The following is a 288,358-nucleotide window of genomic DNA, read 5'->3' as shown; positions in this document are numbered from 1 at the left end:
CAGTGATCTGGATGGGGGGCAGTTGGTGCGGCCAACTTCGTGGCCTGAAATTGCCCGGAGATGGGGTACAACGTCTTGGGGTCGGTCAATATTAAAAATGTCTTAACGGATGTCCCGTCTTCACCTCCGACTCCTTCCAGTATTGGAGTTGGCCCGCGGCCAAGTCTTGCCAGTCTCCCTTGGTGCTGGAGGCTTGTTTCATCAAGGTGTCAGCAAGGAACCTTAGGCTTTTTGGCTTGAACCCAAGGCAAACCTAACAGTGGTATGGGGAACCACCAGTCCTGTCTGTCGCCAAAGGGAATCTGGAACTTCGGCCAGTAATACACTGCCCTCTCTTCCTTTAACCACTCCAATCACCGTGACTGGGAACTTCTGTCCCTCGAGGGGTGAATAATATTGGCTTTCCTCAGTGGCGCACCCCGTAGGGTCATAGCACAGGGTCACATGGGGGTCGACCGCTGGCAGTGGGAGCTCAAGCGAAGTGGAGTCCAGATTAAGTGCCCACCACTGGGGGGTCGGTAGCTGGTGAAGCTGTCAGTTGTTCACTAGTCCCAGGGTGATACCCTTGTCTGTGCTTAGAATCTCAACTTCCAACGGACAGAGCAAGTCTCACTCTGCTAGATTACACCCCATACTGGTGGTGGCTGTAAATGAAACCTCACACTGGGTCCCCCTGGAATTCCACATGCGTTCTGTGCTTCGGTTCATTTATGATCCCCAGATATAGCCCGCTCGCGTCCTCCTTCCCGCTGAACATATTCACCTTTACTACTAGATCCCTACAACACACATAAAAGTTGCTGGTGATCGCAGCAGGCCAGGCAGCATCTCTAGGAAGAGGTGCAGTCGACGTTTCAGGCCGAGACCCTTCGTCAGGACTGCAGGCTACTAGTTCCCTTCTGGGTTGATCGGGACTCGAAAGCCGTGTCCCAGTAATATGTCAAAGCTCGTCGTATTCGATTTTGGTCATTGCCAGGCCAATCCATATTATTAGTTTTAATCATGTTGGCTAACTTAATTGGTAAGCATTGAAGCAGTAAGGCATTAAACTGGGGGGACGGATTCCCATTATTAGAGGCTTGGTCTCCTGTGAAAGTGCCGTAGCAGGCCACAAATCGCACCCGATAGTCTGGTCCCGATTTCTCAGGCTTAGGTTTGCATTCAGGTATTTTAGTGATATTTACAGGTTGTTGGAGAGCCCTCTCCAAGGCATGAATAGTCTGGTCTGTCTGTTCATTCTCATTACAGATTCCCACCTGTAACTTGTGATAGGTTTGGTATCTTAATTCTGCCTTCCATTTCCGCCCCAGATCAGCTGAGAGAATCATGTTGCAGAGACCAAATAAATCTTGTGGGGTCGCATTATGTACTTGTAGAGTACTGCGGACATGTTGAGCAAACTGTGCTGGTGGTTCTTTTCTATCTGGGGCCTGATTTATGATCATTATCAGTTCTTGAGGCTTCTAGGATGCATACGCAGGGATTACTGCGGGCTGTCCCTCCTCGACTGCTCTTGAACTGGACAGCATGCGGGTGGGCAGTTGTCTCTGTGGAGCCATTAACTCTGGGGTTTTATTGGATTCTTCCCTCCCTGTCTCGGAATAATCCTCGGTATTCCCTTCCTGGGTCTCGGCACCAAATGTAAACTTAAATTTGCCAGACCTGTGTACATACGTCTATTGACGTTTCTGGACACATCTCCAGTGATGTTCCTGGAATCATCGGGTGTTTCGGGTCTTTCAACATCATACAACCTCCTCCAGGTGACCCAGCCGGGGCTGATCAGACCCCAGCTTGTGTCCAGATGGCTAGCTACTTATGACTCCATGGCTCCCCTCTTTTGAGCCACAGCTATCTTGAGGCCCTCTCTGCCGCATCGGTGGTACTGCGGATGGCTCCCCTCTTCCTCTCTCCCTCGATGCCCAAAATGCTGAAGGCTCTAACTAAAGAATGGGCTATGAATCCCCTACAACCAACCTCCACTGGGAGACACCTCGCTCTCCATCCAGCCTGCTGACAGTTGCTGACCAGTCCTGCGTACTTGGAGAGCTTCCTTTCAAAGGCCTCCTCCAAGCTATCTTCCCATGGGACTGTCAGCTCCAGCAGCACCACTTGCTTAGTAGACTCGGACACTCGGACAATGTCTGGTCGCAGGGTGCCAAAGCGACTCTGAGAATTTATTGCTTCAGAATTTCCTGTCATCAGTCAGCCACCTATGCTGACATACTTGTTGCCTACCTTATTGTGCAGCAAGAAGTATTGTATCAACGAGCTGGGAGATCTTGTAATGAAAGATTATCTTTACGCTGTCCACTGTCATTGTGGCATTTGACTCTGTTGTGGCATTTATGTATATTCTAATTCTGTTCCTTCCGTGATCCCCACACCACCAGGTTCAGCAACAGTTATCACCCACCAATTGTTCTTGTGTTCTTATCAGGCTCCTGAGCCAGTGTAGACAACTTCACCCATCCAAACACTGAAGTGATTCCACAACCGATGGACGCAGTTCAAGGAGTCTACAACTCATATTCTCAATAGCTATTACTTTATTTATTATTACTTCTCTTTTTTTCATTTTTCTATTTCTACAATTTGAAATTTGAAGTTGGAAATAGTGTTATTAAATGCTTAGCAACCCACACAAATTTCTGGAGGAACTCAGTAGGTCGGGCAGCATCTATGGAAATAAATAAACAGTCGACAGTTCAGGCTGCGATCCCACATCAGGACCAATACCGGGATGTTGTTATTTGCTGTCATGTTTTACAGATTGGTTATAGAAGAGTGAGGATTGGAAATCACAGACTGTCATCCAAAACTTCTCATTGTTGACGGCATTGTTCATCATTGGATGGGGATCTCTAAACTTGCAATGTTATTCTCAGGTATGTAGTTGGTCCCATTCAAAGACCATTCACCAGATTAAAATATTATACTTCTACACAGTTATCTTTACATGTTTTCAGTAAAACCAATGCGTAATTTTGATTGGTCAGGCAGTATCTGCTGAGAGGAAAATAAAATATACTGATAAATAACCCTGTCAGAGCTGAAAAGTGAGAAAGGAAAAGTGGGGTGGATGGGATGAAACACATGGAATGTCTGTGATAGGACGGAGTCCAAGGGGTTCAAGGTGGAAAAATGTGGCTCCAGCTTTCAACAATACAACAGCAGAGTCATTGTGGGTAGGTGAAGATTGTGTTGCCAGTTTTGTTTCAGAATATTCAGTAACACTCATTCAGTGTGGGTGACTCTGTCACTATTGGAAACCCAGTGTAAATAGAAGAATCACACCATCTCACAAACTACTCACCCAGCCAGTCACACGCTCCACTGTGGTGGAGTCTGTGGAGTCGAAATTTGCCTTGTCAACCACCTCTGAACAGGTGGAACTGGAGTTTAAGCAAGTGATCTGCCAGAGAAATAGCAATTGAGCATCCTAGAGTTTGCTTTTTATTGTTTTTCCAGCATCTGCAGTAATTTGCTCGATAACCTGAAAAGTCAACTGTTTCTTTCCCTCAGATACTAAGTGACTTGCTGAAAACTTTCAGCATTTTCTGTGTTCAAAAAACTTTCAAGTACAATGACTTTTGAAGTAAGCTGAGTAACTGTTAAGGCTTATTTTCACTTAATTATCAATCAAATTCTGTACTCATCACAAAAATACCTTTCTGTAATTATCTAGACATTGAAATCTGCTAAGAAGTTGCCCTGACCATTTGATGGAAAGCAGGAGTGTTCTTTTGATTGTAGTTGTAAATCTGTACTGCTTTGTGAGATAGAAACATAGAAAGATTGAAAACCTACAGCACAATACAGGCCCTTCAGCCCACAATGCTGTGCTGAACATGTACTTGCTTTAGAAATTACCTAGGGTTACCCATAGCCCTCTATTTTTTCTAAGTTCCATGTACCTATCCTCTTGAAAGACCCTATTATATCTGCCTCCACCACTGTGGGCAGCAGCCCATTCCATGCACTCACCACTCTCTATGTATAATAAAAAAAAACAACTTGCCCCTGACATCTCTTCTGTACGTCCTTCCAAGCAGCTTAAACTGCCCCCTTATGTTAGCCATTTCAGCCCTGGGAAAAAACATCTGACTATCCTCACGATCAATGCCTCTCATCATCTCAAACACCTCTATCAGGTCACCTCTCATCCTCTGTGGCTCCAAGGAGAAAAGGCCAAGTTCACTCAACCTATTCTCAGAAGGCAAGCTCCCCAATCCAGGCAACATCCTTGTACATCTCCTCTGCAACCTTTCTATGTTTGCCATATCCTTCCTGTAGTGAGGCAACCAGAACAGAGCACAGTACTCCAAGTGGGGCCTGACCAGAATTCTATATAACTGCAACATTACCTCTCAGCTCCTAGCTCAATCCCACGGTTGATGAAGGCCAATGCACCGTATGTCTTCTTAACCACAGAGTCAACCTGCGTAGCAGCTTTGAGTATCCTATGGACTCTGACCCCAAGATCCCTCTGATCCTCCACACTGCCAAGAGCCTTACCATTAATACTATATTCTGCCATCATATTTGACCTACCAAAATGAATCACCTCTGGGTGGAACTCCATCTGCCACTTCTCAACCCATTTTTGCATCCTATCAATGTCCCGCTGTAATCTCTGACAGCCCTCCACGCTATCCACAACTCCCTCAACATTTGTGCCATCAGCAAATTTGCTAACCCATCCCTCCACTTCCTCATCCAGGTCATTTATAAAAATCATGAAGAGAAGGGGTCCCAGAACAGATTCCTGACCACACCACTGGTCACCAACCTCCATGCAGAATATGACACATCTACAACTTTTTTTAAATTCAGATTTTTATTATTATTTATTTTTATTTTACAAAGCAGCACAGCATATCACAGAGCAGATACAGTACAGCATATTCACACAGCCATCCCATGCCAGGAAAACAAATAAAACTTAGAGACAGAAAGAAGTTCTAATTTAAGTTTAAATTAACTTACAACCAAAATTGATCCCAAGTGTCTTGCACTTCTCTCTCACTGTTAATTCTTCCCTACATGTTACAACCATTCTTTGCCTTCTGTGGGCAAGCCAGTTCTGGATTCACAAAGCAATGTCCCCTTGGATCCCATGCCCCCGTACTTTCTCAATAAGCCTTGCATGGGGTACCTTATCAAATGCCTTGCTGAACTACATCTACCGCTCTACCTTCATCAATGTGTTTAGTCACATCCTCAAAAAATTCAATCAGGCTTATAAGGCACAACCTGCCTTTGACAAAGCTATGCTGACTATTCCTGATCATATTATGCCTCTTCAAGTGTTCATAAATCCTACCGCTCAGGATCTTTTCCATCAACTTACCAACCACTGAAGTGAGACTCACTGGTCTATAATTTCCTGGGCTATCTGCTCCCATTCTTGAATACACTTAATTTATGGATTACAGCAAAATAACTTTTAAAATAATCACCAGTAATGCTGTGTGATTTCAACAGGAAATATTTCTTCAGCACTATTAAAATCCCTCAATTTAACTATTTAATTACAGGTTATCTGATCCTGTCATTGGTGTTAATAGAAGCTTCACATGTAGATGATTGTACAGAATGGGAGTATAAACATAATGGTTTGTGCTGTCCATCGTGTGAAGCAGGTAAGCCATGCCTCTATCGTATAGAATCCCTACCACTATAAACTATAGATTTTTTAAAACTTAAAAATGCTTAAAGTATGAGTGGTTAAAATTAATAAATGATTCATTAGTGACATTTCCCTTTTAGTATGAGATAAAAGATTGCTCTTTCTCCTTTGGTTATAGAGAATTGAAGGTCTGTCTTTAATATTTCTGCAGAGTAATTGGTTTCTCATTCATGTAAATGACCAGTTTCTGAGGGATCTGACATCAATGTTGTTCACAGGCCTGTAACCCCAGCACTGGTCAGCTGGCTCTGATGGATGGGCCACGGTGTCGTAGGTAGGCACAACGCCAGCTTCCTGAAGCAAACCCTTCTGAGATTTGAGCAAAGTAATGTAACTGTTCTGAGATCATCAGCGTAGTGGAAGTGGTCATCAACAGTGCTATCATGCAGCACCTATTCGGCAATAACCTGCTTACAGATGCCCAGTTTGGGTTCTGTCAAGGCCATTCAGCTGCTGACTTCATCACCTCCTTTGTCCAAACTAGGACCAAAGAAATAAGTACCAGAGGTGAAGTGAGTGATAGCCCTCAATATCAGGGTAGCATTTGACTGAGTATGGCATCAAGGTGCTCAAGCTAAAATGGAGTCAATGGAAACCCCTCTGCTGGTTGGAATCATACCTGACAGAAAGGAAGGTGGCTGTGGTCGTTGGAGGTCAGTCATCTCATCCTCAGGATATCACTGCAGGAGTGACATCTGACTCCCCAAAGTCTGTCCACTATCTACAAGGCTCAGGTGAGGAGTGCAATGGAATACTCGCCATTCGCCTGGATGAGTGCAGCCCCATCAACACTCAAGAAGCTTGATACCATCCAGTACAAGGCAGCCTACTTGATTGGTACCCCTTCCACAAGCATCCAATCCCTCCACCGCTGATGAACAGCTGCAGTAGTGTGTACTATCTACAAGATGCACTGCAACGACACACCAAAGTTCCTAAGGCAGCTCCTTCCTGACCCACGACCACTATCATCTAGAAGGAGGAGAACAGCAATATCTGGGAACACCGCCACCTGGAAATCCCCTTCCAAGTCACTCACCATCCTGATTTCCTAGTGTCATGGATTCTTGATTACCTGACTGGCAGACCACAGTACGTGTGCTTGCAACACTGTGTGTCCGACAGAGTGATCAGCAGCACTGGGGCTCCACAGGGGACTGTCTTGTCTCCCTTTCTCTTCACCATTTACACCTCAGACTTCAACTACTGCTCAGAGTCTTGTAATCTTCAGAACTTATCGGATGACTCTGCCATAGTTGGATGCATCAGCAAGGGAGATGAGGTTGAGTACAGGGCTACTGTAGGAAACTTTGTCACATGGTGTGTGCAGAATTATCTGCAGCTTAATGTGAAAAAGACCAAGGAGCTGGTAGTAGACCTGAGGAGAGCTAAGGCACCGGTGACCCCTGTTTCCATCCAGGGGGTCAGTGTGGACATGGTGGAGGATTACAAATACCTGGGGATACGTATTGACAATAAACTGGTCTGGTCAAAGAACACTGAGGCTGTCTACAAGAAGGGTCAGAGCCATCTCTATTTCCTGAGGAGACTGAGGTCCTTTAACATCTGCCGGACGATGCTGAGGATGTCCTACGAGTCTGTGGTGACCAACACGATCATGTTTGCTGTTGTGTGCTGGGGCAGCAGGCTGAGGGTAGCAGACACCAACAGAATCAACAAACTTATTCGTAAGGCCAGTGATGTTGTGGGGATGGAACTGGACTCTCTGACGCTGGTGTCTGAAAAGAGGATGCTGTCTAAGTTGCATGCCATCTTGGACAATGTCTCCCATCCATGGGTGGGCACAGGAGTACATTCAGCCAGAGACTCATTCCTCCAAGATGCAGCACAGAGCATCATAGGAAGTCATTCCTGCCTGTGGCCATCAAACTTTACAACTCCTCCCTTGGAGGGTCAGACACACTGTGCCGATAGGCTGGTCCTGGACTTATTTCATAATTTACTGGCATACTTTACATATTACTATTTAACTATTTATCGCTCTATTACTATTAATTATTTATGATGCAACTGTAACAAAAACCAATTTCCCCCTGGGATCAATAAAGTATGAGTATGACTATTTGGAAACATCATCATTTCTTCATTGTTGCTGGGTCAAAATCATGGAATTCTCTAAGAACACATTGGGTGTGCCTACACCTCAGGGACTGCAGTGGTTCAAGAAGGCAGCTCGTCACCACCTTCTCAATGGCAACTAGGGATGGGCAGTAAATGCTGGCTTAGCTGGTGACGTCCACATCCCGTAAAGAAATAAATTTCAAAAAATTGAGGGTTATCCAAAGAGTGAATGCTTACGGGTTTTATCACCTCAGGTTTGGTGAGACTAGAGTGCGTGCATGGAATGAGTTGCCAGGCAAAATGATAGTTGTGACTTCAATTGGATGGGAACATGGATGAGAGGTCTGGAAGGCCATGATTCTCCATGGATGGGGCTATGCAGAAGACAAGGTCAGCAAGGACTACATGGCTGAAGGGATTGTTTCTGCGCTATAGTGTCTTCTGATTCAACACCATAAGACCCTCCAGGCTTTACAAGAAGCTCAGAGACCTCTGCCTTCACCCTGCCTGTGTAGCTGGATCCTGGACTTCTGCTGAAATCGCCAGCAGGTGGTAAGAGTGCGCTCCCTCACCTCTGCCTCTCTGACCCTCAACACAGGTGCCCCTCACGGCTGTGTACTAAGCTCCCTCCTTTACTCTCTGTATACCCATGACTGTGTCGCCACCCACAGCTCAAATCCGCTAATGAAATTTGCTGACGGCACTACACTAATGGGCTGAATCTGAAATAATCAGGCAGCCTACAGAGAGGAAGTCATCACCCTGACACAGTGGTGTCAAGAAAACAACCTCTCCCTCAATGTCGCAAAAACAAAGGAGCTAATTGTGGACTACAGGAGGAATGGAGACAGGCTAACCTCTATTGACATCAATGGATCTGGGGTTGACAGGGTGAACAGCTTTATGTTCCTTGGCGTAAACATCACCGAGGACCTCACATGGTCTGTACATACCGGCTGTGTGGTGAAAAAAGCACAAGTGTTTCTCTCACTTCAAATGGTTGAAGAAGTTTTGTGTAGCCCCCAAAATTCTAAGCACTTTCTATAGGGGCACGATTGAGAGCATCTTGATGGGCCGTATGGGAACTGTACTTCCCTGAATTGCAGGACTCTGCAGAGAGTGGTCTGGACAGCCCAGAGCATCTGTAGATGTGAACTTCCCACTATTCAGGACACTTACAAATAAAGGTGTGTTTAAAAAAAAAAAAAAAAAAAAAATGCCCGAAGGATCATTGGGGATCTGAGTCACCACGACCACAAATTGTTCCAGCAGCTACCATCTGGGAAACGGTACCGCAGTATAAAAGCCAGGACCAACAGGCTCCAGGACAGCTTCTTCCACCAGGCCATCAAACTGATTAATTCATGGTGATACAACTGTATTTCTGTGATATATTGACTATCCTGTTGTATATAACATTTGTTATAAATTACCATAATTGCACATTTGAATGGAAGCATAACGTAAAGATTTTTACTCCTCATGTTTATGAAGGATGTAAGTAATAAAAGTCAATTCAATTCAACTTGTTGGGAACAGACAGATAATAAAAGAATATTATCCAGTGTAAATAGAAGAATAAATGTGCCATCTCACAAACCTGCCCAGTCACATACTCCACTGTGGTGGAGACTGTGTAGCCCACATTGGCCTTATCAACCGCCCCAAACCCACAGAGCTACAGTGTGACCAGTGGTCTATCAAAGAAAGACCTCAATTCCAATTTGCTAACACAAACCCTGTTATGTATCATAATGATCCTGAGTTAATTTTACTTGTTTAGTAACAATACCATTTCTCAGGTGAGGTTTTGTTTGAAATGAGCTGCATTGTAACTGGTTACCTGATTGCTTTGTAATCCCATGCCTGCCTTTTCCCATGCACACCTTGTCTTGTTGCAGGTTCGAGAGTATCTCAACACTGCACTCGTCAGACCAGCACAGAGTGTGAACGATGCCCAGATGGAGAATACGCTGACCGTTACACTGGATCGGAGAAATGTTTGGAGTGTAGATCATGTGATCAAGGTATGGATTGAGAATTTACACTCAGTGGCCACTTTATTAGGTACACTTGTACACCTGCATTTTAATGCAAATATCAAATCAACCAATCATGTGGTGGCAACGCAATGGACAAAAGCATGCGGACATGGTTAGGGAGTTCAGTTGTTTTCAGACCAAACATCAGAATAGGGAAGAAGTGTGATCTAAGTGACTTTGACTGTGGAATAATTGTTGGTGCCAGATAGGGTGGTTTGAGTATTAAGAAACTGCTGACCTGCGTTTTCCACCCCCCCCCCCCCATACGTGCACACACAACAGTCTCTAGAGGTTAGAGAATGGAGTGAAAAACACAAAAATCCAATGAGCAACAGTTCTCTGGGCAAAAAGGCCTTGTTAGTGAGAGAGGTCAGAGGCGAATGGCCAGACTAGTTCAAACTGAGAGGAAGAGGACAGTAACTCAAATCACCAGACGTTACAGCAGTGGTGTGCAGAAGAGTGTCCCCGAATGTACAACATGTCGAACCTTGAAGTGGATTTGCCTCAGCAGCAGAAGACCACGAATGTACACTCAGCGCCCACTTGAGTAGATACGGGAGGTACCTAATCAAATGGCCACTGAGTGTAGAAACCTGGAATTCAGCAGCTCGGCTGCTTCAATGGAGCAGCTTTTGATGCCTTCCCAGTGAGCAGTGGAGTGAAATGAGCTTGTGTCCTGGCACCTAGCTGGAATCTTCTTCTCCACGCTGGTTCCCTCTGCTTTTGCAGACTGCACTGAAGTCTATCTTTACCCAGGAGCTGATGGTAAGCTGTTCAACATTGATTGCTTGCACTCCAAGGCCAAAGTTAGGACAGCCCTCGTCCATGAGATGTTGTTTGCAGATGATGCAGCATTGACATCACACACTGAAGGCAGACTCCAACATCTGACTAACCGCTTTGCCCGTGCCTGCAAGGAGTTTGAGTTGACCATCAGTCTGAAGAAAATAAACGTCATGACCCAGGGTGCAGAATCGCCCCCAAACATCACCCTTAATAGTGGCTCTCTGGATGTAGTCAACTCCTTCGCCTATCTTAGGTCGACCATCACCAGCTTCTATCCCTCAAAGCGGAGGAGAACAGGAGGATTGGCAAAGCTGCAGCTGTCATGTCCAGACTGAACAAGAGAGTGTGGAGCAACAGACAGCTGACAAAGACCAAGCTGAGTGTGTACCCAGTGTGTGTGCTCAGCACACTCCGCTACGCCAGCGAGGCTTGGACACCATACATCCGGCAAGATAAGAGGCTAAGCTCATTCCACCTACGCTTCCTCAGGTGCATCTTGCTCATCTCCTGGTAGGACAGAATCACCAACAGGTTCTACAATGGGCTGACACCTGCAGCATCCACGCACTCTCCAGCCACAGACGTCTCAGATAGTTGGGCCATGTCAAATGGGTGGACCAGGGTCACATTCCCAAGGACGTGGTTTGTGGCGAGCATTATCTCCAAAAGGAAGACCGTGCCCCCGCTACAGGGACGTCTGCAGGTGTGACGTGAAGCTGGCAGACATCGACCTCAGCACATGGGAGGAAACAGTTAAAGATCAGACAGCATGGAGGGCTGCAAAAGCAGTAGACAACGTGCTGAGGTAGCAAGGACCAAACTGCTCATCAACAAGAGAGCCAGAAGAAAAGCCAGAGCTGTAGAACCCTCTTCCACCACCTGCAGCTGCTGTGAAAGAGACTGTCACCGTAGGGTTGGTCTGTACAGCCACTCAAGAAAATGCAAATAGTACCCCAGGTCTACAGCCCCAAGGATCACCAGAAAAAGTGTCACACCATCATCTCTCAAGGCGTACGGATGCTGCCGCTGCTGATGAGCGTAGATAGTTGGAATTCAGAACCTAGGATGGAGATTGAGAATTCTAGGCAGGAGACAGGGATTTGGAATTCAGGATTTAAGCCAGCGTTCAGGAACATGGGATTGGAGAGTAGGGACCAGGCATTTAAAGCACAGGCAGCAAGCAGAGTTCAGAGGACCGGATAGTAATTAGGAATTCTGGGTTCCAGGAATCGGGAACCTAAAATTTGGACTTGAGGATTGAGAATAGAGACCCCCGGTAGACCGTAACTTACTAGGTTCAGAACGGGTAGCATAGTGACGTAGTGGTTAGTGTAACACTACAGCTCACCAGCTGTGAGATTGGAGTCGGATTCTCACCGCTGTCTGTAAGGAGTTTGTACGTTCTCCCCATGATCACATGGGTTTCCTTTGAATGCTCCAGTTTCCTCCCACATTCTAAAGACTTATCTCAACTGCCCTCGCAGTGCGTTGTGTGCAAAGCTGGGCAAGGAATTAAACACCTCAAGAATCTCCAGAGCCGGCAACTTTCTTCAGGGTTTTAATGAGAAAACTTTGTGAAACTGCAGAAAGTTACATGAAACATATTAGTCTCAATACAGAATCATCGTGCACCTGAAAATACTAATTATTGATCGTTCTTACGATCAAGGTTGAACAAGGTAATACGTTAATGCAACATTTTTTAGCTATACCGTGGACAAGAATAAACTTGTATCGAGTAAACTTCCATATAGGCTGGCTCCTTGCCCAGGTGCCAACAACTGTTGTTCATCAATCAAACAGGTATTACTTGTTGCATCTTGATTTAATTTCTGATCCTTCGGGTTCTTAAGGTAGTGATAAATCATTGATCTGCATGATGCACAATAAGAGTACCCAGCAGCAATCACTTTGATGTCCCACTGGTCAGAGGCCTCTAATCTGGAAAACAGTATTCCCCAGGCATCTTCACCCGGATTGTATGTGTTCTATTGATTATTATATGAAAGGAATGGACTGCCTTGAAGGTGAGGAATGGGATTCTGCTTTCGGATTTCAGAGGATGATCAACAAATTGACATGAAAAAGGCACGCAGAATACTAGACAAATTTGGTCAGAAGCAGAAAATAAGACCATAAAAGGTTAAGTTGTGAGAAAGGAAAATAGCAAATGAACATCTGGTTCATGTGCATTCTTTTTACTTGTCGACCCAACACACCAGAGCAAGTTCCTGATTCATGTAAATGTATGTGGTGAATAAGGTTGCTCCTTTTGATCCTTGAGACATGATAAATTGGTAAATAAGCAAGTGTTTGAGAAATTAATATTCTATGCCTGTCTTCAGAGAAAAAAATGCAGAAAGCTCCCAGAAATAGTGGTGAATCATTGGTCTGGGGACAATAGAGAGCTGCAATAAATTACTGCATTTCACATCATTAAAAAGTTTGTCTTTTGATGTACTGGCTGCACTGGTTGTGACACAGACCAGTTAGCTCAGAATGAGTCAATCGAGAAATGTTAGAACCTGTTAAAAGGAAATGGTAACAGGAAGGAATAAAAAGGACTGTATTGTCTCTCTCTCGACAGATCAGCTAATTCTGAAGACCAGAATCAGGTTTAATATCACTGGCATTTGTCGTGAAATTTGTTGTTATGTTGTTGCTTAATATTTATAGCAATTCCTGTTTTTATTTCAATTTTCCAACATGTGCAATTTTTGCTTTTTGAGTGATATGTTAAGTTTGCTTCAGATACAAAGCAGGTGGCAGAGTAAGTTAATGGAAGGATATGAACCTGCTAAGTGAATGGGTGACATATGGTAAATGGAATATAAAATTCTTTATTCACTTTGAATAATAATGGGAAAATGGAGTGTATTTTAAATGTTTGTGGAGCTCTTGTGAGACTGTACCTGGGATGTTGTGTACACATCTGGTGTCTTGGTCTGAAGATAGACATATTTTTGATAGAAGAAACCCAACAAGAATTCCTGGGATAAGGAATTGTCTTGTGAGGAAAGATTAACAGGGGCATGTTACTCTAGAGTTTGGAATGAGAGATGATCATACAACACCTTTTTTAAAAAAAAAAAAAAAAAAAAAAAAAAAAAAATAATTTAGTGGGATTGACAAGAATAACATCTTCCCTTGCTGGGGCATCTGGAACACTGGGTCACAGAGCACAGCTACTTTGAGAGGCTCACCAGTTATGTGGTTTAAGACCAAGTGTGATATATTTTTAGATTTTGAGTGATGTGGGGTTAGTGTAAGAGAAAGGTGCTGAGATCTTTTTGAATGGCGGAGCAGGCACGATCAGGCAAATCCTGATTCATTTTGATGTCTTCTTCTGTCTAACTTGAAACAGAAAACAGTTTATTGTCATTCAATATCAACCTCATAAATGTTTCGTATTTACAGAGCCTGGACTACAAACTAAAGAAAACTGTACTGCCTTTCACAATACGATATGTGAGCCCAGGAAAGGGTATTATTGCATTGCTAATTGTCAGATGGTCAGAAAGCACTCAGAATGCCCACCTGGTGAAGGAGTTAAAGAGAAAGGTAGGTCGATGGAGTGTCGTTACTAAGTGCTGTGCCCTGGGCAGGACAGGGGAAATTGAAATCTCTGGCACCATCTGGAGTTTGTTCTGAGGATGGCTGCCTGAGGCCCCCTACTGGCAATGGCAGCTTGCTGTTAGTTCTTTGAGTGTAACTGAAATGGCTTTGGATTTGTATTTTAAGAAGCTAATTCATCCCACTTCCCATTTTTACCCTCTTTTGGGCAGTCTTGATTTTCAGTCACTATTGTCCATTTTATTGCTGGACTGCCTGCACTCCTGACCACAGAAGGTCGGAGGAATTTAAGGTGTGGGGTTATATAGGAGGCAGGGTTTAAGGGTCAGCACAACATTGTGGGCGGAAGGGCCTGTACTGTGCTGTACTATTCTATGTTCTATGTTCCCCTTGATCTGCGCCAATTCTATGTTGAATAGCTCAGAATAAGACAATAAGACATAAGAGCAGAATTAGGCCATTTGGTCCATCAAGTCTAAAAAGCACTGACACGGCAAGAATTGTGTTTGTACTTGTAACTAATGTACTAAGACCATAAGGCAATAAGACATAGGAGCAGAATTAGGCCATTTGGACCATCGGGTCTGCTGCACCATTCCTTCATGGTTGATTTATTCTCCCTTTCAACCCTGTCCCCTTGTAACCTTTGATGCCCATACTGATCAAAAACTTTTCAAACCCCTCTTTAAATATACCCAATAACTTGGCCTCTACAGCCATCTGTGGCAAGAAATTACACAGATTCACTACCCTCTGGTTAAAGAAGTTCTTCCTCATCTCTGATATCATTATTACTTTGTTATTGCCTTATCTGCTCTCTTCTGTCACTGTTATTCCAAAGTCTGAGCAAATTCTTCAGCTGATACAGAGGCCCACACACTATTCCTCCATTAGGAAAGGAAAACACGATAGCCTGTTCCATTCCTGTGCTGCTCGGAGCTGGGAGTGTTATTTGTACAGGGGTGTGACCAAGAAACATGGGTATATTTCTAGACCCTAGTAACTGACTGAAGGTCTTTGTGGATGTTAAAACAGGTTCAAAAAGTATTTCTCCTAAACACAGAACTACTCAGTGAGGTGGATTCTTTGATATTTTCAACATACTACAGGTGACAACTTCATCACTGTTGAAAGTGGAAGTGCAGAAAGTGAACATTTATTTGATTCATTGTTAAATATTGCTCATATGTGAAGAAAATTAGCTATTTGAAGAGGAGTGTGGAAAGTAACAAGGTCTCTCTGACAGTGGTATTACAGACTCTATAAGTTACCCACAATGACATTGATTCTGTGTTTCAGGAACACCTTTCAAAGATACAGTGTGTGAGAAATGTCCTCACGGAACATTTTCAAGCAAAGTTTCAACAACTGAAGAGTGTAAGAGCTGGACAGTGTAAGTACTTTAAACTCCATGGTATCCATGTTCAGAAAGTACCACCTCTTGTTGGTTTTTTGCAATACTTATTTTCTTATTGTCCTAACCCATCAGGGAAGAGGCCACACAGCGACCATGCCAGGATCACTAGACTCAAAACCAGTTACTTCCCCCAAGCTGTCAGGCTGATCAACACCTCCCCACATTAACCCAACACACCACTCCCCACACCACTACATACACATCACCCAGCAGCACTTTATGTGCATATAATCAGTCTGTGAATATAACAGTTACTTGTACATTGTGTTTTACAGGATTACTTTTATATTTATTGTGGGTTTTTTGTTTTTTCTTTATTGTATTCTTTAAGAACATAAGACATAGGAGCAGAATTAGACCATTGAACCCATCGAGTATGCTTTCCCGTTCCATCATGGATGATTTATTATCCTCCCTTTCCACAACCCCATTCTCCTGCCTTCTCCCCAGAACCTACTACATGACCATAAGATTTAGGAGTAGAATTTATGTGTATTCTGTTTTGTTTTATGTTCCATCGAATCCGAGTATCAATCATTTTGTTCTCCTTTATACTTGTGCACTGAAAATGACAATAAACAACCTTTATTTATTGAAATACAGCATGGAGTAGGCCCTTCTGGCCTTTTGACTCATGCTGCTCAACATCTCCCAATTTAATCCCAGCCTAATCACGGGACAATTTACAATGACCAATGATCCTACCAACCAGTGCGTCTTTGGACTTTGGGAGGAAATCCATGCAGGCGTGAGCAGAATATACAAAATTACTAACTGGCAGCTCAGGAACTGAACCCGGATCGCTCCAAGTCTTTCACAATTCGCCATTCAGAAACAATTAATCATTTACACTAATGTTCTGTTAACAAGTTAGAATATTGTTGAAATCCTGTTGGTTGAAAACATTGTTCTATGTTTCTCTGTGGTCTGTTTCACTTCTTTCATTAGAGAGAACTAAACAAACTGCCTGGCCCTTTGATGTAGATCTCCTTCCTTTTGCCTAGCCTTGGATGGGAGATCTTTCAGTGAATTGACTCATTGGTTGGATCTACCTTTCAGTATCCCAAATATCAGTCACTTAAGGAATAACTGGGAGTTTTGCATTTAGGCAGCAACTCCCAGATGAAAAACAGATCAATTTGATAGTCTAATTTAATTTAGAAAGTCTGCAAAAGACGAGAGTACTTTTCTTCATCCTTAAGTAACCACACTACAGAAACAATGCTGATCTGTCTTTGTTCTAATTGCATTCTTTCCAGTTAAAACCTGTGTGTAATGTGTTTAATTGATGTTTTTTTATTGTGAATGTGGTGTCTCTGATGCTCCGTGCCTGTGATGCTGTTGCAAGTAAGTTTTACGTTGTACTTGTCATGGACACTCAGCAGTGACTTTATTCCAGTACCTCTTGTGCCTAATGAGGATGCCACTGAGTATCGTCGTGTTCTTCTGCGGCTCTGTCTACTTCAAAGTTGGGTGTGTTGTGTAATCAGCGATGCTGCCCTGCACATCACTGTTGTAAAACATGGTTAATTGAGTTACTGTCACCTTTCTGTCAGCTTGAACCAGTCTGGCCTTTCTCTTCTGATCTCTCTCACAAGATGCTTTTTGCCCACAGAACTGCCACTCTGTGGATTTTTTTTTCTTTTTCACACTATTCTCTGTAAACTCTGGAGACCTATTTGCATAAAAATCCCAAGAGATTGATAGTTTCTGAGATGCTCAAATCACCCTGCCTGATACCAACAATCACTCCACTGTGAAAGTCACTTGGGTGACATTTCTTCATCATTCTTCCCCATTCTGATGTTTTGTCTGAACAGCAACTAAATCTCTTGACCATGTCTGCATGCTTTTAGGCATTCGGTTGCTGCCACATGATTGGCTGATTAGATATTTGCATTAATGAGCAGGTGCACAGGTGTAGTTCAAAGTTCAAAGTAAAATTTATTATCAGAGTACATATATGTCACCACATACAACCCTGAGAATCTTTTTCAGTGGGCATACTTAGCAAATCTGCAGACTGTAACTGTAACTAACTGTAAACAAACTGGGCAGATGTAGATACAAATAAATACCAGTAAATAATGAGCATGAAATAACAAGATAAAAGAGTCCTTAACTGAGTGTAGCTATCCTCTTTTGACCAAGAGCCTGATGGTTGAAGGGTAGTAACTGTTCTTGAATGTGGTGGTGTGAGCTTTGAGGCTCTTGTACCTTCTACCTGATGGCAGCAGCGAGAAAAGAACATGGCCTGGGTGGTGAGGATCTTTGATGGATGCTGCTTTTCTATGATGATGATTCATGTGGGTGAGCAGAATGGTTGGGAGGGTTTTACTGGTGATGTACTGGGCTGAATCCACTACCTTTAGTAGGATTTTCCACTCAACGGCATTGGTGTTCCCATACCAGGCCGAAATTCAGCCAGTCAGCACCTTCCACCACACATCTATAGAAGTTTACCAAGGTTTTTGATGAAAGGCTGAAACTCTGCAGACTCCTGAGGAAGAAGAGGCTCTGTCATGCTTTCTTCGCAATTATATTTATATGATGGTGTACCTAGTAAAGTAGCTATTGAGTGTATCTATGTTTCAATTAAGGGGATGAATTAACACTTTGGGTATTTCTAAGAAAAACTAAAAATGAAAACATATGTAAATCATACATTCTCTGTATAATTCAAGTGGAATCATAGTTTAAGCATAACTTTGTAAACTGAATTATAACTAAGACTTACAAAAAAAATCCTTAAATATATTTATAGAAACATATTCTACAGCGAGAAAAAATGTGTTGAATTGTTGAGCAACACACAAAAGGCTGGAGGCATGGACATTGCAGTCAGGCAACATCTATGGAGGGGAATAAACAGTCGATCTTTCCAGGACGAGGCCCTTCATCTGGACTGGAATGGAAGGGGGCAGAAGTGAGAATAAAAGGGTGGGAGGAGGGGGTATGATGTAAGAAGCTGGGGTGGGGTTGATAGGTGGAAGAAGTAAAGGGCTGAAGAAGGAATCTTAATAGGAGAGGACAGTGGACCATGGAAAGAAGGGAAAGTGTAGGGAACCACCTTCCCTCTCACCTGATCTCGGCTATCACTTGCCAACTCGTACTCCTTCCCTCCCCCTCCTTCTTCTTTTGGCTTCTGCCCTCTTCATTTGCAGTCTTGATGAAGGGTCTTGGCCTTAAATGTCAACTGTTTATTCCCTTCCACATATGCTGCCTGACCCACTGAGTTCCTGCAGCATTTTTTGTGTGTTGCTCAAGATTTCCAGCACCTGCAGTATCTCGTGTGTGTTGAATTGTTGTACACAGAGCCTTCTCCATTTTCAGTCAAACCATGGGAAGAAGGGAATTAAAACACAGGCTGTCTCTCAGCATTGAGAATGTCTTGTTATCAAACTTTAGCTACCTCACTCCTCCTGTCTGTTTACATTCAGACTGGTCGTTTTTAACTGCCGTCCCTCTCTTCCCTTTCCATTTATTTATATATTCAGGTCTTTTGGTCATTTCCCAACAGACCAGACTGTATCACATTACCTAAACTTTACAACATTTCAACACATTTCACAGGCAAAGGAACTCAACTGCCCCTTAATGTCTACATTACTTTATCACATCAGGTTTTCTGTGTTACCTGGGAATTTTTTAGTTTTTGATTGTCATTCAGAAGTCAACACTTGCACAGTGGATGCACCTTCTGTCAGTCAGAAGGTCGTGGGTTCAAGTCCAATTTCCAAGATTTGTGCCCCGAATCTAAGCTGACGTTCCAGCACAGTGTCTCGGGAGAGATGTTAAACCAAGACCTTGTCTGCCCGCTCTGATGGAAGTGAAGGATCTTGCAGGTCTTTGACAGTTGACCTCTTCCTGATCAACTGGGGTTGCGATGGGATTTCAATAACAGATGAAGTGTAACAGATTTATTATAATTAAACTTAGAGCAACTATCGCGGGTGCTTGTATAGATTTATATTTTCTCTGTGTCTTCCCCAGATGTGAAACCCTCAAACTTAAACAGGTTGAAGCAGGGAACGCTGAAGCTGACGTGAAGTGTGAAGAAGAGTCCAACCTGAAAGTTGTGGTTGCTGTTGTTGTGGCGATTGCTGTGGTTGTAATTCTGTCTGGTATCGCGGCAGGTGTTTTGTTGAAGAGACACCAATGTACACCAGGTATGTGATTGAGTTACTCTGTGCATAGAACATAGAATATTACAACACAGTACAGGCCCTTTGGCCCATGATGTTATGTCGACCTTTTAACTTTCTCTAAAATCAATCCAGCCCTTTCCTCCTACTTGGCTCTCATTTTTTCAGATTCAGATTTATTTATTTACCACATGTACGTTGAAACTTACTGTGAAATGCATTATTTGCTTTAACAATGGCAGCCTGCAAGTGTCACCACACATTCCGAAGCCAGTACAACTTGCCCACAGTGTTCACCACAACAACAACGTAACATAATGCAGAACAGCACAAGCAGCAACAACAACAGAACAAAACAAGACAACAACAGCCAAACAAGCCACCGTCCCAACCTCCCACCCCATAACACACAGAGGCTCCAACCCCCGGACAAGCCACATCCTGGCCTCCAGGTCTTGGCTCCAGACCCTCAAACTCACAGATATTGGACTTCCAAACTCCAATCTCTGGCTCCGACTCCCAGACTTCCAGGCATCAGGCACCAGGTCTCCAACCTCTAATCTCTGGCCAGGACTCACTGTCTACCTCCCAACTTGTTGAGCTCTGGACATCAATCTTCAGCTTCGGCCTCTGGACCATCGATCTCTGGGTGTCAGCCGCAAGACTTGCCAATCACCCACTTGACCTTCGGACCCAAACAAAACCATTTTCCAGGATCGTTAACTTTCAGCCGCAGAGCGTTTTGGGCCTCGGCTTCTAGCTTCACATGGATCTCCGGGGTGGTGGGCAGAGGTGTGTGGTGTAGCCAGCCCCCATGACTCCCCACCCATGCTGACCTCTGGCTTGGAATTTAGTGACCTGGGGATCGCTGGTCTCCTCGGCACCTGTTGAACTGATCTGACCCAATCTCCATATCACTGGCCTTTGACCACGCAGCGATCCAACCTAAACGTGGAAAACCAACTCGTGCCGCTGACCCTTCATTCTCCCGCACACCTGTCCCTAAATCCTAACTGAACCTCTGAAGCTCCACGCTATCCCCAAGCTATACATACAAACCTAAAAAGAAACTACAATGTGAACCGTGACATCGCTAGACATCGCACCTCACGGCAACTTGACACAAAAGCTAGCTCCTACCCCTGACACTTCATTTACTGTGCCTGATGTCCAACCCTGTCCCTGTCCTTGAACCCTAACCTGATCCCCAACTCCCCACACTATCCCGAGCTCCACTGCTACAGACCTATATATTGACACACATCACAGCCCAGCACCATCCTGAACGTAAGATGTCAGCTCATCCTCTGCTGAAATCCTCAGTCACCTCTTTGCTACTTTTACACTGCTGCCCTACTTGCTGATTAACATTAGCTCCTGCTATAAGTTCACTTCAACTTTTAAATTTTAACACTTTCTTTCAAGTCCTTCCTTGGCCTTGCTCAAACCCTATTCCTTCCCATCAACCTTATGCAATCTTGCAATCTCAAAATTCCTGATCTCCCAATCATCCCTGAATTTACCATCCACCAGTCCTCTAATGTGTGGAATTTCTTCCTGGAATCTATCTATCTTTGATGTTCTCCAACAGATTTACCTCTGTGATCCTGCTGATACATCTGACTTATTGTTACAAATATCAGTGTGTCAATTTTTCATTGATTCTATTGTATTTCTTTGTTCCACTAAATGCCTGCAAGAAAATGAATGGTGACATAGATGTACTATGATAATAAATTTACTTTGAACTTATTGTCTAATATGCCAGTATTTTTGTCAATAATCCAATTAAATTCTTCAGAATACCATTCCCAGTAAATTCCTGCTCTAATTCATTAGCCTTTAATTCTGATGCATGTGGAGAAAGTGGCTCCAAGCTTAAAAGGAGTGGGATAAGATGGAAATGTTGTGCACAAGCCCCACACCAGGTAGAACATGGAGAGAGTCCATGAAGATGAACATCCACCAATCTTAACAGCTCTGGCCATTTAGGCTGGTTGGACTCTGCAGCTGTGGTTATGCCAACAGACTTCCGACATTTCAGACTTTGTGGAAACCTCTCGACCATTTTGTATATCACAGTATTAACATGATCAGAACGTAGCTGTCCATTTTAAAATGGGTCCCATCGGGTGGCGGTGGAATCTTTCATCAAACTGAAATGAGACAAAGGTAACCGTTGTGACGGCAACACTCCAGCTTCAGGCTGGTGATGTCACTTTGGTAAAACAACCTCCCACACACCATTCTTGTAGATCGATGCTAGAATGTAATTTGCTTTTTAAACTCCCATTAATTTCAAGTAAAAATATGGTAGAGCAAAGTAGAAATATGGTAAATTAATTTCACAGTACTTTTTGTATAAACCTATTTGTGTTTTTGTTTTCGATAGGTAATGGGAACATTGGAGACACCAGGGTAAGTACATAATATCTCTCCAATATACGTGTAATAAATTGTGATTCCTGCAGAATTAATATTGACAACATAATGCAGGCAGACTGCAATTTAATATTATGTTTTCCCTGCACATTATTTTTATTTTGGAATGATGCGTAATTTCACCAGTTGCAAACCATGTTGAAGGGTAATATCAGCTGATAGTATCTGAAGTGTTTAGTGTTTACATACCGAGGTTACTAATAAGGCCATAGACATGGGGCTGAATTAGACTATTCAGCCCATTGAGTCTGTTTCACTCTTCACCATGGTTGATTTACTTTCCATCTTGTTGGAAAATTGTGAGCAGTTTTGGTCCCCATATCTCAGAAAATATCCAGGATTGTGAGGATAGGTTGATAACTCTATACCTGTTTATACTGGAGTTTAAGAAAATGAGGGGAGATCTCATTGAAACCTGCTAAATACTGAAAGACCTAGACAGAGTGGATGTGGACACGATGTTTCCTATAATGGGGGAGTCTAAAACCAGAGGGCAAAGCCTCAGAATAGTTGGGCGTCCCTTTAGCAGAGTTGATGAGAAATTTCTTTTGCCAGAGGACGGTGAATCTGTAGAGACAAGTCATTGGGTATATTTAAAATGAAGGTTGATAGTTTCTTGATTAGTAAGGGCGTCAAATGTTATAGAGAGAAGGCAGGAGAATGGGGTTGAGAGGGAAAATAAATCAGCCATGATCAAAAGCTTGATGGACATAGGAAATTCTGTTCCTGTGTTTCATGGTCTTATAGAAACTAGTTGAGATGATGTGATGTGCCTGCTGTGGTGGGGAGGAGTAATAACCTGGTGTAATGTTGGGGGGCCAGTGCTGCACAGTGTGGTTGGCAGGACCAGGGCTGATGAGGAAGAGTATGGATGATAAGACAGGATGCTTTCTGGTAAGATATCATTGGTGATATTGATTGATAGATATTTCTGTTTTGGGCTGGTGAAGTCCCAGATATACATGCTGAGAATGTGGAATGTGAGACAACACCGGGTGTCTAATGGGAAGATGGAGAGTGACATGGAAGGTGATTTGAGATGATCATGGAAGTTGTTTCGACTGTCAGTTGCTTCAGGAGTTCTCTACTCATGGAGCAATAATAGATATCACAGTAATCGAGGCTGATTTAACGATGATGTCCATGAAGCAATATTTCTAGTGAATGCAGCAGGCCAGGCAGCATCTCTAGGAAAAGGTATAGTCGACGTTTCAGGCAGAGACCCTTCGTCAGGACTAACTGAAAGAAGAGCTAGTAAGAGATTTGAAAGTGGGAGGCGGAGGGGGAGATCCGAAATGATAGGAGAAGACAGGAGGGGGAAGGATGGAGCCAAGAGCTGGACAGGTGATTGGCAAAGGATCATGGGACAGGAGGCCCAGGGAGAAAGAAAAGGGAGAGGGGGGAAGCCCAGAGGATGGGCAAGAGGTATAGTGAGAGGGACAGAGGGAGAAAAAGGAGAGAGAGAGAAAAAGAATGTGTGTGTATATAAATAAATAAATAATGGATGGGATACGAGGGGGAGGTGGGGCATTAGCGGAAGTTTGAGAAGTCAATGTTTATGCCGTCAGGTTGGAGGCTACCCAGACAGAATATAAAGTGTTGTTCCTCCAACCTGAGTGTGGCTTCATCTTTACAGTAGAGGAGGCCGTGGATAGACATATCAGAATGGGAATGGGACGTGGAATTAAAATGTGTGGCCACTGGGAGATCCTGCTTTCTCTGGTGGACAGAGCGCAGGTGTTCAGCGAAATGATCTCCCAGTCTGCGTCGGGTCTCGCGAATATATAGAAGGCAGCATCGGGAGCACTGGACGCAGTATATCACCCCAGCCAACTCACAGGTGAAGTGTTGCCTCACCTGGAAGGACTGTCTGGGGCCCTGAATGGTGGTGAGGGAGGAAGTGTAAGGGCACGTGTAGCACTTGTTCCACTTACAAGGATAAGTGCCAGGAGGGAGATCGGTGGGGAGGGATGGAGGGGGACGAATGGACAAGAGAGTCGCGCAGGGAGTGATCCCTGTGGAAAGCAGAGAAGGTGGGGAGGGAAAGATGTGCTTAGTGGTGGGATCTGGTTGGAGGTGGCGGAAGTTACGGAGAATTATATGTTGGATCGTTTCACTGAACACCTACGCTCTGTCTGCCAGAGAAAGCAAGATCTCCCAGTGGCCACACATTTTAATTCCACATCCCATTCCCATTCTGATATGTCTATCCACGGCCTCCTCTACTGTAAAGATGAAGCCACACTCAGGTTGGAGGAACAACACCTATATTCTGTCTGGGTAGCCTCCAACCTGATGGCATGAACATTGACTTCTCAAACTTCCGCTAATGCCCCACCTCCCCCTCGTACCCCATCTGTTATTTATTTATACACACACATTCTTTTTCTCACTCTCCTGTTTCTCCCTCTGTCTCTCTCACTATACCTCTTGCCCATCCTCTGGGCTTCCCCCCTCCCCCTTTTCTTTCTCCCTGGGCCTCTTGTCCCATGATCCTCTCATATCCCTTTTGCCAATCACCTGTCCAGCTCTTGGCTCTATCCCTCCCCCTCCTGTCTTCTCCTATCATTTCAGATCTCCCCCTTCCCCTCCCACTTTCAAATCTCTTACTAGCTCTTTCAGTTAGTCCTGACGAAAGGTCTGGGCCCAAAATGTCGACTGTACCTCTTCCTAGAGATGCTGCCTGGCCTGCTGCGTTCTCCAGCAACTTTTATGTGTGTTGCTTGAAATTCCAGCATCTTCAGATTTCCTCGTGTGAAGAAATATTTCTCATAGTTCAGTTGATGGAGGAAGGCAGAGATGTTACCAGCCAATGGGCGTGCAGGTGACCAAAGATGAAATGATGAGAGTTCTGCCCACGTTGGGAACCACAGAGTCCTTGTGCCATTTATGATAATGGTGAGAGTCAGTGTTGGACATCATAAAGGAAATATCATGTTACATTCATTCTCATAGACAGTGTCAAAACAATGACAAATCAAATACCACTTACAAAATGTGATTTTCTAAACTGGTGATTGTAATAATTTGTTTACCTCTGCAGAATCACAATGGAGTTGAGCTGTCGATTGAGTCTTCGACTGAGCCTCTCAACGCTTCAGGAAAATTCACAGTGTGAAGTGGGAGAAGTGAGTACGTTCAAACAACCTCTCAAATATTTCACACAGCACACCTGGTATTTTTTGCAGTTTTTATATTGTATCTGGCTCATGTCAGGTTGCAGTGGCTGCATTAAGTGTACCTTAAACTGAATTTTTCACATATGGGCAAATAAATTTTGACAAATCGGTCTACTGGAGAAGGAAATGCTAAGAACATTACTCAGCTCAAACGTTTCCTCTGTGACAGCTTCTCTCCTTGTTGAAAAGCTCAATAATTCATCCTAATGCCTGTGTGGTTGCAATGATTTCACTTTAATTATGACTTAATACGATAGTAGAAACTAACAGCATCAAATTTTATATATATTGCCATCTGAGTGCTAGTCAGAAGAGTTGGCAATATTTCCCAAAGGTGGAAATACATACTTGGAGGCCAAGTCATTGGGTATTTTAAAGCAGAGGTTGATAGCTTCTTGATTAGTAAGGGTGTCAAAGTGTATAAAGAGAAGGCAGGAGAATCCGACCTGATGGATTAATAATTGTCCTACTTTCTGTGCCATTTCTGCATTTCAGAAACAGAAATATGATTCCGCTACCTCACAATAATAATACACATAAATATGTACTCCCATTGTAAAAAATTACCAAACTAAGGCGACATGGATTGTGGAAATCACAACGGTAAAAATGCATTTTAAACATAAGCAGCCAGAAGATCAAGAATCTGTTACTTCAGTCAACCTTAAAAGGGTGGTGTGCATCTTTTTTCAGGCAAACTTATAATTTGTGTAAGTCTTTAAATTGTATGTAATTTACACTTATCACAGATGGAAATTCCAGTAGTCCTAAAGATTCTTTCTTATAAGCAATTCTGTTTTGAAAGAAAACCCAGAAATCAAAAATGCTAGAACTCTGAAAAGTAATTCCATAACTTGTTTAATCTCTTGTGTAATAATCAATTTCAGTGCTGGTTATTAAAGCAGGTGAGATCATTTGGTCTCTTAATCCTGTTGGATCATGGCAGATCCAACATTCCACAATTCCTTTTCCATGGCCTTTCCCGTAATCTCTCAATCTTAAAAAATCCACAAGAACTCTGCCCACATGGAGTTCCATAGACTCAGTCTGCCAAAAGAAGAAACGCTTCCTCATCTCAAGTTTCAAATGTAACCCTCATTTCTGAGACCATGCTCTCCGGTTCTGGACTCTCATCAGAGAGGAAACATCCTCTGAGCATTTATCATCTCTAACCCTCATCAATTAATTATTTCATTTAGATTGCCTATCGTTCTCCCAAACTCCAGCTTGCTTAACTGTTTCTGAAAGGACCATCCTTCCACACCGGGGATCAAACAAGTGACACCTTCTTTGACATGTCACCAGTAAAATTATGTGTTCCCTTCAACAGAAGGGCCAAAACTTTGCAGTGTTGGAAACGTGGTCTCACTAGCACTTGGTATATTAACAGTAAGACTTGCCTATATTGATATTCCAGCTGATAAGGGTTATAATTCCAAGAACACTTGCCTGCTGTTTTTTTGTGTTTTGTACACAATGATCCCTGAATCCCTTTCCCTGCAACTTCCTGCAGTTTTTCTGCATTTGGATAATTCCCTTTTATTTTGTTCTAACTTCCAAAATGAAGAAGTTCACTTTTCCTAATTATACTCCATTTCACAATTTTCTCTATGAACGGTTTCTATCTTTGTCAGATTTTGCCTGCCACATATTTGTAATTCTTTGCACATTTGGCTATACGTTCACATTTTCTCCAGCTCCCTAATTTGTATCATAAGCAGTTGTGGTTCCATCTCTAACACTTTTGGTACTCCAGTGGCCACAGGAATTAAAATTAAACCATAATAACTAGTCAAATGCCTCCTGGAATTCCATATAAAACTCGTCTTCTGGTTGAGACTTTCTTGAAATTCCTAAATAAATTCTTACATCAGTGGTGGACACTATTGGAGAGTGTTCTTAGGACGGGATTTAAGAGTATTTGGAAATACTTGTTAGGGATTGTCAGCATGGCTTTGTGAGGGCCAGCTCATGCCTCACAAGCCTGACCGAGTTTTTGCAGGAAGTTACAAAACAAATTGCTGAAGGTAGGGCACTGATGTGGATTTTTAGTAATGCCTTAGACAAGATTCTGCATGTTAGGCTCATCCAGATAGTCATGAGGCATGGGATTCATGGAAACTGGGCTGCATGGATTCAGAACTGGCATGTCGACAGAAAGCAGAGGGTAGTAGTAGATGGAGTGTATTCTGCCCAGCAGTTGGTGACTGGTATTACTGTGCAGGGATCTGTTCTGGGACCCCTACACTTCGTGTGTTTATAAATGAGTTTATGTAAGAAAGAGGAGGGGTGAATTAGTAAGCTTGCAGATGACATGAAGACTGGAGGTGCTGTGGATGGTGTCAAAGGTTGTTGTAGCTTATAATGGGATGTGAAGTTGGGTGGAGAAGTGCCAGATGAAGTTCATTAAGAAAAGTATGAAATTATACACTTTGGAAGATTGAACTTAAAGGCACTCTTCTTCTTCTTGGGCCCTTAGTTCCCAGTAGAGCATAGACCATCAAAAACCTCCCTTGGAGTTCCTCAATGTTTCTGTAATCTGTTGTATCCACTATACAAGGGATTGGCCTGTACGGCTTCACCAGAGCCCTGTTGGCCAGCATTACCGTTTTCCACCTCTCAAAGGCAACTTGAATTCACAGTACACGGTTATTGACACGATTCTTAGCAGTGTTGAGGAACAGAGGGATCTTGGGGTCCAGATCCATAGATCCCTCAAGTTTGCAGCTCAACTTGATAAGGTTGATTAAGCCATATTCAAAATAAGATCGTAAGACATAGCAGCAGCATTAGACTGTTTGGCTCATCGAGTCTGCTGTGTCATTCCGTCATGGTTGATTTATCATCTCTGTCAAGCTCATTCTCCATCCTACTCCTCATAACCTTTGAAACTCTTACTAATCATGAACCCATTAACTTCTGCTTCAGGTATACTCACTGACTTAGCCTGCACAGTGATCTGTACAATGAATTCCACAGATTCACCATGTAAAATCTGTTTAATTCCTTTGCCGTTTCCTCGCTGCCCATAACTGGTTTTTCTGGTCTCATTTTTTAACTACTGTCTGCTCACTTGAAGCACTGTCTTCCTTTTGTATACCCTTGCTATGATATTCCTTAATAATTTGCCCTCAGTGTATTTTCTGTTGCCAATGTTATCCTTCTTTGCTGGATTCTTCATTTATCCCAATTTTCAGGTCTACCACTAACTTTTGTTTCCTTGTGTGTTTCTTCTTCCAACTTAATGTTCTCCTGAATTTGTTGGTTGGTCATATTCCATTTAGCACTTCCTTAGAATCTGCTCTCCTTATTGGGAAACATTGTAACGTGTCTGTTATCATCAGCCCCATAATATCAACATTCATCAAATTCATGAGACAAGCAGAGAAAGGATTGTACACAGCAGTGCAGAAGGAGTTAATTGGAGTCGACATTGATGAGTTTAGCTGGCCTTCAGTAGACCAATATAGGTTTCCCCCACTATCCGAAAGTAGAGTGTTCCTACGAAAATTTTTGTAAGCCGAAATGGCGTAAAGCGAAGAAGCAATTACCATTAATATGTATGGGAAAAATTTTTGAGCATTCCCAGACCCAAAAAATAACCTACCAAATCATACCAAATAACACATAAAACCTAAAATAACACTAATATATAGTAAAATCAGGAATGATATGATAAATACACAGCCTATATAAAGTAGAAATAATGTATGTACAGTGTAGTTTCAGTTAGCAGAATTGGGATTTAGCCAAAAACCGATTTGTAGAAAAAAAATCGGCACGTACACACATGCGCACACATCTGCCCGTACACACTTCACGGTCATGGTAGTCTTTCTCAGGGTAAACACAAGTTTAAAGCGGGCACCTTTTTTTTTGTAAAAGTGGAAATCCTCTGGATTTCTTTCGGTTAGCGAAAACAGGTACTAATGTAGGTCTTTAGTAAGCGCGAAGTAGCGTAAAGCGAACTTTCGTAAAGCGGGGACACCTGTAAAACAGAAAATGTTTGGAAACTTGCAGGTGAACAACATCTGTGTAAAGAGAGACAGTTAATGTGTTAATGAGGAGCAGTTAACACTTCATCAGCATGTTAATGCACACAAAATGCTGGAGGAACTCAGCAGGTCCGACAGCATCTATGGAAATGAGTAAACCCAGGATGAAATCTCCACTCAAAAGGTTGACTGTTTATTCCTTTCCACAGATGCTAGAGGTGAGATCCTCCAGTATTTTGTGTGTGTTTGTCTGGATTTCCAGCATCTGCAGGATCTCTTGTGTTATTAACTTGTTAACCCTGTATCCACGGATGCTGCTTTCTACCAAGTGTTTCTGACATTTTGTGCTTTGGTTTCCAGATGTTCAGCATCTGCATTTTGTTTTATTTTTGACACAATGTTTTTATTTAAAGCTTAAGATATGAATGCACAGTTTGAGATTAACTCTTCAGAATATTTACAGTACCTGACATATGATATTTATTTGCAGATCATGAGAAACAGCCTGAAACGGGCTGTAATTCCATTCCAATCTCCAAGATGGGTCAAGTGTTTCATTCTGTGAAAAATATGGACTTCACATAATATACACTAGTTGTGCACTAAACTTGGAATCACAAAATATTCAACTTCAACTAACCAGTTGCAAATCTCTAAGCACTCATGTGAAAGAAGTAACATCAGGAAGTGAAATATTAAGTGAATATCAGGAAGAATTTTGACGGACATATAAAAAACAAGGAGATGGCTGAGATAAGCGTGGAATCCGATCCTGGCAAATTAATGACAGGAAGCAAAGAGGTGACAAATACATATTTTTCTTACATCTGTCTTTTCAGCGAGAATACAGCTAATATCCCTCGGATTACAAATGGGTTAATTTAAGGTAACATGGAGGAAGTGGTTTGCGACACAGAAGCAAAGAACTCTACAGCTCCAGTGAGTGAGATACAATTCCCACCATTGTCCGTAAGGAGTTTGTACGTTCTCCCCGTGACCGTGTTTGGGTTTTCTTCGGGTACTCCCTTTTCTTCCACATTTCAAAATTGATGGACAGATTAGTAAATCATTGGCTTGCTGTGTGCTGGCTCCAGAAGCATGGGAATGTGTTTGGGCTGTCCCAGTGCATCCTTGGAACGTGTTGGTCGTTGGTGTAAACAGTGCAGGTTTCACTGTTTCAATGTACATGTGACAACTAAAGCTAATCTTTAAAATCCAAATCACAATGGACAAAATGTCAGAGAACCTCACATGACTGCTTGGAAACCAGCTGGAGGAGCCATTGGTTTTAAAGGAAAGGGCTGCAGAGATCATATACCTATTGGTTGAAAATTTCCAAACCTTACTAAATTCCATGGATTGGAGAGTCCTGGATTCCATTGTGTCTAATGATGCAGAAGACCACAGAATTGTGATGTTGATTTTGGATACTGAATTGTACTGAACATTAAATAAAGCAAATTCTGATATGTCTATCCACGGCCTCCTCTATGTCAAGATGAAGCCACACTCAGGTTGGAGGAACAACACCTTATATTCCTTCTGGGTAGCCTCCAACCTGATGGCATGAACACTGACTTCTCTAACTTCCATTAATGCCCCACCTCCCCTCCGTACTCCATCCGTCATTTATGAATTATTATTATTTTTCTCTCTCTCTCCTTTTTCTCCCTCTATCCCTCTGACTATACTCCTTGCCCATCCTCTGGGCTTCCCCCCTCCCCCTTTCTTTCTCCCTGGGCCTCCTGTCCCATGATCCTCTCGTATCCCTTTTGCCAATCACCTGTCCAGCTCTTGGCTCCATCCCTCCCCCTCCTGTCTTCTCCGATCATTTCGGATCTCCCCCTCCCCCTCCCACTTTCTTTCTTTTTCAATCTTTTTATTAATTTCAAAATATAAAAACAAAACATAGCGATAATACAAATAGTAGGAGATATATTGTTACATTTAAAAAAAGTAATTGCAAAACCAAGTAGTGTAAATTAACAAAGCTCCCAAACATGTAGAACTAACCACGGATAATACAAAGCAAAAAAAACTGGGGGAAAAATCATGAAAAAGAAAAAAAAAAGAAAACAAAAAAAAGCAAACCCCATCCCCAAAGAAAAACAAAATTAATCAACTAAACTAAAAGACTTGGGCAAAACTAACAACTTAAAAGTGGAAAAGAAGAAAACCTTAGTGTCGACGACTCCATTCCCCTCCAACAACAATACAGAGAGATAAAACAAGTTTGGAAATGATCAAATTACATCAAATGAAAACGCTGAATGAATGGCCTCCAAGTTTTTTCAAACTTAATGGAAGGGTCATAAACTGCACTTCTAATTTTCTCCAAATTCAAACACACCATAGTTTGTGAAAACCAATGAAATACAGTAGGAGGGTTAATCTCTTTCCAATTCAACAAAATGGACCTTCTAGCCATTAAAGTAAGAAATGCAATCATCCTTCGTGATGAAGAGGTTAAATTATTTAAGTCTATCATTGGTAGTCCAAAGATAGCAGTAATTGGATGAGGTTGTAAGTCTATATTTAGGACCGTTGAAATAATATCAAAAATATCTTTCCAATATTTCTCCAACAAGGGACATGACCAAAACATGTGGGTTAAAGAAGCTATCTCGGAATGGCATCTGTCACATATTGGATTAATATAAGAGTAATAACGAGATAGTTTATCTTTGGATATATGAGCCTCGTGCACTACTTTAAACTGTATCAACCTATGCTTAGCACATACAGAGGATGAATTCACCAACTGAAGAATTTGTTCCCATTTTTCAGTCGGTATATTAATCTCAAGTTCTCTTTCCCAGTCAGCTTTAATTTTATTAGAAGCATCAGGACATAAATTCATAATTATATATAATTGCTACTACACTTTTCTGAGAGAGATTTAAATCTAAGATTTTTTCCAAGGTGTCCATTGGATATGGATATGGAAAATTAGGAGAGACAGTAATTAAAAAGTTTCTAATCTGTAGATATCTAAAAAAGTGAGATCTGGGTAAGTTATATTTATTAGAGAGTTGATCAAAGGACATAAAACAATTATCCAACAATAAATCACGAAAAGATATTATACCTTTGGTTTTCCAATCCAAGTAAGCTTGATCCATCGTGGAAGGTTGAAAAAGAAAATTTGATATAATGGGAATTGAAACCATATACGTAAAGTATGCTTAACTATTGGTTGTTCATTTTCCAGCTCTTGGCTCCATCCCTCCCCCTCCTGTCTTCTCCGATCATTTCGGATCTCCCTCTCCCCCTCCCACTTTCAAATCTCTTACTATCACTTCTTTCAGTTAGTCCTGACAAAGGGTTTTGGCCTGAAATGTCGACTGTACCTCTTCTTATAGATGCTGCCTGGCCTGCTGCGTTCACCAGCATTTTTTATATGTGTTGCTTGAAATTCCAGCATCTGCAGATTTCCTCGTGTTGACATTTTGACTTTTGTCTCAGTGGAGGTGTTTGGACATTCACAGGTGTTCTGTTATTTATAATGGGCTCTCCTTGTTAAAGTGGAATTCTAAATGTATAAATGTATACCAACAAAAGTAAATAGTGACATTGTAATTACAGTGGCTGACAGTGCAACGTGGTACATCTTGGCCCAATTAAGCACTTGCCCCAATTAGTCAAAGTTTCATGGAAATAGTTAAAAAAGTGTTTAAAAAAAATACAAACTGAGTGACAAATTATGTATGTATTTAAATTAAATGCGGAGCAAATTTGAACAATACCAATACTAGTACAGTACGATAAAATTGTTTGTTAGTTGCTCATAGTTATTGACTGAGAAATTCAGAATGGCTACAAGGTGGAGGGAATCAATTGGGGCCCTTAAAATGGCCGATGGATTGGATGAGGACAACCAGTCAAGAGGGCTGGAATACAGGAGTATAAATACCACTGGAATAGACATACCCAGGCATCACCACTGATGAAGATGGCAGAACTTGTCATTGGAACATCAGTTATAATTGACACCTGCGCCTGGCTAGAAGCTCGAGAAGAGATTATTAGTGTCATTGTAGTTATTGAAAGTGTACTGATTCACCAGCTGTTTATATTTGTACTTATGTTTACATAAACTGGATATGCTTTGAGTTCACCACAGAATGTCTCTGTGGTGTTTCCCGATCCCTCCCCCTTCCCTTCTCCTTTTCCCAATCGTGATTCCCCTCTCCCCGCTCCCTTCCCACTCTGTCCACAGCAGAGACCCACATCAGAATCAGGTTTATCATAAGTCAAGAATTGTTTTTGCAGCAGTACAGTGCAATACATGAAATTACTACAGTGCCATGTAAAAGTCTTAGGCACCCTATATACATGTGCCTAAGAGTTCTTATTATAGTACTGTAAATTCACATTGCTTCTTTGAAAGGAGTCCCTCTCCTCCTGAATCTGAGATTATCACTTGTAAAGAAAGAGTTCAATTTGATTCCTCCTTGGTCGCTGCTCAAATGTACAATACAAAATGGGTGTTTCTAAGACAAAATGTTCTTAGTGTAGAATGTGGGAATATTTTGAGAAAGTACAAGAAACCAGTCCACAGCAGTGTTTGGAGAGTTTAGTGTGAGCACTAGTCTATAACGCTGAGAGCAGATGATGGTAGAGAACATCTTTGTCTGGAGAGGGAAGAAGATTCTACAGGTGCAGATATGGCCTGGCATTTTCGCATGCATTAGAGCAAGGGATCTTGAAGGATATAAAAAGGGGCAATTCTGTTATGCAATTGGGAATCTTAAAATGGGTTGTGCCTTTTCCAAGAGCTGGATATAGAGGCAAGGACAACAAGAGGGAAACTGAAGAAGCTGTCGGATACTTGTAGTGCCCTCCATCACTACGTTGTGTGGTTTGGATCAGTAATTAGTTTTGTCTCTTTTACGACTTTATTAATCATTTTCATTTCTGTTTTTTATCTTGTATGTAACTCTGAAGTAATTTCTTACAGTCTTTAACACACGTACAGTGTCTCCTATGTTTGTGGATACATCTTGCTGCTGGTCAGTAGGGAACAGAGCAAACTTTAAAATATTTTCATTCCATCACTATGAACTACATCACTGAAGTTAGCTCAAAATGGTTGAACATAGAATAGTACAGCACAGTACAGGCCATTTGGCCCACAATGTTGTGCCGACCCTCAAACCCTGCCTCCCATATAACCCCCCCACCTTAAATTCCTCCATATACCTGTTCAGTAGTCTCTTAAATTTCACTAGTGTATCTGCCTCCACCACTGACTCAGGCAGTGCATTCCACGCACCAACCATTCTCTGAGTAAAAAAACCTTCCTCTAATATCTCCCTTGAACTTCCCATCCCTTACCTTAAAGCCATGTCCTCTTGTATTGAGCAGTGGTGCCCTGGGGATGAGGCGCTGGCTATCCACTCTTATCTATTCCTCTTAATATGATATGAATATTGTGTTCTGTAACTTCTGGAGTTTACAGAAAAACAAAATTGGTTTGTAAAATGTTTTTAAGTTGCAATTTATATATAACTTATATTTAACTTGATGGGCTGAATGGCCTATTTCTGCTCATATATCTTATGGTCTAAAAGATAATGGTAATATAGCAATACTCCCGCTACTGAAAGCAGTTTGCAAAGAGAGGTTGTTTCCGGGTTGCGGGGTTTTACTTCCTGTCTTTTCTGCCCGGTGGCATGCGTGTGACTAAACTATTTAGTAGGTCAATCTTGCCCTTCACTAAGGCCGAGGTAGGGGAACTTGGGCTTAAAAAGGTTGACAACCACTAGTCTAAATGGAAATGGTGGAGCACAAATATAATGTATAATGACATATTAGAAGTCTTGCAAGAAGTTTACATTTATGATTGCATTTGCTGATTTATGTTGTCAATAAGTAAACCTTTTAATACATTGTTCATTACATGTATGCAATAGAGGAGCTCTATTTTTACAAAATAAGAAAGACTGGAACGTGGAACCAAATTTATATTATGATATGTCTGATTATCTAAGATGTAACATTGAGCATTGAACCATATGTGTAGCATAGATATATTATGAAATGGAAGATTAATGTAGGACTCCATCAACAGAAAGGAAAATTAAATACCAATAACACTGGACAACAAAGAGAACTTTTGCGTGTATTTTATGGATTTTGAGCTGCTGATTATGAAAATCACCACGGAATTACCCTATCACTCACAATTTTCTTAAAAATGGACCACATTTGTCATTTTAATTCATAATTCAAGTCAGAATAACTGATGCTAATATTAAGGAAGGCATTATTTGTCGGTCCACAAACTAAACAGGTCACCAATGACAGGCAATTTGAAGAACCTCCAGTGGGACTGGGGAAAATCGCATGGAATACATTCAAGCATGTTGAAAATCTCCTTGGCAACTACAAAGCACCAGACTATGTGCAGCTGGTTAACAACATGCTTCAAGTATACAAAACCATGAAGTGTAACATGTCACTCCGTTCATTTTCTGCATTCGCATTTAGACTTGTTCCTTACAAATCTTGTTCTGGTCAGTAATGAGCACGGGGAAAGGTTTCACCAGGACATTGCAGTCATGGATAAACAGCATCAGGGCAACTAGAATCCATCAATGCTGGCTGATTATTGTTGGACACATAAGCGAGAAACCTCAGACACTAAGTACCAATGAAAATAGTCAATATTTTTGGCTGAGTCGCATTTGTCATCGTCAGAGTCATAGTCATACTTTATTGATCCCGAGGGAAACTGGTTTTTGTTACAGTTGCACCATAAATAATTAAATAGTAATAAAACCATAATAATTAAATAGTAATATGTAAATTGTGCCAGGAAGTAAGTCCAGGACCAGCCTATTGGCTCAGGGTGTCTGACCCTCCAAGGGAGGAGTTGTAAAGTTTGATAGCCACAGGCAGGAATGACTTCCTATGATGCTCAGTGTTGCATCTCAGTGGAATGAGTCTCTGGCTGAATGTACTCCTGTGCCCAACCAGTACATTATGTAGTGGATGGGAGACATTGTCCAAGATGGCATGCAACTTGGACAGCATCCTCTTTTCAGACACCACCGTGAGAGAGTCCAGTTCCATCCCCACAACATCACTGGCCTTACGAATGAGTTTGTTGATTCTGTTGGTGTCTGCTGCCCTCAGCCTGCTGCCCCAGCACACAACAGCACACATGATAGCACTGGCCACCACAGACTCGTAGAACATCCTCAGTATCGTCCTGCAGATGTTAAAGGACCTCAGTCTCCTCAGGAAATTATTGCAAAGTGTCAGTACTGTTCTGCGAAAAAACACATTATATTCAATAAATATTAGTTTCTTGTTCAGCCAAATTTCTACATGATACAAGTAGTCTGAAATTATATTTGTGTTCAGCTTCAAGCAGTCAATCATGAACAAAAAAAAATTTTAAGGAAGCAACGTTTTCAAAAAAAAATTTGTTGTCCAGAGTAAACTGAAAGGGCCTCCAAGAAAACGAGTGTTTGTGGGTTAGCTGAGGCAAATGCTTAGAGAGTGTCAGTTAATACCAATGCCACATTTCACTGTGTGTGCATAATGAATAAAGACTTTAATATTGATCACTTTCAGTTTCTCAGTGCCTTATTTCAGCAGTTCCAACACACGGTTGCAGGGGAAAGGACAGGAGAAGAGGAGCTTTTGGTGGAGATTGGAGAGTGAATCAGAGTCACAGAGAAAACAGCCCCTTTGGAATTCTGTAAGAGGAGATGAAGATGTATCTGATGGTTACAACATGTGGAAAGTGGTGGATGTTACTGACCATTATCCATTAAATGTGAGGGGTAATAATTTATCGGCAGTGCTTCTGATGGGCTGGCCTTGAGCAGAAGTCACCCACCGACTGATCAGTGGTCCTGAAACATGGACTGAATGTTTTTATCTGTGGAAATAGGTTAGTTTGAGTGTTGTTTCATTATATTCATATTGACTGCTGGATATTGTTTCCACATTCACTCAGCTTGGTCTCATCAAAACTTCAGTGACTGGATGCTAGTTCACAACATCTCATTCACCCTCTTAGTAGGTATCTACAGTGCTCTGTAATTGTCTTATGTACATGTATACATCTAGGGTGTCTAAGACTTTAGCACAGCACTGTATTTGTCAACGTGGAGTAGAGAATGTGTTTGTTAATCTGGCAGGTGCAAATATGTTGGGAATGGTGATGGTGTTACGCTGCAGGAGGGGTGTGGAACACGTGGCAGAGAAGGACTGCTGGGGTGGGGGATGTTGCAGATGCAGACTTGTCCAGCCCTGAGAAATCACGCAAGGTCATTTGATTCCAAACAATTGGTTAAGTGATTAATACAGAATGTCTTTATGGTGCTTCCTGCTCCCTCCCCTCTCCTTGCACCCTTCCCACTCTCAGTCCACAATAGAGACCCATATCAGAATCAGATTTATTATCACTCTCCGACATCATGAAATTTATTTTCTTTTGTGGCAGCAGGACAGTGCAATATTTAAAATTGCTACAGTACTGTGCAAATACTTTAGGCACCCTGGCAATATTTATGCGCCTAAGACCTTTGCACAGGATGTACAGCAGTGATAGAAAGGTTGCCAATCCTTTAGAATTTTCTCTATTTCCGCATAAATATGATCTAAAATTTGATCAGATCTTCACCTAAGTCCTAAAACTAGTGTGACAAAAAAAGCCAGTTATCAGAAGATTGATGCCGATAAGAAACCTTCAGAGATGTTAATGAGAGACGAGAAGGGATTAACGGAAAGGAGACACAGTTCCGAGTATTGTCAGAGACTGGGGTTTTGAACCCTGAACTGTTTGAAGTCTGATGGACAGGCGATACCCCAGCAGGGGGATAAAAAGGGACAGGTTCGCTAAGGCAGAGACACACGACTCCACGAGGTAATGAGACCCTGAAAGCGGTGTGCCCCCCCTCACTAGTTGGTGAGAGTTGTTGGAGGTCTGGTCGCGGGACCAGCCATAGACGCACAGGGTAGAAAGGTACGGATCGGCGGGAACCTGGTGTGTGTGTCTGCCCTTGCCTGGGTGCTGGATTCACCGCAGAAGAACGATCGTATCTGGAACGGAGGGGTCACAGTCGGTGACCTCAGAAGACATTACAAAGGGCTCGCCCGAAAGCTGACTGCGAGGAATATCGAAGGTCTGTTTGGAATCCGATTTGAATATTCTTTCGTTCTCTCTTTTCCCCGCCCAACGGCACAACAGTGATTACTGTGAACTGAACTGAACTTTGTGTCACTTGAAACTGGTCATTTACCCTTAGGCTGCGATAGAGCTTGATTGATCCTATTATCCTAGTTCTGTGTACATGTGTGTTTTACCATTGCTAAACTGTTGCATTTATATCCTTTTGATTAGAGTACTGTGATGCTTATTTCTTTAATAAAACTTTCTTAGTTCCAGTAATCCAGACTCCAACTAAGTGGTCCATTTCTGCTGGTTTGGCAACCCAGTTACGGGGTACGTAACATTAGATAAAGTGAATCCACTTAAATAAATAACACAAAATCATCAGATTTCTTCACTTATTTACTGAGAAAAATGATCCAATATTACATGTATTTGTTGGAAAAAGTATGTGAACCTTTGCTTTCAGTAACTAGTGTGACCCCTTGTATAACAACTTCAACCAAACATTTCCAATTACTATTGATCAGCCCACACATCAGCTTGGAGGAATTTTAGACCATTCCTCCATACAAAACAGTTTCAGTTCATCAATATTTCTGGGATACCTTACATGAAATCCCTCTTCTGATCATGCCACGGCATCTTAATTGGGTTAAGATCTGGACTCTGACTTGGCCATTTCGAAACATGAATTTTCTTCTTTTTAAACCATTCCATTGTTGATTTACTCTTGTTTTTTGAATCATTGTCTTGTTGCATCATCCAACTTCTATTGAGCGTCAGGTGACAGGCCACTACCTTAACATTCTGTAAAACGTCTTAATACAATTTTGAATTCATTGTTCCCTCAACAATTGCAAGTTGTCCAGTCCCTGAGGCAGCAAAGCATCCTCAAACCATGATGCTCCTTCCACCGAGCTTCACAGTAAGAGGTTTTGGTGATGGTGTGCAGAGTACTTTTTCCACCAAACATAGCAGTGTGCATTTCTGCCAAAGAGTTCAACTTTTGTCTCATCTGTCCGCAGAATAATAGAACATAGAACATAGAATAGTACAGCACAGTACAGGCCCTTTGGCCCACAATGTTGTGCTGACCCTCAAACCCTGCCTCCCATATAAGCCCCCACCTTAGATTCCTCCATATACCTGTCTAGTAGTCTCTTAAACTTCACTAGTGTATCTGCCTCCACCACTGACTCAGGCAGTGCATTCCACGCACCAACCACTCTCTGAGTAAAAAACCTTCCTCTAATATCCCCCTTGAACTTCCCACCCCTTACCTTAAAGCCATGTCCTCTTGTATTGAGCAGTGGTGCCCTGGGGAAGAGGCGCTGACTATCCACTCTATCTATTCCTCTTATTATCTTGTACACCTCTATCATGTCTCCTCTCATCCTCCTTCTCTCCAAAGAGTAAAGCCCTAGCTCCCTTAATCTCTGATCATAATGTATACTTTCTAAACCAGGCAGCTTCCTGGTAAATCTCCTCTGTACCCTTTCCAATGCTTCCACATCCTTCCTATAGTGAGGTGACCAGAACTGGACACAATACTCCAAGTGTGGCCTAACCAGAGTTTTATAGAGCTGCATCATTACATCGCGACTCTTAAACTCTATCCCTCGACTTATGAAAGCTAACACCCCATAAGCTTTCTTAACTACCCTATCCACCTGTGAGGCAACTTTCAGGGATCTGTGGACATGTACCCCCAGATCCCTCTGCTCCTCCACACTACCAAGTATCTTGCCATTTACTTTGTACTCTGCCTTGGAGTTTGTCCTTCCAAAGTGTACCACCTCACACTTCTCCGGGTTGAACTCCATCTGCCAATTCTCAGCCCACTTCTGCATCCTATCAATGTCTCTCTGCAATCTTTGACAATCCTCTACACTATATGCAACACCACCAACCTTTGTGTTGTCTGCAAACTTGCCAACCCACCCTTCTACCCCGACATCCAGGTCGTTAATAAAAATCATGAAAAGTAGAGGTCCCAGAACAGATTCTTGTGGGACAGCACTAGTCACAATCCTCCAGTCTGAATGTACTCCCTCCACCACCACCCTCTGCCTTCTGCAGGCAAGCCAATTCTGAATCCACCTGGCCAAACTTCCCTGTCCCAGAAGCATTGTGGAACATCTAGGTGGTCTTTGCAAACTTGAGATGTGCAGCAATGTTTTTTTTTTGGAGAGCAGTGGTTTCCTCCATGGTGTCTTTCCATGAACACGATTCTTGTTCAGTGTTTTTCTTATAGTGGACATATGAACAGAGAGATTAGCAAGTTGTAGAGATTTCTGCAGATCTTTTGCTGTTACCCTTGGGTTCTGTTTCACCTCCTTAACATTGCAAGTTGTGATCTTTGCAGGACGCCCACTCCTAGGGAGAGTAGCAACACTACTTAAATTCCTCCATTTGGAGACGATTTCTCTTACTGTGGACTGGGACTCAGGTCTTTAGAAATGCTTTTGTAGCCTTTTCCAGCTTCATGCATCCCTACAATTCTTCTCAGGTCTTCTGAAAGTTGTTTTGACCGAGGCATGGGGCACATAAAGAAATCTTTCTTGAGAAGTCCAGGATCTGCCAGTAACTTGACTTTATGTGTCTCTTTTATAGGGCAGGTCAGCTCTACAACCCACACCTCCAATCTCATCTCAGTGATTGGAACACCCGACTCCAAATAGCTTTGTAGAAGGCATTAGCCCAGAGATCACATACTTTTTTGAACTTAGACTGTGATTGTTTAAATGGTGTACTCAGTATGACGAGAAGACGTAGAGTTGTTTGAATGTTATTAGTTTAGGCAGATTGTGTTTGTGTTTTATTGTCACTTAGATTAAAATTAAATCACATTTTGTGAGTAATTAATGCATAAAACCAGGTAATTGCAGTGTTCACAAACATTTTCTTGCAACTATATGTGGCTATCCATTTAGCCAGCTATCTAAACTCAGCGGCCATTTTATTAGGTGCTGTACACCTGCTCATTGATGCAAATATCTAATCAGCCAATCATGGCTTCAACTCAGTGCGTTAAAGCATGCAGACATAGTTATGAAGTTAATTGTTCTTCTGACCAAACATCAGGATGGGGAAGAAGTTTGATCTGAGTGACTTTAACCATGGAATGAATGTTAGTACCAGATGTGGTTTGAACATCTCAAAAACTGCTGATCTCCTGGGGGTTCACACACAACAGTCTTTTACAGTTGACAGAGAATGGTGCTAAAAACAAAAAACACCCAGTGAGCAGCATTTCTGTGAGTGAAAACACCTTGTTAATGAGAGAAATCAGAGAAGAAAGGTCAGACTGGCGACAGTAACTCAAATAACCACATAACTGTGAATTGCAAAAGGGCATCTCGGAAAACATAACACATCAAAGTAGTTGGGCTACAGCAGCAGAAGATCACAAACATACATTCAGTGGCCACTTTATTGCTAAGTACATTGATGAAAGAAGAGTAGTAGATGCAGTATATATGGATTTCAGCAAGGCATTTGATAAGGTACCCATGCAAGGCTTAATTGAGAAAGTAAGGAGACATGGGATCCAAGGGGACATTGCTTTGTAGATCCAGAACTGGCTTGCACACAGAAGGCAAAGAGTGGTTGTAGATGGGTCATATTCTGCATGGAGGTCGGTGACCAGTGGAGTGCCTCAGGGATCTGTTCTGGGACCCTTACTCTTCGTGATTTTTATAAATGACCTGGATGAGGAAGTGGAGGGATGAGTTAGTAAGTTTGCTAATGACACAAAGGTTGGGGGTGTTGTGGATAGTATGGAGGGCTGTCAGAGGTTACAATGGGACATTGATAGGATGCAAAACTGGGCTGAGAAGTGGCAGATGGAGTTCAACCCAGATAAGTGTGAAGTGGTTCATTTTGGTAGGTCAAATATGATGGCAAAATATAGTACTAATGGTAAGACTCTTGGCAGTGTGGAGGATCAGAGGGATCTTGGGGTCCGAGTCCATAGGACGCTCAAAGCAACTGCTCAAGTTGACTCTGTGGTTAAGAAGGCATACAGTGTATTGGCCTTCATCGATCGTGGAATTGAATTCAGGAGCCGAGAGGTAATATTCGATCTTCTGTCCGTGGACTCACATTACACCGCACGCTGTCGAAGCAGTGCTGCCAGGATAATCAAGGACACAACCCACCCAGCCAACAGACTTTTTGTCCCTCTTCCCTTCGGGAGAAGGTTCACGAGCTTGAAGACTCGTATGGCCAGATTTGGGAACAGCTTCTTTCCAACTGTGATAAGACTGCTGAACGGATCCTCACCCGGATCTGGGCCGTACCCTCCAAATATCCGGAACTGCCTCTCGGCTTTTTTGCACTACATTACTTCCCATTTTTCTATTTATGATTTATAATTTAAATTTTTAATATTTACTAATGTTAACTATTTTTAATATCTTTAATATTTATTATTTGTAATATAGGGAGTGTGAAGCACAGAATCAAATATCGCTGTGATGATTGTATGTTCTAGTACCAATTGTTTGGCGACAATAAAGTATAAAGTATAAAGTATGTTGCAGCTGTATAGGACCCTGGTCAGACCCCACTTGAAGTACTGTACTGTGCTCAGTTCTGGTCGCCTCACTACAGGAAGGATGTGGAAACCATAGAAAGGGTGCAGAGGAGATTTACAAGGATGTTGCCTGGATTAGGGAGCATGCCTTATGAAAACAGGTTGAGTGAACTCGGCCTTTTCTCCTTAGAGCGACAGAGCATGAGAGGTGACCTGATAGAAATGTATGAGATGATGAGAGGCATTCATCGTGTGGATAGTCAGAGGCTTTTTCCCAGGGCTGAAATGGCTGCCACAAGAGGGCACAGGTTTAAGGTGCTTGGGAGTAGGTACAGAGGAGATGTTGGGTAAGATTTTTACGCAGAGAGTGGTGAGTGTGTGGAATGGGCTGCCAGCAATGGTGGTGTAGGCCGATACCATAGGGTCTTTTAAGAGACTTTTGGATAGGTACATGGAGCTTAGAAAAGTGGAGGGCTATGGGTAACCCTAGTAATTTCTAAGGTAGGGACATGTTTGGCACAACTTTGTGGGCTGAGGAGCCTGTATTGTGCTGTAGGTTTTCTATGTTTCTGTGTATCTAATAGAGTGACCACTGAGAGTTTGTTGCTGTCCATCCAGCCAGCTATCTATGTGGCTATTTTACAGTTACTTACATCAATATTTCGTGTCTTCTACTTTTGCCACAAAACAACAAATTTCACAACAGATGTCAGTGGTAATGAGCCTGACCCTGGTTCTGAAGTCTGCTCCTGGTACTGAAGTCTGCTCCCTCCATGATTCCTTCTCCTTGTGTCCCACCCCACTATTCTTCCTCCTGGCACTTATCCCAGAAAGCAGCCAAAGTGCTCCACCTGCTCATTCACCTTCTCCCTCACCTCCATTCAAGACCCAAACAGTCATTCCAGGTGAAGCAAGACTTCACCTACGAAACTGCTGGGGTCATCTATTGTGTCCAGTGTTCCCAATGCGGACTCCTCTATATTGGTGAGACCGACTTAAATTGGGGGACCGTTTTGTTGAGCACCTCTGCTCCATCCACCAAAAGCCAAATTTCCCAGTGACCAACCACTTCAATTCCTATTCCCATTCCCGTTCTCCGACTCCTCATTTACGACAGTGAGGCCACTGTCATGGTGGAGGAGCAACACCTCATATTCCATCCTGTTTGCCTCCAATCTGTTGGAATGAACATCGATTTCCTTCTCTGGTAAAATGCTTTTCTCTCCCCCTCCCTCTTCTTCCATTCCCCACTCTGGCCTCTTATCATCTGCCCATCACTTCTGCATGGTGCTCCTTTCTCACATGGTCCGTTTTCTCCTTTCAGATTCTTTCTTTCTCAGTCCTTTGCCTTTCCCACCTACCTAGCTTCACTTATCACTTTCTAGCTCGTCCTCCATCCCCTTCTCCACCTTTTTATTCCAGCATCTTCCCCCTTCTCTTCAAGTCCTGCTGAAGGGTCTTGGTCCAAAAAGTCAATTGTTTATTCATTTCCCTTTCAGATTATTTTTGATTCAATGCCACCTCCGTCCAGGAGGGGGAGCAGGTGTCCATGGAAAAGATTCACATTGCTGCACAACATTCTGCACTGTTGTATAGAAGTACAATCTCCTTCACTATTTGTGGTGTTGCCTGAACATTGACTTTCTGATGTGAGGAAAGATGATTGATGAAGTAGCCCAGGACACTCTGCTGAAGTTGTCCTGCACAGCTGATCTGAGACACATTGCTGACCTCAACATCCAAAACCATTTTCCTCTCCCTGCTTTGAGATTGTTAACATTCTTATTATCAAGAATGTGGTGATAATAACATTTTTATTATCAAAGCAGAATTAAAACAGATTGCACCTCCTGGTTTACCTAACGTTCTGTGGAAGAACGGTAACGTGGCCACGTTTTTTTAACAAAACTATGAAAGTTTACCTACATCACAAATAACCAAAGTACAAACATTCAGTATTTACAGGACATACACAGTGAGTACACTCAGATTAAAGTATGTGTAACCCAGGTTAATTAAATCCAAAGATGTGATGTTAGAAACCTCCACCTGCGGATAAGGATGAAAACAAGGTTTACCGACTTAAAAAAAAACAGAATTTGAAACAAAGAGAATTGAGATGAGGCGCGGCTAACGCAGGAAGGACAAGGAGGGAAACACAGCAATGATAATGTACCGTATAGCCTAGTGTATAATATAGGGACTACTTTATGTTGTAGTAACATGTCGTTGCATGAGCTATTAGGCGCGTATTGATACGTATGTGTGTGTTTTGAGTTCGGATTCTGCCAGTAATGAATCTTGAAACATAGCTCCCATCTCCAGCATCTTTATTACTGTCATAGCATTGTTATGTAGTCAGGCCACATAAACAATGGATAAGGAGCTGAAGAGATGAACTGTTAAGAGTGGAATTAGTGGTGAGTATCTTTACCCTACTAACTTCAGCTTTAGGTTGAAACCCCTGGAGGAGAGACAATAGCGATACTGTAAAAGATTTATTGAAGCTACGGCTACAACACGAGAGAATATCGGCAGAGACGAGTGTGCAAAATCCTTACCGTGTAGTCGGGAATTAGTTCTGTAAAATCATACCAAGGGATTCGGTCAAGTTTTTGTACAAATTTGTGAATTGACTTACCGCGGAGGATAAACTGTTTCATTCCAAAGAATCAAGAAACAAGACGGTGAACCAGCGTGGGAACGAAATGTATAATGACGCAGAGGATTTAATAGGGTTCGATGTATAAGATTATTTTAATCTGAAGAATCCAAATTTGATCTTCTGCAAGAACTGATTATTTTTGCAATACTTCGATAAACTGCCGAACGAGATTTACCTTGTTTAAAAGTTGTGATGTTGGAGAACTGTGAAATGAGTTAAACTGCATAGATATATAATTTTTGAATTCAAAAATTCAAAGTTTTGAATTTGAATTTCTATTTGTAGACATACTGACTTGAACTGAAACTGAACTTAACCATAATACTTAAGAATAGGAATTCAATTAACTTTTTTTGTAATTTATTTTTTATTGAAGTTCATCATCAAACAAACATTTCCATAAGATGTATTTCAGATACTATACATATATATCATATAATCATACTTGTCACAAATCTCCACATAATATTTATGAGGTATACACTTACAGAAAAGAACAAGCAAAAGGAGAAAACTATGTACAAGTAGGGAGTGATTTTTTTAAACAAAATATTCATTGATTTGTGAGAATAAAATCAGGCCTATGAGGTGTTATGTAGTTAAACCATTTTTCCCAGTATGAATCAAATTGTTCCCATTAACTTTCTAATTAACTCGGGAAAGTATGCTGGGAATGGTGATGGTGTTGCGCTGCAGGAGGGGTGTGGAACACGGGGCAGAGAAGGACTGCTGGGGTGGGGGATGTTGCAGGTGCTGACATGTCCAGCCCTGAGAAATCACGCAAGGTCATTTGATTCCAAACAATTGTTTTTTCATTATTACAGAATATCTTTATGGTGTTTCCTGCTACCTCTCCCCTCCCCTTTTCCCAACCATGATTCCCCTCTCCTTGCCTGTGCAATACATAAAATTGCTACAGTAGTAGGCAAATATTTTAGGCACTCTAGCTATATATATGCACCTTAGATCTTTGCACAGTATGTTCAGCAGTGATAGAAAGTTTGTGAACCCTTAAGAATTTTTTCTATTTCTGCATAATTATGATCTAAAATGTGATCAGATCTTAATGTAAGTCCTAATACTAGATAACGTGAACCCACTTCAGTAAATAACACAAAATAACTCCGGGAAAAAGGAAAGGTTCGTCCGTAAACCATTAAACAGGGAATAACATGAAATCTAAATAGTTAGAGAGATTAGAGTAATAAATGAATCTCACTGATTTTAATTAAAAAGAAATTTAGAATTGTTCTTGCTCATGTAACTATTGTTGTACATAAGTTTTGTTTACAAGAAAAAAACAATATCTCCAGAAGTTTGTGGTTTCTATTCACTGCCTTCTTCTGATTATCTAGAATCTTCCGATGGTTCAGTCGCACCGAGTTTAATTTGGTTTTCTTAAAGGGTGTGGCCATATTTACAAAATACAATTAAGTTGGTCAGTAAAACTATTGAAAATCTTTTCTTTGTACTTTTGTCAGTTAAATAAAGGTTCACGTGAATTAACATATCACAGATTTTTGTTTTTATTGCATTTTGGAAAATATCCCAACTTTTCTGGAAATGGGGTTTGTAATTTTCTCTTTCAACCTTCTAGAATTGATCGAGCTTTTTCCTTATGGAAAATGATCAGAATAGCATGCTTTCGTGATTTATCAACGGATAATTGTTTCATGTCATTTAAACAATTATCTAATAAATATAAGTTGCCTAGTTCACATTTTTTTTTGATATGTGCAGATTAGAAGTTTTATAAATGGTTTTCCAATATTTCACCCAACTAACATTACAGAAAAAATTTTACGTTTAAATCCCTATCAGAAGCGCTTAATAGCAGTTTTGTATGATTTAATTATGAAAATACATCTAGGTATATCTGATAAAATAAAAACTGAATGGGAAAGAGAACTTCAGGTATCTTTACCTATACAGAAATGGGAGAAAATTCTTCAGCTAGTTAATACTTCCTCAATGTGTGCGAGACATACACTGATACAATTTAAAATAGTCCATAGGGCTCATATGTCTAAGGATAAATTAGGTCGCTTTTACCGACATATAAATCCTGTGTGTGACAGATGTAATTCTGAGGTGGCCTCTCTGACACATATGTTTTGGTCTTGCCCTCTTCTTTTTTTTTAATTTTATTTTTATTTGGATAAGGAATTCACAATTATCATGTACTTTTTCCACACATATAACCTTTTCCATTTTTTTTATATGTATAAAACTACAATTATTTATACATTCTTAAGTACACATTGAGATGATATAAAAGGAAAATAAACATTTAAATAGATAATTATGTACTGTGGTAAATCTAACCTATTAGGCTAAGTAATGAAATTAGTTGTTAAGAAAAATGGTAATAATAGTTTCCATACAACCCTTCTGGACCATTTCCACTGGTCCAAAATGTTGCATACAAGCCTATATACCAACCATTGTAGGTGTTTATATCCCAATTTGTTTGTGCTTGTTCCTGCCCGCAGACATAATTATCCAATCCCTATGTACTTATTTACTTAATTTTTTCATTTTTTTAAATCCCTTTCCCAAATCTTTCCCTTTACTTGTGTTAATTCTCTATTTTCCAAAAAAAAACAAACATTTAGACTAGAGGTGCTTACGTTAGCAATATTACTGTGTTGATGAGAAGAGCAATATAAATCATTAGGAGAGTCATCTAAAGTCTGCTCGCATTGGGGTTATATATTCAATCCATTTATTCCAGATTTGATAAAATGTTTCTTTTTGAGTTCTCAGGGAGTAAGTCCACTTTTCCATTTTAAATATTTCCAAGATAATTTCGTACCAATCTTCTAATGTAGGTGGTATTGGATTTAGCCATTTTCTAGTGATTGATTTCTTACTTGCCGCTAAGAGGGCCTGCAGCAACTTTATATCTTCCTTCTGTTCAAGGAACAATACATGCCCCAAATAGAGCGTCTCAAAGTTCAGAGGTATCTGGGACCTAAGTACCTTAACTAATGTTCTATGAATACCTTCCCAAAATAGACTTAATTTAGGGCAATCCCAGAAAATATGAAAATGATTTGGCTCCTTGGAGCCGCACCTTCTCCAACACATCACATTTGTATCTTTATATTTTTCCTGATATGGGGTCTTGAAGTATCTTATAATGTTTTTCCAACAATGTTCTCTCCAAGTCAAAGAATTAGTCGAGGACCATTGAAAGCTGCAGATTTTCCCCCAAGCCTCCTCTGAAAGTACCAACCCCGTTTCTTTCTCCCACTTCTCTTTAATATACAGTGTATTTACATTTTTAGCATGGGAGAGTGCATTATATAGGCGAGAAACTGATTTACTAGGTATTGAACTACAAGCCGAATTCAGAATCTTGAAAAATTCTAATTCTACTGTTGATAGGTCTGTATATCTACAACTCTGGTTAACATAGTTTCGTATTTGAAGGTACCTAAAAAAGTCATTATGTTCTAGGCCATGTTTGTCCTGCAGGATTTGGAAACTTTGTAATACTCTTCTATCTATAAATGAGAGGTAGGTTGTAAGACCTTTCTTTATCCATAGCTCAAATCTTTTATCTCCTCTGTTGGGAAGGAATTCGGTATCATATGCACACCATCTAAATAGTTTTAACATGTTATTAATTCCACATGAATTAACCACCTTCTGCCATACTTTTAATGTAAGATTTATCCAAGCATTATTAAATTTTTCCAACTGGGCCATCAATCCTTTGTCAGCTACTGAGGCCTGAAGAGGAAAACTGTCAACTAATCCAAATTCTATTTCCTTCCATCTAGCCTTATATTCCCTATTACACCAATATAACAGAGGGGTTATCTGTGAGGCATAAAAATAATTTCTCAGGCAAGGAAGAACCATACCTCCTCCTTCCTTCCCCAACTGTAAGGTGTTATATCGAATTCTAGGTTTCCTTCCTTGCCAAATGAAGCGGGAAATCCATTTGTCCCATTCCCTGAATTGATTATCATCCACCTCCACTGGTAAAGTACGGAAAAGATATAATAACCGAGGAAGAATATTCATTTTTATAGTATTTATCCTTGAATTTAAACTTAAAAAGGGGATAAGATTCCATCTATGCATATCAGCTTTTATCTCTGAGATTAATGGCCCATAATTTACCTGTGACAGTGTTGAAAGATCCTTCGGCAGGGTTATTCCTAAATATTTTAATGATTTAGCTTCCCACTTAAGATCGTATGTATCCTGCAATTTTTTGGATGGTGTATAATTTAGGGACATAACCTGCGTTTTCTTTACATTTATTTTATAACCTGATATTTTCCCAAAGTCATCCAACAGTGTAAACAATCCTATAAATGATTTTTCTGGTTCACTCAGATGACCAAAACATCATCTGCGAATAACGCCACTTTCTGTTCAATCCCTGCCACCTTGATACCTTTTACGATTTCGCTCTGTCTTATTAGTTGGGCAAGTGGTTCAATATATAGTGCAAAAAGGAGAGGAGAAATTGGGCATCCCTGTCTACTGCCTCTCTCTAAAATGAAGGAGTCAGAGAGGTCCCCATTTATCTTAATTCGGGCTGTAGGGCTGTCATATAGAGTCTGAATTACTTTAATAAACCTTTCTTGAAAGCCGAATCTTCCTAACACTCTGTATAGGAATGCCCAACTAACCGAATCAAAAGCTTTCTCAGCGTCCAATCCTACTACCATTGTCTCTGTCTCGTTCTTATTAACCTGTTCTAATATGTGCAGAGTTCTCCTTATGTTGTCCTGTGTTTGTCTTTGTTGAATAAATCCAGTCTGGTCTAAATGGATTAGGCCAGGTAAAAGCTTTTCCAATCTGCGCGCTAATATAGATGTAAATAGTTTGTAATCTAAATTAAGAACACTAATTGGCCGATAATTGCCACATTCTAGTTTATCTTTACCCTCTTTAGGAATAACTGAAATAATCGCTTCTCTCCAGGAAGGTGGAGTTTCTCCTCTCTGCAAGATCCAATTAAAGGTGTTAAGTAGTAATGGGGCTAACTGTGTCTTCAGGGACTTGTACCACTCTGACGTAAACCCAGCAGAACCTGGGGACTTTCCAGCCTTTAACCTAGAGATGGCCACGTTCAGTTCTTTGACAGTTACTGGTTCTAATAAACTTTCATTTTGTAAATCTGTAAGTTTAGGTAGATCTAAAAAATTCAATACACTGTCTATATAGGGCTCATTGGGGGCCCGGGGTTGGGAGCACAGCTCTCGATAATATGTTTCAAAACTCTCTTGAATTTTCCCTATTGTACTCTCCACAAGCTTTGTCTTTGGATTCTTTATTTTATGAATTGTATTGTCTGCTTGTTGTTTTCGTAATTTATATGCTAATAATCTAGCTGATTTACCTCCTACTTCATAATTCTTTTGTCTCAGGTAAAGAAAATTTCTTTGAGTTTCCAATGTATAAATATCATCAATTTCACTTTGCAATTTCCTAATTTCCTGTTTTTGATTTGAATTACTTTTGTTGCTATCTACAACTTGAAGTTGTTTTAATTTTCCTTGAAGGTCTGCTAATTTTTGTGTATTGATTTTTTTCATGTGAGTAGTAATGGAAATAATTTTCCCTCTCAGTACAGCTTTCAATGTATCCCATAAAATTACTGGTGATGTTTCTCCCGTGTCATTAAGGTCTAGATATTCTTTGATTTCTCCCCTTAATCTCTCCATTACTTTCGGGTTATTGAGTATATGTGAGTTTAGCCTCCATAGTGTTTTCCTCATTTTCTTTTCCAGGATTAGAGACATAGAGACTGGGCTATGATCCGACAGATCAATTGTTGCAATATTACAGTTTTTTATCCTGAGTCTATCTGTATTAAAGATAAAGAAATAGTCTATCCTTGAATAGGCTGAATGAGGGAAGGAGTAATATGTATAATCTTTAGTAGTAGGGTGTAATTCCCTCCAGACATCTATAATTCCCAACTCCTCCATCAATGAATTCACTTTCCGAGTCAGAGGTTTATTCTGAGTAACTATTCTTGAAGAATCTAATATAGGATTTAATCTAATATTAAAATCCCCTCCACAAATTACTACCCCTCGAGAACTGACCATTAGGTCAAAAATGTGTCTATAAAATGACCATTCACTACCTGGAGGAGCATAAACATTCAGCAATGTTATTTCTGTACCTTCTATTCTTCCTGTGATTTTTACAAACCGTCCTTCTTTGTCTCTAGTCTCTGAAATATGTTCATAATTAAGAGTACTTGATATTAAAGTAGCTACCCCTCTTTTGTGACTCAATTTATATAATGAATAAAATACATGCTTAAAGCCCATTCTTTTTAATTTTCCATGTTCAGATTGGCTCATATGTGTTTCTTGGAGGAAAGCTATTTGTGCCCTCTCTTTTTTCAATTTAGACATAATCTTATTTCTTTTAATTGGATTCAAAACCCCATTAACATTATAGGAAATTATTTTTACCAATTCAGTTTGCATTTTTCTCTAGTAGAAAAAAAGCACTCTCCTTTTCTAACCAAACAGTAAGCAATCCCTTCTCAACAGTAAACCAAGACATATAACCACACCCTAGACATTTCTGAACATATAACATTTGAAAATTTTTCCCGACTTCCCACAGTGAGGCCTGAGCACCGACCCGCCTCAGTTCAGAGGGATAACCTCTATCTTCACCCTGTGTTAGAGGGCCCTCAGCAGTTTGAATAATCATAGAGAATTTTCTCCTATTTATGTCTCGACCATATTGCTATTATTCAAGTTATTCCGCCTAGTTTATTTTCAGTTACCAGTTTTCATTTTACTTTTAAGTCCGATTTACTCTTTTCAGTCATTTCTCTTAATTAATCTGTATTCTCTGTACATTCGCATCTGAATATTTGCAGCTTTTCCTTGTAGTTTGACACTCTGGTTCGAGTGGAGCGTCCTCGCCCCACTAACTGCCACGACTTCTGCCGAATCCTCTCCAGTAGCGACTCCGGTTGGGTGATAACTTTAATAGGTAGTCCCCGGTCCGCCAGGTCCAACGTTGCCTCCTCCACCGTAGCGTAAGTTTTTGTCCCTTCGTCGTAAAAGACTCTCAGCCGAGCTGGATACAGGGTCTGGAATCTGATGTTGTTTTCCTTCAGGACTCTCCGTGTTTCCGTATATTCCTTCCGTCTGGCAAGAATCCCCGGTGCGTAGTCGTGGTCTAAACTGATTTTGCAGTTGTTCCACATGAAACCTTTCTTTTGCCATGCTCTTTTAAGCACCTCTTCCTTCGTTCTGTAACTGAGAAATCTGATCAGAATCGATCTGGGCTGGGCGCCTGCCGGAGGCTGTGGTGCCAACGTGCGGTGAGCCCTTTCTATCTGTAGGTCTTTTGTGGCCGGTATATCAAGGTTCTCTCTAAGCAGCTTCTCCATGAAGGGAATCATCAATCCGGGTTTACCTTCGGTTCCTTCGGGAACTCCGTAGATCCTCACATTTTCCCTTCTCGAGCGGCCTTCTTGATCTATTAGTTTCCACTGGAGTTGGTCCTGTAGCTTCAGCATTTCTGCTATCACTTCCTCTGCGTTTTGTAGCTTCTCTTCAATTCCAACAATCCTCGCTTCGGCTTCATCTATCCGCGAGTTAGTTTTTACTATTTCTCCTTTAATACCTTCCAGCTGTTTGCTGTTATCTTGTCGGAACTCGCGAATCTCTCCGAGAATCAAAGACAGAGTCACCGATTCCCCCTCATTCTCTCCGTCCTGGCTTGCCGTGGGGGAGCCAGGCCCGTCGCCTTGCTGCATCTCTTTATGTTTATCAGCCTTCGAAGCGGACTTTTTATTCTTGTTCTTAGACATCATCCTTGCCCCTTTTATTAATATAGTTATGCAATATTAAGTATTTGTCTAAATTCGATTTTGGGGCAGTTTACCTTCTTTTTTGTCGAGAGACCTTTTCCTTACGCCACCATTCCCTTGATGACCCGGAAGTCCCCCCGCGGTCTTGCCCTCTTTTAGATAAACATTGGAAAGATATTTTTGATATTATTTCAACAGCTTTGCATGTTAATTTAAAACCTCACCCTATTACTGCAATTTTTGGATTACCAGTGACAGATGTTGGTCATTTATCCTTTTCAGCTTGCTGTTTGATTGCATTTGTTACACTAATAGCTAAAAGATCCATCTTACTCAGTCTGTATTTTTTTTTACACTTTTTAACTATTTCCATGAAACTTTGACTAATTGGGGCAAGTGCTTAATTGGGCCAAGATGTACCATGTTGCACTGTCAGCCACTGAAATTACAATGTCACTATTTACTTTTGTTAGAATACACTTATACATTTAGAATTCCACTTTAACAAGGATAGCCCATTATAAGTAACAGAACACCTGTGAATGTCCAAACACCTCTACTGAGATAAAAGTCAAAATGGCAACACGAGGAAATCTGCAGATGCTGGAACTTCAAGCAACACACATAAAAATTGCTGGTGAACACAGCAGGCCAGGCAGCATCTATAGGAAGAGGTACAGTCGTCGTTTTGGGTCGAAACGCTTCGTCAGGACTAACTGAAAGAAGAGATAGTAAGAGATTTGAAAGTGGGAGGTGGAGGGGGAGATCCGAAATGATAGGAGAAGACAGGAAGGGGAGGGATGGAGCTAAGAGCTGGAAAGTTGATTGGCAAAAGGGATATGAGAGGATCATGAGATGGGAGGCCTAGGGAGAAAGAAAGGCGGAGGGAGCCCAGAGGATGGGCAAGGAGTATATTGATAGGAACAGAGGGAGAAAAAGGAGAGAGAGGAAAAAAAATGACAGATGGGGTACTAATGGAAGTTAGAGAAGTCAATGTTCATGCCATCAGAGGCTACCCAGATAGAATATAAGGTATTGTTCCTCCAACCTGAGTGTGGCTTCATCTTGACAGTAGAGAAGGCCGTGGATAGATATATTAGAATCTGCTTTATTTAATGTTCAGTACAATTCAGTATCCAAAATCAACGTCACAATTCTGTGGTCTTCTGCATCATTAGACACAATGGAATCCAGGACTCTCCAACCCATGGAATTTAGTAAGGTTTGGAAATTTTCAACCAATAGGTATATGATCTCTGCAGCCCTTTCCTTTAAAACCAATGGATCCTCCAGCTGGTTTCCATGTAGTCACGTGAGCTTCTCTGACATTTTGTCCATTGTGATTTGGATTTTAAAGATTAGCTTTAGTTGTCACATGTACATTGAAACAGTGAAACCTGCACTGTTTACACCAACGACCAACACGTTCCAAGGATGCACTGGGACAGCCCAAACACATTCCCATGCTTCTGGAGCCAGCACACAGCAAGCCAATGATTTACTAATCCGTACGTCAATTTTGGAATGTGGAAGAAAAGGGAGTACCTGAAGAAAACCCAAACACGGTCACGGGGAGAACGTACAAACTCTTTACGGACAATTTGGGAATTGTATCTCACTCACTGGAGCTGTAGAGTTCTTTGCTTCTGTGTCGCAAACCACTTCCTCCATGTTACCTTAAATTAACCCATTTGTAATCTGAGGGATATATGCTGTATTCTCGCTGAAAAGACAGATGTAAGAAAAATATGTATTTGTCACTTCTTTGCTTCCTGTCATTAATTTGCCAGGATCAGATTCCAGGCTTATCTCAGCCATCTCCTTGCTTTTTGTATGTCCGTCAAAATTCTTCCTGATATTCACGTAAAATGAATTTACTTCTTTCACATGAGTGCTTAGAGATTTGCAACTGGTTATTTGAAGTTGAATATTTTGTGATTCCAAGTTTAGTGCACAATTAGTGTATATTATGTGAAGTCCATATTTTTCACAGAATGAAACACTTGACCCATCTTGGAGATTGGAATGGAATTACAGTCCGTTTCAGGCTGTTTCTCATGATCTGCAAATAAATATCATATGTCAGGTACTGTGAATATTCTGAAGAGTTAATCTCAAACTGTGCATTCATATCTTAAGCTTTAAATAAAAACATTGTGTCAAAAATAAAACAAAATGCAGATGCTGAACATCTGGAAACCAAAGCACAAAATGTCAGAAACACTTGGTAGGTAGCAGCATCCATGGATACAGGGTTAACATGTTAATAACACAAGAGATCCTGCAGATGCTGGAAATCCAGACAAACACACACAAAATACTGGAGGATCTCACCTCTAGCATCTGTGGAAAGGAATAAACAGTCAACCTTTTGAGTGGAGATTTCATCCTGGGTTTACTCATTTCCATAGATGCTGTCGGACCTGCTGAGTTCCTCCAGCATTTTGTGTGCATTAACATGCTGATGAAGTGTTAACTGCTCCTCATTAACACATTAACTGTCTCTCTTTACACAGATGTTGTTCACCTGCAAGTTTCCTAACATTTTCTGTTTTACAGGTGTCCCCGCTTTACGAAAGTTCGCTTTACGCTACTTTGCGCTTATTAAAGACCTACATTAGTACCTGTTTTCGCTAACCGAAAGAAATCCAAAGAGGATTTTCGCTTTTACAAAAAAAAAGGTGCCCGCTTTAAACTTGTGTTTACCCAGAGAAAGACTACCATGACCATGAAGCGTGTACGGGCAGATGTGTGCGCATGTGTGTACGTGCCGATTTTTTTTCTACAAATCGGTTTTTGGCTAAATCCTGATTCTGCTAAGTGAAACTCCACTGTACATACATTATTTCTACTTTATATAGGCTGTGTATTTATCATATCATTCCTGATTTTACTATATGTTAGTGTTATTTTAGGTTTTATGTGTTATTTGGTATGATTTGGTAGGTTATTTTTTGGGTCTGGGAATGCTCAAAAATTTTTCCCATACATATTAATGGTAATTGCTTCTTCGCTTTACGCCATTTTGGCTTACGAAAATTTTCGTAGGAACACTCTACTTTCGGATAGTGGGGGAAACCTATATTGGTCTACTGAAGGCCAGCTAAACTCATTAATGTTGACTCCAATTAACTCCTTCTGCACTGCTGTGTACAATCCTTTCTCTGCTCGTCCCATGAATTTGATGAATGTTGATAATATGGGGCTGATGATAACAGACACGTTACAATGTTTCCCAATAAGGAGAGCAGATTCTAAGGAAGTGCTAAGTGGAATATGACCAACCAACAAATTCAGGAGAACATTAAGTTGGAAGAAGAAACACACAAGGAAGCGAAAGTTAGTGGTAGACCTGAAAATTGGGATAAATGAAGAATCCAGCAAAGGAGGATAACATTGGCAACAGAAAATACACTGAGGGCAAATTATTAAGGAATATCATAGCAAGGGTATACAAAAGGAAGACAGTGCTTCAAGTGAGCAGACAGTAGTTAAAAAATGAGACCAGAAAAATCAGTTATGGGCAGCGAGGAAACGGCAAAGGAATTAAAAACAGATTTTACATGGTGAATCTGTGGAATTCATTGCACAGATCACTGTGCAGGCTAAGTCAGTGATTCTATCTGAAGCAGAGGTTAATGGGTTCATGATTAGTAAGAGTTTCAAAGGTTATGAGGAGTAGGATGGAGAATAGGCTTGACAGAGATGATAAATCAACCATGACGGAATGACACAGCAGACTCGATGAGCCAAACAGTCTAATGCTGCTCCTATGTCTTACATAGAAACATAGAAAATAGGTGCAGGAGTAGGCCATTTGGCCCTTCAAGCCTGCACCGCCATTTATTATGATCATGGCTAATCATCCAACTCAGAACCCAGCCTTCCCTCCATACCCCCTGACCCCTGTAGCCACAAGGGCCATATCTAACTCCCTCTTAAACATAGCCAATGAACTGGCCTCAACAGTTTGCTGTGGCAGAGAATTCCACAGATGATCTTATTTTAAATATGGTTTAATCAACCTTATCAACTTGAGCTACAAACTTGAGGGATCTATAGATCTGGACCCCAAGATCCCTCTGTTCCTCAACACTGCTAAGAATCGTGTCAATAACCGTGTACTGTGAATTCAAGTTGCCTTTGAGAGGTGGAAAACGGTAATGCTGGCCAACAGGGCTCTGGTGAAGCCGTACAGGCCAATCCCTTGTATAGTGGATACAACAGATTACAGAAACATTGAGGAACTCCAAGGGAGGTTTTTGATGGTCTATGCTCTACTGGGAACTAAGGGCCCAAGAAGAAGAGTGCCTTTAAGTTCAATCTTCCAAAGTGTATAATTTCATACTTTTCTTAATGAACTTCATCTGGCACTTCTCCACCCAACTTCACATCCCATTATAAGCTACAACAACCTTTGACACCATCCACAGCACCTCCAGTCTTCATGTCATCTGCAAGCTTACTAATTCACCCCTCCTCTTTCTTACATAAACTCATTTATAAACACACGAAGTGTAGGGGTCCCAGAACAGATCCCTGCACAGTAATACCAGTCACCAACTGCTGGGCAGAATACACTCCATCTACTACTACCCTCTGCTTTCTGTCGACATGCCAGTTCTGAATCCATGCAGCCCAGTTTCCATGAATCCCATGCCTCATGACTATCTGGATGAGCCTAACATGCAGAATCTTGTCTAAGGCATTACTAAAAATCCACATCAGTGCTCTACCTTCATCAATTTGTTTTGTAACTTCCTGCAAAAACTCGGTCAGGCTTGTGAGGCATGAGCTGGCCCTCACAAAGCCATGCTGACAATCCCTAACAAGTATTTCCAAATACTCTTAAATCCCGTCCTAAGAACACTCTCCAATAGTGTCCACCACTGATGAAAGAATTTATTTAGGAATTTCAAGAAAGTCTCAACCAGAAGACGAGTTTTATATGGAATTCCAGGAGGCATTTGACTAGTTATTATGGTTTAATTTTAATTCCTGTGGCCACTGGAGTACCAAAAGTGTTAGAGATGGAACCACAACTGCTTATGATACAAATTAGGGAGCTGGAGAAAATGTGAACGTATAGCCAAATGTGCAAAGAATTACAAATATGTGGCAGGCAAAATCTGACAAAGATAGAAACCGTTCATAGAGAAAATTGTGAAATGGAGTATAATTAGGAAAAGTGAACTTCTTCATTTTGGAAGTTAGAACAAAATAAAAGGGAATTATCCAAATGCAGAAAAACTGCAGGAAGTTGCAGGGAAAGGGATTCAGGGATCATTGTGTACAAAACACAAAAAAACAGCAGGCAAGTGTTCTTGGAATTATAACCCTTATCAGCTGGAATATCAATATAGGCAAGTCTTACTGTTAATGTACCAAGTGCTAGTGAGACCACGTTTCCAACACTGCAAAGTTTTGGCCCTTCTGTTGAAGGGAACACATAATTTTACTGGTGACATGTCAAAGAAGGTGTCACTTGTTTGATCCCCGGTGTGGAAGGATGGTCCTTTCAGAAACAGTTAAGCAAGCTGGAGTTTGGGAGAACGATAGGCAATCTAAATGAAATAATTAGTTGATGAGGGTTAGAGATGATAAATGCTCAGAGGATGTTTCCTCTCTGATGAGAGTCCAGAACCGGAGAGCATGGTCTCAGAAATGAGGGTTACATTTGAAACTTGAGATGAGGAAGCGTTTCTTCTTTTGGCAGACTGAGTCTATGGAACTCCATGTGGGCAGAGTTCTTGTGGATTTTTTAAGATTGAGAGATTACGGGAAAGGCCAGGGAAAAGGAATTGTGGAATGTTGGATCTGCCATGATCCAACAGGATTAAGAGACCAAATGATCTCACCTGCTTTAATAACCAGCACTGAAATTGATTATTACACAAGAGATTAAACAAGTTATGGAATTACTTTTCAGAGTTCTAGCATTTTTGATTTCTGGGTTTTCTTTCAAAACAGAATTGCTTATAAGAAAGAATCTTTAGGACTACTGGAATTTCCATCTGTGATAAGTGTAAATTACATACAATTTAAAGACTTACACAAATTATAAGTTTGCCTGAAAAAAGATGCACACCACCCTTTTAAGGTTGACTGAAGTAACAGATTCTTGATCTTCTGGCTGCTTATGTTTAAAATGCATTTTTACCGTTGTGATTTCCACAATCCATGTCACCTTAGTTTGGTAATTTTTTACAATGGGAGTACATATTTATGTGTATTATTATTGTGAGGTAGCGGAATCATATTTCTGTTTCTGAAATGCAGAAATGGCACAGAAAGTAGGACAATTATTAATCCATCAGGTCGGATTCTCCTGCCTTCTCTTTATACACTTTGACACCCTTACTAATCAAGAAGCTATCAACCTCTGCTTTAAAATACCCAATGACTTGGCCTCCAAGTATGTATTTCCACCTTTGGGAAATATTGCCAACTCTTCTGACTAGCACTCAGATGGCAATATATATAAAATTTGATGCTGTTAGTTTCTACTATCGTATTAAGTCATAATTAAAGTGAAATCATTGCAACCACACAGGCATTAGGATGAATTATTGAGCTTTTCAACAAGGAGAGAAGCTGTCACAGAGGAAACGTTTGAGCTGAGTAATGTTCTTAGCATTTCCTTCTCCAGTCAATTTGTCAAAATTTATTTGCCCATATGTGAAAAATTCAGTTTAAGGTACACTTAATGCAGCCACTGCAACCTGACATGAGCCAGATACAATATAAAAACTGCAAAAAATACCAGGTGTGCTGTGTGAAATATTTGAGAGGTTGTTTGAACGTACTCACTTCTCCCACTTTACACTGTGAATTTTCCTTAAGCGTTGAGAGGCACAGTCAAAGGCTCATTCGGCAGCTCAACTCCACAGTGATTCTGCAGAAGTAAACAAATTATTATAATCAGCAGTTTAGAAAATCACATTTTGTAAGTGGTATTTGATTTGTCATTGTTTTGTCACTCTATGAGAATGAATGTAACATGATATTTCCTTTATGATGTTCGACACTGACTCATCATTATCATAAATGGCACAAGGACTCTGTGGTTCCCAACGTGGGCAGAACTCTCATCATTTCATCTTTGGTCACCTGCACGCCCATTGGCTGGTAACATCTCTGCCTTCCTCCATCAACTGAACTGTGAGAAATATTTCTTCACACGAGGAAATCTGAAGATGCTGGAATTTCAAGCAACACACATAAAAGTTGCTGGAGAACGCAGCAGGCCAGGCAGCATCTCTAGGAAGAGGTACAGTTGACGTTTTGGGCCCAGACCTTTCGTCAGGACTAACTGAAAGAGCTAGTAAGAGATTTGAAAGTGGGAGGGGAAGGGGGAGATCTGAAATGATAGGAGAAGACAGGAGGGGGAGGGATGGAGCCAAGAGCTGGACAGGTGATTGGCAAAAGGGATATGAGAGGATCATGGGACAAGAGGCCCAGGGAGAAAGAAAAGGGAGAGGGGGGAAGCCCAGAGGATGGGCAAGAGGTATAGTGAGAGAGACAGAGGGAGAAACAGGAGAGTGAGAAAAAGAATGTGTGTGTATAAATAAATAACAGATGGGGTACGAGGGGGAGGTGGGGCATTAGCGGAAGTTTGAGAAGTCAATGTTCATGCCATCAGGTTGGAGGCTACCCAGACAGAATATAAGGTGTTGTTCCTCCAACCTGAGTATGGCTTCATCTTTACAGTAGAGGAGGCCGTGGATAGACATATCAGAATGGGAATGGGATGTGGAATTAAAATGTGTGGCCACTGGGAGATCTTGCTTTCTCTGGCAGACAGAGCGTAGGTGTTCAGTGAAACGATCCAACATATAATTCTCCGTAACTTCCGCCACCTCCAACCGGATCCCACCACTAAGCACATCTTTCCCTCCCCACCTTCTCTGCTTTCCACAGGGATCACTCCCTGCGCGACTCTCTGAATGCAGGGGGGTCCATTCGTTCCCCCCCCCATCCCTCCCCACCGATCTCCCTCCTGGCACTTATCCTTGTAAGTGGAACAAGTGCTACACATGCCCTTACACTTCCTCCCTCACCACCATTCAGGGCCCCAGACAGTCCTTCCAGGTGAGGCGACACTTCACCTGTGAGTCGGCTGGGGTGATATACTGCGTCCAGTGCTCCCGATGCTGCCTTCTATATATTAGCGAGACCCGACGCAGACTGGGAGATCATTTCGCTGAACACCTGCACTCTGTCCACCAGAGAAAGCAGGATCTCCCAGTGGCCACACATTTTAATTCCACGTCCCATTCCCATTCTGATATGTCTATCCACGGCCTCCTCTACTGTAAAGATGAAGCCACACTCAGGTTGGAGGAACAACACTTTATATTCTGTCTGGGTAGCCTCCAACCTGACAGCATGAACATTGACTTCTCAAACTTCCGCTAATGCCCCACCTCCCCCTCGTATCCCATCCATTATTTATTTATTTATATACACACACATTCTTTTTCTCTCTCTCTCCTTTTTCTCCCTCTGTCCCTCTCACTATACCTCTTGCCCATCCTCTGGGCTTCCCCCCTCTCCCTTTTCTTTCTCCCTGGGCCTCCTGTCCCATGATCCTTTGCCAATCACCTGTCCAGCTCTTGGCTCCATCCTTACCCCTCCTGTCTTCTCCTATCATTTCGGATCTCCCCCTCCGCCTCCCACTTTCAAATCTCTTACTAGCTCTTCTTTCAGTTAGTCCTGACGGAGGGTCTCTGCCTGAAACGTCGACTATACCTTTTCCTAGAGATGCTGCCTGGCCTGCTGCATTCACTAGAAATATTGCTTCATGGACATCATCGTTAAATCAGCCTCGATTACTGTGATATCTATTATTGCTCCATGAGTAGAGAACTCCTGAAGCAACTGACAGTCGAAACAACTTCCATGATCATCTCAAATCACCTTCCATGTCACTCTCCATCTTCACATTAGACACCCGGTGTTGTCTCACATTCCACATTCTCAGCATGTATATCTGGGACTTCACCAGCCCAAAACAGAAATATCTATCAATCAATATCACCAATGATATCTTACCAGAAAGCATCCTGTCTTATCATCCATACTCTTCCTCATCAGCCCTGGTCCTACCAACCACACTGTGCAGCACTGGCCCCCCAACATTACACCAGGTTATTACTCCTCCCCACCACACCAGGCACATCACATCATCTCAACTAGTTTCTATAAGACCATGAAACACAGGAACAGAATTTCCTATGTCCATCAAGCTTTTGATCATGGCTGATTTATTTTCCCTCTCAACCCCATTCTCCTGCCTTCTCTCTATAACATTTGACGCCCTTACTAATCAAGAACCTATCAACCTTCATTTTAAATATACCCAATGACTTGTCTCTACAGATTCACCGTCCTCTGGCAAAAGAAATTTCTCATCAACTCTGCTAAAGGGACGCCCAACTATTCTGAGGCTTTGCCCTCTGGTTTTAGACTCCCCCATTATAGGAAACATCGTGTCCACATCCACTCTGTCTAGGCCTTTCAGTATTTAGCAGGTTTCAATGAGATCTCCCCTCATTTTCCTAAACTCCAGTAAGCACAGGTATAGAGTTATCAACCCATCCTCACAATCCTGGATATTTTCTGAGATATGGGGACCAAAACTGCTCACAATTTTCCAACAAGATGGAAAGTAAATCAACCATGGTGAAGAGTGAAACAGACTCAATGGGCTGAATAGTCTAATTCAGCCCCATGTCTATGGCCTTATTAGTAACCTCGGTATGTAAACACTAAACACTTCAGATATTATCAGCTGATATTACCCTTCAACATGGTTTGCAACTGGTGAAATTACGCATCATTCCAAAATAAAAATAATGTGCAGGGAAAACATAACATTAAATTGCAGTCTGCCTGCATTATGTTGTCAATATTAATTCTGCAGGAATCACAATTTATTACACGTATATTGGAGAGATATTATGTACTTACCCTGGTGTCTCCAATGTTCCGATTACCTATGGAAAACAAAAACACAAATAGGTTTATACAAAAAGTACTGTGAAATTAATTTACCATATTTCTACTTTGCTCTACCATATTTTTACTTGAAATTAATGGGAGTTTAAAAAGCAAATTACATTCTAGCATCGATCTACAAGAATGGTGTGTGGGAGGTTGTTTTACCAAAGTGACATCACCAGCCTGAAGCTGGAGTGTTGCCGTCACAACGGTTACCTTTGTCTCATTTCAGTTTGATGAAAGATTCCACCGCCGCCCGATGGGACCCATTTTAAAATGGACAGCTACGTTCTGATCATGTTAATACTGTGATATACAAAATGGTCGAGAGGTTTCCACAAAGTCTGAAATGTCGGAAGTCTGTTGGCATAACCACAGCAGCAGAGTCCAACAAGCCTAAATGGCCAGAGCTGTTAAGATTGGTGGATGTTCATCTTCATGGACTCTCTCCATGTTCTACCTGGTGTGGGGCTTGTGCACAACATTTCCATCTTATCCCACTCCTTTTAAGCTTGGAGCCACTTTCTCCACATGCATCAGAATTAAAGGCTAATGAATCAGAGCAGGAATTTACTGGGAATGGTATTCTGAAGAATTTAATTGGATTATTGACAAAAATACTGGCATATTAGACAATAAGTTCAAAGTAAATTTATTATCATAGTACATCTATGTCACCATTCATTTTCTTGCAGGCATTTAGTGGAACAAAGAAATACAATAGAATCAATGAAAAACTGACACACTGATATTTGTAACAATAAGTCAGATGTATCAGCAGGATCACAGAGGTAAATCTGTTGGAGAACATCAAAGATAGATAGATTCCGGGAAGAAATTCCACACATTAGAGGACTGGTGGATGGTAAATTCAGGGATGATTGGGAGATCAGAAATTTTGAGATTGCAAGATTGCATAAGGTTGATGGGAAGGAATAGGGTTTGAGCAAGGCCAGGGAAGGACTTGAAAGAAAGTGTTAAAATTTAAAAGTTGAAGAGAACTTATAGCAGGAGCTAATGTTAATCAGCAAGTAGGGCAGCGGTGTAAAAGTAGCAAAGACGTGACTGAGGATTTCAGCAGAGGATGAGCAGACATCTTACGTTCAGGATGGTGCTGGGCCGTGATGTGTGTCAATGTCTATATAGGTCTGTAGCAGTGGATTTCCGGATAGTGTGGGGAGTTGGGGGTCAGGTTATGGTTCAGGGACAGGGACGGGGTTGGACATCAGCCACAGTAAATGAAGTGTCAGGGGTAGGAGCTAGCTTTTGTGTCAAGTTGCCGTGAGGTGCGATGTCTAGCGATGTCACGGTTCACACTGTAGTTTCTTTTTAGCTTTGTATGTATTGCTTGGGGATAGCGTGGAGCTTCAGAGGTTCAGTTAGGATTTAGGGACAGGTGTGCGGGAGAATGAAGGGTCAGCGGCACGAGTTGGTTTTCCGCGTTTAGGTTGGATCGCTGCGTGGTCAAAGGCCAGTGATATGGAGATTGGGTCAGATCAGTTCAACAGGTGCCGAGGAGACCAGCGATCCCCAGGTCACTAAATTCCAAGCCAGAGGTCAGCATGGGTGGGGAGTCATGGGGGCTGGCTACACCACACACCTCTGCCCACCACCCCGGAGATCCATGTGAAGCTAGAAGCCGAGGCCCAAAACGCTCTGCGGCTGAAAGTTAATGATCCTGGAAAATGGTTTTGTTTGGGCCCGAAGGTCAAGTGGGTGATTGGCAAGTCTTGCGGCTGACACCCAGAGATCAGTGGTCCAGAGGCCGAAGCTGAAGATTGAAGTCCAGAGCTCAAAGTTGGGAGGTAGACAGTGAGTCCTGGCCAGAGATTAGAGGTTGGAGACCTGGTGCCTGATGCCTGGAAGTCTGGGAGTCGGAGCCAGAGATTGGAGGTTGGAAGTCCAATATCTGTCAGTTTGAGGGTCTGGAGCCAAGACCTGGAGGCCAGGATGTGGCTTGTCCGGGGGTTGGAGCCTCTGTGTGTTATGGGGTGGGAGGTTGGGACGGTGGCTTGTTTGGCTGTTGTTGTCTTGTTTTGTTCTGTTGTTGTTGCTGCTTGTGCTGTTCTGCATTATGTTACGTTGTTGTTGTGGTGAACACTGTGGGCAAGTTGTACTGGCTTCGGAATGTGTGGTGACACTTGCAGGCTGCCATTGTTAAAGCAAATGATGCATTTCACAGTAAGTTTCAACGTACATGTGGTAAATAAATAAATCTGAATCTGAAAAAATGAGAGCCAAGTAGGAGGAAAGGGCTGGATTGATTTTAGAGAAAGTTAAAAGGTCGACATAACATCATGGGCCAAAGGGCCTGTACTGTGTTGTAATATTCTATGTTCTATGCACAGAGTAACTCAATCACATACCTGGTGTACATTGGTGTCTCTTCAACAAAACACCTGCCGCGATACCAGACAGAATTACAACCACAGCAATCGCCACAACAACAGCAACCACAACTTTCAGGTTGGACTCTTCTTCACACTTCACGTCAGCTTCAGCGTTCCCTGCTTCAACCTGTTTAAGTTTGAGGGTTTCACATCTGGGGAAGACACAGAGAAAATATAAATCTATACAAGCACCCGCGATAGTTGCTCTAAGTTTAATTATAATAAATCTGTTACACTTCATCTGTTATTGAAATCCCATTGCAACCCCAGTTGATCAGGAAGAGGTCAACTGTCAAAGACCTGCAAGATCCTTCACTTCCATCAGAGCGGGCAGACAAGGTCTTGGTTTAACATCTCTCCCGAGACACTGTGCTGGAACGTCAGCTTAGATTCGGGGCACAAATCTTGGAAATTGGACTTGAACCCACGACCTTCTGACTGACAGAAGGTGCATCCACTGTGCAAGTGTTGACTTCTGAATGACAATCAAAAACTAAAAAATTCCCAGGTAACACAGAAAACCTGATGTGATAAAGTAATGTAGACATTAAGGGGCAGTTGAGTTCCTTTGCCTGTGAAATGTGTTGAAATGTTGTAAAGTTTAGGTAATGTGATACAGTCTGGTCTGTTGGGAAATGACCAAAAGACCTGAATATATAAATAAATGGAAAGGGAAGAGAGGGACGGCAGTTAAAAACGACCAGTCTGAATGTAAACAGACAGGAGGAGTGAGGTAGCTAAAGTTTGATAACAAGACATTCTCAATGCTGAGAGACAGCCTGTGTTTTAATTCCCTTCTTCCCATGGTTTGACTGAAAATGGAGAAGGCTCTGTGTACAACAATTCAACACACACACACGAGATTCTGCAGGTGCTGGAAATCTTGAGCAACACACAAAAAATGCTGCAGGAACTCAGTGGGTCAGGCAGCATATATGGAAGGGAATAAACAGTTGACATTTAAGGCCAAGACCCTTCATCAAGACTGCAAATGAAGAGGGCAGAAGCCAAAAGAAGAAGGAGGGGGAGGGAAGGAGTACGAGTTGGCAAGTGATAGCCGAGATCAGGTGAGAGGGAAGGTGGTTCCCTACACTTTCCCTTCTTTCCATGGTCCACTGTCCTCTCCTATTAAGATTCCTTCTTCAGCCCTTTACTTCTTCCACCTATCAACCCCACCCCAGCTTCTTACATCATACCCCCTCCTCCCACCCTTTTATTCTCACTTCTGCCCCCTTCCATTCCAGTCCAGATGAAGGGCCTCGTCCTGGAAAGATCGACTGTTTATTCCCCTCCATAGATGTTGCCTGACTGCAATGTCCATGCCTCCAGCCTTTTGTGTGTTGCTCAACAATTCAACACATTTTTTCTCGCTATAGAATATGTTTCTATAAATATATTTAAGGATTTTTTTTGTAAGTCTTAGTTATAATTCAGTTTACAAAGTTATGCTTAAACTATGATTCCACTTGAATTATACAGAGAATGTATGATTTACTTATGTTTTCATTTTTAGTTTTTCTTAGAAATACCCAAAGTGTTAATTCATCCCCTTAATTGAAACATAGATACACTCAATAGCTACTTTACTAGGTACACCATCATATAAATATAATTGCGAAGAAAGCATGACAGAGCCTCTTCTTCCTCAGGAGTCTGCAGACTTTCAGCATGTCATCAAAAACCTTGGTAAACTTCTATAGATGTGTGCTGGAAGGTGCTGACTGGCTGAATTTCGGCCTGGTATGGGAACACCAATGCCGTTGAGTGGAAAATCCTACAAAAGGTAGTGGATTCAGCCCAGTACATCACCAGTAAAACCCTCCCAACCATTCTGCTCACCCACATGAATCATCATCATAGGAAAGCAGCATCCATCAAAGATCCTCACCACCCAGGCCATGTTCTTTTCTCGCTGCTGCCATCAGGTAGAAGGAACAAGAGCCTCAAAGCTCACACCACCACATTCAAGAACAGTTACTACCCTTCAACCATCAGGCTCTTGGTCAAAAGAGGATAGCTACACTCAGTTAAGGACTCTTTTATCTTGTTATTTCATGTTCATTATTTACTGGTATTTATTTGTATCTACATCTGCCCAGTTTGTTTACAGTTAGTTACAGTTACAGTCTGCAGATTTGCTAAGTATGCCCACTGAAAAAGATTCTCAGGGTTGTATGTGGTGACATATATGTACTCTGATAATAAATTTTACTTTGAACTTTGAACTACACCTGTGCACCTGCTCATTAATGCAAATATCTAATCAGCCAATCATGTGGCAGCAACCGAATGCCTAAAAGCATGCAGACATGGTCAAGAGATTTAGTTGCTGTTCAGACAAAACATCAGAATGGGGAAGAATGATGAAGAAATGTCACCCAAGTGACTTTCACAGTGGAGTGATTGTTGGTATCAGGCAGGGTGATTTGAGCATCTCAGAAACTATCAATCTCTTGGGATTTTTATGCAAATAGGTCTCCAGAGTTTACAGAGAATAGTGTGAAAAAGAAAAAAAAATCCACAGAGTGGCAGTTCTGTGGGCAAAAAGCATCTTGTGAGAGAGATCAGAAGAGAAAGGCCAGACTGGTTCAAGCTGACAGAAAGGTGACAGTAACTCAATTAACCATGTTTTACAACAGTGATGTGCAGGGCAGCATCGCTGATTACACAACACACCCAACTTTGAAGTAGACAGAGCCGCAGAAGAACACGACGATACTCAGTGGCATCCTCATTAGGCACAAGAGGTACTGGAATAAAGTCACTGCTGAGTGTCCATGACAAGTACAACGTAAAACTTACTTGCAACAGCATCAAGGCACGGAGCATCAGAGACACCACATTCACAATAAAAAAACATCAATTAAACACATTACACACAGGTTTTACTGGAAAGAATGCAATTAGAACAAAGACAGATCAGCATTGTTTCTGTAGTGTGGTTACTTAAGGATGAAGAAAAGTACTCTCGTCTTTTGCAGACTTTCTAAATTAAATTAGACTATCAAATTGATCTGTTTTTCATCTGGGAGTTGCTGCCTAAATGCAAAACTCCCAGTTATTCCTTAAGTGACTGATATTTGGGATACTGAAAGGTAGATCCAACCAATGAGTCAATTCACTGAAAGATCTCCCATCCAAGGCTAGGCAAAAGGAAGGAGATCTACATCAAAGGGCCAGGCAGTTTGTTTAGTTCTCTCTAATGAAAGAAGTGAAACAGACCACAGAGAAACATAGAACAATGTTTTCAACCAACAGGATTTCAACAATATTCTAACTTGTTAACAGAACATTAGTGTAAATGATTAATTGTTTCTGAATGGCGAATTGTGAAAGACTTGGAGCGATCCGGGTTCAGTTCCTGAGCTGCCAGTTAGTAATTTTGTATATTCTGCTCACGTCTGCATGGATTTCCTCCCAAAGTCCAAAGACGTACTGGTTGGTAGGATCATTGGTCATTGTAAATTGTCCCGTGATTAGGCTGGGATTAAATTGGGAGATGTTGAGCAGCATGAGTCAAAAGGCCAGAAGGGCCTACTCCATGCTGTATTTCAATAAATAAAGGTTGTTTATTGTCATTTTCAGTGCACAAGTATAAAGGAGAACAAAACGATTGATACTCGGATTCGATGGAACATAAAACAAAACAGAATACACATAAATTCTACTCCTAAATCTTATGGTCATGTAGTAGGTTCTGGGGAGAAGGCAGGAGAATGGGGTTGTGGAAAGGGAGGATAATAAATCATCCATGATGGAACAGGAAAGCATACTCGATGGGTTCAATGGTCTAATTCTGCTCCTATGTCTTATGTTCTTAAAGAATACAATAAAGAAAAAACAAAAAACCCACAATAAATATAAAAGTAATCCTGTAAAACACAATGTACAAGTAACTGTTATATTCACAGACTGATTATATGCACATAAAGTGCTGCTGGGTGATGTGTATGTAGTGGTGTGGGGAGTGGTGTGTTGGGTTAATGTGGGGAGGTGTTGATCAGCCTGACAGCTTGGGGGAAGTAACTGGTTTTGAGTCTAGTGATCCTGGCATGGTCGCTGTGTGGCCTCTTCCCTGATGGGTTAGGACAATAAGAAAATAAGTATTGCAAAAAACCAACAAGAGGTGGTACTTTCTGAACATGGATACCATGGAGTTTAAAGTACTTACACTGTCCAGCTCTTACACTCTTCAGTTGTTGAAACTTTGCTTGAAAATGTTCCGTGAGGACATTTCTCACACACTGTATCTTTGAAAGGTGTTCCTGAAACACAGAATCAATGTCATTGTGGGTAACTTATAGAGTCTGTAATACCACTGTCAGAGAGACCTTGTTACTTTCCACACTCCTCTTCAAATAGCTAATTTTCTTCACATATGAGCAATATTTAACAATGAATCAAATAAATGTTCACTTTCTGCACTTCCACTTTCAACAGTGATGAAGTTGTCACCTGTAGTATGTTGAAAATATCAAAGAATCCACCTCACTGAGTAGTTCTGTGTTTAGGAGAAATACTTTTTGAACCTGTTTTAACATCCAGAAAGACCTTCAGTCAGTTACTAGGGTCTAGAAATATACCCATGTTTCTTGGTCACACCCCTGTACAAATAACACTCCCAGCTCCGAGCAGCACAGGAATGGAACAGGCTATCGTGTTTTCCTTTCCTAATGGAGGAATAGTGTGTGGGCCTCTGTATCAGCTGAAGAATTTGCTCAGACTTTGGAATAACAGTGACAGAAGAGAGCAGATAAGGCAATAACAAAGTAATAATGATATCAGAGATGAGGAAGAACTTCTTTAACCAGAGGGTAGTGAATCTGTGTAATTTCTTGCCACAGATGGCTGTAGAGGCCAAGTTATTGGGTATATTTAAAGAGGGGTTTGAGAAGTTTTTGATCAGTATGGGCATCAAAGGTTACAAGGGGACAGGGTTGAAAGGGAGAATAAATCAACCATGAAGGAATGGTGCAGCAGACCCGATGGTCCAAATGGCCTAATTCTGCTCCTATGTCTTATTGCCTTATGGTCTTAGTACATTAATTACAAGTACAAACACAATTCTTGCCGTGTCAGTGCTTTTTAGACTTGATGGACCAAATGGCCTAATTCTGCTCTTATGTCTTATTGTCTTATTCTGAGCTATTCAACATAGAATTGGCGCAGATCAAGGGGAACATAGAACATAGAATAGTACAGCACAGTACAGGCCCTTCCGCCCACAATGTTGTGCTGACCCTTAAACCCTGCCTCCTATATAACCCCACACCTTAAATTCCTCCGACCTTCTGTGGTCAGGAGTGCAGGCAGTCCAGCAATAAAATGGACAATAGTGACTGAAAATCAAGACTGCCCAAAAGAGGGTAAAAATGGGAAGTGGGATGAATTAGCTTCTTAAAATACAAATCCAAAGCCATTTCAGTTACACTCAAAGAACTAACAGCAAGCTGCCATTGCCAGTAGGGGGCCTCAGGCAGCCATCCTCAGAACAAACTCCAGATGGTGCCAGAGATTTCAATTTCCCCTGTCCTGCCCAGGGCACAGCACTTAGTAACGACACTCCATCGACCTACCTTTCTCTTTAACTCCTTCACCAGGTGGGCATTCTGAGTGCTTTCTGACCATCTGACAATTAGCAATGCAATAATACCCTTTCCTGGGCTCACATATCGTATTGTGAAAGGCAGTACAGTTTTCTTTAGTTTGTAGTCCAGGCTCTGTAAATACAAAAACATTTATGAGGTTGATATTGAATGACAATAAACTGTTTTCTGTTTCAAGTTAGACAGAAGAAGACATCAAAATGAATCAGGATTTGGCTGCTAAACCCCTTGTGTCTGTGCCACCATTCAAAAAGATAGCTCAGCACCTTTCTCTTACACTAACCCCACATCACTCAAAATCTGAAAATATATCACACTTGGTCTTAAACACACATAACTGGTGAGCCTCTCAAAGTAGCTGTGCTCTCACTCTGAGACTGTGGCTCCAGTGTTCCAGATGCCCCAGCAAGGGAAGATGTTATTCTTGTCAATCCCACTAAATTATTTTTTTTTTTTTTTTTTTTTTTTTAAAAAAGGTGTTGTATGATCATCTCTCATTCCAAACTCTAGAGTAACATGCCCCTGTTAATCTTTCCTCACAAGACAATTCCTTATCCCAGGAATTCTTGTTGGGTTTCTTCTATCAAAAATATGTCTATCTTCAGACCAAGACACCAGATGTGTACACAACATCCCAGGTACAGTCTCACAAGAGCTCCACAAACATTTAAAATACACTCCATTTTCCCATTATTATTCAAAGTGAATAAAGAATTTTATATTCCATTTACCATATGTCACCCATTCACTTAGCAGGTTCATATCCTTCCATTAACTTACTCTGCCACCTGCTTTGTATCTGAAGCAAACTTAACATATCACTCAAAAAGCAAAAATTGCACATGTTGGAAAATTGAAATAAAAACAGGAATTGCTATAAATATTAAGCAACAACATAACAACAAATTTCACGACAAATGCCAGTGATATTAAACCTGATTCTGGTCTTCAGAATTAGCTGATCTGTCGAGAGAGAGACAATACAGTCCTTTTTATTCCTTCCTGTTACCATTTCCTTTTAACAGGTTCTAACATTTCTCGATTGACTCATTCTGAGCTAACTGGTCTGTGTCACAACCAGTGCAGCCAGTACATCAAAAGACAAACTTTTTAATGATGTGAAATGCAGTAATTTATTGCAGCTCTCTATTGTCCCCAGACCAATGATTCACCACTATTTCTGGGAGCTTTCTGCATTTTTTTCTCTGAAGACAGGCATAGAATATTAATTTCTCAAACACTTGCTTATTTACCAATTTATCATGTCTCAAGGATCAAAAGGAGCAACCTTATTCACCACATACATTTACATGAATCAGGAACTTGCTCTGGTGTGTTGGGTCGACAAGTAAAAAGAATGCACATGAACCAGATGTTCATTTGCTATTTTCCTTTCTCACAACTTAACCTTTTATGGTCTTATTTTCTGCTTCTGACCAAATTTGTCTAGTATTCTGCGTGCCTTTTTCATGTCAATTTGTTGATCATCCTCTGAAATCCGAAAGCAGAATCCCATTCCTCACCTTCAAGGCAGTCCATTCCTTTCATATAATAATCAATAGAACACATACAATCCGGGTGAAGATGCCTGGGGAATACTGTTTTCCAGATTAGAGGCCTCTGACCAGTGGGACATCAAAGTGATTGCTGCTGGGTACTCTTATTGTGCATCATGCAGATCAATGATTTATCACTACCTTAAGAACCCGAAGGATCAGAAATTAAATCAAGATGCAACAAGTAATACCTGTTTGATTGATGAACAACAGTTGTTGGCACCTGGGCAAGGAGCCAGCCTATATGGAAGTTTACTCGATACAAGTTTATTCTTGTCCACGGTATAGCTAAAAAATGTTGCATTAACGTATTACCTTGTTCAACCTTGATCGTAAGAACGATCAATAATTAGTATTTTCAGGTGCACGATGATTCTGTATTGAGACTAATATGTTTCATGTAACTTTCTGCAGTTTCACAAAGTTTTCTCATTAAAACCCTGAAGAAAGTTGCCGGCTCTGGAGATTCTTGAGGTGTTTAATTCCTTGCCCAGCTTTGCACACAACGCACTGCGAGGGCAGTTGAGATAAGTCTTTAGAATGTGGGAGGAAACTGGAGCATTCAAAGGAAACCCATGTGATCATGGGGAGAACGTACAAACTCCTTACAGACAGCGGTGAGAATCCGACTCCAATCTCACAGCTGGTGAGCTGTAGTGTTACACTAACCACTACGTCACTATGCTACCCGTTCTGAACCTAGTAAGTTACGGTCTACCGGGGGTCTCTATTCTCAATCCTCAAGTCCAAATTTTAGGTTCCCGATTCCTGGAACCCAGAATTCCTAATTACTATCCGGTCCTCTGAACTCTGCTTGCTGCCTGTGCTTTAAATGCCTGGTCCCTACTCTCCAATCCCATGTTCCTGAACGCTGGCTTAAATCCTGAATTCCAAATCCCTGTCTCCTGCCTAGAATTCTCAATCTCCATCCTAGGTTCTGAATTCCAACTATCTACGCTCATCAGCAGCGGCAGCATCCGTACGCCTTGAGAGATGATGGTGTGACACTTTTTCTGGTGATCCTTGGGGCTGTAGACCTGGGGTACTATTTGCATTTTCTTGAGTGGCTGTACAGACCAACCCTACGGTGACAGTCTCTTTCACAGCAGCTGCAGGTGGTGGAAGAGGGTTCTACAGCTCTGGCTTTTCTTCTGGCTCTCTTGTTGATGAGCAGTTTGGTCCTTGCTACCTCAGCACGTTGTCTACTGCTTTTGCAGCCCTCCATGCTGTCTGATCTTTAACTGTTTCCTCCCATGTGCTGAGGTCGATGTCTGCCAGCTTCACGTCACACCTGCAGACGTCCCTGTAGCGGGGGCACGGTCTTCCTTTTGGAGATAATGCTCGCCACAAACCACGTCCTTGGGAATGTGACCCTGGTCCACCCATTTGACATGGCCCAACTATCTGAGACGTCTGTGGCTGGAGAGTGCGTGGATGCTGCAGGTGTCAGCCCATTGTAGAACCTGTTGGTGATTCTGTCCTACCAGGAGATGAGCAAGATGCACCTGAGGAAGCGTAGGTGGAATGAGCTTAGCCTCTTATCTTGCCGGATGTATGGTGTCCAAGCCTCGCTGGCGTAGCGGAGTGTGCTGAGCACACACACTGGGTACACACTCAGCTTGGTCTTTGTCAGCTGTCTGTTGCTCCACACTCTCTTGTTCAGTCTGGACATGACAGCTGCAGCTTTGCCAATCCTCCTGTTCTCCTCCGCTTTGAGGGATAGAAGCTGGTGATGGTCGACCTAAGATAGGCGAAGGAGTTGACTACATCCAGAGAGCCACTATTAAGGGTGATGTTTGGGGGCGATTCTGCACCCTGGGTCATGACGTTTATTTTCTTCAGACTGATGGTCAACTCAAACTCCTTGCAGGCACGGGCAAAGCGGTTAGTCAGATGTTGGAGTCTGCCTTCAGTGTGTGATGTCAATGCTGCATCATCTGCAAACAACATCTCATGGACGAGGGCTGTCCTAACTTTGGCCTTGGAGTGCAAGCAATCAATGTTGAACAGCTTACCATCAGCTCCTGGGTAAAGATAGACTTCAGTGCAGTCTGCAAAAGCAGAGGGAACCAGCGTGGAGAAGAAGATTCCAGCTAGGTGCCAGGACACAAGCTCATTTCACTCCACTGCTCACTGGGAAGGCATCAAAAGCTGCTCCATTGAAGCAGCCGAGCTGCTGAATTCCAGGTTTCTACACTCAGTGGCCATTTGATTAGGTACCTCCCGTATCTACTCAAGTGGGCGCTGAGTGTACATTCGTGGTCTTCTGCTGCTGAGGCAAATCCACTTCAAGGTTCGACATGTTGTACATTCGGGGACACTCTTCTGCACACCACTGCTGTAACGTCTGGTGATTTGAGTTACTGTCCTCTTCCTCTCAGTTTGAACTAGTCTGGCCATTCGCCTCTGACCTCTCTCACTAACAAGGCCTTTTTGCCCAGAGAACTGTTGCTCATTGGATTTTTGTGTTTTTCACTCCATTCTCTAACCTCTAGAGACTGTTGTGTGTGCACGTATGGGGGGGGGGGGGTGGAAAACGCAGGTCAGCAGTTTCTTAATACTCAAACCACCCTATCTGGCACCAACAATTATTCCACAGTCAAAGTCACTTAGATCACACTTCTTCCCTATTCTGATGTTTGGTCTGAAAACAACTGAACTCCCTAACCATGTCCGCATGCTTTTGTCCATTGCGTTGCCACCACATGATTGGTTGATTTGATATTTGCATTAAAATGCAGGTGTACAAGTGTACCTAATAAAGTGGCCACTGAGTGTAAATTCTCAATCCATACCTTGATCACATGATCTACACTCCAAACATTTCTCCGATCCAGTGTAACGGTCAGCGTATTCTCCATCTGGGCATCGTTCACACTCTGTGCTGGTCTGACGAGTGCAGTGTTGAGATACTCTCGAACCTGCAACAAGACAAGGTGTGCATGGGAAAAGGCAGGCATGGGATTACAAAGCAATCAGGTAACCAGTTACAATGCAGCTCATTTCAAACAAAACCTCACCTGAGAAATGGTATTGTTACTAAACAAGTAAAATTAACTCAGGATCATTATGATACATAACAGGGTTTGTGTTAGCAAATTGGAATTGAGGTCTTTCTTTGATAGACCACTGGTCACACTGTAGCTCTGTGGGTTTGGGGCGGTTGATAAGGCCAATGTGGGCTACACAGTCTCCACCACAGTGGAGTATGTGACTGGGCAGGTTTGTGAGATGGCACATTTATTCTTCTATTTACACTGGATAATATTCTTTTATTATCTGTCTGTTCCCAACAAGTTGAATTGAATTGACTTTTATTACTTACATCCTTCATAAACATGAGGAGTAAAAATCTTTACGTTATGCTTCCATTCAAATGTGCAATTATGGTAATTTATAACAAATGTTATATACAACAGGATAGTCAATATATCACAGAAATACAGTTGTATCACCATGAATTAATCAGTTTGATGGCCTGGTGGAAGAAGCTGTCCTGGAGCCTGTTGGTCCTGGCTTTTATACTGCGGTACCGTTTCCCAGATGGTAGCTGCTGGAACAATTTGTGGTCGTGGTGACTCAGATCCCCAATGATCCTTCGGGCATTTTTTTTTTTTTTTTTTTTTTAAACACACCTTTATTTGTAAGTGTCCTGAATAGTGGGAAGTTCACATCTACAGATGCTCTGGGCTGTCCAGACCACTCTCTGCAGAGTCCTGCAATTCAGGGAAGTACAGTTCCCATACGGCCCATCAAGATGCTCTCAATCGTGCCCCTATAGAAAGTGCTTAGAATTTTGGGGGCTACACAAAACTTCTTCAACCATTTGAAGTGAGAGAAACACTTGTGCTTTTTTCACCACACAGCCGGTATGTACAGACCATGTGAGGTCCTCGGTGATGTTTACGCCAAGGAACATAAAGCTGTTCACCCTGTCAACCCCAGATCCATTGATGTCAATAGAGGTTAGCCTGTCTCCATTCCTCCTGTAGTCCACAATTAGCTCCTTTGTTTTTGCGACATTGAGGGAGAGGTTGTTTTCTTGACACCACTGTGTCAGGGTGATGACTTCCTCTCTGTAGGCTGCCTGATTATTTCAGATTCAGCCCATTAGTGTAGTGCCGTCAGCAAATTTCATTAGCGGATTTGAGCTGTGGGTGGCGACACAGTCATGGGTATACAGAGAGTAAAGGAGGGAGCTTAGTACACAGCCGTGAGGGGCACCTGTGTTGAGGGTCAGAGAGGCAGAGGTGAGGGAGCGCACTCTTACCACCTGCTGGCGATTTCAGCAGAAGTCCAGGATCCAGCTACACAGGCAGGGTGAAGGCAGAGGTCTCTGAGCTTCTTGTAAAGCCTGGAGGGTCTTATGGTGTTGAATCAGAAGACACTATAGCGCAGAAACAATCCCTTCAGCCATGTAGTCCTTGCTGACCTTGTCTTCTGCATAGCCCCATCCATGGAGAATCATGGCCTTCCAGACCTCTCATCCATGTTCCCATCCAATTGAAGTCACAACTATCATTTTGCCTGGCAACTCATTCCATGCACGCACTCTAGTCTCACCAAACCTGAGGTGATAAAACCCGTAAGCATTCACTCTTTGGATAACCCTCAATTTTTTGAAATTTATTTCTTTACGGGATGTGGACGTCACCAGCTAAGCCAGCATTTACTGCCCATCCCTAGTTGCCATTGAGAAGGTGGTGACGAGCTGCCTTCTTGAACCACTGCAGTCCCTGAGGTGTAGGCACACCCAATGTGTTCTTAGAGAATTCCATGATTTTGACCCAGCAACAATGAAGAAATGATGATGTTTCCAAATAGTCATACTCATACTTTATTGATCCCAGGGGGAAATTGGTTTTTGTTACAGTTGCATCATAAATAATTAATAGTAATAGAGCGATAAATAGTTAAATAGTAATATGTAAAGTATGCCAGTAAATTATGAAATAAGTCCAGGACCAGCCTATCGGCACAGTGTGTCTGACCCTCCAAGGGAGGAGTTGTAAAGTTTGATGGCCACAGGCAGGAATGACTTCCTATGATGCTCTGTGCTGCATCTTGGAGGAATGAGTCTCTGGCTGAATGTACTCCTGTGCCCACCCATGGATGGGAGACATTGTCCAAGATGGCATGCAACTTAGACAGCATCCTCTTTTCAGACACCAGCGTCAGAGAGTCCAGTTCCATCCCCACAACATCACTGGCCTTACGAATAAGTTTGTTGATTCTGTTGGTGTCTGCTACCCTCAGCCTGCTGCCCCAGCACACAACAGCAAACATGATCGTGTTGGTCACCACAGACTCGTAGGACATCCTCAGCATCGTCCGGCAGATGTTAAAGGACCTCAGTCTCCTCAGGAAATAGAGATGGCTCTGACCCTTCTTGTAGACAGCCTCAGTGTTCTTTGACCAGACCAGTTTATTGTCAATACGTATCCCCAGGTATTTGTAATCCTCCACCATGTCCACACTGACCCCCTGGATGGAAACAGGGGTCACCGGTGCCTTAGCTCTCCTCAGGTCTACTACCAGCTCCTTGGTCTTTTTCACATTAAGCTGCAGATAATTCTGCACACACCATGTGACAAAGTTTCCTACAGTAGCCCTGTACTCAACCTCATCTCCCTTGCTGATGCATCCAACTATGGCAGAGTCATCCGATAAGTTCTGAAGATTACAAGACTCTGAGCAGTAGTTGAAGTCTGAGGTGTAAATGGTGAAGAGAAAGGGAGACAAGACAGTCCCCTGTGGAGCCCCAGTGCTGCTGATCACTCTGTCGGACACACAGTGTTGCAAGCACACGTACTGTGGTCTGCCAGTCAGGTAATCAAGAATCCATGACACTAGGAAATCAGGATGGTGAGTGACTTGGAAGGGGATTTCCAGGTGGCGGTGTTCCCAGATATTGCTGTTCTCCTCCTTCTAGATGATAGTGGTCGTGGGTCAGGAAGGAGCTGCCTTAGGAACTTTGGTGTGTCGTTGCAGTGCATCTTGTAGATAGTACACACTACTGCAGCTGTTCATCAGCGGTGGAGGGATTGGATGCTTGTGGAAGGGGTACCAATCAAGTAGGCTGCCTTGTACTGGATGGTATCAAGCTTCTTGAGTGTTGATGGGGCTGCACTCATCCAGGCGAATGGCGAGTATTCCATTGCACTCCTCACCTGAGCCTTGTAGATAGTGGACAGACTTTGGGGAGTCAGATGTCACTCCTGCAGTGATATCCTGAGGATGAGATGACTGACCTCCAACGACCACAGCCACCTTCCTTTCTGTCAGGTATGATTCCAACCAGCAGAGGGGTTTCCATTGACTCCATTTTAGCTTGAGCACCTTGATGCCATACTCAGTCAAATGCTACCCTGATATTGAGGGCTATCACTCACTTCACCTCTGGTACTTATTTCTTTGGTCCTAGTTTGGACAAAGGAGGTGATGAAGTCAGCAGCTGAATGGCCTTGACAGAACCCAAACTGGGCATCTGTAAGCAGGTTATTGCCGAATAGGTGCTGCATGATAGCACTGTTGATGACCACTTCCACTACGCTGATGATCTCAGAACAGTTACATTACTTTGCTCAAATCTCAGAAGGGTTTGCTTCAGGAAGCTGGCGTTGTGCCTACCTACGACACCGTGGCCCATCCATCAGAGCCAGCTGACCAGTGCTGGGGTTACAGGCCTGTGAACAACATTGATGTCAGATCCCTCAGAAACTGGTCATTTACATGAATGAGAAACCAATTACTCTGCAGAAATATTAAAGACAGACCTTCAATTCTCTATAACCAAAGGAGAAAGAGCAATCTTTTATCTCATACTAAAAGGGAAATGTCACTAATGAATCATTTATTAATTTTAACCACTCATACTTTAAGCATTTTTAAGTTTTAAAAAATCTATAGTTTATAGTGGTAGGGATTCTATACGATAGAGGCATGGCTTACCTGCTTCACACGATGGACAGCACAAACCATTATGTTTATACTCCCATTCTGTACAATCATCTACATGTGAAGCTTCTATTAACACCAATGACAGGATCAGATAACCTGTAATTAAATAGTTAAATTGAGGGATTTTAATAGTGCTGAAGAAATATTTCCTGTTGAAATCACACAGCATTACTGGTGATTATTTTAAAAGTTATTTTGCTGTAATCCATAAATTAAGTGTATTCAAGAATGGGAGCAGATAGCCCAGGAAATTATAGACCAGTGAGTCTCACTTCAGTGGTTGGTAAGTTGATGGAAAAGATCCTGAGCGGTAGGATTTATGAACACTTGAAGAGGCATAATATGATCAGGAATAGTCAGCATAGCTTTGTCAAAGGCAGGTTGTGCCTTATAAGCCTGATTGAATTTTTTGAGGATGTGACTAAACACATTGATGAAGGTAGAGCGGTAGATGTAGTTCAGCAAGGCATTTGATAAGGTACCCCATGCAAGGCTTATTGAGAAAGTACGGGGGCATGGGATCCAAGGGGACATTGCTTTGTGAATCCAGAACTGGCTTGCCCACAGAAGGCAAAGAATGGTTGTAACATGTAGGGAAGAATTAACAGTGAGAGAGAAGTGCAAGACACTTGGGATCAATTTTGGTTGTAAGTTAATTTAAACTTAAATTAGAACTTCTTTCTGTCTCTAAGTTTTATTTGTTTTCCTGGCATGGGATGGCTGTGTGAATATGCTGTACTGTATCTGCTCTGTGATATGCTGTGCTGCTTTGTAAAATAAAAATAAATAATAATAAAAATCTGAATTTAAAAAAAGTTGTAGATGTGTCATATTCTGCATGGAGGTTGGTGACCAGTGGTGTGGTCAGGAATCTGTTCTGGGACCCCTTCTCTTCATGATTTTTATAAATGACCTGGATGAGGAAGTGGAGGGATGGGTTAGCAAATTTGCTGATGGCACAAATGTTGAGGGAGTTGTGGATAGCGTGGAGGGCTGTCAGAGATTACAGCGGGACATTGATAGGATGCAAAAATGGGTTGAGAAGTGGCAGATGGAGTTCCACCCAGAGGTGATTCATTTTGGTAGGTCAAATATGATGGCAGAATATAGTATTAATGGTAAGGCTCTTGGCAGTGTGGAGGATCAGAGGGATCTTGGGGTCAGAGTCCATAGGATACTCAAAGCTGCTACGCAGGTTGACTCTGTGGTTAAGAAGACATACGGTGCATTGGCCTTCATCAACCGTGGGATTGAGCTAGGAGCTGAGAGGTAATGTTGCAGTTATATAGAATTCTGGTCAGGCCCCACTTGGAGTACTGTGCTCTGTTCTGGTTGCCTCACTACAGGAAGGATATGGCAAACATAGAAAGGTTGCAGAGGAGATGTACAAGGATGTTGCCTGGATTGGGGAGCTTGCCTTCTGAGAATAGGTTGAGTGAACTTGGCCTTTTCTCCTTGGAGCCACAGAGGATGAGAGGTGACCTGATAGAGGTGTTTGAGATGATGAGAGGCATTGATCGTGAGGATAGTCAGATGTTTTTTCCCAGGGCTGAAATGGCTAACATAAGGGGGCAGTTTAAGCTGCTTGGAAGGACGTACAGAAGAGATGTCAGGGGCAAGTTGTTTTTTTTTATTATACATAGAGAGTGGTGAGTGCATGGAATGGGCTGCTGCCCACAGTGGTGGAGGCAGATATAATAGGGTCTTTCAAGAGGATAGGTACATGGAACTTAGAAAAAATAGAGGGCTATGGGTAACCCTAGGTAATTTCTAAAGCAAGTACATGTTCAGCACAGCATTGTGGGCTGAAGGGCCTGTATTGTGCTGTAGGTTTTCAATCTTTCTATGTTTCTATCTCACAAAGCAGTACAGATTTACAACTACAATCAAAAGAACACTCCTGCTTTCCATCAAATGGTCAGGGCAACTTCTTAGCAGATTTCAATGTCTAGATAATTACAGAAAGGTATTTTTGTGATGAGTACAGAATTTGATTGATAATTAAGTGAAAATAAGCCTTAACAGTTACTCAGCTTACTTCAAAAGTCATTGTACTTGAAAGTTTTTTGAACACAGAAAATGCTGAAAGTTTTCAGCAAGTCACTTAGTATCTGAGGGAAAGAAACAGTTGACTTTTCAGGTTATCGAGCAAATTACTGCAGATGCTGGAAAAACAATAAAAAGCAAACTCTAGGATGCTCAATTGCTATTTCTCTGGCAGATCACTTGCTTAAACTCCAGTTCCACCTGTTCAGAGGTGGTTGACAAGGCAAATTTCGACTCCACAGACTCCACCACAGTGGAGCGTGTGACTGGCTGGGTGAGTAGTTTGTGAGATGGTGTGATTCTTCTATTTACACTGGGTTTCCAATAGTGACAGAGTCACCCACACTGAATGAGTGTTACTGAATATTCTGAAACAAAACTGGCAACACAATCTTCACCTACCCACAATGACTCTGCTGTTGTATTGTTGAAAGCTGGAGCCACATTTTTCCACCTTGAACCCCTTGGACTCCGTCCTATCACAGACATTCCATGTGTTTCATCCCATCCACCCCACTTTTCCTTTCTCACTTTTCAGCTCTGACAGGGTTATTTATCAGTATATTTTATTTTCCTCTCAGCAGATACTGCCTGACCAATCAAAATTACGCATTGGTTTTACTGAAAACATGTAAAGATAACTGTGTAGAAGTATAATATTTTAATCTGGTGAATGGTCTTTGAATGGGACCAACTACATACCTGAGAATAACATTGCAAGTTTAGAGATCCCCATCCAATGATGAACAATGCCGTCAACAATGAGAAGTTTTGGATGACAGTCTGTGATTTCCAATCCTCACTCTTCTATAACCAATCTGTAAAACATGACAGCAAATAACAACATCCCGGTATTGGTCCTGATGTGGGATCGCAGCCTGAACTGTCGACTGTTTATTTATTTCCATAGATGCTGCCCGACCTACTGAGTTCCTCCAGAAATTTGTGTGGGTTGCTAAGCATTTAATAACACTATTTCCAACTTCAAATTTCAAATTGTAGAAATAGAAAAATGAAAAAAAGAGAAGTAATAATAAATAAAGTAATAGCTATTGAGAATATGAGTTGTAGACTCCTTGAACTGCGTCCATCGGTTGTGGAATCACTTCAGTGTTTGGATGGGTGAAGTTGTCTACACTGGCTCAGGAGCCTGATAAGAACACAAGAACAATTGGTGGGTGATAACTGTTGCTGAACCTGGTGGTGTGGGGATCACGGAAGGAACAGAATTAGAATATACATAAATGCCACAACAGAGTCAAATGCCACAATGACAGTGGACAGCGTAAAGATAATCTTTCATTACAAGATCTCCCAGCTCGTTGATACAATACTTCTTGCTGCACAATAAGGTAGGCAACAAGTATGTCAGCATAGGTGGCTGACTGATGACAGGAAATTCTGAAGCAATAAATTCTCAGAGTCGCTTTGGCACCCTGCGACCAGACATTGTCCGAGTGTCCGAGTCTACTAAGCAAGTGGTGCTGCTGGAGCTGACAGTCCCATGGGAAGATAGCTTGGAGGAGGCCTTTGAAAGGAAGCTCTCCAAGTACGCAGGACTGGTCAGCAACTGTCAGCAGGCTGGATGGAGAGCGAGGTGTCTCCCAGTGGAGGTTGGTTGTAGGGGATTCATAGCCCATTCTTTAGTTAGAGCCTTCAGCATTTTGGGCATCGAGGGAGAGAGGAAGAGGGGAGCCATCCGCAGTACCACCGATGCGGCAGAGAGGGCCTCAAGATAGCTGTGGCTCAAAAGAGGGGAGCCATGGAGTCATAAGTAGCTAGCCATCTGGACACAAGCTGGGGTCTGATCAGCCCCGGCTGGGTCACCTGGAGGAGGTTGTATGATGTTGAAAGACCCGAAACACCCGATGATTCCAGGAACATCACTGGAGATGTGTCCAGAAACGTCAATAGACGTATGTACACAGGTCTGGCAAATTTAAGTTTACATTTGGTGCCGAGACCCAGGAAGGGAATACCGAGGATTATTCCGAGACAGGGAGGGAAGAATCCAATAAAACCCCAGAGTTAATGGCTCCACAGAGACAACTGCCCACCCGCATGCTGTCCAGTTCAAGAGCAGTCGAGGAGGGACAGCCCGCAGTAATCCCTGCGTATGCATCCTAGAAGCCTCAAGAACTGATAATGATCATAAATCAGGCCCCAGATAGAAAAGAACCACCAGCACAGTTTGCTCAACATGTCCGCAGTACTCTACAAGTACATAATGCGACCCCACAAGATTTATTTGGTCTCTGCAACATGATTCTCTCAGCTGATCTGGGGCGGAAATGGAAGGCAGAATTAAGATACCAAACCTATCACAAGTTACAGGTGGGAATCTGTAATGAGAATGAACAGACAGACCAGACTATTCATGCCTTGGAGAGGGCTCTCCAACAACCTGTAAATATCACTAAAATACCTGAATGCAAACCTAAGCCTGAGAAATCGGGACCAGACTATCGGGTGCGATTTGTGGCCTGCTACGGCACTTTCACAGGAGACCAAGCCTCTAATAATGGGAATCCGTCCCCCCAGTTTAATGCCTTACTGCTTCAATGCTTACCAATTAAGTTAGCCAACATGATTAAAACTAATAATATGGATTGGCCTGGCAATGACCAAAATCGAATACGACGAGCTTTGACATATTACTGGGACACGGCTTTCGAGTCCCGATCAACCCAGAAGGGAACTAGTAGCCTGCAGTCCTGACGAAGGGTCTCGGCCTGAAACGTCGACTGCACCTCTTCCTAGAGATGCTGCCTGGCCTGCTGCGATCACCAGCAACTTTTATGTGTGTTGTAGGGATCTAGTAGTAAAGGTGAATATGTTCAGCGGGAAGGAGGACGCGAGCGGGCTATATCTGGGGATCATAAATGAACCGAAGCACAGAACGCATGTGGAATTCCAGGGGGACCCAGTGTGAGGTTTCATTTACAGCCACCACCAGTATGGGGTGTAATCTAGCAGAGTGAGACTTGCTCTGTCCGTTGGAAGTTGAGATTCTAAGCACAGACAAGGGTATCACCCTGGGACTAGTGAACAACTGACAGCTTCACCAGCTACCGACCCCCCAGTGGTGGGCACTTAATCTGGACTCCACTTCGCTTGAGCTCCCACTGCCAGCGGTCGACCCCCATGTGACCCTGTGCTATGACCCTACGGGGTGCGCCACTGAGGAAAGCCAATATTATTCACCCCTCGAGGGACAGAAGTTCCCAGTCACGGTGATTGGAGTGGTTAAAGGAAGAGAGGGCAGTGTATTACTGGCCGAAGTTCCAGATTCCCTTTGGCGACAGACAGGACTGGTGGTTCCCCATACCACTGTTAGGTTTGCCTTGGGTTCAAGCCAAAAAGCCTAAGGTTCCTTGCTGACACCTTGATGAAACAAGCCTCCAGCACCAAGGGAGACTGGCAAGACTTGGCCGCGGGCCAACTCCAATACTGGAAGGAGTCGGAGGTGAAGACGGGACATCCGTTAAGACATTTTTAATATTGACCGACCCCAAGACGTTGTACCCCATCTCCGGGCAATTTCAGGCCACGAAGTTGGCCGCACCAACTGCCCCCCATCCAGATCACTGTGAAAGAAGGACTCTCCCACCCCTTCGGCAATACCGCCTCAATCCTGAGGCAACGTTTTATGAGGATGGAAACTCTTTTGTCGATGCAGCAGGAAAACAATGTTCTGGCTATGCGATAAATGATGACAGTGAAGTAATTGAGCAAGCCTCCTTTGAAGCAGCTGTCTCTGCCCAGGAAGCTGAGCTACTGTATCGTAGCAACGGACTGAAGTGCAAACATTTACACAGATTCCCATTACACACTGACTACCAAATTTTGAGGATTCCTGACTCCCTCTGGACTCCCCCGCCCCACATTAGTAATGCTACCTTTGTAAACAACTTACTCACCGCTCTACAGCTACCTTGAGTTTTGAATATTATTAGATGTGCAGCCTATACTGGGGAATCTGATGAGATATCTAAAGGCAATGCTAGGGCTGATATAGCAGTTGAACAGACAGCCTTGAATCCCACACTTTTAGTCCCCTTGGGAACCCAGCAAGCTCCTATTAGACAAAATCTAAGGACGGGTATGCCAGATATGGGGGAAATACATACGTCCCTAAGGAGAGCACAAACAATGGTCCCAAATGGGTTGCCACACTGAACCTCAGACCAATTTATGGGTGACCCCTGCGGGACAGGTCTGTGTTCCCTCTGTATTTTGACTTATTTTGATAGATTATATAAATAATTGTACACACTTGGGCAAGGGGGGAAATGGTTAATACATTATTACAATCTTGGTGACACCCTGATTTCCAGAAAGCGAGCCACAGCATGTTTAATTTGTAGAAAACACGAATGCTGAAAAAGGGATGCCCTGTCTTTCTGAAGCTACCCCCTTGCCTGGTGGACCTTTTTCCTCTTTGCAACTTGATTTTATAGAATTACCTAGAGTACATTGTTATAAGTATTGCTTAGTGATAGTAGATGTATTTAGCAGATGGATTGAAGCTGTTCCTACAACTAATAATACTGCTGTGACTGTTGTGAAAATATTGCTAAAAGAAATAATTCCTCACTATGGACTTCCAGAAATGATAAACTTGGACAATGGGCCACATTTTTTTGCCAAAATAAATGAGGAAGTCTGTAAAGAACTTGCTATAAAACAGCAGTTCCACTATACCCATCATCAGAAAGTAGCCGGAACAGTGGAACGAGCCAATGGTACCTTGAAAGATAAGTTGGCCAAACTTACACAATTGACTGGACTGACCTGGCTGAAGGTTTTACCCTTAGCCCTATTCCATATGAGAATCACGCCATCACGTAAGACGGAGTTATCACTTGCAGAAATTATCTACGGGAAGCCTTTGAGAACCCCATGGGGACCCCGACCTTGTTTGTCGCTTCTCCCCAAAAGCTTACCTGCAAAATTAGATATGCATAACTTGGGGGAGGAGATGGGAAAATATTAATGCAAATTAACTGAAACTTTCCACAGCTTGCATTCACAAGTACGACAGGCCTATCGGGAAGACGAAACCCAGCCTGAAGGTGACTACCCCAAAATTGAGCCTGGAGATTTTGTCCTGATCAAGAACTGGGATCGAGGGAAACTCAGACCTCGGTGGAGAGGACCATTCACCATGACTGATTCTAAATATTTCACAACAACCAAGAAAGGAGAAATCTTCCAACTCAAAAAGCAGAACAAGTAATTAGAAACCATAGAAACATTACAGCACAGAAACAGCCTTTTGGCCCTTCTTGGCTGTGCCAAACCATTCTTCTGCCTAGTCCCTCTGACCTGCACCTGGACCATATCCCCCAGTACACCTCTCATCCATATACCTGTCCAACTTTTTCTTAAATGTTAAAAGTGAGCCCGCATTTACCACTTCATCTGGCAGCTCATTCCATACTGCCACCACTCTGTGTGAAGAAGCCCCCCCAATGTTCCCTTTCAACTTTTCCCCCTTCCCCCTTAACCCATGTCTGCTGGTTTTTTGCTCCCCTAGCCTCAGTGGAAAAAAACCTGCTTGCATTCACTCTATCTATACCCATCATAATTTTATATACCTCTATCAAATCTCCCCTCATTCTTCTACGCTCCAAGGAATAAATTCCTAACCTATTCAACCTTTCTCTAAACAACACACATCAAAGTTGCTGGTGAACGCAGCAGACCAGGCAGCATCTCTAGGAAGAGGTGCAGTCGACGTTTCAGGCCGAGACCCTTCGTCAGGACTAACTGAAGGAAGAGTGAGTAAGGGATTTGAAAGTTGGAGGGGGAGGGGGAGATCCAAAATGATAGGAGAAGACAGGAGGGGGAGGGATGGAGCCGAGAGCTGGACAGGTGATAAGCAAAAGGGGATACGAGAGGATCATGGGACAGGAGGTCCGGGAAGAAAGACAAGGAGGGGCGGGGGGACCCAGAGGATGGGCAAGAGGTATATTCAGAGGGACAGAGGGAGAAAAAGGAGAGTGAGAGAAAGAATGTGTGCATAAGAATAAGTAACAGATGGGGTACGAGGGGGAGGTGGGGCCTTAGCGGAAGTTAGAGAAGTCGATGTTCATGCCATCAGGTTGGAGGCTACCCAGACAGAATATAAGGTGTTGTTCCTCCAACCTGAGTGTGGCTTCATCTTTACAGTAGAGGAGGCCGTGGATAGACATGTCAGAATGGGAATGGGATGTGGAATTAAAATGTGTGGCCACTGGGAGATCCTGCTTTCTCTGGCGGACAGAGCGTAGATGTTTAAAGAAAGGGGCTTCCCTTCCTCCACTATCTTCCTTTTTTAAAGAAAGGGGGGCTTCCCTTCCTCCACTATCAACTCTGCTCTTAAACACATCTCCCCCATTTCACGTACATCTGCTCTCACTCCATCCTCCCGCCACCCCACTAGGAATAGGGTTCCCCTGGTCCTCACCTACCACCCCACCAGCCTCCGGGTCCAACATATTATTCTCCGTAACTTCCGCCACCTCCAACGGGATCCCACCACTAAGCACATCTTTCCCTCCCCCCCTCTCTCTGCATTCCGCAGGGATCGCTCCCTACGCAACTCCCTTGTCCATTCGTCACCCCCCATCCCTCCCCACTGACCTCCCTCCTGGCACTTATCCGTGTAAGTGGAACAAGTGCTACACATGCCCTTACACTTCCTCCCTTACCACCATTCAGGGCCCCAAACAATCCTTCCAGGTGAGGCAACACTTCACCTGTGAGTCGACTGGGGTGATATACTGCGTCTGGTGCTCCCGATGTGGCCTTTTATATATTGGCGAGACCCGACGCAGACTGGGAGACCGCTTTGCTGAACATCTACGCTCTGTCCGCCAGAGAAAGCAAGATCTCCCGGTGGCCACACATTTTAATTCCACATCCCATTCCCATTCTGACATGTCTATCCACGGCCTCCTCTACTGTAAAGATGAAGCCACACTCAGGTTGGAGGAACAACACCTTATATTCCGTCTGGGTAGCCTCCAACCTGATGGCATGAACACTGACTTCTCTATCTTCCGCTAATGCCCCACCTCCCCCTCGTACCCCATCTGTTATTTATTTTTATACACACATTCTTTCTCTCACTCTCCTTTCTTTTCCCTCTGTCCTTCTGACTATACCCCTTGCCCATCCTCTGGGTTTTCCCCCCTCCCCCTTTTCCTTCTCCCTGGGCCTCCTGTCCCATGATCCTCTCGTACCCCTTTTGCCAATCAACTGTCCAGCTCTTGGCTCCATCCCTCCCCCTCCTGTCTTCTCCTATCATTTTGGATCTCCCCCTCTCCCTCCAACTTTCAAATCCCTTACTCACTCTTCCTTCAGTTAGTCCTGACGAAGGGTCTCGGCCTGAAACGTCGACTGCACCTCTTCTTAGAGATGCTGCCTGCCCTGCTGCGTTCACCAGCAACTTTGATGTGTGTTGCTTGAATTTCCAGCATCTGCAGAATTCCTGTTGTCAATCTTTCTCTAACTCAGTTTCTCAAGTCCCAGCAACATCCTTGTAAACCTTCTCTGCACTCTTTCAACCTTATTAATATTCTTCCTGTAATTAGGTGACCAAAACTGCACACAATACTCCAAATTCAGCTTCACCAATGTCTTGTACAACCTCACCATAACATTCCAACTCCTATACTCAATACATTGATTGATGAAAGGCCAATGTAGCTTTTGGGACCCTATCTACCTGTGATGCCACTTTTAGGGAATTTTGTATCTGTATTCCCAGATCCCTCTGTTCTACTGCACTCATCAGTGCCCTACCATTTACCTTGTATGTTCTACCTTGGTTTGTCCTTCCAAAGTGCAATACCTCACACTTGTCTGTATTAAACTCCATCTGCCATTTTTCAGCCCATTTTTCCTGCTGGTCCAAATCCCTCTGCAAGCTTTGAAAACCTTTCTCACAGTCCACTACTCCTCCAATTTTTGTATCATCAACAAACTTGCTGATCCAATTTACCACATTATCATCCAGATCATTGATATAGATGACAAATAACAATGGACCCAGCACTGATCCCTGTGGCACACCACTAGTCACAGGCCTCCACTCAAAGAAGCAATCCTGCACTACCACTCTCTGGCTTCTCCCATTGAGCCAATGTCTAATCCAATTTACTACCTCACCATGTATACGTAGCGACTGAATCTTCCTAACTAACCTCCCATGTGGGACCTTGTCAAAGGCCTTACTGAAATCCATATAGACAACATCCACTGCCTTCCCTACATCCACTTTCCTGGTAACCTCCTCAAAAAACTTGAATAGATTTGTTAAACATGACCTACCACGCACAAAGCCATGTTGACTCTCCCTAATAAGTCCCTGTCTATCCAAATACTTGTAGATCCCATCTCTTAGAACTCTTTCCAATAATTTACTAGCCTATAACTTGCCAGATTACTTTTTGAGCCTTTTTAAAACAAGGGAACAACATGAGCTATCCTCTAATCCTCCGGCACTTCACACGTGGATACCGACATTTTAAATATGTCTGCCAGGGCCCCTGTAATTTCAGCACTAGTCTCCTTCAAGGTCCGAGGGAATACCCTGTCAGGTCCTGGGGATTTATCTACTCTGATTTGCCTCCAAGATAGCAAGCACCTCCTCCTCTTCAATCTGTATAGGTTCCATGACCTCACTACTTGTTTGCCTTATTTCTATTGACTCCATGCTGGTTTCCTTAGTAACAGATTACTTCAATGACCGGTGGCAAAGATGTCAGTGCCCTCTTTCCTAATGTCATAAACTGTATGCAGACAGACAATTTGGAGTTGAAACTAGTGTACCTCTGTCTAATGAACTATGCAAAGAGCCAACCAGATATGGCAATTATGGCTGTCAACACTTTTGTTAAGGACTGTGAAGATCCCAATCCACTTATCAGAGCGCTGGCCTTGAGAACAATAGGTTGCATCTGTGTGGATAAAATTACTGAGTATTTGTGTGCGCCCCTACAAAAATGTCTAAAGGATGAGGGCCCTTACGTATGAAAAACTGCTGCTGTCTGTGTAGCCAAGCTACATGACATCAGTGCACAGCTGTTGGAAGATCAGGAGATTTCTGGACACTCTAAAGGATCTGATATCCGACTCTAATCCAATGGTCGTTGCAAATGCTGTGGTTGCTCTGCTGGAGATTGTGGAATCTCATCCAAACAGCAACTTGTTAGACCTCAATTTTCAGACAATCAACAAGCTTTTAACAGCCTTAAATGAATGTACTGAATGGGGCCAGATATTTATCCTTGACTGTTTGGCCAATTATAGCCCAAAGGATGACTGAGAAGCTCAAGGCATCTGTGAGTGTGTGACACCACGTTTATCTCATGCCAACTCAGTTGTTGTTTTATTGGCTGTAAAGGTTCTGATGAAATTCATGGAAATGCTTTCAAAGGACTTGGATTACTATGGGACTTTGCTGAAGAAACTGGCTCTCCCACTGGTAACGCTGTTGTCTGCAGAACCAGAACTCCAATACGTTGCCCTCCGGAACATCAACCTCATTGTACAGAAAAGTTCCGAGATTCTTAAGCACGAAACGAAGGTTTTCTTTGTAAAGATACCACGATCCAATATATGTGAAACTGCAAAAACTGGATATTATGATTCGATTGGCTTCTCAGGCCAACATTGCACAGGTTTTGGCAGAATTGAAGTAGATGTTGACTTTGTATGAAAATGCTGTGCGTGCAATTGGATGACGTGCAATTAAAGTTGAGCAAACAGAACGCTGCGTGAGTACGCTACTTGAGCTCATTCAGACAGAAGTAAACTACGTTGTCCAAGAAGCTATTGTAGTAATAAAGGACATTTTCTATAAATAGCCAAACAAGAATGAAGGTGTTATTGCAACACTTTGTGAAAATCTGGACTCACTGGATGAACCAGAAGCAAGAGCAGCGATGATATGGATAGTTGGAGAGTATGCAGAAAGAACAGACAATCTGATGAGCAATTAGAGAGCTTCCTGGAAGGTCACCATGATGAGAGCACACGGGTTCAACTACAACTTTTGACTGCCATTGTGAAACTATTCTTAAAAAAACCAAATGAGACACCAGAGCTGGTGCAGCAAGTTCTAAGCTTGGCAACACAGGATTCTGACAACCCTGACTTGACAGACCGTGGATATATTTACTGGCGTCTACTTTCTACAAATTCAGTGGCAGCAAAAGAAGTTGTATTGGCAGAAAAACCCTCTGATTTCAGAAGAAACTGATCTTCTTGAGCCAATGGTCCTTGATGAACTAATCTGCCATATTGGAACACTGGCCCCTGTGTAACATAAGCCACCCAGTGCATTTCTGGAGGGGCAATCTCGGAGGATACATTGAACAGACTGCAAACATGTTACTGAAGGAACTGAGCAGAAGGACTCTCTTGGACGAAAGGAAAATGTATTGGTTGATGGTGGTATTTTGCATTTCGGAAGTCTGATTGTATTAATTTTGATTACAGCGAGAGCTCAGGGAAACCAGCATCAAATTCCCTGTATGTGTCTACATACTTGGCAGTAATAAAGCATTCTGATTCTAATTGTTGTCTGTATCCTATGGTGCCTTTGGTCATGTTTTGTATCATGTTGTAGAAGGGACAATCTGTTCTGAAAGGTTATCATGTAATGATAAAGGAGGGAATGATGAAGTTTAAGGGTGTTGGGGAAGTAAGAAATGATTCTCTGATTCTGGTAAATAGCGGGTTAAAATTAGGTGCCAGCTTGTGTATGTTCTGTTCTATGAAAAGTTGGAGAGACTGTCCCTGACTGAAAAAAAACTGCCTTCAGTTTTTTTTAAAACAACCCACAGCTATCCCTTTGAGAATGATCTGTGGGCTGCATACATCATGTCTTACGAGTTCACATATTGATCAATGTTTCCACCTTTGGTATTCAAGTTTTATTGATAAGGCAAGAATTTGTCTGTAATTAAAACCCGTGATCTAGTGTACTCTCTTACCTAAGTAATTAAGTTTTGCTGTAACTGATTTGGTGGGAATTTCCATGAAACTGACTGTTCTTTGCTTCGCCAGTTCTATAAAATGTCATGTTTCTGAGTGTTAGACAGAGAGCTCGTTTGGAGCCGCCAGACAGACAGAAATCCTGTCTCTCTGATGTTTAGGCTCCGAGTTTTTCCTCGCCGTCTGAGTTCCAACAAATAAACAGGTGAAAAGTTGAAGTAAAGACTTGTGCTTGGTGTGATTATTTGGTCCGGCAAAATTAAGTTTACATGGGGACCTTACAAACACCACACCCACCATTCCCATGCTTACCAACAAGCAGAGTGTAAACCCAGATGTCCAAACCTCGGTCTCACCAACCACACATCTTCCCTCCCCTTCCTTCCCTCCCAAATAGCACTTCCTCTCAACTGCTGGAAAGCTGAACCACGTGCTCACACTACTTGACTGCTTCTCCTGCAGCTCCGATCTATCACATCCTCACTCTCCGGTACGAGTCAAAAGGTCATCGAGCGGCAGCTCCAGTTCCCTCAGGAGCTTCAGCACCGTGCACTTGCTGATACAAAGTTTATCCAAAGGACAGAATTTAACTTTTGGCTGTTGCTACGCGTATAGTTTATCATAAGAAAACCGCGTATCAAACTAGCTTATCTTTTCTAATTCACAAGGTTCACCGAACAATCTTTGCTCCTACAATCGATTTGTACATTTATAAACTGAGCCGTGCTCTCTTTGTTATTTGGAGTTCGAAACCCGCTGTTAGTGGTTCCACACTCCACCATATCGTGAATAAAGCTCTCTTTTATTTCGATATCCGTGTACAATTTACTTAAGATCAACTTGAATCGAATTTCCTTAGCAAATTCTAACCAGATGATGGTGTTTATCAAAATTAGTCAAGAAAGTAATCATCACCTTGCAGTCAAGTTATCTTCGACACGCCCCAAACCCCTCACTCATTTTCCTTTTACTTCTTGTCAAAATCCATTTCATACCATCACTTAACGCCCCAGCTGAATTTACCGAGGCGACTGCACTCAGCCACTTCACAGCTGATAAAAAAAACCCGTCCACTCGGCTGGCGACACGCGGCCTTGTTCATAAAAATGTCTCTTCAACTGTGCATTCCACAGTCCCTGCCACTTTGAAAATAGAACAAAGTCTGGAATTAAAACTCGCCTCACTTACCTGTGCTGGTTCTGCAGTGGCATCCGCACCAAACTTCGGAGCGAGTTCCCGGGTGCGAATCCTTAACCGGATAAATGATTTATTTCTACAAAGGAGGAGGAATCAGTTCCCTGTACCGCTTTTCCGCTTAAATAAGTGAACTAAACCAGTCGATTGCAGGAGTCCCGCCCCGGGTAGAGCGTGAGTGACACCGGTCTCAACGCGTGACTAATGGCCACACCCTTTAAAAAAAAATTAAAGTCAGTGCGACTGAGCCATCAGAAGAAGGCAGTGAATAGAAACCACACACTTCTGGAGATATTTTTTTTCTTGTATACAAAACTTATCTACAACAATAGTTACATGAGCAAGAACAATTCAAAATTCCAACATTCTGTTTAGAATCCAAATCCTAGATATCAACCCAAAATAGATTCCTTTTAAATTAAAATCAGTGAGATTAATTTATTACTCTAATCTCTCTAACTATTTAGATCTCGTGTTATTCCCTGTTTAATGGTTTACGGACGAACCTGTCCTTTTTCCCGGAGTTATTTTGTGTTATTTACTCAAGTGGGTTCACGTTATCTAGTATTAGGAATTACATTAAGATCCGATCACATCTTAGATCATATTTATGCAGAAATATAAAAAACTCTTAAGGGTTCACAAACTTTCTATCACTGCTGAACATACTGTGCAAAGATCTAAGGCGCATATATATAGCTAGAGTGCCTAAATATTTACCTACTACTGTGACAATTTTATGTATTGCACAGGCAAGGCGAAGAATCATGCCTGGGAAAAGGGGAGGGGAGAGGTAGCAGGAAACACCATAAAGATATTCCGTAATAATGAAAAAACAACTGTTTGGAGTCAAATGACCTTGCGTGATTTCTCAGGGCTGGACATGTCAGCACCTGCAACATCCCCCACCCCAGCAGTCCTTCTCTGCCCCGTGTTCCACACCCCTCCTGCAGCGCAACACCATCACCATTCCCAGCATACTTTCCCGAGTTAGTTAGAAAGTTACTGGGAACAACTGGATTCATACTGGGAAAAAGGTTTAACTACATAACACCTCATAGGCCTGATTTTATTCTCACAAATCAATGAATATGTTGTTAAAAAGATCACTCCCTACTTGTACATAGTTTTCTCCTTTTGCTTATTCTTTCCTCTCTTTTCTGTAAGTGTATACCTCATAAATATTATGTGCAGATTTGTGGCAAATATGACTGTAAGAAAAAAATGTACAATATCCGAAATACATCTTATGGAAATGTTTGTTTGATGATGAACTTCAATAAAAAATAAATTACAAAAAAAGTTAATTGAATTCCTATTCTTAAGTATTATGGCAGTTTCAGTTTAAGTCAGTATGTCTTCAAATTGAAATTCAAATTCAAAACTTTGAATTTTTGAATTCAAAAGTTATATATCTATGCAGTTTAACTCATTTCACAGTTCTCCAACATCACGACTTTCAAACAAGGTAAATCTCGTTCGGCAGTTTATCGAAGTATTGGCAAAAATAATCAGTTCTTGCAGAAAATCAAATTTGGATTCTTCAAATTAAAATAAACTTATACATCGAACCGTATTAAATCCTCTGCGTTATTATACATTTCGTTCCCGCGCTGTTTCACCGTTTTGTTTCTTGATTCATTGGAATGAAACAGTTTATCCTCCACGGTAAGTCAATTTACAAATTTGTACAAAAACTTGACCAAATCCCTTGGTATGATTTTACAGAACTAATTCCCGACTACACGGTAAGGATTTTGCACACGCGTCTCTGCCGATATTGTCTCGTTAAAGCTGCTGCGTGTTGTAGCCGTAGCTTTAATAAATCTTTTACAGTATCGCTATTGTCTCTCCTCCAGGGGTTTCAACCTGAAGCTGAAGTTAGCAGGGTAAAGATACTCACCACTAATTCCACTCTTAACAGTTCTTCTCTTCAGCTTCTTATCCGTTGTTTATGTGGCCTTACTACATAACAATGCTATGACAGTAATAAAGACGCTGGAGACGGGAGCTATGTTTCAAGATTCATTACTGGCAGAATCCGAACTCAGAACACACACATACGTATCAATATGCGTCTAATAGCTCATGCAACCACGTGTTACTACAACACAAAGTAGTCCCCATATTATACAGTAGGCTATACGGTACGTTATCGTTGCTGTGTTTCCCTCCTTGTCCTTCCTGCGTTAGCCGCGCCTCATCTCAATTCTCTTTGTTTCAAATTCTGTTTTTTTTAAGTCTGTAAACCTTGTTTTCATCCTTATCCGCAGCTGGAGGTTTCTAACATCACATCTTTGGATTTAATTAACCTGGGTGACACATATTTTAATCTAAGTGCACTCACTGTCCTGTACATACTGAATGTTTGTACCTTGGGTATTTGTGATGTAAGTAAACTTTTAAAGTTTTGTAAAAAAACAACACGGACACATTGCCGTTCTTACACAGAACGTTAGTTAAACCAGAAGGTGCAATCTGCTTTAATTCTGCTTTGATAATAAAAATGTTATTGTCATCACATTCTTGATAATAAGAATGTTATCAATCTCGAAGCAGAGAGAGGAAAATGGTTTTGGATGTTGAGGTCAACAATGTGTCTCAGATCAGCAGTGCGGGACAATTTCAGCAGAGTGTCCAGCCCATCAATCATCTTTCCTCACATCATTAAATCAATGTTCAGGTCAATCGGCAACACCACAAGTAGTGAAGGAGATTGTACTTCTATACAACAGTGCAGAATGTTGTGCAGCAATGTGAATCTTTTCCATGGACACCTGCTCCCCCTCCTGGACGGAGGTGGCATTGAATCAAAAATAATCTGAAAGGGAAATGAATAAACAATTGACTTTTTGGACCAAGACCCTTCAGCAGGACTTGAAAGGAAGGGGGAAGATGCTGGAATAAAAAGGTGGAGAAGGGGGATGGAGGACGAGCTAGAAAGTGATAAGTGAAGCCAGGTAGGTGGGAAAGGCAAAGGACTGAGAAAGAAAGAATCTGAAAGGAGAAAATGGACCATGTGAGAAAGGAGCACCGTGGAGAAGTGATGGGCAGATGATATGAGGCCAGAGTGGGGAATAGAAGAAGAGGGAGGGGGAGAGAAAAGCATTTTACCAGAGAAGGAAATCGATGTTCATTCCATCAGATTGGAGGCAAACAGGATGGAATATGAGGTGTTGCTCCTCCACCATGACAGTGGCCTCACTGTAGTAAATGAGGAGTCGGAGAACGGGAATGGGAATAGGAATTGAAGTGGTTGGTCACTGGGAAATTTGGCTTTTGGTGGATGGAGCAGAGGTGCTCAACAAAACGGTCCCCCAATTTAAGTCGGTCTCACCAATATAGAGGAGTCCGCATTGGGAACACTGGACACAATAGATGACCCCAGCAGTTTCGTAGGTGAAGTCTTGCTTCACCTGGAATGACTGTTTGGGTCTTGAATGGAGGTGAGGGAGAAGGTGAATGAGCAGGTGGAGCACTTTGGCTGCTTTCTGGGATAAGTGCCAGGAGGAAGAATAGTGGGGTGGGACACAAGGAGAAGGAATCATGGAGGGAGCAGACTTCAGTACCAGGAGCCGACTTCAGAACCAGGGTCAGGCTCATTACCACTGACATCTGTTGTGAAATTTGTTGTTTTGTGGCAAAAGTAGAAGACACGAAATATTGATGTAAGTAACTGTAAAATAGCCACATAGATAGCTAGCTGGATGGACAGCAACAAACTCTCAGTGGTCACTCTATTAGATACACAGAAACATAGAAAACCTACAGCACAATACAGGCTCCTCAGCCCACAAAGTTGTGCCAAACATGTCCCTACCTTAGAAATTACTAGGGTTACCCATAGCCCTCCACTTTTCTAAGCTCCATGTACCTATCCAAAAGTCTCTTAAAAGACCCTATCGTATCCGCCTACACCACCATTGCCGGCAGCCCATTCCACACACTCACCACTCTCTGCGTAAAAATCTTACCCGACATCTCCTCTGTACCTACTCCCAAGCACCTTAAACCTGTGCCCTCTTGTGGCAGCCATTTCAGCCCTGGGAAAAAGCCTCTGACTATCCACACGATGAATGCCTCTCATCATCTCATACATTTCTATCAGGTCACCTCTCATGCTCTGTCGCTCTAAGGAGAAAAGGCCGAGTTCACTCAACCTGTTTTCATAAGGCATGCTCCCTAATCCAGGCAACATCCTTGTAAATCTCCTCTGCACCCTTTCTATGGTTTCCACATCCTTCCTGTAGTGAGGTGACCAGAACTGAGCACAGTACAGTACTTCAAGTGGGGTCTGACCAGGGTCCTATACAGCTGCAACATACTTTATACTTTATACTTTATTGTCGCCAAACAATTGGTACTAGAACATACAATCATCACAGCGATATTTGATTCTGTGCTTCACACTCCCTATATTACAAATAATAAATATTAAAGATATTAAAAATAGTTAACATTAGTAAATATTAAAAATTTAAATTATAAATCATAAATAGAAAAATGGGAAGTAAGGTAGTGCAAAAAAGCCGAGAGGCAGTTCCGGATATTTGGAGGGTACGGCCCAGATCCGGGTCAGGATCCGTTCAGCAGTCTTATCACAGTTGGAAAGAAGCTGTTCCCAAATCTGGCCATACGAGTCTTCAAGCTCGTGAACCTTCTCCCGAAGGGAAGAGGGACGAAAAGTGTGTTGGCTGGGTGGGTTGTGTCCTTGATTATCCTGGCAGCACTGCTTCGACAGCGTGCGGTGTAATGTGAGTCCACGGACAGAAGATTGAATATTACCTCTCGGCTCCTGAATTCAATTCCACGATCGATGAAGGCCAATACACTGTATGCCTTCTTAACCACAGAGTCAACTTGAGCAGCTGCTTTGAGCGTCCTATGGACTCAGACCCCAAGATCCCTCTGATCCTCCACACTGCCAAGAGTCTTACCATTAGTACTATATTTTGCCATCATATTTGACCTACCAAAATGAACCACTTCACACTTATCTGGGTTGAACTCCATCTGCCACTTCTCAGCCCAGTTTTGCATCCTATCAATGTCCCATTGTAACCTCTGACAGCCCTCCATACTATCCACAACACCCCCAACCTTTGTGTCATTAGCAAACTTACTAACTCATCCCTCCACTTCCTCATCCAGGTCATTTATAAAAATCACGAAGAGTAAGGGTCCCAGAACAGATCCCTGAGGCACTCCACTGGTCACCGACCTCCATGCAGAATATGACCCATCTACAACCACTCTTTGCCTTCTGTGTGTAAGCCAGTTCTGGATCTACAAAGCAATGTCCCCTTGGATCCCATGTCTCCTTACTTTCTCAATTAAGCCTTGCATGGGTACCTTATCAAGTGCCTTGCTGAAATCCATATATACTGCATCTACTACTCTTCTTTCATCAATGTACTTAGCAATAAAGTGGCCACTGAATGTATGTTTGTGATCTTCTGCTGCTGTAGCCCAACTACTTTGATGTGTTATGTTTTCCGAGATGCCCTTTTGCAATTCACAGTTATAACATGTGGTTATTTGAGTTACTATCGCCAGTCTGACCTTTCTTCTCTGATTTCTCTCATTAACAAGGTGTTTTCACTCACAGAAATGCTGCTCACTGGGTGTTTTTTGTTTTTAGCACCATTCTCTGTCAACTGTAAAAGACTGTTGTGTGTGAACCCCCAGGAGATCAGCAGTTTTTGAGATGTTCAAACCACATCTGGTACTAACATTCATTCCATGGTTAAAGTCACTCAGATCAAACTTCTTCCCCATCCTGATGTTTGGTCAGAAGAACAATTAACTTCATAACTATGTCTGCATGCTTTAACACACTGAGTTGAAGCCACGATTGGCTGATTAGATATTTGCATCAATGAGCAGGTGTACAGCACCTAATAAAATGGCCGCTGAGTTTAGATAGCTGGCTAAATGGATAGCCACATATAGTTGCAAGAAAATGTTTGTGAACACTGCAATTACCTGGTTTTATGCATTAATTACTCACAAAATGTGATCTAATTTTAATCTAAGTGACAATAAAACACAATCTGCCTAAACTAATAACATTCAAACAACTCTACGTCTTCTCGTCATACTGAGTACACCATTTAAACAATCACAGTCTAGGTTCAAAAAAGTATGTGATCTCTGGGCTAATGCCTTCTACAAAGCTATTTGGAGTCAGGTGTTCCAATCACTGAGATGAGATCGGAGGTGTGGGTTGTAGAGGTACCCCGCCCTATAAAAGAGACACATAAAGTCAAGGTACTGACAGATCCTGGACTTCTCAAGAAAGATTACTTTATGTGTACCACGCCTCGGTCAAAACAATTTTCAGAAGACCTGAGAAGAATTGTAGGGATGCATGAAGCTGGAAAAGGCTACAAAAGCATTTCTAAAGACCTGAGTCCCAGTCCACAGTAAGAGAAATCGTCTCCAAATGGAGGAATTTCAGTAGTGTTGCTACTCTCCCTAGGAGTGGGTGTCCTGCAAAGATCACAACTTGCAATGTTAAGGAGGTGAAACAGAACCCAAGGGTAACAGCAAAAGATCTGCAGAAATCTCTACAACCTGCTAATCTCTCTGTTCATATGTCCACTATAAGAAAAACACTGAACAAGAATCGTGTTCATGGAAAGACACCATGGAGGAAACCACTGCTCTCCAAAAAAAAAACATTGCTGCACATCTCAAGTTTGCAAAGACCACCTAGATGTTCCACAATGCTTCTGGGACAGGGAAGTTTGGCCAGGTGGATTCAGAATTGGCTTGCCTGCAGAAGGCAGAGGGTGGTGGTGGAGGGAGTACATTCAGACTGGAGGATTGTGACTAGTGCTGTCCCACAAGAATCTGTTCTGGGACCTCTACTTTTCATGATTTTTATTAACGACCTGGATGTGGGGGTAGAAGGGTGGGTTGGCAAGTTTGCAGACAACACAAAGGTTGGTGGTGTTGCATATAGTGTAGAGGATTGTCAAAGATTGCAGAGAGACATTGATAGGATGCAGAAGTGGGCTGAGAATTGGCAGATGGAGTTCAACCTGGAGAAGTGTGAGGTGGTACACTTTGGAAGGACAAACTCCAAGGCAGAGTACAAAGTAAATGGCAAGATACTTGGTAGTGTGGAGGAGCAGAGGGATCTGGGGGTACATGTCCACAGATCCCTGAAAGTTGCCTCACAGGTGGATAGGGTAGTTAAGAAAGCTTATGGGGTGTTAGCTTTCATAAGTCGAGGGATAGAGTTTAAGAGTCGCGATGTAATGATGCAGCTCTATAAAACTCTGGTTAGGCCACACTTGGAGTATTGTGTCCAGTTCTGGTCACCTCACTATAGGAAGGATGTGGAAGCATTGGAAAGGGTACAGAGGAGATTTACCAGGAAGCTGCCTGGTTTAGAAAGTATACATTATGATCAGAGATTAAGGGAGCTAGGGCTTTACTCTTTGGAGAGAAGGAGGATGAGAGGAGACATGATAGAGGTGTACAAGATAATAAGAGGAATAGATAGAGTGGATAGTCAGCGCCTCTTCCCCAGGGCACCACTGCTCAATACAAGAGGACATGGCTTTAAGGTAAGGGGTGGGAAGTTCAAGGGGGATATTAGAGGAAGGTTTTTTACTCAGAGAGTGGTTGGTGCGTGGAATGCACTGCCTGAGTCAGTGGTGGAGGCAGATACACTAGTGAAGTTTAAGAGACTACTAGACAGGTATATGGAGGAATCTAAGGTGGGGGCTTATATGGGAGGCAGGGTTTGAGGGTCAGCACAACATTGTGGGCCAAAGGGCCTGTACTGTGCTGTACTATTCTATGTTCTATGTTCTATTATTCTGCGGACAGATGAGACAAAAGTTGAACTCTTTGGCAGAAATGCACACTGCTATGTTTGGTGGAAAAAGTACTCTGCACACCATCACCAAAACCTCTTACTGTGAAGCTCGGTGGAAGGAGCATCATGGTTTGAGGATGCTTTGCTGCCTCAGGGACTGGACAACTTGCAATTGTTGAGGGAACAATGAATTCAAAATTGTATTAAGACGTTTTACAGAATGTTAAGGTAGTGGCCTGTCACCTGACGCTCAATAGAAGTTGGATGATGCAACAAGACAATGATTCAAAAAACAAGAGTAAATCAACAATGGAATGGTTTAAAAAGAAGAAAATTCATGTTTCGAAATGGCCAAGTCAGAGTCCAGATCTTAACCCAATTAAGATGCCGTGGCATGATCAGAAGAGGGATTTCATGTAAGGTATCCCAGAAATATTGATGAACTGAAACTGTTTTGTATGGAGGAATGGTCTAAAATTCCTCCAAGCTGATGTGTGGGCTGATCAATAGTAATTGGAAATGTTTGGTTGAAGTTGTTATACAAGGGGTCACACTAGTTACTGAAAGCAAAGGTTCACATACTTTTTCCAACAAATACATGTAATATTGGATCATTTTTCTCAGTAAATAAGTGAAGAAATCTGATGATTTTGTGTTATTTATTTAAGTGGATTCACTTTATCTAATGTTACGTACCCTGTAACTGGGTTGCCAAACCAGCAGAAATGGACCACTTAGTTGGAGTCTGGATTACTGGAACTAAGAAAGTTTTATTAAAGAAATAAGCATCACAGTACTCTAATCAAAAGGATATAAATGCAACAGTTTAGCAATGGTAAAACACACATGTACACAGAACTAGGATAATAGGATCAATCAAGCTCTATCGCAGCCTAAGGGTAAATGACCAGTTTCAAGTGACACAAAGTTCAGTTCAGTTCACAGTAATCACTGTTGTGCCGTTGGGCGGGGAAAAGAGAGAACGAAAGAATATTCAAATCGGATTCCAAACAGACCTTCGATATTCCTCGCAGTCAGCTTTCGGGCGAGCCCTTTGTAATGTCTTCTGAGGTCACCGACTGTGACCCCTCCGTTCCAGATACGATCGTTCTTCTGCGGTGAATCCAGCACCCAGGCAAGGGCAGACACACACACCAGGTTCCCGCCGATCCGTACCTTTCTACCCTGTGCGTCTATGGCTGGTCCCGCGACCAGACCTCCAACAACTCTCACCAACTAGTGAGGGGGGGCACACCGCTTTCAGGGTCTCATTACCTCGTGGAGTCGTGTGTCTCTGCCTTAGCGAACCTGTCCCTTTTTATCCCCCTGCTGGGGTATCGCCTGTCCATCAGACTTCAAACAGTTCAGGGTTCAAAACCCCAGTCTCTGACAATACTCGGAACTGTGTCTCCTTTCCGTTAATCCCTTCTCGTCTCTCATTAACATCTCTGAAGGTTTCTTATCGGCATCAATCTTCTGATAACTGGCTTTTTTTGTCACACTAGTTTTAGGACTTAGGTGAAGATCTGATCAAATTTTAGATCATATTTATGCGGAAATAGAGAAAATTCTAAAGGATTGGCAACCTTTCTATCACTGCTGTACATCCTGTGCAAAGGTCTTAGGCGCATAAATATTGCCAGGGTGCCTAAAGTATTTGCACAGTACTGTAGCAATTTTAAATATTGCACTGTCCTGCTGCCACAAAAGAAAATAAATTTCATGATGTCGGAGAGTGATAATAAATCTGATTCTGATATGGGTCTCTATTGTGGACTGAGAGTGGGAAGGGTGCAAGGAGAGGGGAGGGAGCAGGAAGCACCATAAAGACATTCTGTATTAATCACTTAACCAATTGTTTGGAATCAAATGACCTTGCGTGATTTCTCAGGGCTGGACAAGTCTGCATCTGCAACATCCCCCACCCCAGCAGTCCTTCTCTGCCACGTGTTCCACACCCCTCCTGCAGCGTAACACCATCACCATTCCCAACATATTTGCACCTGCCAGATTAACAAACACATTCTCTACTCCACGTTGACAAATACAGTGCTGTGCTAAAGTCTTAGACACCCTAGATGTATACATGTACATAAGACAATTACAGAGCACTGTAGATACCTACTAAGAGGGTGAATGAGATGTTGTGAACTAGCATCCAGTCACTGAAGTTTTGATGAGACCAAGCTGAGTGAATGTGGAAACAATATCCAGCAGTCAATATGAATATAATGAAACAACACTCAAACTAACCTATTTCCACAGATAAAAACATTCAGTCCATGTTTCAGGACCACTGATCAGTCGGTGGGTGACTTCTGCTCAAGGCCAGCCCATCAGAAGCACTGCCGATAAATTATTACCCCTCACATTTAATGGATAATGGTCAGTAACATCCACCACTTTCCACATGTTGTAACCATCAGATACATCTTCATCTCCTCTTACAGAATTCCAAAGGGGCTGTTTTCTCTGTGACTCTGATTCACTCTCCAATCTCCACCAAAAGCTCCTCTTCTCCTGTCCTTTCCCCTGCAACCGTGTGTTGGAACTGCTGAAATAAGGCACTGAGAAACTGAAAGTGATCAATATTAAAGTCTTTATTCATTATGCACACACAGTGAAATGTGGCATTGGTATTAACTGACACTCTCTAAGCATTTGCCTCAGCTAACCCACAAACACTCGTTTTCTTGGAGGCCCTTTCAGTTTACTCTGGACAACAAATTTTTTTTTGAAAACGTTGCTTCCTTAAAATTTTTTTTTGTTCATGATTGACTGCTTGAAGCTGAACACAAATATAATTTCAGACTACTTGTATCATGTAGAAATTTGGCTGAACAAGAAACTAATATTTATTGAATATAATGTGTTTTTTCGCAGAACAGTACTGACACTTTGCAATAATTTCCTGAGGAGACTGAGGTCCTTTAACATCTGCAGGACGATACTGAGGATGTTCTACGAGTCTGTGGTGGCCAGTGCTATCATGTGTGCTGTTGTGTGCTGGGGCAGCAGGCTGAGGGCAGCAGACACCAACAGAATCAACAAACTCATTCGTAAGGCCAGTGATGTTGTGGGGATGGAACTGGACTCTCTCACGGTGGTGTCTGAAAAGAGGATGCTGTCCAAGTTGCATGCCATCTTGGACAATGTCTCCCATCCACTACATAATGTACTGGTTGGGCACAGGAGTACATTCAGCCAGAGACTCATTCCACTGAGATGCAACACTGAGCATCATAGGAAGTCATTCCTGCCTGTGGCTATCAAACTTTACAACTCCTCCCTTGGAGGGTCAGACACCCTGAGCCAATAGGCTGGTCCTGGACTTACTTCCTGGCACAATTTACATATTACTATTTAATTATTATGGTTTTATTACTATTTAATTATTTATGGTGCAACTGTAACAAAAACCAGTTTCCCTCGGGATCAATAAAGTATGACTATGACTCTGACGATGACAAATGCGACTCAGCCAAAAATATTGACTATTTTCATTGGTACTTAGTGTCTGAGGTTTCTCGCTTATGTGTCCAACAATAATCAGCCAGCATTGATGGATTCTAGTTGCCCTGATGCTGTTTATCCATGACTGCAATGTCCTGGTGAAACCTTTCCCCGTGCTCATTACTGACCAGAACAAGATTTGTAAGGAACAAGTCTAAATGCGAATGCAGAAAATGAACGGAGTGACATGTTACACTTCATGGTTTTGTATACTTGAAGCATGTTGTTAACCAGCTGCACATAGTCTGGTGCTTTGTAGTTGCCAAGGAGATTTTCAACATGCTTGAATGTATTCCATGCGATTTTCCCCAGTCCCACTGGAGGTTCTTCAAATTGCCTGTCATTGGTGACCTGTTTAGTTTGTGGACCGACAAATAATGCCTTCCTTAATATTAGCATCAGTTATTCTGACTTGAATTATGAATTAAAATGACAAATGTGGTCCATTTTTAAGAAAATTGTGAGTGATAGGGTAATTCCGTGGTGATTTTCATAATCAGCAGCTCAAAATCCATAAAATACACGCAAAAGTTCTCTTTGTTGTCCAGTGTTATTGGTATTTAATTTTCCTTTCTGTTGATGGAGTCCTACATTAATCTTCCATTTCATAATATATCTATGCTACACATATGGTTCAATGCTCAATGTTACATCTTAGATAATCAGACATATCATAATATAAATTTGGTTCCACGTTCCAGTCTTTCTTATTTTGTAAAAATAGAGCTCCTCTATTGCATACATGTAATGAACAATGTATTAAAAGGTTTACTTATTGACAACATAAATCAGCAAATGCAATCATAAATGTAAACTTCTTGCAAGACTTCTAATATGTCATTATACATTATATTTGTGCTCCACCATTTCCATTTAGACTAGTGGTTGTCAACCTTTTTAAGCCCAAGTTCCCCTACCTCGGCCTTAGTGAAGGGCAAGATTGACCTACTAAATAGTTTAGTCACACGCATGCCACCGGGCAGAAAAGACAGGAAGTAAAACCCCGCAACCCGGAAACAACCTCTCTTTGCAAACTGCTTTCAGTAGCGGGAGTATTGCTATATTACCATTATCTTTTAGACCATAAGATATATGAGCAGAAATAGGCCATTCAGCCCATCAAGTTAAATATAAGTTATATATAAATTGCAACTTAAAAACATTTTACAAACCAATTTTGTTTTTCTGTAAACTCCAGAAGTTACAGAACACAATATTCATATCATATTAAGAGGAATAGATAAGAGTGGATAGCCAGCGCCTCATCCCCAGGGCACCACTGCTCAATACAAGAGGACATGGCTTTAAGGTAAGGGATGGGAAGTTCAAGGGAGATATTAGAGGAAGGTTTTTTTACTCAGAGAATGGTTGGTGCGTGGAATGCACTGCCTGAGTCAGTGGTGGAGGCAGATACACTAGTGAAATTTAAGAGACTACTGAACAGGTATATGGAGGAATTTAAGGTGGGGGGGTTATATGGGAGGCAGGGTTTGAGGGTCGGCACAACATTGTGGGCCAAATGGCCTGTACTGTGCTGTACTATTCTATGTTCAACCATTTTGAGCTAACTTCAGTGATGTAGTTCATAGTGATGGAATGAAAATATTTTAAAGTTTGCTCTGTTCCCTACTGACCAGCAGCAAGATGTATCCACAAACATAGGAGACACTGTACGTGTGTTAAAGACTGTAAGAAATTACTTCAGAGTTACATACAAGATAAAAAACAGAAATGAAAATGATTAATAAAGTCGTAAAAGAGACAAAACTAATTACTGATCCAAACCACACAACGTAGTGATGGAGGGCACTACAAGTATCCGACAGCTTCTTCAGTTTCCCTCTTGTTGTCCTAGCCTCTATATCCAGCTCTTGGAAAAGGCACAACCCATTTTAAGATTCCCAATTGCATAACAGAATTGCCCCTTTTTATATCCTTCAAGATCCCTTGCTCTAATGCATGCGAAAATGCCAGGCCATATCTGCACCTGTAGAATCTTCTTCCCTCTCCAGACAAAGATGTTCTCTACCATCATCTGCTCTCAGCGTTATAGACTAGTGCTCACACTAAACTCTCCAAACACTGCTGTGGACTGGTTTCTTGTACTTTCTCAAAATATTCCCACATTCTACACTAAGAACATTTTGTCTTAGAAACACCCATTTTGTATTGTACATTTGAGCAGCGACCAAGGAGGAATCAAATTGAACTCTTTCTTTACAAGTGATAATCTCAGATTCAGGAGGAGAGGGACTCCTTTCAAAGAAGCAATGTGAATTTACAGTACTATAATAAGAACTCTTAGGCACATGTATATAGGGTGCCTAAGACTTTTACATGGCACTGTAGTAATTTCATGTATTGCACTGTACTGCTGCAAAAACAATTCTTGACTTATGATAAACCTGATTCTGATGTGGGTCTCTGCTGTGGACAGAGTGGGAAGGGAGCGGGGAGAGGGGAATCACGATTGGGAAAAGGAGAAGGGAAGGGGGAGGGATCGGGAAACACCACAGAGACATTCTGTGGTGAACTCAAAGCATATCCAGTTTATGTAAACATAAGTACAAATATAAACAGCTGGTGAATCAGTACACTTTCAATAACTACAATGACACTAATAATCTCTTCTCGAGCTTCTAGCCAGGCGCAGGTGTCAATTATAACTGATGTTCCAATGACAAGTTCTGCCATCTTCATCAGTGGTGATGCCTGGGTATGTCTATTCCAGTGGTATTTATACTCCTGTATTCCAGCCCTCTTGACTGGTTGTCCTCATCCAATCCATCGGCCATTTTAAGGGCCCCAATTGATTCCCTCCACCTTGTAGCCATTCTGAATTTCTCAGTCAATAACTATGAGCAACTAACAAACAATTTTATCGTACTGTACTAGTATTGGTATTGTTCAAATTTGCTCCGCATTTAATTTAAATACATACATAATTTGTCACTCAGTTTGTATTTTTTTTAACACTTTTTTAACTATTTCCATGAAACTTTGACTAATTGGGGCAAGTGCTTAATTGGGCCAAGATGTACCACGTTGCACTGTCAGCCACTGTAATTACAATGTCACTATTTACTTTTGTTGGTATACATTTATACATTTAGAATTCCACTTTAACAAGGAGAGCCCATTATAAATAACAGAACACCTGTGAATGTCCAAACACCTCCACTGAGACAAAAGTCAAAATGTCAACACGAGGAAATCTGCAGATGCTGGAATTTCAAGCAACACATATAAAAAATGCTGGTGAACGCAGCAGGCCAGGCAGCATCTATAAGAAGAGGTACAGTCGACATTTCAGGCCAAAACCCTTTGTCAGGACTAACTGAAAGAAGTGATAGTAAGAGATTTGAAAGTGGGAGGGGGAGAGGGAGATCCGAAATGATCGGAGAAGACAGGAGGGGGAGGGATGGAGCCAAGAGCTGGAAAATGAACAACCAATAGTTAAGCATACTTTACGTATATGGTTTCAATTCCCATTATATCAAATTTTCTTTTTCAACCTTCCACGATGGATCAAGCTTACTTGGATTGGAAAACCAAAGGTATAATATCTTTTCGTGATTTATTGTTGGATAATTGTTTTATGTCCTTTGATCAACTCTCTAATAAATATAACTTACCCAGATCTCACTTTTTTAGATATCTACAGATTAGAAACTTTTTAATTACTGTCTCTCCTAATTTTCCATATCCATATCCAATGGACACCTTGGAAAAAATCTTAGATTTAAATCTCTCTCAGAAAAGTGTAGTAGCAATTATATATAATTATGAATTTATGTCCTGATGCTTCTAATAAAATTAAAGCTGACTGGGAAAGAGAACTTGAGATTAATATACCGACTGAAAAATGGGAACAAATTCTTCAGTTGGTGAATTCATCCTCTGTATGTGCTAAGCATAGGTTGATACAGTTTAAAGTAGTGCACGAGGCTCATATATCCAAAGATAAACTATCTCGTTATTACTCTTATATTAATCCAATATGTGACAGATGCCATTCCGAGATAGCTTCTTTAACCCACATGTTTTGGTCATGTCCCTTGTTGGAGAAATATTGGAAAGATATTTTTGATATTATTTCAACGGTCCTAAATATAGACTTACAACCTCATCCAATTACTGCTATCTTTGGACTACCAATGATAGACTTAAATAATTTAACCTCTTCATCACGAAGGATGATTGCATTTCTTACTTTAATGGCTAGAAGGTCCATTTTGTTGAATTGGAAAGAGATTAACCCTCCTACTGTATTTCATTGGTTTTCACAAACTATGGTGTGTTTGAATTTGGAGAAAATTAGAAGTGCAGTTTATGACCCTTCCATTAAGTTTGAAAAAACTTGGAGGCCATTCATTCAGCGTTTTCATTTGATGTAATTTGATCATTTCCAAACTTGTTTTATCTCTCTGTATTGTTGTTGGAGGGGAATGGAGTCGTCGACACTAAGGTTTTCTTCTTTTCCACTTTTAAGTTGTTAGTTTTGCCCAAGTCTTTTAGTTTAGTTGATTAATTTTGTTTTTCTTTGGGGATGGGGTTTGCTTTTTTTTGTTTTCTTTTTTTTTTCTTTTTCATGATTTTTCCCCCAGTTTTTTTTGCTTTGTATTATCCGTGGTTAGTTCTACATGTTTGGGAGCTTTGTTAATTTACACTACTTGGTTTTGCAATTACTTTTTTTAAATGTAACAATATATCTCCTACTATTTGTATTATCGCTATGTTTTGTTTTTATATTTTGAAATTAATAAAAAGATTGAAAAAGAAAGAAAGTGGGAGGGGGAGGGGGAGATCCGAAATGATCGGAGAAGACAGGAGGGGGAGGGATGGAGCCGAGAGCTGGACAGGTGATTGGCAAAAGGGATACGAGAGGATCATGGGACAGGAGGCCCAGGGAGAAAGAAAGGGGGAGGGGGGAAGCCCAGAGGATGGGCAAGGAGTATAGTCAGAGGGATAGAGGGAGAAAAAGGAGAGAGAGAGAAAAATAATAATAATTCATAAATGACGGATGGAGTACGGAGGGGAGGTGGGGCATTAATGGAAGTTAGAGAAGTCAGTGTTCATGCCATCAGGTTGGAGGCTACCCAGAAGGAATATAAGGTGTTGTTCCTCCAACCTGAGTGTGGCTTCATCTTGACATAGAGGAGGCCGTGGATAGACATATCAGAATTTGCTTTATTTAATGTTCAGTACAATTCAGTATCCAAAATCAACATCACAATTCTGTGGTCTTCTGCATCATTAGACACAATGGAATCCAGGACTCTCCAATCCATGGAATTTAGTAAGGTTTGGAAATTTTCAACCAATAGGTATATGATCTCTGCAGCCCTTTCCTTTAAAACCAATGGCTCCTCCAGCTGGTTTCCAAGCAGTCATGTGAGCTTCTCTGACATTTTGTCCATTGTGATTTGGATTTTAAAGATTAGCTTTAGTTGTCACATGTACATTGAAACAGTGAAACCTGCACTGTTTACACCAACGACCAACACGTTCCAAGGATGCACTGGGACAGCCCAAACACATTCCCATGCTTCTGGAGCCAGCACACAGCAAGCCAATGATTTACTAATCTGTCCATCAATTTTGAAATGTGGAAGAAAAGGGAGTACCCGAAGAAAACCCAAACACGGTCACGGGGAGAACGTACAAACTCCTTACGGACAATGGTGGGAATTGTATCTCACTCACTGGAGCTGTAGAGTTCTTTGCTTCTGTGTCGCAAACCACTTCCTCCATGTTACCTTAAATTAACCCATTTGTAATCCGAGGGATATTAGCTGTATTCTCGCTGAAAAGACAGATGTAAGAAAAATATGTATTTGTCACCTCTTTGCTTCCTGTCATTAATTTGCCAGGATCGGATTCCACGCTTATCTCAGCCATCTCCTTGTTTTTTATATGTCCGTCAAAATTCTTCCTGATATTCACTTAATATTTCACTTCCTGATGTTACTTCTTTCACATGAGTGCTTAGAGATTTGCAACTGGTTAGTTGAAGTTGAATATTTTGTGATTCCAAGTTTAGTGCACAACTAGTGTATATTATGTGAAGTCCATATTTTTCACAGAATGAAACACTTGACCCATCTTGGAGATTGGAATGGAATTACAGCCCGTTTCAGGCTGTTTCTCATGATCTGCAAATAAATATCATATGTCAGGTACTGTAAATATTCTGAAGAGTTAATCTCAAACTGTGCATTCATATCTTAAGCTTTAAATAAAAACATTGTGTCAAAAATAAAACAAAATGCAGATGCTGAACATCTGGAAACCAAAGCACAAAATGTCAGAAACACTTGGTAGAAAGCAGCATCCGTGGATACAGGGTTAACAAGTTAATAACACAAGAGATCCTGCAGATGCTGGAAATCCAGACAAACACACACAAAATACTGGAGGATCTCACCTCTAGCATCTGTGGAAAGGAATAAACAGTCAACCTTTTGAGTGGAGATTTCATCCTGGGTTTACTCATTTCCATAGATGCTGTCGGACCTGCTGAGTTCCTCCAGCATTTTGTGTGCATTAACATGCTGATGAAGTGTTAACTGCTCCTCATTAACACATTAACTGTCTCTCTTTACACAGATGTTGTTCACCTGCAAGTTTCCAAACATTTTCTGTTTTACAGGTGTCCCCGCTTTACGAAAGTTCGCTTTACGCTACTTCGCGCTTACTAAAGACCTACATTAGTACCTGTTTTCGCTAACCGAAAGAAATCCAAAGAGGATTTCCACTTTTACAAAAAAAAAAGGTGCCCGCTTTAAACTTGTGTTTACCCTGAGAAAGACTACCATGACCGTGAAGTGTGTACGGGCAGATGTGTGCGCATGTGTGTACGTGCCGATTTTTTTTCTACAAATCGGTTTTTGGCTAAATCCCAATTCTGCTAACTGAAACTACACTGTACATACATTATTTCTACTTTATATAGGCTGTGTATTTATCATATCATTCCTGATTTTACTATATATTAGTGTTATTTTAGGTTTTATGTGTTATTTGGTATGATTTGGTAGGTTATTTTTTGGGTCTGGGAATGCTCAAAAATTTTTCCCATACATATTAATGGTAATTGCTTCTTCGCTTTACGCCATTTCGGCTTACAAAAATTTTCGTAGGAACACTCTACTTTCGGATAGTGGGGGAAACCTATATTGGTCTACTGAAGGCCATCAATGTCGACTCCAATTAACTCCTTCTGCACTGCTGTGTACAATCCTTTCTCTGCTCGTCCCATGAATTTGATGAATGTTGATATTATGGGGCTGATGATAACAGACACGTTACAATGTTTCCCAATAAGGAGAGCAGATTCTAAGGAAGTGCTAAATGGAATATGACCAACCAACAAATTCAGGAGAACATTAAGTTGGAAGAAGAAACACACAAGGAAACAAAAGTTAGTGGTAGACCTGAAAATTGGGATAAATGAAGAATCCAGCAAAGAAGGATAACACTGGCAACAGAAAATACACTGAGGGCAAATTATTAAGGAATATCATAGCAAGGGTATACAAAAGGAAGACAGTGCTTCAAGTGAGCAGACAGTAGTTAAAAAATGAGACCAGAAAAACCAGTTATGGGCAGCGAGGAAACGGCAAAGGAATTAAACAGATTTTACATGGTGAATCTGTGGAATTCATTGTACAGATCACTGTGCAGGCTAAGTCAGTGAGTATACCTGAAGCAGAAGTTAATGGGTTCATGATTAGTAAGAGTTTCAAAGGTTATGAGGAGTAGGATGGAGAATGAGCTTGACAGAGATGATAAATCAACCATGACGGAATGACACAGCAGACTCGATGAGCCAAACAGTCTAATGCTGCTGCTATGTCTTACGATCTTATTTTGAATATGGCTTAATCAACCTTATCAAGTTGAGCTGCAAACTTGAGGGATCTATGGATCTGGACCCCAAGATCCCTCTGTTCCTCAACACTGCTAAGAATCGTGTCAATAACCGTGTACTGTGAATTCAAGTTGCCTTTGAGAGGTGGAAAACGGTAATGCTGGCCAACAGGGCTCTGGTGAAGCCGTACAGGCCAATCCCTTGTATAGTGGATACAACAGATTACAGAAACATTGAGGAACTCCAAGGGAGGTTTTTGATGGTCTATGCTCTACTGGGAACTAAGGGCCCAAGAAGAAGAAGAGTGCCTTTAAGTTCAATCTTCCAAAGTGTATAATTTCATACTTTACTTAATGAACTTCATCTGGCACTTCTCCACCCAACTTCACATCCCATTATAAGCTACAACAACCTTTGACACCATCCACAGCACCTCCAGTCTTCATGTCATCTGCAAGCTTACTAATTCACCCCTCCTCTTTCTTACATAAACTCATTTATAAACACACGAAGTGTAGGGGTCCCAGAACAGATCCCTGCACAGTAATACCAGTCACCAACTGCTGGGCAGAATACACTCCATCTACTACTACCCTCTGCTTTCTGTCGACATGCCAGTTCTGAATCCATGCAGCCCAGTTTCCATGAATCCCATGCCTCATGACTATCTGGATGAGCCTAACATGCAGAATCTTGTCTAAGGCATTACTAAAAATCCACATCAGTGCCCTACCTTCAGCAATTTGTTTTGTAACTTCCTGCAAAAACTCGGTCAGGCTTGTGAGGCATGAGCTGGCCCTCACAAAGCCATGCTGACAATCCCTAACAAGTATTTCCAAATACTCTTAAATCCCGTCCTAAGAACACTCTCCAATAGTGTCCACCACTGATGTAAGAATTTATTTAGGAATTTCAAGAAAGTCTCAACCAGAAGACGAGTTTTATATGGAATTCCAGGAGGCATTTGACTAGTTATTATGGTTTAATTATAATTCCTGTGGCCACTGAAGTAACCAAAAGTGTTAGAGATGGAACCACAACTGCTTATGATACAAATTAGGGAGCTGGAGAAAATGTGAACGTATAGCCAAATGTGCAAAGAATTACAAATATGTGGCAGGCAAAATCTGACAAAGATAGAAACGGTTTATAAAGAAAATTGTGAAATGGAGTATAATTAGGAAAAGTGAACTTCTTCATTTTGGAAGTTAGAACAAAATAAAAGGGAATTATCCGAATGCAGAAAAACTGCAGGAAGTTGCAGGGAAAGGGATTCAGGGATCATTGTGTACAAAACACAAAAAAACAGCAGGCAAGTGTTCTTGGAATTATAACCCTTATCAGCTGGAATATCAATATAGGCAAGTCTTACTGTTAATGTACCAAGTGCTAGTGAGACCACGTTTCCAACACTGCAAAGTTTTGGCCCTTCTGTTTAAGGGAACACATAATTTTACTGGTGACATGTCAAAGAAGGTGTCACTTGTTTGATCCCCAGTGTGGAAGGATGGTCCTTTCAGAAACAGTTAAGCAAGCTGGAGTTTGGGAGAACGATAGGCAATCTAAATGAAATAATTAGTTGATGAGGGTTAGAGATGATAAATGCTCAGAGGATGTTTCCTCTCTGATGAGAGTCCAGAACCGGAGAGCATGGTCTCAGAAATGAGGGTTACATTTGAAACTTGAGATGAGGAAGCGTTTCTTCTTTTGGCAGACTGAGTCTATGGAACTCCATGTGGGCAGAGTTCTTGTGGATTTTTTAAGATTGAGAGATTACGGGAAAGGCCAGGGAAAAGGAATTGTGGAATGTTGGATCTGCCATGATCCAACAGGATTAAGAGACCAAATGATCTCACCTGCTTTAATAACCAGCACTGAAATTGATTATTACACAAGAGATTAAACAAGTTATGGAATTACTTTTCAGAGTTCTAGCATTTTTGATTTCTGGGTTTTCTTTCAAAACAGAATTGCTTATAAGAAAGAATCTTTAGGACTACTGGAATTTCCATCTGTGATAAGTGTAAATTACATACAATTTAAAGACTTACACAAATTATAAGTTTGCCTGAAAAAAGATGCACACCACCCTTTTAAGGTTGACTGAAGTAACAGATTCTTGATCTTCTGGCTGCTTATGTTTAAAATGCATTTTTACCGTTGTGATTTCCACAATCCATGTCGCCTTAGTTTGGTAATTTTTTACAATGGGAGTACATATTTATGTGTATTATTATTGTGAGGTAGCGGAATCATATTTCTGTTTCTGAAATGCAGAAATGGCACAGAAAGTAGGACAATTATTAATCCATCAGGTCGGATTCTCCTGCCTTCTCCTTATACACTTTGACACCCTTACTAATCAAGAAGCTATCAACCTCTGCTTTAAAATACCCAATGACTTGGCCTCCAAGTATGTATTTCCACCTTTGGGAAATATTGCCAACTCTTCTGACTAGCACTCAGATGGCAATATATATAAAATTTGATGCTGTTAGTTTCTACTATCGTATTAAGTCATAATTAAAGTGAAATCATTGCAACCACACAGGCATTAGGATGAATTATTGAGCTTTTCAACAAGGAGAGAAGCTGTCACAGAGGAAACGTTTGAGCTGAGTAATGTTCTTAGCATTTCCTTCTCCAGTAGACCGATTTGTCAAAATTTATTTGCCCATATGTGAAAAATTCAGTTTAAGGTACACTTAATGCAGCCACTGCAACCTGACATGAGCCAGATACAATATAAAAACTGCAAAAAATACCAGGTGTGCTGTGTGAAATATTTGAGAGGTTGTTTGAACGTACTCACTTCTCCCACTTCACACTGTGAATTTTCCTGAAGCGTTGAGAGGCTCAGTCGAAGACTCAATCGACAGCTCAACTCCATTGTGATTCTGCAGAGGTAAACAAATTATTACAATCACCAGTTTAGAAAATCACATTTTGTAAGTGGTATTTGATTTGTCATTGTTTTGACACTGTCTATGAGAATGAATGTAACATGATATTTCCTTTATGATGTCCAACACTGACTCTCACCATTATCATAAATGGCACAAGGACTCTGTGGTTCCCAACGTGGGCAGAACTCTCATCATTTCATCTTTGGTCACCTGCACGCCCATTGGCTGGTAACATCTCTGCCTTCCTCCATCAACTGAACTATGAGAAATATTTCTTCACACGAGGAAATCTGAAGATGCTGGAATTTCAAGCAACACACATAAAAGTTGCTGGAGAACGCAGCAGGCCAGGCAGCATCTCTAGGAAGAGGTACAGTCGACATTTTGGGCCCAGACCTTTCGTCAGGACTAACTGAAAGAGCTAGTAAGAGATTTGAAAGTGGGAGGGGAAGGGGGAGATCTGAAATGATAGGAGAAGACAGGAGGGGGAGGGATAGAGCCAAGAGCTGGACAGGTGATTGGCAAAAGGGATATGAGAGGATCATGGGACAAGAGGCCCAGGGAGAAAGAAAAGGGGGAGGGGGGAAGCCCAGAGGATGGGCAAGAGGTATAGTGAGAGAGACAGAGGGAGAAACAGGAGAGTGAGAAAAAGAATGTGTGTGTATAAATAAATAACAGATGGGGTACGAGGGGGAGGTGGGGCATTAGCGGAAGTTTGAGAAGTCAATGTTCATGCCATCAGGTTGGAGGCTACCCAGACAGAATATAGGTGTTGTTCCTCCAACCTGAGTGTGGCTTCATCTTTACAGTAGAGGAGGCCGTGGATAGACATATCAGAATGGGAATGGGATGTGGAATTAAAATGTGTGGCCACTGGGAGATCTTGCTTTCTCTGGCAGACAGAGCGTAGGTGTTCAGTGAAACGATCCAACATATAATTCTCCGTAACTTCCGCCACCTCCAACCGGATCCCACCACTAAGCACATCTTTCCCTCCCCACCTTCTCTGCTTTCCACAGGGATCACTCCCTGCGCGACTCTCTTGTCCATTCGTCCCCCTCCATCCCTCCCCACCGATCTCCCTCCTGGCACTTATCCTTGTAAGTGGAACAAGTGCTACACGTGCCCTTACACTTCCTCCCTCACCACCATTCAGGGCCCCAGACAGTCCTTCCAGGTGAGGCAACACTTCACCTGTGAGTCGGCTGGGGTGATATACTGCGTCCAGTGCTCCCGATGCTGCCTTCTATATATTCGCGAGACCCGACGCAGACTGGGAGATCATTTCGCTGAACACCTGCGCTCTGTCCACCAGAGAAAGCAGGATCTCCCAGTGGCCACACATTTTAATTCCACGTCCCATTCCCATTCTGATATGTCTATCCACGGCCTCCTCTACTGTAAAGATGAAGCCACACTCAGGTTGGAGGAACAACACTTTATATTCTGTCTGGGTAGCCTCCAACCTGACGGCATAAACATTGACTTCTCAAACTTCCGCTAATGCCCCACCTCCCCCTCGTATCCCATCCATTATTTATTTATTTATATACACACACATTCTTTTTCTCTCTCTCTCCTTTTTCTCCCTCTGTCCCTCTCACTATACCTCTTGCCCATCCTCTGGGCTTCCCCCCTCTCCCTTTTCTTTCTCCCTGGGCCTCCTGTCCCATGATCCTTTGCCAATCACCTGTCCAGCTCTTGGCTCCATCCTTCCCCCTCCTGTCTTCTCCTATCATTTCGGATCTCCCCCTCCGCCTCCCACTTTCAAATCTCTTACTAGCTCTTCTTTCAGTTAGTCCTGACGAAGGGTCTCTGCCTGAAACGTCGACTATACCTTTTCCTAGAGATGCTGCCTGGCCTGCTGCATTCACTAGAAATATTGCTTCATGGACATCATCGTTAAATCAGCCTCGATTACTGTGATATCTATTATTGCTCCATGAGTAGAGAACTCCTGAAGCAACTGACAGTCGAAACAACTTCCATGATCATCTCAAATCACCTTCCATGTCACTCTCCATCTTCCCATTAGACACCCGGTGTTGTCTCACATTCCACATTCTCAGCATGTATATCTGGGACTTCACCAGCCCAAAACAGAAATATCTATCAATCAATATCACCAATGATATCTTACCAGAAAGCATCCTGTCTTATCATCCATACTCTTCCTCATCAGCCCTGGTCCTGCCAACCACACTGTGCAGCACTGGCCCCCCCAACATTACACCAGGTTATTACTCCTCCCCACCACAGCAGGCACATCACATCATCTCAACTAGTTTCTATAAGACCATGAAACACAGGAACAGAATTTCCTATGTCCATCAAGCTTTTGATCATGGCTGATTTATTTTCCCTCTCAACCCCATTCTCCTGCCTTCTCTCTATAACATTTGACGCCCTTACTAATCAAGAAACTATCAACCTTCATTTTAAATATACCCAATGACTTGTCTCTACAGATTCACCGTCCTCTGGCAAAAGAAATTTCTCATCAACTCTGCTAAAGGGACGCCCAACTATTCTGAGGCTTTGCCCTCTGGTTTTAGACTCCCCCATTATAGGAAACATCGTGTCCACATCCACTCTGTCTAGGTCTTTCAGTATTTAGCAGGTTTCAATGAGATCTCCCCTCATTTTCTTAAACTCCAGTATAAACAGGTATAGAGTTATCAACCTATCCTCACAATCCTGGATATTTTCTGAGATATGGGGACCAAAACTGCTCACAATTTTCCAACAAGATGGAAAGTAAATCAACCATGGTGAAGAGTGAAACAGACTCAATGGGCTGAATAGTCTAATTCAGCCCCATGTCTATGGCCTTATTAGTAACCTCGGTATGTAAACACTAAACACTTCAGATACTATCAGCTGATATTACCCTTCAACATGGTTTGCAACTGGTGAAATTACGCATCATTCCAAAATAAAAATAATGTGCAGGGAAAACATAATATTAAATTGCAGTCTGCCTGCATTATGTTGTCAATATTAATTCTGCAGGAATCACAATTTATTACACGTATATTGGAGAGATATTATGTACTTACCCTGGTGTCTCCAATGTTCCCATTACCTATCGAAAACAAAAACACAAATAGGTTTATACAAAAAGTACTGTGAAATTAATTTACCATATTTCTACTTTGCTCTACCATATTTTTACTTGAAATTAATGGGAGTTTAAAAAGCAAATTACATTCTAGCATCGATCTACAAGAATGGTGTGTGGGAGGTTGTTTTACCAAAGTGACATCACCAGCCTGAAGCTGGAGTGTTGCCGTCACAACGGTTACCTTTGTCTCATTTCAGTTTGATGAAAGATTCCACCGCCGCCCGATGGGACCCATTTTAAAATGGACAGCTACGTTCTGATCATGTTAATACTGTGATATACAAAATGGTCGAGAGGTTTCCACAAAGTCTGAAATGTCGGAAGTCTGTTGGCATAACCACAGCTGCAGAGTCCAACCAGCCTAAATGGCCAGAGCTGTTAAGATTGGTGGATGTTCATCTTCATGGACTCTCTCCATGTTCTACCTGGTGTGGGGCTTGTGCACAACATTTCCATCTTATCCCACTCCTTTTAAGCTTGGAGCCACTTTCTCCACATGCATCAGAATTAAAGGCTAATGAATTAGAGCAGGAATTTACTGGGAATGGTATTCTGAAGAATTTAATTGGATTATTGACAAAAATACTGGCATATTAGACAATAAGTTCAAAGTAAATTTATTATCATAGTACATCTATGTCACCATTCATTTTCTTGCAGGCATTTAGTGGAACAAAGAAATACAATAGAATCAATGAAAAATTGACACACTGATATTTGTAACAATAAGTCAGATGTATCAGCAGGATCACAGAGGTAAATCTGTTGGAGAACATCAAAGATAGATAGATTCCAGGAAGAAATTCCACACATTAGAGGACTGGTGGATGGTAAATTCAGGGATGATTGGGAGATCAGGAATTTTGAGATTGCAAGATTGCATAAGGTTGATGGGAAGGAATAGGGTTTGAGCAAGGCCAAGGAAGGACTTGAAAGAAAGTGTTAAAATTTAAAAGTTGAAGTGAACTTATAGCAGGAGCTAATGTTAATCAGCAAGTAGGGCAGCGGTGTAAAAGTAGCAAAGAGGTGACTGAGGATTTCAGCAGAGGATGAGCTGACATCTTACGTTCAGGATGGTGCTGGGCTGTGATGTGTGTCAATATATAGGTCTGTAGCAGTGGAGCTCGGGATAGTGTGGGGAGTTGGGGATCAGGTTAGGGTTCAAGGACAGGGACAGGGTTGGACATCAGGCACAGTAAATGAAGTGTCAGGGGTAGGAGCTAGCTTTTGTGTCAAGTTGCCGTGAGGTGCGATGTCTAGCGATGTCACGGTTCACATTGTAGTTTCTTTTTAGGTTTGTATGTATAGCTTGGGGATAGCGTGGAGCTTCAGAGGTTCAGTTAGGATTTAGGGACAGGTGTGCGGGAGAATGAAGGGTCAGCGGCACGAGTTGGTTTTCCACGTTTAGGTTGGATCGCTGCGTGGTCAAAGGCCAGTGATATGGAGATTGGGTCAGATCAGTTCAACAGGTGCCGAGGAGACCAGCGATCCCCAGGTCACTAAATTCCAAGCCAGAGGTCAGCATGGGTGGGGAGTCATGGGGGCTGGCTACACCACACACCTCTGCCCACCACCCCGGAGATCCATGTGAAGCTAGAAGCCGAGGCCCAAAACGCTCTGCGGCTGAAAGTTAACGATCCTGGAAAATGGTTTTGTTTGGGTCCGAAGGTCAAGTGGGTGATTGGCAAGTCTTGCGGCTGACACCCAGAGATCGATGGTCCAGAGGCCGAAGCTGAAGATTGATGTCCAGAGCTCAACAAGTTGGGAGGTAGACAGTGAGTCCTGGCCAGAGATTAGAGGTTGGAGACCTGGTGCCTGATGCCTGGAAGTCTGGGAGTCGGAGCCAGAGATTGGAGTTTGGAAGTCCAATATCTGTGAGTTTGAGGGTCTGGAGCCAAGACCTGGAGGCCAGGATGTGGCTTGTCCGGGGGTTGGAGCCTCTGTGTGTTATGGGGTGGGAGGTTGGGACGGTGGCTTGTTTGGCTGTTGTTGTCTTGTTTTGTTCTGTTGTTGTTGCTGCTTGTGCTGTTCTGCATTATGTTACGTTGTTGTTGTGGTGAACACTGTGGGCAAGTTGTACTGGCTTCGGAATGTGTGGTGACACTTGCAGGCTGCCATTGTTAAAGCAAATGATGCATTTCACAGTAAGTTTCAACGTACATGTGGTAAATAAATAAATCTGAATCTGAAAAAATGAGAGCCAAGTAGGAGGAAAGGGCTGGATTGATTTTAGAGAAAGTTAAAAGGTCGACATAACATCATGGGCCAAAGGGCCTGTACTGTGTTGTAATATTCTATGTTCTATGCACAGAGTAACTCAATCACATACCTGGTGTACATTGGTGTCTCTTCAACAAAACACCTGCCGCGATACCAGACAGAATTACAACCACAGCAATCGCCACAACAACAGCAACCACAACTTTCAGGTTGGACTCTTCTTCACACTTCACGTCAGCTTCAGCGTTCCCTGCTTCAACCTGTTTAAGTTTGAGGGTTTCACATCTGGGGAAGACACAGAGAAAATATAAATCTATACAAGCACCCGCGATAGTTGCTCTAAGTTTAATTATAATAAATCTGTTACACTTCATCTGTTATTGAAATCCCATTGCAACCCCAGTTGATCAGGAAGAGGTCAACTGTCAAAGACCTGCAAGATCCTTCACTTCCATCAGAGCGGGCAGACAAGGTCTTGGTTTAACATCTCTCCCGAGACACTGTGCTGGAACGTCAGCTTAGATTCGGGGCACAAATCTTGGAAATTGGACTTGAACCCACGACCTTCTGACTGACAGAAGGTGCATCCACTGTGCAAGTGTTGACTTCTGAATGACAATCAAAAACTAAAAAATTCCCAGGTAACACAGAAAACCTGATGTGATAAAGTAATGTAGACATTAAGGGGCAGTTGAGTTCCTTTGCCTGTGAAATGTGTTGAAATGTTGTAAAGTTTAGGTAATGTGATACAGTCTGGTCTGTTGGGAAATGACCAAAAGACCTGAATATATAAATAAATGGAAAGGGAAGAGAGGGACGGCAGTTAAAAACGACCAGTCTGAATGTAAACAGACAGGAGGAGTGAGGTAGCTAAAGTTTGATAACAAGACATTCTCAATGCTGAGAGACAGCCTGTGTTTTAATTCCCTTCTTCCCATGGTTTGACTGAAAATGGAGAAGGCTCTGTGTACAACAATTCAACACACACGAGATACTGCAGGTGCTGGAAATCTTGAGCAACACACAAAAAATGCTGCAGGAACTCAGTGGGTCAGGCAGCATATGTGGAAGGGAATAAACAGTTGACATTTAAGGCCAAGACCCTTCATCAAGACTGCAAATGAAGAGGGCAGAAGCCAAAAGAAGAAGGAGGGGGAGGGAAGGAGTACGAGTTGGCAAGTGATAGCCGAGATCAGGTGAGAGGGAAGGTGGTTCCCTACACTTTCCCTTCTTTCCATGGTCCACTGTCCTCTCCTATTAAGATTCCTTCTTCAGCCCTTTACTTCTTCCACCTATCAACCCCACCCCAGCTTCTTACATCATACTCCCTCCTCCCACCCTTTTATTCTCACTTCTGCCCCCTTCCATTCCAGTCCAGATGAAGGGCATCGTCCTGGAAAGATCGACTGTTTATTCCCCTCCATAGATGTTGCCTGACTGCAATGTCCATGCCTCCAGCCTTTTGTGTGTTGCTCAACAATTCAACACATTTTTTCTCGCTGTAGAATATGTTTCTATAAATATATTTAAGGATTTTTTTTGTAAGTCTTAGTTATAATTCAGTTTACAAAGTTATGCTTAAACTATGATTCCACTTGAATTATACAGAGAATGTATGATTTACATATGTTTTCATTTTTAGTTTTTCTTAGAAATACCCAAAGTGTTAATTCATCCCCTTAATTGAAACATAGATACACTCAATAGCTACTTTACTAGGTACACCATCATATAAATATAATTGCGAAGAAAGCATGACAGAGCCTCTTCTTCCTCAGGAGTCTGCAGAGTTTCAGCCTTTCATCAAAAACCTTGGTAAACTTCTATAGATGTGTGGTGGAAGGTGCTGACTGGCTGAATTTCGGCCTGGTATGGGAACACCAATGCCGTTGAGTGGAAAATCCTACTAAAGGTAGTGGATTCAGCCCAGTACATCACCAGTAAAACCCTCCCAACCATTCTGCTCACCCACATGAATCATCATCATAGAAAAGCAGCATCCATCAAAGATCCTCACCACCCAGGCCATGTTCTTTTCTCGCTGCTGCCATCAGGTAGAAGGTACAAGAGCCTCAAAGCTCACACCACCACATTCAAGAACAGTTACTACCCTTCAACCATCAGGCTCTTGGTCAAAAGAGGATAGCTACACTCAGTTAAGGACTCTTTTATCTTGTTATTTCATGCTCATTATTTACTGGTATTTATTTGTATCTACATCTGCCCAGTTTGTTTACAGTTAGTTACAGTTACAGTCTGCAGATTTGCTAAGTATGCCCACTGAAAAAGATTCTCAGGGTTGTATGTGGTGACATATATGTACTCTGATAATAAATTTTACTTTGAACTTTGAACTACACCTGTGCACCTGCTCATTAATGCAAATATCTAATCAGCCAATCATGTGGCAGCAACTGAATGCCTAAAAGCATGCAGACATGGTCAAGAGATTTAGTTGCTGTTCAGACAAAACATCAGAATGGGGAAGAATGATGAAGAAATGTCACCCAAGTGACTTTCACAGTGGAGTGATTGTTGGTATCAGGCAGGGTGATTTGAGCATCTCAGAAACTATCAATCTCTTGGGATTTTTATGCAAATAGGTCTCCAGAGTTTACAGAGAATAGTGTGAAAAAGAAAAAAAAATCCACAGAGTGGCAGTTCTGTGGGCAAAAAGCATCTTGTGAGAGAGATCAGAAGAGAAAGGCCAGACTGGTTCAAGCTGACAGAAAGGTGACAGTAACTCAATTAACCATGTTTTACAACAGTGATGTGCAGGGCAGCATCGCTGATTACACAACACACCCAACTTTGAAGTAGACAGAGCCGCAGAAGAACACGACGATACTCAGTGGCATCCTCATTAGGCACAAGAGGTACTGGAATAAAGTCACTGCTGAGTGTCCATGACAAGTACAACGTAAAACTTACTTGCAACAGCATCACAGGCACGGAGCATCAGAGACACCACATTCACAATAAAAAAACATCAATTAAACACATTACACACAGGTTTTACTGGAAAGAATGCAATTAGAACAAAGACAGATCAGCATTGTTTCTGTAGTGTGGTTACTTAAGGATGAAGAAAAGTACTCTCGTCTTTTGCAGACTTTCTAAATTAAATTAGACTATCAAATTGATCTGTTTTTCATCTGGGAGTTGCTGCCTAAATGCAAAACTCCCAGTTATTCCTTAAGTGACTGATATTTGGGATACTGAAAGGTAGATCCAACCAATGAGTCAATTCACTGAAAGATCTCCCATCCAAGGCTAGGCAAAAGGAAGGAGATCTACATCAAAGGGCCAGGCAGTTTGTTTAGTTCTCTCTAATGAAAGAAGTGAAACAGACCACAGAGAAACATAGAACAATGTTTTCAACCAACAGGATTTCAACAATATTCTAACTTGTTAACAGAACATTAGTGTAAATGATTAATTGTTTCTGAATGGCAAATTGTGAAAGACTTGGAGCGATCCGGGTTCAGTTCCTGAGCTGCCAGTTAGTAATTTTGTATATTCTGCTCACGTCTGCATGGATTTCCTCCCAAAGTCCAAAGACGTACTGGTTGGTAGGTTCATTGGTCATTGTAAATTGTCCCGTGATTAGGCTGGGATTAAATTGGGAGATGTTGAGCAGCATGAGTCAAAAGGCCAGAAGGGCCTACTCCATGCTGTATTTCAATAAATAAAGGTTGTTTATTGTCATTTTCAGTGCACAAGTATAAAGGAGAACAAAATGATTGATACTCGGATTCGATGGAACATAAAACAAAACAGAATACACATAAATTCTACTCCTAAATCTTATGGTCATGTAGTAGGTTCTGGGGAGAAGGCAGGAGAATGGGGTTGTGGAAAGGGAGGATAATAAATCATCCATGATGGAACGGGAAAGCATACTCGATGGGTTCAATGGTCTAATTCTGCTCCTATGTCTTATGTTCTTAAAGAATACAATAAAGAAAAAACAAAAAACCCACAATAAATATAAAAGTAATCCTGTAAAACACAATGTACAAGTAACTGTTATATTCACAGACTGATTATATGCACATAAAGTGCTGCTGGGTGATGTGTATGTAGTGGTGTGGGGAGTGGTGTGTTGGGTTAATGTGGGGAGGTGTTGATCAGCCTGACAGCTTGGGGGAAGTAACTGGTTTTGAGTCTAGTGATCCTGGCATGGTCACTGTGTGGCCTCTTCCCTGATGGGTTAGGACAATAAGAAAATAAGTATTGCAAAAAACCAACAAGAGGTGGTACTTTCTGAACATGGATACCATGGAGTTTAAAGTACTTACACTGTCCAGCTCTTACACTCTTCAGTTGTTGAAACTTTGCTTGAAAATGTTCCGTGAGGACATTTCTCACACACTGTATCTTTGAAAGGTGTTCCTGAAACACAGAATCAATGTCATTGTGGGTAACTTATAGAGTCTGTAATACCACTGTCAGAGAGACCTTGTTACTTTCCACACTCCTCTTCAAATAGCTAATTTTCTTCACATATGAGCAATATTTAACAATGAATCAAATAAATGTTCACTTTCTGCACTTCCACTTTCAACAGTGATGAAGTTGTCACCTGTAGTATGTTGAAAATATCAAAGAATCCACCTCACTGAGTAGTTCTGTGTTTAGGAGAAATACTTTTTGAACCTGTTTTAACATCCACAAAGACCTTCAGTCAGTTACTAGGGTCTAGAAATATACCCATGTTTCTTGGTCACACCCCTGTACAAATAACACTCCCAGCTCCGAGCAGCACAGGAATGGAACAGGCTATCGTGTTTTCCTTTCCTAATGGAGGAATAGTGTGTGGGCCTCTGTATCAGCTGAAGAATTTGCTCAGACTTTGGAATAACAGTGACAGAAGAGAGCAGATAAGGCAATAACAAAGTAATAATGATATCAGAGATGAGGAAGAACTTCTTTAACCAGAGGGTAGTGAATCTGTGTAATTTCTTGCCACAGATGGCTGTAGAGGCCAAGTTATTGGGTATATTTAAAGAGGGGTTTGAGAAGTTTTTGATCAGTATGGGCATCAAAGGTTACAAGGGGACAGGGTTGAAAGGGAGAATAAATCAACCATGAAGGAATGGTGCAGCAGACCCGATGGTCCAAATGGCCTAATTCTGCTCCTATGTCTTATTGCCTTATGGTCTTAGTACATTAATTACAAGTACAAACACAATTCTTGCCGTGTCAGTGCTTTTTAGACTTGATGGACCAAATGGCCTAATTCTGCTCTTATGTCTTATTGTCTTATTCTGAGCTATTCAACATAGAATTGGCGCAGATCAAGGGGAACATAGAACATAGAATAGTACAGCACAGTACAGGCCCTTCCGCCCACAATGTTGTGCTGACCCTTAAACCCTGCCTCCTATATAACCCCACACCTTAAATTCCTCCGACCTTCTGTGGTCAGGAGTGCAGGCAGTCCAGCAATAAAATGGACAATAGTGACTGAAAATCAAGACTGCCCAAAAGAGGGTAAAAATGGGAAGTGGGATGAATTAGCTTCTTAAAATACAAATCCAAAGCCATTTCAGTTACACTCAAAGAACTAACAGCAAGCTGCCATTGCCAGTAGGGGGCCTCAGGCAGCCATCCTCAGAACAAACTCCAGATGGTGCCAGAGATTTCAATTTCCCCTGTCCTGCCCAGGGCACAGCACTTAGTAACGACACTCCATCGACCTACCTTTCTCTTTAACTCCTTCACCAGGTGGGCATGCTGTGTGCTTTCTGACCATCTGACAATCAGCAATGCAATAATACCCTTCCCTGGGCTCACATATCGTATTGTGAAAGGCAGTACAGTTTTCTTTAGTTTGTAGTCCAGGCTCTGTAAATACAAAAACATTTATGAGGTCCACGATGAATTAAAATATACTACTTTCTGTTTGAAGTTAGACAGAAGACTACATCAGGATTTGGCTGCTAAACCCCTTGTGTCTGTGCCACCATCCAAAAAGATCTTGTAGCTCAGCACCTCTCTCTTGTAATAAGCTCATATCCCTCAAAATCTGAACATATATCACACTTGGTCTTAAACACGCACAGCTGGTGAGCCTCGCAAAGTAGCTGTGCTCTCACTCTGAGACTGTGGCTCCATGTTCCAGATAATCCCAGCAAGGGAAAATGTTATTCCTGTTAATCCCACGAAGAATTTTTAACTAAGAATGTCATCATCTCTCATGCTTCTTCTAAACTCCAGAAAAGGGTTTCCCAAACAGGTGTCCATGATGAATTAGTTAATAGTAGGGGTCCATGGCATAAAAAAGGTAGGGTTGTAGAGTCTACAATAATATGACCCTGTTAATATTTCCTTATAAGACAATTTCTTATCTCAGGAATTCTTGTTGTCCTCCTCTATCAAAAATATGTCCATCTTTAGGCCAAGACACCAGAAGTGTGCACAACATCCAGGTAGAGTCCCACGAGAGCTCAGCAAACACACCATTCTTTCATTATTAATCAAAGTGGATTAAGAACTTAATGTTCCATCTACCATAGGTTACCCATAATACTATGGTTAGACTGCATCCGGAGAATTGCATTCCATACAGGTCGTCCCATTATAGGAAGAATGTGAGGAATTTGGAAAGGGTGAAGAAGTTGTTTACCCGGTGCTGCATGGATTAGAGGGAAGCTGCTATAAGGACAGGTGCGACAAGTTTGAGATGTTGACTCTGGAGTGGTGGAGGTTGATGGGAAATCTAAGTTTATACAATTATGAAAGGCAAGGATTGAGTGGACAATATCCAATATCCTTTCCCCAGGGTCAAAATATCAAATATTAGAGGGCAAAAGGGATAAAGTTCAAAGGAGATGTACAGGGTACGTTTTTAGCACAGGAAGTGGTGAGTGTCTGGAATGTACTACCAGGGGTACTGGTGGAGGCAAGAACATAGAGGTGTTTAAAAGGTTCTTAGATAGGCACATGAATATGCAAAGAATGGAGGGACATGGATCATGCGAAATAGGAATTAAGTTTCAAAAAGAGCAGTCCATTGAAAGGTGCTTCAGAATCAGGTTTATGTTTCTCTATAAAAATGTGGGTTGAATGTCTCATGAATCAGATTACATATTTTGAAGAGGCAACAAGGAGGATTGATAAGAGCAGAGTGGTAGATGTTGCCTACAGAGACTTTAGTAAAGCCTTTTGATAAGGTCCTGTATGGTAAGCTGGTTCAGAAGGCCAGGACATACAGGATTCGGGTGAAGAAGCTAAATGGATATAAAACTGACTGGGGAATACTGTTTTTCAGATTAGAGGCCTGTGACCAGTGGGGCATGAAAGTGATTGTTGCTGGGTACTCTATTGTGTATCATGCATATTAATGATCTGAATGAAAATACAGGCGGTACCACTGGTAAGTTTGCAGTCGATATCAAAATTGGGACAGGTACCGAACACCGAAGAAGGATCGTCTAAGTTTACAACTGGGAAGATGGGAAATGAATAGCAGATGAAATTTAACTTGGACAACTGCAAAGTGGTGGACTTTGTGAAGTTGAAACAAGGCTTACACAGTGAATGGTAGGGCCTTGAGGAGTCCTGTTGAAGAGAAAAACCTGGGAGGAGGACAAGTACACAGTATCTTGAAAACAAGAACACAGATAAACAGGGTGCTGAGGAAAGCTTACAGAATACTTGCCTTCATCTGCTGAGAATTCAAGTGAAAGAGTTGAGATGCTGTGTTACAGTTGTACAAAATGTTAGAGAGACTGCACTTGAAGTTCTATATGCAGTTCTAGTTATCAGACACTAGGAAGAATGTAATTGTTGGAGATGGTGCAGGAAAGATTCACAAGGACGTGGCCTTGATGGGAAGGCTTATCAGCTAAGACTGGATAGGCTAGGTCCGTTTTCTTTAGAGCGAAGAAGGCTGAGAGCCGAATGATAGAGATATATGGAGGCACTAATGCACAGATTTTAAAAAAGCTGCAGAGAATTGTAAACTCAGCCAATTCCATCATGGGTACTAGCCTTCCCACCATCAAACACATCTTCAAAAGGCAATGCCTCAAAAAGGCAGCACCCATCATTCAGAACCCCCATCACTCAGGACATACCCTCTTCTCATTACTACCACCAGGAAGAAGTACAGGAGTCTGAAGACCTTCACACAATGTTTTAGAAGCAGCTTCTTCACTTCCAGTTTCTGAGTGGTCTATGAACTCATGAACTCTACCTTACTTTTTTGCTCTCTTTTTGTAGTACTTTGTTTTTATTCCTTATTGCAACACACAGGATTTATTTTAATGCAATGCACTGTTCTTCTGCTGCAAAGCAACAAATTGCATGATACATATCAGTGATAGTTGATAGGGCAGATAGCCAGTGTCTCCTTTCTCTGGTAAGAGTATCTTAAACTAAAGGGCATGTGTATACTTGCATGAGGGAGGTGGTTGTGGGGGCAGGACCAGTAACAACGTTTAAGAGAAATCTGAACATACTTGAATGAACAAGTATGTATGGATATGAAATTAATGCATGTAAATGGGATTTGAACAGATTGGCATACTCTAAATGTATGTCAAGGCCATGCCTTTCTGCCAGCAGTGACTGGTCAATATATCAAGATAACTTCATGCAAGAGTAATACCTGTTTCATTGATGGACAATGGAGTTTTTGGCACCTGGGAAAGGAGAAATGTTCTTTCCTATATGGAAGTTTAACTCTTAATCTTTAGACTGGAATGTTGATTCCCTAGTACCACTGTTTTCCTAGTGTTAGCTATTTGAAATGACAGCAGTTGCAATTCCACTGGAGATGTTGAAATTCATTCGTGTGTAAAATGAGTAATTTCCTCAGAACAACCAAGTTTTACTAATCATTTCCTCTGAAATTATCCATTTAATGGGCTGAAATTGCACTATCCTCAGTAATGTCTATGAACTGCTGCAACCTCAACTACTGTCTCTATATATTGCATTCACTACTTTTGGAGATCATTCTTTGCTTTGTACACTCACAAAGTCACTCCACTTTGCCATCATTGACCGCTGCCCCATCTCAGATTGTGCTGTTCATTGAATTATTACCCAGGTCACACAAAGCCAAACTAAAGGAGAGAAACTTCAGCCAATTTTCCTTCATCCTGTCGGAGGAACAGGCATGGGTTGAAGATTTCTCAAGTACAGGCATTCATGTCCTTGCAGAGATCTTCCTGGCAACTCGCACTGCCAAGAAAATGTCTGTAGTCCAGAAAAGGTGCAGTGGCTCCCTTGTACAAAGATCATGCCTCCTGCTAGTTCTGTCTTTCACCACCTTGTCCAGCTCCTATTGACTCTTGGGAGCACTCTCCCAACTCCATATTCTTTGTGTACTCATTCTTTAGGTGAGGGCTCACCTGCAGCCTGATCAATGCTGCTTATATTAGGCAATATGCCCTTTTGAGAACTGGTTTCATGGCTCAACTCAGCTGGGCTAAAATATGACAGATCAAAACATGTCAACTTTTACAAAAAAAAGGGTGACAAGAGATGCTGTTTTAAAATCCTGGAAAGAAAGTGAAGCAACTTCTACCCCAAGATATTTTCACTGAGATTTAAGCTCAACATAATTTGTCCTACAGCAAGACTCTGATGGCAGAAAATGGCATGTCAGGTTTGAAGTTGAGCTCAGGTTTTCACTATGATGCAGTCACGACAGTGTTTAGTACAACAGCAGTAAGTGGCGTCAATAATTCTTTGTAAATTAATTTCTGGGAAGGAATTTCAGAAAACCCTGATGGGTTGATAAAATCACATAACTCCAATCAATATTATAATATATACCTGGATCACAGATTTTACACTTAAAACATTTCTTTAGCTGATTTGGATGCTCCATATACTCTCCAGTTGTACAGGGATTACATGTCGTTCCCGTCATCACGGTGCAGTGTTTGGATACTCTACTGCCTGCAATAAAACAAAAATCTGCATTGGAAAAGAGACAAGGAATCACAATGCTTATTCTGCTCTCAAAGAATCAATTAGAATGCATTTTTTGCCAAAAAAAACCCTACTTGAGAACCATTATTACTTCTGAGCAGAAGTAGTATTTCAGCAATGTCAGGTATTCCGAGACACTGTATGCATAAGCACCATCATGGATACACTCTATTTTTTGCAGCCCCTTGGTATTGTGGATGCCTTGGTTAAGCTCCAGCTCTGTGGTTCAGAGGTGGACGATAAAGCTAATGTGAACCTCAGGGACTCAGCCATAATTCTGGAAGGATGTCTGTAATTGGGCAGGTGGGTACATAGCTTGAGGGGTGATGTGCTCAATCTGCCAATGACAGTGTGTTCTTAATGCAGGAACCTGAGGCTCTGTATGCACACTTCAATATTCCTTCCCCATTTTGAGCAGACACAAACTTGGGATGCCCATTAATCGGTAAGTCTTCACAATTTTATAACAAGCCTCTTTTAGCCTTTAACCATCAGACCCCTGAACCAGAGTAGATAACTACACTCACTCCAATACTAAATTGGTTTCACAACTTATGGCTTCCCTTTCAAAGACTCTATAAATCACACTCTCATTATTTATTATTTAGATTTTTTATTTTTTGTCATATTTGCACTATTCGTTGTCTTTTGCACATTGGTTGTCTCTCTGTGTGTAGTTTTTCATTGATTCTATTGTGTTTCTTTGTACTGTGAATGCCTGCAAGAAAATAAATCTCAAGGTTGTATATGGTGATATACTTTGATAATAAATTTTCTTTGAACTTTTTTGTCTGTCCACCTGGTAATTGCTTACTGTCACTTAGCTCAGAACAATTTGTTTCAGGCCCTGCAAATGATATGGACATCCATCAGGCCTAGGAAAGGAAGTTGATGCTGGTTTGCTTATCCGGCCAGCAGATTTGGAGGGATTGCAGAGACTTGTCTCATGCTAAGGTTTTCTTGCTGCATATCGTCCATGCCACAGAAACACACAGGGGTGTAGTGAATCACTGCTGCACTGTGGAGCATGAGCTTTGTGACAGATGTGTGTGGTCTTGGTTTTCAAACAGTCCCTTCCTCAGATTACCCTGGTACACTGGAGGAGATGGTGAATATCATTACTGATAAGTGGATTCTGGTTAATTGGGTCATCAGATAACCATGGCAGCCATTTATTTGGGACAGCCGTCAAAAAAAAACAAGAGTTAAGAAGGAAATTGAGAAGCAGGACTGCAAAAGTAGTAATCTCGGGATTACTGCCTGTGCCACGCGACAGTGAGTATAGGGATAGAATGAGGTGGAGGATAAATGCGTGGCTGAGGGATTATAGCAGGGGGCAGGGATTCAGATTTCTGGATCATTGGGAGCTCTTTTCAGGCAGGTGTGACCTGTACAAAAAGGACAGGTTGCAGTTGAATCACAGGGGGACCAATATCCAAGCGGGGAGGTTTGCTAAGGCTATTGGGGAGAGTTTAAACGAGAATTGTTGGTGGGGTGGGAACCGAACTGAAGAGATTCGGGAAGAGGCAGTTGGCTCACAAATAGAGAAAGCTTGGAGACAGTGTGTGAGGGAGGCTTGGCAGGTGATAGAGAATGGACGCACTCAGACCGACGGTTTGAGATGTGTCTATTTTAACACAAGGAGTATTGTGAACAAAGCAGATGAGCTTAGAGCGTGGATCAGTACTTGGAGCTATGATGTGGTGGCCATTACAGAGACTTGGATGGCTCAGGAACAGGAGCGGTTACTTCAAGTGCTGGGTTTTAGATGTTTCAGAAAGGACAGGGAGGGAGGCAAAAGAGGAGGAGGTGTGGAACTGTTGATCAGTGATAGTGTCATGGCTGCAGAAAAGGTGGACGTCATGGAGGGATTGTCTACGGAGTCTCTGTGGGTGGAAGTTAGGCACAGGAAGGGTTCAATAACTTTACTTGGTGTTTTTTATAGGCCCCCCAATAATAACAGGGATAAATAGTAGCAGATAGGGAAACAGATCCTGGAAAGGTATAATAATAACAGAGTTTTCATGATGGGACATTTTAAGTTCCCAAATATCGACTGGCACCTCCCTAGAACAAGGGGTTTAGATGGGGTGGAGTTTGTTAGGTGTGTTCAGGAATTTTTCTTGACACAATTTGTAGATAAGCCTACAAGAGGAGAGACTGTACTTGATTTGGTATTGGGAAATGAACCTGGTCAGGTGTCAGCTCTCTCAGTGGGAGAGCATTTTGGAGATAATGATCATAATTCTATCTCCTTTACAATAGTATTGGAGAGAGATAGGAACAGACAAGTTAGAAAAGCGTTTAATTGGAGTCAGAGGAATTTTTGAGGCTATCAGGCAGGAAATTGGAAGCTTAAATTGGGAACAGATGTTCTCAGGGAAAAGTACAGAAGAAATGTGGCAAATGTTCAGGGGATATTTGCGTGGAGTTCTGCACAGGTACGTTCCAATGAGACAAGGAAGTTACGATACGGTACAGGAACCGTGATGTACAAAGGCTGTAATAAATCTACTCAAGAAGAAAAGCTTACAAAAGGTTCAGAGAGCTAGGTAATGTCATAGATCTAGAAGATTATAAGGCTAACAGAAAGGAGCTTAAGAAGGAATTTAGGAGAGGCAGAAGGGGCCATAAGAAGGCCTTTGCGGGCAGGATTAAGGAAAACCCCAAGGCATTCTACAAGTATGTGAAGAGCAAGAGGATAAGACATGAAAGAATAGGACCTATCGAGTGTGACAGTGGGAAAGTGTGTATGGGACCGGAAGAAATAGCAGAGGTACTTAATAAATACTTTACTTCAGTATTCATTATGGAAAAAGATCTTGGTGATTGTAGTGATGACTTGCAGCAGACTGAAAAGCTTCAGCATGTAGATATTAAGAAAGAGGATGTGCTGGAGCTTTTGGAAAGCATCAAGTTGGATAAGTCGCCGGGACCAGACGAGATGTACCCCAGGCTACTGTGGGAGCTGAGGGAAGAGATTGCTGAGCCTCTGGTGATGATCTTTGCATCATCAATGGGGACGGGAGAGGTTCCGGAGGATTGGAGGGTTGCGGATGCTGTTCCTTTATTCAAGAAAGGAAGTAGGGATAGCCCAGGAAATTATAGACCAGTGAGTCTTATTTCAGTGGTTGGTAAGTTGATAGAGAAGATCCTGAGAGACAGGATTTATGAACAGTTGGAGTGGTATAATATGATTAGGAATAATCAGCATGGCTTTGTCAAGGGCAGGTCGTGCTTTACGAGCCTGATTGAATTTTTTGAGAATATGACTAAAGACTTTGATGAAGGAAGAGCAGTAGATGTAGTGTATATGGATTTCAGCAAAGCATTTGATAAGGTACCCCATACAAGGCTTATTGAGAAAGTAAGGAGGCATGGGATCCAAGGGGACCTTGCTTTGTGGATCCAGAACTGGCTTGCCCACAGAAGGCAAAGAGTGGTTGTAGGCGGGTCATATTCTGCATGGAGGTCAGTGACCAGTGGTGTGCCTCAGGGATCTGTTCTAGGACCCCTTCTCTTCATGATTTTTATAAATGACCTGGATGAGGAAGTGGAGGGATGGGTTAGTAAGTTTGTTGATGACACAAAGATTGGAGGTGTTGTGGATAGTGTGGCGGGCTGACAGAGGTTACAGCAGGACATTGATAGGATGCAAAACTGGGCTGAGAAGTGGCAGATGGAGTTCAACTCAGATAAGTGTGAGGTGGTTCATTTTGGTAGGTCAAATATGATGGCAGAATATAGTATTAATGATAAGACTCTTGGCAATGTGGAGGATCAGAGGGATCTTGGGGTCCGAGTCCATAGGACGCTCAAAGCGGCTGAGCAGATTGACTCTGTGGCTGAGAAGGCATATGATGTATTGGTCTTCATCAATTGTGGGATTGAATTTAGGAGCCAAGAGGTAATGTTGCAGCTATATCGGACCCTGGTCAGACCCCACTTGGAGTACTGTGCTTAGTTCTGGTCGCCTCACTACAGGAAGGATGTGGAAACCATAGAAAGGGTGCAGAGGAGATTTACTTGGACGTTGCCTAATTGGGGAACATACCTTATGAGAACAGGTTGAGTGAACTCGGCCTTTTCTCCTTGGAGCAACGGAGGATGAGAGGTGACCTGATAGAGGTGTATAAGATGATGATAGGCATTGATCGTGTGGATAGTCAGAAGCTTTTTCCCAGGGCTGAAATGGTTGCCACAAGAGGACATAGGTTTAAGGTGCTGGGGAGTAGGTACAGAGGAGATGTCGCAGTAAGTTTTTTTTTTACACAGATAATGGTGAGTGCGTGGAATGGGCTGCCGGCAACGGTGGTGGAGACGGATATTATAGGGTCTTTTAAGGGAGCTTTGGATAGGTACATGGAGCTTCGAAAAATAGAGGGCTATGGGTAAGCTTTGTAACTTCTAAGGTAGGAACATGTTCGGCACAACTTTGTGGGCCGAAGGGCCTGTATTGTGCTGTAGGTTTTCTATGTTTCTAAATCAAGAAAATAGCCAGGATTCCGCTAGTTTATTTGGGACACTATGCTACTTAATTGGGACATGAGACTATCAGTCACATGCACTTGTGTAGCCATTAAACACTACACCGTGCTTAGAGCAAACAGCTGTGTGTGCTTGTGTTATGTTATCCATTTGGAACAACAGATGCTGATTTGAAAAGAAGTAATTTTTTTTGATCATTTTGCATTTTTCATTTCGGATTTTTTTTTAAATTTGAGACCCTTGCCAAGATGCCATGGAAAGATTTGACACTAGCTGAAAAAATTACTCTAATGGACTGAATTGAAAGCTATCCACCAAACACCACTCAGCTGGCAGAAGTAACTGATGTGCCAAAATGCTGATGAGACAGGCCTTTTTTATTGTGCCACACCAGATGGTTTCCTTTGATACAAACATGCAACACTATTAGGGTCAAGGAAAGCAAAGGATTGCATAACTGTGTTGCATTGTTCAAATATGTCAGGAACTGATAAAAAAAACTGTTGGTTATTGGGGAACTGCATTAAACCTCGATGCTTTAAGAGGCGAAGAATGGATAGTTTACCAATTGAATTCTATGCTAATAAGAATGTGCGGATGACTTCGAAATTTTTAAGAAATGACTGATGAGTTGGGATATGGAGCTACAAGCAAAATTCCTCTGCTTGTTGACAATTGTACTGCACACTCTAATGTAGAATATTTGAGAAATATCCTTCTGGAATTTCTGCCTGCCAGTACAACATCCGTGGTGCAACCAACGGATATAGAAATCAGAAAAATTTATCGTTGGCTAACGACATTACTTCATGCAGGAAGGCAATGAAGTCAGTCCATTATCTGCACTAGGTCTCAGGACTGATTTTGTTAACTTACAGTCAATCAAAAGAACACTCCTGTGTACACTCGATGAATTCCTCTATTGGTAACCATTACAAACTAGTGCACAGTTTATTTGTATAGTAGTAATGTTGGTCGTTCTAACTTGTTCTATATTTTATTTAAATACATAAGTTGTTATTCATTTAAGCAGTAGCTTGTTTCTTTATATACCTTTTTAACTATTTCCATGAAACTTGGTGGTAATTGGGGCAGCCGCTTAATTGAACAAAAGCATACGGGTCCTAATGTATCCCAGTTAACCAAAATCCACTTTCATTTTCACTGAGAGATGGCACCCCAGAAAACAACACCAGTTTGAGTTACTGTAATATGAGGAAATAATGTTCTCAAGCCACATATGGTAACTGATAGTAACTTCCATAGAAATTCTTAACTTAAAGTTTAATTTATGTTTGTTTCTCAATCCTTCAAATGTTAATTAGTGATGTATGTTAAAAAAAGCTTTTTTTTAAACTTCCGGTGCCCTTTTTAGCTCTCTCTCACTCAAGCTGTTCTCTTTCCCAATTTTTGCTTTTTGCTGTGCTGCTGCTGCCTGTAGCTATTGCTATTCTTTGACAAGCACGGTCTGAGACCCAAACAGAATATCTTGACTTGAAACATCAACTGTTTATTCTTCTCTATTGATGCTGCCTGGCCTGCTGAGTGCATCCAGCATTGAGTGTGTTACTCTTGATTCCCAGCATCTGTAGGAACTCTTGTATCAACGGTTATTGCACCACGTGCATGTTCATGGCACAAGCTAGTAGGACTTATGATGGTGGATGTCAAGAGCCACTGGATGGTAGTTTCTAAGGCATGCTATTTTCTTTTCCTGTGGCATTGAGATGATAGTGGTCTTCTTAAAGTATGTAGAAACCTCAGATTGGAGTAGGAAGTGGTTAGAAATGTACGCATAAAACCCTGTTTGTAGGTCCATAAAGGATGAAAGGATGCAGGCCAGATATGTTCTGTGGGCTCACTCGGAGGAAAGCCGATCTGACATCTGCAACAGTGACTGTGGGTTCAGGTGTTTCGGAGGCTGTTGTCATTTCAATACCCTTCTGTTCAAAACATGCATTGAGCTCATCAGTGATAATGCCCAACCTGTTATAGCACGCAAGCCCTGATGGCTGGTCTGGGACTCGATCCGTCTCTTGGCACTCCTGATAGCTTTACAAAGGCCGTAGCTCAGTTTCATGTACAGGTCAGGGTCAGCTCATTAGAATAGAGCAGACCTGCAATTCTTAGGGAGTCGATCTCTCGGTTTATCATGGTTTCTGGCTGGCAAACACCCAAACTGACCTCTGTACTGTGCAGTCCTCTAGACACTTGCTGATGAAGTCTGACTGTGGTGACATACTCTTTTAGATTGGCCACAGAGTCCTTGAATATTCACCAGTCTACCGACTCTCAGAAGTGATGTAAAACTTCATCTATTTCCTCAACATGAGAAATTCTGCAGATGGTGGAAATCCAAAATACACGCAAAATGCTGGAGAAACTCAGCAGATCAGGTAACATCCATGGAAATGAACGAACAGTCGATGTGTTGGGCCGAGATACTTCTTCAGTCCTGGATGCTGCCTGATCTGCTGAGTTCCTCCAGCATCTTATGTGTGTTGATATCTATTTCCTCAGATCAGCATTGTATGATTTTCTGTACTGGATCCTCACGGATGTCAGTGTGAACTAACAAGCCCAGGGATCAGGCATATATTTACATTGGGAGCTCTAGGGCCATTTCTCAGGTTTCCAGGATGCCGGACTAGGAAGTTTCAACCTGTCTAACCATTAAAATCCTCTAGGAAAAGGCTACATATATGAATGAGAAACTTAATTGCCTTACAGAAATATTAAACAAAAGAAAACCACAATACAAACAACAGAAAAGAAAATGTACATACGTTTTCATATGAAAAGGGAAATGTCACTGATAAAATAAAATTCATTAGAACATAGTTTATATAGTTGAACTATGCTCTATGAACGTAGAACGTAGTACAGCAGAGGAACAGGTCCTAAAGCCCACAATGTTGTGAAATAATTAAATTAGTAATTTCTTCTATCTACATAATATCCATATTCTTCCATTTCCTGCACATCCATGTCCCTATCCAAGAACCTTGTGAACGTCCCTATTGTATTTACCTCTACCACCACCCCAGGATGCAGCACATTCCAGGCACCACCACTCTTCGGAATAAAAATGCTTTTCTCACACATCTCCTTTGAAGTAACTCCCTCTCACTTAAATGCATACCTTCTGGTAAAAGACATTTCAACGCTGGGAGAAAGATACCGGCTGTCTATCATTGCCTCTTGCTAATCCTATAAACCTATCTCAAATCTTCCCTCAGTCTCTGCTGCTCCACAGGAAACAACCCAAGTTTGTCCAACCTATTCCTATAGCTAGCAGATGCACTCTAAGCCAGACAGCATCCCGGTAAACCTCTCTGCACCCCCTCCTTCCCATAATAGGGTAACCAGAACAATGCAACATTCTAGATGGGGCCTAAATAGAATTTTATAGAGCTGCAACAAAACTTCCCAACTCTTCAGCTCAGTTCCTCAACATGCAAGGCAAACATGCCATATGATTTCTTTACCACACTATCAACTTGTAATCACTTTTAGGGATCTACGAATTTATGCCCCAAAATCCCTCTACTCACCAACAGCAATGGTCTTTCCATTAACAGTGGATTGTCACTTTATATTTCCAAAAGTGCATCATTTCACATTGGACACAACAGGAATTCTGCAGGTGCTGGAAATTCAAGCAACACACAAAGTTGCTGGTGAACGCAGCAGGCCAGGCAGCATCTCTAGGAAGAGGTACAGTCGACGTTTCAGGCTGAGACCCTTCGTCAGGACTCTACAGTCGACGTTTCAGGCCGAGACCCTTCGTCCTGACGAAGGGTCTCGGCCTGAAACGTCGACTGTACCTCTTCCTAGAGATGCTGCCTGGCCTGCTGCGTTCACCAGCAACTTTGTGTGTCATTTCACATTGGATCATTTCTCTGCCCATATCTGCAGCCTGTTTATATATTGCTGTACCCTTTGCCAGACATCTACGCTATCTACAAGAGCACTAGTCTTTGTATCAGTTGCAAACTTAACAACCACCCATTTACGTTTTCATATAGGTCATTAATATGTATCACAAACAGCAGAGTTCCAAGTACAGATCCCTGCACAGCACCACAAATCAGAAACCTCCAGCTAGAATGAGTCCCATTGACCCCTACCCTGTCTCCTATGGGCAGGCCAATTCTGAATCCAAACAGCCTATTCACCATGGATCCATGCAATTGTTATCTTCTGGATGAATCTCCCTTGAAGGAACTTGTCAAAACCTTACTGAAATCCATTCCTGGCGTATATATTTTTTTAGTAAAAATATACGTGCACCACTTTTGAAAGCTAATGAAACGCACTCTGTTGGCATTGAGATAATCTATATAATACTAAAGCTCTCATGTTCTGTCTGTCTGTTTGTGACCTCCAATTAGCACAAACACTGCATTACAGTGGCACTTCTTTTGGTTAAATCGAATTAAAATGCGCTAACTTACAGAATGCAGGCAAAGTTCAGGGTTATATATTCGTATAAAATTGCTTATTCGCCAAAAATCAACAGGCCGGCTTTCACTTGAGACCCGATTGGCCATCATGGAAATCGGGACGCGACGGCCCGACGCATGCGCGCGGCCAGCCTCAGCAGCGACACCTACTGGAGCAAAAGGGCAGGGCAGCTCTATTTCCAGGGGTCACATCTGCTAATCACCATCAGCATGTGCAGGATTGGAACAGATCTAACTGCTAGCCTTCAATAAAAGATAATTAAATCTTATTGTAATGACATACTTCGAGACACACATAAAAGCCTTTGCTGCAAAGGACAGCGGTGACTATATCACATCCATTTAGGAGAGCCTCAACCACATCATCAATAATCAGCATCCTTTGGTGTTACTACTTCGTATCTTCTATCCAGTATCTGGGTTAAAAAAATGGTCAGCCAATTATGCCATGTGGAAAGGGAAGGGGGTCATTATAGTCAAGAGATGATGCCAAACGTCCTCGGAAGCGGCAAGGAGAGGGAGAGAACAAGAATTGGATGAGGCCAGGGCCGCACGACTCCAGGATCAAAGAATCAGGACAAAAGAAGATGAGAGAAGAAGAGACAGAGGAGGAGAGGCATGCACGTCTCCAGGATCAGAGACAAACAACAAACAGAAGAGATGAAGAGTTGAAGAGCTGAAGAGACGGGGGATGAAAGGGCTGCACGTCTCCAGAATGACAACGAGAGGCACAAGGGTGGCTGATAAACCAGAAATGATGCCATCAAAAGTGTCCTTCGTTAAAGGAGGACCAGCTATATTTGCTTTGCTACGCGTCGTTCTTCTTTAATAAACTGAGGTTTTCTACTACACTTTCCAAAGCAAAGTGATACTAATAGCATTCAGGAAAATTTAATGTTCATTCTGGTCACATCAGACTGCACTACCCTTCTCTCAAAGGGTGCCCCAACGGGTCACCCCATTGTCTAGTTATTGCATAAAATACTGGCCATCACTTACCTGGAGAACACAATAAACAACAGACACCATCATTTTCGTACTCCCCTGGGTCACAAGCAGTTGTCACTGGAACTTGGGAAATCAGTAATAGAAGCAAAATAATCTGTAATTAAACATTAAATTTAGGAATTAATACAACTCAAAAAAAAAAATTAAACAGAAGTATCACTGCAGATTTAATAAAGATCTTTCACTTCACTCGACAGTGTGTAATTATAAACCCGTATTGTTTCATGACTATTAACAAAGGAACAGTTCTCTTTCCTATAGATTAATCAGCACCGTTATTGTCAGGTTTTCAACAGGGTCTGAGGCAATTATAGAGATTATATTGCAAACTACGGTGTAATCCAAAGCATAAAATTGTAAGTGCACAGCTGCTCTAGAGTTTTGCGAGTCATTTTTATTTGAATTAAAGACAGAAAATGATAAAAATTCTCAGCTAGCCAGGCTGTGTTTTTGGGAAAGAAATAGAGTAAATGTTTCTGGTTGACAAGCAAAGTACAGAATACTTGAAATTTCACTGAAAAGGCTGGGAATACTCAGCTGGTCAGGTGACATCTGTGGAGAGATGCTGACTCACCAACAATGCTGCCTCACTACTCTAATTTTACTGTTTCAGTGTTTACCTCATGTGCCCTGTCCAGCTTATTATTTCTAGCATAAACACGAGATTCTGCAGATGCTGGAAATCTTGAGCAACACACATAAAATGCTGGAGGAACTGAGCAACTATAGAGGGGAATAAATAGTTGATGTTTCTGACCGAGACCCTTCGCCGTCAAGGCTGGAAAGAAAGTGGGAAGAAACCATATTAATAAAGTACACAAGCTGGCAGATGAAGGGCATTTCAGAATCAGAACTAGGTTTAATACCATGGGCATATATTGTGAAATTTGTTAACTTCTAGCATTTGACAGACTTTCTGTAACAAAGTGACCTGACTTTTTAAAAAATGTTATTCTAAATCACCTCCTGCTGCCAACACCAGCCACTAAAAAAAAATTATGACTGCTGAAACACAGGAAAAAGCTTGACCAGTTTGTCCAGTTTCATTGTGGCAGATGATGTTTCCTCATTGAAAGCTTTGAAGAGAAAAACTGTTAAGTGATTTGATTTGCATGTTCACTGATTAAAGTTTATCAGAATTAGAATCAGGTTTAATATCATGACATTCAATACTGTCCAAAAAGCTTAAGCACACATATAGTCAGGGTGGCTAAGACTTTTGCTCAGTGCTGTATCTGTCACCATGAAGCGGAGTGCAAGATCATAAATCTGGTGGGAGCAAAGAAGGTTGGGAATGGCGAGGGGGGAGTGTCATGAGAGAAGTGCGGGACACGTAGCAGAGAAGGAGTGCCAAGGGCAGGTGGCGGTATGTGTGCAGACATACTCAGCCCTGAGACACCAGGTAAGGTTACTTGGTTCTAATCAATTGGTTTATTAATCATTACAGAATGTTTCTCTGGTGCTTTCCACTCTGTCCCCTCTCCATTCCTCCTTTCGCAACTATGATTACCCTCTCCCTGCCCTCTTCCCACTTTTGGAACCAGGTTTCTCACGTGTCATGAAATTTGTTTTTTTTCAGCAGCAACTGTACAGTGCAATACACAAAATTACTCAGTACTGTGCAAAGGTCTTAAGCATCTAGCTATAACTATCTACCCAAGGCTTTTGCCCAGTACTGCATGTCCTGAAATTTGTTGATTTCCATCAGCAGTACAGTGCAATACATAGAAAACTACAATTTACACTAAAAATACATTTTAAAAAGTAAATTACATAGCGCAAAAAGTGAGCAAAAATAGTAAGGTACTGTTCATAGGTCAGTTCATTGTCTGTTCAGAAATCTACTGTAAAGGGGGAGAAGTTTACCCTAAAACATTGAGAGTGTCTTCAGGCTCTGTTTCTTTCAGGATAGCTCCTCTGGACCTGTGGAGTGACATCAGGTTTGGCAGGTGTCTTGTCAAAGACGACATTCTCGGTTGCTGGTGTCACATTGCTGTCAGTGACATGATCATCACTGAGAGGCAAGTCCAGAGACTGTAATGTGTCCATCTTGCTGGATGCAATCAACTCAGGTGTGTTCTTCAGTTGAACATCCACTATCTGGTCCACAAGGCGTCTCCATGTCAGATCTCCAACATCCACTGTGTACATCAGTGGTCCAGTTCCTGTAGCTATCATACCAGTTGTCCACCTGTTCTCTTGGTAATCACACGGTTGGACTTCCTGCCCAATCTCAAAGTTCCTTGCTGATTCTTTTAGCAACTGACTGAACTGTTTATTCTGCATTTCCCTCCAGAGGTCTGGTTTCAGGTCTATGCGAGATCTCAGATTCCTGCTCATGAACAGTATTGCAGGTGTTTGATTTGTCATCACAAGGACAGAGTTCCAATACACAAAAAGGAAGTTGTCCACCTTGTGCCGAAGAGAAATGTCCTCCTTGTCAATCGCTTTAATGGACTTCTTGAATGTTTGGATAAATCTTTCAGCAAACCCATTCGTTGCTGGGTGCTGAGGAGCTGATTTGAAACGTCTGAATCCATTTTTCTTCATGAATCACCTGAATTCTGATGTGTATCATGGTTTGTTGTCACTCACAATTATTTTCAGATAAGCCAGTTCTGGTGAAGATCGTCCTCAGAGTGGAAGTAGTCCTTTCTTAGCTGGTTAACTTCATTGGTACGACCTCCGGCCACTTCAAATGAGCATCCACAGTAACCAGAAACATGGAGTCCATGAATGGCCCAGCAAAGTCAATATGTACTCTTTGCCATGGTGATGACAGTCACTCCCACGGGTGTAACGGTGCCTGTGGGGGTGCATTTTGAACTTTTTGGCATCCTGAACAGCTTCTGGCCAAGTTTTCAAACTATTCCCGGCCACCACACATTGCTCCGTGCCATACTCTTCATCTTGACTGTACCCAGGTGTCCTTCAAGCAGATTCTCTAACACTCTGGTATGCAGTTTAGAAGGAACAGCACAAGATCCACAAATCAGCATCCTTTGACGTACTGTTGGTTGGTCTCGTCTCACTGAGAACTCTGGAAACATTGGGTTACCATGAGCTGGCTATCCTTGCATGCTGATGTCATAGACAATGTGGAGTCATTCCTTGTTTTTCTTTACATTTCACAATTGTTACCAGCAACTGGTCTACCAATGCTGTGTGGAACACCTCTGCTGAATCACAGCATGAAGACTTCTCTTCTTCAGCTGCCAACAGTGGAAGACATGACAAGCTGACAGTGTTGCTGTGTTGTTTGGTACCCTTGAACTCTACTTCATAAGAGTGGGCTCCTAGGAACAGTGCCCAATGTTGTAGCCGGGTAGCAACATCACTGGAATTCCCTTCCTGGATTGAAAATAGACACAAGAACATGGTGATCTGTCACTAGAGTAAACTTTTGTCTGTGGAGGTAGTGATGGAACTTCTTATTCCCCATACTAGATTAAGTCCCTTTCGGTCGATCTGTGCACAGTTACATCTTGAGCTCAGCAGTGATCTTGAAGCAAATGTAATCGGATGTTTAGATCCATCTTTCATAGTGTGCAACAAAACGGCCCCAGTGCCATAAGGGAATGCATCACACACCAGTCTGACGGGCAGTGATGGGTCATAATGGCTGAGCAGTTCATCTGACGTTAGTAGTCCCTTTGTTTCCTTGAACGCTCTTTCACATCTTTCTGACCATTCCCACTTTGGCCTTGTTTGCAACAGTGTGTTCAACGGATGCAGCATTGTAGCAATGTTGGGGAAAAACCGGATGTAGTAGTTTACAAGGCCAGAGTACGACCTGAGGTGTAACACATTTTCTGGTTTGGCCAGTAGCACTGCCTCAGTCTTGTCTTGTGACTTATGTAAGCCATGCTTGTCAATGACATGTCCACAATATGAGATTTTATTCTTGAAAAACTCACATTTCTCTTTTTGCATGCAGACCATACTCACTCAGTCTGGTAAGCACTTTACCAAGTTTCTGGAGGTGCTCTTCATCATTTCTACCAGTTACAATGATGTCATCAAGGTAACATTGTGTTCCTGGGATACCTTGGAGCACTTGATCCATTGCTCTTTGCCAAATTGCTGGAGATGATGCGGCGTCAAAGACGAGACGATTATACTGGAAAAGTCCCTTGAGAGTATTGATCGTGAGGGATTTCTTGCTCGACTCCGCAATCTCAATTTGCAGATAGGTTTGTGACAAGTCAATCTTTGAAAACCTCTTCCCGTCTGCCAAAGATGCAAAAATGTACAAGATGTTTTCTATTCATGGTAGAGGACTGCACAATACACAGCACTGGGTTGATGCTCACTTTGGAATCCCCATGTATGTGAACTGCTCCAGCCTTCCCTTTCCTGATCACCGGGACAATGGGCATGGCCCAATCACTCCACTCAAACTTGCAGAAAATTCCAGACGCCTCCAAGCTCTTTAAGTGCAGCATCCACTTTAGGTTGTAGTGTGCAAGGCATTGGACATGCTTTATGGAATCTTGGTGTTGCAGCTTCATCCAATTCATTTCTGGCCTTCATGCCTTTGAGTTTATCAATGTCCTTCCAAACATTTTCTCATTAGAATCAGAATTAGAATCAGGCTTATTATCACCGGTGTGTGACGTGAAATTTGTTAACTTAGCAGCAGCAGTACAACGCAATACATAATATAAAAGAAAAATACAAAATAATAATAATAATAATAAATCAATTATAATATACATATATTGAATAGATTAAAAATTGTGCAAAAAACAGAAATGCTATACAATATAAAAAGTGAGGTAGTGTCCAAGGGTTCAATGTCCATTTAGTAATCGGATAGGAGAGGAGAAGAAGTTGGTCCTGAATCACTGAGTGTATGCCTTCAGGTTTCTGTACCTCCTACCCGATGGCAACAGCAAAAAAAGGTGGAGGTCCTTAATAATGGACGCTGCCTTTCTGAGACACCACTCCTTGAAGATGTCCTGGGTACTTTGTAGGCTAGTACCCAAGATGGAGCCGACTTAAGTTCACAATCCTCTGCAGCTTCTTTCAGTCCTGTGCATTAAGCAGCTGTGACAGTCTCTGGTTAGTGTTATCGTCTGGGCTGCAGTTGCCTGTTGATGAGATATTGAGAACTTTGATTGAGTGCCAGTCTAGTTGGATTTTTCTCAACCATTCACATCTGAAGAGGGTTGGCCCTCCACTTTTCAACACAAAGCTCTAACTGTCGTGCATGGCCTCCATTTGTCACATTCACTTCCAGTTTGCCTTTGGGGGGACACATTTTCACTTGTGTAGGTCTTTAGCATCACTCAGATCTTCTCTAACGGTAGCTTAGAAAACACAGTCTTTTGTAGTCAGCCCTTGAAATTATAGAGAAAGCTGACACATATTCCAGTTCCTTATTCAGTTTTACATCAGATATATCTATAGAGATCCATATGATTTTGTTATCCACTTCAGTAATACTACGCAGTTCTAGGCATGAAAGCTCACCTTGTCAGAGCCTGTGTTGTCTAATACTGTTTTACATTCAGTCACTTTATGCATTTGCTTAGTTTTGTGTGTGAGACTTTTCACTCTTGTGCTTTTTGTCTGCCTTGCACACTCTCACTATGTGACCTTGTCTTGACAATTTCTCCAAACTTTTTCTTTGAACCAACAGTCATTTGCATCTTGGGAGGATTTGCCACATTGATAACATTTTTTAGCTTTTTGCACCATTCAGGGATATTTTGTGCATTTCACATTCTAACCTCTTTTCCTGTAGTTCTGCTGCATCCTTTGCTGCAGTCTCTAACGATATTGCAATGGTCAATGCCTGTTCTAAGGTTAGGTCTTTTTCTGACCGTGGCCTCTTTTGGGTGCTTTGACTATGCATGACATATACAAGCCTGTCCCTTAATGCATCAGAAATCCCATCTCTGAAATCACTGTAATGATAAAGTTTGCGTAGTTCTGCAATGTATTCAGAAATGCTTGCTTCCTTTGACCGGTTCCTTTTGAAAAATCTAAATTTCTCAGCTATTACCAGTGATTTATAACTCAAGTGATTTTGTAAAATTATTACAAATCTGTCAAATGACTTGCTTGCTTGCTGGCTTTTCAGTGGTTGCTAAGTTGCATAAGAGACTGGACGTTCCAGCCCCCATTAAGCTAAGAACATGGGGTTGACTTGCACCAGATTGTTAGCTCCTGGAGAACAGTAGTCTCCAAAGCTTCACTCTTTGCACAGTTTGCTAACTATTACAAGGTTGCACACATTTACCATATACAAACTATTAAGAACTGAATGCATTACCAAAAACAAAACTGAGCAATTTGACTTAACTGGAACAAACTCCATGACTCCCTGGAAGATTCTCCCATCTCCACTCAACAGTAAACTTCTGACAACACTATCCCATGCAACCGAAAGGGCGTACAACATTATCCTTCTGCTTATCCACTATCCTTTTAGATCTTTCCTTCCCTTTATCCCAGAAGAATATCAGACTTTCCAGGTGAAGTCATTCACCTAGAGTGTTTCCAGTTTTGAGGACTTCAACCACTGTTCACAGCATGAATCATCTGAGCTTGAGAAACCTCCATTCAGTCTGCAGCAAGGCTGATCCTGCCACTTTGCAATACTCCCACTTTGACTTCAGTTTGCAACCTCCTACATTTCTCCAAAAACGCCCAACACTAACTCAAGATACAGCACATCATCCTCCTTCTGGCTATGTTGCGGTCCTCTTACAATTCAATTTATGACAAAATTCAATCTCCTACCACTTAAGTAATGCAAGCACAGCACCATGGAATTTCTAGGCAGGTAGCTTCTGCACCAACACTGCCAAGTTAATCCTCTTACTATAGTGCAACCATATACCTTGTCTAACTGATGTGCACATTGGTTGGAGCCAAAATCTACCAGAGAACTATAATTTTTTTTAAAATTGCAAAGTACTGGGCCAGAAGATAGCGATGACACTGGAGTATTGCTGTCAGGATTATTTGCAATGAAAGATGGCAATAATTGTAATTCTAGGCCTGGAGGCCCAGAGGCCTCTCCTGAAGTTGGAGGTCTGTCCATGTGTGTCGGTAGGAGAGGAAAGGGCCTTGTTGTTTTGTTGACTTGCTGCTTGTTGCGTTCTATTGTTCTGACCAGCATGGCAGGTATACTATGTTGGTGCCAGAATGTTGGTTGTTAATGCAAATGACACATTTCACTGTATATTTCGATGTACATGTGATAAATAAATCTGAATCTGAATCTCACCCGTGGAGAGAGCAGTGCTGGTCTAACCTGGGCATAAAACATTACACTAAACATCCTGACCATAACCAATTGAAAAGATGCTTCTTATGACCAGTTAGTTGTATATTTGCCAAACCCGATCCTTTCATTAACAAGAAAGGCATAAACACCAACAGAATAAGTAAACGACAAGGACCGCAGTAGATCAGGTTCTCAATGCTTATTAAAGATTAAGATTAAAGTCTGTCCTGAGCCTTTGTGGCTCATCAGGCCGCTGCTTATGCCGGTTTCCGTGGCGTGAAGCGACTGAGAGTACGAGACTCCCCCCCCCGCCCCCCCCGGATAGGACACCAGTCTATCGTGATGTTAACTCCCAGCATTTTTGCCGGTACCCATTCTCAGCTGGGTAGACTGGAGCATTGTGTGGTTAAGTGCCTTGCTCAAGGACACACACACTGCCCAGGCCGAGGCTTGAACCCATGACCTTCAGATTGCTAGTCCAATGCCCTAACCATGCGCCACACTCAATATTTATTGCTTAATTATCATTATTTTGCAGTTTGTTGTCTCTTACACATTGGTTAATTGACAGTCCTGTTGTGTGCAGTCTTTCATTAATTCTCTTATGCTTCCTGGATTTACTGTGAATGCCCGCAAGAAAACAAATCTCCCGGTTGTATATGATGACATGTGTACTTTGATAATAAACTTACTTTGAACTTTGATCACCTGAAAAGTCATTTTCTCTCATAATAAAATGAAGGAATATAATGTAATCTTACCTTTTTGAATTCTTCATATTTTGTAGCTGAAAAAAAGAATAATGTAAATATATTTCTACAATTACTTAAAAAGATCAAACATCTAAATTCCTAATAAGGACAATCTCAGAAGGCCGACAATATTAGTCCCTCAGGGTTTGTCTTTGCTACTTTCCAACTCTTCCCAGGCCTAATCCACTGTATTTTATTTTGATTTCTGCTGTCTTCAAATAAAGTACACCACCATGGAAACATAAGCAGCAAGTATCCTTCCCTTTGAATAAACCCCCTCTCATCCTGTCTCCTATAAGGACACTATATCCATCTCTCAGCTTCTTTGTCTCCACAACATCTGCTCTCAAGACGAGGGTCTCCACTGCAAGACATCTGAAGAGTCCCCCTCCCATAGGAAGCACAGCTTCAACCCTGCTGTGGATGATGGAGCCCATGCATGCATTTCCTATATGTCTGCTGTCTCGTCTCACATTCCCATTCTCTTCCCCACCCACCCTCCAAGCTCTCAGCAGACAAAACAGAGTTTCCCACCACATTCAACAAATCACTTTTGGCACTTCAATCAGCTCCACAGGATCCCACAACCAAAAACATCATCATCTTTCCCCAACTTCCTGTTCTCCGTAGGAACCATTCTCCCTGTGATGCCCCAATCCATTTTTCCCTTCTAAGCCCACCCTGTCCCATCCCCTGCAACAATAGGAGGTGCAACACTTATCCCTGCACTCCCCTTCTCCCGCCATCCAAGTGCAGTAGGGATACATGTGCAATTCTTCCATCCTGCTCTGTTGCATTCAGAACTTGTGAAATGGCCTCCTCCACACTGGCAAAACCAAGTGTAGACCAGCTGTTTAGTAGTGCACCAGCACACTCTCTGCAATGGTCATGTCGAGATTCCAGTTGCAACCTGAGTTTCCATTGCATCCACAGCTGTTACTCAATTTGTTGAGTTCTTATTTTTTGTTGAAGTTTTCCATCCATTTAGATATTCCTGATCTAAATGTTGTAATTCCATATCCAAGATGTGTACCTAATCAGAAAGCCTTCTGGTGAGTGTTCTTATCTACTTGGGACAGCAGTAGGGAACAGAACACTCATGTGTATTTCCCCTGTAACTACCTACCTGCTCAGTTTTCTTATGATGTGGGTAAACTTAAATTCACACTACAGATTATATCAATACCACTGAAACTTGCAGGGGCAACAGTAGATTTGCAACTACAATTCTATTTATAACTTCATAGATAAATAGTTATGGTTAACGGGGAATTTCCCTGTTATCAGTGTGTGTACACATTAGATTCTATGCACACATGATGCTCCAATTTATTTATATTAAATATAACTTTAATTTTTAATACACAATTTTATTTTTCTGCATAAATTGTTCCGATGAGAACATTGGCCTGTTTCCCTTTCCTCAGATGTTCAATAATTTCAGGATTTTATTCTTGTTACTTAAATAAGACCGTAAGAGCTAGGAGCAGAATTAGACCATTAGACCATCAAGTCTGCTCTACCATTCTTCTAAACTCTCAGCGAGTACAGGTCCAGAGACACCAACGGTCATGTTAACCCTCTCATTCCCACACTTATTCTTGTGAACCTCCTCTGGAGTCTCTCCAATACCAGCACATCCAAAACTGCTCACAATATTCCAACTGCGGTCTGACCAATGCCTTATAAGGCCTCAGCATTACATCCTTGCTTTTATATTCTAGGCCTCTCGAAATTAATATTAACATATAACAATAACGTTGTTTCCAACAGGATTTAAAACTGAGTCAGCATTGTTGAATTCTCACCTGCCAATCAACAGCAAAAATGGTGCATGAATTCTGTCAATTTTTCTATGCATTTAAATGGAACAGAATTTAAATGTTATCATTTGATCAGAACTGATCATTCTGCCATCACTGGTTGTCCCATCAACTTGACTGATAAAAGGAGACACAACATGGTCAGTCAGTCAGTATGGCTTGCCAGTGTAGTAAACAATGGAATGGTGCCTGAGCATAAAGGAGGAGAAGATGGCAGCGCGAGGGCAGCACGTGTGGCCTCTCCAGTGACGAATATCTGTTATCTGTCAAGTTAGGGGACCGTGCACATTTCTGATTTATGGAGACGGATGCAAGAGTACGGAGGAACATCTGGAAAACTTCTGAAATGCCCGCTTCGCTGCCGCTGCTACTGTGTGGTAACCGGAATCTCCGGAGCAAGAGACCCCGAAATTCTCAGCTTTGCTTGTTTCAGTGGCCGGGGCGAGGTCGAAGGCGCTCGGCAGAGGATGGAGCTCGGGAGGCTGTATTGGAGGGGCTGGTCAGAGGCTCGAAGTTTTCGGACGGATGGACTCAGTGTCGGCTATGGTCAGCTGCTTCCAAGGCATCGGCAAGTTGACGGTGCTTGGAGGTTTATGGCAGGGAGTTTCTCCCTTTTGTCGCCTGCTATCGGGGACTCGGGAGTCAATCAACTCGGGGCTATTGAGATTGTTTTTTACCGTGCCTATGGTTTGTTCTTCATCAAATTATGGTATTGCTTTGCACTGCTATAACTGTATGTTATAATTATGTGGTTCTGTCAGTGTTAGTCTTTGGTTTGTCCTATTTTCTGTGATATCACTCCAGAGAAACATTGTATCATTTCTTAATGCATGTATGCATTTCTAAATGACAATAAAAGAGGACTGAGTGTTCTCATAATCTAAGTCTGCTATTCAAACAGACATTGCTGTACATTTTACTTGCCAGCTGACTTGCAGCCCTCAACTTAGGCTCTTTTGTGGCTCTCTATATTGGATGCAGTTTATTGAAGTGAACAACTATACTTGGATTCTCCAGTTTATCAGCGGGATTCTGAATTTCTTGCATCATCGTCACAACTTTAGCCAACTCTGTGTCATGACCTTTCTTGACCTAGTCATAGAGCTCAGCCTTCAAGGGTCCAGTCAGGTCTGTAATAACAGTAGCTGGTTCTCTCAAGGATCTCAACTGATTATTTCCAAAGCAAAGGTGAGAACTGCTTTATCTCCACCTGCTGAGTACATGACCAAACTTCTGCAGCTGTAAAGAAATGTACTTCGGTTACAAGTCTGATATACAGAGACATTTGCCTTCAGGGTCACTGTTATCTGAATATATAGTTAGAATGATTTTGGGAATTGGTAGGTCTGAAGTTTGAGAGAGTTTCAAAGAAAGCATTATCCATACATTATAAATATGGAGCTGTCATTTGATGTTTAGCACATAAAATATCAAGCCCCATGTTAGGCCAGCAGATCTTTCCACTGAAAGCGTCTCTGTATGATGCCTGCTGTGCCTTGTCTTGTCCAATAAAGAAGCTGCTTTGTATCTACCAGTACATTTCCCTGATAACTTCATTCATGCAACAACATATATAATGATCCATATTCTTGGTCCTGAACCAATATGGATGTTTATCAACAGCATTAACTGGCACAATTCACTCCAGTGAGTGCTTCTTAGGTTTTTCTCAGATTCTTGTTCTGTGGATCTTTGTTTACACAACACTGAAATGTACAACTGTCTGTGTTGGTATTTACTTCTCTGTTCTGGCGTTGTGTTTCCAACTGTTCTTAATTCTCGTGAGTAAACTTCATTTCATTTCTCTAATGGAGAACTAAAAGTTAGAGAATTGAGTAGAACACCAATCCTGCTTTGCCACAAACAGACTCTGGCCAAGGTAATTTCAATAAACAATCTGCTCCACATTCAAAAAGCCATTCTTAATTAACTGTTTGAAAATTTAAGAATATGCAAACTTTTAAGTTCTATTTTATGGACACTTAAACGTAGGGGCATAAACAAGTTGTGCATTAAACTTTAATGGACTTTAAACTTTATTTCTCCTTTTAACCTGTGGTATTCTTTCTAGTACCAGTAACAGACATCCCACCCTGCAAAAACTTATTTCAGGGAGGTAGCACCATCAATTTGCGGGAGACTCCCGGAACTTCCGGGAGAGGTGGGATGTCTGCAATAGAGTAGCTCCTTAGCAGGCAGCCAGCTAGTTTAAATAACGTTAGCTATGCTAATGAACGAATGACACCTGTTAAACTCACCTCAACATGTCTTTTACCATCTTAACCCACCATGGGCAATAGAAAAGTCACTGTTGCAAACAGTGCAGCGAGCAACACTCTCATTATTTTTGACCCCTATTAGGCAGGGGTACACTTCAAGGTAGTCTGGGGTGACATACGTTTTATATTTTCTTTTTTTGGAATACTCTCCCATGACGTGCTCTTTCTCTCTCTCTCACGCTCAAAAATTGAATTCCGGGATAGTGTATCTAATTTGCAGGCATCAGGGAGCCACTATTAATATGCAGGAGAGGTGGGATGTCTGCAGTAAAGCAGCATCTAATGGAAATTTAGATAATCTCCACCAAAAAAATTGAACCAAATGATAAAGGAGCTTCATGACAAACTATTTTGTTGATAATGCTAATTTAAATGCCAGAAGTTAGGTCTTGAATTAAAGATTATTTAGAAATATGGTCATAAAGATCAAGGTATTCATCACATTACCTAAATAACTGGGTAAAAAATATAAGGATGGGACAAGGAGTAAGCTCTCTGGCCCACTCATCAGGCCCATCTACAGGGATGACAGAGGTTATGGAGAGAAGGCAGGACAATGGGGTTGAGCAGGATAATAAATCAGCCATAATGGAATTCTGCTCATGTCTTACGGCCATACCCGTTTATTGATTAGGTCATTAGGAAGTAGTTGACAGAGACCATTTGTCAATCCTTCAAAACAGGTAGTTAAGCTCATACACAGGGTAAAGATAACGGGCAGGTATTTGACAACTTTCTCAGATGAGCCCTTCATGCTGGCCTTGTCTTGACACAATACTTTGATCAGCTCAGGACCCAAAGAGGTCACTGTGGAGTCTTGTCCAAAAGTGAAACATTTCACTGTCCACTGTTCCACCAAAAGCAAACTGACAAATGCTACTGGTTGTACACAATTTTGTATAATTTCAGATAATTATAATGACTGGAATTGCTTTGTGAGCCAAGAAAACTTTCCTATTCCTGATCTGTGAGTAGCTTGTGATTCTTGGAGAAAAGTTAAAGCTTTACCCGAGATCTGAAGGAAAGGCATGAAATGAAAAAGTTTGCTTCCATTTTGCCTCATTCAATAATCTGGTGGCAGCAAGCAAATTTCATCAGTCACAACAAAAACAGACTCCATTACCATCTGATGGTTGAAGAACTCTGACAATCTACTTCCTCAAGGACAATTAGATGGGCAGTAAATACCAAATTTGCCTGGTATGTCCACATCAGAATGGATGAATAAAAATGGAAATCCTGCATTCTACAGAAGGTATTCAATCAGTCCATTAAATCTATGCCAACACTCAGAGCATTCGGAACCATATCACTCCCTCAAGCACTTCAAGCTTCCATAAGACCATAGGAGCAGAATTAGGCCATTTGGCCCATTGTGTCTGCTCCATCGTTTCATCATGGCTGATCCATTTTCCCTCTCAGCCCCAATCTCTTGCATTCTCTCCATACTCCTTCATGCCCTGACTAATCAAGAATGTATCAACCTTTACCTTAAATATATCCAATGACGTGACCTCCACAGCCGCCTGTGGTAACAAATTCCAGATTCACCACCACAGATTCAGCCAGGAAGAAAATCTTCCTCATCTCCGTTCTAAAAGGACGCCTCTCTATTCTGAGGCAGTGTCCTCTGGTCTTAGACTCCCCTACCATAGAAAACATCCTCTCCACATCCTCTCTATCAAGGTCTTTCAATGTTCGATAGGTTTCAATGAGGTCACCTCTCATTTCTTCTGAATTCCAGTGAGTGCAGGCCCAGAGCCACTAAACACTCTTCATATGACAAGCCTTTCAATTCAGAATCATTTTTGTGAACCTCCTTTGAACCCTCTCCAATGTCAGCACATCCTTTCTTCGATAAAGGGCCCCAAAACTGCTCATAATTCTCCAAGTGAGGCCTCACCAGTGCTTTATAAAGCCTCAATGTTACATCCTTGAGTTTATATACTAGTCCTGAAATGAATGCCAACATTGCATTTGCTTTCTTCAGCATGAACTCAACCTGCTAATTATCCCTTAGGAGAATCGTGCACAAGGACCCACAAGACCCTTTGCACCACAGATTTATTAATTTCCTGACAACTTATACTCTTACATCTAAATAAACCTCTCTTCATCACCCTGCTTCTTCCACCAACCTTTTACACCAGGAGTAATATTCATGATGGTTTGGGAGGAAACAGGAGCAATGAGGGGGAAGGGAGATCACAGAGAGAACATGCAAAGTTCCCACAGACAGCATTTCCTTTGTGGTCAGAATGGAACAAGGGACCCTGGAGATGTGAGACATTTACACTGCCTGTAATGTCACTGTGGTGACCATAATGCAGTTCCTTTGTGGCCAGTATTGATTCTCATTGTGAATTAATTTTGACATTGCTACAATTGAGAGGAAAAGTAATTAGAATGGGACTCAAAACCAAATTCTGGGATCTGAATAAATTGGACAAAGCTTATAAGCTGAAACACAATATTTGGACTTAATCTACTTGAATACCAGCAAAGTGGAAGCAAAAGGACATGAAGCATCATTAACAAATAGATTTATTTTACCAAACACATACTGAAATCATTATACCAATCGAACAAATGGCCTTCTGAAATATATGGAAGAAATCCCATACCTGAAAATAACAAGCAATATTTTTCACTGTTTTCTTGGTATGTGATATAGGTAACGATAGAAACAATTAAGAGCAAAGCCTGTAGATTTGGGGCTACTACATTGAGCTTTTCCACTCCAGCTGGAATTTGGACCATGTGTTTATCCCTGTGGAAAATGAAAAACAGAGTCAAAGGTCATTATCACTGATGCTCCAATAACTGCACCTCCCAAGAATGTTCAGCAATTTTTCTTTCTAAAGAAAAAATAAGTCAATTTCACTACCCTGTTCTTTTCCCCTTATCCCGAGAACTTAGACCCTTTTATTTATTCAGTATTCTTTTTGAAACTACAATTTCTTTTTTTCAACTTGTTCCTTTGCCTGCTAAAATGTTACGATCCTTGCCTCCCACTCCATTTCCTATGAACATCAGCATCATGAAAAGGGAAGAATTATTGTTTCTCCCCATGTCGTAACTTCATGGTAACATTAGCATTGCTAACAATGGGATTTTTAACAATTCCAGATTCTTTTCTTCATGGAATTTAAATTCACCAGCTCACCAGACTGATAATTCAAGCGAAAATAGAGATCATTCAGTTGCATTTAAGGAGAGACAAATAACTTGATAATGCATCAGTCAAGCAAATATATCTTATTATAATTCTACAGGGCCTTGATGAGACTAGACTTTTGCTCTCCTTACCCAAGAAAGGATACACAGGTTTTTATCTTTATTTATAGAAGTATGTATGTTCGTCCATCGTCAACGTCGATGAGGACCTCGACACCAGATGGTGTAATTTATAGAAGGAAAATGCATAAAGCAAGCAGACTTTTCCAACCAGACAAAAAAACACAAGTTGCATTTCAGAGGACGAGAATTATAGTCAATATATATCTTTGAGCACTTAAAAATATATTAAACATCTCTGAATAGCAAATTTAAAATTTAATTATTAAAAATATACTCAGTGTCCACTTTATTAGGTACTTCCATTACCTAATAAAGTGGCAAGTGAGCGTACATTAGTGGTCTTCTGCGGCTGTAGCCCATCCACTTCAAAGTTCAACCTGCTGTGAGTTCAGAGATGCTCCTCTGCACACAACTATTGTAAAGTGTGTGGTTATTTCAGTTAGTTACCTTCCTGTCAGCTTGACCCAGTCTGGCCATTCTTCTCTGGCCTCTCTCATTAACAAGGCATTTTCACCCACAGAACTGCCACTCACTGGATGTCCTTTGTTTCTCGCACCATTCTCTGTAAAGACTGATGCGCAGGAAAATCCCAGGAAATTTGCAGTTTTTAAGGTACTCAAACCACCCTGTCTAGCATAACTATCATTCCACAGTCTAAGTCACTTAGATCACAGTATCTCCCTATTCTGATGCTTGGTCTAAACAACAAATGAACCTCTTAACTATATCTGCATACCTTTATGCAGTGAGTTGCTGCCACTCGATTGGCTGTTTAAATATTTGCATTAATGAACAGGTGTACAGGTGTACCTAATAAAGTGGCCACAGAGTGCCTCAGAACACTTACTCAAGACAAGAGGAGGCAAATTGCTTTCTTTAGGAGGGTTCAGAGTCTTTTGATACCTGAAATACCAATGGAAACAGCTTCTTCTTTAAGGCAGGTTCTTGATAAGCAAAAGGATGAATGATTATTGGGAGTAAGCAGATTTGAAGTAATAAATTGAATCTGCTTATGATCACCTAACTGATGATGGCATAACTTTAAGGAGCTGAAGGATCTACTCCTGCTCCTAATTAATGTAAGTACACAAGTAGTAGTGGCACATTACATGCAAAGGTAACAGCAGGGCAGATAGGAGACAGAACTGTTACTGGTGTTCTAGTTATGGTGATAGTAACACTGAGGTTTATGGAGTTGGCCATACTAATGGGGAGGGTTCTTCCTGTGATTATTTCGGGGTGACTGATGAAAGAAGCTTAATGATGATGATGTCAGAACACTTGATGGCTCTTTTCTACTTTATCCAAAAATGTCCTTGCAATGATGTACAGCATTTGGTATTGTATGGCCAATGTAGACCCCCTCTCCAAATTAGGACTCTCATCTTTGAAGATGGCTATCACTTTCTCACTGTTGAAGATTGCCTCTGTAAAACGACTTCTCACAGTGATGTTTTAGTTGCAATGCTGCTACGGTGGCGGAACTGAGTGATGATGGCGCTAAACGGCGACTCCTTTGCTTGAATCTTCGGAAACAGCTTTATTTCTATCTTTGATATCTTTTTTTCCCCCTTTCAACGTTCTTTTGAAGACCCTGACCTGGAGTTACACGCTGAATTCAGTTCTTTGCGGGCCTCCTGTCCAGCTCTCAGGACCTCATGTTTAGCCACTTTTCGATATGCCAAGTATGCAGCCTGGAAGGCTAGTGTGTCTTCAGGGTGCTGGATTTTCATGGCTTTGGAGGCGGACTGATTCAAGGCTGATGCCACCGCCAACGACTGATGTGTCGCGGGAGAACAAGGAAGATCAGAAGCAGCAGGCTTGCTGTTGGCTGTGTACCCAGAGACATAGAGCACAGAAAAAGCGATGTAAAGACTTTTAACACCATAAATCCGCCAGTTGTTTTATTGTGTCTCCCCTCAACAGGTGAAACGGGGACACCTCTTTTTCCCTTCTTAGGGAGGGGGAGACACACACACTGTGCTATGTCGAATACTGGGTGAACGAGTAGTCTTTGGGGTACTGGAAGTCTGTCTCTATTAACGCTTTGCTGCACGCTGAGTGCTTGGTGGGGGCGCCGACGCTTTTTTGCTGGTGGGAGGGGGTCGTTGCCTTGCTGCTGCTTGTCCGTGGGTGGGGAGGGGTGAGTTGGAGAGGGCATTAGGGTTCTAACATTTAACTGTCATTCATTCTTTGGGGCACTCCTCTGTTTTTGTGGATGTTTGTGAAGAAAAACAATTTCAGGATGTATACTGTATGCATTTCTCTGACATTAAATATAGCTATTGATGCGTGGCCACTTAATCCTTATTGTAAACTCTTTGGCACGAGATTTTGATATTTCCTTGTCATCCTGATCTGCCTCATTAAACACAGCTTTGTTTACCAATTTGACAATGTCTCCTCGAAGATTCAAGAGGAAGCTACTAACATGATGAAGGAAGCCCTGAACACTGCCAGAGATGGAGAACCTTCATTGCTGCCCTATAAATATATATAATGTACAGGCATGGTTGAGTAGTGGTTTGCACAACACTTTACAACACCAACTGTAAGATTGGGATACGATTCCCATTTCTGCCTGTAAGGAGTTGCACGCACGCCCTGTGATTGGGTTTCCTTCGAGTGCTTTGGTTTCCTCCCATATTCCAAAGATGTATGGTTAGAGCTGGTGAGTTGTAGACATACTATATTGGTGCTGGAAGCGTGGTGGCACTTGCAGTCAACCTAACACAATCCTCGCTGATTTCATTTGCTGCTGTCAACACACTTCACTGTATGCTCCAATGTCTCGAAGCTAATTCTCTGTATGGTGTACGGGGTGTCCAGGGAGGGGCAGCACCTCTGGTGGCAGGCTTGTCGTCCACTCAGGGGCAGCTCATCCACCTTTGGTCCCCACCTGTCACCCAGCTCTCACCTGTGGCTCCAAGTAACTGTTTGCAATCGACAGCAGCCACACCGCTTCAAAAGGAGAGTTAAACCAGGTGAGGGTAGCCGGGAACATCCAACCCCAGTGAGACAGGGATTTGCCTGCCCCAGCATGAGAAGCCAGTTCCAGCAGACTGTGCAGATGAGATCAACTACAAGATCTAACGGCCAAGAAGGCAATGCTGCATGCTTCATGGAGAGCGAAAGGCATGACAAGACACAGAAGGTAACATGGCTATCCACTACAGCCAAGGAAGTCTCCAGTCATGACAGTTTTTCATACCAATGGATCAAGATTTGTAAGGGTGAGAGAGTGGAACTGGTCCAGTCCAACAAGACTCCTCCCGCACAGGTCTTGGTCATCGTCAGACAATCAACACATGTTCTTCACTTTTATACTGCACCCAGTGTTGTGTTACCGCTTATACTGTAGCTTGCCATTTTTCCTGAGAGGAAGTGCAATCATTAGAGCTGCTGGGGGTAATTTGAAACCAAGAATACACACAATACATTGTTAAGAACAAGTGGAGCATCATGGCAGGAATGATATTGACAAGAGACAAAAAGGCAAGAATGGTCACACTGCACTTGGGAGTACTGTGAGCATTCTGGGCCCTTTTCCTAAGAAAAGGAGAGGGTCCAGAGGAGGTTCACGAGAATGATCCCAGGAATGAAAGGGAGAATATACGAGGAGCATTTAATGGCTCTGGGCTCTAGCTTAGAAGAATAAAGGGGGATCTCATTGTAATCTATCGAATACTGAAAGGCCGAAATAGAGTGGACGTGGAGAGGATGTTACTTATAATGGGGAAATCTAGGACCACACGGCACAGAAGAATGTCCCTTCAGAACAAGGATGAGAAGGAATTTCTTTAGCCAGAGGGTGGTGAATCTGTGGAGTTCTTTTCCACAGACAGCAGTGGAGGCCAAATCATAGGGTAGATTTAAAGTGGAGGTTGATAGGTTCATGATTAGTAAGAGCGTCAAAGATGGGGAGAAGCCAGTAGAGATAATAGATCAGCCGATAAAGTGGCAGAGCAGAAACAATGGGCCAAATAGCCTCATTCTGCTCCTATGTTAATAGTCTTATGGAACAACAAAATGTATTATTCATGGTGATTAGTCTCCATTTTGTTATAGCAAGAAAAGTTTGTTAATTAAGGAGAGATGTTCTAAATAATCTGTGGCATTTCAGTGAATCAAACAGGGATAACTGTACTTGCTAGAGTTAGGAGGGCATCTATTCTCTCCAGCTCAGGGAAATGAGGGATGACCTCTGTAAAGTACAAAGTGCTTGGGAGGCTCAAGAGTAGATACAAGGAGGATGCTTGCTCTGGTTTAGAACTACAAAGGCTCTCAGGATCAAAATAACAGACGGGCCATTTCAGTCTAATAGTATCACCCAATTAGAGTAGCACTAGTTCTAGATCCACTTCACTGCTTACCCATTTCTTTTACTGAGCGCCATCGACCTATCAATGGATTCCAATCCGTGCCACCTCCTGCTCCCGATATGACCCCTGAGATTTCCTGCAGAAAGGTGAACAAAAAACAAAAATAGGAAGTGCTTGCCAGTCCAGTGAATTGTGTCGTTCTGATATTTAACAAGTAGACTTGACTTTATGTGTATTTTCTGTTTCTTGGCAAAGCTGAATTCTTACACAATCTTGATGCTTGGGTACAGCTTGCACCAGCAGTTAATCCAAATAACATTTGTTGTTAGTACCTTTTACTTACAAAGTAATGACATATTTCAACATCAAGATCCACACAATATAGGTCTAACAACTCTTAACAAAGCAAAACTGCCTAATTTAACTTTAGCTCCAGAAACAATTCTAATTCTTTCATACCACATTCACAACACCATTCTACCATCAAGGTTTATAAACTTTTCCATACATTCAACTGCATGCTTTGCAATTATGATGTGTAAAATTTTCTGATATTTCTCCAAATGCAGGAATCTAGAGGATTAGAAATTCATCCTGGGTCATGTCCACAATACAAGAGCCTCATTCCATCATGCATCTTATTTCGCTAATTTGCTTAATTACCTTCAGTGTAATTGAAATACAGGCTTTCTTTAAAACTCATTTGCCTATTTTGATGCACATTTTTTTCTATTCTCCGGATACAATAATAGGTATCTCTAGACCAGTGGTTCCCAACTTGAGGTCCATGACCCTTTGGTTAATGGTAGGGGGCCATTGCACAAAAAGGGCTGGGACCCCCTGCTGTAGACGATGTCTTCATCCAAATGGCTTATTTCTTAATTATTACTGATTACAGCAATTTCCCTGACTGTATTTCTAGTGTCTATGGAAACTGCCTACATGTTTAACCATTTCAATCTTCCCTAAGTAGTTAACACCCAATATTACATTCAGAGTCCTGATTTTCCTGAAGCCATTTCTCAGTAAACCTGCCATATTAGGTTCCTCACAACACATGACCTACAGTTCTTTGTATTTATATGCAGAGGTATGTATTTATTCATTGTCTGTTACTGTGTACCGATATCAGTTTTAACTCTTATTAATCAGCTATATTTCATGTGAATCTAAAACCATCTTGATACAGTTCTGTGCAAAAGTCTTAGGTACAATATATATAGTTAGGGAGCTTAAAACTTTTGCACAGTACTGCACTGCTGCTGCAAAAAAAAAACAAATTTCCTGACATATATGAGTGATGATAAACCTGATTCTGATATGAGTCTCTCTTGTGGATTGAGATGCGGAGAAAGTGGAAAGCACCAGAGAGATATTCTGTAATGATCAATAAACCAATTGTTTGGAATCAAATAACCTTGCCTGGAATCTGAGGGCTGGGTGCATCTGCACCCATGCCACCTCCACAGTTGGCACACCTTCTCTGCCACCTATCCTGCACCCCTCCCGCGACATTCCATCACCATTCTCTACATCCTTTGCTCCTGCCAAGTTTACAAAATTGCAAATACAGTAATGTGCAAATCTCTTAGATATATATTAGAAACTGTTCTAGTTCTGACACAAGCACGCTGATTTGAAATGCTTATTCTATTTTCCTATTGATAAGATTCTTTTTTTAAAATATTTATTCATTTACGGGATGTGGCATCATCAGCTAAGCCAGCATTTATTGCCCATCCTCAGTTGCCCTTGAGAAGGTGATGATGAGCTGCCTTCTTGAACCGCTGCAGTCTAAGGTGTAGGTACACCCATAGTGCTGTCAGGGAGGGAATTCCATGATCTTGACCCAGCAACAGTGAAGGAGTGGTGATATGTTTCCAAATCAGGATGGTGAGTGACCTGGAGGGGGATTTCCAAGTGGCGGTGTTCCCAGATATCTGCTGTTCTCATCCTTTCAGATGATAGTGGTCGTGGGTCTGGAAGGAGCTGCCTTAGGAACTTTGGTGTGTTGTTGCAGTGCATCTTGTAGATAGTACACACTACTGCGACTATTCGTCGATGGTGGAGGGATTGGGTGCTTGTGGAAGGGGTACCAATCAAGTGGGCTGCCTTGTACTTGATGGTGTCGAGCTTCTTGAGTGTTGATGGAGCTACAGTCATCCAGGTGAGTGTCGAGTATTGCATTACACTCCTGACCTGAACCTTGTAGATGGTGGACAAGATCTGGGGAGTCAGGAGGTGGGTTTCAGGATTCTTAGCCTTTGACTTGCTCTGGTAGCCATAGTATTTATATGGCTAGACTAGTTCAGTTTCCTGTCAATGGTAACCCCCAAGATGTTGATAGTAGGGGATTCAGTGATGGTGATGTCACTGAATGTCAAGGGACGATCGTTAGAGCCTCTCTTGTTGGAGATGGTCATTGCCTGGCACTTGCATGGCTCGAATGTTACTTGCCACTTGTCAGCACAAGCCTGGATATTGTCCAGGTCCTGCTGCATTTGGGTATGAACTGCTTCACTATCTGAGGAGTCACGAATGGTGCAGAACATTGTGCAGTCATCTGCAAACATCCCCACTTCTAACCTTGTGACAGAAGGAAGGTCATTGATGAAGCAGATGAAGATGGTTGGTTCTAGGACACTTCCCTGAGGAACTCTTGCAGTGATGTCCTGAGGATGAGATTGACCTCCATCCACCACAGCCACCGTCCTTTGTGTCAATGATTCCAATCAGCAGAGGGTTTTCCCCCTAATTCCCATTAACTCCATTTTAGCTAGGACAACTTGATGCCATACTCAGTCAAATGCTGTCTTGATGTCGAGGGCTATCACTCTCACCTCACCTCTGGTCCATGTTTGGACCAATGAGGTGATGAGGCCAGGAGCGGAATGGCCTTGACGGAACCCGAACAGGGCATCCGTAAGCAGGTTATTGCCGCGTAGGTGCTGCACAACAGCACTGTTGATGACCCCTTCCACTACTTTGCTGGTGATTGAGAGTAGGCTGATAGGGCAGTAATTGGCTGGGTTGGACTTGTCCTGTTTCTTCTGCACAGGTCACACCTGGGCAATTTTCCACATTGCCGAGTAGATGCCGGTGCTGTAGCTGTACGAGAACAGTTTGGCTAGTAGCATGGCAAGTTCTGAAGCACAAGTCTTCAGGACTATTGCTGGGATTTTGTCTGGGCCCATAGCCTTCATAGTATCCAGTGCTTTCAGCCATTTCTTGGTATCACGTGGAGTGAACCGGACTGGCTGCATACTGACATCTGGAATGCTGGGGACTGCTGGACGAGGACAAGCTGGATCATCGACTTGGCACTTCTGAGTGAAGAGTGTCACAAATGCCTCAGCCTTATCTTTTGCACAGGTGTGCTGAGCTCCTCTATCATTGAGGGTGGGGACATTTGTGGAGCCTCCTCCTCCAGTGAGTAGTTTGATTGTCCACCACCATTCATGGCTGGATGTGGCAGGATTACAGAGCTTAGATCTGTTCCATTGGTTGTGGGACCACTTAGCTCTGTCTATTACTTTGGCTCATGGTGTTCCACATGCAAGTAGTCCTGTATTGTATGCCAGCTCATGAGGTTACAGACTATAGTTGAGTACAATTCTGCTGCTGCTGATGGCTCACAGCGTCCCATCAATGCCCAGTCTTGGGCTGCTAGATCTGTTTGAAGTCTATCCCATTTAGCACAGTGCCACACAACACGATGGAGGTATCTTCAATGTGGAGATGGGATTTAGTCCCCACAAATACTGTGCAGTGATCACTTCTACCAATGCTGTCATGGACAGATGCTTCCACGGCAGGCAGGTTGGTGAGAATCAGGTCAGGTGTGTTTTTCCGTCTTGTTGGTTCCCTCTCTACCTGCAGTAGTCCCAGTCTAGCAGCTAATACTAGACCAGTCTAGTATTGGTCTTGTATGACCAATCAATAACACATCATGTGTACTGAATATATAAATCAATGTGCAAGTCTAGAAAACGATGTTGAAATGGCATAAACTGCAGACCTGAGAAAACCACTGCATGATCACTATCAACAATGATCATCCATCCAGTGATGAGCAATGCTGTTAACAGTGAGACATTTAGGGCGACAGGCAGTAGTTTCCAGTTCTCATTCTTCATTGGAACAGAACACATCCTTTAGTATCTGCAAAACACAATTACACAACTCTGGGGATTTACTAAATGGTTCTCAGTCAAGCAATCCTTCTGAAATACCTCTCAGTCTCCCTCCCCCCCATTCTTTCTTCTGCCATTCACTCTCCTCTCCTCTCAAGTTTCTTTCTTCTCCAGCCCTTGACCTTTCTCCAACCACCTGGCTTCACCTATCACCTTCCAGCTTGCCTCTTTCCCCTCCCCCCACCTTTTAATTCAGGCATCTCCCCCCCCCCCCATCTTCCCTCTCAGACCTGCAGAAGAGTCTCAGTCCAATACATCAACTGTTTATTCTTATCCATAGATGCTGCCTGACCTACTAAGTTCCTCCTGCATTTTGTGTGTGGTGCTTTGGATTTCCAGCACGTCCTTCATTTTCTCATTCCTGTGTCTAATTATTGGAAGTCCATTTATACCAAATATGAAATGGAAGGAGACATTTTGCCACTTTTGGTTCCAGGTCTAATAAATAATAGGTTATGAGGCGAGTTAAACAACAAAACTTACATTTACTGTCTCCTACTCACAAAGACCCCCACCTCAGCGGATTCTTTGCCATTTTGTAGGGCTTGACAGTTTCTTACAGCTCAACCTGTAAACCCAATGCAAAAGTGTGTTTCAGTTAATCGGTGAGTAAAATAATACCGCCTCAGTTTTTAAACATGCAGTAAGGAAAAAGGATTAGGTGTAATTTTGTCAATAGGTCAATGTACAAGAATTCCATCTAAAATTGTTCCAGAATGGCCCAGACACCTAAAAATGAAGTTACATAATACAGTGCAAAGATAATTTAGTTGTTCTAAGAATTAAATTTGATTTCTCCTTACTATGTGCTAAAATGTGTAACACAAAATGGAAGTTTGTAAGACAAAATTGTGTCTTTGGGTGTGAGAATTTTTTGAGAAAGTACAAATGAACCAGTCCAGAACTGAGTGTGCATACCAGTCTACAGCCTTGAAAGTAGATAACGGTGAAATACATGTTTGTCCGGAAAGTACTGGGCTAAATTGTTATGATATATTTTTGAAGAGATCTTGAAGAGTATAAAAAACAGCTATGTTTTTATGCAAGCAGTGAATCTTCTCGTTGGTTGAACTGTGATTCTCAGTCTTTACACAAGTCTAATAAACTTTTTAAAAATAATCTTTGAAAGGTTTCATCAGAGGTGAAGCCCTCACAACCACTGAGCACATCTACATGAAATGCTGTTGTCAGAAAACAGCCTCCATCATCAGAGATCCTCACTACCTCTCTTCTCACTGCTGCCATTAGGGAGAAGGTACTCGCACCACCAGGTTCAAGAACAGTTACTACCCCTCAACTTACAGGCTCTTGAACAAAAGGGGATAACTACACCTACTTGGCCATTGATTGAAATGTTCCCACATCCAATGATATCACTTTAAGTAGTCTTTATCTTGTTATTTCATGTTCTTGTTATTCACTGGTATTTATTTATATTTACGTTTGCAGTTTGTTGTCCACTGCACTCTACTTGTTCTTTCATTGACCCTGTTATAGCTATAGATTTGCAAAGAATGCCCACAGAAGAATTAATCTCAGGGCTGCATGTGGTGACATAGATGTACTCTGATAATATTTATTTTGACTTTGAAAATGTGTACAGTGTCTCCTTTGACTACAGATACCCCATGCTGCATAATCAAAAGAGAACAAGGAACAATTTTTAAAATATTTTTGTTATAATTGTCTGAAATCTGATTATAAAGCTCAGGCACAAGAGGCTGCAGATCCTGGAATGTCAGCAAAAAAACCCAAACTGCTGGAGGAGTTCAGTGGAACAAGCAGAATCCACGGAGGTAAAGGTATTGTCGTCATTTTGTGTCATAACTCTGCATCACGAAGACTTGCTGCTGTAGGGATCACACAATCACTTACATCCACCAGACGCTAAAGCTTTAGTAACATCGGACAAGGACACCTACAAGAGGCTACCAATACGCAGGAGATACAGGACCCTGAAGACCCACACTGTAAGGTTCAACATCATCTACTTCTCCACTGCCGTCAGTTTCTTGAACTCAAAGTTCAAAGTAAGTTTATTACCCAAGTACATACAGGTCACCAGATTTATCCCTAAGATTCATTTTCTTGCGGGCACACTCAATAAATCCATAATAGAATAACTATAATAGAATCAATGAAAGACCACGTCAAATAGGCATTCAACCGGTGAGCAAAAGACAACAAACTATGCAAATACTAAAATAAATCATAATAAAAAACAAATAAACAGTAAATATCGAGAACTGACCTGAAAAAAATGAATCCTACCTCAGACTGTATTTGCACGAACATTGTTACAATATATGACTTTTATGTAATGTGCTGTATGTATAATTTACGTTTAGGTAATTTGTGTTTGTAATGTAGTCTGCAGCTGCAAAAAGTCAAATTCTGTACATCTCATTGAAGTCAAGTCATATTGTTCTGCGCTCCATTTCTCCTTGTAGTAGACCCAGGATCCAGTATGGGGACAACCTGGTTTTTTTCTGTAGATACTGAGAACATAAACTCACTCAGCTGTCACTTTATTAGTTACAGGAGTGGAACTCAGTGTGGTCTGCAGCTGTACCCAATTCAGTTCAAGGTCTGAGGTGTTGTGCATTCAGAGATGCTCTTCTGTACATCACTGTATCACATCCTTCACATTCCCAACTAAAACAGGCCTATGCTTATTGGTGTACTATAATTAAACTTACCCAGAGATCAGCTGTTTATGGAGATTAAACACCGACCTCACGATCCTTTCGCTACTCGTAAAGTAATAATACTTTATAAAATATAATAAATTTGTAGGAAATTATATCCAGTTCTTCAAATGCAGAATCCTTTCACTGCAATAAATGAAAGAAAATACATTATAACTTTAACAGAAACAGTACAAACATACAAAAGTGTAGGACAAGGGTGGGTGATCGAACAGCTTTTCCCCATAAGTCTGTGAAGCTTACACATCAGGTTATAAACTCTTCAATCTGCTCTGGGAGACAAAATAAAAACTTGTACAGTTGGGAAGGGATTGATAAATGGCATGACACAGTGACCACACCAGCCAGCTGAAATGGTTTGATAAATTTTATATCAGATAGTGACTATTATGTGACTCTGACTATGATTATTGGGGGAGTGGATATAGGGTCATTCGAGTGCTTTCCAGGAGAGGGAAAAATAAACGAGTTAGCACATTAGGCAGCCATGCCCTCTTCTCACTACCACCATCAGGAAGGAGGCACAGAAATCCTGAGAGTGGTAGTTCCGTGGCCGAAAATGCCATGTTAATGAGAGGTCAGGTGAGAATGGCCAGACTGGCTCAAGCTGGCAGGAAGGTGTCAACAACTCAAATAATTACGTGTTACAACAGTGGAGCAGCACAATCTTCTCGTAGGGTTTGGAGGCTTGCATGCCTGAATGACCCAGAGAGATATGCAGGCTGGAGTCAGGGTTTTATGGTTTGGCTTTCGGTAGAGTTGCTCACGTCAAACAGGTCAAAGGGTAAAGGCCAGACTAAGAGTGGTCCACCGGTCCTCCAGGGTAGGGGGTTCAATTCAGGGCTAACAACTCTGACTGGTAAAACAAAACTGTTACAGAAACATCAATGAAGAATACTTCCACATCTGAGTGTGACGGTATTCCTGAGTCTCTATCCAGGACTTGCAAGACTGACAGTAGTGAAAACTGAGAGGAAGCTACTGCCTTGATGAAGGAAGCTCTGAACACCACTATAGACAGATGATCTTCACTACTGTCCTAAACGCCAGCAGCATAACATGCAGAAAGAAGACAACAGTGATGTACAGAAGACCATCTTTGAATGCACAACATGTCAAACCCTGAACTGAATAAGCTTCAGTTGCAGATCACACCTGCTTCCACTCCTGTCCTAATGAAGTGGCAACTAGGTGTATGTTCTCATAATCAACAAAAACAAAAGTCGTCACCATATGAGCTTCTGAGTGTGCCATAAAGAGAGATGGACCTTTAGAGCACAGAACAGTATGACATGATCTCACTGAGATGTACATTCTCGTCCAGGCAGTGTACGATGTGCTTCCAAGCCCATCAAACCTGCACACATGGGGCAAGGCAGAGTCATCTGCGTGCCCACTGTGCTCCAAGCGAGGAACCCTGGAGCACATCCTCAGCGGCTGTGCAAGGGCACTTGGTGAGGGACAGTACAGGTGGAGGCATGATCAGGTCCTGAAGACCATCGCTGAAGCCATCAGCGCAGGAGTTGAGTGGGCGAAGTGGTCCCGACCCTCCTAGCAGACCATTGCCTTTGTCAGAGCTGGGGAGCAGCCATTACCTGCCAAAAGAACATCTGCAGGCATTCTGACCTCTGCAAGGGACTGGCAGCTGTTGGTGGACCTCGAAGGGCAGCTGAAGTTCCCCAACCATATCGCAGCCACCACCCTGCGACCAGACATTGTCCTAGTGTCTGAGTTGACTAAACAAGTGGTGCTGCTGGAGCTGACAGTCCCATGGGAAGATAGCTTAGAACAGGCCTTTGAAAGGAAGCTCTCCAAGTACGCAGGACTGGTCAGCAACTGTCAGCAGGCTGGATGGAGAGCGAGGTGTCTCCCAGTGGAGGTTGGTTGTAGGGGATTCGTAGCCCATTCTTTAGTTAGAGCCTTCAGCATTTTGGGCATCGAGGGAGAGAGGAAGAGGAGAGCCATCTGCAGTACCACCGATTCAGCAGAGAGGGCCTCAAGATGGCTGTGGCTCTTGAGGAAGAAGGGAGCCATGGAGTCATAAGTAGCTAGCCATCTGGACAGAAGCTGGGGTCTGATTAGCCCCGGCTGGGTCACCTGGAGGAGGTTGTTTGATGTTGAAAGACCTGAAACACCCGATGATTCCAGGAACATCACTGAAGATGTGTCCAGAAACATCAATAGATGTATGTACACAGCTTAAGGGCTCAACAGGGTAGATGTGGCAGCCTGATATCCCTTGGTAAGGAGTCTAGAAATAGGAGATATAATCCCAAAATAATGGGTAGATTATTAGGATTATTTAGGATTTCAGTGAAGCACATTCTCTTCATGCACAGGGTGGTGAATTCTTGAAATTCTCTGTGTTACGGACTGTGGCGGCTCAGTCATTGATTATATTCAAAACTGACAAAGGTAGTTTGCTGAACAATAGAGGGATCAAGGAATAAGGAATTGGTTAGAAAAATGGTTCTTTAGTACAATGATGGGTCGGCTTGAGGGTCAGAAATGCTCCTATTTTTTACATTTTCTTCTGTGGAGATAATGTTCACAAAGTATTTTGTGGATGCTGCATACTGTAGGTGAAGTGCATTCTACTGAGAGAATGTTTGGTTTGTGTGGAGGGTGGAATGCCAGTCATTGCCATTAGACTGTCTTGTCCTTGATTTACAAAACTTTTCCTTGCTAGAATGCATTGACCCAGTGATGAACACATATTCCATCACTCACCAACTTTAGGAGGAAAATCAATTCGTGATGAGAAGTAAATTACTAATTTATTCTTCTCTGTTGGTTTTCTTCAGGGGGTGGATGTCCTTGGTAGATCTTAAACGGGTGGATGACAGGAACCGACGTAACTGTATAGAATCTATGGCTACAGCCTCGAAACAAGGGGGTCAGTCTTGAGTGACAGACAGAAGAGATTCCTTCAACCAGAATCTTTATACCAGATGTTTGTAATGTCCTACTCAAAAGGCTTGTAGAAGCTCAGGTGTCAATTGAGATTGATAGATCTTTGGAACATGGGAAAATGGTGCAGAGGGTGAAAACAAAATTAGATAAGATCTTATTGAATGGTAATGGATGTGCAAAAGGTGAACTCCAGCTTCCATTTCTGACGTTCTAAGAGTTTATAAAATCATTAAAACTGGGCTGAGGGAATGGAGTCCAGAAAGGAAACTGGAATCATTTCAAGCGCCACATCAGAATGACACCAGCAGCTGAAAACCCCAAGGAGAAACTCTAAACAAGCTCAGAACTAAGTGTAACTTCACTGATGGAATAGTTTTGTACATACTGAGCCTCCAGAAGAAATCACTGTCTGGTGTTCCAGGACAGAATGAACACAAAAAGCTTCGAGCAACGGTCGGCAATCGTGCCGACTCCTCCCGACCGCTAGGGGCACACTCTCCGGGCAGCGAGTAATTCCGCAGCCATGGGAGAGCCACGACTCCTCCCGGCCGCTAGGGGCACACTCGCCGGGCGGTGAGTAATCTCGTTGCCACGGGAGAACCGCGACTCCTCCCGACCGCTAGGGGGACACTGGCCACCCGCGAATACTCTCGCCACCAGGGGGCGCTCCGGTCAATTTCCCCCCAACGGTCCTATTTGAAATCTGCCTTTGTCGGTCAGTGAACCGGCCACCGCTCGGATCGGTTCCCGGCGCGAAGTGGAAGCCTCTCGGCGCTCGCAATGTCGCATAAACACGGCCCTCACCGCGAACATTCCCAGCGCCCGGTCGAAAAGTCAGAAATAAACATGGGAGCTGGGCGGAGCCGGGAGCAGATCACGAATCTCTCCCTCCCCGTCTCCTCAGACCGACCCCGATCACATCGCGGCTCCAAACCGGCCGACTGACTGACTGACTGACCGCGAAACGAAGGGACACGGTCCCAGTCGGTTAAGCGATGTCTGTACTTACTGGAGAGCCGCTTTACAGCGCCGGGGACGCTGGATTCAGATCCACTGGAAGAGCGACACGAACACTGTCGACATCGCGAACCATGAACAGCCGCAGTTTTAGTTTCTATCGGGGCGGGGATAACACAACCTATCACTGAGTGATTGACTCCCCACGCAGTCAAGGCTGATTATATAGAAAATCCACACGAAGCAGAACCTTTGTCTCCCTTCCCACAGCATGCGAAGCAGGACATTTATCTGAGGTGTAAGAAATTGGGACAGCATTTCTTTTTTCGTTTGTATCGTATCATTCTACTAGTAACCACTCATTTCAAGGGGAATTATATTTCTTTGATCTCTATGTAGCGGGGTGGATTTCCCCATCACTTTTTCCAGTAGCCCTGCTAATGCAAATTCCGGAAACAAAAATTGGTTTATTGTAGAAAGTTGCAGTGAAAAATAAAAATAAATCGATTCTGCATTTAACCACAGAAGATCGTGTGAAGATTATGATCTGTTACTTTAAAACATGAAACTAATTCAAAAAAAAATGTACAGGAGTCTTCTTGGAACTAATTCGGAATTTGTGTCGCTCCGGCGGCTGATGGCAGAGTTGCTCTCGGATCTCTTTTCCAAAGACGCCGCCTGACCTGCTGAGTTTCGTGTGCGCTGCCTTTATATATTTTTCAATCAGCTTTGGGAGGGAAATCTCACCCAAATAATTTCAATGACTCAGTATCCATGGAGCCGATTACCCGTTGATTAATCAAACTTGCCAATCTTCCCGATGTAGCCAGACATTTCTGATGCTTTAACAATTATTTCCACTCGCTGCTCACTCTTTATGAACTTTGAATTTTTCCGTTTGCCGCTTCTATTTCTAACTCGACGCCTCCGCACGTGCTGGGCTGTTTTGTTTAGTTCGGACATCTCGATCCACTTTAACAGGTCGGCAGCCATCGCGGGTTCCTTTTAAAAATACCTCGTCGCCAATGTTCTGTTTTGTAACTTTAAAACATTAAATTAATTCAAACTCGCAGGAGTCCGAAATAAGGTGCAACTTCGTGTTTACTTTAAGCGAGGCGCGCACCGATCACGTGGTAGCGTGATGACGTCTTCAATTAACATATTTTACATACAACCCGTAATTACTTACTTGAACAATCAAATTATACATATATAATATATATATGTATACACACTCACACAAGATTACTCAAATGTTATTGAAATATTAAATAGTATTAAATATTAAAATTTAATATGTTAATCCTAATTTTCTCATAAAGTGGCCTCTATTGACAGTATGTCAACAGTGCCTCCCAAGATTGGTGTATTTCAGGAGCTGAGGCAGTCAATATATTTTGTTTATAAATTGGAGAATGGCAGTGTTAACCGAAAATTATCCCATTCATTCTTAGAATTACTGTGATGTGAACTTCAGAGAGGAGAGGTAGCAAGAGCCAGGTTTAGACACGGTAATGTCACAGACTGAAATCCCCTGTGACTATTCTGTAAATTGGAGTAAATATCAGCAAAAATAAAGTTCATTGGTGTAAATATTACCAATGGCTTGTGCTGGCCCAGCCACGTAACTGCTATGGCCAAGAAAGTACAGCAGCGTCTCTATTTCCTTAGAAGGCGAAGGGCATTCAGAAGTCCCCATTGACCATTACAATTTTTTTATAGATACAGACATAGAAAATATCCTATATGTTCAGTGGTCACTTTACCAGGTACGCGACTGCCTCTCAGTGTGGTCGTCGGCTTCTATAGCCATCCACATCAAGGTTCAACATGTTGTTTTCAGAGATGCTCTTCTGCACACCACTGTTGTAACAAGTGGTTATTTGAGTTACTGTCGCCTTCTTGTCAGCTTAAACTAGTCTGGCCATTCTTGTCTGACCTCTCTCATTAAAAAGGCATTCTCGCTCACAGAACTTCTGCTCACTAGATGTTTTTGTCTTGTTTTTTGAACTCTTCTCAGTAAACACTAGAGACTGCTGTGCATGAAAATCCCGGGAGATTTACAGTTTCTGAGATACTCAAACCACCCCATCAAGCACCAACAATCAATCAATCCATGCTGAAAGTTACTTAGATCACATTTCTTCCCCAATCTGCTATTTGCTCTCAACCACAACTGAACCTCTTGACCATGTCTGCATGCTTTAATGCATTGAGCATTTGCCTCACGATTGCCTGATTAGATACTTACATTAGCAAGCAGGTTTACCTAATAAAGTGGCCACTGAATGTAGATGTTCAGTCAATCCATATTATTGCCCTCCAAATATTATTGTTAGTTGCTGCATTTCCTCTGTGGATCATTAGTGTTCACCAATATAGCTTCTCTCCCTCTCTTACTGCAAGGGATTCAATGATTCAGTGAGAAGACTGTACCTTCTTTTATCTTTGAGAGGAAATTCCAGTGGCCTGATTATTGTCAGGCTCGCTCTTCCCAATTACAAGAACTGTGTTTAATAAGACAGGCACATTGACAGTATGTTACATGTTTTGTGCTAATCCTAAAGTGATTCAGATCAATAACTGCCTTTGTTAATGGAAAACCTTAAATCCATTTTTCCACTGCTGTTGCCTAACCTGCAGAATATTTCCAGCTTTCTGGTTATTTTTTGCTTTTTTACAGATGATGGCAAGGGTACAGAGACAGTATTTCAGTGTGTAGGTGGACAAGGGTACAGAGACAATATTTCAGTCTGTCAATAGGCAAGGGTACAGAGACAGTATTTCAGTGCGTAGATGGATAAGGGTACAGAGACTATTCCAGTGTTCAGATGGACAAGGATACAGAGACAGTATTTCAGTCTGTAAATAGGCAAGGCTACAGAGAGACAGGGATTGATTTTGTACGTTTTTTTTGCGCAATTCAGTTTAAAAATATGGTTTAGAACAAGGTTCCCAGCCTGGAGTCAGTCCACAAACCCCTTGGTTAATGGTAGGAGACCATGGCGTAAAAAGGTTGGGAACCCCTTGTTTAGAAGCTGAGTTAATCTGACCTTATTTATCAAATGCCATAGATGGTTGCCACAATCAGCATTCGCTGCCATAGTAACTACTTCAGATTCAGTTGTAATCCCGAAGACTTCAGTTGGAGGTGAGATGCAGTTCATTGAAATTATTAGTATTGAATGTCAAGGGAAAATTGTTACTGCCTTAGTGCTTGTGAATGTTCTAGGCCATTCACGAGTTTGATTTTTCTTGGTGGATTCATAAGGCATTGAAAGATGACCATAAAGAGTCTCCTTACACATTGCTAATAATCTTCTTCCCTCCCTCCTCTTCCTCCTGGCTCCATTCATCATCAAGGCTAATCCTTAGTCTTCATTCCATTTCCCCACACTGTTCCCACATCTCTCGATTTCTTTAATATTTTGACGTCTATCAATCACTGTTTTGATTGAGCTCAATGATTGAGCCTGTTACGTACCCCGTAACGGGGTTGCCAAACCAGCAGAAATGGACCACTTAGTTGGAGTCTGGATTACTGGAACTAAGGAAGTTTTATTAAAGAAATAAGCAATACAGTGCTCTAATTGTAAGGATATAAATGCAACAGGTTAGCAATGAATAAACACACATGTACACGGAACTATGATAATAGGATCAATCAAGCTCTATCGCAGTCTCGGGGTAAAATGATCAATCACAAATGACAGAGTTCAGTTTAGTTCAGTTCGCAGTAATCACCGTCGTGCTGTTGGGGAGAGAGAGAGAGAATGAATATGCAAATCGAATTCCACACAGACCTTCGATATTCTTCGCAGTTAACTTTCGGGCAAGCCCTTTGTAATGTCTTCTGAGGTCAACAACTGTGACTCCTCTGTTCCGGATACGATCGTTCTTCTGCGGTGAACCCGGCACCCAGGCAAGGGTGGACACACACACACCAGGTTCCCGCCCGACCGTATCTTTCCACCCTGTGCGTCTATGGCTGGTCCCGCAATCAGACCTCCAAAACTCCCACCGACTTGTGGGGGCACACCGCTTCCAGGGTCTCGTTACCTCGTGGTGTCGTGTTGCGTGGTGTGTCTGTTGCCTTAGCGAACCTGTCCCTTTTTATCCCCCTGTTAGGGTATCGCCTGTCCATCAGACTTCAAACAGTTCAGGTTCAAAGCAACCGGTCTTGACAATACTCAGACCGGTGTCTCTCTCCGCTAATCTCTCTCGTCTCTTCATTAACATTTCCAAATGCTGCTCCATTGTCTTTCTTATCTCTCTCCTGAAGACAGGTGGCAGATCAAATGATGATCCCACTGGTGATAGCACAGGACAGTTAACATCTTAGTCTATGTGTACTTTTGTAACCCTCTTTTGTCACAAGCCTCCAACATCTTCTGAAGTAGAGAATTCCAAAGATCCACCATCTTCTCTGAGTGAAGAAAGTACTCATCTCAATCCTAAGTGGCTTATCCCACTCTAATGAGCTCTCCGGGCCCATGCGGGTAGTCGGAGAGTGTTGGGCTCCGAGGTTTCTAGAGCACCTGAATTTGTTAATTCTTGCCTTGACAAGAGCCATTATCCTAAGTGTTTTCTGTTTAATTTTGTTTAGTTGAATTTGACTGGCACGGGTTTTCCGTGTTCTGTGATTGTTTAAGCGCACTCCCGATTAGCACTTATCGCAGGGTCCTAGTTTTGAGAATGTTTCGTCTCTCGGTGTCACTCGGTTGAGCCACCAATATTCTGTTGGAATTCTTATGTGTAAACTGTTTGCAGTTTATACATGGGACTCTGTCTTTCCTCTGCACTCGGGTTCCATCTTTGCCAGCACAATCTGTGACACCACATTCTATAATGGCATCCCTTGATTTTGAACCCATCAACCAGGGGGAGTTTCCCCTACCTGAATCCTGAGAATCCTCTATCAGAGAAGCCAATTTACTGTCCCACTCATTTCTGAAATCTCTTAAGTATCAAGATGGGGGACGTATGGAGAGCTGCAGGTCAATGGGACAAGGCAGAATAATAGTTTGAAGGGTTTTTGTCTGTGCTGTGGTGCTCTGTGACTCTTCAATAGGTGAGATTGACTTGAAAGTAAAGTCACAGAGGAGCCATGATCGTTTGAATGGTAAAACAGCCAGACCCAAGGGAACAACACGACCCATTGTTGCTTCAGTTTTAAACTGATTCGCTAACAAGAACTTAAACAAATTAAGCCTTGTTTTTATCTTGGCCGAGAGTCACAGTTGTATCATGTGCATATCACAAAGTTAAATTAGATGAGTTCATCTTTCGCAATGTCATTTGTTTTACATGGGACATCTCAAACCAGTTAGAAATACTATTTTTGGAAGAGCAGCTATTGAATGCTTACATATTTCATACCCAGAACAGGGGTCAGAGGAGGGGAGGTGGGAAGAAAGTGACTCGTTTTATTGTCTGACTTGATAGGTTTTAGTATATTATCTTAAATACTCACTGCCCTTTACAACACTGTAGATATGGACAAGAGGAACTCTGTCACTGAGTTCAAAGGAGAATGTTGGTTTCACTCTCCGTTCCGATAAAAGTTAGATTGGAAGTGCCTAATTCCAAGAAAGACCCTGGTGAAAATCAGACAGAAAGTTTAATGACCATATATTATAATGTAAATCAAAGAACTATAGTGATGGAATAATTAATTATGAAACAGACTGTTAAAGGTTAAAATTCCTAATTGCCGCTTTTAAGCCTGGTTGTTTTAGCCATGGGAGGTAGTGGGGGTAAGCTCCCACTATCTATTAAATGCTCCCAATAGCTTGCACCTCAAATAGCCTCTGACAACCAAGTCCAGATCCTGGCCTTCACATGTGGCTTAGCTGCTAATTTCTACCAACAGAAGAAGGAGCAAAGGCGGGTTACAGGCATCTTAAAACCAGTCACTTCGGGCAGATGGGGCTCATCAGTCATGGATGGCGGCTCACCTAGGAGAAAGGGAAACTCAGATCTCAAAACTCTGCTGCTTTGCAGCTATACCCGTTCACGGGGAAGGCTTTGGGAGTCAACACCGAGGGAAAAATCTGGAGCTGAAGTCCCGAAGGCAGTCCGATGTTGAGTTCAACACTGACTGGCAACTCCTGTGACGCTGCTGGTGCCAAACTATATCGGTCTCTGCCATTCCTTTGGGTTCATCAGATGCATGCATATTGTTCACGGCTTCAATATCCAGTTATGAATTGGATGGCAGAGGGGAAGAAGCTGTTCCTGAATCGCTGAGTGTGTGCTTTCAGGCTTCTGTACCTCCTACCTGATGGTAACAGTGAGAAAAGGGCATGCCCTGGGTGCTGGAGGTCCTTAATCACGGATGCTGCCTGAGACACCACTCCTTGAAGATGTCATAGATACTTTGTAGGCTAGTACCCAAGATGAAACCGACTAAATTTACAACCCTCTGTAGCTTTTTTCGGTCCTGTGCAGTAGAACTAACCCCTCCCCCCCACCAGACAGTGATGCAGCCTGTCAGAATGCTCTCCATGGTATATCTATAGAAGCCTTTGAGTATTTTTGTTGACACACCAAATCTCTTCAAACTCCTAATGAAGTATAGCCACTGTATATAGCCACTTTAAGTCATATGTGTACAAGGGCAACCAGGTTCCTCTAACACAGGGGTTCCTAACTTGGCCTCCACAGATTCCAGCATTTTCTTTCCTACTGATGTCAATCTGGTTGGTCTATAGTTCTGTGCTATGTCTCTTCATCCTCTCTTAAATAGCAAGATTATATCTGATTTTTCCAAACTATGGGAGACGTTAAAGAATCTCGAATTTTGGGAGGTGACACGAGTGCTTTGGCAATCTCTGTTGCCGCTCCTTCAAAACCTTAACGTGGAAGTCATCAAGTCCCGGGGATTTGTCTTCTTGCAATTTCATTCACACACAACTCCAGTACTAATCTATTACTTGTTAATTTATTTTATCTTCTCATTTAATTTATTCCCATAAATATTCACTACTGCTGGGTTTTCTGTGGCAAAGAAATTAAAGAAATATTTTCATCTTTCATGAAGTAGATACAAAATATTTCTTTAATTTCTTTGTCATTTGTTATTTCCCAGTACAATTTAATGGATTGCTGACTATATAATAAATATCTTAAAAGGTGGATTTCTTCAGACATTGCCTAATCTATTGACGCAACATTAGAGGAAACAGAGGAGTATATGACTAATCTGGTATTGTCTCCAAAGGTTTCACCAAAGCTCAGGTAGGTGGCCTTGGAATCTTTATTGAATTTATTACTTTGGTCTTCACCAATCATCATTGACTAAAGCAGGTTACGTAGAACTGTTTCTCCACTATCACTGGGTCAGGATCCTAGAGCCACAATCTCACAGCCCATACAACTTCAATGGTTTGAAAAAATGACTTGCTGCCACCTACTCAAGGGCAGTAAATGATGGTAAATACTGTTGGCCTTTCTAGCTGGTACGTTTTGTAATTAAAAAATAAAGCTAATTGAAAGGAGAAGGACACGGGAGCCCTGGAGAATAATCCAAAGTTTGTTTTCACTTCATGGTGGCGTGATGACATAAGCCATTTACATACTTTTACATATAGCCCATAATGAATTATTTAAACAAACAAGAATGATTAATCAAACAATATATTTTAAATATTACTCAAACATTACCGGAATATTAAGTACACAACATCAACATTATCATATCCAATGAAGGAACTAAAGAAAGGTTGAATTATTTTTTGTGCATTTCTTCTGATATGTAATTTTAGTAGAGTGATTGAATGATTCTGAAGGGGTCAAATGTTACTCTTATTCATTCTCGTGCGTATTCCAAGATTGTTTCTAATTCAGGTCAACACATTACGGGATGTTTCGTCTTTCATTTTACATGGTTTACGGAGCCTGACCGCTTGTAGCATCTTTTGTTATGTTCCAGTGAAATTAAGTAAAGCTTATCAAGCATTTAGCGTGACCTTCTACTTTCATCAAACAACACCAGCAATTTAGCACATCTGTCATGTACTAACGCATAACAAACAGATTCTAGTAATCTGAAATAAAAACATAACATTCTGGAAACTCTCAGCAGGTGATCAGGAGTTTCATTAGGAGTTTGGGGAGATTTGGTATGTTACCAAAGACACTTGCAAATTTTCACAAGTGTACTGCGGATAGCATTCTGTCTGGCTGCATCACTATCTGATATGGGGTGGGGACACTGCACAGGATGAAATAAGCAGCAGAAAGTTCCATCTCGGGCACAACATCCTGGACATCCTCAAAAGGTGATGCCTCAAAAAGGCAGCATCCATCATTAAGGTCCCCCGTCACCCAGAACATGCCCTCTGTCATTGCTACCATCAGGGAAGGAGGTACATGAGCCCGAAGGCACACACTTTCCCTCTGTATGGACATTGATTGCATGAACACTACCTCACAACACATGCCCAGTGATATTGAAACTGATTCTGAGATCAGACAGTCTTTGTGGAAAAAGAAACATTTGATGATAAGACTGTTGCTCTTTCCATGGAGGCTGCTTGACCCATTGAATGCTGTACAACTCTCAGTCCATTGTGGGCCACAGTAAAGTGGTGGTGCTTCAAGATATTGTTCTTCGCTGATGTGATTAATGTATGGAGCCTGTTCATGTTGTGGTTATTTCTGATAAAGCATTGTATAACAAGAGTGATTTTACATTCAATATACCTAACGGGATTTTACCAAGCAGGCGAATAGGTCCAGAGATTCCATATTGGAGAGGATAACAATTTTAATTGGTAGCTGTGGGCACCTATTCCAGACCCAATGTCTGAAGGTCGTGGAAGTAGACTTGAAATCTAATTTGTCAAATTTCATATTTTCTGATGATATAGGATATAGTTTTATAAAGTTTCACTGCAGACTGTATTCTTCTAATTGCTGTATTTTCTGAAAGCAAATTTTTAAAAAGATTTTTATCATTGGACTAACACGCATCAAAGTTGCTGGTGATCGCAGCAGGCCAGGCAGCATCTCTAGGAAGAGGTACAATCGACGTTTCAGGCCAAGACCCTTCGTCTGGACTAACTGAAGGAAGAGTTAGTAAGAGATTTGAAAGTGGGAGGGGGAGGGGGAGATCCAAAATGATAGGAGAAGACAAGAGGGGGAGGGATGGAGCCAAGAGCTGGACAGGTGATTGGCAAAAGGGATATGAGAGGATCATGGGACAGGAGGTCCAGGGAGAAGGAAAAGGGGGAGGGGGGGAAAACCCAGAGGATGGGCAAGGGGTATAGTGGGTCCAGAGATTCCATGTTGGAAGGGATAACAATTTTAGTTGGTAGCTGTGGGCACCTATTCCAGACCCAATGTCTGAAGGTCGTGGAAGTAGTCTTGAAATCTAGTTTGTCAAATTTCATATTTTCTTATGATATAGGATATAGTTTTATAAGGTTTCACTGCAGACTGTATTCTTCTAATTGCTGTATTTTCTGAAAGCAAATTTTTAAAAAGATTTTTATCATTGGACTATTTACTTTCTCCCTCCAAAACATGCCATTTACCTTATTTCCTTATTTCTGTTTTCCTAACCAGACCCAATTTACCTTGACATTACCTTCTTTCACTCACACTTTATTCTCACTCAACACTGTTATTTCACAATTCTTTAACTTGATTAACATGTTGTGTGTTTGACGACTGGGCAGTTGACCTCACATTTTCAGTTCATTGCAACATAGAGCATTTCCTTGTCTAATCATGCAATACAATGTGAAAAATGAAAAAAAGGAGAAACTAAATGTTTTTGCTGTTTTAGAGCTGAATTTATACCAATTTTTAATTGTTTTTCTTTGCTTATTCATTTCCTTGGGAGTTTTGCGGTTAAAATTAGAATTAGTTTTGCAATGTAGGAAGTGTAGAATCTAAACACTTGGCTCTTGTCAGTTGGCAGTACTCAATGGATTCTAAACTAGGTGTGTAACCTGTTGTATTTATCATTTGACTTTCAATTTCAAACACTGATATCTTCCTATATCCTCCTAGTTCAAGTACCTGTCTAATCTCCAAAGGGAGGTTAGGATGACGCAGCACATCATTAGGACTCAATTACCGGACCTGGAGACAATCTAAACCTCTCGATGCTGGTAATGTCATTAAAGACCCATCCCATTCCACACACTGTCTGTTCAATATCCTGCCATGTGGAACATCACGAGACAGTAAGACTGAAAACCAGCTTCTTGCTGAGGACTGTTGTGCAGCTGAATAATGCAACACCCTGGCTTGCCAATGGCCTTTGAGTGTTATGGACTATTAATTCACTTGTTGCATGTAAATTTAGGACTTTTTTAAAAAACTAAGCCGTACCCCTTGCATTGTAAATAACTATATTTGGACAGACTGGAGTAGCATCACAATCTCGTTCTCTTGAGTAATGACAATAAAGTTCCATTCTATTCTAAGTGGATGCACATGTTGAATTTCCCGGACCATGTTCCTTTAGGAGTATTGTGGGTCAGTCTGGCCTACTGAACATTCCTGGGGCAAATAGGCTTTCCTACTGCTCTGGTGGTTTGGATCTCCTATCAGGTAAGTCCCTAAATTTACGATTTTTTGGCTATCATTGCTGTCTCTTACTATTTGAACCTTCCGAACTTCCAACTAAGACTTCCTCGTTGCTGCCGATGACCCTTGCTCAGAGGTCAGCCTATCCTGTGCCTACCTCCCAATAACTGACCGTGCTCCCTCTTTCTGTCCCTCCTGACTGGAAGCATCCCTACAGCTACTTGAACTCCAGCTGTACCTTGCATTTGCATTGTCTGACAGCAAAAATGTGCACATCTTCACTCAGCCTTTCACCTTCAATTGTAATGGTAGTTCTGATCTCCATCCACCCACCCCTCCCCCTCATTTCCTTAAAAGGGCACTAAAGACCAGCCAGTCAAATCTGTCTTCTTCCCCTCATCCCACATCCCAGGAGATTATCTGCTGCAGTCCTTGTTCCCTCACCACAACAACCAAACATTTGTCTATCTGGGACCTGGTCTCAGTTATGAACATTTTGGATGCTACAGTAGTTTGTAGCAAAGGGTCCACAAGGGCACCTGTTGAAGGAGAAAACAGTGTAGCTTTTGAGGTGCACCAGGGTTTTATGCTGACTTACTGCCATGTCTCTGCTTTCATATTGAAAAATAACCACTGTTTTAAGTCTCAGCCCAAAACATCGACTCTTTATTCCTTTCCATTGATGCTGCCTGACCTGCTGAGTTCCTCCAGCATGTTGTGAGTGTTACTGATTTAAAACTTGCTTCAACAGATTTTGTATGAGCAACAAGCTTTTTTTAAAAAATCACTGGATTTATTTCATTGTGAAATATATGACGATAAGGATGGCGCTTAGGAAGCGATCTCCACAGACGCATTTGGAGTATTTTGTTTTCTCCTTCCTACTGAAGAATGGAGTGTGGGGCAGAGATCGATAGCAGTGATTGTCTGGAGCACAAATGAATTTGTCTAAGAACTCAATCATAAGGGATTTTAAGGAAGCTTTTCTCAAAAACCAAGGTACCAGTAAAGACAACCGACAAAGCAATGTAGTGTACAGGATCACCTGTAGAGACCGCAACAAGAACTATATCGGCCAGACAAGACAAAGATTCTCAGCTCATTGACAGGAACGCAAACTGGTGGTATGAAGAGATGATCTACTGTCTCTGATCTCGGTACATGAAGACCAAGAAGAACACTACTTTAACTGGGATGCTGTGGGGGTTCTGGTGCAGGCAAACACAAGCAGGCATGACAATTTTCAGAAGCGTGTTTCTCTTCTGATAACTCCATATTGAAAAAGACGCCATCTACGAACCCCAAAGAGCCAAAGAAATGCGAGCCAATAGAATTCAAAGGTCAACTGAATGGGTAGCCAATCAGGACCAAGGCAGGCATATGGGGGGGGGGGGAAGGCTATATAAACTCGAGCACTCCCAGAGAGAAACACCAAAAACTGCGCACTGAGGACGTCACGTCGACTGGTGATGAAATGTCTGCAAGTTAATTGCCAAGCTTGCCGAACACTGCAACAGCAAGGACTCAATCATTTTGCAATCAGTGTTTGGGGCACGGAAATATAGATGGATTTTACAGATTTTTCAGATACAAGGCTACAGGTCTCAGTAAATTGAAATTTGAGTGAGTTAAAGCTAAAGCTTTTCTTACAGAGAATTATGTAGAGAATGAATTTAAATAAAGGTATGTGTTGGATTTCTACCAAGGGCGACGGTGGCAGGGTGTGTAAATAGAAAGTTAAACCACAAATAAATCATAAATACTGTATGCAGATGATGGAAATTCAAAGCAATTCACACAAAAATGCTGGAGAAACTCAGCAGGTCAGGCAGCATCTATGACGTTTTGGTCCGAGACCCTTCTTCACGACAGAGAGGGAAGGGGGAAAATGCCAGAATAAAAAGGTGGGGGGCGGGGGAGGAGGCCAACTGGAAGGTGATCGGTGAAGCCAGGTGGGTGGGAAAGGTCAAGAGATGGAGAGGAAGGAATCTGATAGGAGAGGAGAGTGGACCATAGGAGAAAAAGAAGGAGGAGGGGACACAGGGGAAAAGTGACAGGCAGGTGAGAAGAGGCAGAAGATTAAAGTGTGAAAGGGGGGTAATCTTTTTTACCAGAATAAATCAATATTCATGCCATCAAATTGGAGGCTATCCAGATGAATATAAAGTAGTGCTCCTCCACTCTGAGGGTGGCTTCATTGTAGCACGAGAGGAGGCCATGGACTGACATGTCAGAATGTGAATAGGAATCTGAATTAAACTGCTTGGTCACCAGGAAGTTCCGCTTGTGGCAGATGGAGTGGAGATGATTGACAAAGTGGACCCCCAATTTACGATATATCTCACCAATGCAGAGGAGGTCTCGTCGGGAGCAATGAACACAATGGATGATTCTAGGAGATTCACAGGTGAAGTGTTCCCTCACTTGGAAGGACTGTTTGGCATCCTGAGTGGAGGTGAGGGAGGAGGTGTATGGGCAGGTGTAGCACTAGGGCTGCTTGCAGGGATAGGTGCTGGGAGGGAGATTAGTAGGGAGGGATGAATGGACGAAGCAATCGTAGAGGAGCAATCCCTGTTGAAAGCGGAGAGGAGTGGGGTGGTAAAGATATAATTAACGTTAGGATACCTTTGGCGATGGTGGAATTAGTGTAGGATGATGTGTTGGATGCAGAGGCTCATCAAATGGTAAGGACAAGAGGAACTCTATCACTGAGTTCAAAGTAAAATGTTAGTTTTACTCTCCACTCCTATAAAAGTTAGATTGGAAATGCCTAATTCCAAGAAAGAACCTGGTGAAAATCAGACAGAAAGTTTAATGACCATATATTACAATGTAAATCAAAGAACTATAGTGATGGAATAATTAATAATGAAACAGACTGTTAAAGGTTAAAATTCGTAATTGCTGCTTTTAAGCCTGGTTGTTTTAGCCAGGGGAGGTACTGGGGATAAGCTCCCACTACCTATTAAATCCTCCCAATGGCTTGTACCTCAAATAGCCTCTGACAACCAAGTCCAGATCCTGGCCTTCACATGTGGCTTAGCTGCTAATTTCTACCAACAGAAGAAGGAGCAAAGGCGGGTTACAGGCATCTTAAAACCAGTCACTTTGGGCAGATGGGGCTCATCAGTCATGGATGGCAGCTCACCGAGGAGAAAGGAAAATTCGGATCTCAAAACTCTGCTGCTTTGCACCTATACCCATTCATGGGGAAGGCTTCGGGAGTCAACACCGAGGGAAAGGTCTGGAGCTGGAGTCCCGAAGGCAGTCCGATGTTGAGTTCAACACTGACTGGCAACTCCTGTGATGCTGCTGGTGCCAAACTATATCGGTCTCTGCCGTTCCTTTGGGTTCATCAGATGCATGGAGGGGAGGGCAACAGCTTGCTCTCCATATTGTACTGCTTTTGATGCCTGGGCATATCCAACAGTTACTGTTTTAGCTTTAGGTATGCTTGTTCAAGCTAAACCTTTGGTCCAGCCTCAGGTTCAGTTGGTAAGCATTCAAGTCCTAATCCACACAAGGTGTTTGCACAGAATGTGTTCGATGCAATGAAAAAAAGGGGCAGAGATTAAAGAAATAGAAGAAGGCAGGCAACCTTCCTTCCATTTTAGCTTAACTAATGGGAAATCTAGACATACTAGGTCTTCTTCTATTCCTCACTCTGCCCCCTGACTCCCCTCCTCGTTCCCTTCCCTCTATGGTCCACTCTCCTCTCCTATCAGACTCCTTCCTATCCATCCCTTTACCTTTCCTATCCATCTGGTTTCATCTATTACCTTCTAGCTCTTCTCCTTTCCCTCCCCCATTTATGTTGGTTACCTTGATCTCAGAGCAGGGTGAAAGGGTACCACAACATCGTGGACACTGTGCTTTCATGGTCTATGTTCTATATTGTATGGTTCAACTGTACAATTTCAATCTTTTTGATATATTTCCTGTAGACAGGTGACCAGAACTGTACACAGTACTCCAAATTTTGCCTCACCAACATCTCATACAAAGTTTAAAGTTCAAAGTGCATTTATTATCAAAGTTTGGATACTTTATACAACCTTGAGATTTGTTATCTTACAGGCTGCTACAAAATAAAGAAACTCAATAGTACCCATTAAAAAGAGAAGACCGTCAAACACACAATTGTGCAATAAAAAACCAAATCATGCAAGGAATGGAAGTAAAGGAAATAGCATTCAGAACTGAAGTTCACAAAGTGAGTCTGCACTTCGATGTTTGCATACCACAGGTGTGGTTCAGTGCAGAGATGAGTAAAACTTGTGGATCAGCAATTGAACCAGCTCATCCCTCGCCTCTGGCCCAGATACCCTGACCTTTTTCAATCTGGCCCGGCGCTTAAACCTTTCAAGCCTCAGGTCACTGCTTGCTCTCGGACCCAGACCCTGCTGCTTCGATACGCTCTCGGGCTGGTACTCCGCCGCTTCAGTTCAGCCCATAAGCAACTTTTCCAATTCGGCTCAGCGTTTAAATCGATCAGACCTTGGGTCTTTCCTCGCTCTCAGGCCTGGGTCTGGGTGCCACCGTCTTGACTCTGCATTGTTTTATTTGCCATCAGCGAGGAGTCGCTGACCTTTACCCGTGCCATCTTACAACTTCAACATAACATCCAAACTTCTGTGCTCAATATTCTGATTTATGAAGGCCGATGTGATAAAGTGGCCCATTCTTTTGCCACGATGAGGCCACTCTCAGGGTGGAGGGGCAACACCTCATGTTCCATCCAGGTAGCCTCCAACCAGATGGCATGAACACTGATTTCTCCTTCAGTGATATTTTTCCCGATCCCTTCTCTCTTCTTCTATTCCCCACTGGCTTCTTACCCTTTCTCACCTGCCTATCACCTCTCCCTGGGTCCCCTCCTCACCTTCCTCCCATGGTCTACTCTCCTCTCCTATCAGGTTCCTTTCTCTCTGTCTCTTTACATTTCCCACCCACCTAGCTTCAACTATCACTTCTAGCTAGTCCCCCTTTCCCTCCCCACACCTTTTTATTCTGGCATCTGTCTGCTTTCCTTTCCAGTCCCACTGTTGATTCATTTCCATGGACGCTGCCTGGCCTGCTTAGTTCCTCCAGCATTTTGTGTGTGTTACCTGTCTTCCTGGTTAGGTTTTCTATAGAATTTTGTGTGTGTTACCTATCTTTCTTGTTTGGTTTTCTATAGAATTTTCATCCAGTGAAAATCTATTTTAATATATTTGGCTCTCATGAAAGAGGATGCGATGCCTTTACTATATAAGATCTCTCCTCTCCTCTTTTCCACTTCTTGATTTGCTGCCCTAACTTCCTACCTGACAGCTACTATTGGGCAGGAGATACCAAAGTCCCACACCACACGTTCAACAATGACTCCTTCCCTTCAACCATTCAGTTCAGTACAGCCCAGCAATGCGAGGACAATGCGCTAAAATCAACTTGGATTTTTTTTGTTCTAATTGTATTTATTTTCAAATAAAAATTGTGTATAACATTTGTTTCTTTGTGAACGTTGTGTACCTGATGTTATGTGCCTATGATGTTTCAGCGAGTATGTTTTTCATTGCACCTGTGATTAAATGTGCATATGACCATAAACTTGACTTTGACTTTGAGAAGTGTCAATTCAGGCAAATGAGTAATAGTGGTGTTACGGCGTATTCTGGAATTAGGGAATATAGCAAATACAAATTTCAACAGCAGCCAGTCTTCAGACTTGAATGTGGATTGCAGACTGAATTTAAAACCTGGAACAGCAGGTTTGGGGACAATCACAAACAAGGAAACACTCTTCTTAGACCTCAGATGCCTGAATATGCATGATGCAGCCTGGAGCCATTGGGGATTAACATTCATTTTGGGTGGCTGGAATGTGGGTGCAAAGAAGGAGGTGGAAACTGTACGTAATTCAAAGGAAGCATTATAGATACATTCTAACTACAGAATTGTCCTGCTGTAACCTTTGATCTTTAACATATAAAAATGTCATGTAATATTGGGTCGAGCAGACCTCTTCTTCCCAGAGTGTCTCAATATGATGCCTGTTGCTTGTTTTTGTTGAATGAACACTTTTCCACCCACTAGCTTCAGCGTTTCTCCGGTGACGCTGTTTACATCTCAAGACTATATGTCTTTGTCATCAGTGCAATAATAATCAAGGGAACAATATGTGGAGCATAGCAGTCCCATCTTCTTTAAAACTAAAAGAACTTTACAAATATTAAACATGAATGACAGATTTGACGTTGTGACCTCCCTTTTTCTCTCCCCTTTGCTCACAGAAATCAATCACTGTCTAATGTAGGTCTGTGCTGATAGTCAGCATCTGGACTTTTATCCTGATGAGCTGTTTCTAGTTTAATGAGATTTTAGGTTTAATACCAAGGACTGGACAGATTTTACTGTTTGTGAACAGGGCAGGTGAACTAGGCCTATTATATATTATTGGAATAGTTTTGTGTACTATTGGCAGGGAAAGAAGCTGTTAAGTCAGGATTATTAGTTGGCGATAGAATTATTGTGACAAAATGTTGAGGAAAATATTCAAGCAACACACATAAAAATTGCTGGTGAACGCAGCAGGCCAGGCAGCATCTCTAGGAAGAGGTACAGTCAACGTTTCAGGCCGAGACCCTTCGTCAGGACTAACTGAAAGAAGAGCTAGTAAGAGATTTGAAAGTGGGAGAGGGAGGGGGAGATCCAAAATGATAGGAGAAGACAGGAGGGGGAGGGATGGAGCCAAGAGCTGGACAGTTGATTGGCAAAAGGGATATGAGAGGATCATGCGACAGGAGGCCCGGGGAGAAAGAAAAGGGTCGGGGGGGAACCCAGAGGATGGGCAAGGGGTATAGTCAGAGGGACAGAGGGAGAAAAAGGAGAGAGAGAGAGAGAAAAAAAATTATATATATAATAATAATAAGTAAATAAATAACGGATGGGGTACGAAATATTCAGCTGATTGAAAAACCTCAGTTGATGGTGTTGGATTGTGTCAACCTTCATCGCGTTGAGAAACAACATCTCATATAAATCCAGTTGTGGGAGCGCCAAGCAGCACAGGGACTTGGCACAAATAACGGAAATTTTGAAAGTTGAAAGCATTTGGCCACCTGCTTCAACTGCACATACAGCTGCAGTATTAGAATATGTCGTGTTCATTGTCAGTTGTCAAAATGACTATGCTTAAAGAATAGTTCACTCTTTAAACACCAAAATTAAAACACAAAGCATCGGAACTGTATTGTGTTGAACTCAACCTGCTGAGTTCCTTTTGGCTCATAGACTAATTCTTTTCCCCACTCATTTCACTGTAACCTAATATATCAGAGTTAGCAGAATAGTCATCATTTGCAGGAAAGAAATACTTTATACTTTATTGTCGCCAAACAATTGATACTAGGACGTACAATCGTCACAGCGATATCTGATTCTGCGCTTCCCGCTCCCTGGATTACAAATATTAAAAATATTAAAAATAGTAAAAATTAGTAAATATTAAAAATAGTAAAAATTAGTAAATATTAAAAATTTTAATTATAAATCATAAATAGAAAACAGAAAAATGGAAAGTAAGGTAGTGCAAAAAAAAACGAGAGGCAGGTCCAGATATTTGGAGGTTACGGCCCAGATCCAGGTCAGGATCCGTTCAGCAGTCTTATCACAGTTGGAAAGAAGCTGTTCCCAAATCTGGCCGTACAAGTCTTCAAGCTCCTGAACCTTCTCCCGGAGGGAAGAGGGACAAAAAGTGTGTTGGCTGGGTGAGTCGTGTCCTTGATTATCCTGGCAGCACTGCTCCGACAGCATGCGGTGTAAAGTGAGTCCAAGGACGGAATATTGGTTTGTGTGATGTGCTGCGCCGTGTTCACGATCTTCTGCAGCTTCTTTTGGTCTTGGACGGGACAACTTCCATACCAGGTTGTGATGCACCCTAGAAGAATGCTTTCTACGGTGCATCTATAAAAATTAGTGAGGGTTTTAGGGGACAGGTCAAATTTCATTAGCTTTCTCAGGAAGTAAAGGCGCTGGTGGGCCTTCTTGGCAGTGAAGTCTGCTTGGTTGGACCAAGTCAGGTCATTTGTGATATTGACCCCAAGGAACTTAAAGCTTTTGACCTGTTCCACTTGCACACCACCGATGTAAATTGGGTCGTGCGGTCTGCTACTCCTTCTGAAGTCAACAACCAATTCCTTCATCTTGCTGACGTTGAGGGATAGGTTATTGTCTTCGCACCATGCCACCAGGTTCTTAATTTCCTCTCTGTACTCAAACTCATCATTACCTGAGATATGGCCTACTATTGTTGTGTCATCAGCAAACATATATATTGAGTTTGATGGAAACTTGGCTACACAATCATGGGTGTACAGTGTGTACAGCAGGGGGCTGAGTACACAGCCTTGTGGGGCACCGGTGCTCAGAGTGATTGTAGAGGAGAGCTTGTCCTCTATTTTTACAGCCTGGGTCCTGTCTGTGAGGAAGTTGAAGATCCAGCTGCAGATCTGAGTGCTAACGCCCAGGTTCCGGAGCTTAGGAATCAGTTTATTTGGAATGATGGTATTAAAGGCAGAGCTGTATTCAATGAAAAGGAGCCTTACGTATGCGTCTTTATTCTCCAGGTGTTCTAAGGAGGAATGTAGGGCCAGAGAGATGGCATCTGCCGTTGACCTGTTGCTCCGGTAGGCAAATTGCAAAGCGTCGAGATTGACCGGTAGGCTGTGGTTGATGTGTGCCATAACCAATCTCTCGAAGCACTTCATAGCAATTGATGTCAGAGCCACAGGTCAAAAGTCATTCAGGCATGCCACCTTGTTCTTCGGCACTGGGATTATCGTTGCCTTCTTAAAACATGAGGGGTCTTAGACTGAAGCAAGGAGCAGTTGAAGATGTCAGCAAACACTCCAGCTAGCTCGCTTGCACAGGCCCGGAGAACCCGTCCCGGGACGCCATCTGGGCCTGTCGCCTTCCTTGGATTTATCTTCAGGAAGGCCCTTCTAACGTCCTCCTCGGTGACGATGAATCTCGATGCCACCAGGTCCGGTTCATCTGGAGGGAGTGGGACACTCTTCTGTTCAAATCTTGAGTAGAATACGTTAAGTTCATCAGGAAGAGAAGCGCGACAGTTATTGATATTCCCAGCCTTTTCTTTGAGCCCAGTGATCTCATTTAGACCCTGCCATAGTCTACTGGCATCCCTCTGGTTAGCCTGGGCTTCCAACTTAGCTCAATATTGCCTCTTGGCGCCCTTAATGGCTTTCTGGAGTTCACGCCTGGATTCCGTGTAGCAACTGGTATCTCCGGACCTAAAAGCCGTAGCTCTAGCCTTTATTAGTCATCATGAGGCCTGCACAGTCAAAAATGAAAACTTTTCACAGGTTAAAGTTAGCTGTTTCAAATGTAAGAGGAGGCCAAAACAGTTTCTTTTTTTGCAGCAGATCAATCAACCGTGGCATTAAGACAACAAGATGTAGGAGCAGAAATAGGCCATTTGGTCCATTGAGTCTGCTCCACCATTTCATCATGGCTGATCCATTTTCCCTCTCAGCCCCAATCTCCTGTCTTCTCCCCGTGTCGCTTCATGCCCAGACCAATCAAGAATCAATCAACTCTCCCTCAAATATACCAAATGACTTGGCCTCCACAGCCGCCTGTGAGACCGAATTCCACAGACTCACCACACTCTGGCTAAAGAAATTCCTCATCATCTCTGTTCTAAAAGGACACCCCTCTATTCTGGTCCTCTGGTCTTTGACTCCCCCACCAAAGGAAACATTCTCTCCACATCAACTCTATTAAGGCTTTTCAACATTCAATAGGTTTCAATGAGGTTACCCTTCATTCTTCTAAATTCCAATGAGTAGAGGCCCAGAGCCATCAAATACTCTTCACATAACAAGCCTTCCAACCCTGGAATCTTTTTCATGAGCCTACTTTGAACCCTCTCCAATGTCAGTGCATCCTTTCTTTGATAAGGGGCCAAAACTGCTCTCATTTCTCCAAGTGAGGCCTCACCAGTAGTTTATAAAACCTCAAAATTACATTAAAGTTCAAAGGTTCAAAGGTCCAACTTAATGTCAGAGAAATGTATACAATATACATCCTGAAATTCTTTTTCTTTGCAAACATCCATGAAACCAGAGGACTGCTCCAAAGAATGAATGACAGTTAAACGTAAGAACCCCAAAGTCCCCCCCAGTGCCCCTCCCTCCCGTGTGTAAGCAGCAGTAAGCAACAATCCCCCTCTCCCCCACCGGCAAAAAAAGCAAGTATTGGTACTGCCACCGAGCACTCAAGCGCGAGCAAAGCAGTAACAAAGACACAGACTTGCAGTTACCCCAAAGACTTCACGTTTCACCCAGCATTCGACATACCACAGGTTCTCTCTCTCCTAATAAGGGAGAAAGAGGTGTCTCCATTTTCCCAGCGAGCGGGGAGACATAACAAACAACTCGCTGGTTTATGATGTTAAAAGTCCGTTACGTTGCTTTTTTCGAGCACTGTGCCAGAAGATCTCAAAGATCTCGGGTCTTCGGGCATACAGTGGGCATGCCGGACCCCCAACGACACACGGGTCTCCTGCCGTGACACTGAGCCTCGATCCACCTGTCTCCAGAGCCCCGAGATCTTAGGCCTTCAAATCCGAGGCAGACTCTCAGGCCGAATTCTTGGTGTGTCGAACAACAGCCAGTCCTGAAACCCCAAGAACAGGTTCCATTCCACAAAGAACTGAAAGCGTGTAACTCCAGGTCAGGGTCTTCATAAGAACCCTGAAAGGGAAAAATAAAGATAATAAAGATGGAAATAGAGCTGTTTCTGAAGATGCAAACAAAGGAGTCTCTGTTTAGTGCCATCTTAACTTCGCTCTGCCTCCTAATTAAGAAAGGATTATCTAAATTTTTGGAATTATTCTAAATTTTGGAGAATTGAGGCTCACGTGTTTCAGGAATGTTTATGCTTGAGTGTCTGCACTGTTGTTAATCACACCTGCAGCTAATAAGCAAATGTTTACAGGTTGCCAGTGGGTGTACTGAAATACTTCCAAGGTGTTAATGTTTCATGTGCAAGGCAGATCTGAAATCAACTTAACAATCTTTTGTATTAAGCTGTATTACCGAATGCACCAAAATTCTAGACTTGACATTCCTGCCTTTATTAAACCATTTGTATCTTTACTTCACCCACACACTCCACATAGAACCCAACAATTAATGGTAGTAACATTAGAGTGACTAAAAGAAGACCCAGTCAGAAGGGCTTTTACAGAATAATGGGAAATTGGCTTTGGATATCAAAAACGAACTACCACATCCACTAAGTCCTAGGGGGATGGCATCAGACAAGAAAGAAACCAGCTGGAAAATGGACTGAAGATTGGCAGATAGAATTTAACGCAGACAAGTGTAAGGCTTTGCTCTTTGGGAGGATTTGCACAGTAACACACACAAAATGCTGGAGAAACTCAGCAGGTCAGGCAGCGTCTGTGGAAAAGAGTAAATAGTTGATATTTTGGGCTGAGATCCTTCTTCAGAACCCCTCTTCTGGTGTTTGTAGGACCTACACAGGGAATGGTAGGGCAGTAGTGAGTGTGACAGAACAAAGGGATCTGGCAATACTGATCCATTATTCCTTCAAAGTGCATCACAGATAGATAGGGATGTAAAGAGATCTGTTAGCACAATGAGATTCTGCAGGTGCTGAAAATCCAGAGCAACACACACAAAATGCTGGAGGAAATCAGCATCTAGGGAAATGGGTGAACAGCCAATGTCTCAGGCCGAGACCCTTCTTTAAGACTGGAAAGAATGGGGGAAGACACCAGAATTTAAAATGTGGGGGGAGGGGAAGGAGGACGGGCTAGAAGGTGATAGGCGAAGCCAGTAGGGTAGGAAAGGTAAAGGGCTGGAGAAGAGGGAATCTGATAGGAAAGGAAAGTGGTCTTTGAGTGAAAAGGAAGGAGGGGCACCAGAGGGAGGTGATAGGTAAGTGAGGACAGGTAAGAGGCATGAGTGGGGAATAGAAGAAGACAGAAGGGTGAGGGAAAATATTACCAGGAGGAGGAATCGATGTTCGTCCCGTCAGAATGGAGGCTACCTAGGTGTTGCTCCTCCATCCTGAGAGTATCCTCATTGTGGAAAAAGAACGGGCCATTTCAGCACATTGGCCTTCATAAATCGGAGCATTGAGCATAGAATTTGGGATATTATGTTGAAGTTGGATAAGGTGTTGCAGAGGCAAAATTTGGAGTATTGTGTGCAGTTCTGGTCACCTATCTACAGGAAAGAAAGCAATAACGTTGAAATTGTACAGAGGAAACAGAATATAGAACTTAGAACACTGAAGGTCAGTGTAGGCCCTTTGACCCATGATGTTGTGCCACCCTCTTAACCTACTCTAATATCAATGTAACCCTTCCCTCCTACATAACTCTCAATTTTTCTATCACCCATGTGCCTATTTAAGAGTTACTTAGTGTCCCTAATGTATCTACCTCTATCACCACCCCTGGCAAAATGTTCCACACACCCACCACTTCGTGTAAAAAAAAACTTACCTCTGACATGTCTCCTATACCTTCTTCCAATCAGCTTAAAATTATGCCCCTGCTATTAGCCTTTCCTGCCCTGGGAAAAAGTCTCCGGCTATCCACTCGATCCGTGCCTCTTATCATCTTGTACACACCTATCAAGTTACCTCTCATCCTCCTTTGCTCCCAAGGGAAAAGACCTAAGCTCACTCAAAGCTAACCTCAGAAGATATCCACTGCTTTACCCTCATCAGTGTGCTTTGTCACATCCCCAAGAATTTGATCAGGCTTGTGAGGTGAGGCATGACCTGCCCTTCACAAACCATTGCTGATTATCGCCAATCAGACTATTCTCCAAGTGCTCTAGACCCTGTCTCTAAGAATTTCCTCCAATGATTTGCCTATCACTGAAGTTAGGCTCACCATTGTTTATTCCCAGGGTTATCCCCTCCTCCAAACATCTGGTACTACTCCTGTGGGCAGTGAGGAAGCAAAGATCAATGCCAAAGGCACAGCAATCTCTTCCTTGCTTCCTGTAGGTAGCATTGGATATATCCCATCTGGCCCTTATGTCCGCTGACACCGGGTACCTGTTTCCTCTTCCATCCCTGATTGGTCCTACCCTCACTCTAGTTATCCTCCTGTTCTTCACATACATATCGAATGCCTTGGGGGCTTTTCTTTAATCTTATTCACCTTCTCTTCCCTGCTGCTAGCTGTCCTAAGTCCACTCTTCAGCTCCTTCTTGACTATCCTGTAACTCTCCAGAGCCCTGTCTCATCCTTGCTACCTAGAATTTAAGTAAGCTTCTTTCTTTCTCTTGACTAAATGTTCCCCATCTCTTGTCAATCATGGTTCCTTTGCCCTACCATCCTTTCACTGCCTCATGGGACAAACGTATCCAGATCCCCATGCAAGTGCTCCCTAACAACCTTCCCATTTCCGTTGCACATTTCCCTGAGTACACCTGTTCCCAATTTATGCTCACAATTATAGCATCACAATTTCCCCTCCTTAATTAAGTACTGTCTGCTCCTATCCATGTCCAAGGTAATGGTAAGGTCAGGGAGTTGTGATCACTGTCGCCAAAATACTCACAAAATATCTGACACCTGTCCCGTTTCATTGCCTAACACCAGACCCAGTATGGCCTCTTCTTTAGACCGCCTGTCTCCATATTATGTCAGGAATCTTTCCTGGACATACATAAAAACATTCTGCCCCAACTAAACGTTTTGCACTAAGGAGATGCCAATTAACATTAGGGAAGCTGAAGACACCCATGACAACAACCCTGTTATTTTTGCACTTGTTCAAAATCTGCCTCTTGATCCCCAGTGTCCCTGTTGCTATTAGATGGTCTATAGAATACTCCCAATAGAAGTGATTGCTCCCTTCCTGATTCTGACTTCCACCCACACCGACTCAGTAGACAATGCCTCCACAAAGTCCACTCTTTCTCCAGCTGTGATACTATCCCTGATTAGCAATGCCACGTCCTCCTCATCTCCCCTCTCCCTTCCCCTTCTCCCAACCATGATTCCCCCTACCCTGCCCCTTCCCACTCTCAGTCCATAATATAGACCCATATCAGAATCAGGTTTATCATCTCTCGCATATGTCATGAAATTTGGGGGTTTTTTTGTGGCAGTATATGCAAAAGTCTTAGGAAAGTAACCTGGCTCTATACACTTTTTCACAGTGTTGTATGTCCTAAAAACTTTGGAGAAGACATGTAAAACTGATAGGTTATTGGGAAAAGGATTGGGAAATCCTTTCAAAGTGAAACACAATTGGTATTTAAGGCACTGAGCCATTGTTTCTGGAGACTGACACAGAAAAACCAACACATAACCAATGGTTTCTTTAAACTAGGTAACAAGGAACCAAAAAATTTGATGTTGTCATTGACTGTGCCACCAAATCACACTTACTGATTGATAAACTGGTCCAGTTCCCAATTTAGGCTTTGCTTGGACCACTTGGACCCTGACCTTGTCACGACCCTTGATCCATGCTAATAATTAAAGTCAGAGTCACACAAGGAAGAATACAGGTTTGAGAACATGGCAAAAACACTGGAAAGAGGTGCTTGGTTTAGCAGTCTGACGAATTGGAGGAGAAGCTATTCTTGAGTCAGGTTGTCTGTGCTTCCTTTTCTCTTTTCCTCAAAGGTAGAAGAGAGAAAAGGGAATGGCCAGTGTGGCAGCCACATCCTGCACAGTCAAGAAAGCTCGGCAATTGCCTCTACTTTCCGAGGAGGCCAAAGAGAGCTGGACTACTCGCAGCATTCTCCAGATGCGCAGTCGAGAGCACCTTGACAAGCTGCATTGCTGCACGGTACAGAAACTGCATTGCAGTTGACAGGAAGGCTCTGCAATGGGCAGTCAGAACTGCCCAATGCATCACTGGCACGAGCCTACCTGCCATCATATAGGCAGAAAGGGGCGAGTAACATGGTGAGGATCCCACCTGCCCTGCTTATGGACTGTTTATCGCACTCCCATCAGAGAGGAGGCTACGCAGCATCCACACCAGGAACGCCAGACTCATAATCAGTTACGTTCCCCAAGCACTAAGGCTCATAACTGCTGAATTATGCCTTTTGATTTTGTGGTTTTTATATCCTGCTTTTCGCTCGTTTTTTCTGTTGCTAATTGTGCAATTTTTTTTGCGCAGGGAAGAGAGTTTGGTGTTTGATTTTCTTTGGGTGGGTAGGCTGGTTTCATTATTCTTCACTGTTTTGTGACTGTCTGAGGGGAGGACAAATTTCAGAGTTGTATAGTGCAAAGACACTTTGATAATAAATGTACTTTGAACTTTAATCAACACCAACACTCATTAACTCCATCACTACTTTATTGTTTCCTGTTAGTCACCTTTTCTACAGCCTAACATCATTTTCTGTACCTACAATCTATGTATATAAGCTATGTATGTATATTTATTGAGCTTTTATTATTATTGCATTTATAACCTTCCGTGGGTTTTTTTGTACAGCATCTGATCTGGAATAATAATTATTTTGTTCTCCTTTGCATTCATGTAAAGGAAATGACATTGAACAATCTTGAATCCTGAATCGTTGACAAACTGTTAACGTTCCTAATGCAAGGCCCTGTGAGGAAGCCCTGGATGTCACAATCAGACGGCAGAGTTTCCCGCTCTCTGTAGGTCCCAACAGTCCAGAGGACAGCAGCTGCCATAGCAGCTGATTAAGGTTGTTGAAGTCCTAAAATGTGGGACTAGAATTCAGATCTCAGGCCAACGTTAAAGTCAAAATGGTGGTGAAGAGAATGGAGGGGTTAATTTTAACTGACAAATGCACAAAGCTTAAGGCTGCCTGTATGTCCTCAGACAACAAAGTTGTCCACAGTACACAATCAAGACCCAAAATAACACTGAGGTGTGGGCTGCGAAGTATAAAAGAGCATTGAAACTTCAAGAACGTCCGGTCAAGACCTTATTAATCAAGAGTCAGATCATATATATTTGCCTTACAATATATGCATGCAATCAGTGAAACCAATTCAAATTGAATTTATTGTCATGTTCCCAAGTACTGTGAGGTACAGTAAAATGAAAAACTTGCTTGCAGCGATTGAAGACAAGTCCATGGTCGTGGAAGAGTCCATGGTGATACATTGCTGTGGACGGTTAGCGTTGCGTTGCTAGGTTCAAGAACATGATGGCTGGAGGGAAGTAGCTGTTCCTGGGCTGCTAAGTATAAAAGAACATTCAAACCTCAAGAATGTCCGGTCAAGACCTTATTAATAAAGAGTCTGATTACATTTTAAAGGCATAATTGAGCTGTAAAAAATAGATAACACCAGAAAAAAATAACTTTTTTTACTGTATAAAGACTTACTATAAATTCGCAAACCAAAATCCGTGGATGAACCTGGAGTTATGTTCTCTGCAGAAGGCTAGATCTGTGGCATTCAAGTCTGGTGATCCAGGCCTGGACCAGAACAAAAGGTATGATTTGCAGAGGGCTATTTCAAGGGTGAAGAGACAATTTCAAACAAGGTTGAAGGTGACATCAGATGCATGGCAACTCTGGCATGCAAAACATTACCTCCTACAGAGCGAAACCCAATAGCATGAATGGCAGCAATGCTTCACTACCACATGAACTCAATGCCTTCTATACCCGCTTTGAAAGAGAGAACACAACTACAGCTGTGAAGCAGGGAGAAGAAGATGGCGGCGTGATGCAGCTCGCAGCGGCCACTCTGGTGGTGATGTCTGTTATTTGTCAAGAAGGGTGCTGTGCACAATCCTGATTTGATGGAGACGGACGTGAGAGCATGGAGGAACATCTGGTGAAACTTCTGAAATGCCTGCTTCGCTACCACTGCTGCTACTGTGTGATCCAGAATCTCCGGAGGGGAAGGCTCCGAGTCCTCGGCTTTGCTTGTTGCTTGGCGGCTGGGGCGGGGTCAAAGCGCTCGGCAGAGGATGGTGCTCAGAGAGGCTGTGTCGGAGGGGCTGGTTGGAGGCTCGAAGTTTTCGGATGGACTCAGAGTCTGCTGCGGTCGGGTGCTTCCAATGGTGCTGCATCGGCAAGTTGGCGGCGCTTGGAGGTTCATGGCAGGGAGAGTTTCTCCCTTCTACCGCCCACATGAGATGATGAGTTTATCGGGACTTTGAGACTTTTTTTTTACCGTGCCATGGTCTGCTGTTTATCAAATTATGATATTGCTTTGCACTGTTGTAACTTTATGTTATAATTATGTGGTTTTGTCAGTTTTAGTCTTGGTTTGTCCTGTGTTTTCTTCTGATATCATTCTGGAGGAACATTGTATCATTTTTTAATGTATGCATTTCTAAATGACAATAAACGAGAACTGAGTAACCTAAAAAAAAAAGATCCCTGCTGCACCTGATGACACTGTGATCTCTGTCTCAGAGGCTGATGTTAGACTGCCTTTAAAGAGAGTGAACTCTCGCAAGGCGGGAAGTCCCGATGGAGTACCTGGTAAGGCTCTGAAAACCTGTGCCAACCAACATGGGAGTATTCAAGGACATTTTCAACCTCTCACTGCTACGGGCAGAAGTTCCCACTTGCTTCAAAAAGGCAACAATTATACCAGTGCCTAAGAAGAACTGCATTAATGACTATTGCCCGGTAGCACTCACATCTTCAGTAATGAAATGCTTTGAGAGGTTGGTCATGACTAGAATGAACTCCTGCCTCAGCAAGGACCTGGACCCACTGTAATTTGCCTATCATCACAATAGGTCAATGGCAGATGCAATCTCAATGGCTCTTCACATAGCTTTAGACCACCTGGACAACACAAACACCTATGTCAGATTGTTGTTCATTGACTATAGCTCAGCATTTAATACCATCATTCCCACAATCTTGATTGAGAAGTTATTGAATCTGGACCTCTGTACCTCCCCCTGCAATTGGATTCTCCACAATTTGTGCGGATTAGTGATAACACCTCCTCCTCGCTGACGATCAACACTGGTGCACCTCAGGGGCGTTTGCTTAGCCCACTGCTCTGCTCTCTCTATACCCATGACTGTGTATAGCTCAAATGCCACCTATAAATTTGCTGACGATACAACCATTGTTGGTAGAATCTCAGGTGGTGACAAGAGGGCCTACAGGACTAAGATATGCCAACTAGTGGAGTGGTGTCACAACAACAACCTGCAACTCGAAGTCAGTAAGATGAAATAGCTGATTGTGGACTTCCTGAAGGGGAAGACGAAGGAACGCATACCAATCCTCATAGAAGGATCAGACGTGGAGAGAGTGAATAGTTTCAAGTTCCTGGGTGTCAAGAGCTCTGAGGATCTAACCTGGTGCCAACATATTGATGCAGTTATGAAGAAGGCAAGACTGTGGCTATTCTTCATTAGGAGTTTGAAGAGATTTGGTATGTCAACAAATACATACAAGAACTTCTGTAGATGCACCATGGAGAGCATTCTGACAGGCTGCATCACTGTCTGGTATGGCTGGGGAGGGAGGGCATACTGCAAGGGACCGAAAGAAGCTGCAGAAGGTTGTAAATTTAGTCGGCTCCATCTTAAATATTAGCCTACAAAGTACCCAGGACATCTTCAAGGAGTTGTGTCTCAGAAAAGCAGCATCCATTATTAAGGACCTCCAGCACCCAGGGCATGCCCTTTTGTCACTGTTACCATCAGTTAGGAGGTACAGAAGCCTGAAGGCACACACTCAGCGATTCAGGAACAGCTTCTACCCCTCTGCCGATTCCTAAATGGACATTGAACTCTTGGACACTACCTCACTTTATTAATATATAGTATTTCTGTTTCTTGCACAATTCTATTCAATATACATATACTGTAATTGATTTTGTTATTTATTTATTATTATTATTATTATTTTATTTTGTTTTTTTTCTTCTATATTATGTATTGCATTGAACGACTCCTGCTAAGTGAACATATTTTACATCTCATGCCGGTGATAATAAACCTGATTCTGAATCTAACTTTTAATTTCAAAAATAGATTTTATTCATAATAAATAAATAAATAAACAAACAAACAGGGACACACACACACACACACACACACACACACACACACACACTATACAAGGTGGTTGTGGTTCCGTCAGAAGCTCTGATCTACAGTTCAAACTACTGGTCTTCGCAAGCTGTGGGTTTTCGGACTGACTGTGAGGCCCAGTGCTTCACTAGATGAAGATGTGTGCCCTCGGGGCTGGGAGGGCAGAAGTCGGGGAGTGACCTGTTTCCTTGCCGATTTCGGAAACTGAAGCATCGAGACAGCAGGCGGTGTGTTTGCTCATTGCCACCTGCTGTCGAAGGAAGGCCCCTGTACTTGATCGATCCCTCTCTCTTTCAATTGAGACGCGGGACTTGGAGAGCGATGTGGAAGATCGTAACATCGGAACAGCAAGTTGTTGGTCTGTGCTCCCATTGTTCCAGGAGCAACCACTCTCCCCGTCGCTGCAGAGAGAGAACCTGTCTGAGATACCAAAGTGCTGGTTTGTAGACTGTAGTTTGATGTACTCTGGATCAACGGACACTTTGGTGCTTCTGCTACTGCTGGCATGGCGGGTGGTGGGGGGGGTTGTGGTGGGTGGTGGGGATTCTGCTGGCGCAGATGGGGGTGGAAGGGTGGTTGATGCTTTTGCTGCTGCTTGCACAGACGAACTGGGGTATCAATGCTTCTATCATTTTGTGGGGTTTCTTTGTTTCGTGGATGTCCGTGAAGAAAATGAATTTCAGGCTGTATACATACTCTGATATTAAATGTACTTTGAAACGGTGCAAAAACATTTTACATTCTTATGGTCATTACTTTCGGTAGGATAAACTTATAAAGAATAAAATAAAGTTCAAAGTAAATTTATTATCAAAGTACATGTATGCCACCATATACAACCTTGAGATTCATTTTCTTGCAGGCATTCAGAGTAGAACAAAGAAATACAATAGAATCAATGAAAAAGCACACACAAAGACTGACAAGCATTCAATGTGCAAAAGAAGACAAATTACACCAAAACAAAACAACCAAATCAATAATAAATAGATGGATAGATATATAATATTGAGAACATGAGTTGTTGAGTCCTTAAAAGTGAGTCCCTAGGTTGTTTTCAGCGATCATTTCAATGCTGAGTTGAGTGAAGTTATCCACACTGGTTCAGGAGCCTGATTGATGAAGGGTAATAACTGTTCCTGAACCTGGTGGTGTGGTTCACAAGGAACACAAAACGAACATAGCATTATTGCCGTTTACGTGGCCCCCTGAGACGATGTTCATGTGCAGTAGCGGAAAGAGTCGTCGCTAGGGGTTCCCAACCTTTTTTTACAGTGTCACGTGTCCAGCAACAATGAATATATAATTGAGTCAAGTTTTATAAACAAACATAAAAATTTATTAATCTCTGCTCAACAATAGCGAGAAGTATTCAAACGACTAACTTAACCGGAAGTTAACTGCCATACAGCAACTCTGGAACAGTTCTTAAATTTGAACACAGTCCAAGTAATTTATACAGTCAATAAGGAGAGACTTCTCTAGAAACGGATTTCTTCGAAGATATGACGTTACTGCTGATCCTGTCCAAAGGCTTCACGACAAAGGAAATAAAACGGCTTAAAGGAACTGACCTTTTCTTGGAGAGTGAACATTGCAAAAAACCTTCCTGATCTTACAGGGGTTATCTCTGATGCAGGTCATTATTTCTGAACGAAGATTCAATAAGGTTGATTCTGTATTAAACTGCCGAATGGCACCAACTTTAATCAATCCTTCGGGTTCCTGCCCTTTAGTAAGGTCTTCACTCTCCAATACTAGAATGTAAAGGGTAAATCAAAGGTACATCAAACAAAACTGGTAGCGATTGGTGTAACTGCCAGCACAACAATTCTGTACCTTACAATAGAAAGTAAAACTCCACTTTAAAACAAAACTGCATCATGGGACGACTATGCAGCATAATGGAGTAACTGACGAATTAAACAACGAATCAGCTGAAAAACTGGGTCACAACAGGGGTTTCCTTTTATACCTGTTGGGAACATGTCTCCGCGTGACCTCACACTGACGGGAAAATTACATCACCCCACCATCACAAGACCGTTACATCATACTCACAAGATACTCAATTACATCATGGTCATAAGACAGTCACAAGATACCCGCAAGGTATGTAACAAGAACATGGACCAATAGCATTAAGCAAGGGGTCTCTGGACCCCGGGATGAGAACCCCTGATCTAGACCGTGGTTCTTTCCCACAGAGCCTTCGCACTGGCTGCACCAAACTTCAGTGCATCCCTCAGCACAGCCTGGAATATGCCAGCTTGCAGCATTCCTCTACAGGCATCTTACTGTGCTGGAAGACCAACTCATTTTGGGCAAACTTCACCACACCGATGACCTTCCAGCAACACTTGATGTCTGTGTTGGTGTCTGTCCGTGGGAATTTTTTTGTTTTGCAGCCTCTCAAAATGAATTAGGGTGCGGACCCTTGAAACTGCCCACACTCTCTTTACAAATCCACAGCTTACAAACAGGTAGGTGACCATTTTTTTCCGACCACAACTACCTTAAGGACTGCAAACATTGATATCTGCAGAGGAGACCACCACCCAAGTGATATCTTTGTTCATGTTGGCCAGATCTGATGATGCAGCATTCTGCCAGATAATTTGTACTGTTTCCTCAGTAAACAAGCCCACAGAACCCATAGTGAGCCTCTCCCACAATGTCTGTAGTACATTCCGTGCTGACTACTGTCTGATGGGCTTGTGGTCAAAGATGTTCACTGGAAGTACTCTTCCACAAAGGATCTCTAGTGCAACAACGTCCAGCCGACTGGCACGTTGCACAGTAATTGAACCAGGCTTATCTTCTGCAACACCAGGGACGCCTTAGCCCTGATTCTCTGGGTACTTGTCCAGCATGACCCGTTGGACTAGCTCCATTTGGACTCCTAAGTAAACTGGAAGCTGTCTCAGGTGATTACTGAGGCAGGGTAGTGGAGGAAATGCCACACCTTCAGCAAGAACAGCAGCCTCAGAGCATTTTACACCTGATAACCAAGTTCTACCCAGTTATTGATAGAGAACACCATTTCCACAGACCCAATTTTTGATTTGCTCCAGCCAAATCCTGTTACATGCCTCAGACTTGCCGGGCCAGAACCCCAGCACCTAACGCTGAAGAGTACATCAGATCAGCCAGGCAGGTTATCAAAGAGCATGGACTTACTCTTATTGTGGTTGCCTCTGGCCTCCAATGCCGGCTCAAAATAATTAAATAGAAAGAGAATGATGCTGCATTACTTTAAAGTCATCTTTCAGTACTCTGCAGCTTTGCTGACTACAGGCCATGTTAAAGTACATGTGAGCTGGTATGGCAGTGCTAAGGTCAACTAACAGGGCGGCTTAGAACAATTATTGCCTGTACTTCTCTTTGGTACAAGGAAGTGTATCTGCGCAGCTTTTTCCTGTGAAGTTGTAAACAACGTACAAGATTAAAGTGCAAAATCAAGTCAGGCTTGAAAGGGCTTAGGTGAAAGTGAAAGCTGTATCAATTATTTTGGACATTCTGGGACAAGAATAAAATATGAGAAATTTGTGGTCTCTCTCCCTCTCTCCCAAGCACCACCTCTCCCTTGACAATTCTTGTTCCCTCTAGCCTCCTGATTTCCATTCCTGCATGCAAAAAAAAACACGATCCAGGAGATTTTGCTGGGTCATTAGAACTGATCCTCCTCCCTAATCCAGCTGTCTTTTTGATTTGCCTTTAAACAAATTCATGCTTGTTCTTACTGTGCCTGCTCCTGAGACCTTGTCAATTTTGCCTGATTTCATAGAAACCCAGCTGAATCCATACCAGATTTATTATATTTTGTTAAGATCCATCACAAAGAGAATTGGGAAAGTTAGTTGTAAAGAGGCCCTTCTTGTGGCTGCGATCCAACGCTTAAAAGTATGCAGACAAGGTCAAGAGTTTCAGTTTTTGTTTAGAACAAACATCAGAATAGGGAGGAAAAGTGTTCCAATTGACTTTGACCGAGGACTGATTGTTGGTGCCAAATGGGGTGGTTTGAGTATCTCAGAACCTGCTGATCTCCTGGGTTTTTCATGCAAACAGTCTCAATAGCTAACAGAGAATAGTTCAAAATAAAAACCCAAAATATGCAGTGAGCACTAGTTCTGTGGTTAAAATGCCTTATTAATGAAAGAGGTTGGAGGAAAGCGGACAGACTAGTTCAAGCTGACAGACAGGCGACAGTAACTCAAATTACCATGCGTCACAACAGTGACGTGCAGAAAGGCATCTCTGAATGTACAACACATTGAATCTTGAAGTGGATGGGCTACAGCAGCAGAAGACCACGAGCATACAAACTCAGTGGCCACTTCATGAGGTACAGGAGGTGATCAGGCAAAGATTAAAACAGAATATAATTTGGTAAAATGTAACTTTGCCCATTGAATAAAAACGCCTTCAATCTGAATGGTAAGAGATTGCCCAACTCTGAGATGCAGAGGGATAGGTGTGGCTTTGTACCTGATTTGAAAACGATGAATATAAAGTTACTGCAATTGGAAAATTGCAGGTTAAGAGGAAAGGTTGGACAGACTGAGCTTGTAGCTATTGGGGTTTTGAAAAATGAGAGGAGACTCTTGTTTGAAATGTATCAGTGTCTTGGTAGGGCAGATGTTTCCTCCTGTGGATGAATTTAGAACAAGGAGTCAGAATTTAAAAATAAATGGTCACCTATTTAAGCTAGATCATTTAAAACTGATTCTCAAGCGTCATGAGTCTATGGAAGCCTGTTATCAAAGGATGGTGGAATCTTTGAATGTTCTTAAGACAGATTCTGTTACGTAAACGTGGAGCAAGAATGACAACAGAGTAATATGATGAAATGTTTTCTCGGAGTCACGTTAGTAAAGGTGCAAGGTGGGCGCGCCAAACCAAGCCCAAGATATAAAACACATGCACATGAAAGCCCATGCCAGAAGAGAGATCCCCCTGCACGTAGGAGACCCAGTCGATTCACCATGCGATCAATTGGCCACTTGCGCTATTCTCGTAATCAGTCTCATATGGTTCAGGTTCCAGAAAAGCAGGTGGGTGAATGGTTACAACTGGTAAGTCAGTATGCAAGTTGTATTTTCAAACAGAAATGCTTGTCTCTCAAATCTCTTCACAATGACCAGGTAAACTTGTGGCATTGGAGAGGAGGTTCACGAGGATGATTCCAGGAATGAAGGGGTTAACATATGAGGAACTTTTGGCAGCTTTGGGCTTGTACTCACTGGAATGTAGAAGAATGCAGAGGGATCTCATTGAAACCTACAGACAGTTAAAAGGACCAGATAGGGTGGAAGTGAAGAGGATGTTTCCTATCCTGTGGACATCCTGAACTAGAGGGCACAGCCTCAAATTTGAGGGGTGACCTTTTAGAACAGAGGTAAGGAGGAATGTTTTTAGCCAGAGTGTAGTGAATCAACGGAATGCTCTGCCACAGACTGCGGTGGAGGCCATTTTGTGGGTACATTTAAGGTGGAAGTTGATTGTTTCCTGATCAGTCAGGGCATCAAAGGATATAGCGACAAGGCAGGTGTATGGGATCGAATGGGATCTGGGATCAGCCATGATGGAATGGCAGAGCAGACTCGATGGGCTGAATGGCCTAATTCTGCTCCTATGTCTTCTGGTCTTAAATGTTATTCTCAGAGGAAGAATCAAGGCCAATATGGGTAGAATGTGGTTCTGCGTGAATAGGCGCTGGGGAAATTCATGACAATATTGTTAGGCCAAAGGAACTATAGTTATGAGGAAATATTTATCAGGTTGAGTTATTATCTTAGGATCAAAAAAGATTAAGGATAAATTTAATCTGCAAGTAACATTGTAAGAAGCTACACAGGGTGAGACTATCTCCTCATAAAATGTTGAGCTCCGCATTTTATAAAGGTCTAAGACTGCATGAAGTGTTGGTTAGCACTAATTTTTTTGTCGATTCAGTGGAAATAGTGATTCTGAGCAACACACACAAAATGCTGGAGGAACCGCTGATTCTGTTGAGTTCATGTACTGTGCCTGGTGTGACCTCCTGTATATCAGTGAGACCGTTTCGCTGAGCGTCTATGCTCTGTCTGTCAAGCGGGATCTCCCAGTGGCCATTCGCATTCCGATATGTCCATCCATGGCCTCCTCTACTGTTGTGATGAGGCCACACTCAGGTTGGAGGAACAACACCTTGTATTCCGTCTGGGTAGCCTCCAACCTGATGGCATGAACATCGATATCCTAAACTTCCGGTAATGCCTCCCAACCCCCCATTCCTCCCACCTCCTTCTTCACTTCCCATCCCCTTTTCCCTCTCCCACCTTATCTCCTTGCCTGCCCATCACTTCCCTTTGGTGCTCCTCCCCATTTTCTTTCTTCCATGGCCTGCTATCTTCTCCTATCAGATTCCCCTTCTCCAGCCCGGCATCTCTATCACCAATCAACCTCCCAGCTCTTTACTTCATCCCTCCCCCTCCAGGTTTCACTCATCACTTTGTGTTTTTCTCTCTCCCCTTCCCCCCACCTTTTAAATCTACTCATCTTTTTCTCTCCAGTCCTGCCGAAGGGTCTCGGCCCAAAACGTCGACTGTACCTTTTTCCACAGGTGCTGCCTGGCCTGCTGAGTTCCTCCAGCATTTTGTGTAGGTTGCTCGAATTTCCAGCATCTGCAGATTTTCCTGTAGCTTGTGGCAGTGTTTCTGAATCAGCTTGAAACAGCAGTGTCAGTGTTTCTCATTTCTGACTTTCTTGTTCTCCATTGCCTTGTGATCAAAACCAAGTTAACGTGTCCTGTGGTATGATGGGTTATAAAAACTGAGATATGAAAGAGCGAGACACGCACACACAGACTGTGGACCCAGACAGAGGGAGAGCAAGTGGCACAAACTAGGGAGTAGACAAAGTGACCACAGCAGCCCAGCTTGAACACTTCTTAGTTTGGCTTTTTAGTACTTGTTAGCACAGGAACTTCGCTGACGTGGAGGCAGAGACCATAAGGCCCAGGTGATCTGTGAACACGTGGAAACACCGCTGCTTTCTCCTGAAAATGCAAACTGAGTGCTCAGTACATTGGCAACCTTTTACAGACCAATTTGCAATGTTTTACACACCAGTTTAAATGCTCAGGCACCTGTGCGTGGCTTTCTCTGTAATTCTTCTCCGAGGTGGAGAGGTTTGTGCGTTCCTGAGATCCCAAAAGTGATGCCGTCTGGCACTCAGCTCCTGGTAGGGTCACCCACGGCAGCAAGGTCAAGGGAGACGTTCCAGACAAACAGCCATCCAACCAAGTCCTCACACATATGTGGATCCCCGTTCAGCTTCTACAGCCACCTAAGGATCTAATAGACAACTCTTCAAGAAAATATCATACTCGACTCAAATGATCGACTTCAACTAATTCTTCTGAATCTAATTTCTCTCACTTTCATATTGGAATCAATTCAAAGGGCGAGCTTGGCAATTATAGTGTGTTCCCATCTAGCCTGCAACTGGGAATAAAGGTTTCAATGTACTATGGCTGCTTTTTTCCAGTACCATCAGCTGCTGCTGGATTGTAATCGACTCTGTGAATAAGGTTCTGTATCCTCATGGGTTTTAGAGAAGAAGGAACTGCGTGTGCAAACTGGGGAATAGCGAAACATACACATGTAGCTAATTGAAGGAACCAGCACTTGTAACATCACTCTACGGGCAATTTGTGGAAGTGAACGGTCCATGTGACATTGTCAGAATGAAAATAGCTAGCACAATGTATGACTAGTATACAAATGAATTAGCGGCAAGTGTGTAAAATATTCCAAAGTTTGCATAATTATGCGTCATCTTTATGCTTCTTCTCTGGAGATTTTCCCCTCCTGCTGTTGCCTCAAGTTTAAGTGAGATAACCATAGGTGCAAATTTATAGTCATTGAGTCACACAGCATGGAAAAAGACCCTTGGCACATCATTAAAATGTCTATCTGCACCTCCTTCTGAGTGCTGAAGCTTGTGTTTTTCTCCCTTTCCCTGCCCATTGGGTGTGTGTTAGTCTTTTTATAATGGGTCCTTTCAGATTTCTCGCTTTGTAGCTTCCTGTAAGGAGACTAATCTCAAGGTTGTATAATTTATACACACTTTGAACTTTGGTCCATATCCCTCTAATCAGGGGCCCCAACCTTTTTTATGCCATGGAGCAATACCATTAAACATGAGGTCTGTGGACCCCGGGCTGGGAACCCCTGTTCTAAATCTTTCCCATCCACTTGTCCAAATGTCCTTTAAACATTATTGTACCACCTCTACACTTCCTCTGGCATCTCATTCTGTGCCCCTCCACCCACTATGTGAAAATGCTGTATCTCAGATCTCTTTTAAATCCTCCTCCTCTCACCTTAACTCCATGCTCTCTAATCATTGACCCCCTCCCCACTGTGAGAAAAAGAATGTGAGCCCCTCAGGACGACACCTACAAGGTCACCCCTCAGCCTCCTATGCTCAAGGGAATTTGTCCCAGCCTATCCAGCGTCTCCTTATATCTCAGTCCTCAAGTTCCAGTAACACCCTCATGAATCTTTGCTGCACCCTTTCCAGTTTAATGATATCCACCCTGTCACAATGTGCACTGGCAGTATCGGAACCCAAGTTCGGAGGAAAGACAGACTCCGACGTAGAGACGGTGACCAGAGTTTCTTCGTAACAATTCCAAAAGAACATTGGTGGCTTGGCTGAGCGAGATCACGAGCGGTAACATTTTCAAAACTGGGACCTGCAATCAGTGCTAATCAGGCGTCTATTTGCATCTTACCCTAGGGTGCTCTCGTCAGTTACCTGATGAGGGAACTGTAGCCTTTGGCTAGGACCAGATGTCGTCAAGTGGTGCCCAACCTTCATAGTGTTTTGACCCTTAATCACTGCACTCTCTAGTTGGTGGGCAGCAGGGGTGACCAAGTCACTACCCACCTGCTCCTGACTTCCAGCTCAACTCCTCTCACCTGCTCCATGTCCAGCAAGAGGCCCTTTTGGCTTCCTCCCCCACCCTGCGAGCTGCTCAGTTCTTGCTCTTCTCATCAAGGCCCAGTGCAGACAGCAACCTCCATGCCAACCTTGCCGGGAACCCTCTCCAGCCGATCTCCACGGGGAATAGCCACGTCTGCCATCCTTCGTCCCTGCACTCCTGCACTAAGGACTGGTACTTCAGGGCCTTCCTCTCATGAGCCTTCTTGCATCCTTCCTCCCAAGGTACCGTGAGCTCCACCAGGATGATTTTCTTGTCTTTGGTGGACCACAGTCGACGTCCGGTCAAAGTGTGGTTTGCACCATGACCGGGATCCGTAGCTTCCTCCCCACATCAACCTCATCTCCCATTTGCAGCATAACACGGAATCCCCGAGCCTGTCAAAATAAACTTAACAAGCGTAAACGTAAAGCACCAGGAGACTGCATCACAAAGAGCAAGTTGCTGGAGAAAACCACAGGGAACTCTAAACAATTAACAACTCTCAGTAAATAACAATTAACAAATTCGGTCAGGTGCACTAAAAACTACTCAACCCAACACTCTCCGGCACCCAACACGGAACCAAAGAGCTCATTCCAACCCCAAGGCCTCTCTATTTCACAACGCTCTCCAGGATCCTACCAGGTACTGTGCAACTTAGTTTAATTTTCAATCACACTTGTCTGAGTTATATTTCATTTACCACGCAATGGCCCATTTCCCTATTTCATCCAGATCCTGATATAATCTTCGATGTCCGTCCTCACTTTCCACTGCACCACAATTTTCAGCGTCATCTGCAAACTTACTGTTTAACAACGTTGTCATCCAAAAGAGATTGAGATTGAGATTTATTTACCACCCGTACATTGGAACACATTGAAATGCATCGAATGTTTGCGCTAACGAGGAGTGTCACCACGTATTGCAGCCCCGACAGAGCATGCCCACAGTGTTCCGTAGAACACAGCCAGCAACAACAGCAAAAACCCACCACTGTCTGTGAGGAGTTTGCATGTTCTGCCCGTGACTGCGTGGGTTTCCTCTGGGCACTCTGGTTTCCTCTCACAGTCCACAGACACACTGGTTGGTGAGCGAATTAGTCATTGCAAATTGTCCCATGATCAGACTAGGGTTAAACTGGGGGTCGCTCGGCAGCTGGAAGGGCCTGTTCCTTGATGTATCTCAATAAATAAATAAAAAAAGCCCCTTTCCCACCCGCTCTCACACACAGATACCCCCACTGGATGATCCCCAAGAAGATCCTCTCTGACTACCGCCATGATGTTCCTAGTCAAAGACTCAACTCCCTCACCCTCTCTTACCTCCAATTCTACCATGCCAGTAGCACCTATACCCCAGGGGACTGAGCTGTCATTCCGCCCCTCCCTCAACCAGGTTCCTGTTATGCCTGTCACATCACAGTGCTCTGTCTTAATCCATGTCCTGAAATCATCTGATCTATCTGTCAGGCTTCTTGACTTAAACTAAATGTGGTTTTCACCATCACACCTCCCTTGTTTTGTCTTCTTCCTGCCTGCCCTGTTTCCTGAACCTGTCTGCTTTCACATTCATATTTGTTTCAACTTGCCTATCGGGCACATCACTGACTTCTGCTCCACTCCTTTGCCAGACCAGTTTAACCACCCCAAGCAGTACCAGTAAATCTTCCTCCCATGATAATGGCCTCGCACTCGTTCAGGTGCAAATCATCCCTCTGGTACAGGCAAATTGCTGAACTGGTAACTAGGTTTATTGTTGTCACACGAACCTAGGTACAGGGAAAACTTGTCTTGCACGCTGCTCACGCAGGTACTTTATTACAACAGTACATTGAGGTCATAAAAGTTAAAACATTAACAGAGTGCAGAGTGTGCTAACAAACAAGATAAAAATCTGCAGATGCTGGAAATCCAAGCAACACACACGCAATGCTGGAGGAACTCAGCACGCCAGGCAACATCTGTGGAAAAGAGTACAATCAACGCTTGGGGTCAATTTTGGCAGGACTGGAGAAAAAGTGCTGAGGAGTAGATTTAAAAGGTGTTGAGGGGGAGAGTTGAGAGAGAAGTACAAGGTGATAGATGAAACCTGGAGGGGGAGGGATAAAGAGCAGGGAAGTTGATTGGTGAAAGCAGACATCCCACCCTGCAAAAACTCATTTCAGGGAGGTAGCACCATCAATTAGCAGGAGAACTGCCAGAACTTCCGGGAGAGGTGGGAAGTCTGCAATAGAGTAGCTCCTTAGCAGCTGGCCAGCTAGTTTAAATAAAGTTAGCTATGCGAATGAAGGAATGACACCTGTTAAACTCACCTCAACACGTCTTTTACAGTCTTAACCCACCATGGGCAATAGAAAAGTCACTGTTGCAAACAATGCAGCGAGCAACACTCTCATTATTTTTGACCCTTATTAGGCAGGGGTACACTTTAGTGTAGTCTGGGGTGACATACGTTTTATATTTTCTTTTTTTGGAACACTCTCCCATATCTATCTATCTATCTCTCTCTCTCTCTCTCTCTCTCTCTCAGCCACTATTAATATACGGGAGACTCCCGGAACTTCAGGGAGAGGTGGGATGTCTGTGAAAGAGATACAGGGCTGGAGAAGTGGGAGTCTGATGGGAGGCCACGGAAGAAAGAAAAGGGGGGAGGAGCACCAGAAGGAGGAGATGAGCAGGCAAGGAGATGAGGCGAGGGGGGAAAAGGGAATGGGGAATGGTGAAGTGGGGGGGGCGGAGGGCATTACCGGAAGTTTGAGAGACCGATGTTGAGGCTATCCAGATGGAATATAAGGTGTTGTTCCTCCAGCCTTAGTGTGGCCTCATCATGACAGTGGAGTAGGCCACGGATAGACATACCAGAATGGGAATGAGAAGTGGAATTAAAATGGGCGGCCACTGGGAGATCCCAGTTTTTCTCACGGACGGAGCGTAGGTGCTCAGCGAAGCAGTCTCCCGATCTATGTCAGGTCTCAATTGATGTACAAGAGGCCACGCCGGGAGTACCAGACTCAGATTATGAACCCAACAGACCAACAGGTGAAGTATCGCCTCACCTGGAAGGACTGTTTGGGGCCCTGAATGGTAGCGGGGAGGAGGAGTAGGGGCAGGTGTAGCACTTGTTCCACTTGCAAGGATCAGTGCCAGGAGGGAGGTCAGTGGGGAGGGACGAATGGACAAGGGAGTTGTGTCGGGAGCGATCCCTGTGGAAAGCAGAAAGTGGGGGAGGGGAAGATGTGCTTGGTGGTGGGATCCCGTTGGTGATGGCAGAAGTTGCGGAGAATTATGCGCTGGATGTGGAGGCTGGTGGGATAGGAGGTGAGGACAAGAGGAATCCTATCCCTGGTAGGGTGTCAGGAGGATGGGGTGAGAGCAGATGGGATCCCAACACCAAGCACATCTTCTACCTATCTCCCTACATTTGTTCTGCAGGACTGCCCTTCTTCCCTGATGACAGAGGTACCACAGTGCACAACTACCTCTGGCCGCTCGGCCTCAGCCTGAGGATATCCTGCAACCTCGTATCCAGGAGGCAACATGCCAACCTGGAGTCTTGTTAGCAGCCAGAAAGTCTCATGTCTGTTCGAGGACTATTGAGTCTCCTGTCATTACAGCTTACCTTGTCTCTACCCTCCCTGCTGTGCATCAGAGCCAGTCGTTAAACAACAGACTTGGTTGCTGCTGCTTCTCTTAGTCATTAGTCTAAATCTCATGAGGGAAATGAACAGTTTTAGGCCCAATATCTCAGAAAGGATGTGCTGGCACTGGAGACTGTGAAGATGAGGTTCACAAGAGTGATCCAGGGAGTGAAAGGGTTAATGTATGATGAGCATTTGATGGCTCTGCATCTCTACTCACTGGAGTTTGGCAGAATGAGGGGAGGTATCATTCGAATCTATTGAATAGTGAAAGGCCTCGGCAAAGTGGACATGGTGAGGATGTTTCCAATAGTGGGAGAGTCTAGGACCAGAGGGCAGAGGCTCAGAATACAAAGGTGTCCCTTTAGAACAAAGATGAGCAGGAATTTCTTTAACCAGAATATGTTGAATCTGTGGAATTTATTGCCACAGATGGTTATGGAGGCCAAATCACTGGATATGTTTAAAGCAGAGGTTAATAGGTTCATGATTATCAAAGACATTAAAGGTTATGGGAAGTAGGTAGGAGAATGAATTGAAAGGAAAAATACACTCAGTGGCCACTTTATTAGGTACAGCTGTACACCTGCTCGTTAATGCAAACATCCAATCAGCCAATCACATGGCAACAACTCTATGTGTAAAAGCATGCAAACATAGAAACATAGAAAATAGGTGCAGCAGTAGGCCATTCGGCCCTTCGAGCCTGCACCACCATTTATTATGATCATGGCTGATCATCCAACTCAGAACCCCGCCCCAGCCTTCCCTCCATACCCCCTGACCCCTGTAGCCACAAGGGCCATATCTAACTCCCTTTTAAACATAGCCAATGAACTGGCCTCAACAGTTTCCTGTGGCAGAGAATTCCACAGATTCACCACTCTCTGTGTGAAGAAGTTTTTCCTAATCTCGGTCCTAAAAGGCTTCCCCTCTATCCTCAAACTGTGACCCCTCGTTCTGGACTTCCCCAACATCGGGAACAATCTTCCTGCATCTAGCCTGTCCAATCCCTTTAGGATCTTATATGTTTCAATCAAATCCCCCCTCCATCTTCTAAATTCCAACGAGTACAAGCCCAGTTCATCCAGTCTTTCTTAATATGAAAGTCCTGCCATCCCAGGAATCAATCTGGTGAACCTTCTTTGTACTCCCTCTATGGCAAAGATGTCTTTCCTCAGATTAGGGGACCAAAACTGCACACAATACTCCAGGTGTGGTCTCACCAAGGCCTTGTACAACTGCAGTAGTACCTCCCTGCTCCTGTACTCGAATCCTCTCGTTATAAATGCCAGCATACCATTCGCCTTTTTCACCGCCTGCTGTACCTGCATGCCCACTTTCAATGACTGGTGTATAATGACACCCAGGTCTCGTTGCACCTCCCCTTTTCCTAATCGGCCACCATTCAGATAATAATCTGTTTTCCTATTTTTGCCACCAAAGTGGATAACTTCACATTTATCCACATTAAATTGCATCTGCCATGAGTTTGCCCACTCACCCAACCTATCCAAGTCACCCTGCATCCTCTTAGCATCTTCCTCACTGCTAACACTGCCACCCAGCTTCGTGCCATCCGCAAACTTGGAGATGCTGCATTTAATTCCCTCATCCAAGTCATTAGTATATATTGTAAACAACTGGGGTCCCAGCACTGAGCCTTGCGGTACCCCACTAGTCACCGCCTGCCATTCTGAAAAGGTCCCGTTTATTCCCACTCTTTGCTTCCTGTCTGCTAACCAATTCGCCACCCACACCAATACCTTACCCCCAATACCGTGTGCTTTAAGTTTGCACACTAATCTCCTGTGTGGGACCTTGTCAAAAGCCTTTTGAAAATCCAAATATACCACATCCACTGGTTCTCCCCTATCCACTCTACTAGTTACATCCTCAAAAATTTCTATGAGATTCGTCAGACATGATTTTCCTTTCACAAATCCATGCTGACTTTGTCCGATGATTTCACCGCTTTCCAAATGTGCTGTTATCACATCCTTGATAACTGACTCCAGCAGTTTCCCCACCACCGATGTTAGGCTAACCGGTCTATAATTCCCCGGTTTCTCTCTCCCTCCTTTTTTAAAAAGTGGGGTTACATTAGCCACCCTCCAATCCTCAGGAACTAGTCCAGAATCTAACGAGTTTTGAAAAATTATCACTAATGCATCCACTATTTCTTGGGCTACTTCCTTAAGCACTCTAGGATGCAGACCATCTGGCCCTGGGGATTTATCTGCCTTCAATCCCTTCAATTTACCTAACACCACTTCCCTACTAACATGTATTTCACTCAGTTTCTCCATCTCACTGGACCCTCTGTCCCTTACTATTTCGGGAAGATTATTTATGTCCTCCTTAGTGAAAACAGAACCAAAGTAATTATTCAATTGGTCTGCCATGTCCTTGCTCCCCATAATCAATTCACCTGTTTCTGTCTGCAGGGGACCTACATTTGTCTTTACCAGTCTTTTCCTTTTTACATATCTATAAAAGCTTTTACAGTCCGTTTTTATGTTCCCCGCCAGTTTTCTCTCATAATCTTTTTTCCCCTTCCTAATTAAGCCCTTTGTCCTCCTCTGCTGAACTCTGAATTTCTCCCAGTCCTCAGGTGAGCCACTTTCTCTGGCTAATTTGTATGCTACTTCTTTGGAATTGATACTATCCCTAATTTCTCTTGTCAGCCACGGGTGCACTACCTTCCTTAATTTATTCTTTTGCCAAACTGGGATGAACAATTGTTGTAGTTCATCCATGCAACCTTTAAATGCTTGCCATTGCATATCCACCGTCAATCCTTTAAGTGTCATTTGCCAGTCTATCTTAGCTAATTCACGTCTCATACCTTCAAAGTTACCCCTCTTTAAGTTCAGAACCTTTGTTTCTGATTAACTATGTCACTCTCCATATTAATGAAGAATTCCACCATATTATGGTCACTCTTACCCAAGGGGCCTCTCACGACAAGATCGCTAATTAACCCTTCCTCATTGCTCAAAACCCAGTCCAGAATAGCCTGCTCTCTAGTTGGTTCCTCAACATGTTGGTTCAAAAAACCATCCCGCATACATTCCAAGAAATCCTCTTCCTCAGCACCTTTACCAATTTGGTTCACCCAGTCTACATGTAGATTGAAGTCACCCATTATAACTGCTGTTCCTTTATTGCACACATTTCTAATTTCCTGTTTAATACCATCTCCGGCCTCACTACTACTGTTAGGTGGCCTGTACACAACTCCCACCAGCGTCTTCTGCCCCTTAGTGTTACGCAGCTCTACCCATATCGATTCCACATCTTCCCGGCTTATGTCCTTCCTTTCTATTGCGTTAATCTCTTCTTTAATCAGCAACGCCACCCCACCTCCCCTTCCTTCATGTCTATCCCTCCTGAATATTGAATATCCCTAAACGTTGAGCTCCCATCCCTGGTCACCCTGGAGCCATGTCTCTGTGATCCCAACTATATCATAATCATTAATAACAATCCGCACTTTCAATTCATCCAGCTTATTACAAATGCTCCTTGCATTGACACATAAAGCCTTCAGGCGCTCTTTTACAACTCTCTTAGCCCTTATACAATTATGTTGAAAAGTGGCCCTTTTTAATGCTTGCCCTGGATTTGTCGGCCTGCCACTTTTACTTTTCTCCTTTGTACTTTTTGCTTCTACGGTCACTTTACACCCCTCTGTCTCTCTGCACTGGTTCCCATCCCTCTGTTGTGAGCTAACCTCCTCACGCCTAGCATCTTTAATTTGATTCCCACCCCCCAACCATTCTAGTTTAAAGTCACCTCAGTAGCCCCCGCTAATCTCCCTGCCAGGATATTGGTCCCCCTAGGATTCAAGTGTAACCCGTCCTTTTTGTACAGGTCACGCCTGCGCCAAAAGAGGTCCCAATGATCCAAAAACTTGAATCCCTGCCCCCTGCTCCAATCCCTCAGCCACGCATTTATCCTCCACCTCATCGCATTCCTACTCTCACTGTCGCGTGGCACAACATGGTTAAGAGGTTCAGTTGTTGTTCCGTCCAAATATCAAAATGGGGAAGAAATGTGGTCTAAGTGACTTTGACCGTGGAATGATTGTTGGTGCCAGACGGGGTGGTTTGAATACCTCAGAAGTTGCTGATCTCCTGGGATTTTCACACACAACAGACTGGAATTTACAGAGAACGATGCAAAAAACAAAGAACACACACAGACCCAAAAACATCTAATGAGAGGCAGTTCTGTGGGCAAAAGTGCCCTGTTAATGAGTGAGGTCAGAGGAGAATGGCCAGACTGGTTCAAGCTGACAGGGAGGTGGCAATAACTCAAATAACCATGCTTTACAACGGTGGCGTGCAGAAGAGCATTTCTAAAAGCACACTTGTTGAACCTTGAAGTAGATGGGTTACAACAGCAGAAACTGACAAACATACAGTCAGTGGCCACTTTATTAGGTACCGGAGCTACTGAATGTAAATCAACCAATCAGCAGAGCTGGCTCAATGGGCTGAATGGACTAATTCTGCTCCTATGGTCCACTGTCTTATGGAAAGCACCCTCTGCCTACTCACTCTGCCTTTTGCCTGCTCTCTGCACCCACACCTCACTGAAGCTCCATCTATGATGCTCATTGTATCGTGGATGTGACTGAATGAGCACAACTGTTACATGACAGTGATATTTCCAGCTAAATTCGGCTGTCTACTCCCCACCCTGATTAATGGTAAAGAGACGTGGCCATCTCAAGTCACTTGGGATTATTGTCATCCTCAGAAGCATGGTGAGTAAGAGAGATAAAGGAGATTAATTATACATCAGTTAAACAAGACAGTGGAGAAAATAACTGCAGACATAATATTGGTGCAAAAAGAAACAAGCCCATTGAAGGACAAGTCCTTGGTGGGTCAAGAGGTGGTCTGTAGTGTTCCGTTGCTGGGGTAGGGTTAGTGTTCTGTAGGTCAGTCCAAAAACCTGATTGTAGGAACAAAGCTGTAACTGCACCTGGGGTTGTAGGACTTTTGGCTTCTGTACCTCCTGCCCAGTGGTAGCACCAAGAAGAGGGCATGGAATGGGTGAGAAGAGACTTGACCCTTGAAATTCCACAAGCCTCTACTGATATCTCCCTTCGTCCAGTGTCAACCTGGGGATCAACTGTAAAAGAGCAGTTGTGGGGCTGTGGAAGGTGACTGGCCTCATTGGGTTTTCACATGGAGGGCCGGGGAAAAGAAAGTGAAGAATATGTGGCCATGTATTTTTCAGAGGCTTGACAGGACAGTTTTGGTATTTCCGATGCTTGGGTAGGTGTTGCTGCAGTTGTCACCTCCATCCTCTCACAAATTCCAAGCGTTACCCTCGCTAAGAATTGACCACAAAATGTGCAGCCGCCTTGCTTTCTTATAACACCTTGTGATTAGTGTGCTTGCAACCAGAGTTGGTCTTGCTGTTTTTGCAGAGGCAATTAGCTAGCAAGTGAAAAATAAAACTCTGCAGACATTGAAAATCCAAAATAAAATCCAAAAGTGCTGTAAACTTTGAACAGGACAGGCAACATCTGTGGAAAGAGAAACAGGACTGCATTTCTCTTCATCTGAAAGTTTTCACCTGAAATATTAACTCTGCCTCGAACTGCTAATGCTGCCCAGTACAGGGTGTTTTATTTTAATTTGGGGTTTTATTGAGAATCAGTGGGTGAATGGTGTGTAGTCTGTCTGACTTAAGGCAATGTTAATAATATCATTGCAGAAGACCATAACCATCGTGCAGAGAAAGAGGAAATAAAAACACACATCATGCTAACAACAGCATTCCAAACCAGTCTGAGTCCTTAGATCCACTCCCCAAAGGAGCCAGAGCAGTAGGCCCAAGCCTCGATCCCAGTTCATCATATTAGCCAGACAAAACGCCCCGAAACCTGCAGAGACAACACTCACCGGAGAGAGGAATGAACATCACTGGGGAGCGAGCGAAATCAGCCCGATCCTTGCCTCCAGTCCCATCTGGCTGGCGTTTAAATTGTATAAGCACCGGGTAGCGCCTCACTCAAGGACCTGGGCCCCAGCGCAGCAGAACATGTGGGCCACACAGCACAAGGCCGGTCTTGATCTCACCAAATCGGCTTGGTGCTTGGTGCTTGGAGCGATCCAACCTGTCCTGAGCATGTTGCGTTCCAGCTTTGCAACACACCAGCATGGCTCACCTTTCCAATCAGCTTTGCCTCCCCTTGCATCTTCATTGTTTACGGTGATAGCTGACCACAATTCACTTCAGAAAAGGTGTAAGCAGTAACGTTTTTAGTCGTATCTCTTGCCTTCTGAACTACCAGTGAGCTGTCACACAATTTCGGTAACGCTATCTTAAACTGGGAGATGAACTAGTAGACATGAAGTGCACATACGTGGTATCAGCGTGTTCAGGAATCTCACTGCCTGGGGGATGAAGCAGTTAGTCAGCCTCACAGTTCTTGTTCTCATACTGTGGTGCCTTCTGCCCGATGGTAGGAAGTGAAGGAGATGTAGGATGGATGGGAGGTATCCTTGACAATGCTGAGGACTGTGCGAATGGAGCACTTTTGGTGAATGTCCTGGATGTATGCTATAGATTCATAGATACCGCATGGAAACACACCCTTCAACTCAGCATTCACGCTAACCACCGAGCATCTATTTTTACATTAATCCCGCCCTAACTCATTTTATTCTTTTGACTTTCCCTTCAACTCTCTTCCCTTACATAGATTTTACCAATGAATCTACTAGCCTGCACACTTTTTTGAAATACGTAATCCGCAAGATCCCTGGCAAACTCCACACAGACAGCAACTAAAGTCAGGTCCAAGGCCAGCGACATGATTCCATCCTTAATGCTCACTTATTCAAACTGCGAATCAATTAATCATATGGCCTATGTTGTATCAATTGTCTCTTCTGTGAGAACAATTCGACCTTTTAGAAAAAGCAGTTTCTGTACTTAGAGTTGACTAGCAAATGATTCATAAAAAGACAGCAGTCTACTGGACTAAAATGTTAACCAGTGATTTAATTGGAATTGCTTTGATGTTTTAATTCCCACACCCCAGATCATAGGCTGAAAATTTCCAACAGTGGTGCATGAGGGTCACAATTAATTAAATCAGTCATGAGCTACATATTCCCCATTAATACTTCACTTGTCAAACCTGTAAGTTTGTGTTGACACTCAAGAAGAGCTCTCAGGCCACTTAAGGCTCAGTAATATCAAAACCAAAGTTCAAAGTAACTTTATTGTCATGTATGACACCATATCAAACCCCAAGATTCATTTTCTTGCAGGCATACAATAAATCTTCTTCAGTTAGGGAGTCATGAGAGTATGGAAGAAGCTGCCAGCACAAGTGTTGCGTGTGATTTCAACGTTCAATGAAAGTCTGGATGGGTACATGGATAGTAGGGATATAGAGGGCGCTGGTCCTGATGCAGGTCGATGGGAGTAGGCGGTTTAAATAGTTTCAGCATAGACTGGATGGGCCAAAGGGCCAATTTCTGTGCAGTACCTTCCTATGACTCTAAATCCATGTTAGAGTAATAACCATCATAGAATCAGTGAAAGATCACACCTATTCTGGCATTCAACTGGTGTGCAGAAGACAACAATTGTACAAATACAAAAGGAAATAATAATAATAATAATAAATAAATAAGCAATAAAAATCAAGAACATGAGATGAAGTGTCCTTGAAAACACTTTAACTGAAAATAAAAGCTACTCCTAAGTGTTTCAATTCAGAGATGGGATTTACCTCTAGCATCTTCCGTCAATTAGGGAGTCATTTAATTTAAGGAGACAGGAAGGAATTGTTTATTATTCTTTTTAATGACTGCATTCCTGAATTTCCTTTACCCCTGTGGCCAGAGTCACTGCAGATGGGAGGACAGACACCAGCCCTGAATATTGGCCACTGGGAGCATTTTTAGCAGTCTGATGGGACATATCATCCAATGATTTCCCCCCGCCCCCACATCTCACAGTCTCCAGATGGGATGGCGGGGGAGCAGAGTGGCCTCATTCGTAGCGAGGACCAGGCCTTAAGCCACGTTGACCCTGCTCTGCAGCCACCAGGAGAGTGGCGTCAAAGCCAATGTGCTCCTCCAGGGGACGGTGAGGCGGAGCATTCGGGGTGGAGTCAGAGCAGCCCCCCAGTGTTCACTCAGCAGAAGACAAGCTCTATTTGTGGTTGACTGCAGATTCTGGCAGCAAACAAAGGACTCAGGGCCTCAAGCCTGTTTTACAGCCAGGAGGAGCGGTATAGCGCCACTTCCGGGCTGGAGTCAGGCTACCCCCACGGTGTTCGCTTGGCTGAAGACAAACTCTTTTGTGCTCGACTGAAGTTTGCAATGGAGCGAAGGGTCTGGACGATATACGTGTATGTTTTGTGTGGTTGTAGTTTTACAGATATTCTGTATGGGCTTGTATGTGTGATGACTGGACCTCAAGCAGCGGTTTCAGCTGAGGGAGCACGACGAGGATGTCGGGGTGATGTGGCACGGCGAGGATGTTGGGGGTGGGTGGTGTGGCACGGCGAGGATGTTGGGGGCGGTGTGGCACGGTGAGGATGTTGGGGTGGTGTGGCATGGCGAGGATGTTGGGGGCGGTGTGGCACGGTGAGGATGTTGGGGGTGGTGTGGCACGGTGAGGATGTTGGGGGTGGGTGATGTGGCACGGCGAGGATGTTGGGGGCGGTGTGGCACGGCGAGGATGTTGGGGTGGTGTGGCACGGCGAGGATGTTGGGGGCAGTGTGGCACGGTGAGGATGTTGGGGTGATGTGGCACGGTGAGGATGTTGGGGGTGGGTGGTGTGGCACGGTGAGGATGTTGGGGGTGGGTGGTGTGGCACGGTGAGGATGTTGGGGGTGGTGTGGCACGGTGAGGATGTTGGGGGTGGGTGGTGTGGCACTGTGAGGATGTTGGGGGTGGGTGGTGTGGCACGGCGAGGATGTTGGGGGCGGTGTGGCACGGCGAGGATGTTGGGGGTGGGTGGTGTGGCACGGCGAGAATGTTGGGGGTGGGTGGTGTGGCATGGTGAGGATGTTGGGGGTGGTGTGGCACGGCGAGGATGTTGGGGGTGGTGTGGCACAGCGAGGATGTTGTGGGTGGTGTGGCACGGCGAGGATGTTGGGGGTGGTGTGGCACAGCGAGGATGTTGTGGGTGGTGTGGCACGGTGAGGATGTTGTGGGTGGGTAGTGTGGCACGGCGAGGATGTTGGGGGCGGTGTGGCACGGTGAGGATGTTGGGGGTGGTGTGGCACGGTGAGGATGTTGTGGGTGGGTGGTGTGGCACGGCGAGGATGTTGGGGGCGGTGTGGCACGGCGAGGATGTTGGGGGCGGTGTGGCACGGCGAGGATGTTGGGGGTGGGTGGTGTGGCAAGCGGTTTCAGCTGAGGGAGCACGACGAGGATGTCGGGGTGATGTGGCACGGCGAGGATGTTGGGGGTGGGTGATGTGGCACGGCGAGGATGTTGGGGGCGGTGTGGCACGGTGAGGATGTTGGGGGCGGTGTGGCACGGTGAGGATGTTGGGGGTGGGTGGTGTGGTGAGGATGTTGGGGGTGGGTGGTGTGGCACGGTGAGGATGTTGGGGGTGGTGTGGCACGGCGAGGATGTTGGGGGCGGTGTGGCACGGCGAGGATGTTGGGGTGGTGTGGCACGGCGAGGATGTTGGGGGTGGTGTGGCACGGCGAGGATGTTGGGGGCGGTGTGGCACGGTGAGGATGTTGGGGTGATGTGGCACGGTGAGGATGTTGGGGGTGGGTGGTGTGGCACGGTGAGGATGTTGGGGGTGGTGTGGCACGGTGAGGATGTTGGGGGTGGGTGGTGTGGCACGGCGAGGATGTTGGGGGCGGTGTGGCACGGTGAGAATGTTGGGGGTGGGTGGTGTGGCATGGTGAGGATGTTGGGGGTGGTGTGGCACAGCGAGGATGTTGTGGGTGGTGTGGCACGGTGAGGATGTTGGGGGTGGTGTGGCATGGTGAGGATGTTGTGGGTGGGTAGTGTGGCACGGCGAGGATGTTGGGGGCGGTGTGGCACGGTGAGGATGTTGGGGGTGGTGTGGCACGGTGAGGATGTTGGGGTGGGTGGTGTGGCACGGCGAGGATGTTGGGGGCGGTGTGGCACGGCGAGGATGTTGGGGTGGGTGGTGTGGTGAGGATGTTGGGGGTGGTGTGGCACGGCGAGGATGTTGGGGTGGGTGGTGTGGTGAGGATGTTGGGGGTAGGTGGTGTGGCACGGTGAGGATGTTGGGGGCGGTGTGGCACTGTGAGGATGTTGGGGTGATGTGGCACGGTGAGGATGTTGGGGGTGGGTGGTGTGGCACGGTGAGGATGTTGTGGGTGGTGTGGCACTGTGAGGATGTTGGGGGCGGTGTGGCACGGCGAGGATGTTGGGGGTGGGTGGTGTGGCACTGTGAGGATGTTGGGGGTGGTGTGGCACGGTGAGGATGTTGGGGGTGGTGTGGCACGGTGAGGATGTTGGGGGTGGGTGGTGTGGCACTGTGAGGATGTTGGGGGTGGTGTGGCATGGCGAGGATGTTGGGGGTGGGTGGTGTGGCACTGTGAGGATGTTGGGGGTAGTGTGGCACGGTGAGGATGTTGGGGGTGGGTGGTGTGGCACGGTGAGGATGTTGGGGGTGGTGTGGCACGGCGAGGATGTTGTGGGTGGTGTGGCACGGTGAGGATGTTGGGGGTGGGTGGTGTGGCACTGTGAGGATGTTGGGGGTGGTGTGGCACGGTGAGGATGTTGGGGGTGGTGTGGCACGGTGAGGATGTTGGGGGTGGGTGGTGTGGCACTGTGAGGATGTTGGGGGTGGTGTGGCATGGCGAGGATGTTGGGGGTGGGTGGTGTGGCACTGTGAGGATGTTGGGGGTAGTGTGGCACGGTGAGGATGTTGGGGGTGGGTGGTGTGGCACGGTGAGGATGTTGGGGGTGGTGTGGCACGGCGAGGATGTTGTGGGTGGTGTGGCACAGCGAGGATGTTGGGGGTGGTGTGGCACGGCGAGGATGTTGCGGGTGGTGTCTCACGGTGAGGATGTTGTGGGTAGTGTGGCATGGCGAGGATGTTGTGGGTGGTGTGGCACTGTGAGAATGTTGGGGTGGTGTGGCACGGTGAGGATGTTGGGGGTGGGTGGTTTGGTGAGGATGTTGGGGGTGGTGTGGTACGGTGAGGATGTTGGGGGTGGTGTGGCACAGTGAGGATGTTGGGGGTGGGTGGCACGGTGAGGATGTTGGGGGCGGTGTGGCACGGTGAGGATGTTGGGGGTGGTGTGGCACGGTGAGGATGTTGGGGGTGGGTGGTGTGGTGAGGATGTTGGGGGTGGTGTGGTACGGTGAGGATGTTGGGGGAGGGTGGTGTGGCACGGCGTCCAGGCTGGAGGAGACCTGATCTACTGTGTTCAATTGTGGATTGATGGTACGAGTTTTTAAATCTTAGATTGTGTAATTTGTGCTTGCAATCTTGTGCCTGCTTTCTGTGATAGGTGGTACTGCATTTTGCATCTTGACTCTGGAGTCACTATTTCGTTTGGCTGTATTCATGGGTATTCATGTATGGGTGAATGACAATTCAACTTGAATTGAATTGAATTGAATCAGTGCTTGCTGGCCAGACAGACTGAGCTGGCTGAAGGATCAGTTTCTGTACTTCACGATTCTATCCTGCTGTACTAAATGTAGACGTGAAGTGACCAGAATCAGAAGCTGCATTCAAATCTCAAAGTTCAAAGTATATTTATTATCAGAGTACATAGCTGTTACCATATACAACCCTGAGAATCCTTTTCTCGCAGGCAGTCGCAGCAAATACAAGAAACACAATAGAATCAATGAAAGACCGCTCCCAACAAGATGGACAAGCAACCAATGTGCAAGCGACAACAAAGTGTGCAAACAGAAAAGAGAGAAAGGAAAAATAACAAACAAACAAATAAATAAATAAGCAATTATTTCATTTTCACTCCCGGCCATTTCTGGCATCTCCAAGCCTGAATGCTTGAAACTGCAGTGAGTTAAACAGTACTGAATTATCTTACTGCTTATGTCTCACCAACTATCAGGGACAAAAGATCACTGATATTTGAACACAAACACACGTAGCTGATGCTATTTAACAACTGTTGACTCTAAGCACAGTTTAGTGCCTAATGGCCACGCAGATGCACGTGACTGACGCTAGTTTGAACCTGTTCGGCAACAGTCTCCTGCCTCATTTAAGCAGCATAGAGTTTCAAATGGCGAAGGGAACCCCGGGAGTTTTCTCAATTAGTTTTTCTTCTTTAAGGTTTGTCCCAAATAACTGATGGCCCAATAGACTGGAATCCACTGTTTATGTGTTTTCACTCCCACTACACTTTAATGTGAACGGTTTCAGTCTAACTCTCCAATTACTTGATCCTGAGGCGTTTAATAATGAGATACAGCCTCTCAAACGTTTGGTAAGAAACATTGGAGTGGTGAGAGTGGTTCTGCTGATCAAGTCTTTCCTGTACATTTAGAATATCGCTCTGAATGCACGCGGCCTTGGTGACGACTGCGTTGAGCAGGTTTGCTAAGAGGACGTGGAGAAAAGATACAAGGGTCCTTGGCTCAGTTCACCCTGAGCTGCTGTGTAACAGAGGACTCTCCGATCTGCAGTATTTTCCCAGGAGGACACATCAAGACAGCTATTGCGCTGCTAGAACTTGGCCACAAATGGTCTTTGGTCTGTATGAAGTGTGTAGGTTTTCCAGCACAGCGAGATATCTGTAAGGAGAGGCTGCCGACGAGCTCACTCCAGGCTGCAGGAGTGCGTGCTGAAGTGTGCACTGAAGCTTGGGGCAAAGCTCGGTGGGGACGGACTGCATTCCAGAGCCATTCTGCTGCTGAATGTTGAGGATCAGTACCTAGTGGGCAAACATTGTAATGGTATCACCCCAGGGTCCACACGACTACTGGCAAATATTGCGACATGAATCTGTGTGAACACCACTAGAATGTATGAGCCAAGTCGCAATAAGTATGTAAGGAGTTTTGCATTGAGTTAATTCTTTTTGTATAAATACTTTCCAGTGAATAAAATCTATTCAAGAAAAACGTAAAGGCAGTATTGAATTGCTGGTATTATGCAGACAATGACGTGATCCAACTGTATTCACTGTACATGTTTTAAATATATTTTGGGAAAATATAACACCATTCCTGTCAGGGCCTGTATTGAGATGGGTAAGAGAGAGAGAAGTGGTCAATGTTTTAAATACATTTTGGGAAAATACAACACTATTCCTGTTAGGGCCTGTACTGAGATGGGTAACAGAGAGGGAAGTGGTCAATGTTTTAAAGCCGGGCTTCCCAACCCGGTGGTCCACGGATCCTTTGGTTAATGGTGGGGTTTCATAACATTAAAAAAAGTTGGCAACCCCTGTTTTAAAGGAAAACTAGGTGAATTACAAAGTACAAATTAACCACAGGCTGCATGACTAATAACTTCCAGTCATTTTTCCATCTCTTTCCCCCACTCTTGCTCCCCTCTTACCTCTTCTCTTCTCCTCTCCTGCCTATCACGTCCTCATGGTGACCCTCGTCCTTCCCTTTCCTCAATGGTCCACTCTCTTATCCTATCAGATTCCTTCTTTTTCAGCCCTTTACATTTTCCACCTATCACCTCTCAGCTTCTTAACTCATAACCCCCTCTCCCCCAGCTACCTAGTTTCACCTATCACCTTCGACCTTGTACCCTTTCCTCTTTCCTCACCTTCTTATTCTGGTTTATTTCCCTTTCTTATCCAGTCCTAATGAGGAGTCTCGGCCTGAAATGTCGACTGTTTATTCATTTCCATTGATGCCGCTGACCTGCTGAGTTCCTCCAGCATTTTATATGTGTTACTTTGCATGACTAAGTTCATGGCATGCAGTGGCAAGTCTAAGCTATAATCAATATTGAGCAATGGGAATTTTAATGTAAAGACATTTCACTCCCTGGCAATAACAAGAACAAGTGGGTGAATTATTGAATGTGATCATAATCTATTATCATGCATTCTATTTGTTGTAAAAGTTGGTTGTTTGTGGAGACTCTGTTACTAATGCAGAAAATTCTTTTCCCTCTTGACCTAGGTCTTTGTCCTTTCTGTTTGAGAGAAATACAAGCCCTCATCGTACATTTACAGGATAAGGCCAGATTTCAGTAAACCAGCTCATGTTTCTCTTCAGCTTGCCTCACAAGCAAGTTTAACCAGTCTCATTGACAAAACATCCTTTCTCCACTGCGTGACAGAATTAAATTCCATAATTTAATGTATCTGTTCCCCTAACTCACTTCTGGATTGTTACCTCAGTCCTTGGTTTGAAGGAAGCTTGCACCAACGGTAACGAGCTGTGAACTCTGCACAAACAGGACCCCAAATGCTGCTCCATCTTGCACACTGAAGCAGGCCTTTGCAGGAAAAGCTGTGCTTTGCTCTGGTGTTACTTGAACCAGACCTGACCTTACCATGGCAACCGAGGAATCTGAGACATTTTCTCTCCCAAACTATAATCTTCTTAAAGAGATTATTAGCGATGCTTTAAGCAAACAGTCTGAGGTTTTATACCCAGGTCACAACCCCTCAGAATACAATAGTAGGATGGTCTGTGACTGTGGCCTTTTCTCACTGAGCTGCCACTGTCTGTGCACCGAGCTTCAGCGGGAAGGACTGACTCTTATAGCGTGGGTAGCTCCAGGCTCCAATTAAAACCAAAGCAGACCACCCCCTAATCACATTGTGCTGCTATTTATAATTACAATTCAAGCCTGGAACTTATTTTCAAACTGATGTCTACAGTCAACATACTGCACAGATATAGGGGTAGCACTGTAGTGTAGTGGTTAGCACAATATTTTACAGTACCGGTGATCCAGGTTAAATTCCCGCCACTGTCTATAAGGAGTTTGCACGTTCCGCGTGGGTTTCCTCTGGGTGATCCGGTTTCCTCCCACAGTCCAAAGGTGTACCGGTTGGTAGGTTAATTGGTCATTGTAAATTGTCCCGTGGTTAGACTAGGGTTAAATTGGAGGTTGTTGAGTGCCAGGGTTCAAAGGGCTGGAAGAGCTGGGTTGTAATGTGAGCATTATTGAAAGTAAGATAATACTATCAGGAAGCTATTTTTAAAAAGGGGCTGGTTCTGGGGTTGGCAGGGTTTTTATTTCCATTCTTTTAACTTCCGGTGTGCTTTTGCATATAAGTGTTCCTGCCATACTGTACGGGCTGTGAAAGCCTCTGTATATAAATATCAGTTTTGCCATTCCAGATAAATTTGTTCCTTTTTCAAAGTAGAAGTTACCACAGGCTGTATCTCAACAAATGAACACATAAACATTAATTTAAAAAAAGCCACTCCCTGTTACTGTTGAATACACCCAGAGATTAAGAAGTTCGGGCTGAGCGACAGGATTTGTTTACATGCTTTCATTTGCAGCGTGGCTCGATTTGATTGGTGGAAGGGAAAGCTTTATTCAGAGATCATTTTAGCTTGTTAACTTATCCCAGTGGCCAATCTACTGGAAGTATTGACAGTTTTATTCAAAATGCTGCTATTCCCAACTGGAAAGGCAGTGCTCGAATTCAACTGCCCTTTGAGACAGCTGTTACCAGGAAACGATTCTTATCAGGCAACACAGCCTAATGACTCTCATGCTTTTACTCTGGGACTTTCCAGCACTTCCTGTTTTGTAATTTTAGTTCAGGGAGATACCATGCTGATCTGACTTTTTTAAATTGAAAAGTACGTAATTAGTACATTTTACTGACAAACATATGAAGCAGTTTAAGTCCATTCAGCCCATCAACCCTGTTCTTACCATTCAGTAAGATGATGGCTCTTTCACCCCCACTGTCTTTTTCTTGAACTAATCCCATATCCCTCTATTTCTTACTCTTGAGCAAAAAAAAACTTTATCTCCATTTTTAATGTATTTTGCAACCAGGCTACATTTCTTTATCAAAGGTATTTGTATTTTCCTCTGCAAGTCCAAATACAACACACCTTCTCATTCTTCTTTATCGCTTCTGCCAGTGATGTCCGCATGATATCCAAAAATTCTCAAAATGCTCAATTATCTGTTGATTCAACTATGCATTCATTTTACTCAGGGTTGTGAAGAAAGAGGTTCTCCTTTCCTAAGTGGTAAGTATCTGAGCTCACATTCAAAACAATCATCGGCCACAGTGCTAACGAAGAAACACTGAAAGACTCTTGCAATAGGATCTCCTTGGTAATGAACCCTCCCAATCATCTGCCAGTTCTGCCCTCTCCCTCTCCCTCTCCCTCTGGCCTGGTGAATCAATGCTCTTTGTACTGCTTTCCCGGAGGAAGCATTGATTCCATGTTCTGCTGTCACACTTACTCAGTAAACTCATCATGTTCTCAGTCTAGTGTTGTGACTGGGATCTGAGTTTAGATCTGTGAGCGTGCACTGGTCAGAGTGTCCTGTTCTGGTACCAGTTCCCTTCAGAACATTGTATGCCACTTTGCCTTGCACACAGGCAGAACAACGACTGTGTAGTGAAGGGGCTTTGTCAGAGTTCGAACTGGCTCCAGTGCTGCATCTGTCTCTTGTGTGGAATGGGAATCATACAGAATTGTTTGTCTAAAAGCACAGATGGCCCGTGGAGATACAGACACTGGGGGGTTGCAATAATCCCAATTATAATCAAAAGAAGGTAACATCCTGCCACTTTTTCAACTGTGGAAGTTTAATCACAAAGACAACTTAACAACAGTTTCCTGCTTGTTTCAAAATATAGTATGCTATTTGGGTCAATTTTACTTCATTGTTCAAAGTTTGAAGTACATTTATTATCAAAGTAGAGTATGCATGCAATAATACATATCTTCAGACACTGATCTTTATTATTTTTCTCTCTACTGTTTAACTAATAGTAAACCACACTGTTTTGCCTCAGATGGTACTTTTTTAGCAAATTTAACGGCATTCATGATGCCAAAGTACTAACAGAGATGCCATTAAGAGCTGAGAATTTATGTTTGCAATTTCAAGCAACATTGTAAAGGTTGTGTGAAATGGTCCTATCCTCACTGGAGGGTCAAAGGATGAGTCAGTACTAAAGTGACACAAGGTGGACAAACAAAACAAGGTACACAATTCAGTGAACAACAATGAGGATTGCTGATATTTAAAAAGATAAAAGACAGGAAGGTGATGGTAAATAAGTTTTTGGGACTTTGAACTTGATCCTTGGACACTGAAGGATTCACAGTGGGGTTGTGGGCAGATGGTGTTGGAGATGGAGATAAGAAATATCCCCTTCAAATTTGCAGATAAGAGTCAACCAATCCGATAGCCCATATTCAAATAATGCAACACCAGAGAAGCTTCCAGAACTTTTCAGAATATAAAGAATTCTAACCATTAGGGGACACACTGAACAACTGCATATACATACTGTGACCACTAGGAAACGTACTAAAGAGTTACATGTATAAATAGTGATATAAAATATAAAGAGGCAATTAATTGTTAAACTGCAAAGAACATAACAATTAAACAGTCTAATCCAACAAGAATGAGAATGGGAAGTGATGGGGTAGAGAGGATTGGGGGGGAATTCCAGGAAGACGTAGCCATTATCAGAGATGCAAAGGTTAAGGAATGATTCAGAGTATGCAGAATTCTTTAAGGCTTGTTTGTCGAGACCTGATCAGAAAGACAAAATCCGAAGTAAATCCATTTTCAAACTATGCATATGTTGCCATATACTACATTGTGATTCATTCTCTGACAAACTTTTGTAGGAAAAATAAAGAATACCGTAGAATTTATGAAAAACTATACATAAAGACTGACAAACAACCATTGAGCAAAAGAAGACCAATTGTGCAAATAAAATAAATAATACTAAGAATATGAGTTGTAGAGTCCTTGACGGTAAGTTTGTAGGCCATAGAATCAGTTCCGTGTTGTGCTGAGTGAGTTATTCACCCTAGTTCAAGAGCCTGATGGTTGAAGAATAACAACTGTTCCTGAACCTGGTGGTGTGGGACCAAAGGCTCCTGTAGCTGTTTCCTGATGGTGGTAGTGAGGAGAGAGCATGGCCTGCCTGGAAAGTGGGAGTCTTTGATGATGGATGCAGCTTTCCTGTGGCAGTGCTCCACATGAATGTACTCAGTGGTGGGGAGGGTTTTCCCTGTGATGGACTGGAGTGAATCAACCACTTTCTGCAGTCTTTTCCATTCCTGGGCATTGGAGTTTCCACACCAGGCCGAGATACAGCCAGATCGGAGGCTCTCCGCTGTAAATCTACAGAGGTTTGTGATAAATATTGGTGACATGCCAAATCAAGGAAGGGAGTTGAACACAAGGATGAGATTATCACTTGAGGAGTTGCTGAACTGGACCAATGGCCATGCTGAGGAATGATATGTGAAAGAGACTCGGTGTGACTTTGAATCCAGTTGGGTGAGTGTGGAAAAAGCATCAGGCAATCAGCACTCTTCACAATGTTTTGCCACTTGACCTGATCATGTTTTAAGAATTTAACTTTATAACAAGAGAGCTATAGACAGTGGTGAACTCAAGTACAGAGTAAGATCTAGAATAAACTCAGACTCAAAGTAAACAAGACCTTAAGACCATAAAATATAGGAGCAGAAGTAGACCATTCGGCCATTGAGTCTGCTCCACCGTTCAATCATGGGCTGATCCAATTCTTTCAGTCATCCCCACTCCCCTGCTTTCACCCCATACCCTTTGATGCCCTGGCTAATCAAGAACATATCTATCTCTGCCTTAAACGTACCCAATGAATTGGCCTCCACAGCCACTCGTGGCAATATATTTTACAGATTTACCACACTCTGACTAAAGTAATTTCTCCGCATCTCAGTTCTAAAAGGACGTCCTTCAATCCTGAAGTCGTGTCCTCTTGTCCTAGAATCCCCTACCATGGGAAAAAACTTTGCTATATCTAATCCGCTCAGGCCTTTTAACATTCAGAATGTTTCTGTGTGATCCCCCCTCATTCTCTTGAACTCCAGGGAGTATAGCCCAAGAGCTGTCAAACGTTCCTCATATGGTAATCCTTTCATTCCTCGAATCATTCTCATGAATCTTCTCTGAACCCTCTCCAATGACAGCTTATCCTTTCTAAAATAAGGAGCCCAAAACTGCACACAATACTCCAAGTGTGGTCTCATGAGTGCCTTATAGAGCCTCAACATCACATCCTGCTCTTATATTCTATACCTCTCGCCTTCTTCACAACCAACTCAACCTGGAGGTTAGTCTTTACGGTATCTTGCACAAGGACTCCTTTGCATCTCTGCATTTTGAATTCTCTGCCCATCTAAATAATAGTCTGCCCATTTATTTCTTCCACCAAAGTGCATGACCATACAGTTTCCAACATTGTGTTTCATTTGCCACTTCTTTGCCCATTCCCCTAAACTATCTAAGTCTCTCTGCAGGCTCTCTGTTTCCTCAACACTACCCACTCCTCCACCTATCTTTGTATCATCGGCAAATTTAGCCACAAATCCATTAATACCATCATCCAAATCATTGATATACATCGTATAAGCAGAGGTCCCAACATTGACCCCTGCGGAACTCCACTGGTAATCGGCAGCTAGCCATGATAGGATCCCCTTATTCCCACTGTTTTCTGCCGTTCAATCAATGCTCCACCCATCCTAGTAACTTCCCTGCAATTCCATGGGTTCTTTTCTTGCTAAGCAGCCTCATGTGCAACACCTTGTCAAAGGCCTTCTGAAAATCCAAGTACACCACATCTACTGCATCTCTTTTGTCTACCCTGCTTATAATTTCCTCAAAGAATTGCAGTAGGTTTGTCAGGCAGGATTTTCCTCACAGGAAACCATGCTGGCTTTGGCCTACCTTGTCATGTGCCTCCAGGTACTCCATAATCTCATCCCCAACAATCAATTCTAACAACTTCCCAACCACGATGTCAGGCTAACAGGTTTATAGCTTCCTTTCTGCTGCCTTCCACCTTTCTTAAATAATGGAGTAATATTTGCAATTTTCCAGTAATCTGATACAATGCTAGAATCTATCAATTCTTGAAAGATCATCGTTAATGCCTCTGCAAACTCTCCAGCTACTTCCTTCAGAACCCAAGGGTGCATTCCAGCAGGTCCAGGAGATTTATTCACCCTCAGACCATTATGCTTCCTGAGCACCTTCTCAGTCGTAATTTTCATTGCAAAGACTTCACTTCCCTGACACTCTTGAATGTCCAGTATATTGCAGACGTCTTCTACTGTGAAGACATGCAAAATACATATTCAGTTCCTCTGCCATCTCTGCATCTCTCATCACAAATATCTCCAGTGTCATTTTGTATTGGTTCTATATCGACCCCTGACTCTCTTTTACTCTTGATATACTTAAAAAAGTCTTCAGTATCTTCTTTGATATTAGTCGCCAGCTTCCTCTCATAATTCATCTTTTCCTTCTGAATGACCTTCTTAGTTTCCTTCTGCAAGTTTTTAAAAGCTCCCCAATCCTCCACCTTCTCACTAGCTCTGGGTTCCTTGTATGCCCTCTCTTTTGCTTTTGCTTTGGCTCTGACTTCACTTGTCAACCACGGTAGTGTCCTTCTTCCCTTTGAAAATTTCTTCTTATTTGGAATATATCTGCCTTGCACTTCCCTTATTTTCACAGAAACTCCAGCCATTGCTGCTTTGCTGTCTTTCCTGCAAATCTCCCTTTCCAGTCAACTTTGGCCAGTTCCCCTCTCATGTCATTGTAATTACCTTTATTCCACTGAAATACCGACAGATTGGATTTTATTTTTTCCCTCTCAAATTTCAATGTGAACGTGATCATATTGTGATCACTGTTCCCTAAGGGTTCCTTCCCCTTAAGCTCTCTTATCATCTCCAGATCATGGCACAACACCCAATCTAGCTCAGCCGACCCCCGGATGGGCTCAACAACAAACTGTTCTAAAAAGCCATCCCTTACATTCTACAAATTCTCCCTCTTGAGGTCCAGTACTGACCTAGTTTTCCCAATCCACTTTCATGTTAAAATCCTCAATGATTATCATGACATTGCCTTTCTGACACACCTTTTCTATCTCCTGCTATAATTTGCAATCCACATCCTGGCTGTTGTTTGGAGGCCTGTATACAACTGCCATTAGGGTCCTTTACCCTTGCCATTTCTTAACTCAACCCATAGACACTCTATACCTTCCAATCCTATGTCATCTCTTTCTAATGATTTAATATTATTTTTTATACACAGGGCCACACCACCCCCTCTGCCTACTAACCTATCTTTCCGATACACCGTATATCCTTGGACGTTCAGCTCCCAATGGCAGCCATCTTTTAGCCAAGTTTCAGAGATGGCCACAACGTCATATTTGCCAATCTGTAGCTGAATTTCAAGATCGTCCATTTTGTTCCTCATGCTTCCTTAAGACAACACAAACATAATCCAAATGTGAACTCACAAACAGTAGTACTAGCAATGGAACTCCTAAGGCTGATTTATACTTCTGCGTCAAATCGACGTAACCTACGCAAGTGGCCTATGCGCGTTGTGAGCATTTATACTTGTGCATTGGTGTGTCTGCGTTGCTCTGCAATTCACCGCCAAACCGCGAGTTGGCAGTGGGGTTCTACGCCACTACGTTGAGTTTCTTCGTGTTGAAACAAAATGGCGACGGAAACTGAGCGCATTGTGTTGGAGTTGGAGCTTATAAATGTCAAACAAGAGTTACTTTTATTGAAATTACAGCAACTCAGAAAAGAGAGAAGACGTCAGAGGAGATAGTGTGTTCGACCATAGAACGGATTGAGACAGAAGGAGGGTGAATTTGCTGTACTTGTCTACTCACTGGGAGACATGGATGAGGAAATGCATTTTAAATATTTTCGGATGTCAGTAGGTAAATTTGACGATTTGGTTCATCGCCTCCAACCATCTATTTCGCATCAATGTACGCACAGTATGCTTATAGACATTAATCAGAGACTGGAAATCACCCTTCAAGTTCTAGCTTCAGGTGCAAGTCAACAGGCTGTAGCAGCTAGCTACAAAATGACTTGCCACTGCATGCCATGAACTTAGTCATGCAAAGTAACACATATAAAATGCTGGAGGAACTCAGCAGGTCAGCGGCATCAATGGAAATGAATAAACAGTCGACATTTCAGGCCGAGACTCCTCATTAGGACTGGATAAGAAAGGGAAATAAACCAGAATAAGAAGGTGAGGAAAGGGGAAAGGGTACAAGGTCGAAGGTGATAGGTGAAACTAGGTAGCTGGGGGAGAGGGGGTTATGAGTTAAGAAGCTGAGAGGTGATAGGTGGAAAATGTAAAGGGCTGAAAAAGAAGGAATCTGATAGGATAAGAGAGTGGACCATTGAGGAAAGGGAAGGACGAGGGTCACCATGAGGACGTGATAGGCAGGAGAGGAGAAGAGAAGAGGTAAGAGGGGAGCAAGAGTGGGGGAAAGAGATGGAAAAATGACTGGAAGTTATTAGTCATGCAGCCTGTGGTTAATTTGTACTTTGTAATTCACCTAGTTTTCCTTTAAAACAGGGGTTGCCAACTTTTTTTAATGTTATGAAACCCCACCATTAACCAAAGGATCCGTGGACCACCGGGTTGGGAAGCCCGGCTTTAAAACATTGACCACTTCCCTCTCTGTTACCCATCTCAGTACAGGCCCTAACAGGAATAGTGTTGTATTTTCCCAAAATGTATTTAAAACATTGACCACTTCTCTCTCTCTTACCCATCTCAATACAGGCCCTGACAGGAATGGTGTTATATTTTCCCAAAATATATTTAAAACATGTACAGTGAATACAGTTGGATCACGTCATTGTCTGCATAATACCAGCAATTCAATACTGCCTTTACGTTTTTCTTGAATAGATTTTATTCACTGGAAAGTATTTATACAAAAAGAATTAACTCAATGCAAAACTCCTTACATACTTATTGCGACTTGGCTCATACATTCTAGTGGTGTTCACACAGATTGAGGTCGCAATATTTGCCAGTAGTCGTGTGGACCCTGGGGTGGTACCATTACAATGTTTGCCCACTAGGTACTGATCCTCAACATTCAGCAGCAGAATGGCTCTGGAATGCAGTCCGTCCCCACCGAGCTTTGCCCCAAGCTTCAGTGCACACTTCAGCACGCACTCCTGCAGCCTGGAGTGAGCTCGTCGGCAGCCTCTCCTTACAGATATCTCGCTGTGCTGGAAAACCTACACACTTCATACAGACCAAAGACCATTTGTGGCCAAGTTCTAGCAGCGCAATAGCTGTCTTGATGTGTCCTCCTGGGAAAATACTGTAGATCGGAGAGTCCTCTGTTACACAGCAGCTCAGGGTGAACTGAGCCAAGGCCCCTTGTATCTTTTCTCCACATCCTCTTAGCAAACCTGCTCAACGCAGTCGTCACCAAGGCCGCGTGCATTCAGAGCGATATTCTAAATGTACAGGAAAGACTTGATCAGCAGAACCACTCTCACCACTCCAATGTTTCTTACCAAACGTTTGAGAGGCTGTATCTCATTATTAAACCCCTCAGGATCAAGTAATTGGAGAGTTAGACTGAAACCGTTCACATTAAAGTGTAGTGGGAGTGAAAACACATAAACAGTGGATTCCAGTCTATTGGGCCATCAGTTATTTGGGACAGAATGACCTGATAGCCTTCTCTCAATCACCACATGGATTTTTGCCATGGCAGAACAAAACAGGGTGTCGTGGCCAACTTAATCAGTAAATTGTAAGGACATAAAATAAATGAACCCATAAATAATACGTAGCTGTTCGAATAAAAACAAAGACCTGTTATAAAGTCAAGTTATAAACATAAAATAATCTGCAGAAGCTGTGATGAAAGCAACACTTTCAGTACGCTGGATGAACTCTTTAGGTCGGGCAGCACCAGTTAGCAGCAATGACTCATCATTTCTAACTGATGCTGCCCAACCCGCCGAGTTCATCCAGTGTACTGAAAGTCAAGTTGTTATTTATTTGCAGTACGGTGCACAACATTATACAACCTGCAAAGTGTTACATGAAAAAAAGACAACATAATAGATTATGCAATTGTTTATTGTTTCTGCTGCTGCCTCTCAAATACCATTTTGTAGACAGCGAACGTTGTCTGTGCCCTGTGCTCCTCCGGCAGCCTCCGCATGCTTGCACAAACCTGGAGACCTCATCATTTTCGTTCAGCAGTCTTCATTCCAGTCCCACCCTACGTTCATCCAACTGGGCGAACTGCTGCTGAAACCAGTCATCATGTCATTTCCTCTTCTCCCTCTGTGCTATCCTTGGGCTGGGGGTCAGAGGAGCTGGGTGGGGGGTCAGAGGAGCTGGGTGGGGGGGTCAGAGGAGCTGGGTGGGGCAACGGAGGAGCTGCCTCACTATTTGATGATGATTCAGCACATGAAGATGGAATGTCTGGTGGTTAGTTTTCCTCAGCAACTGAGGAGGTGGACAATAGACAACAGACAATAGGGGCAGGAGTAGGCCATTCGGCCCTTCGAGCCAGCACCACCATTCACTGTGATCATGGCTGATCATCCACAATCAGTATCCAGTTCCTGCCTTATCCCCATAACCTTTGATTCGGCTATCTTTAAGAGCTCCATCCATCTCTTTCTTGAAAGCATCCAGAGACTTGGCCTCCACAGCCTTCTGGGGCAGAGCATTCCATATATCCACCACTCTCTGGGTGAAAAAGTTTTTCCTTAACTCCGTTCTAAATGGCCTACCCCTTATTCTTAAACTGCGGCCTCTGGTTCTGGACTCACCCATCAGCGGGAACATGCTTCCTGCCTCCAGCGTGTCCAATCCCTTAATAATCTTATATGTTTCAATAAGATCCCCTCTCAGCCTTCTAAATTCCAGAGTATACAAGCCCAGTCGCTCCAATCTTTCGACATATGACAGTCCTGCCATCCCGGGAATTAACCTTGTGAACCTACGTTGCACTCCCTCAATAGCAAGAATGTCCTTCCTGAAATTTGGAGACCAAACCTGCACACAATACACCAGGTGTGGTCTCACCAGGGCCCTGTACAGCTGTAGAAGGACCTCTTTGCTCTTATACTCAACTCCCCTTGTTATGAAGGCCAGCATGCCATTAGCTTTCTTCACTGCCTGCTGTGACAACTCTGAGGCTGAATCATTTCCATTCTGTGATTATGAAAGAAATTGCAAATAGTTTAAGTTAGTCTTTGTTATTATACATACAGGTAATATATGCATTCAGTGTCTGTACACGGATTGGCGGAGCTATGAAAATGAGAAAACGGCATATGCCTACATTGGCAGAATACTGGCTATTGCGTTTGCTTTGTCAGCAAGCCAGATACAATTAAAGCCATTACATTTCTCTCTCACGGAAGAATTATCTTTGTGCAAATCAATATGCCGTGTTTACAACTAGGCAGTACTGCTCGCTTGCTAGCTAGCCTAAACACAACAACAGAAAGGTTTATGATACAAAGAACATGTTATATTTACCTTGGTGTCATCATAGTTTGACTCTGTTTCCCGGTGCTTAATATGTGGTGCCAGCCAAGAAAGAGGCAAATAAAACACCGTTTTTTTTTCCGCCTGGGTCCCTGCTCCTCTTGGAGAGTTTTTTCCGGGCGCACACGTACCTGCCCCTCAAGTTTTTCCATCTCTTTGTGCATTCCATGACGTCCAGACCCATGTTTTTGGAAATTTCATTCCACAAATTTGATGCCATTTGGCAGTCTTTATAGTGTGGCGACAAGGAGTTGTCCAAATGTACATATTTTCGGACTTCCTCCATTAACCTCTCCTTGATTTCCAAACTTACGTTCTTCTTCTCTCTTCTCTCTCAATTCTGAAATGGCGGAGAAAAATATGCAACCAGAAATGCGTAGGAGGGAACGCGATGCTACCAAGCGGACCAATCACAGTTGTTGCGGTCTGCATCGCCGCGACGCGTAGTTACATTTTCAGAGAGGTGCGCGCCAGGCTATGGCGTAGGGATCCACATAGGCTCTGCGTAGGGTTTGCGGCTACGCCATACGTACAGCATCGATTTGACGCAGAAGTATAAATCAGCCTTTACAGTTGAGCACTGAGTGCTCAGCACGGGGCCTTTAAATCCAGTCTTTCCATGAAGGAATGTGGCAGCAATTGACAGTCTGAGTCTTAAAGGGACAGCATCAGCTAACCACACTCCAGGGAATTGGAGGGCCGAAACTTGGATCCCTGCCACTGCTCAATCAGGACCATGACAAACTTGTCTCGAGTCACATACTTACCTTTTTTTAATTTACAAAATAATCCTTATTTATAATAATAAAAAACTACAAGAATGTATTGTACAATGCCTTTTCATTCTTTACATTCATAGTCAATGCTTACAGTACCACTCTATTAGACCATAAGACACAGGAGCAGAATTAGGCCATTCAGCCCATCGAATCTGCTCCACCATTCCATCCCAGATCCCACTCAGCCCCATACACTTGCCTACTCACCATATCCTTTGATGCCATGACTGATCAGGAAACAGTCAACTTTCCCCTTAAATATACCCATGGACTTGTCCTCCACCGCAGTCTGTGGCAGAGCATTCCACAGATTCACTTCTCTCTGGCTGAAAAAAAACTCTCCTTATCTCTGACTGGAGCAAAGTGTGGGTGAGTGCCTTGCTCAAGGACTCAATACACTGCCTCAGCTGAGGCTCCAACTCACAACCTTCAGGTCACTAGTCCAACGCCCTAACAACTTGGCCACGCACCACACAAAGAGTGGAGAGACATTTACAATCTTCAAGTCCTCCGGGACCATGCCAGAATCAAATCTATGACATTCATAGCATAAATGCCTCTCTCCCTGGCCGCCTGGGATGGTATACTAACTACTACAGTAATTGAAAGGCTTCCTTTCTCAACCTGACCCCTCCCTCTCCAGTAGCAGTAAAACACCACACCATGACCTTCCACACCGAGCCCTTGCGGTGGCTGCACTGAGCTTCAGTGTGTCCTTCAGCCCCTACTGCTGCAGGCTGGAACATGCCAGTCGGGCAGATCAAAGAGCTGATGGTTTGCCAGCAGCACTTGATGGCTGCTTGTGTGTTTGTGTGTCTGGAATCATCTCGTAGATCACAGAATCCTTTGTCACGCAGCTGCTTGGGGTAAACCGTGATGCAGACCCTTACAGCTTTCTCTACACTCTTTCTGGAAGCCTACAGTTCACAAAGAGATGAGCTACCATTACCCAGTGAACGCCTCCAGCCCATCAGCCCGGAGAGAGACAGCCCTCTTGAATAAACACAGTGCTGGGAGCACATTAAAGCAGAGAAAATCTGCAGATGCTGGAAATCTAAGCAATCGGCAGGCCAGGCTGCATCTATGGAAAAAAGTACAGTCGATGTTTTGGGCCAAGATCCTCCGGCAGGACCAGAGAGAAAAGGATGAGGATAAAGGGTGGGGAAGGAGAGAGAGAAACACAGTATTAGATGAAAGTTCCTCTACCATTTTGTGGGCGTTGCTGGTGAGTGTGCACAGCCAATATCCACAACAGCACCATCTGCTGGACGTTTGCTGCACCACAGCTCTGGCAATTTTCCTGGTGACCCATTAAACAACTAATCTCCCAGTGGCCACACATTTTAATTCCACATCCCATTCCCATTCTGACATGTCTAGCCACGGCCTCCTCTACTGTAAAGATGAAGCCACACTCAGGTTGGAGGAACAACACCTTATATTCCATCTGGGTAGCCTCCAACCTGGTGGCATGAACATTGACTTCTCTAACTTCCACTAATGCCCCACCGCCCCCTCGTACCCCATCCGTTATTTATTTTTATACACACATTCTTTCTCTCACTCTCCTTTTTCTCCCTCTGTCCCTCTCACTATACCCCTTGCCCATCCTCTGGGCCCCCCCCTTGTCTTTCTCCCCGGACCTCCTGTCCCATGATCCTCTCATATCCCTTTGCCAATCACCTGTCCAGCTCTTGGCTCCATCTCTCCCCCTCCTGTCTTCTCCTATCATTTTGGATCTCCCCCTCCCCCTCCCACTTTCAAATCTCTTTCTAACTCTTCCTTCAGTTAGTCCTGACGAAGGGTCTCAGCCTGAAATGTCGACTGTACCTCTTCCTAGAGATGCTGCCTGGCCTGCTGCGTTCACCAACAACTTTGATGTGTGTTCCTTGAATTTCCAGCATCTGCAGAATTCCCGTTGTTTGCGTTTTTAAGAACAACTAACCTGTACATCTTTGGAATGTGACAGGAAATCAGAGCATCTGGAGGAAATGCAGAGGAGTTGTTGAGACAAAATGTGTTGTACTTTGCCAGTGTTCTGAGGTGCCTGCCTCGGCCAATACCTCCAAAACATGAAGGAGGATGGGAATCACTGCTACTTGCTAGACTATGTTTGAGATCTTCCTCCACAGACCCTCTTTGTCTCAGCTACACTGAACATCACAGTAAACCTGATCATTTATATCAGCCTTCTCTGAGATGTGACCTCCAAGATATGGAAACTTGATTTTTTAAAATTTATGTGGCGAAACTCAAGCCCCGCCAATCGAGTAACCACTGACAAACCCAATTAGCGCTAACCTAATCTCAGGACAATTTACAACGACCAATTAACTTACCCGGCAGGTCTTTGGATTTTGGGATGACACTGGGGGACTCAGAGAAAACCCACTCATTTCACACGTAGGGCATACAGAGACTCCTTACAGAACGGCACTGGAATTGAACTCCAAATTCTGGAACGCCCCGAGCTGTAACAGTGACGCACTAACCCCTACGTTACCATGGTGCCCTGACCCCGAGTCTTCCCATGGGTATTTAGTGACATGGGCAGTGCTGTGCAGTGTGGCCAAATTAACACACAGCAATTTGTTTCCAGATGTTTGGCGTAAGGCCCATTTCCTTGTCTGCTTCAGTTACAGAGTCCGCACCATGTGGGAGTTTGTATCTGCATTTGTACAGGCGCTCAGGACTGTGCGGCCAAATTCTGCTCCTACTCCATTTACCAGATTGCAGATGACTCCACCATAGTGGTCTGGATCAGAGAGTGATGAGACAGAGTACAGCAAGGAGATAGAGAGCCTCATGGAATAATGTTAAGCAATAACCTGTCCCTCAATCTCAGTAAAAAGAAAAGAGCTGGTCATTGACTTCAGAAAGTAGGTTTGAGTACACAGCCCTGTTCATATTGTTACATACCCCGTAACTGGGTTGCCAAACCAGCAGAAATGGATCACTCAGTTGGAGTCTGGATTACTAGAACTAAGAAAGTTTTATTAAAGAAACAAGCAACACAGTACTCTAATCAAAAGGATAATGAATGCAACAGTTCAGCAATGATAAACACACATGTACACAGAATTAAGATAACAGGATCAATCAAGCTCTATCGTTGTCTAGGGGTAAATGACCAGTTTCAAAGTGACGCAAAGTTCAGTTCAATTTAGTTCAGTTCAGTTCGCAGTAATTGCTGCCATGGGAGATGGACAGTGGGGGGAAGGAGAGAGAGAACAAAACGAATGAATATTCAAACGGCTTCCACACACAGACCTTTGATATTCTTCGCAGTCAGCTTTCGTGTGAGCCCTTTGTGATGTCATCTGAGGTCACCGACCGTGACCCCTCTGTTTCCAGATACGATCGTTTCTCTGCGGTGAACCTGGCACCTAGGCAAGGGTGGACACACACCAGGTTCCCGCTGATCGTGCCTTTCCACCCTGTGCGTCTATGGTTTGATCCCATGACCAGCCGTCCAAAACTTCCCACCGACTTATGGGAGACGCACCGCTTCCAGGGTCTCGTTACCTCGGAGTGTCGTGTGTGTTGCCTTAGCGAACCTGTCCCTTTTTATCCCCCTGCTGGGATATCGCTTGTCCATCACTTCAAACAGTTCAGGGTTCAAAGGGGGAGCCGATCTTGACAGCTCTCCTTCCATTACTCTCTCCCGTCCCTTCATTAACATCTCCAAATGCTGCTCCATTGTTTTCCTTATCTCTCTTTCTCCTGAAGATAGGTGGCAGACCAACTGCTGATCCCACTGGTGCCAGCCCAGGCCAGCTAACATCTTAATTTATGTGTATTCTCGTCACAATATCAATGGTGCTGAGGTGGAGATGTCTGACAGCTTCGAGTTCCGAGATGCAGATATCATCAACAATTTGTCCTGGTCCAGCAGCTTCAGCGCTACAGCCAGGAAAGCTCACCAGTTGTTGCAGTTCCTCGGAAGGGTAAGGAAAATTCAGCATCTCCCAACAGTGGAAAGTAACTCCACCGTGGATGGTGCCAAGCCCGGCTGCAAAATGAGGAGGGCTGTTTATGGGCCAGCAACTCCAGACTGTAAAAATCTAGAGCTACACAAACCACAATGGGAGGGGAGGATTGTAACCTCAGCAACCGCAGACTATAAAATCCCAGGGCTGCACAAACCACAACGGGAGGGGAAGGACCGTCACCTCAGAGTTGTATGGTGAAAGCAGAATACTCTGGTGAGTTGCTGATGGTGGCCTATGCCCCAGTAGCAGTGATGGGATAAGAAGGCAACTTTAGAAAGCATCCCAGCCAGAGGCAACTCAACAGGGTGTGGCAGGGTGTGCCCAAGATCGCAAGAAATTGCAACGTTGTGAGCACAGCTCAGTCCATCACTCAAACCAGCCTCCCCTCCTGTGACACTGTCTGCAATACCCAGTGGCTCAGGAAAGCAGCCAACATAACCAAGGACCCCTCACACCCTGCTCTTTACCCTAGCAACACACATCAAAGTTGCTGGTGAACGCAGCAGGCCAGGCAGCATCTGTAGGAAGAGGTGCAGTCGACGTTTCAGGCCGAGACCCTTTGTCAGGACTAACTGAAGGAAGAGTGATTAAGGGATTTGAAAGTTGGAGGGGGAGGGGGAGATCCAAAATGATAGGAGAAGACAGGAGGGGGAGGGATGGAGCCAAGAGCTGGACAGGTGATAGGCAAAAGGGGATACGAGAGGATCATGGGACAGGAGGTCCGGGAAGAAAGACAAGGAGGGGCGGGGGGACCCAGAGGATGGGCAAGAGGTATATTCAGAGGGACAGTGGGAGAAAAAGGAGAGTGAGAGAAAGAATGTGTGCATAAAAATAAGTAACAGATGGGGTACGAGGGGGAGGTGGGGCCTTAGTGGAAGTTAGAGAAGTCGATGTTCATGCCATCAGGTTGGAGGCTACCCAGACGGAATATAAGGTGTTGTTCCTCCAACCTGAGTGTGGCTTCATCTTTACAGTAGAGGAGGCCGTGGATAGACATGTCAGAATGGGAATGGGATGTGGAATTAAAATGTGTGGCCACTGGGAGATCCTGCTTTCTCTGGCGGACAGAGCGTAGATGTTCAGCAAAGCGGTCTCCCAGTCTGCGTCGGGTCTCGCCAATATATAAAAGGCCACATCGGGAGCACTGGACGCAGTATATCACCCCAGTTGACTCACAGGTGAAGTGTTGCCTCACCTGGAAAGACTGTTTGGGGCCCTGAATGGTGGTAAGGGAGGAAGTGTAAGGGCATGTGTAGCACTTGTTCCGCTTACACGGATAAGTGCCAGGAGGGAGATCAGTGGGGAGGGATGGGGGGGACGAATGGACAAGGGAGTTGCGTAGGGAGCGATCCCTGCGGAATGCAGAGAGAGGGGGGGAGGGAAAGATGTGCTTAGTGGTGGGATCTCCCTCCCCCTCCAACTTTCAAATCCCTTACTCACTCTTCCTTCAGTTAGTCCTGACAAAGGGTCTCAGCCTGAAACGTCGACTGCACCTCTTCCTACAGATGTTGCCTGGCCTGCTGCATTCACCAGCAACTTTGATGTGTGTTGCTTGAATTTCCAGCATCTGCAGAATTCCTGTTGTCTGCTCTTTACCCTGTTGGGCAGAAGATTCAAAAGCCTGAAAGCCCACGCCACAATCTCGAAAACAGATTGTATCCCACTGTTATATGACTCTGAACAGACCTCTGATACAATAAAGACGAACTGTTGATCTCCCATTATCATTCACCTTGGTCCTCACACTTCATGTTGTTTGCCTGAACATCAGTTGCTCTGTAAAAGTTACATTATATTCTGCAGATGTAAGAGAATGCAGATGCTGGAATCTGGAGCAACACATACAGTACTGTGCAAAAGTCTTTGGCTCATATATACTGTATATAACTAGCGTGCCTAAGCACGCTTGCATATTACTGTAGTAATATTATGTATTGCACTGTACTACTGCCGCAAAACAAATTTCATGACATATGTGAGTGATACTAAACCTGATTCTGATATGGGTCCCTGTTGTGGACTGAGAGTGGGAAGGGGGTAGGAAGAGGGGAATCACAGTTGGGAAAAGGGGAAGGGAGAGGGGAGGGAGCAGGAAGCAGCAGAGAGACATTCTGTAATGATCAATAAAACAATTGTCTGGAATCAATTGTTTAGTGTTATCAGGGCAGGGTGTGTCTACTCCCACACCACCCCACCCCTGGCACTCCCTCTCTGCTACCTGACCCACACCCCTCGCGTGGCACTCCACCCTCACCATTCCCATCATCCTTTGCTCCTGTCCGATTTACAAACTCGCTCTCCGCTCCACGTTGACAGTTACAGTACTTTCATTCTTTTTCAATCTTTTTATTAATTTTCAAATTCATAAACATAACAACAGTATTAGTACAAAGAGAATGGGATTACATTATTGGTAATTAGCATATGTGAATATAAACTACAGATAACACAAGTATACCAAGCCTCCCAAACTCTTAAGGTAATTAAACATCATAAAAAGAAAAATGGAAGAAAAATCAGGAAAAAAAACCCAAATTAGAAAAAAAAATAAACTGAACTAAACAAAACTTGACAATTACAGTAGTGTGTAAAAGTCTTAGGCACTCTAGTTAAAAACAAAGAATGAAAGATATTTGGACAATATTCAACATCTGTTTACCAGCTGGATGTATTTATGTATGGCATGATCTGCCTTTTTTGGCAAGAATCCAAAAGCTGTTCACCGTGTCTCTGCACACAATAACAGAAAACAAACACTCGAACCACAAGCCTCAAGTCTACCCTGCTTCTCAACGGCTGAAGTTGAGGGAACCTTGTCGCTGATGTCGAATAGGTTCTTACTCATTCTGCAATGTCAGGGAGAACGTACAAATTTGCTTACAGATGGCGGCAGAATTAAACCCGGACCACGGTCGCTGTAAATAGCATTACGCTGACCACTACCATGACACCCCACCTGTAGAGATGGCATGGAGAATGTTCTTGGTACATGTGACAACAGTAACTCAGATTTGAGAAGGATTGTGCATAATCCCTCGTGACTGAGCCAAAGTTGAGAAGGGGGCCCTCCTTTTCCCTTTCAAACTATAATTCCTGAATTTATCCAGAATCTTCTCGAGGTGCAGACTGATGAAAAGTTGTCACCCCAATGATGAGCTGTGCATTAGCATTTTCAAAGGTTTTCGGAAATGAATCAGACTTGGAACTCACTTTGCACCTTTATGGTGGATTTGTAAGACTTGTTACTGGTCAGACTACAGAGGAAACAGTTAAATTCTAACACGTGAGGGGTGACCTCATTGAAACCGATTGAATGCTGAAAGGGCCTCATTAGAATGGATGTGCAGAGGATGTTTCCGATGTTGGGGAGGTCTAAACCTCCAGATGGAGCGGCATCCTTTTGGATCCAAGATGAGGAGGAATTTCTTTAGCCATAGAGGTGAATCTGTGGAATTCCTTGCCACAGGTGGCTGAGGGGGGCAAGTCATTGGGTACATTTAAGGCAGAGGTTGACAGATACTTGTTTAGTCAGGGCATGAAAGGATACGGGGAGAAGAACAGGAGCGGAGAGGGAAAATTGATCAGCCATGATGAAATGGAGGAGCAGATTAGATGGGCCAAATGGCCTAATATCTGATGGTCTTCCGGTCTTGTGTGGTTGGTCACACTCCATCCTGTTTTGTTGGCTGAATAGCGATCAGAGAATTTCCTGTGACAAGCATTTGTTTTAAAAAGTTTATTTGAAGCATCCTAGTTTCTCTTGCCCCACTGAGAAAGAAATGTGTGAATGCATTGAAGCCAAGTTCACAGTACAGCTGCCTGACCCTTAATCTGGGAGGGAGGAGAAGATGGCGGTGCAACGCAGCGTGCGCGGCTGTTCCAAATGATATCGTATGTGTTAACTAGGGGACCGTGCACAATCCTGATTTGATGGAGACAGACGTGAGAAGCATGGAGGAACACCTGGAGAAACTTCTGAAATGCCCGCTTTGCTGCCGCTGCTACTGTGCGATCGAGAATCTCCGGAGATGTAGGCCCCAAATCCTCGGCTTTGCCTATTGCCTGTTGCCGGGGCCGGGGTCGAAGCGCTCGGCAGAGATGGTGCTCGGTGCTCGGTGTCAGAGAGCTGGTCAGAGGCTCAGAGTTTTCGGACGGACTCGGAGTCGGACTGTGGTCGGATGCTTCCAGGATGCTGCATCGGCAAGTTTGCGGCGCTGGAGGTTCACCGTCTGCGTGAGATGATGGGACTTTCGAGAGACTTTGAGACTTTTTACCATGTGCCCATGGTCTGTTCTTATCAAATTACGGTATTGCTCTGCACTGTTGTAACTATATGTTATAATTATGTGGTTTTTGTCAGTTTTTAATTCGGTTTGTCATGTGTTTCTGTGATATCATTCTGGAAAAACATTGTATGTGTTTCTGTGATATCATTCTGGAAAAACATTGTATCATTTCTTAATGCATGCATTACTAAATGACAATAAAAGATGACTGCATGTCCTCATAATCTAATCTAATCTAATCTCAGTTTATGCACCTCTGCTACAAAGATGGTTAGTGTGGTCAAAGAAATAGCAAATATTTATTGTGCTATTGTGCAGTGAAATTTCTGCTGTAGTGTGTGATGGGTGGAACCTCACTGTGACTCAGACAGCAGTTTCAGGACAATCTTTGCAGTGCCTTTAAGAGGAAGAACTCTCTGTAGTGCATCAATTACATTTCCTTCCTTTCGGTAGACGCTCACAACTGTCAGATTGTGACCTATTCTCGGGATTCAAGTTTACTTGTCGCGTTGACATTGAAACTCAGCGAGAAATGCATTGTTTACGTTAACAACAGCACTCCCGAGAGGTGCGCTGGGGGCAGCGTGCAGGTGCCAACCCAGTATGCCCACAGCGCTCACCAGAACAACACAGAACATCACAAGCCATAGAACCACAGCAAAAGACAAGCCCCGTTTCTCCCTCCCTCCCAGGCACATACGTAGTCCTTTAACCCCAGGTCAGGCCTCCAGATCCAACCTCCAGCAGACCCGGACTCGGTGCTGCGTACACCGGGCTTCAACCTCCCCCAGTGCACCCCTCGGGTGTGTTGGTTATTACTGCAGACAATGCATTCCTCTCTGAGTTCCAATGTCAATGTGACAAGTAAACTTGAATCCTGAGAGAACATCAGAATCTAACAGTTGTGAGCGTCTCTCAGAAAGGAAGGAAATGTAATTGCTTCAATACAACGGGTTCTTCGTTTTGAGACCACTGTAAACATCGTCCTGAGATTGCTCTCTGAGTCACGGTGAGGTTCTGCCCATCACGGTACAGCAGAAATTTTTTCACTGCACGATAACAACAATAAACTGCATGCTGTTTCTATGACTGTACAAAATTCTCCTTCGAATTTGTCCTCGGCCTCGATCCCAGGGCATGCTGGTCATCGAACACCAGGCCTCCAACGGCAGGAATCGGAACACTTGTCCTCAAACTCAAATCTCCATATTTCAAGATGAGGTAAATGTGTACCCCATCCATAGGTTTTGGTACTTCAGCAGGGGAGTCGTTCTCTCCAGGGGTCTTGCAACTCCTCAGGCGTTCACTTCTCTTATGATGTGGTTTCTGAGGCAACAGACCTTTTGTGACTAGAGTTGTGGTGAGAGAGGATCAAAGAATGTGCTATAGCAGTGGTCCCCAACCACCGGGCCGCGAGGAAACAATATGAGTCAGTTGCACCTTTCCACATTCCCTGTCACGCACTGTTAACTTGAACATAGGGTTGCCAACTGTTCCGTATTTGCCGGAACATCCCGTATATTGGGCTAAATTAGGGGCCGAGGACAATTCCGATTTGATGGAGACAGACGTGAAAGCACAGAGGAACATCTGGAGAAATTTCTGAAACGCCGGTTCGCTGCCACTGTTACTGGGCGATCGAGAACCTTCCGAGGGAAGGCCTCAAAATCCCCAGCTTTGCCTGCTGCTGGTGACCGAGACAGAGGTTGAATTGTTCAGATACAGATGGTGCTCGGTACATGGTGTCGGAGGGCTGATCGGAGGCTCGAAGTTTTCAGGCAACTCGGAGTCGGACTGTGGTCGGGCATGGCAGGGAGAGTAGGGAGAGTTTTCTCCCTCCTCCTGTCTGTGTGAGATGTGGGACTTTTGAGAAACTTTGAACTCTTTTAATGTGCCATGGACTGTTCTTCATCAAGTTATGGTATTGTTGCACTCTTGTAACTATATGTTATAATTATGTGGTTTTGTTGATCTTTTCAGTCTTGGTCTGTCTTGTGTTTTGTGATATCACACCAGAGGAATATGGTATCATTTCTCAATGCATGCATTACTAAATGACAATAAAAGAGGACTTTGTGTCCTTATAATCTAATCTAAATCACCTGTGTCCCGTATTTCCCCCGCTAAGGTAGAGCGTTCCTGTGAAACTTTTCGTGCCGATATGGCGTAAAGCGAAGAAGCAATTACCATTAATTTATATGGAAAAAAATTTTGAGAGTTCCAGACCCAAAAAATAACCTACCAAATCATACATAAAACCTAAAATAATTCTAACATGTAGTAAAAGCATTAATGATATGATAAATACACAGCCTATATAAAGTAGAAATAATGTAGGTACAGTGTAGTCGGGAAAATTAAGCCAAAACTGATTTGTGGAAAAAAAATCGGCACATACACGCACGCACACGTCACATATGCGAATATCACAATGCGCACACAGGAGCCCGCGCAAGGCTTCATGGTCATGGTTGTCTTTCTTGGGGTAAACACAAGTCTCTCGTCAACATACACAAAAAGTGCTGGTGAACGTAGCAGGCCCGGCAGCATCTATAGGAAGAGGTACAGTCGACGTTTCAGGCCGGGACCCTTTGTCAGGATTTGACTGCTACTTTTGTCCCTTATTTGGGAGTGAGAAAGTTGGCAACCCTAACTGTAAAAGACATGTTGAGGTGAGTTTAACCCTACTTGAACACCCCCACCCCCCACCGGTCGGCCAGTCCACAAGAATATTGTCAATATTAAACAGGTCCGCGGTGCAAAAAAGGTTGGGGACTCCTGTGCTATAGGATAGAGTCAGGGGTGCTGTTAATGGGGACTGGGTGTCAAAGTCAATGTCGAATTCATTGTCATATGCACAAGTACATGAATGCACGGCTGTAATGGAAAACATAGTTGTAGCACTTTCACAGTCACATCACCCTAGAAACACAACATACATAGAAAGAGCATATATTAAACATAAATCATACAAAATTATACAAGAAAGGACATAACTAGAACAGAAAATAAATAAATGATGTTCCAAGTATTGTTATACAGGGTAATGATTCAGGTTGTACTGGTTGGTTCAAGAATTAAGTGGTTGAAGGTGTTAAGTCGTATTGTGGGGTTAGGGCATACAGCAAATATTCCTTTCACCCGCAACCAATCTTCAGACATCAACGTGGATTGGAGATTGAATTTAAAATGCAGTCCTCAACAACAGTTTTCCTAGAGCTGCAGACTGGAGTTGATTGAAACCCAGACAACAATAACTAACATTCATTCTGGGTGTCTGGAGTGTGAGTGCAAAGAAGTATGCAAAAACTGTATGTAATTCAAAGGAAGCATTGTAGACACGTTGTAACTACAGAATTGTCCTGCTGTTACCTTTGATCTTTAGCATATAAAAATGTCATGTAATATTGGGTTGGGAGGCCTCTTCCTGCAAGAGTGTCTCAATTTGATGCCTGCTGCTCGTTTTTTTTGAATAAAACACTTCTATATCAACTATCAGGGTCTGTCCAGTGACTTTGTTCCTGTCACAACAAAGGCAAGTCACTGTCCTTTAACCTGGTAGTGTGGGTACCTGCTGCCTCATGGTAGTTGCAAGAATACAGCGTGGCCTGGATGGTGAAGATTTTTGATGATCGATGTTGCCTTCTTGAGACAGTACCCTGGTGGAGAAAGAACGTGGCAGAGAAGCATTGGCTTAGGTCCAATCCCCTCTGCAGCTTCTCACGCCCCTGTGCATTTGAATTGCCGCAACAGACCATAATGGGAATCAGTCAAGAAACCTTCGGCAGTGTATCAGTATAAGTTTCTTTGAGTGTTTAGTGACATGACAAACCTCCTTAATATAAGAAAGATGTTGATGTCCTTCCTTATGATAACATATATCCACTGTGACCAAGTCAGGTAACTGATATGTTAACATCCAGGAATTTAAAGCTGCTGACTCTCTCCACCACTGAACTATGAATGTACACAGGCTTAAGCACACCTTCCTTCCCCTTCCTGAAGTCGACATACACTCCTTCAGTTTTGCTGTTGTCGAGGAGAGGTTCTTGTTGCAGCAGCACTGAACCAGGTGTCTGATTTCAGTCCCATACACCGTCTCATCCCCACCGGTGATTTGTCCAACAACACTGACAACAATTGTGTTGTCAGTGAACATGTACATTGTGCAAAAGTCCTAGGCACATATATATATTTGTGCCAGGGGTGGGGTTTGGCACGTGTGCAGACACACCCAGACCTGAGACACCAGGCAAGGTCATTGATTCCAAACTACTGGTTTATTGAACATTAGAGAATGTCTCTCTGGTGCTTCCTGCTCCCTCCCCCTTTTCTCACCCGTAATTCTTCTCAACCTGCCCCCTTCCCACCCTCAGTCCACAATAGAGACCCATATCAGAATCAGGTTTATCTTCACTCACATACATCATGAAATCTGTTTTTTTTGCAGCAGCATTACAGTGTGATACATTAAATTACTACAGTACTGTGCGAAAGTTTTATGTGCCTAAGACCTTTGCACAGTACTGTATGCAGACATCCCACCTCTCCCTGAAGTTCCGGGAGTCTCCCGTATTTTAATAGTGGCTCCCTAATGCCGCAAATTATATAAAGTGTCCCGGAAATCAATTTTTTGAGAGAGAGAGAGACAGAGAGACAGAGGGAGAGAGAGAGAGAGCGTGAGAGAGAGCACGCGCGTGAGAGAGAGAGAACGAGCGAGAGAGAGAGTGAGAGAGAGAGAGAGAACGAGAGAGAGAGAGAGCTAGCGAGAGAGAGAGAGAGAGAGAGAGAGAGATAGAGAGGGGGAGAGAGAGAACGAGCTAGCGAGCGCCATGGGAGAGTTCCAAAAAAGGAAATATAAAACGTACGTCACCCCAGACTACACTAAAGTGTACCCCTGCCTAATAGGGGTCAAAATAATGACAGTGTTGCTCGCTGCGCTGTTTGCAACAGTGACTTTTCTATTCCCCATGGTGGGTTAAGACTGTAAAAGACGTGTTGAGGTGAGTTTAACAGGTGTCATTTGTTCATTCGCATAGCTAACGTTATTTAAACTCGCTGGCCAGCTGCTAAGGAGCTACTCTATTGCAGACTTCACACCTCTCCCGGAAGTCTCCCGCAAATTGATGGTGCTACCGCCCTGAAATGAGTTTTTGCAGGGTGGGATGTCTGTGTATATGACATTCAACCTAGGTTTAGCCACATTTTCATGTGTGTATAGGGAGTAGAGGAGGGATCTGTTGTATCCTTGCTAAGCTCTCTACCGGTTCCATCTCTCAGTAGGATGGATCTTGGGTGATTGGTTTTGAGTTGAGGCCACAGCATCTGGTGTTTGCTGGGTTATCTTTTCATAGCTGCCAGCTGCTCTTTATCGAATGATGTTGCAGTCAGACTTTGTAGGTTGTCACTCTGCATTTCAGGTTATCTTTATCAAACCAGTTTTGGTATTTATTGATCAGGAAATCAAATGATATTTATCGTACACCAGGGCACTGCAGGCCCTTCTGGGTCCTGTTGGTTGACAGACATCAGGTTGCCCGTGAGGAGTTACTGAAATGGGTTCCTGTGCAGGGCCCCTGAAATTGTCAATATTGATTTTCTTGTGGAAAAATCTAGAACTATGCATGTCTTTTCAAACAATAAGGTGCCAGCCATTTAAATTCAAGTTCAAGCTCAAGATCAGATGTCATTCGACAATGCACAGGGATACAGCTAAATGAAACAGAGTTCCTCTGGGAAAAAAGGTGCAAAACACCACACACAAGACTTATAGAACATAGAGTTATGAAAGCAGAAAAACATACAGTTACAAACCAAAACAAAAAAATAATCTAGCCCAAGTCCCTGAGTGTCATGGTCTGTAGACTGATAGATGTTGTCCTGAAGCCATGTTTCTGCAAGGACAGCCACAGCAGTTCCTCATATCATGCAATGCACCAGCAGACAAATGTAATCCAGTTTGTCTCCCACCGAGCAAACACCAATGGACGGGGCCAACCTCCAGCCCGACATGGAACCCAGAGGCACACAGCCGACTCCGGCGTCTCCTTCCTCGATGGCCGCAACAGTCGACCCCGCAGCATGGGGCCCTGGTCCGCGCAACCAATAGAGGCAACGCTGTTCCCCCTGGCCAGCAGTCTTGCAAATGAACCGGTGAATCGGACTCACGGTATTCCACATTACCAATATCCAACAGGGTCTTGTGATCACAACAAAGACTCCATGGAGGTGAGGTGTGGGATCGCACACCGCCTACACGCTCCTCTGATGCCTTCCTCCCTGGGTGGCAGAAGCAGGCTACAACACGGTGCCCAACAAGTCCAGCTCCATCGCTATCCAGCAACTCACTAGTGGGGTAGACCTGGAGTACTGGACGTTCTTGGTAAACAGCTGTGTGTTGTGAGCGCGGAAACGACGTAAAGGAAGAACAACTTTGTTTGTACCCAGACGGGCTGCTGCAGCCATGCACTCCGCCATCTTACTGGAGGATGGGACTTGGTGAATTTTTTTCTCTCAGAGAGTTATGAATATTGAATAAACTGCGGTGGAAGTATAGTCTTAGAATATTATTAAGGCTGACACAGAGAGCTACTTGTTAAGTAGTGGTACGATGACTAGGGTTGGGTACGATGTTCTCCGAAGGAGTTGTCTATTGACTTGATAAGCAAAGGGGTTGGAAGATTAACAAGGGAAGAAAAAAATGCTTAGTTTCAGTTGCAAGTGAATCAATCATGATCTTACCAAATGCCTGAGGGGCCAAACGGTTAGTCCTTGTCCTAATTTTTAGATTTTTTTACATTGTATATAGTGAGGTGGCAGGGTGGGAATAGGTCTCTAGCAAAGGAGGTGTAAGGTGCTCTTTCCCTCCGCCAGCCTGCGGATCACCCTTGGGCAAGGTGGAGCACCTGCTTAGCCCCCCAGTCAGGGTCACGTGAAGTCATCCATGGGAGCAGGTGGTGGATGGTCGTGTGAACAGCCGGTGCAGATCACAAGTCCTGGTTATGCCACCACTGACGTCAGGCAGACAATCTCTAAAGGTTATTGATACTGGCTGGGGTCACCCATCTTGTAAAGATACTGCCCAGCAGAAGGCAATAGCAAACCACTTATTTATTTATTGAAATTTATTTCCGGCTCTTTGAGCTGCACAGCCCAGCAATCCCCAATTTAACCCTATTCCAATCATGGGACAACTTACAGTGACCCATTAACCTACTAACCGATATGTCTTTGGACTGGGAAGGAAGGAGGAAGATGCCAGGATAAGGAGGTGGGGGGAGGGGAAGGAGTACAAGCTGGCAGATGATAGGTGAAACTAAGTGGATGGGGGGGGTGATGAACTGAGAAGCTGGGAGGTGATAGGTGGGAAAGGTAAAGGACTGAAGAAGAAGGAATCTGATAGGCGAGTGAACCATGGGTGAAAGGGAAGTGGGGGGCACCAGGGAGAGGTGATAGACAGGCAGGGTTGCCAACTGTCCCGTATTAGCCGGGACATCCCGTATATTGGGCTAACTCGGTTTGTCCCATACGGGACCACCCTTGTCCCGTATTTCCCCCGCTAAGGTCGAGCGTTCCTATGGAAACATTCATAAGCCGAAATTGCGTAAAGTGAGGAAGCCATTACTATTAATTTATATGGGAAAAATTTCTGAGCGTTCCCAGACCCCAAAAAATAACCTACCAAATAACACATAAAACCTAAAATAACACTAATATATAGTAAAAGCAGGATAATAAATACACAGCCTATATAAAGTAGAAATAATGTATGTACAGTGTATCAGAATCGGTAAGATTAAGCCAAAACCGATTTGTAGAAAAAAAATCGGCACGTACACGCATGCGCACGTCACGCATGCGCACACAGGTGCCCGCGCAAAGCTTCATGGTCATGGTAGTCTTTCTCGGGGTAAACACGTGTCCCGTATTTGACTGCTACTTTTGTCCCTTATTTGGGAGTGAGAAAGTTGGCGACCCTATAGGCAGGTGAGGAGAAGACGAGGGGAGTCAGAGTGGGAAAATGACGAAGAGGGAAGGGGGAGGGGAAAAATTTACCGGAATGACAGATCCTTCTAGTTTTCTCTAACTGGGCCCCACGTAAGTTTATAGTTACATCTCTCTTTAGCCTTCTCTGTGCCAAGAAAGCAACCTAAGATTGCTAATATGCAGTGACCTCGCTGTAGTTGACAACTTGTTAGCGTGGTTTTGGTATAACTCCTGATCCTATGTTCCATTTTGAATTTTTAACCACATTTGTCCAACCACATTATAGATCTGTTGACGTACACTCAGTGCACGCTCTTTGGCTCCATCTGTCTCACCATTCTCTGATGTGTTGTGTCTTCCCCTGCCGTGTTTTACCTCACACCTCTCCACGTTAAATTCCTTTTGTCACTGTCCATTTCATCCACACCATCCTGAAACCTGATACTTTCCTCCTCACTGCCTACAACCATCGGCAATCTGCATCATCCCACCTCCGACATCACGTGTTACAAAAGGCAAGGGACTGGAACCGAGCTCTATCGATTCCAGTCACAAAAATGCGACTTTTAAAAATTAAAGATGAGCTTTATTTGTCACGTGTACATCGAAATATTGAAATGCGTCATGTTGCGTCAACGATCGACATAGTCTGAGGGGGCAGCCCACAAGTGTGGCCGTACTCCGGAGCCAATGTAGCATGCCCACGGTTTACTATCCCTAATCCTAACGCTAACACAGACATCTTTGGGAACACGGGAGAAAACCAGGGCACCATGTGGACATGGGGAAATGTACAAACTCCTTATAGACTGAGGTGGGAATTGAACCCCCGACCGGTGATCACCGGTGCTGTAAAGTGTTGCGCTAACCTCTACACTACCGTGCTGACCTGTATCACATGCCAACCGTTCCCCTCCACACCACTGAGAGGATTTACGATCCCTTTTGTCACTCTCCTTGGATGGCATGGCCTTTGACGTTTCTGGCTGATGTGCCCTGTGGCACCTTGCTAAAATCCACGTCATTCAGAAGCATTGCCCACATTGACTCTTAGAGTTGTACAGCACAGAAATGGGCCATTCGGCCCACTCATTCGGTGCCAACCTTTCTCTTCATCCCTCCAAGAGGACCACAACTTTGTCGCGGTTTGGAGGCTTGCATACCTCAATGACCCAGAGTCAGGACTTTATGCTTTGGCTCTTGGTAGGGTCGGCCATGCCAAACAGGTCAAAGGGTAGAGGCCAGACTAAGAGTGGTCCATCGGTCTTCCGGATTGGTGGTGGGGGGGGGGGTTTAACAATCCTGACTGGTAAGAAATTGTTACGGAAACAGCAATAAATGATCCTTATGTATCGGTGAAACATGTTATCATGTTATTCCTGAGTTTCCACCTGGGACTTACATGGCTGACAGTGGTGAAGACTGAAAGGAAGCTACTGGCATGATGGAGGAAGCCAAGACCGAGTTCAGAAAGAAGGCCAACTCCAGCATCAAGACAGCACTTCACTGGACCCCTGAAGGGCGGAGGAAACGTGGGGGACCAAAGACAACTTGGTCTTTCAACTTTCAGTTTGGCCCTGTTGGCCTAGCATTTATTGTTTCTCTTTTCCTTTAAATTCTGCAGCAGTTCTCATTAAAGTCAGTGAACTATCGACCTCTCTCTATCTCTCTCTCTCTCTCTCTACCATATCCAAACTTTTTGACAATTATCTGCTTGTATTTAGTATATCTAATATACATTTAACTGCTGCTGTTTAGTAAGTCCATTAGTGGTTGCAATTCTTTACATTTGGGAAAGATCTCGATGGTTCTCTGGTGTTGCATGATTTTAATCTGATTGGTTGACTCTTATCTGCAAATTTGAACAGAGTGTTTCTTATCTATGGGTATAAAGAACTGTCCAAGCAGCGGTCCCATCTTTTGTTTCCTCTGTCCCATCTACTACTGACCTCTGTCACTACCTGTTTTCCAATTTTCATCGTTCTTTTAACACTTAATAAAACAATTGTGAAGCAATAAGTTTCCTGTCTCTATCCTGACCTCCAAAAGAACCTTGGATTACAAACATCAGAATTCTACAATACTAACCGCACTTGCCCACATTCAGACAGACACAATTACCTGTTAGCCTCCAACCCGATGGCATGAACACTGATTTCTCAAGCTTCTGGTAATGCCCCCCTCTCCATTCCTCATCCTCTTTTCCCTCTCTCACCCCATCTCTCTGGCCATTCATCCCCTCCCTCTAGTGCTCCTTCTCCCCGTTTCTTTCTTCCGTGACATTCTGTCTCTTCGCCAATCAACTTCCCAGCTCTTTACCTCATCCCTCCCTCTTCAAGCTTCACCTATCACCTTGTGTTTCTCTCCCCCCCCCACCTTTTAAATCTACTCCTCAGCTTTTTTTTTCTCCAGTTCTGCCAAAACGTCAACTGTACTTTTTCCCATGGATGCTGCCTGGCCTGCTGAGTTCCTCCAGCATTTTGTGTGTGTTGCTCAGACTGACTCCTTCTACTCATTACCTACTTAAGCGTCTGCTAAATGCCTTTTAAATGTCCAGTGGAAAAATCGTAGGCAATTTTGGAGGGAATAATAGAAGAGCAGATTATTATTTAAATGGTGAAAGATTGCAGAATGCTGTTGTGCAGAGGGACTTGGGAGTGCTTGTTCATGAATCGCAAGAAGTTGTCTTGCAGGTACGACGGGTTATTAAGAAGGTAAACAGAATGTTGGCCTTCATTGCTAGAGGGATTGAATTCAAGAGCAGGGAGGTCATACTGCAGCTATACAGGGTACTCGTGAGGCCACACCTGGAGTACTGTGTGCAGTTCTGGTCTCCAGACTTGAGGAAGGATATTCTGGCTTTGGAGGCAGTACAGAAGAGATTCACCAGGATGATTCCAGAGATGAAGACGTTAACCTATGAGGAGAGATTGAGTTGCCTGGGACTATACTCTCTTGAATTCAGAAGAATGAGAGGGGATCTTATAGAAACATACAAAATTTTGAAAGGGATAGATAAGATAGAAGTAGGAAAGTTGTTTCCATTGGTAGCTGAGACTAGAACTAGGGGTCATTGCCTCAAGATTCAGGGGAAAAGATTTAGGACAGAGATGAGGAGAAACTGTTTTTCCCAGAGAGTGATGAATCTGTGGAATTCTGTAACCAGGGAAGCAGTTGAGGCTTCTTCACTAAATATATTTAAGATACAGTTAGATAGGTTTTTACATAGTAGGGGAATTAAGGGTTATGGGGAAAAGGCAGGTAGATGGAGCTGAGTTTACGGACAGATCAGCCATGATCTTATTGCATGGAGGGGCAGGCTCGATGGGCCAGATGGCCTACTCCTGCTCCTATTTCTTATGTTCTTATGTAGGCACATATATATAGCTAGGGTGCCTAAGACTTTTGTACAGTACAATAGTAATTTTATGTATTGCACAAAACCACTGCCGCAACAAAAACAAATTTCATGACGTATCTGAGTGATGATAAACCTGATTCTGATATGGGTCTCTATTGTGGACTGAGAGTGGGAAGGAGGCAGGGAGAGGAGAATCACAGTTGGGAGAAGCGAGAGGGAGTGGGAACAGAGACATTCTGTAATGATCAATAAACCAATTGGTTGGAATCAACTGACCTTGTTATCCCGTACATCCCGCACGCCTGGCATCCCTTCTCTCCCACCTCCTGCGGCACTTCCCCCTCGCCATTCCCGACATCCGTTGCTCCCACCTGCTTTGTAAGTGCGCTCTCCACTCCTCGCTGACAAATACAGTGCTGTGCAAAAGTCTTGGCACTCTAGCTATATACTTTTGTACATTAATACCTCAGACTTTTGTATATTACTGAAAGAATTGTATTTGATTCCATCACCTCCTCTGGCAGTATATTTGAGAAAGCAAAAACTCTATGTAAAAAAAAATCCACCCTTCTGATTCCCTTTACAACTCCTTTGTCTCACCTTATACCTATAACCTTTGGTTTTGGATTTCCTTGTCAAGAGAAAAGGATTTTGCCTAAGAACACTCATAATCTCCCACAAATCTATCACAGCTCAGCCTGTTCTGCACCAGGGTAAGCAACAACTGAACCAGTCCCTCCCGACAACTCAGGTTCTCCAATCCAGACAATCTCCCGGTGAATCTCCTCTGCACCCCTCTGCTGTTCTATCATATCCTTCTGAGAGTGTAGCAATCAGAACTGTATATCATATCACAATAAATATTATACATACGGAGGCCACTTTATTAGAAACAATTGTGCTCCTGTTGTTAACGCAAATATCTAACCAGACAATCATGTGGCAGCAACTCAATGCAGAAAAGCATGCAGACATGGTCACGAGGTTCAGACCAAACACCAGAATGGGGAAGAAATGTGATCCAGATGACTTCAGAATCAGATTTAATATCACCGGCATACATCGTGAAATTTGTTAACCTTGTGACAGCAGCACGATGCAATACATGATAAACAAATATAGAGAAAAATCTGAGTTACCTTAAGTATGTGAATGTCTATTAAATAGTTAAGTTAAAGTAAGCAGGGCAAAAAAACAGAAACAGAAAAAGTAGTGAGACAGTGTTCATGGGTTCAATGTCAATTTAGAAATCAGATGGCAAAGGGAAGGAAGCCGTTTCTGCATTGCTGAGCGCTATGATTGAGCTGACTAATTTTGCAAGTTTCTGCAACTTTCATCTTGTGCAGTAGCTCCTCCCCCACACCAGATGGTGATGCAGCCGGTCAGAGTGATCTCCACAGCACACTTGTAGAAGTTTTTGAGTGTTTTAGTTGACAAACCAAATCTCCACAAACTCCAAAAGAAATATATCCACTGCCTTGCCTTCTTTATAGCTGCATCAATATATTGTGTCCAGGTTAGGTCCTCAGAGATATTGACACCCTGGGACTTGAAACTGCTCACTCTCTCCACTTATGACCCCGTATAAGGATTCGTGTGTGTTCCTCGTCTTATACTTCCTGAAGTACACAATCAGCTCTTTGATGTTGCTGACATTGTGTGCAAGGTTATTGCTGCAACACCACTCAACTAACTGATATATCTCACTTCTGTACGCTCTTTCCTCACCATGTGAAATTCACTTGATTGTTGGTGCCAGACAGGGTGGTTGGAGTATCTCAGAAACTGCTGATCTCTTGGGAAATTCATACACAACCGTCTCCAGAGCTTACAGAGAATGGTGTGAAAAACGAAACAAAATAAAAATCCAGTGAGTGGCAGTTCTGTGACTGAAAACACCTTGTTAATGAGAGAGGTCAGAGGAAAGTGGCCAGACTGGTTCAAGCTGACAGGAAGACAACAGTAAAATGCATTCATCAGGGTGCTCTTCATTGACTACAGTTTGGCATTCAGTACCATTGTCCCCTCAAAACTAATGCATAAGCTTCAAGACCTTGGCCTCGATACCTCCTTGTGCAATTAGACCCTCGATTTCCTCACTTGCACACTGCAGTCAGCTCGGATTGTCAACATTTCCACAATCTCCATCAGCACAGGTGCACCACAAGGTGATGTGTGGTGGAGAGTATATTGACAGACTGCATCACAGCCTAGTATGGAAACACCAATGCCCTTGCGTGGAAAATTTTACAGAAAGTAATGGATACGGCCCAGTCCATCAGGGGTAAAACCCTCCCCACCATTGAGCACACCTATACAGAGTGTTGTCACAGGAAAGCACCATCTATCACCAAGGACCCCCACCACCCAGGTCAGGCTCTCTTCTTGCTGCTGCCATCAGGAAGAAAGTACAGGAGCCTCGGGACTCATACCACCAGGTTCAGGAACAATTATTACCCCTCAACCATCAGGCTCTTGAACCAGAGGGAGTAACTTCACTTTGCTTAATTGCCCCATCACTGAAATGATCCCAGTACATATTGACTCATTTTCAAGGACTCATCTCATGTTCTCAATAATTTTTGCTCATTTATTTATTATTATTATGTTCTCTCTTTCACATTTGCACAGTTCGTTGTCTTTTGCACATTCGTTATTTGTCCTTCCTGTTGGGTGTGGTCATTCTTTGATTCTATTTGTGTTTCCTGGGTTTACTGTGTATGATCGCAAGGAAACGAATCTTGGGGTTGTATCTTGATAATAAATTTACTTTGAACTTTGAACGCCCAAAATATCAATAGCTTCCTGAAAACTAAAAATAAAACTGTAGATGCCAGAAATCTAAAATAACAACTGGAAATGCTTAAAATACACATCAGGTCAAGCTGCCTCTATGAGAAGAGAAACAGAGTGAACGTTTCAAGTCTGGCAAAGAGATTTAATCTTGTTGAGTAATCTCAGTATTTTCGGTGTTTAAATTGCTCACTTCCTGCCAATGGCACTGTAAATGTGAGATAGAGTGCCACCATCTGGCATCTAGGGGTACTGCAGATACTTTGAAATCGCTGCAAACTGCATTCTTCTGTGGGATATTTAAAAGTCACTGACAGACTTATTGACAGGCAACAGGCTGGTTTAGGAGGTGACTGGGAAATATTTGTTAAGATAAACATGGAGAGGGAGGAAGTATTAAGAGTTCATGATTTGTCGCAGGAGATAAATGGACAAGACTTTTCCCAGTTCAGGGAGGAAAAAGCAGAGGCCCTGAGCATCATTTCTCAGTCCCTGATCACAGTTCAAAGTAAATTTATTATCAATGAGTCAAGGGCTCATATGACAGGAAAGCTGCAAGATCCAAGAAAGACAGGAAATGGGGGCGTCATTCAACATCTACACAGAACTCTGTCACAGGAAAGATTCATTTTCTTACAGTAAAACCAGAAAATAAAGAAATAAAATAGAATCAATCAAAAACTACGCACAAAGTCTGACAAACAACCAATGTGCAAAAGAGAACAAACTGTGAAAATAAAAAAAAAGCAAATAAATACTACTGAGAACATGAGCTGTAGAATCCTTGAAAGTGAGTCCATAGTTTGTTGAATCAGTTCAGAGATGAGGTGAATGAAGTTCTCCACGCTGATTCAGGAGCCTGCTGGTTGAAGGATAATAACTCTTCCTCAACATGGTGTTCTGGACCTGAGACTTCTGTACCTCCTTCCCCACAACAGCAGTGAGAGGGGAGCATGGCCTGGATGGTGGGGTCCTTGATGTTGGATGCCTCTTCCTCGTAGATGTGTTCAATGGTGGGAAGGGCTTTGCCCGCGATGGACTGGCCTGTTGGTCACAGTTGTGGTACAGAAAGACTGAAAAAGCAGTTTCATTGGTTAAAATAGCCAATTAAATACAGGTCCACCAGCCTGACCTCGGTGGTCGGTACATGACACAAGCACTTTTCAAATGGGTGGTCATCATTTAGATTGGGTAATCTAAGGAAGCTGGAGTGGATTCAGGAAAGGGTACCAAGTCTGATGTAGCCTGTCCATTTGATCCAGTGCGTGTGGATTTTATGAAGCTTTTAAGGGGAACTGCTTCACTCAGAGGATGGCGTAATTGCGCAATGAGCTGATGATGGAAGTGGTAGAGGCGGGTTCGATTGCAACATTGAAGAGAAGTTGATGGAGAGATGGCATCTGCCGTTGACCTGATGCTCCAGTAGGCAAATTGCAAAGCGTCGAGGTTGACCGGTAGGCTGTGGTTGATGTGTGCCATAAGCAATGGTATGGAAGTTATCCTGTCCAAGACCGAAAGAAGCTGCAGAAGATCGTGAACACGGTGCAGCACATCACACAAACCAATCTTCCGTCCGTGGACTCACCTTACACCGCACACCGTCGAAGCAGTGCTGCCAGGATAATCAAGGACACGGCCCACCCAGCCAACAGACTTTTCGTCCCTCTTCCCTCTGGGAGAAGGTTCAGGAGCTTGAAGACTCGTATGGCCAGATTTGGGAACAGCTTCTTTCCAACTGTGATAAGATTGCTGAACGGATCCTGACCCAGATCTGGGCCGTACCCTCCAAATATCCGGACCTGCCTCTCGGTTTTTTTGCACTATCTTACTTCCCATTTTTCTATTTTCTATTTATGGTTTATAATTTAAATTTTTAATATTCACCAATTTTAACTTTTTAGTATTTATAATATTTAATATTTGTAATCCAGGGAGTGTGAAGCGCAGAATCAAATATCGCTGTGATGATTGTACATTCCAGTACCAATTTTTTGGCGACAATGAAGTATAAAGTATAAAGTTGGGATAAGTACATGGATGGGAAGGGTATGGAGGGCTCTGGTCTGGGTGTGTTCAATAGGACTAGACAGATTAATAGGTTGCATAGATTGGATGGGCTGAAGGGTCTGTTTCTGTACTGTAGTGCTCTGTGACCCTAAGTCAACAGCTCATATGACAGGAAAGCTGTAAGATCCGAGAAAAACAGGAAATGGGGGTGTGGTTCAACATCTACACAGAGCGCTGTCACAGGAAAGCAGCATCCATCATTAAGGACACCCACCACCCAGGTCATGCTCTCTTCTGGCTGTTGCCATCAGGAAGAAGGTACAGGAGCCTCAGGACTCTCACCACCAGGTTCAGGAACAGTTACTGCTCCCTGAACCATCAGGCTCTTGAACCAGAGGGGGTAAATTCAGTTAGCTTCATTTACTCCATCACATAAAACACTCGGAGTAAGAAGGCTGCAAGTGAACAGCTGATTTTCGGATTTACCACTCGGGGTAAAAGAGTGGCAAGACTGCGCAGGTGCGTGACGTCAGCCAGTAGAGCGCGAAAGGTTTAAAAAGAAGACCGCCATGTCCAGCGGGTAGTGTTCGGAGTGGGCAGTGGAATGAGATGCAGCAGAGTGATTGGGCTTTGGCTCAACGGGTTTAGGCAGTAACAAGGCGAGGTGGGTTTACCTGTGTTATTTGCGGAAAGGAGGAAGTATGTGTGTGAGGCCGGTTTTCTGTGCTTGGTGTCAGGTGTGGGAGGTCCTGGAGTCTCCCAGCCTCCCAGACGGCCATATCTGCACCCGGTGTGTCGAGCTGCATCTCCTAAGGGACCGCATTAGGGAACTGGTGATGCAACTCAATGACCTTCGTCTGGTCAGGGAGAGCGAGGAGGTAATAAAAAGGTGGGTCACACCGGGGCCACGGGAGACCGACAAGTGGGTCACAGTCAGGAGAGGGAAGGGGAAGAGTCAGGTACTAGAGAGTACCCCTGTGGCTATACCCCTTGACAATAAGTACTTCTGTTTGAGTACTGTTGGGAGGAACAGCCTGTTTGGGGGAAGCGACAGTGGCCGTGCCTCTGGCACAGAGTCTGGCCCTGTGGCTCAGACGGGTAGAGAATGGAAGAGGATGGTAGCAGTGATAGGGGACTCTATAGTTAGGGGATCAGACAGGCGAGTCTGTGAATGCAGGAAAGAAACTGGGATAGTAGTTTGCCTCCCAGGTGCCAGGGTCCGGGATGTTTCAGATCGCGTCTAAGATATCCTGCAGTGGGAGGGAGAACAGCCAGAGGTTGTGGTACATATTGGCACCAATGACATAGGTAGGAAAAGGGAAGAGGTCCTGAAAAAAGACTACAGGGAGTTAGGAAGGAAGTTGAGAAGCAGGACTGCAAAGGTAGTAATCTCGGGATTACTACCTGTGCCACGCAACAGTGAGAATAGGAATAGAATGAGGTGGAAGATAAATGCGTGGCTGAGGGATTATAGCAGGGGGCAGGGATTCAGATTTCTGGATCATTGGGACCTCTTTTGGGGCAGGTGTGACCTGTACAAAAAGGACGGGTTGCACTTGAATCCCGGGGGACCAGTATCCTGGTGGGGAGGTTTGCTAAGGCTCCTGGGGAGAGTTTAAACTAGAATTGTTGGGGGGTGGGAACCGAGCTGAAGAGACAGAGGAAGAGGCAGTTGGCTCACAAATAGAGAAACCTTGGAGATAGTGTGTGAGGGAGGATAGGCAGGTGATAGAGAAGGGACGCACTCAGACGGACCGTTTGAGATGTGTCTATTTTAACACAAGGAGTATTGTGAACAAAGCAGATGAGCTTAGAGCGTGGATCAGTACTTGGAGCTCTGATGTGGTGGCCATTACAGAGACTTGGATGGCTCAGGGACAGGAATGGTTACTTCAAGTGCCAGGTTTTAGGTGTTTCAGAAAGGACAGGGAAGGAGGCAAAAGAGGTGGGTCGTGGAACTGTTGATCAGAGATAGTGTCACGGCTGCAGAAAAGGTGGATGCCATGGAGGGATTGTCTACGGAGTCTCTGTAGGTGGAGGTTAGGAACAGGAAGGGGTCAATAACTTTACTGGGTGATTTTTATAGGCCGCCCAATAGTAACAGAGATATCAAGGAGCAGACAGGAAAACAGATCCTGGAAAGGTATAATAATAACAGAGTTGTCGTGATGGGAGATTTTAATTTCCAAATATCAATTGGCATCTCCCTAGAGCGAGGGGTTTAGATGGGGTGGAGTTTGTTAGGTGTGCTCAGGAAGGTTTCTTGACACAATATGTAGATAAGCCTACAAGAGGAGAGGCTGTACTTGATTTGGTATTGGGAAATGAACCTGGTCAGGTGTCAGATCTCTCAGTGGGAGAGCATTTTGGAGATAGTGATGATAATTCTATCTCCTTTACCAGCGGTCCCCAATCACCGGGCCGCAAAGCATGTGCTATCGGGCCACGGGCCGCGAGCCACAAGGAAACGATATGATTTGGCGATATGAAATGATATGAGTCAGCTGCACCTTTCCTCATTCCCTGTCACATCCACTGTTGAACTTTAACACACGCGAGGTCATCAGTGACCCAAGACACAAATGACCCAAGACGTGCAAAGGAATGGGTCCGTGACCTATTTGTGAATGTTTCCGGTGAATCTTCCATGTCAGCGCAGGAAAAAGATCAAATCCTCGAGCTTGCAAATGACGGTGGGCTGAAAAGTATGTTTGACATAACATCTCTGCCGGCATTCTGGATCAAAGTCAAGGCTGAATATCCTGAGATAGCCACAAAAGCACTGAAAACGTTGCTTCCATTTCCAACATCATATCACTGCGAAGCGGAGTTTTCTGCAATGAATGCAACGAAAACTAAATTGCAGAATAGACTGTACATAAGGAACCCCCTTCGAGTATCGCTGTCTCCCATCACCCCTCGGTGGGACTGTCTTGTTGCAGGGAAACAAGCCCAGGGCTCCCACTGATTCAGCAATATTGGTATGTTGCAATGATTTTATATGTTCATACGAGGAAAATATGCACTGTGTGTTTAATATCCAAACGTTACTTAAGATGTTATGATGCTATTGACTGATAAGTGACTTATTATTCAGTTGGGCGGAACGCTCCCAGCACATCTTTAAGGAAAAAAGCCAAAATAAACAAGCTGATTGATTAGGTGCCGCCCGGCACATAAATGTCGGCCCAGATCAGAGGTGACTGCCTATTGCGTTGCCCCTGATCTGGGCCAGCATTTACAATAGCATTGGAGAGAGGTAGGGACAGACAAGTTAGAAAAGTGTTTAATTGGAGTAAGGGGAATTATGAGGCTATCAGGCAGGAAATTGGAGGCTTAAACTGGAAACAGATGTCTCAGGGAAAAGTACGGAAGAAATGTGGCAAATATTCAGGGGATATTTGTGTGGAGTTCTGCATAGGTACATTACCCAATGAGACAGGGAAATTATGGTAGGGTACAGGAACCATGGTGTACAAAGGCTATAATAAATCTAGTCAAGAAGAAAAGACGCAGACATGAGGATATTTGCAGATGCTGGAAATTCAAGCAACATACACAAAAAATGCTAGTGAACGCAGCGGGCCAGGCAGCATCTATAGAAAGAGGTACAGTCGACATTTCGGGCCGAGACCCTTCGTCAGGACTAACTGAAAGAAGAGACAGTAAGAGATTTCGGATTTCCCCCTCCCACTTTCAAATCTCTTACCGTCCCTTCTTTCAGTTAGTCCTGACGAAGGGTCTCAGCCCGAAACGTCGACTGTACCTCTTTCTATAGATGCTACCTGGCCTGCTGCGTTCACCAGCATTTTTTGTGTGTGTTGCTAGAAGAAAAGAAAAGCTTACAAAAGGTTCAGAGAGCTAGGTAATGTTAGAGATCTAGAAGATTATAAGGCTAATAGGAAGGAGCTTAAGAAGGAAATTAGGAGAGCCAGAAGGGGCCATGAGAAGGCCTTGGTGGGCAGGATTAAGGAAAACCCCAAGGCATTCTACAAGTATGTGAAGAGTCAGAGGATAAGATGTGAAAGAATAGGACCTATCAAGTGTGACAGTGGGAAAGTGTGTATGGAACCAGAGGAAATAGCAGAGGTACTCAATGAATACTTTACTTCAGTATTCACTATGGAAAAGGATCTTGGTGATTGTAGTGATGACTTGCAATGGACTGAAAAGCTTGAGCACGTAGATATTAAGGAAGAGGATGTGCTGGAGCTTTTGGAAAGCATCAAGTTGGATAAGTCGCCGGGACCGGATGAGATGTACCCCAGGCTACTGTGGGAGGCGAGGGAGGAGATTGCTGAGCCTCTGGTGATGATCTTTGCATCATCATCGGGGACGGGAGAGGTTCCAGAGGATTGGAGGGTTGCGGATGTTGTTCCCTAATTCAAGATAGGGAGTATAGATAGCCCAGGAAATTATAGACCAGTGAGTCTTACCTCAGTGGTTGGTAAGTTGATGGAGAAGATCCTGATAAGCAGGATTTATGAGCATTTGGAGAGGTATAATATGATTAGGAGTAGTCAGCATGACTTTGTCAAGGGCAGGTTGTGCCTTACGAGCCTGATCGAATTTTTTGAGGATGTGACTAAACACAATGATGAAGGAAGAGCAGTAGATGTAGTGTATATGGATTTCAGCAAGGCATTTGATAAGGTACCCCATACAAGGCTTATTGAGAAAGTAAGGAGGCATGGAATCCAAGGAGATATTGCTTTGTGGATCCAGAACTGGCTTGCACACAGAAGGCAAAGAGCGGTTGGTAGATGGGTCATATTCTGCATGGAGGTTGGTCACCAGTGGAGTGTCTCAGAGATCTGCTCTGGGACCCTCACTCTTTGTGATTTTTATAAATGACCTGGATGAGGAGGTGGAGAGATGGGTTAGTAAGTTTGCTGATGACACAAAGGTTGGAGGTGTTGTGGATAGTGTGGAGGGCTGTCAGAGGTTACAGCGGGACATTGATAGGATGCAAAACTGGGCTGAGAAGTGGCAGATGGAGTTCAACCCAGATAAGTGTGAAGTGGTTCATTTTGGTAGGTCAAATATGATGACAGAATATAGTATTAATGGTAAGATTGTTGACAGTGTGGAGGATCAGAGGGATCTTGGGGTCCGAGGTCATAGGACGCTCAAAGCAGCTGTGCAGGTTGACTCTGTGGTTATGAAGGCATATGGTGTATTGGCCTTCATCAACTGCGGAATTGAATTTAGGAGCCAAGAGGTAATGTTGCAGCTATATAGGACCCTGGTCAGACCCCACTTGGAGTACTGTGCTCAGTTCTGGTCGCCTCACTACATGAAGGATGTGGAAACCATAGAAAGGGTGCAGAGGAGATTTACAAGGATGTTGCCTAGAGTGGGGAGCATGCCTTATGAGAATAGGTTGAGTGAACTCGGCCTTTTCTCCTTGGAGTGACGGAGGATGAGAGGTGACCTGATAGAGGCGTATAAGATGATGAGAGGCATTGATCCTGTGCATAGCGAGAGGCTTTTTCCCAGGGCTGAAATGGTTGTCACAAGAGGACACAGGTTTAAGGTGCTGGGGAGTAGGTACAGAGGAGATGTCAGGGGTAAGTTTTTTATTTAGAGAGTGGTGAGTGCATGGAATGGGCTGCCAGCAATGGTGGTGGAGGTGGATACGATCGGGTCTTTTAAGAGACTTTTAGATAGATATGTGGACCTTAGTAAAATAGCGGGCTATTGGTAAGCCTAGTAATTTCTAAGGTAGGGACATGTTCGGCACAACTCTGTGGGCCGAAGGGCCTGTATTGTGCTGTAGGTTTTCTATGTTTCTATATACATGATAGGGAGCAAAGAGGAAATGGTAGATGGAGAATCTACTGAACACAGGGCTGTTTACAGTGTGTTTTTACCGTATATATGTAGTGGTAAAGTCACAGTATACAGAGAGTGGTGGTAATAATATCTTCTGGATGATTACTTTATCCTTTACACTTTATTGTCGCCAAACAATTGATACTAGAACGTACAATCATCACAGCGATATTTGATTCTGCGCTTTGCACTCCCAGGAGTACAAATCGATAGTAAATATTAAAAATTTAAATTATAAATCATAAATAGAAAATAGAAAATAGAAAGTAAGGTAGTGCAAAAAAAAACTGAGAGGCAGGTCCGGATATTTGGAGGGTACAGCCCAGATCCGGGTCAGGATCCGTTCAGCAGTCTTATCACAGTTAGAAAGAAGTTGTTCCCAAATCTGGCCATATAAGTCTTCAAGCTCCTGAGCCTTCTCCTGGAGGGAAGAGTGTGTTGGCTGGGTGGGTCGTGTCCTTGATTATCCTGGCAGCAATGCTCCGACAGTGTGTGGTGTAAAGTCAGTCCAAGGATGGAAGATTGGTTTGTGTGATGTGCTGGGCTGTGTTCACAATCTTTTGCAGCTTCTTTCGGTCTTGGACAGGACAACTTCCATACCAGGTTGCGATGCACCCTAGAAGAATGCTTTCTACAGTGCATCTATAAAAATTAGTGAGGGTTTTAGGGGACAGGCCAAATTTCTTTAGCTTTCTCAGGAAGTAAAGGCGCTGCTGGGCCTTCTTGGCAGTGAACTCTGCTTGGTTGGACCAAGTCAGGTCATTTGTGATATTGACCCTGAGGAACTTAAAGCTTTTGACCTGTTCCACTTGCGCACCACCGACGTAAATGTCGGGTGGTCCGCTACTCCTTCTGAAGTCAACCAATTCCTTCGTCTTGCTGACATTGAGGGATAGGTTATGGTCTTCGCACCATGCCACCAGGTTCTTAATTTCCTCTCTGTACTCAAACTCATCATTACCCAAGATACAGTCTACAATTGTGACTATGGTGATCTGTGTAATCCCCATCGCTGAGCACATCCTACAAGGAGCAATGTCGCAGGAAAGCAGCATCCATCATCAAGGACCCCCACCAGGCCAAGCTCTCTTCTCACTGCTGCTGTCAGGAAGGATGTACATGAGCCTAGATCCCATGCCACCAGGTTCAGGAACAGTCAATATCCTTCAACCATCAGGCTCCTGAACCAGCTCCTGAACTTCACTCACTTCGACACTGAACTGATTCCACAATCTACAGACTCACTGTCAAGGACTCTACAATTCCATGTTCTCAATATTATTTATTACATATTTATTTATTATTATTATTTCATTTTATTTTTGTATTTGCCCAGTCTTGTCTTCTTTTGCACATTGGTGGTTTGTCTGTCTTTGTGTGCAGTTTTTCATTGATTCTATTGTGTTTCTTTGTTCAACTGTGAATGCCTGCAAGAAAATGAATCTCAGGGTTCTATATGGTGACACATATGTAGTTTGATAATAAATTACTTTGAACTTTAAACTCAATTTTCTTATGATGGTCTTACAGATTGAGTGGTGTAGTGGTTTCAAAGCTTCAACATTGCAGATGGAGAATTTAAACTCAAATTAATAAATACATTCAAAATGTAAAACAAAGAGTTAATTTCAGCAATGAAGCTGTCCACTGACTGGATTGTCATAAAAACTTGGGGAGAGAAACATGGCAGGTCATTGCCCCATGATTCAAGAGATTCTGCAGTTGCTGGAAGTCTTGAGCAACGCTCACACACCATACTGGAGGAACTCAGCAAGTGAGGCACAACAATGGAGGGGAATAAACAGTCGGTACTTCGGTCTGAGACCCTTCATCAGGTCAATGCCCTTGATCAGAATGGGAAAAGTGGGAAAACTAAACAGTTGAGACCTGGGATGTTAAATCTGGTTCTCTTCCTGTGGACAATCCATTATCTGGGATGTTGGTCTATTTCTCTCCTTGTGGATGATCTGTGACCTGTTGATCTGGCACATTTTGCTTTTATTTCAGATTTCCAGCAAATTCAGTTTTTATTGGTAAACTCACACTCAGTGGCCACTATATTAGGTACACCTGTACACCTGCTCCTTAGTGCAAATATCTAATCAGCCGATCAGGTGGCAGCAACTCAATGCATCAAAGCATGCAGACACAGTCAAGAGATTCAGTTGTTGTTCAGAGCAAACATCAGAATGGGGGAGAAATGTGACCTAAGTGACTTTCACCATGGAATAATTGGTGCCAGATGGGATGGTTTGCGTATCTCAGAAACTGCTGACCTCCTGGGATTTTCATACACAACAGTCTCTAGAGCTTACACAGAATAATGCAAAAAAAAACAAAAAAAAACTTCCAGTGAGCAGCAGTTCTGTGGTTGAAAACACTTTGTTCATGAGTAAGGTCAGGGGAGAATGGCCAGACTGGTTCAGGCTGACAGGGAGGCAACAGGAACTCAAATAACCACACATTACAACAATGGTGTACAGAAGAGCATCTCTGAAGACACAACAAGATGAATCTTGAAGTGGATGGGCTACAACAGGAACGAACACTCAGTGGCCACTTTATTAGGTACAGGACATACCCAATAAAGTGGCCGCTTCGTGTCTACTCTCTTAATGTGACACTTGTAAATTATGAATGAAAGGAAATTATTTCCTGGGCCAGCAATTGTTCAAAGGCATCACTAATTCATGCTGCTTTACTACCCTGACGGCACTACAGCACCATCTGTAGCAGTGGGTGATATTTAATTTAAACCAATCTCAGTGGCATTTTGTGTTATTCGATGCCATTACAAATATTCACAATAATAAAATTAACACTTAGATCATAACAAAATATTCTTGCTGATACAGCTGTTGTAAGCGTAAGATTTTAATGCTTAGTGAACTCTGGGACCACAGTCTGCAACTCAATTGCCCCATAGTCAGTTGTAATAACATCCACACGACCCAGTCAATGCAGAGCCTTCAATTTGGATTTCGGTGTGCGATGGGAGATTGTTCAGGGGAGGAGCTGGGGGAATAGTCTGGAGACTGGATGGAAGGAAGGAGGGTTTGGGCAGCGGGAGCAGCAGATATCAGAGGGAGGAAGAACAAACAGAAGGAAGCAAAAATGCAGGATATCAATAACTTGCTGAAAATGAAAAACAAAACAGCGGGTGCTGGAAATCTAAAATAACAACTTGAAATTCTGGAAATACTCACCAGTATTCTGTGAGAAGAGAAAGAGAGCGAACGATTCAGGCCTGACAAAGAAACTTGTTTTTGCCTAGTCACTTCGGCACTCACTGTACTAACATTGCTAACTTCCTCGCAATGGCGCAGTAGATGTGGTCTATAGCGCAACCTCCTGGCAGCCAGGGTGCTGCACTGACTTTGAAATCGCCGCAAACTGCAGTTTTCTGCGGGTGATTTAAAAGTCACTGACAGACTTATCGACAGACTACAGGCTGCCGTCAGGAAGGAGGTATAGGAGCCAAGATCTCCATCACCCAGTTCAAGAACAGTTATTAACCTTCAACCATCAGGCTCCTGAACCAGAGTCGATAACTTCACTCACCTCATCACTGAATGATTCCACAATCTATGGACCCACTTTCAAGGACTCTACAATTAATGTTCTCAATGATATTTATTTATTATTTTTATTTATTTATGTTAGTATTTGCACAATTTGTTGTTCTTTGCGTAATGGCTGTCTGTCTTTTTGTGTAGTTTTTCATTGGTTCTATTGTGTTTCTTTGCATCGACTGTGAATGCCCAGAAGAAAGTGAATCTCAGGGACATATGCAGTGTCTAGAAAAGTACAGATACTGCTGTGTTTTTGTTGTTCCTCTCTGTGCCTTGTGGCACATCGGGTGGCAATCTCGTCATTTCTTTAGCACTTTGTTTGATTTTTATGAGGCTGAGCTGAGGTGCGAGTTCAATGCTCCACCCAGCACAGATGGAAAGCGTGCAAGGATCCAGTCAGATTCTAAACAGCAACCACTCGCCTAGAAGTCCAGTGTGAATGACCCTCCATCACCGGCTGGCATAATACCACTTAGAGGCAAAAAAAAAATTCTTGTTTGTCTCATCAGCACCAAATTTCTTGGTGTTCACCTGGCGGAGAATCTCACCTTGTCCCTCAACACCAGCTCCATAGCAAAGAAAGCCCAGCAGCATCTCTACTTTCTGCGAAGGCTGAGGAAAGTCCATCTCCCACCCCCATCCTCACCACATTCTACAGAATTTGTATTGAGAGCATCCTGAGCAGCTGCATCATGGCCTGGTTCGGAAATTTCACCATCTCGGATCGCAAGACCCTGCAGTGAATGGTGAGGTCAGCTGAGAAGATCATCGGGGTCTCCCTTCCCGCCATTACAGACATTTACACCACACGCTGCATCCACAAAGCAAACAGCATTGTGAAGGACCCCATGCACCCCTCATACAAACTCTTCTCCCTCCTGCCATCTGGCAAAAGGCACCAAAACATTCGGGCTCTCACAACCAGACTGTGCAACGATTTCTTCCCCCAAGCCATCAGACTCCTCAATACCCAGATCCTGGACTGACACCAACCTACTGCCCTCTACTGTGCCTATTGTCTTGTTTATTATTTATTGTAATGCCTGTGTAAGGGGTTTCTTTTTTTTTTGTCACTGCATAGTCTAATTAAAATGGCTTCTTTGTTATGTTATAACTGAAAGGGCTTCTTTGTTATGTTAACTGCTGAGAAAGTCCTTCCTGCTAGCAGTTAGTTTTGGATTATCTATTGATAAGAGGACGAATGAACCAATTGCGATAGTTGTTATGCTTTTGGTGTGTTTGTAAGATATTGTATGCACGGGGTTTTGGGGCAGAAGGCGGGAGAGAGAGACAGAGGATGGACCAAGTACTGTGAGTCCACTAACGGGGTCGGACCCCGAGGAGGGCGTTCGGCGAGGAGAGGAGACAGAGATGGACTCATGTGGAGCGTCTGGTCGACCACCGTTGTTGGTCCCAGGCAGCCGGTCGAGGTGGTCCGAGGGGTCGCAGGGTGAAGAAAAAGGGTCCTGAGCTCCAACAGTTTGTGCACGAAGAGATTGAACTTTGATAAGTGTGGTGCCTTTTATTTTCCTTTTATATTTTATTCTGTATTAATTATATAGTTCCAGTAATATCTATAAACAGTAAATCATTTAATCGTACCTGGTGTATTGTCTGTTATTTGGGCGGGGTGGGGTACATCACACAGCATCCACACAAACTAATTACTCAGTTTGGCGGGGCCGAGGGCCGTTTCCCTAGACGACAGCGAGCCGAGCGACCCTGAGGTTGGCCGGGGGTGGGGGGGGGGCTACACCTGCACTGTTTTGTGCATTTTATGCAGTCCTGGGTAGGTCTGTAGTCTAGTGTAGTTCTTGTGTTGTTTTACGTAGTTCAGTGTGGTTTTTGTATTGTTTAATGGTCCTGAAAAACGTTGTCTCATTTTTACTGTGTACTGTACCAGCAGATATTGGTCGAAATGACAATAAAAAGTGACTTGACTTGACTTGACCACAAGATCTTCGTCTTCATCTTTACAGTATCTTCTAAATGGCACTTCGCAAAGTCTTTACAAGCAAGGCATTACAACAGTGGTGTGCAGAAGAGCATCTCTGAATGCACAACACATCAAACCTTGAAGTGGACGGGCTACAGCAACAGAAGACCGTTGACTACAGCATCAAATAAAGTGGCCACTCAGTAAAGTTCATTAGCGATCTCTAAACTGCTTACCTGTAATTGACTACAGCCCCACCAATGTTATCAAATCTTAATAGCCTCTTTAGATCGGAGACAATGAGTGATGGTCAATAAATGCGGCTTTGCCTTTATTGTTCATATTCCTCACATGAAAAAGAAAGCCAATAGTATATTAAATATTAATTAACTATAACAGAGCTTAACTGTTCCTGTAAAATGTATTTTCAGATAAAGACATTGAATGTACTTTCCCCCCTGAATTTCTAGAGCTCTATATTGCAGAGGAGATGTGCAGGTAACAATGGTTTATCAGAGAGATACACTCAGTAGCCACTTTATTTAAAGTGCTTCCTGTACTGAATAAAGTGGCCATTGAGTGTACGTTCGTGGTCTTCTGTTGCTGTGGCCCATCCACTTCAAAGTTCGACATGTTGTGTGTTTAGAGATGCTCTTCTGCACACCACTGTTGTAACACGTGGTTAGTCGAGTTACTGTCACCTTCCTGTCAGCTTGAACCAGTCTGGCCATTCTCCTCCACTTGAACCAGTCTTCCCTGATCTTAATAAAGCACTTTCGCCCACAAAACTGCCACTCAATGGAATTTTTTTTTCATTTTTCACACCATTCTCTGTAAACTCTAGAGACCGTTGTGTGTGAAAATCCCAGGAGGGCAGCAGCAAGTGTTTAGTCTGAGTAACAACTGAACCTCTTGACCATGTCAGCGTGCTTTTACGCATTGAGTTGCTGCCATATGATTGGCTGATTAGATATTTGCATAAATGAGCAGGTGTGCAGGTGTACCGAATAAAGTAGCCACTGAGTGTATTAGGTGGTGGGGGGTGGGCACACCTCTATCAAAGAAGGTGTAAGGTGCTCCTTCCCTCCACTAGCCTGCAGGTCACCTTTGGTGCAAGGTGAAGTACCTGCTTAGCCCCTCCCCATCGCCAGTCAAGGTCACATGAAGCCATGGGAGCAGGTGGTAGATGGTCATCTGAGCAGATGGCACATATCACAAGTCCTAGTTATGCATCCGCTGACACCAGTCAGAATAATGGCTGGGATCTCCCATCTCGTAAAGACACTGCCCTGAAGAAGGCAATGGCAAACTACTTCTGTAGAAAATTTTGCCAGGAGCAATCGTGGTCATAAAAAGACCACGATCACCCACATCATACGACACGACCCTCTCTCTCTGACTATCCATCCCATAGGATGATGATGGTTCCTTTCAGTCAGTTAGTAGGGTGGTACCCCACTCCTCAGAAAGGAACAGCGTGTGCGTGAGTGGATTTTAGGTGAGTAGGGGGTTGCACAGGTCCAGACCCACCCTCTCGACATCCCCTCCTGGATCCAACATCATGGTGGGGTCCAAGACGGCTGGGGGAAGTTCTGTTGCAGTGAATGGCCAGACCAAGCTTCGATGCAAGGGATGCCCTTTCCGCGCTTCAGGGCACGTGTCTGCTAGATGGCCGTTGACCCTACGAGAGGGTTCATCCGCCCTTTGACAGGTCTTGTTTTTCACCCTGCAGGGTGTCTAGCCACCCTCCTCACCAGGCAAGCCTGGTGGGGGAGCCGGTTTAGTCGCCGACCACCCGACCATGCGACAGGTAGTACTGGATTACACGGTTCCACTAGCACTCAGACCAGTGACACACAACGAACGAATGGAGTGTATATAGAACAGGTAACGAGTTTTGGGTTGATTACTACTAATTCCAAGTAAAATGCGGTCAATATGAATAAAGCATTAACAGAAGCTGGTTTTTCTAAACTGCCTTTATGAATTGTGGGAAAGATTAGACCAGCCATGTTGTGCAAGGCCATTTGCAAAGAAAAGCCACCTTCCTCCAGTGATTTATCAACAGCTCCATAAGTATTTGAATGGCCCAAACCGCCTGGACTATTGTAATGAGGGAGCTCATCTTTTCCTTAGAAATCATGTGATATCCATTTAGAAGATGTTTCTTCCAGAATCATTGGTCATTCTCGCCAGATGTTCTGGGTATAAGGGCTTTGTTCTGAGTAAGGGTTTTATTGCTGGGGTGTACAGCTGACGTCTGTTCCAGCTTTGTTTGCCTCATCACTGCATGTTAAGTCCTCACTGTGGACCAGGATGCAACACAGCTGATCCTCGCTGAAGCCAATCTGGCAATTGGAATGGATCCTTACGACGTTGTACATGGGCTGACAGCCAACGACTGACAAAAGACCTGCATTCGGGGGCTTTAGAGCATCACCACTGCCACGACCTTCTAAATAGTGTCCTGTTTTATTCATTCTCATTCTTGCTGGAGGAAGATTTCATGTCGCTCGGCGTGAGAGGTGACGATCCCAGGGATCAGAAACAGTTTTCTCACTCCATCCTGAGGGAGCGTTTGGCATCAAGCGGTCCCAGCCCAGATGTTTAAGCAATTCTCAGAATTCCCCAGCAATCCTGCTCAAAGCCTCACAGTATAATGCACCACAGTTGGAAGATCCTTCAGCCCATCATAGCTGGGCTGGTTCCAATTGCATAGTAAAAGAGAACAGTACAGCACAGTACAGGCCTTTCGGCCCACAATGCTGTGCTGACTCACTTCATGATCAATCTAACCCCTCCCTCTTCCACGGCCCATCCATATGCCTATCTAAGAGTATCTTAAATGTCCCAAAGGGGCTCCTGTGCCTGATCCGGTTCCCTCCCACATTCCAAAGGAATCCAGGTTATGTTGGCACCAGAAGTGTGACAGCACTTGCCGGCTGCCCCTACGCACATCCTCGGACTGTGTTGGTCGATCATAATTGACCGATTTCACCGAATGTTCATGGGACAAACAAAGCTAATCTTTATCTATTTTTCCCACATTATTCCCCATTTGCCACATCTTTGCCCACTCCCTTGGCTGAGTTTTAACCCCTTGTGCCCCCCATCACACCTTTCCCGGTGTCATCAGCAAACCCAGCCACTCCACTTATGGTATCACTGTTATATAAATTGTAAAATGCTGGGGCCCAGCATGGGTCACTGTGACACATCAAACCTTACAACCCGAGTCAGGGGGTTATGCGTTTGTGCCTAAAAGTGGGCCACTAAAATCTTTTGTTGATAGTGCTGAGCTGTGAGGGAGGAGATACTGAAGCCCTAGCGTGAGAAGATTTGTCCCCAAGGACCTGGCCAAGGGTTGTCCTTAATCACCAGCATTATCTGGCCACTACTTGGGGGAAACTTGCTGTGTAAGTTCTGTATTACCTCAGAGACCGGTGTCAAAATGGTTGTTGTGACGCGTCCAGTGTGGTAGTGCAGTGGGTAGTGCTTGTCGCTCTCACTTTCAGCTTCCACCACTGGCTAGCAGTCTCGCAAAAAGGAGAGTTGAATGTGTAAGTCTCTCCCTGCCAGTGCGTAGCCTCTCCAACAGCAAACCTCGTGTAAGACCTTAGGACATAGGAGCTGAATTAGGCCATTTGGCCCATCGAGTCTCCTCGCTGATGACACATGGAAACTGAGCTCCTTTCAAACTCGGGCTGAACTACAGAGGACAGGGAGGAGATCTGGCCCCTGCACACGTAGCACGCAGGCCCATTGGTGTGTGTGTGGACACTATATGATGCTCATGACCCCCAGCCATGGGTAATGGCCCCACTGCCTTGAGGGCAGCCTCGGGAGAGATGAAGGCTACGGGAGTAAACCCAGACAGCAAATCCCGAGGGAAGCCCCTAAGGCGGCTGGACATCATTGAACATCCTTCCAGCAGCTCCTGCAGCCAAGCTGGTGCCAAGGCCGAGAGGGCGATCTCGATGACTGGGCATCTCAGGATCTCCATACCTTCCGCCCAGGCTTGTGATGATGATCGTCATCATCCATTGTTCTTCGAGACAGACGGATGCCAACCACCACCTCAGTGGCTGCACCTTGACAGTACTGTGACGGCCTTGGACTCTGGAATCTGTCACAGATTCTTGTCATTTTTTTGTATTAATAACTGGCTACTCTAGTCCTGTTATGCATGGATGTTAGTTTATGGCAAAATTTGTCAATGATTATTGTTAACAAGTGAAGCCAGGGTACTGTTGACTCCCTGTGGATCTGATAAGAAGACTAATAATAGGGAGACCTGGCCCGTGTGCCTTGAAGAACAGGAGATTGCAGATGCTGGAATCTGGATCAACACAAAAGGCACTGGAGCTACTCAGCAGGTCAGGCAGTATCCACGGAGGGAAACGGACTGTCAAGGTTTCGGGTCGAGACTGAACTTCTGAACTCCATCCCAGTCCAAACGAAGGGTCTCAACCCGAATCGTCACATTGCATTCCCACCCACCCCTCCCATCAGGTAGAAGATACAAAAGTTCACAACTAGGCTCAAGAACAGCTTCCATCCTGCTGTTACAAGACTATTGAATGCTTTCTTTTTATGGTAAAATAGACACTTAACCTCACAATCTACCTTGTCATGACGTTACACCTTATTGTTTACCTGCACTGAACTTTCTCGGTAAACATGTATTCCGCACTCTGTTATTGTTTTACCTTGTACAACCTCAAGACACCACGGATCTGTTTGCAAGACAATACCTCAGTCATCATCATCAGCATTATGTGTCGTGTCGTATGATGTAGATGATCATGGTCTTTCCATGACCGTGATTGTACTTGGTAGATGTTTCTACAGAAGCAGTTTGCAATTGCCTTCTTCTGGGCAGGGTCTTTACAAGATGGATGACCCCAGCCATTATCAACACTCTTCAGAGATTGTCTGCCTGGTGTCAGTGGTTGCATAACCGGACTTGTGATCTGCACCGGCTGCTCATACAACCATCCACCACCTGCTTCCATGGCTTCACGTGACCCTGATCGGGGGGCTAAGCAGGTGCTACATCTTGCCCAGGGGTGACCTGCAGGCTGGTGGAGGGAAGGAGCGCTTTACACTTCCTTTGGTAGAGATGTATCTCCACCCCACCACGCTGCACCTCAGTACATGTCAATAATTTACCAGTTTACCAATATGCCTGCCTAGCTGAGTTCCTCCAGCACTCACTGTGCCTTGAAGACCAGATGCATCTCAACACTTGTGCTCCCCACCCTTGTGTTTAACTGCAATCATTTCCCACACTGTACAGTCATGTTTAACGCTGACCACCAGTGCTGTCTTCCCTATCCAGCTGTTGCATTATAATTACATCATTCGTTGTCACAATCCACAGTCCGAGTCTTGACAAGGGAGGGAAAGTCAGGATTGAGGATGCTGGGGACGAGGTGAAACATCTCAGGTTAATTCTCCTCACTCCTTCGCCCTTGAAATTCAGTGGTGCAGCTCCTACCTAAAATATCAGGCAGCGTCCAGATTAAAACGGGATGATTTCCTGGGTTGGGTGACTTAACAACAGCTGGCCTGTGACTGCTCCCGAATTTTTGGTCTTTTAAGTCATCGACTGCACAGCTGAGGAATGTGACAGACATAGTGCTGGTCTTTCAGATTGACATCCCACAACCAGCTGCAGGCAGGGAATCTTCCCTCCACCAAGTAAGATAGCCTATTAGGGTGGTACGCTAGCGTAGTGGTTAGCGTAATGCTGCTGCAGTGTGAGCGATCAGCAGTCGGACTTCAATTCATGTTGCTGTCTATGAGGAGTTTGCACGTTCTTCCCGTGACCGTGCTGGTTTCATCCAGGTGCTCCGGTTTCCTCCCACGTGACAAAGACGTACGGGTTAGGGTTAGTGAGTTGTGGGTTCTGTGACATGAACAAAGTTACTAGAAAGACACCGAAGCTAGTGTTTTGTTCAGCAAAAACGAGCAACAGGCATCATTTTGAGACACTCCTGGAAGAAGAGGTCTGCTCGACCCAATATTACGTGACATTTTTTATATGCTGTAAGTCAAAGGTAACAGCAGGGCAATTCTATAGTTACAATGTATCCACAATGCTTCCCTTGAATTACATACAGTTTTCACACACCTCCTTCTTCATACTCACACTCCGGACACCCAAAATGAATGTTAATCCCCTCCGACTCCGGGTAGGATTCATGCATATTCCGGCTTCTGCCGTCAAGTGGAAAGCCATTGTTCAGAGCTGCATTTTAAATTCAATCTACAGTCCATGTTCAGGTCTGAAGATGGCTGCTGTTAGAATCAATATTTGCTCTGTACCATAATTCCAGAATACGCCCTAACAGTGGGCAGGCTACATTGGCACCGGAAGCATGGCACTTGCGGACTGTGGCCGGCGGACTGGTTCACTGGTGCATAAAACGCATTTCACTGGATATTTCCATGTACTGTATGTGTGACAAGTAAGCTATCCTTATCTTAGCTTGAGGGAGTTGAATGTTTGGAATAATGACACAATCAACAGCTCTAAAAGTCTCAGAATCTAACCATGGACAATGGTAGACGTGTCACCTCACTGCTCCAATGATCCCGGTTAAGTACTGATGTCTGGTGTTGCCTATAGTGTTTGCCTCATCTTCCTGTGACCAGATGATGTTCCCTCCGAGTGATATAGGTTCGTTCCACACCCCAAAGAGGGTTACAAGCTAACCGGCTGATATAACTTGTCCCAGTGTACAGGTGACCGGTTGAATAAGGAGGCTGGAGGGTGGGAAATGAGTCGGAAACAGGTTACAGGGAAAACTGATGGTGATTGAGATCATTAAGGTTCCCCCATCACCCAGGACACGCCCCCTTCTCATTGCAAAGGGCCCGGAGGATCACTGGGGAGTCCCACTACCCCGACCACAAACTGCTTCAGCTGCTACTGTCCGGCAAATGGCATCGCAGCATGAAGGCCAGGACCAACAGGCTCCTGGACAGCCAGATTTATCAATACTCATTGATCGGATTGCGTATCTGACAGTGCATACATGTATACAAAAGAAATTATAGATACAATCGTAGCGTTGGGGAAATATCCTTCCATGTTTCCCCTCTTTATTGCTTATACATTGCGACGGAGACACAGCATAAATATTTCTTCTGCTTGGTCGTAAGAAATAAAATGAACATAAATACCACCAAGGAGGAGGTACAGAAGCCTGAAGAGACTCACTCAACATTTTAGCAACAGCTGCTTCCCACTGCCGTCAGATTTCTGAATGGACAATGAACACTGCCTGACTATTTTTTATTTCTTTGATCTCTTTTTTCGCTACTTATTTAATTTTCTTATATATTTCTTATTGTAATTTATGGTTTTTTTGTTATGTATTGCATTGTTGGATATGATTCTACAAAGGAGGTGTGAAGTGCTCTTTCCCTCTGCCAGTTTGCAGGTCACCCTTGGGCAAGGTGTAGCACCTACTTAGCCCCCCCCCACCCCGATCAGGGTCATGTGAAGCCATGGGAGCAGGTGTGGGGGTGCTGGTGCATATCGCTAGTCCTGGCTTTGTGACCACAGACACCAGGCAGACAATCTCCGAAGAGTATTGATAATGGCTGGGGTCACCCGTCTTGTAAAGTCACTGCCCAGAAGGCAGCAATTTCAAACCACTTCTGAGGAAAAATTTTCCAAGGGCAATCATGGTCACGGAAAGTCCATGGTGTCACACGTCATGCGACACGGCACGTGATACTGACGATTGCTATGTACTGCTGCCGCGAAACAACATATTTTATGACCTGTGCCAGTGATATTAAACGTGATTCTGCTTTGCGAATCAGCATCATCTCAATGGGCTGAGCAGTCTAGTTTGTTGACCCGGTTCTTGCGCTTGAAACTATCAGGACTCCCCTGCCTTGTTCTGTTGTGGCCACGTGGACGGAGATGCCAGAGCTGGCTACGTGCTGCTAGATTACGTGCTGGGTCGGGGCTGACCCCTTCCATCGGTGCTGCCCTCCAGTGTTCACTCAGGGGAAGACAAGCTGGACTGAATTTGTCTGCAACTGCAAAATGAGGAACTGCTGTCGGCTGTTCTTGCAGAAACGTGGCTTCAGGACAACTCCCAAGCACCATCAATCAACACTCAGGGACCAGGGCGATAGTTTTTTCCCTCAGTATTATTATTATTATTATTAATTATCTGCCATAGTTGGATGCATCAGCAGGGGAGATGAGGCTGAGTACAGGGCTATGGTAGGAAACTTTGTCACATGGTGTCAGCAGAATTATCTGCAGCTTAATGTGAAAAAGACTAAGGAGCTGGTGGTAGACCTGAGGAGAGCTAAGGTACCGGTGACCCCTGTTTCCATCCAGGGGGTCAGCATGGACATGGTGGAGGATTACAAATACCTGGGGATACGAATTGACAATAAACTGAACTGGTCAAAGAACACTGAGGCTGTCTACAAGAAGGGTCAGAGCTGTCTCTATTTCCTGAGGAGACTGAGGTCCTTTAACATCTGCCGGACGATGCTGAGGATGTTCTACGAGTCTGTGGTGGCCATAAACAACAGATGGAGCACTCCTACCTGGCAGAGTTTCGATCTGAAACATTGACGGTTCCTTCCCTCTCACATCCGCTGCTCGGCTTGCCGAGTTCCTCCAGCAGATCGTATTGTTTCTAGCTCATCACAGGTTTGTCTCTTCCTCCCATCCAGCCCATCCTTGAATCAGGCAGGCTGACATTTATCCGATGCCTGCCATTCCCTTTCCTGTCTTCTAGGAGTAGACACAGAGCCTGGGAGCCTGGCTGGCCATAACCTTCTTCTCCATCGCTGTCAGATTTCCAAAACAGCAATCTCATTCATTTCCTGTTCCTGGGAGCATTGCTGTCAGCTCAACCTCTTCCGTTATTGCCAAACTTAGCAAATTACGTATATGTCACCATATACTACCCTGAGATCTATTTTCATGCTAGCATTTACAGGAAAATATTTTAAAAATCTATGTATATACAAAGATTGATAAACAACCATAGTGCAAAAAAGACAAATTGCAATAGATAGGTAGACAGATAGATAGATAGACAGACATAGATAGGTAGACAGATAGATAGATAGATACACATAGATAGACAGATAGGCAGACAGACAGATAGATAGACAGATAGACAAATAGATAGATGGATAGATACACATAGATATATAGATAGATGGATAGATAAGTAGATAGATTGACAGATAGGTAGATAGACAGATAGACAAATAGATGGATAGATAAACATAGATATATAGATAGGTAGATAGATTGACATAGATAGACAGACAGATAGATAAATAGACAGACAGATAGATAGATACACATAGATAGACAGATAGACAAATAGGTGGATAGATAAACATAGATATATAGATAGATGGATAGATAGGTAGATAGATTGATAGATAGATAGATAGATAGACAGATAGATAAATAGAAAGGCAGATAGATAAATGGAGAGATACTGAGAACATAAACTGTAGAGCATTGGAAAGTGAGTCCTTAGGTTGTGGAGTTAGCTCTGTGTTTGAGGTGAGTGAAGTTGTCCCCTCTGGTTCAGGACCCTGATGGTTGAAGGGTAATAACTTTTCTTGACCCTGGTTTGGGACCTAAGGTTCCTGTACCTCCTTCCTGGTGGTAGAAGTGAGAAGGGAGAATAGATAGTGGGGAACTTTGATGATGGATGCTGCTTTCTTGTGGCGACGCTCCTCGTAAATGTGCTCAGTGGTGGGGAGGGCTTTGCCTGTGATGGACCCCAGTCTCCAACATTATCCTGTAAACTTTTCCATTCCCGAGAATGGGTGTTTCCATACCAGGCTGCGATCCAACCACTAAGGATACTCTCCACTGTGCATCAATGGAAGTTTGTCAAAGTTTTAGATGACACACCAAAACTATGCAATCTTCTAAGAAAGTAGATGCGCTGTGGTTCTTCTTTGCGATGCCACTTACATGCCAGTTCCAGCACAGAACCTTTGATATGATAACGCCAAGGAATTTAAAGTGACACTATCCACCTCCAGTCCCCTAATGAGGACTAGCTCATGGACCTCCAGTTTCTACCTCCTAGTGTTGATAATCAGCTCTTCGGTTTCATAAGCTCCTGTAGTGGTAGCACCTATATCTACTAAAGTGGCCACTGAGTGTATGTTCATGGTTGTCTGCTGCTATAACCCATCTGCTTCAAGGTTTGACATGTTGTGCATTCAGAGATTTTCTTCTACACTGTTGCACTGGATGTTGTAATGTGATTGTCACCTTCCTTCTGTCATGGTCCAGTCCATGAAGTCCACATTCTGGTTGGTCCAGTCCGTGGACTCCTGAGTCCGGGTCTTCCAGCTGTTCCTTGTTTCAGTTGGGCTTAATCATAGGCACCTGATGCTTGTCTTGGGGCTGGGAATATAAGTGGCCCTGGGTTTGAGTGTGGGTGCTGGTTTGTCTTGTCAGTCTCCTGTCCTTGCCTCTGTGGGGTAAGTCAGGCTGTTTTTGCTGTTACCCTGTGGTTGGATCTGACCCTTCCTATCCTTGCCTCTGTTGAGTAAGCCAGGCTGTCTTTGCTGTTACCCTGAGGCTGAACTGTTCTCTTCTCTTCCCCTTCCTTTTGAAGCCTTGCCTGTTTTGCCATCAAGTTCGACTGCTGGAGTGAGACCAGAGCCTTGCTGTGTTAAGATAAGAAACTGTCTATTGTTGTTTGGAACTGTCTCTTTGTGTCCTTGCCTTTGCTAGGTAGGTCCAGCTATTTGCTGCTACTTTGTGTTGGGAACCGTCTCTGTGTCCACGCCTTTGCTAGGTAGGTCTGGCTGTTTGCCACTACCTTGTGTTGGTCCTGCTTTCCTAGCCAAAGTCCCAGCCCAAGTCTGTGTTCCTGTCCCAGCTCCTAGTCTGTGTCCTGTCCTGTCCCTAAGCCTAGTCCAGTCCAGTTCCTAGTACTTCACTTTCTGTGTCTTGCATCTGGGTGTGCTCCCAGTGCTGCCCCCCATGACACCTTCAGCTTGAACCAGTCTGTCCACTCTCCTCTGATCTCTCTCATTAACAAGGTGTTTTCACCCACTGAACTGCCACCACTTGATCTTTTTGATTTTTGCATCATTCTCTGGAAACTTTAGATACTGTTTTACATGAAAATTCCAGGAGATCAGCAGTTTCTGAGATTCTCAAACCACCCTGCCTGGCACCAGCAATCATTGCATGCTCAAAGTCACTAACCGGTACATCTTTGGACTGTGGGAGGAAACCAGAGCACCCAGAGCAAACCCCCGCACACATGGGAAGGAAGGCACAAACTTGCTGATAGAGGACGCCGGATTTCAACTTTGAACTCTGGTGCCCTGAGTTGTAATAGCATCACTCTAGCCGTTACGCTGCCACAATGCCTCATTCTGATCAGTGAGTCCTCCCCACACTCCTCAGTGAAGTCTCTACAACAATCACTGGCATGTTCCTGCATTTCTCAACTATTTTGCTTTGCCATTTTTCCAAGTCATTTTTCTGATTGTGGATGTTGCTGTTAAGGCCAGCATTTATTGCATAGCCCCAGTTGACCACGAGATGGCGCTGGCGAGCTGTCTTTCTGGTGAAGGCTTGGTTCTACCGGATTTGGACCCAACAGCAATGAAGGAGCAGTGATGTTTTCGAGTAAGGATGACATGTAACTTAGAGGGGAATTCCATGAACCTTCTGCCTTTGGTCTAAGTGTGTGGCATTGCATTAAATTATCCTTCTGAGCTAAAAAATAAGAGTGCATATTTAATGAATGAATACTGTAAAGCCTGATTTATACTTCTGCGTAGCTCTACGTCGTAACGAGCATGCGTTGTTGTGTCTGCGTCGCTCTGCAATTCACCGCCAAAACGCTAGTTGGCGGTGGGGTTTCTATGCCACTGTGTTGAGTTTCTTCAT

At 43.3% G+C, this 288,358-nt stretch overlaps 3 protein-coding genes and 2 pseudogenes across 7 annotated transcripts; 2 read left to right on the top strand and 3 right to left on the bottom strand.

Moving 5' to 3' along the window:
• The first annotated feature begins 2,780 nt into the window (after positions 1-2,780).
• On the top strand, positions 2,781-31,153 carry LOC134337714 (tumor necrosis factor receptor superfamily member 5-like). The gene is made up of 9 exons (XM_063032919.1): positions 2,781-2,888; positions 5,541-5,645; positions 9,676-9,801; positions 14,020-14,163; positions 15,475-15,568; positions 19,586-19,761; positions 22,130-22,155; positions 25,223-25,307; positions 29,844-31,153. Exons 1-8 carry the CDS (start codon positions 2,855-2,857, stop codon positions 25,295-25,297), a joined length of 780 nt encoding a protein of 259 aa, XP_062888989.1. The 5' UTR covers positions 2,781-2,854; the 3' UTR covers positions 25,298-25,307; positions 29,844-31,153.
• A 24,275-nt stretch (positions 31,154-55,428) lies between these two features.
• LOC134337896 (tumor necrosis factor receptor superfamily member 5-like) lies at positions 55,429-94,356 on the bottom strand. The gene is made up of 10 exons (XM_063033235.1): positions 94,242-94,356; positions 82,767-82,882; positions 80,010-80,114; positions 75,854-75,979; positions 71,473-71,616; positions 70,068-70,161; positions 65,873-66,048; positions 63,477-63,502; positions 60,315-60,399; positions 55,429-55,566 (listed from the first exon to the last, which is right to left on the bottom strand). Exons 2-9 carry the CDS (start codon positions 82,798-82,800, stop codon positions 60,343-60,345), a joined length of 762 nt encoding a protein of 253 aa, XP_062889305.1. The 5' UTR covers positions 82,801-82,882; positions 94,242-94,356; the 3' UTR covers positions 55,429-55,566; positions 60,315-60,342.
• LOC134337666 (AP-1 complex subunit beta-1-like) lies at positions 90,643-94,380 on the top strand (annotated as a pseudogene).
• Positions 94,381-104,682: 10,302 nt separating this feature from the next.
• LOC134337728 (tumor necrosis factor receptor superfamily member 5-like) lies at positions 104,683-173,179 on the bottom strand. 5 transcript variants are annotated; one of them, XM_063032941.1, is made up of 15 exons: positions 172,167-173,178; positions 168,236-168,370; positions 166,020-166,104; positions 165,362-165,504; positions 161,395-161,479; positions 156,346-156,491; positions 149,629-149,654; positions 141,619-141,721; positions 131,507-131,632; positions 127,421-127,564; positions 126,016-126,109; positions 121,824-121,999; positions 119,430-119,455; positions 116,277-116,361; positions 104,687-111,746 (listed from the first exon to the last, which is right to left on the bottom strand). In XM_063032941.1, the coding sequence occupies exons 4-14, from the start codon at positions 165,492-165,494 to the stop codon at positions 116,287-116,289; spliced, it is 1,134 nt and encodes a 377-aa protein (XP_062889011.1). In that variant the 5' UTR covers positions 165,495-165,504; positions 166,020-166,104; positions 168,236-168,370; positions 172,167-173,178; the 3' UTR covers positions 104,687-111,746; positions 116,277-116,286. The 5 variants fall into 5 exon arrangements, with proteins under 5 accessions (XP_062889015.1, XP_062889011.1, XP_062889012.1 ...); XM_063032942.1 differs by lacking the exon at positions 172,167-173,178 and adding an exon at positions 170,975-171,123; XM_063032945.1 differs by lacking the exon at positions 165,362-165,504 and having other exon boundaries at positions 104,683-111,746; positions 172,167-173,179.
• Positions 173,180-237,831: 64,652 nt separating this feature from the next.
• LOC134337665 (uncharacterized) lies at positions 237,832-243,051 on the bottom strand (annotated as a pseudogene).
• Between the last annotated feature and the right edge of the window lie 45,307 nt (positions 243,052-288,358).

The sequence above is a fragment of the Mobula hypostoma genome, chromosome 25 (genome assembly GCF_963921235.1).
Source record: "Mobula hypostoma chromosome 25, sMobHyp1.1, whole genome shotgun sequence".
In the NCBI taxonomy this organism is placed as follows: Eukaryota; Metazoa; Chordata; class Chondrichthyes; order Myliobatiformes; family Myliobatidae; genus Mobula; species Mobula hypostoma.
This window is presented reverse-complemented; position numbering and strand designations above follow the sequence as displayed.

Bases quoted from the DNA above. Each gene is read 5' to 3' on its own strand.
- LOC134337896 (XM_063033235.1), bottom strand. From the start codon at position 82,800: ATGGGGATCTCTAAACTTGCAATGTTATTCTCAG. The intron at 66,049-70,067 runs GTAAGTACTTTA...TGTCTTCCCCAG, and splicing joins GAGTGTAAGAGCTGGACAGT to ATGTGAAACCCTCAAACTTA. The intron at 60,400-63,476 runs GTAAGTACATAA...TTACTTCTGCAG, and splicing joins GGAACATTGGAGACACCAGG to AATCACTGTGGAGTTGAGCT.
- LOC134337728 (XM_063032941.1), bottom strand. From the start codon at position 165,494: ATGTGTTCTGTTCCAATGAAGAATGAGAACTGGAAACTACTGCCTGTC. The intron at 141,722-149,628 runs GTAAGATTACAT...GTTTAATTACAG, and splicing joins AATATGAAGAATTCAAAAAG to ATTATTTTGCTTCTATTACT. The intron at 119,456-121,823 runs GTATGTGATTGA...TGTTTTCGATAG, and splicing joins GAGACACCAATGTACACCAG to GTAATGGGAACATTGGAGAC.
- LOC134337714 (XM_063032919.1), top strand. From the start codon at position 2,855: ATGGGGATCTCTAAACTTGCAATGTTATTCTCAG. The intron at 2,889-5,540 runs GTATGTAGTTGG...ATTTAATTACAG, and splicing joins ACTTGCAATGTTATTCTCAG to GTTATCTGATCCTGTCATTG. The intron at 15,569-19,585 runs GTAAGTACTTTA...TGTCTTCCCCAG, and splicing joins GAGTGTAAGAGCTGGACAGT to ATGTGAAACCCTCAAACTTA.